General features: G+C 55.9%; 14 protein-coding genes, 3 long non-coding RNA genes, 1 other non-coding gene and 1 pseudogene across 37 annotated transcripts in view; 14 read left to right on the forward strand and 5 right to left on the reverse strand.

Moving 5' to 3' along the window:
- The first annotated feature begins 4,384 nt into the window (after positions 1–4,384).
- SH3BP1 (SH3 domain binding protein 1) lies at positions 4,385–17,700 on the forward strand. 2 transcript variants are annotated; one of them, XM_053896035.1, is made up of 18 exons: positions 4,385–4,745; positions 5,976–6,018; positions 6,262–6,366; positions 7,441–7,517; positions 7,798–7,909; positions 8,009–8,085; positions 8,593–8,737; positions 9,479–9,547; positions 9,712–9,802; positions 10,195–10,340; positions 11,044–11,155; positions 11,529–11,610; positions 11,697–11,777; positions 12,979–13,095; positions 13,791–13,888; positions 14,213–14,366; positions 15,397–15,491; positions 17,500–17,700. In XM_053896035.1, the coding sequence occupies exons 1-18, from the start codon at positions 4,687–4,689 to the stop codon at positions 17,649–17,651; spliced, it is 1,815 nt and encodes a 604-aa protein (XP_053752010.1). In that variant the 5' UTR covers positions 4,385–4,686; the 3' UTR covers positions 17,652–17,700. The 2 variants fall into 2 exon arrangements, with proteins under 2 accessions (XP_053752010.1, XP_053752009.1); XM_053896034.1 differs by having other exon boundaries at positions 4,389–4,745; positions 16,859–17,632.
- Positions 17,701–19,503: 1,803 nt separating this feature from the next.
- Positions 19,504–25,311, forward strand: PDXP (pyridoxal phosphatase). Its single transcript, XM_019446837.2, has 2 exons — positions 19,504–20,213; positions 23,998–25,311. Exons 1-2 carry the CDS (start codon positions 19,640–19,642, stop codon positions 24,312–24,314), a joined length of 891 nt encoding a protein of 296 aa, XP_019302382.2. The 5' UTR covers positions 19,504–19,639; the 3' UTR covers positions 24,315–25,311.
- A 4,658-nt stretch (positions 25,312–29,969) lies between these two features.
- Positions 29,970–42,579, reverse strand: LOC109265544 (uncharacterized). Of its 4 annotated transcripts, XR_008419764.1 has the most exons (4): positions 35,427–35,965; positions 33,283–34,645; positions 31,622–32,667; positions 29,970–31,483 (listed from the first exon to the last, which is right to left on the reverse strand). It is a non-coding gene; the product is annotated as an uncharacterized LOC109265544 (long non-coding RNA). The 4 variants fall into 4 exon arrangements; XR_008419763.1 differs by lacking the exon at positions 35,427–35,965 and adding an exon at positions 42,464–42,579 and having other exon boundaries at positions 29,970–32,667; XR_008419765.1 differs by having other exon boundaries at positions 29,970–32,667; positions 33,287–34,645.
- LGALS1 (galectin 1) lies at positions 34,392–37,788 on the forward strand. Its single transcript, XM_053896036.1, has 4 exons — positions 34,392–34,503; positions 35,746–35,825; positions 37,127–37,298; positions 37,591–37,788. The coding sequence occupies exons 1-4, from the start codon at positions 34,495–34,497 to the stop codon at positions 37,735–37,737; spliced, it is 408 nt and encodes a 135-aa protein (XP_053752011.1). The 5' UTR covers positions 34,392–34,494; the 3' UTR covers positions 37,738–37,788.
- On the forward strand, positions 42,423–48,297 carry NOL12 (nucleolar protein 12). Its single transcript, XM_019446838.2, has 6 exons — positions 42,423–42,550; positions 43,904–44,009; positions 44,485–44,533; positions 45,354–45,496; positions 46,749–46,846; positions 47,268–48,297. The coding sequence occupies exons 1-6, from the start codon at positions 42,468–42,470 to the stop codon at positions 47,431–47,433; spliced, it is 645 nt and encodes a 214-aa protein (XP_019302383.2). The 5' UTR covers positions 42,423–42,467; the 3' UTR covers positions 47,434–48,297.
- Positions 45,953–46,081, forward strand: LOC128775194 (small nucleolar RNA SNORA21). The gene has a single exon (XR_008419837.1). It is a non-coding gene; the product is annotated as a small nucleolar RNA SNORA21 (small nucleolar RNA).
- A 4,026-nt stretch (positions 48,298–52,323) lies between the features above and the next one.
- Positions 52,324–52,429, forward strand: LOC128775118 (U5 spliceosomal RNA; annotated as a pseudogene).
- A 3,396-nt stretch (positions 52,430–55,825) lies between these two features.
- On the forward strand, positions 55,826–107,857 carry TRIOBP (TRIO and F-actin binding protein). 3 transcript variants are annotated; one of them, XM_053895981.1, is made up of 24 exons: positions 55,826–55,957; positions 57,046–57,280; positions 61,122–61,261; positions 62,310–62,499; positions 63,514–63,682; positions 67,932–70,452; positions 75,442–75,556; positions 76,235–77,119; positions 79,090–79,167; positions 79,731–79,808; positions 81,991–82,128; positions 91,192–91,248; positions 93,682–93,750; positions 93,877–93,966; positions 94,285–94,394; positions 95,876–96,395; positions 97,057–97,167; positions 101,936–102,083; positions 103,780–103,882; positions 104,425–104,584; positions 104,660–104,773; positions 105,300–105,386; positions 106,152–106,318; positions 107,137–107,857. In XM_053895981.1, exons 2-23 carry the CDS (start codon positions 57,167–57,169, stop codon positions 106,314–106,316), a joined length of 6,162 nt encoding a protein of 2,053 aa, XP_053751956.1. In that variant the 5' UTR covers positions 55,826–55,957; positions 57,046–57,166; the 3' UTR covers positions 106,317–106,318; positions 107,137–107,857. The 3 variants fall into 3 exon arrangements, with proteins under 3 accessions (XP_053751956.1, XP_053751954.1, XP_053751955.1); XM_053895979.1 differs by lacking the exons at positions 55,826–55,957; positions 57,046–57,280; positions 61,122–61,261; positions 79,090–79,167 and having other exon boundaries at positions 62,392–62,499; positions 67,932–68,781; positions 69,040–70,452; XM_053895980.1 differs by lacking the exons at positions 55,826–55,957; positions 57,046–57,280; positions 61,122–61,261; ... (6 more) ...; positions 79,731–79,808; positions 81,991–82,128 and adding an exon at positions 85,932–86,123.
- Positions 107,858–114,519: 6,662 nt separating this feature from the next.
- Positions 114,520–123,482, reverse strand: LOC128774936 (uncharacterized). The gene is made up of 3 exons (XR_008419488.1): positions 123,022–123,482; positions 117,103–117,226; positions 114,520–114,797 (listed from the first exon to the last, which is right to left on the reverse strand). It is a non-coding gene; the product is annotated as an uncharacterized LOC128774936 (long non-coding RNA).
- Positions 123,483–134,062: 10,580 nt separating this feature from the next.
- LOC109265548 (histone H1.0) lies at positions 134,063–136,271 on the forward strand. Its single transcript, XM_019446846.2, has one exon. It carries the CDS (start codon positions 134,346–134,348, stop codon positions 134,928–134,930), a length of 585 nt encoding a protein of 194 aa, XP_019302391.1. The 5' UTR covers positions 134,063–134,345; the 3' UTR covers positions 134,931–136,271.
- A 497-nt stretch (positions 136,272–136,768) lies between these two features.
- Positions 136,769–142,871, forward strand: GCAT (glycine C-acetyltransferase). 2 transcript variants are annotated; one of them, XM_019446847.2, is made up of 9 exons: positions 136,770–137,016; positions 138,713–138,843; positions 139,787–139,888; positions 140,356–140,502; positions 140,985–141,139; positions 141,272–141,354; positions 141,533–141,704; positions 142,150–142,271; positions 142,551–142,871. In XM_019446847.2, exons 1-9 carry the CDS (start codon positions 136,821–136,823, stop codon positions 142,700–142,702), a joined length of 1,260 nt encoding a protein of 419 aa, XP_019302392.2. In that variant the 5' UTR covers positions 136,770–136,820; the 3' UTR covers positions 142,703–142,871. The 2 variants fall into 2 exon arrangements, with proteins under 2 accessions (XP_019302394.2, XP_019302392.2); XM_019446849.2 differs by lacking the exon at positions 142,551–142,871 and having other exon boundaries at positions 136,769–137,016; positions 142,054–142,167.
- A 5,511-nt stretch (positions 142,872–148,382) lies between these two features.
- GALR3 (galanin receptor 3) lies at positions 148,383–149,935 on the forward strand. The gene is made up of 2 exons (XM_019446340.2): positions 148,383–148,742; positions 149,146–149,935. Exons 1-2 carry the CDS (start codon positions 148,384–148,386, stop codon positions 149,933–149,935), a joined length of 1,149 nt encoding a protein of 382 aa, XP_019301885.2. The 5' UTR covers position 148,383.
- A 9,942-nt stretch (positions 149,936–159,877) lies between these two features.
- On the reverse strand, positions 159,878–171,445 carry ANKRD54 (ankyrin repeat domain 54). Of its 2 annotated transcripts, none has more exons than XM_019446852.2 (8): positions 171,007–171,445; positions 170,064–170,111; positions 164,788–164,886; positions 162,436–162,507; positions 161,911–161,958; positions 161,711–161,835; positions 161,372–161,479; positions 159,878–161,000 (listed from the first exon to the last, which is right to left on the reverse strand). In XM_019446852.2, exons 1-8 carry the CDS (start codon positions 171,329–171,331, stop codon positions 160,926–160,928), a joined length of 900 nt encoding a protein of 299 aa, XP_019302397.2. In that variant the 5' UTR covers positions 171,332–171,445; the 3' UTR covers positions 159,878–160,925. The 2 variants fall into 2 exon arrangements, with proteins under 2 accessions (XP_019302397.2, XP_053750985.1); XM_053895010.1 differs by having other exon boundaries at positions 164,788–164,881; positions 171,007–171,120.
- LOC109265552 (uncharacterized) lies at positions 165,668–169,487 on the forward strand. 4 transcript variants are annotated; one of them, XR_002079256.2, is made up of 4 exons: positions 165,668–166,067; positions 166,350–166,573; positions 168,137–168,954; positions 169,266–169,487. It is a non-coding gene; the product is annotated as an uncharacterized LOC109265552 (long non-coding RNA). The 4 variants fall into 4 exon arrangements; XR_008419502.1 differs by having other exon boundaries at positions 168,137–168,382; XR_002079257.2 differs by lacking the exon at positions 169,266–169,487 and having other exon boundaries at positions 165,671–166,067; positions 168,140–169,196.
- An 8,011-nt stretch (positions 171,446–179,456) lies between the features above and the next one.
- Positions 179,457–207,212, forward strand: EIF3L (eukaryotic translation initiation factor 3 subunit L). Of its 2 annotated transcripts, XM_019446853.2 has the most exons (13): positions 179,457–179,575; positions 180,137–180,185; positions 181,099–181,309; positions 184,998–185,077; positions 189,397–189,458; positions 193,156–193,225; positions 193,438–193,511; positions 196,533–196,704; positions 198,567–198,721; positions 199,474–199,644; positions 200,427–200,924; positions 205,778–205,858; positions 207,000–207,212. In XM_019446853.2, exons 1-13 carry the CDS (start codon positions 179,543–179,545, stop codon positions 207,036–207,038), a joined length of 1,695 nt encoding a protein of 564 aa, XP_019302398.1. In that variant the 5' UTR covers positions 179,457–179,542; the 3' UTR covers positions 207,039–207,212. The 2 variants fall into 2 exon arrangements, with proteins under 2 accessions (XP_019302398.1, XP_053750856.1); XM_053894881.1 differs by lacking the exons at positions 179,457–179,575; positions 180,137–180,185; positions 184,998–185,077 and having other exon boundaries at positions 181,231–181,309.
- Positions 207,213–220,407: 13,195 nt separating this feature from the next.
- MICALL1 (MICAL like 1) lies at positions 220,408–245,004 on the forward strand. 5 transcript variants are annotated; one of them, XM_053895610.1, is made up of 17 exons: positions 220,410–220,924; positions 225,023–225,071; positions 225,554–225,695; positions 229,176–229,264; positions 230,601–230,743; positions 232,298–232,743; positions 233,368–233,425; positions 234,326–234,723; positions 236,137–236,555; positions 238,254–238,388; positions 239,012–239,138; positions 239,278–239,368; positions 239,530–239,603; positions 242,265–242,379; positions 242,580–242,626; positions 243,578–243,636; positions 244,776–245,004. In XM_053895610.1, the coding sequence occupies exons 1-17, from the start codon at positions 220,779–220,781 to the stop codon at positions 244,779–244,781; spliced, it is 2,544 nt and encodes an 847-aa protein (XP_053751585.1). In that variant the 5' UTR covers positions 220,410–220,778; the 3' UTR covers positions 244,782–245,004. The 5 variants fall into 5 exon arrangements, with proteins under 5 accessions (XP_053751584.1, XP_053751585.1, XP_053751583.1 ...); XM_053895609.1 differs by having other exon boundaries at positions 220,408–220,924; positions 236,137–236,549; positions 243,578–245,004; XM_053895608.1 differs by having other exon boundaries at positions 220,411–220,924; positions 243,578–245,004.
- A 2,007-nt stretch (positions 245,005–247,011) lies between these two features.
- CUNH22orf23 (chromosome unknown C22orf23 homolog) lies at positions 247,012–254,278 on the reverse strand. Of its 4 annotated transcripts, XM_019446861.2 has the most exons (7): positions 254,117–254,272; positions 253,688–253,799; positions 252,550–252,612; positions 248,432–248,614; positions 247,658–247,789; positions 247,341–247,441; positions 247,014–247,199 (listed from the first exon to the last, which is right to left on the reverse strand). In XM_019446861.2, exons 2-7 carry the CDS (start codon positions 253,788–253,790, stop codon positions 247,128–247,130), a joined length of 654 nt encoding a protein of 217 aa, XP_019302406.1. In that variant the 5' UTR covers positions 253,791–253,799; positions 254,117–254,272; the 3' UTR covers positions 247,014–247,127. The 4 variants fall into 4 exon arrangements, with proteins under 4 accessions (XP_053751588.1, XP_053751589.1, XP_053751590.1 ...); XM_053895613.1 differs by having other exon boundaries at positions 247,012–247,441; positions 254,117–254,276; XM_053895614.1 differs by having other exon boundaries at positions 247,012–247,441; positions 254,141–254,272.
- Positions 254,279–254,346: 68 nt separating this feature from the next.
- Positions 254,347–264,393, forward strand: POLR2F (RNA polymerase II, I and III subunit F). The gene is made up of 5 exons (XM_019446862.2): positions 254,347–254,484; positions 256,328–256,397; positions 259,544–259,674; positions 263,654–263,725; positions 264,215–264,393. The coding sequence occupies exons 1-5, from the start codon at positions 254,465–254,467 to the stop codon at positions 264,303–264,305; spliced, it is 384 nt and encodes a 127-aa protein (XP_019302407.1). The 5' UTR covers positions 254,347–254,464; the 3' UTR covers positions 264,306–264,393.
- A 3,453-nt stretch (positions 264,394–267,846) lies between these two features.
- SOX10 (SRY-box transcription factor 10) overlaps positions 267,847–271,448 on the reverse strand; it is a 10,117-nt gene continuing 6,515 nt past the window's right edge. Inside the window, exon 4 of the mRNA XM_019446860.2 lies at positions 267,847–269,770. Within this exon, the coding sequence (XP_019302405.1) occupies positions 269,067–269,770 (704 nt within the window). The 3' untranslated portion in view covers positions 267,847–269,066. The remainder of the gene's footprint in view (positions 269,771–271,448) is intronic.

Raw genomic sequence — 271,448 nt, forward strand, 5'->3', positions numbered from 1 at the left:
GAGCACTGCCCAGGAGACCCAGAGCCTCTGGGGTGCTTGGGCTGGACGGGGGTGAACAGGGGAGGAGTGTTCTGTCTCTCGAAGGGTCACCCCCACCCCCATCTCGGGAGCAGTGGGACTTCCCAGACCTCGAAGCCACACTTCCACTTCTATTCATGCGGCTGGACACAGCAACTCGTTTGGGTTTCTTTTTTGGCAACCGCAGCGCACTGCTTAAGTTTGTGGCAGCCACAAGAAGCCCGTCTCTGCTGCCATCCGGCGCTCCCTGCCCCCAGTGTCCGCACAGGCGGAGAGCACGGGGGCCAGCCTGGGGCCCGGCCTGGCACAGACCTGCCGCAGGCACCCTCTCCCGCCGTCCTCAGAACGGCCTGTAGCGATGGGAAACTGAGACCCGAAGGCACACGTTAGGGCCCCTGAGTCCAACCCGCAGTCCTGGGAGGGGCCGCTCTGTCTCCCAAGCCCTCCCCAGCCCTCCATTGGACCGCTGTTCCCTGCAGTCAGGGTTAAGGGCACAGGCTCTCCGGGGCTGCCAGGATCGTGAAGTCCCCCTGCCCCGGCCCCACCCCCGGGTTTCCTTCTGGCAAAGTCGTTCCGGCTCGAGAAGGCAGGGGGGTTTTCAGAGCCCCCAAGATCATACCACACGCCTAGCTGCTCTGGGCAGAAGCCTCCACTCGGAGCCCGGCACGGATATGACCACAGACGAGCAACCTGTCAGAGTGTCTGAAATGCGGCCCCACGGCTGACCCTTGCTAGCACGGCCTCGGCGCCCAGCCCCCGGCCTCCCTGCGCAGCCGACACTTCCTAGACCGTCCCAGGCTTGCGCAGTCTGTACAGAGGCCCCTGGGCCCCCGGAGCAGCCCCGGGGACGAAGGAGGGGGCAGGGGCCGGTGTTTCCGGAGTCTCCAAGCAGTGCCATCTGCCAGGAGAGCACACGGGGGCTTTGGAGCCTGTCAGATCTGCTTTCCAACTTGGCCTCTACCGCTTAACCAGCTTGGGACCCGGGGCCAGGGCCTCTGGTCTCCTCACCTGTGAAATGGGGACGAGGATACCAACCCCACCGGAGGATGTGCTGGACCACACGACAATAGGAGCTACTGTCCCCAAGAAGTGAGGACACACGGCGGGGGGTGGGGGGGGGCACTTAGGCGGAAATGGGGGCAAGGGTCTTTTCATTCCAGACTTCGCAGGCTGAACAAGAGGAAGCAGGGCCGGTGATAAGCATTTCGCACGTGAACCCATCCAGCTCTCACAACAACCTGTCAGGTACCCGCTCTCGTTCTTACTTCACCAAGGACACGGAGGCTCAGGTCAACCACCTCGTCCACGGTCACCCAGCTAGCGAGAGACTGAGCCCAGCTGGCCGGCTTCGTCCACACACACTCAAGCTCTGTTCTAGCCGTCTCTGGGGAGGAAATAAGTGTCCATTGATACGATGCCTCCACTTGCCATTCAAGCCAGCCCTGTCTCTTGAGCTCCTGTGACCATGGCACATTGCCAGGCCATACAGGATTCGGCACGAGCGGAGGAGACCCAGCCAAGTCAACAAGCCCTCGGCGATGCAGCGTGCAAAGGTCTCGTGACCGGAGAAGGGGCTGGCCGGTGACCTCCGAAGCCCCCACGTGTGCATTTGCAGTTCTAAAACTACAATCTCGACCTTCACTGATGACACTGCGGGGTCCAAAAGTCTCTGATGACCACATCCTTCGGAGGGGCGGCCTATGATCCAACCTTTGGGGCGTCCGACCCTTTAGGATTCGACATCCAAGTGTGCTCGAGCTTAAGTATACCCTAAAATGTACCCCTCACCCGGCCAACAGGCACAGCAGCCCCACCCAGACGAGACAGAGAAGAGGGTCAGACTGGAGGGGAGCCTGGCGCCCGGTGGGGAGGCCCAGGCCTCCACTGGGCGGATCATATGGCCCCGGTTGTTTCCAGCTGCTGCTGCTATAGCCCCACATGTCCTGACCCCTCTGCAGGCCTGAGCTGGGGCTCAGGCCTGGGCAAGCCTAGGGGGGGAAAGGGAGAAGCCAGACCTTGCCCTCGGGGACCTTCAGAACAGCTGGGGAAGTGGACAAGCCCAGACCCAGTGTGTTCCAGGCCGGAGGCAGGGCTGAAACAGGGCGGGGACACCATACAGCCCAGAGGTTTCCCAGATGGTAAAACTGTGGTACCTGGCGGCAAGCTGCTGGCTTAGGAGGTTTCAGTTTCCTATTTGTGCACCCATTAGGTTGTGCCCACTGCACAGATGGGGGAAACGGAGCCACCACGGTGTTCCGGGATCCGGTCGGTGAGGAAGGGGGACGGACAGGCCAGGACTAGAAGCCAGGCATTGCAAACCCAAGCCCTACATTTTTTTTTTTTAATATTTTTTTTAACGTGTATTTATTTTTGAGACAGAGAGAGACAGAGCATGAACAGGGGAGGGTCAGAGAGAGAGGGAGACACAGAATCCGAAACAGGCTCCAGGCTCTGAGCTGTCAGCACAGAGCCCAACGCGGGGCTCGAACTCACGGACCAGGAGATCATGACCCGAGCCGAAGTCAGCCGCCGCCCAACCGACTGAGCCACCCAGGCGCCACCCCCCCCCCCCCCCACCCAGCCCTACATTTTAAGCAGCCACGTCTACACTGGACTCTGATTTCTCCCTCCATCGAGGCATTCCTCAAGCCTGCCCTTTCGCTAGAATCCCCACCAGCGGTCTTCCAGTGGAGAACGGGGAGGTGGGCTAGGGAACCTTGTCCGGGATCTCCTTGGGCCAGCTTGAGCCCTGGGCTCGCAGTTGGGGGGCTCTGACTCCAGAAGCAGCAGCTGGAGGGTCCCTTCTCGGCCCCTCCCCCACCCACAGCGGGCCTGTCTGGCTCTCCCTTTAGGGACTGGAGGAGCAGCAGCCAGCGTCCAGTGAGTCCTCCCTGTGTGCCAGGCCTCATCCTCGTCCTCGTGAAGTACCCAGTCTGGCCACGCACACGCACACACGGTAGGGGCTCAAGTAATCCTCAAACTAAGTTAAAACTCGCAACAAAGCAAAGTGCAATGGGCGGGGCCGGACTCTACCTGATGCCCCGCCCTCTGCCCCCAGCCCTGGGGCCCCTGATGCCGGAGAGGGTGGGGGTTCAGAGTAAGGAGAACCTACCGTTGCCCAAAGTCTCTCATGTTGTATTCACTAACAGTTATGGAGCACTTTAAAAAAAAAAAAAAAAAATTTTAACGTTTATTTATTTTGGAGACAGAGAGAGACAGAGCATGAACTAGGGTCAGAGAGAGAGGGAGACACAGAATCCAAAACAGGCTCCAGGCTCTGAGCTGTCAGCACAGAGCCTGATGCGGGGCCCGAACTCACGGACCGCGAGATCATGACCTGAGCCGAAGTCAGCCGCTTAACCGACTGAGCCACCCAGGTGCCCCTGGAGCACTTTGTTATGGAGCAACTTTGTTTTGGGTGGAGGGCCAAAGAAACCACTCCTACTGAGTCTGGGGGATCAGAGCAGCACCCACATCACTGCCTTCGGAGAGGAAGGGCAAGGACTGGAGAAGTTTGCTGGAAGAAGGGACTTTACCGATGGAGGGAGCAGGGTGTCAGGGAGCTCCTCTGGAGGGTGGGGCACCCCCCCTTAAAGGGGCAGCGGGAATAGGCAGGGTTATCTTGTCCACTCCTCGGGATGGGCAGGGCCAGGACAGCTGGCCCATCAGGCCAATAAAGACGGCAAGTCCAGAGTTCCCGGGACTTGTCCAAGGGCACAAAGCAGCAAGGTGGCCCCAGGAAGCCAAAGTCCCCAGCCAGTCTCCAGTCGGGAAGCAGGCAGGGGTAACCTTTAGCTCAAGGTAGCCAGGGAATCCTTGGGAGAGGGAACCCCGGGGCAGCATCCTTGGGCCGGCCCAGATGGGCCAGTACAGGTTGGAGAGGCCTGTCCTTGGCCTCTGCCTCCTAAGCGTGGAACTCTCTTTCTCCTTTAAAACGGGTGCAAAAGTGGGCTCCTGGGTGGCTCAGTTGGCGGAGCGCTGGACTCTTGATTTCGGCTCAGGTCGTGATCTCGGGGTTTGTGGCATTGAGCCCCTGCTTCAGGCTCTGCGCCATCAGCCATCTCTCTCTCCCTCTCTCTCTCTCTTCTCTCTCTCTCCCCCGCTCTGCCCCTCCCCCTCTCGTGCTGTCTCTTTCTCTCTTTCTCTGACTCTCAAAAGAAAGAAACTTAAAAAAGAAGGGGGGGTGTGTGTGTGAAAGTTATTTAAACCCACGGCCGGCAGGCCTGCGTGGGGGGCAGGAACCCAGAGGCCACCGCGGGTGGCCGGAGCCGGCTTACCTGCTTCCCGCCACCGGGGTTGGGCGGGGCGGGGCCGGGGGCGGGGCCGCCACACAACCTGTGGACGACCAGGCGGCCGCCGGCCCGACAGTCGCGGGGACCGGCCGGGGGGCCTGCGGGGGAGGGGGGGGCCCGGAAGCCGGGGACGGGCGAGAAAACAAACTTGGAGAGAGGAGTGACCTGGGGGCTGGGGGCGGAGTCGCGCGCGGAGGAGGAGGGAGCGAGCGGCCGCCGGAGCGCGGCTGGCCCAGGAAGCGGAGAGCGCCGCCCACCCATCCGGGGAGAGAGCGGCACTGCGGGCGCAGGCAGGCTGGGCCGGGGGCTGCCGGGCCCTCGCCCCCCCCCCCCCGCCCCCCGACCGTGACCCCGCGGCCCCCAGCCCGCGCCCAAGATGATGAAGAGGCAGCTGCATCGCATGCGGCAGCTGGCCCAGACGGGCAGCTTGGGACGGTGAGTGTCAACCCGCGCCTTCCCGGCCCCAAGCTCACCCCCGGCCCCGGCCCCTAGGGGATGAGGGGTGGGGGAGGCGGGGACGGCTGGACAGCCGCCCTCTGACTGGCCGGAGCCCCTCTCTTTCTCCCTCCCCTCTGGGATGCCACCCCCACCTCCCGGGGCTCTGGCCGGAGGGGCTAGGCCCTTTGGGGGAAAGGGGCACCCCCACCCCGATTGGAGCGGAGTGCAGGGAGGATCAAGGAACCTGGGTCTTCTCTGCCTCCATGCGCCTCTTGAGTGGATGGTCCTCCCTGGCCTCACTTGTCCCCTCTGTACAATGGGGACAGCTGACCATCTCTGGTTGCCTGAGGGAGGGGGAGGGGCGATCAGGGCCCCAGACCCTGGGGGAGGGGAGGAGACTAGGTCCCGTCGTGGAGGGCTGAGGGGCCTCCCTTGTCCGGCTGTGTGCCTCTTCCCCCCACCAAGCCCAGAGGCCTCCAGCTTCTCTCTCTTGCTTCTGCTTTTCCCAGCCTCAGGTGGAAACATCCCTGGGTCTCTGTTCTCCCTCCCCCCGCCCCCCCCCCACCCCCCCGCCAGCGCCTGAGCCCGTGGGGTGGAAGCCAGAAGTTTGGGGAGCACCCAGGGCCTGTTTTCTCTCCTCTGCCCCCTGTGTTGCGAGTTTCCCCGTTCTCTGGGCCTCCGGGGAGGCGACTGGGTGTCCAGAGACCTGGCTCTAGTCTTCAGCTACACAGATGCCTGTGTGAGCCTGGGCAGTCAGGCCCCCTGGCTCCGGGCCTCAGCGTCCCGTGTGTCCCCGGGCAGGGACCCAGGGCCTGCCGACCACCCCAGGCCAGAGTCCTGCGTGACTGACAGCCCAGGAGTGTGTGAGCTCACACACTTCCCGTTCTTGGGGCCACCCTGGCCTCCTTCTCCCCGGGGTCAGCAGAAGACAGAGGCTGGGCCCTGGGGTGGCTTCTCAACTCCACTGCCTTGGGTTTCATCCGCCCTCTCGCAGGACACAGCCCTGGGTGGAGGAGGAAAAAGTCATGTATCCTATTCCCGCCCCCACGGAATGTGCTCCGACTGGGATGAGGCAGGCAGGCAGGCCACCCAGGGCGGCCTCCAACGAGGAGGGGCACTGGGAACGATCGGGGTCCAGGTGCCCTGTTGAGGGGGCAGGGGGAGGCAGGGGGTTTCCTAACCCGGGCCGCCTCAGCAGAAGCTCCTCCCTCCCCGCCCCCCCAACAGCACCCCGGAGACTGCCGAGTTCCTGGGGGAGGATCTGCACCAGGTACGTGCCCGGGCGGGTGGCAGGGCAGGCCCGCGCAAGCTGTCAGCAGAGGGCCCCGCAAGGACGAGGACGCTATTTGGGGGGTCGGGTTGAGTCATTCCCCAAGCTGTTGGCCATGGGGTCTCCAGGAGGAGGGAAGAGAAAGGTGGTTCCTGCTCTGGGAAAGAACAGGGCGGTGGGGGGGGTGGTGAGTGAGGGGCGACAACCTGCCACGCCGTGTAAACCCAGAGCCCCCCCTCGCAGGTGGAGCAGCGGTTGGAGCCAGCCAAGCGGGCGGCCCACAATGTCCACAAACGGCTGCAGGCCTGTCTGCAGGGCCAGAGTGGGGCAGACATGGACAAGCGGGTGGTAAGTGGGGGCGGGGGGGGGGGGGCGGGAAGGAGGGGCCTGGACCGAACACCTCTGTCCAATGGGAGAGGGAGGTCGGGGCTGGGGTCCCCCTGCTAGTCTGAGGCTCCGACACCAAGAGGGTCCGGACTGCTCTGTCCCAAGACCCCTCGGGCCATGTACCGATGAGGCTCTGCCTCTTCCCCATCCCCTTTTGGACCCTGCCCCCATCTGCACCAACCCCCTGAGCCAAGGCCGGGCCTCGGACAGCACCTGAACTTCTCGATGCAGTCTGCACCCAGAGCAGAGCAGAGCAGGCCCCCTGCACTGAGGCAGTGGGGGAGGGCTTCCTGAAGGAAGTGGCAGTTGGGCAGATATTAATACTCACTGGTATTAATCAACAGCATTTGTAGACTGATTACCGCTAGTCTACGGCTAAGATAGGTTAATGCGGCTAAGATAGGTTAATGCGTTGCCTCACTTAATTGCCCACGACACCCCCTAGGAGGAGGCTGCCTTATTAGCACTTTGTACCGAGGAGGAAATGAAGTCAGAGAGGTAAAGTCTTAAGGTCACACAGCTAGTAAGTGGCAAAACTGAGATTTGATCCCTGGTCTTTCCGGCCCAAGCTGGTGCTCCTAGTAACTCTCAGTGGGAGGGTTTTGAGCTCTGCAGTGACTCAGTCCAGCCACATATGCCCTGGGGCAGGGGAAGGTCCCCAGTGCCTCCGTTCTCCTTCCAACTGTGTCACCTTGGGCAAGCTCCTTGCCTTCTGTTCTTGGTTTTCTAGCGTGTGAGGGTACTTGGTCATTCCTTCCTGCCCAGTTGATTGGTTTCTGGGAGGGGAAAAGGGCACCCCAGGTGGGGTGGGGTCAGGGGACGGGGCCACAGGGAGATGTCACTCCTCCGGGCCTCATCATCATCCCGTCTCCACTCCTACCTAAGACTGTGGCCCTCCCGGCTTCCCTCTTCCCCTGTCCACACCCAGTGCCTCAGTGGGGCTCTGCCCCCCGAGAAGCCTGCCTTGTGCTTGGGTGGGGTGGAGGGAGGCTCACTGGGGGCCCCTGCTCACAGCCCGCCCTGCCCTTCCTGCAGAAGAAGCTCCCCCTCATGGCTCTGTCCACCACAATGGCCGAGAGCTTCAAGGAGCTGGACCCTGATTCCAGCATGGGGTGAGCAGGAACGGGGTGCCAAGCGGGGGATCTGGGCTGGGAGGGGTTCCAGGTGAGGGACGGGTGACCAGGATGGGGGTAGTTAGTGTCTTGAGCTGGGGGCGGGGGGCGGCGTCCAGGTCAGTGAGGGCGGCCAGGTCTGGGAAGGTGTTGGCTCAGCCAAGATTGAAGGACAGATAGAAGGGGCAGGGGGTGACGGGGAGGGAGGAGGCCCCATCACGTGTTTCCGGACGGGAGTGAGGAGCTGTGGGGGCTGGGCCTACCGGTGTTGTATCCACAGGAAGGCCTTAGAGATGAGCTGTGCCATTCAGAACCAGCTGGCCCGCATTCTGGCCGAGTTTGAGATGACCCTGGAGAGGGATGTCCTGCAGCCGCTCAGCAGGCTGAGTGAGGTGACCTGCCCCCTGCCCCCTCCCCGCCCAGCTTGCCCAGGCTCGGCTCCCACCTCCCCAGCCTGCCGACCCCCTCCCTCCCCGTGTACCTGCCCCCAGGAGGAGCTGCCGGCCATCCTCAAGCACAAGAAAAGCCTGCAGAAGCTGGTGTCTGACTGGAACACCCTGAAGAGCAGGTGGGAGCCATGGTCCCTGGGGGGGGGTGTCCATGCCTAGATCAGCCCATAACGGTGGCCACAGAACCCACACTAGAACAGCGGGGACAGGGTCCACTGGGTAGTGTATGTACTTGGGGACTCATCTGGTCTTTAGGAACACATGTGGTGAGGGTACATGTGAGAGTTCCTCTCTGAACATGGGTGTGCGCGTGCGCGTGCCAGCCGGGGGTGACTCCAGAGCCTGGGGTAGCTATCAGGGATCCCCCAAGATCCCTGGACTGCAGGACGCCCCCACCCTCCACTCTGGAGCTCGGTGGCCGCGATCACCAAGCCCACCGCCAGGGGGAGCCCCTGAGCACTCATGGCCCAGGCCGGGCGGAGGCCCAGGGCAAGCAGAGCTCTGGGATGTTCATCCATAAATCCCGAAACCTTGGGGGGTCAGGCATGTGGAAGGGACACTTGGCTCTGGACATGCAACGGGGACAGTGACCCCACCCCCACCCCACACCTTGGGATCGTTGCCAGGCTCACTCAGGCAGCCAAGAACTCGGGCGGCGGTCAGGGCCTGGGCGGTGGCCCCGGCAGTTACAGCCACACGGCCACCGCCACCAAAGTGGAGACGCTGAAGGAGGAGGAGGAGGAACTGAAGAGGAAGGTGGAACAGTGCAAGGTGAGCGAGCACTTGGAGTTCCCTGGACGTGAGGGGGTGGCGAGGGCGGGTACTGACCCCATTTCACAGGGGAGGGAAGTGAAGCTCAGAGAGGTGATGTGACTCACCCAAGGCCACACAGCTAGGAAGCAACAGAGCCCAGGATCTGAATCCAGGCCGTCAGCCTCCAAGCTGTGTGCACTCTGCCACTATCTTGTGGCCTCTTGTGTCTACACCATACACGTCATTCCTGGGAGGCGGGGACTTGGGCTACTCACCACGGTCTCGGTGTGTTTGCTGAGTGAGCAGATGAATGAATGGTGACTAATACAAGCCACCGTGCTTAGGGTATGAGGCACAGAGATGAGGACTAGACGCCGTAAAAGTCCCTTAAGAGCCGGGGTGGCTCAGTCGGTCAAGCGTCTGACTCTTGATTTCGACTCAGGTCATGCTCTCGCAGCTCGTGGGTCCAAGCCCCGCATCGGGCTCTGCCCTGACAGTGCAGAGCCTGCTTGGGATTCTCTCTCTCTGTGCCCTTCACCTGCTTGTGCGCTCGCTCTCTCTCTCTCTCTCTAAACACACAATATATATGTAAGAGTTCGACGGGGGGTCCCTGTGGGCCATCCCCAAGTGCAAACCTTGGCAGAGAGAGGAGAGTTGGCCGGGGCCTTCCACGTATAGCTTGGACAAGTCACGAACCCCTCTAGGCCTCAGCTTCCCCTCTTGGCAAGGGGTGTGAGCCTTCCCCTTTCTGTCCCCAAGGACGAGTACTTGGCCGACCTTTACCACTTCGCCACCAAGGAGGACACATATGCCAACCACTTCATCCACGTGAGTCCGAGAGTGGGCTCCGGCCAGTGGAACTCAGGGGTGGACGCCAGGGGCCCCCTGAGACACCCTTCAAGATGTGGGAGGGAGGGGTGTGTTCTTAGGGACTCCAGGGGGGAGGCTCAGCTTCCCTCACCCACCCTGGGGCCACCCCCTTGTCCCCGCAGCTCATGGAGATCCAAGCTGATTACCATCGCAAGTCTCTGAGCTCACTGGACACGGCCCTGGCTGAGCTGAGGGAGAACCACAGCCAAGCAGGTGGGGACCCAGGCGGACCCAGGGGACCACCCCCCCCCCGCCCCCAGCCCTGCTCAGGGCATGTTGAGATGCTTGCACTCCATCCTGGGAGGCAGTAGGGAGCCCCGGATGAGTTCTGAGCAGATGCGTTCCGATTCGATTTGTGACTGAGAAGTCACTCTGCCGTGCAGAGTGATGGAATGAAGGGGAACAGAACAGGAGTCGGGAGACCTTTAAGAGGCAGGAGGGAAAGGGTGATGGCCCGGGCTAGGGGCGACACAGTGGAGGTGGGTAGATTCGAGAGAGATTGGGCAAAGCAGTAGCCCTTGAGGATGTCTGGGGGCGGGTGGGGTAGGGGCTGGCTGTCCAGGGACGGGGGGAGCCCGGGCCACTGATCTGTCTCGTCCCTGCAGACCCCTCCCCCTCGATGACGGCCGCCCCCTTCTTCAGGGTGTATGGGGTGTCACTGGGAACCCATTTGCAAGAGCTGGGCCGGGACATCGCCCTGCCCATCGAGGCCTGCGTCATGATGCTGCTTTCTGAGGGCATGAAGGAAGAGGTGGGGCCCGTGGGGGCAGGTCGGGAAGGGACACGGGGGCCGGAATCCTTAGAGCACAGGTGCCTGGGAGGCCATGGCCTCCTGTTGCCAAACTGACATCACGGCCCACTGAGTGACGTTCATGGGCAGCCGCTATGCCGTAAACCCTTTCCACGTCTTGCTCCGTTTAGTCATCCCCAAAACCCTGGGAAGGAGCCTTCACCAGCTCCATTTTATGAGGGAGAGACGGAGGCCAAGAGGAACACGGGCCCAGTGGCACACGAGATGGTGTCAGTAAAGCCAGGGACCCCCGTGCAGTCACTGCCTCGCGCTGCCCTCATCCGTCCCGTGCACCTTGCCGGCACTGGTCTGTCGGCTCCTGCCCCGAGGACAGACCCTTAGACGTGGAGCCTACTCGCAGAGCGACCTGGGCTTCTAGACAGTGCTGCCGGGCCTCCTTCCTCCCTTCCGCGCCCACCCAGACACCTGTGCCCCCACCGCCTTCCCCGCTGCCCCCAGACTTCCCACTTCGCGCCGAGTCCTAGACCTTGAGAGTTGAGGGCGGCCACGCATCCTGTGGTCCCCACTCTGCCCGCCAGACCGGGTGGGGACACAGGCCCGGTGAGGGCCGAGCGCCCACCCCGAGCGAGCCAGGGCCTCCCGGCCAGGGCGTTCTCCCCTGCCGGCCCTCCGTGACCCCCGCCCGTTTCCTCTCGCACCCCAGGGCCTCTTCCGCCTGGCCGCTGGGGCCTCGGTGCTGAAACGTCTCAAGCAGACCATGGCCTCGGACCCGCGCGGCCTACAGGAGTTCTGCTCTGACCCCCACGCCGTAGCAGGTGCCTGCCCCGAGGAGCCCCGGGAGGAGGGCCATCCCCCCAGATCCCTTCCCCTCAACAGCCTGAAATGCTCCCGTGATAGTTTGGCTGAGGGCCTGATCATCTGCCGAGGAGACACCTCCAGAGACACAGGGGTCCTTAAAGTGGGGCCCATGATGTGTACATACATTTTTCTGGGACCAGGTCCACCAGCCTTCGGCATTTTCTCCAAAAGGCCCATGGCCCAAAGAAACGATCAGATCTAGACACATTAGTGGGAACAAGGGCCTGGTTCCCAACAGACGGAGAGAGCTGGGCACTGGTGTGGAGGTAGGGGGTTTGGGGGACTGTGTCTAAGCCCCGCCCCCCCACTCCCGCCCTGCCACCGCTTCAGGTGCCCTCAAGTCCTATCTGCGGGAGCTGCCAGAGCCCTTGATGACCTTTGACCTCTATGACGATTGGATGAGGGCAGCCAGGTGAGTTTATGCTGGGGAGGGCAGGGCTGCAGAGGTGGGGCCCCAGGGCCCTGGCCTGGCTCACCAGGTCTCTCCCTGCCACCCAGTCTGAAGGAGCCAGGAGCCCGGCTGGAGGCCCTCCAGGAAGTGTGCAGCCGCCTCCCCCAGGACAACCTCAGCAACCTCAGGTGAGCATTTCTGAAACCACAGCTAAGATGGCCTAGTCCTATCTTCCATCCTAGACCTTGAACCTCTGAAGCCACACCACCTGGCTTCAGATTCCCACCTCTGCCACCTTGTGGTCCGAGGCAGGTGAACTGACCGCTCTGTGCCTCAGTGCCCTCATCTGGAAAACACAGAGCATAGCAGTCCCTACCCCGCAGGGTGGCTGGGAGAGTCTCAGCTTAGCTCAATGCCTGACACATATATGGTGGTCAGCAGGTCAGCCGATTTAACTATTAAAACATTTTAGGGGGTGGTTCAGTCGGTTGGGCATCTGACTCTTGATCTCAGCTCAGGTCGTGATCGCAACGGTTCGGGGGATCGAGCCCCGCATCGGGCTCTGTGCTGATGGCTCAGAGCCTGAAGCCTGCTTTGGATTCTGTGTCCCCCGCCCCCGCCCCTCCTCCGCTCATGCTCTGTCTTGCTCTGTCTCTCAAAAATAAATAAATGTTGGGGCGCCTGGGTGGCTCAGTCGGTTAAGCGTCCGACTTCGGCTCAGGTCATGATCTCATGGTCTGTGAGTTCGAGCCTCGCGTCGGGCTCTGTGCTGACAGCTCAGAGCCTGGAGCCCGTTTCAGATTCCGTGTCTCCCTCTCTCTCTGCCCCTCCCCTGTTCATGCTCTGTCTCTCTCTGTCTCAAAAATAAATAAACATTAAAAAAAAAAAAATTAAAATAAATAAGTAAATAAATGTTGGGGCTCCTGGGTGGCTCAGTCGGCTGAGCGCCCGACTTCGGCTCGGGTCGTGATCTCGCAGTTCATGAGTTCGAGCCCCGCGTCAGGCGTGATCTCGCGGTTCGTGAGTTCGAGCCCCGCGTCGGGCTCCGGGCTGACGGCTCGGAGCCTGGGGCCCCCTTCGGATTCTGTGTCTGCCCGTCTCTCTGGCCCTCCCTGTTCACGCTCTGTCTCTCTGTCTCTCTCTTTCTCTCTCTCAATAATAAATAAACGTTAAAAAAAAAAATTTTTTTTAATAATAAATAAATAAATAAATAAATAAATAAATAAATGTTAAAAGCAATCAAAAACAAATTTTAAGCCACCCGATGGGGTACCTTTGCCACTCTTTGGAAACCCCAGGCTGAGAAATTCTCAGGCCTCAAGGGCGTCAATGGGTGTTCATGGCCAAAGACGCCCTGTCCCTGGCCAAGCCCACCTTCTGCCTCCCCAGGTACCTGATGAAGTTCCTGGCACGGCTGGCCGAGGAGCAGGAGGTGAATAAAATGACGCCCAGCAACATTGCCATCGTCCTGGGCCCCAACCTGCTGTGGCCTCCCGAGAAAGAAGGGTGAGGGGCTGCAGCTTGGGGGAAGGCGGCCATCCCCACCCCACCCGTCCGCTGCTTATTTGTTCCCCCGGGCCTCAGTTTCCCCATCCTTGGAGTGGATCAAGCAGCTCCTCTTCTCCAGGCTGCCGAAGGGAGCGTGGACCCCACAGGGCTTTGGAGATAGGCATTCTGGGTGATACTGGTAGTGGGCTGCCTGGAAGGCTGGGAGCCCAGCGATTTCGTTCCAGCCCCGCCCCTCGACCTTCCAGAAATGCCTTTAGGAAGCTCACTCTCCGGACCTCCCACTGCTTCCTCTGTAAATTGGAGAGAAATCATTACCAGCTTTCAGGGGTTTGGCGTAGGGAATTAGACGAGCAAATGGAGAAATGTTTTATGCACCGTAAAGGGCGAGGGGTCATTATAATTCACCCGGCCACAGACGGCACAAAGATTTCATTCGTTTGCTGAGGACGATTACTTGGGCGAGGCAGCCTAGAGCCGAGAACTACGAGGAAGAGGGTCCCGTCCCTGGCGAGCGATGCCTGCTGTGGGTGAAGGAAGGGGAACATTTGGCACGTGGGCGACACATTTGTCATCCCCCGGTGGTCCCTGAGCTTTCTGAGAACAGGCACTTGGCGTGATTGGGCCACACAGAGTTGGGGTCGCTAACAGGTTGCAGAATGGATGGCTCACCCCCGTTCCTTTTTTTGCCCCAGGGACCAGGCCCAGCTGGACGCAGCCTCAGTGTCCTCCATCCAGGTGGTGGGCGTGGTCGAGGCTCTGATACAGAACGCGGACACCCTCTTCCCGGGAGGTGAAGTTCCCGTCTTTGTGAACGTGTCCCCTTGTGCCCTCATCTGCCCAGCTGGGTGCCCTCCAGACTTAGCTTCCGTCCCTGGCGGCCTCATTATGAGGCCCGGAGCAAATTGCTTCTCTGCCGTGAGCCTCACTGTCTCCCCTGTACAATGGGGATGATCCTGCCTGCCTCGTGGGATTGTGGTGAGGCTCACGTGGGAGTAGGGAGGTGCTATGTGGTCCAGATAACGTCGGGGGAAAAGGAAAGAGGCCCTGATGTTGGCCGAGGCGGGAAGGCTGGCGGAGGTTCTGGAAGCTAAGACCTGCTTCCTTCTGTCTGCAGACGTCAACTTCAACGTGTCAGGCCTGTTCTCAGCCCCTGTCCCCCAGGACAAGGTCAGCAACAGGCCAGCTTCTGAGGAGCTTCCAACGATCGCTGTGTCCACACCCGCTCCAGCCCCAGCCCCTGCCCCGGCCTCAGCGGCTGCCAGGGAAAGGTAAGGACTGATGGAAATGAATGACCCCCGTCTTTGCCCCAAGATGTCCAGCTTGAAGCACGATCTCCGGGCTTCCAACAGCATCTTGGGAAATGTCATTATTGTATTTTCCATCCCAAATACCAGGATTCCCCATTTGGAGTGGACGGGGTGGAGACCCAGAGGCTGTATTCCTCCCGGCCTCTAATGTGCCTCCTCGCTCGTCGTATGGCTGTTTACTGAGCACCCACTATGTTCCAGGCACTGTTTCAGGCCCTGGGGATTTAGGGAACTAGGGAGCTGATCAGCTGGAATTTTGTAAACACCTTCCAGTGTTCTCTTTGGTCCTTCAGATCTCGAAGGGCTCCGTCGTGCATGTTGTCTCCATACCAAACAGGCACTATTCTGTCATCACCCAGGCAGGGCGCAAACCGTGACTTTTCTCGGAGGAACAAAACAGACAGACGCTGGCCTTAGAGCTTGCTTTCCTAGGGCCGGGGAGAGAGAGCCAAGAAGTACATCCATAAATGGGTACTGTCATGGCAGGCAGTGATACGTGCCCTTACAGGAGAAGAGAGCAGGTTAGGGGGAGGGAGTGGGGCGCTGCTCTAGCCTGGGGATCAGGAAAGCCTCCCTAAAGAGGAGCGAACTGAGCAGAGACCTGGAGGAAACCCAGAAGGAGCCATGGCCGCCCCTTCTGCTCCTTGTCCGTTCTCTGCCTTCTCGTGGCTGGAACATTCAGTGGAGATCCCACGGAGGCCGAGAGCCGAGGCCCTGCTTTCTACCTGCCATCCTGGCCCATGGGGACCCACCCGTCACAGTGTCACAAGGAAGCCAGGGGTTCAGCGGACCCAAACTCTGGCCAATGCCAGGAGCGTCTTCTTGAGGGAGGGGGGCCCAGCCTGGGGACAGATCCCAGGCCCAGTGACAAGGGGCAGGGGACAAGTCCTGGGAGGATCCAAGGTTAGCCTGGTGCCTTGGGAGTCTCCCCAAGAGTCCAGACTTCTGGGAGATGGCCAAGCTGGACCCTGACCCTCTCCTTCTTTCACAGGATAGAGTCCGAGGCGCCCCCCAGACCAGCCTCTCCCAAGGTCAGTAGGAGCCCCTCGGAGGCAGCCACTCCAGGGGAGGACATGGCTCGAAAGAGTAAGTTGGCCAGGGGAGGGAAGGGGGGAAGCGGGTGGGCAAGGAGAGGAGCTGGGCGATCAGACCATCTCGTGTTTTCGGACAGCTGGGAGGCCAGGAATCCAGGTGGCTAAGAGCCTAGGTTTGCTGCCTGACGCTCTGGGTTCAGATTCCGGTGCTGTGACCTTGGGCAGGTGACTTCACTGTCTGCCCCCTCAGCTTCCTCCTCTGTGTAATGCAACTGTAACCACACCTACCGTGTAGGGCTGTTGGGCAAATTAAACGGTGCTCTCCTGGCTGGCAGCTGGTACCCAGTAACTGCTCTATAAAGGTTAGCCCTCCTCCTGAGCGTAGCGGGGCTGTGGATTCCGGCCCCTCAAGAAGTCCAGAGATCAGAGTGAAGAGGTCGGATAGAGGCTTCAAAGGGCTGGTGGGCTGGGGGTGGAAAGAAACTCGGGGCTCCTCTGAGCCCCTTTGGTGCACTCACCTGTTGACTTGGCCTAAAGCCCAGCAGGTGAGAAGGCGCAGGGTTCAGATGAGGGGTCACTGCCAGTGATCAGGACACTTGGGAGGGCCCAGCCAGCCCAGGAGGCACTGGAGTTTTCTCCCTGGGGGTACAATGGAGAGCTACAGGACCCTCCAGACCAGCATGGGGTTGACAGGTCACACAGGGGCCTTCCTGCAGGAGGAGGCGTCCAGCCACCATTCCTGGATGGGGGCAAGTGGGATAGGTGTTCACCAGAGCTCAGCACCTCAAGCCCCTGAAGGTCTTTGTGTCAGCCCTGGGAGGTCCAGGCTCTCATCCCATCTTAACGATGAGGAAACTGAGGCCCCAGGGGGGCAAGCGATTTGCCCAAAGCCCACAGTGGGTGGAGGCAGGGCTAGGACCCGTGTCCAGGCCTCTTGGCTCCTCAGCTGCCTCACGCGATCGGAACGGTGTAGCAGGATCTCTGAAAACCAGGGTGGGTGGCTCTGGTGGCTCCTGAGAGGTGAGAGCGGCCCAAGAATCCAGAGGAACGGTGAGCGTTTCTTCATTCAACGACTGTGTATCGATCCGTGCCCCGCGCCGTGCTAGCCAGCGCCGCACGGGATGGCCTCGCTTAGTTTACGTTCCAGCCGGGGACTCAAGCAAAATAAAAACGGGCATAGTCATTTCAGAGGGCAGCAGGTCCTGTGAAGAAAATACAACAGGAAAATATGACAGTAACTCGAGCAGGGCAGGGGAAGGGACACGGAGAGAGAGAGGCCTAAGTGACAGGGAGCCGGCCGTGGAAACCGTGTTCCCGGCAGAAGGAATGGCAGGTACAAAGGTCCTGCGGTAGCATGGAGCTTGGTGGACTGGCCACAGGCAATGTGGATGCCTAACTGCCCCTGTCCTTCCTCCACAGCTAAGCGCCCAGCGCCAGCCCGGCCCACCATGCCGCCCCCCCAGGTCTCCAGCCCGCGCTCCTCCCCTCCAGCCCCACCCCCGCCCCCTGGCTCTGGCAGCCCTGTGACCCCCCAGGCCCTGCCCCGCCGTCTAGTCGGCAGCAGCCTCCGGGCCCCCACGGTGCCACCCCCTTTGCCCCCCAACCCCCCGCAGCCCGCCCGACGCCAGAGCCGGCGTTCGCCAGCCTCCCCCAGCCCGGCCTCCCCGGGGCCGGCCTCCCCTAGCGCAGTGTCTCTGAGCATGCCTGTGCAGGTGGACCTAGGGGTGGCCACAGAGGAGGGACGGGCCCCTGAGGTTGTAGGCAGAGCCTCCACTCCCCCGGCCATCCCCCCTCAACCCCGGCCCAGGAGCCTTGCCTCAGAGACCGACTGAGCTGGCGGTTTCCCCTGCAACAGTCAGCATCTCCTCCCTCCCACCGGTCTACCCGGGACACAGCCCTCGCCCTTCCCAGGGCTGGGGGCCTCCAGCCTCTGCCTACAAGTGCCTCGGTGCCCGCTGGGTCGGCCCCCCTGGCAAAGAGGACTCAGGCTAGTCCTCCACTTCCAGACCTTTTCCTCCTGAATCCACACTGGGCTTGGGGGCCCCTCACCCAACTCCCAGCTCTCTGGCAGGGTCCCAGGGGAGCCGCCGGAAGGAAGGAGGGGCCTGCCCGCCCCTACAGGACTCTTATTTGTCTCTTGCCAACGTATTTTTTTGTAAGGCTGGTAAATAAATTATTTTGGACAACACCGGAGCAGCTGCCCAAATGCTAGTTGGTCTTTTCTGCCCTCCAAATAAAGAAGCCACTTTCATAAAGGGGAAGATCTTTCCTGTTCTTTGCCTCCTTTCTTTCTTGCTGTCTGGAATGATAAGAGCCGGCATTTTTAGCTCTTACTCTGTGCTATACATCGTGCTTTTCCACGCGTGGTTTCCAGGGACTCCTCTCCCTGGGAAGTGGATCCCGTCACCTTCCTACAGGTTGAGGGGACTGGGGCTCAGAAAGCGACCTGCCAGACACACAGCAACGGAGGCATGGACGTGGAAGGAGGACGCGGGTCTGATTCCAGAGCCTGGGCCCGTCCCTCACATCCAGAGCAATTAACTGCCTAGTGTTCCACTTTCCTCATCCAGGAAACAGTACAGCAGTTTCCACCCCAGGACTGTCGTTCCGAGAATGAAACGGGACATTCCTATAGAGACCAAAGCATCACCCTTGCACACAGAAGCGCCCTATAAGCACTGGCTCCCGTGAATGCCAATCCCCCCCACCCCTGGTGTTCTCAGAGTAGGCAGGAAAGGCTCCCTCGAAGAGCAGGGATGGATCTGCCTGCAAACCGCTGAGGCTGCTGGGTGCTGCACCCTGAGCCAGACCCCGGCCTCAGCCCAACACCCAGGGAGCTCCTGGGAACAGACACGCAGGAGAGCTGACAATCAGAATCAAGTATAATGGCACCGGGAGCCCATGTGAAACCAGTTAGGGGCTGACCACCGAACCCAGACTCCTGTCTTTGTGTGTGGAGGGCACAGGTAGGCTTCGTGGAAGAGGTGATTCAAAGAGGAGTCTTTCAGGAGTTGACCAGGTGAAAAAGTCAGGGGAGAAGGAAGAACATTCCAGGCTAAGGAGACCACCTACTACAGGAGCAAAAGGCCAGCGGGCATTGGGGACCGGAAATTATCTGAGCCTCAGAGAGGGTTGATAGGGTGTGGCTTTTCCCAGTTTGCTCCTGGAGGTCAGGTCTTCAGAGCCTTCTCACAGACAACTCGGAATTTTGACACATGCCTCCCTGAGTAGGGACTTAGGCAGCTAAGTCACGCTATCGCTGCTGCCTGAGCCACTGACTACTGTTGCTCTGGCTCCTTCCCTCCCCAGGGTGCTTAGTGACAGGCTGCCTCTCGCAGCCTGGTGACCCAGTGCCTCTCCACCCTGGCCTCACAGTACAACCCCTATGTCATTAAAAAACAGCAAATAAATAAATAGTCTCGGGCCCCACCCAATTAAGTCAGGATCTCTGGGGTGCTGCGTCGCTTTGGTATTTTTAAACAGCATTTGTCAAAGTCACCGAACTGTACATGTAAGATCTGCACATCTTACTTGTATGCAAATTAAACCTCAAAATACATGTTCCCCGGGGGACTCTACCAGCCAGCGTCGAGAACGACTGGTCTAGGCCAAGGGCCCCAGCGCTCGAGAAGACACTATGCGCCTCTCTCCTAATCATACCCACACGCTTCTCAGGACTTGGCTCAGAACCGGAGCGTCCAAGGTTCAGAGGGCAAGGGGTTCTGACCCAAAGGCAACATCTCCCTTGGCATCTGTTTTCCTCCTAGCAACTAAGCTTCTGATTGGCTGGGGAACGTAAGCGCGGCTCTCCGCTCCAGATTTTCTATTCGTAACTCTTTACTGGCCAAGAAGAACGTCAGTTTATCCTTTCAAAGCCTAGTCGGGGTTGAAACTCGGCGGCAACTGGCCTAGCAGAGCTGGGGGGAGGGGCGAAGGGCTAGGCTCGGTCTTTATTGGCCTCCGCCCCTCGGCCGCGGCCGCGATTCACCGCGCTCTCCAGGCTCTGTTAGCTCGGGGCCTCGGTCCTCTCCGAGGTTCTTGCCCCCATTGGCCCGCGGGCCAGGCCGTGACTCCGCCCCCTGGCCCTTCCCGCGCGTCGATTGGCAGCGGCGGGGAAGGGGGCGGGCTGCGGGCGAGCGCGCCGTGCCCGCAGAGGGAGAGCCGCGCGGCGTGCGGGCGTGCGAGCGGCCGGCCGGCTGCATGGCGCGCTGCGAGCGGCTGCGCGGCGCGGCCCTGCGCGACGTGCTGGGCCGGACGCAGGGGGTCCTGTTCGACTGCGACGGGGTGCTGTGGAACGGCGAGCGCGCCGTGCCGGGCGCCCCGGAGCTGCTGGAGCGGCTCGCGCGGGCGGGCAAGGCGGCGCTGTTCGTGAGCAACAACAGCCGGCGCGCGCGGCCCGAGCTGGCTCTCCGCTTCGCGCGCCTCGGCTTCGGGGGCCTGCGCGCCGAGCAGCTCTTCAGCTCCGCGCTGTGCGCCGCGCGTTTGCTGCGCCAGCGCCTGCTCGGGCCGCCGGAAGTGCCGGGCGACGTGTTCGTGCTGGGCGGCGAGGGGCTGCGCGCCGAGCTGCGCGCCGCGGGGCTGCGCCTGGCGGGGGACCCCGGCGAGGACTCGGGCGCGGCCCCGCGCGTGCGCGCCGTGCTCGTGGGCTACGACGAGCACTTCTCCTTCGCCAAGCTGAGCGAGGCGTGCGCGCACCTGCGCGACCCCGACTGCCTGCTCGTGGCCACCGACCGCGACCCGTGGCACCCGCTCAGCGATGGCAGCCGGACCCCCGGTGAGCGCGGGGCTGGCGGGGAAGCAGGTGGGGTGGCAACCTGCGCTTCACCTCCGCGCCGAGGGGAGAGGGGCGAGGAAGGGGTGTCTCCAGGTGACAGGTGGGGAACCGGAGAGATGCGAGGGCGGTTCCCACCCTGCAGGAGCCCAGGGGAGCGTTTTCATGGCCACGTCTGGTAATTCTTGAAACTGCCACCACTCGAGGGTCAGTAGTAGGGTCTCCGTTTAACAGATGAGGAGACTGAGGCCCGTTGCGGTTCAGGGGGGTTGCAGGCGGAATCCAGGTCCTCGACCCCCCCAGCCCTAGCCTTACCGAACCAGCCTCAGGGATTCCTGTCATTTTGTCCTACCCGCCATCGGGGTGAGGTCGGAGAGTTGGGAACAAAGCCTGGAAGGATTGTCCCCCCGTCGAGCGGTTGGAACACCATTGGCCCGCGGCAGATTGTAGGTGGGTGTGCGGGGAGCCTTAGAGGTGGATGGAGTTTGACCCAGAGCCCTGTAATCTTAAATTACATAACGTCGGAGCATCTCTGTCCTGGGTGTAGAATGGGATTGCTAACCATGCCAGTTTCCTCAGAGGGAGAGTGATCAGGGTGAGTGCCTGGCACATAGTAGGTGCTCAGATGGTGTGGGTTGTATCCAGAGCCCTCTCCTGTTAGTACAGAGCTTCACGAAGTACCTTGCTGTTTGTTCTGACTTAGTTTCTAAATTACTCCGGAGCTGGGAGTTACTGTCCCGTTTCTCAGATAAAGAAACTGAGGCTAAGAGAGGGGAAGCGAGCTGCCCAAGAACAGGAAGACCTGAACTTGGCTCTTGTGGCCACCCCAGCCCCCACCCCAGCCCCATCCAAGGCTCTGTTTGCTGCTGTCATCTGGATGTTCAGGCCTGCAGAGGAGGCGGGAGCAGGTGGAGGCTCCTACATCTTGGAGGGTTTGAATCAGTCAAGAGCAGACGGTGGCAGAAGCTGACAGTGGTGAGTGTGTGTGGACAAGTCACTACCTAAGTCAGGAGGCTGAAGGTAGGGACAGATCTCCACCATTCCCTCCTCGCCGGTCACCTGGGCCATGCTATGAAAAGTGAGTTTCTCCCTGGAGGCTCACGGTTCAGGTTAAGACTGGGTTAAGGGGCCCTCTAGGACTCAGGAAGGGTGGTGTGGACGAGCCCGAGAGAGGGGCTGCCTGCCCCTTTTATCTCTGGCCCCACCTGATTGGGTCACTGGCCCTGTTGATTGTTCCCCCAACCTAGAGGGGGAAGCAGAGGCTCAGCCGTGTTTGTGCACAACTGACAGAGGCGGCTTTGAAACGGTGGTATAGAAATGTACTAAAAAAGTCCCGCTGTGCGTAAAATCTGAACTAACGCAGCGGGGGTCTCTCACCCCCGTTTCCCCCTCCTTTCCCCTCCCCTGGTGGGTCTCCTAAATGTGTGTTTACCTCCTTGCCCACATGGCAGTCACTTGAACTGGCAAATAGAAATGCCTGCTGTCTGAGGACTATGTCACCACTAAAACACGTGACAGCCCTGGATGACAGGATGTTAAATGAAGTGGGATAATGGTAGTCTGAGGACAGAGCTCTCTTCACAGTTGCCCCTGCCAGGATGCCCGCTCCCCTACGGTAGGGATCCCTGTTGCATTCGCTGCTCTGTGCCCAGTGCCTAGCACAGAGCCTGGTAACTATTGGCTGAGTGGATAAAGTGGGCCGTGGGGGGCTAAGGGCGATCAGCTCTGTCCTGGTGGGAAAGGAGATTGCCGACCCGGCCGAGACCAATCTTGAGCCGAGAAAAACATTTTGGGGGTGACTCAGTTGAGCCCTTCCCATCCCGGAAGGAATTTCTAACCCGGGAGGCAAATGGCTTTTCTTCCCTACCCAGTTATCAAGAAAGCAAGCACATTCTAGGTCGGATGTCAAGGAGAGCCTCCCAGGAGTGTTGCTCCGGGTCAGCTCCGCCCTGGTCCTGTGATGCTGGGGAAGTTCCTCCTCCTCCCCCTCCTCCTCTGGGGACTTGCTGGGCTGAGGATTTCTTGTCTTTTTTTTTTTTTTTTTGAGAGAGAGAGACAGATCATGAACAGGGGAGGGGTGGGGCAGGGAGAGAGAGAGGGAGACAGAATGGGAAGCAGGCTCCAGGCTCTGAGCTGTCAGCACAGAGCCCGACGTGGGGCTCGAACCCACGGACCGTGAGATCATGACCCGAGCTGAAGTCGGATGCTTAACCGACTGAGCCACCCAGGCGCCCTGAGGATTTCTTGCTTTCGAGCCTGCTTTATCGTTCTGTAACTTTGGCTTGACTGCTCAGAATGTCATCCTTTGTGAAAGGAGAGAGGCCCAGGGCATTTGGGGTCAACCCGATGGTGTACTGACAATTGTTTCATAACTGGGGGGGGAGGGGGGCTTAACTGATACCATTTCCCAATTTCTGTGGCACAAGTACTCCCAATGGCCAATTTCAAGCTACCAGCATAACACTGACTGTGGAGTTGGGAAGGTTTGTGCACACACCATTATACAGTATTTCCACCATTACAGATGTAAGCAATCTCGAGAGCATAGATGATGCTAACATAATTAGGAAGAAATGAGTTTTGAGAACTTAGTGCCTTTGTTTTCAACAATTAATTTGACTGTACGTTTAGACGGTAAGTTGACTTTTCATCGCGGCTTTAACAAGCAGTTCACCAAATTCCTGAAAGTGAAGCATTCAGCACTCCCAAGCCGGGACCAGCCGGCCCAGTGCATGACTGGGTCAGACCCACCCGAACACATATCCTTTGTCTGCTGCTCGAGAAGCTGTGCAGCCCCGGATGAGTTACTCAGGGTTCACAGAGCATCAACTTTCTCATCCGTGAAATGGGCTTCCGTGAGCACCCAGCACAGCCCACTTTAGAATGTGCTCAGTAAATAGTGATTATCATCATCGTTTGTTCAGGGACATTAATGCGAAGGCAGAACCGTCTGGCACAAAGATGTGCCTGTGGGACGGGCACAGTGGACTCATTGTGTGGGGCAGGAAGGTACGGGGCTGGGAGTCAGGACTGCCCTTTTCTAAACAGTCCTCCTATTGTTAAATTCTTGGGCATGTCCACAGTTTTGCTTATTATAGTTACTGGGGCCGCGGACATCTTCAAGCATGTAGCTTTTTGTCTCCAGTTTGACTTTCTCTGCCTGTGATCGCCTTCCCGGCCGAGGCCGACTGGGGCAGAGGTGCGAACGTTTCTGTGCCCTGCTGCGTTCCAAAAGGGCTGTGCCAGTTTCTGACGCCAGGAGCCCACATTCCTGTGGCGGTAACCACACTGCTGTCTATTAAGTACTTGCCGCTTTCCAAACCGCTTGCCCCTGCGAAGCCCACAGCACCTCTTGAAGGTGGGCAATTATCACTTGGATCCTCCTTTTCCAGTGAGCCCAGGGAAACTCAGAGAGGGTCACGTGGCTTGCCCAAAGGCACACAGCTGCCAGGGTCCAACAGTGAACCCCAGACGGGACTGACCGAGCCGGGCCCGGTTACACGCAGTGGCTCACTCAGCCCCTACCGGGCCATGTTAGAGATGGGGAAACGGAGGCACAGCGAGGTTAAATGGCCTTCCCGAGGAGGGTGGAGCTGAAGGAGCCCGAATCCAGGCATCTGGTTGCACTGTGTACTCTTAACCACTACACGAAGACTGGGAAGATTTTGACCCATTGCAGTGCCTAATTTAACCCCCGTGCCACGCCGCCTCCCTGGAATTCTGTTTCCAAGCCTGCATGCCTCCCCTGCGACCGCTCGGCACTGACCACGTCTCCATCTCCCTGCAGGCACCGGGAGCCTGGCTGCTGCAGTGGAGACAGCCTCGGGCCGCCAGGCCCTGGTGGTGGGCAAGCCCAGCCCTTACATGTTCGAGTGTATCACGGAGCACTTCAGCGTGGACCCCACCCGCACGCTCATGGTGGGTGACCGCCTGGAGACCGACATCCTCTTCGGCCACCGCTGTGGCATGACCACCGTGCTCACGCTCACAGGCGTCTCCCGCCTGGAGGAGGCCCAGGCCTACCTGGCGTCTGGCCAGCACGACCTCGTGCCCCATTACTATGTGGAGAGCATCGCGGACTTGATGGAGGGGTTGGAGGACTGAGCCCACCCGACCAGCAACCACAACCCTCCAGCCCGATCCCGTAGATGGAGGCGAGGGGCCAAGAGCTGCCGGCCCCTGGGCCCCGTTTTCTGCAGCCTGGTGGGGTTGGGACCCAGGGAAGGTGTGAGGGCCCTCACGTCCCCTCCCAGTGGTGGCCGGGCACTCTCTGCTGTTCCGGAGGCTGTCCCCCTACCCCTACCAGTTCGCCCTGGCCTGACCCAGCCAGGTGGCCTTATTTCCTGCCTCGTGAACTCCCCTCTTTGAAATCTGGGCCTTGTGCCCGCTGAAGATTTCCCCTAACCCTGAGCACTTAATCCCCAACTCCTTCCCTGGGGCCTCTAGAGCCCTTCCTCCCTCCAGTCCTGGCCTTGGGTTCCTGCTGACCAGTCAGAGGTCTAGGGAACCACCGGCCACTATCGTCCTGATCCCTGAGTGGACCAATCAGAAGGCAAAGTGACAATGACCCTTTCAGGTCCTCACTCCTGGGCAGCCCGATCAGAACACCAGGTAATAATGACTCACTGGTCTCTTCGATCCTAAAGAGAACAACCCAGAAGTCTGAGAGAGCGTGGCCTCTTGACAATCTGGATCTGACTGGACTAGCTAGGGGTCCAGATTTCTGTCCACGCGTGTCAAGTGCTGAAGACCCCCACCCCTCCACAAACGTTGTGATCCGGGGAGGGCCCACCCAATGGCTCTGGGGGCTTCTGTGGCCGAGAGCCCCACCTTTCCCTGATCATGGTACTGGTATCAGTCCAGCGTTGATGGTGGCCACAGCTGGGGGGGGGGGCGGGGGGGGGGGGGGCTTTTGTGTCCCCGTGTTGTCAGTGTTTGCTGTGCCACTTCTCCCCCGTGCCCGCCCCCGGCTATTTATTTATTTATTTATTATTTATTTATTTATTTTCGTGTGTCAGTGATGGTGGGGGCTGGGCCTTCCCGCCACTTCCGCCTCTGTCGTAACCAGCCGTCCCGTACTTAATAAAGTGCGAGCGGGAAAGCCTATGTGGCCTCGAGTGTGTGTGGGCCACGGGGCGGGAGGAGGACCCCCCCCCCCCCCCCACTCTGCCTGAGCCAGGTCCCCACAGCACTGGCCGGCTTGGCAACCTTCCTCCGCAGGAAATGACCCACCCCGGTCGCAGAGCGTTTTCTTCTTTTTCTAGATGTATTGATTTGTTCTGAGAAAGAGGGAGCATCCCAAGCAGGCTTTGGGCTGTCGGCACAGAGCCTGACGTGGGGCCGGAACTCACGAGCTGTGAGATCATGACCTGAGCCACAGTGAAACCAAGAGTGAGCGTCTTAACCGCGTCTTAACCCACTTAGCCAGCCAGGCGCCCCCGCGGAGTGTTTTCCTGTGCGCTCAGCCCAGTAGCGCTTGATGCCCCGCTGGGTCTTTACATCCTGATGTGTTTCAGTCCTTCCGAAAACTCAGCCAGTTTGTATCGCTCGGCCCCTTTTGCCTCTTGGGGAATGAGGATCAGAAATGCGGTGTTAACTTACACAGCAGCACACGTCTAGAAAGCGTGATCTCCTGAGACAGGGTTTGAACTCCCGTTAGCGGATTCCAGGGGGCTACAGCGCCCTCTCTGCAGAGACCCGAGAGGAAGGAGGTCCTGGCTCTCTGGGAGCTCAGGTGAGCTCCTACACCCCCATCCCACCCACCTTCGGGCTCCCCTCCCGCCTGGGATGCTCCTGTGACTCCGCCCCCCCCCCCCCCCCCCCCCAGTGAGCTGGCTGAGGGGCTGCGGGCGGGGAGGTGTCACGATTGCTCCAGGCCTGTCACTGATTGGCTTGTCGCGAGCTTGCACAAGGCCTTCCCGCTCAGCCTGTTCCCTCCTGTGTCAAGCGAGGGGTGCGAGGTCTGGGCGATGTTCGCCAGGGTGGTTCTTCTGGGGAAGAGAAAGTGCTGACTGAGCCCGGCTGCATCACGAAGTCAGAGCCCATGTGCCCTCGCGGGGACTTCTGGCTGTGACAGGAACTCAGCTCGGCCTGGCTAAGGCATGAGGAGTTCATTGCCGGCCCCTGCGAGGTGCTCCAGCCCTCCAGGTGCACCCGCCTTTAGCTGTGCTCATCCGACCGACATCCAAAGGCTGAGGCCACATGCCCATCTCAGAACCTGCGCCGGAGGGGATAGAGCAGAGTTCTTGGCTAGCCTGGGACAAGTTCCCGCCACCCCACCCCCCACGTCCCCAAAGAGTGCCCACCTCCCGGCTCCGCTCTGGACCTAGCGGCCCCTCCCCACCGTCCCTGTGGACAGAAACCTGACTTCCTTGAGCGGAGCACACGGTGGCCTGTGAATCAGAAGGGGGAGGCAGCCCAGTCCCAGGAAGTGACTCTTGATTGGTTTAAAGCTTGAGTCTGAGCCAATCATGGTTATTTGATTCCCCGGCTATCCAGTGATTGGTTTAGCCATGGACTTGCGGTACACTTCTGACCCGCAAGACGGGGAGGGCTGTTGGGAGATCCTGGGAATGTTTGCCCCGCTTTCAAAGAAGGACATGGTTGGGGGTGCCTGGGTGGCTCAGTCGGTTAAGCTTCCGACTTTGGCCCAGGTCATGATCTCCGGATCCTCGAGCCCCACGCCCACCTCTCTGCTGTCCGCTCAGAACCTGCTTCAGATCCTCTGCCTCCCTCTCTCTCTGCCCCTCCCCCGCTCATGCTCTCTCTCCCTCTCAAAAATAAATATTTTGAAAAGAAGAACATGGCCGGAGGAGGGAAACACTCTTCTGGGCTTTGGGTACAGAAGTTGTTGGCAGCCATTCTGTGATCATGAGACCCACCCAACAGACTTCTCCACTTAAGGTGGCAGAGCAGAAAGATGGGACGAACTTGGGGCTGGCTGTTTCCCCCAACTTTTTAATTTTAATTTTTAAAGTTTATTTTATTTATTTTTGAGAGAAAGAGAGAGAGAGACAGCAAGAGGGGGAGGGGCAGAGAGAGGGAGAAAGAGAGAATCCCAAGCAGGCTCCACACTGTCAGCACAGATCCTGATGTGGGGCTCAAGCTCACCAGCCCTGAGATCATGACCTGAGCTGAAATCAAGAGTTGGACACAACTGACTGAGCCACCCAGGCGTCCCAATTTTAATTTTATTCTAAGGATGTTATTTTTAAGAAATCTACACCCAATATGGGCTTCAAACTCACAATTCTGAGATCAGAAGTCCCATGCTCTGCCAACTGAGCCAGCCAGGTGCCCCTTCCCCAACTTTTAATTCAGAAAAAAGGTTTGTTGTTTAATGTTTCTTTATTGAGAGAGAGAGAGAACAAGCAGAGGAGGGGAGAGCAAGAGGGAGGGAGAGAATCCCAAGCAGGCTCCGTGCCGTCCACGCAGAGCCCCACACGGGGTATGATGTCATGAACAGGGAGATCATGACCTGAGCCAAAACCAAGAGTCGGACACTTAACCCACTGAGCCACCCAGGCACCCCCAGAAAAGTTTTAAACCAATATCTCAGGAAGCTGATGACCCCAATCCACGAAATGAAACAACTCCTTCCCACTACGCTCTCTGGTGTCCATAGTTTCCGGTTTTGTCTCCCTCCTCCACCCCCACCCCCACCCCCATCCACTACCTTTTTGGTGACCAGAGGCCTTGGAGAGACTTTCTGGTGACTGCATGATGTTTCCCTTTGGAGGTGGCTGTGAGGCCAGTGACAGGAGCTCAGATTCACTGAAACCTGAGCTCGGCCTAGCATCACCTTCCCGCCTAGCACTCCGGTGATTTCATTTTCACCATTCAGAGGAACCACAACCAAGGGATGGTCCCTGTGGCTTTTCCTGCATTTCCTTATATGTCCAGTAGACCAAGTCCCCGCGAGTTGGAGTCGTCTCTAAATTCCATGGGTAACTTTTACCATGAGTAACTCAGCACCACACAGCTGCCACGTGGCGCCTCGGCTACTCGGGAACCGAAGGTTCCTCATCCCTGCCCTTCCTTTCTCTTCCCAAACCACATGTTTCCATGAGCCTGGGCGGTTCTAGCAAATCCCACTTCTCCGACACCACCTAAAAGGGAAAGCTGTTTCCTCTACCCGCAGAACACTTCTGACACCAGATGTATGGGTTTTCCTGCACCGAGGAAGTCTGTAGTCTTCTGTGGACACCAACTGGGTGTCCTAGAATTCGATCCTGGCACCACCCAGAGTTAGTGAAGACTCCACAGGTCCACAGGTTAAGGGTCCAGTCCCATGAGACTCCCTTTTCCCCCACCTCCACCTTCCTCCTCCCCTCCCCCCCCCCCCCGCCCCGATCAGATGCCACTCGAAAGTCCCGGGTGTCACCTGAGCTTCTGACCAACTGGCTATAAATTGGAAGTTCCCAAAGCCCCCTTCTCAGATTCAATCATATGCTGTAACAGCTCACAAAACTCAGGGAAACACTTATGTTTACTGGTTTATTGTATAATAAATGATATGTAAAGATACAGATGAACGGCTGGATGGAGAGATGCACAGGGCAAGGTCCAGAAGGGTCCCAAGTGCAGGAACTTCTCTCCCCATGGAGTTAGGGTGATGTATGCCTGCCAGGAACTTCCAAGGGATTTAGGAGCTCTGTGTCAGGCACCTGAGTCAAAGACCAAACATTAAAACAAAAGACGTTCCCAGCTCTTTTGTCACTTAGGAAATCCCAAGGGTCTTAGGAACACTGGTAGGAACTGGGGTCAGAGACCAAATATACATTTCTTATTTTCTCATATCCCCCAAGTTTTATTTTTACTGTTTTTTTAATGTTATTTTTGAGAAAGAGGAAGTACAAGCTGGGGAGGGCCAGAGAGAGAGGGGGGGAACAGAGGATCCCAAGCAGGCTCTGTGCTGACAGCAGAGAGTCTGATGCAGGGCTCGAACTCACAAACCAGGAGATCATGACCTGAGCTGAAGTCAGATGCTTACTGGAGCCAAGCAGGTGCCCTTTCCCCAACTTTTAATTCAGAAAAAAATGTTTGTGGGTTTTTTTAATGTTTATTTATTTATTTTGAGAGAGAGAGAGAGGGCATGGGCAGGAGAGGGGTAGAGAGAGAGGGAGACAGACTCGAATCCCCAGCAGGCTCCGTGCTGGGCCACCCAGGTGCCCCCAACTCCCCAAGTTTTAGTTTAGAGAAGTTTCAAAACAGCAGAAAAGGTGCAGCAGTGGGATAATGAACCTGGATCCCCAGTTGTCGATATTTGACCAATTTGCTCAATCACCCTTTGTATATATCTTGCACTGATTCACTTGAGAATACTTAGCAGATGTTAACATTGTTCACCCCAAATCCTTTAGCTGGCCTCTCCTAGGGGCAAGGACTAATCCTGGATTATGGCCACATAGAAAAGCTAGGACTGTCTCCGCAGCCATGCTCCACAATCATACAAGAACCCAGATCCCGGATGATTTCATTGAGCCACTGAATTAGCTGCCACGGAAACCTCCTCGGTCCAGATTTTTGTGATGTGAAAGTTTCCCTTAATTTTAAGATGATTTCTGTTGATGGGGCACCTGGGTGTCTCAGTCAGTTAAGCGTCTGACTTCAGCTCGGGTCATGATCTCACGTTTCGTGAGTTCGAGCCCGGCGTCGGACTCTGTGCGGACAGCTCAGAGCTGGGAGCCCGCTTCGGATTCGGTGTCTCCCTCCCTCTCTGCCCCTCCCCCCACTTGTGCTCTCTCTCTCTCTCTCTCTCTCTCTCTCTCTAATAAACATTTTTTTTATAGTTTTTAGAATGATTTCTGTTGAGTTTTCTGTTACTTGCCACCCAAAAACTCTCCTGATACACAGGCCCCAGGCATATTCTAGAAAACATTAAAATGCACCCCCTTCCCTTAAGTCCCACATTAAATATAGGCGGGGCGGGGAGGTTGCTATGCATTTCCAAAGCATTTTTATACGTTTGAGACATTATTTGGCCATGGGGATCTAAGGTAGGAGTGACCAACCTCTAGGAAGACTTGGACACAATTTTGAAATAAGAAAATTCAACCCAAGAAAATTGTTTCCAAATGTTTCTGTTTTTACCACCACCAGGTTTTAAGCGGGAGTACAATAAAGGTTGATTCATTTCAGCTTTGCAGTTTTACCATTCCAGAGCCAATACATTTTTTCTCTTCAGGTCTCAAATATTTTCTAAGCTCTTAAAGAGCTCTCCGCTTCCTGCGAGTCTATAATTATGGCAAAAGAAAACGTTACAAAAATAAAGACTCATGCCTGAGCCCTAGAGGGCTAATGAATGGCAGGGCCTCAACCCCACCCAGACCTCCTGGGAGAGGAGAGGTAGTTCCCCAAAGACGAGTGAGGGCCTGTAATCAGAAGGGGGACAGACACCAGGGGGGGAAGGCAAAAGTGACAGGAGCCCACTGTGTGTGGGGAGGTGGCTGTCTGGGCAGCAGACGAAGGCAGGGAGGTAAGACGGATGGGCAAGGTAAGTGGGGGCTGGGAGAGTGCCTGAGCTTAGGGGGCATCCCCCCACCCTGCCACCGTCCCTTCTTCCCTTCATGGAGCAGGAGGAAACGATCACTGGTTTTTTACATTTATTTAGTTTTGAGAGAGAGAGTCCGAGCACAAGTGGGGGAGGGGCTGAGAGCGAAGGAGACACGGAACCCGAAGCAGGCTCCGGGCTCTGAGCCATCAGCACAGAGCCCGACGCGGGGCTCGAACCAACAAACCCGCAAGATCATGACCTGAGCCGAAGTCGGTCGCTTAACCGACTGAGCCACCCAGGCACCCCGGAAAAGATCACTTTTTGAGGTCCAGGTATCCCGGGATCACGTTCTTTCCTTGGCTCCATAGACGGAAGTCACTTCAGCCCTAGCTCCCTGTGTGACCTTGGCCAAGTAGCCGGTCTCTTTGGGTGGCTTCTGCTCCATCCTTAAATGAGGGAGCAGATCAGGTGCAGAATCTCTGGGGTCGCTTCCTGCTCTGACTTCTAGGACTTCGGAGCCTGCTCTGGTCACCTCCACCATCCCCGGCTGGGCCAGTCAGGTTGGCTGAGGGGTGTGGATGGTGTTTCAATGCGTCTGGCAGCCCTCCCTGCCACTGCCGGCTGGAGGAGGGACTGGCTTCACATGGGCAGGGCAGGAGCGGGCAGGACAGGGCAGGAGTCGGCAGGCTGGGAAGGGCCGCGCTGGCCTGGGTCCCCCGTCCAGAGGTGCTGAGCTCATTTCTAACAGCAGGAGCCAAGGTCCAGCCTATAGAGCTGCCTGTAGAATGGGGGAATATCCCAGAGAGTTCACTGCCCCTGCTGCAGAGCAGTGAGGGAGAAGGAGAGCCCCCCTGGTGGGAGCCTTGGCCTTGAGGGTGCAGAAGAGAGAAGTAATGTGGAGCCCCCCCCACATCACCTCTGTAATCCTGCAGCCAGTCAGTGAATGGTAACGTTCCCACTTTCCAGGCCTGGAAACAGGTTCGGCGAGGGTAAGGTCCTTGGCCGCAGTCCCAGCCAGGCAGCCCCCAAATTAGGACTCGCCTCCCTTCTCCCGATTCTGACACCAGCTTCGTTCATTTCGGGGCCCGGAGCGGCTTCCCTGTGCGGTACATCCCAGCTGGCAAGCATCAGGCAGGGGGGAGGTGTAGATGAAATGAGATAATATATGAAAGCAAGGCGCCGGGCACAGGGCCCGGCAGATAAGCGGGTGCCATCGCTAGGAGGCCCCGAGGACTGGGCGGGAGCTCGGCACACACAGTGCACCTGGTCCCTGCCCCCACCCGGGAAAACCATGACCCGTGTTACAGGGGACACTGGAATCTGGAGGGACTCCCTGCTCCAGCATAGGCAGGCAGGGACTGTTGGGGGTAAGGTGGGGGTAAGAGGGAGACTTCCCAGAGGTGTTGACCCCAGAAAGGTAAGCTCAGCCTAGAAAGAGACAAGAGGGAAGCTAAAACCTTCTGAGATTGTGGGGGCGGGGGGGGAATCACCTATTTAGTGAAACAGACATGAATTCCACCCCGTAGTAACCTTGTGTGGGAGAGCAGGGTTTCACCTCCCCAGTTTACAGATGGGCAGACTGATTTGCCAGGATGCCCTGGGGGACGGCGTGGCAGGGCTGGGACCGGATTCCAACTCCCCAGACTCCCAGAGGGGCCTTTCCGGAGGCCCGTTCCCCACGCCATGCCGATTCTCTACCAGCCCTCAGCTGCCCAGACCCTGGAGAATAAAGCAGCCCCTCGTCCAACAGCAAACGCTTCGTGGTGCTGGGCTTGTCTTCCAAGTTGGGGGAAGCAGGGGGGAAGCAGCTCTTGATGCCCTGGGAGCCCTCCTGCTGGGCTGGGACAGCCAGCCCAGACCCACGCGACGCAGCCAGGAAAGGACTGTGCCGGAACCACCTCTGCTCCTTGGTCCAGGACTCCTCAAATGCCCCTATTGCTTGATCAGGCGGTGTCCGTGGCCCTTGGAGGGGAAGCACACAGGAAAGGCCTCGGAGCTGGCTCCGCCCACCCCCTCCCTGCACTGAGGTTTAGGAGAGGCCCTGGAGGAAAAACTGAAGCAGCTGTGGTTGGTTTCGGAGGCTTGGTCTCCGAGGGGTGATGGGCTCAGACAGGGGGCGGCCTGCGTCGAGGCCCAACGACGCTGTGCCAGGGGTGGGCTTCAGTCATCCGGAGGAAGGTGGGGTGGAGGGGGGGCAGTGGAGGGCCTGGCCTCCAGATGTGAGTCCCTCCTGGTCCACATCTTCGGTGCTGGCAATTTCAGAAGGGAGATGGCAATGCGGAGAAGGAGGTCCCAATGACAGCTCTCCGAGTAAGTGCCCCACCTTGCCCAGTGCTCCCCATCCCCCTCTCTCCTCCTGGCTCCTGGGTATGAGGCGAGCACCCCTCCAATCCACCCTCAACTCTTGCTGCAGCGATCTTCCCTGTAACTCGTGTCTGTCCTCAATACTCACCTTCCCTATAACCTTCTATGGCTCCCCAGCACCCTCAGTTAAAACAATGGCCAAGCCCCTTAAAGAGGCCCTTCATGATCCACGTACTGTTGGCCTCCCGGCCCCATGCCCCATCTTTCCCCAACATACCCCAAACTCCAGCCATGCCCAGATGGTCACTGTTCCGGTCTGCGCCTTTGCTCACGCTGGAAAGCCAGGCCCTCCTTCTTCATCCGTCCTTCAAAACCCACCTTCTTCACACTCTGGACACTCTCCTCAGCACCACGGTGCTTGTTCATGACTTCCCTTAGAGCCAGCAACATGCTACTTACTCAGGTTCCTGGCCAGGTCCGGCCCCAGCAGTGTGCTACCTGAAAGCAGGGGCTGGATGGAGTTCACCTTTGACTCCTCACAGGCCAGCGTATAGTAGATGCTCAGTAAAATGTCTGCTAAATGACTAGAGAAAGAAAAGGCAGTGCCTAGCCTTGGAGAGACAGATGGGAAGCGAGCAGGAGGGGGGGATGTTCAGAGGGGGGACCCCAACCCTTCACGGCTCGGCCCATCCCGGGCCGCCTCCCAGGCCTGACTCTCAAGCCGGAGGCTGTCAGGCAGGGGCTTTTGGAAGATCCCCAGCAGGCCCCTCAGGAGGCCTGAGGCCTGAGGCCTGAGCCCCGGAGGCAGCAGCGTCAGGCCTGGCACCCGGCCCAGCCTTTCTTCAGCGCTAGCGAGAAGCCTGAACAGCAGCCACAATCCCTGCTTCCGGGGGAGGCCCGGGTGGGGCCAGGGCCTTGTGGTTAATGGTCCTGGGCTCTCTGCAGAGGCCTTGCAGCGCGGCCACGCCCTGGTCCCTGCCAGGGCAGCCTCAAGAACCCCAATTCTAATTCCCTGAAGGACCCTGTATCCCCTCAGCCATCTTCTCTGGCTACCCCCGGAGCTCGGCCTGCTGGCCCTAGGCCCCCTTCCCGCCAACTCTCGTGCCTAACTCATCCTCAAACTATTTTCCATTGGCTTCCCCCAATCCCTGCCACAGCACAATTTTTTGGGTGGGGGGTGGGGAGGGATGAAGGAGAATGGGAGGTGGAGCCTGGACCCCGGGGGAGTGGTTAAAGAAGAAGGGGGTTTACCGCTCCGATTGGTCACCTCTGCTCCCGAAGGGCTTCAAAATTCCATTGACTCCGCCTCCAGTGGGGCCCCCTTCTCTGTCCTGACTTGCAATTGGTTGGGCGCCCAGGGGGGCGGGACTCACCGGAGTCTGGTCCAGTTAAAAGGGTGGGAGCGGCCCCGGGGGCCCATCTCTCTCCTAGCGTCTTGAGACCACTGGTGCCGCAGTCCGCAGGAACATTCTCCCGTCCTCAATCATGGCTTGCGTGAGTGCGGGGACCCCGCTCCAAGGCCCAGGGATGGCGTGGGGGCAGACAGAGGAGAGTAGGCGCAGATGATCTGGGTTCTAGTCCCCAGGGTGTGGCTTGGAACAAGGGCCTTCTTTCTTCTGGGCCTCAGTGGCCCCGTCTGTAAAATGGGGGTGGGCGCCATGGTCCCCAAAGGCCTTCTCTGGCTTCAGACTTATCTGAATTCCTTCAGGGTCTGACAGCACAGTTATTTCTGCCAAGGTTTGACATTTTGCAGCTCCCTGATAAGTGGGAGTCAGAAGGGTGTGGCCAACTGGTGGGGTAGGGAGGCACTTGAAGGACGCCCGAGCCGCTGTCCCTTTCCCCCTCCTCCACCCCAAAGAGCCTCCTGTCCCCTCCCCCTCCTGCAGCTGTCCCCAGTCGCTGGGCCAGGGCAGAGTCATCCTCTGCTCCAGAGAGCTCTGCAAAGTCGCCAGGATCTGAGACAGGCTGCCCGGGAGGGCGCCTGCCTGGGTTAGTGGGTGGAGGGTGGTTCTGTCCAGGCTAGTCGGGTGGGGGCTGGGTAACCCTCCCCGCCACTCCCCATGCTGGGAGACGGGTGCTAAGGGAGAGAGAAGGAGGCAAGCCTCTTCCACAGGCCCCGAGGGAAAGGGTTCACGGTTCTGGCAGAAGGAACCACTCATGCCGGTTAAGTTGTGCGCTCGATCTTGCTAGTGTTGAACCAGCCAGGCTGCTGACTCCGGCCGGTGGCCACTCTCCCTTCTGCAGAGGGGCCTGGCTGCGCCCCTTAGGGGTCTCTTCTCCAGCCCCTGCCCCTCTCTGCACCGAGGGGCTCGAAGGGGATGGTGGGGGATCGCCCAGCCCCGGGCTGTTTCCTTTCCAACCGAAGGGCGGACCTCTCCATCCCCCTTCCTTTGCCACCAAATCGCAGTGTCACTCACTCCGAGTCAGATTCTCTCCATCTATTAAACGAAGGGATGGAGCATAGCCACTCTGAATCCAAAATCCTCAAGCCGAACCGCAAAAACTTCAGATCTTGGCTTCTACGACCTCAGTCGTGTTACAGATAGGAAAAGGACCCGGTTGGGAGCAGGCACTTGCCCAGGACCACACAGAGAAAGAGTCTAGAACTTGCTACCGATTCCCCAGGCTTTCCGCAGGCCGGGTCAGAGGATCCCGGGCGGGGACGACTCCACCCCGCCGCCCCACCCCCGGGCACTGCGTCCTCTAACCCGGCTGGTTGTGGTCTCGTCTTTGCAGGGTCTGGTCGCCAGCAACCTGAATCTCAAACCTGGCGAGTGCCTCAGAGTGCGGGGCGAGGTGGCCCCCGAAGCCAAGAGGTGAGGGGGTGCGGATTGGGGGGCGGGGGCAGGCGGCTTGGAGCCCGAGGGTCCGGCCCCGCGTCTGGCAGGGGCGTGGCCGGCCAGGCCCCGCCCCTCCCTCCGGCTGCGAGGGGGGGTTGTCGGCGGCGGCGTTTTCTGAGTGAGTCACTTCCTCCGCGGGGTCTGGACGCCCCCTGTATACTCGCCCCCTTCCCTCCCTGCCGGAGCCTCTTAAACTAAACCAGCTGCGGCCTCGTCATCTACCTTGGCTGGCCCTGCCCCCACTGTGCGCGCGAGCCAAGGCCGCGGGTGGGGGTGGGGGGGCCCGGGAGAGGGAACGAGGGGTGTCGCCCCGCCCTTGGCCCTCGGAGGTCCTTCTTTCCCGCGCTCTTCACTCACTCAACCTTTCGTCCCTCCGGTCCTTCCTTCATTCCTTCACGAGGCCAGCTGCCTAGTTTCTCAGCAGCCATGTGACCTTGGACCAGTCCTCCAACCGCCCGAGCTTCAGTCTTACCCTATCACGGAGGGGGCAGGTGGTGGTGTGGAGGAGGTGAGATGCTGGCTCTCTCTCTCTCTCAGCGATGCTGGTGATGACCAGCGGACGTTAGAAAGAGCCGTGCATTTCACATGCATTGTCCATTTCATTCTTACCCCCACCCCCCACCCCCGGGGGTATTGCTATTGTCTCCACTCAGCAAATGTGTTATTGCTGTTATTATTATTTTTTTCAGTTTATTTATTTTGAGAGAGAGAAACAGTGTATGCAAGCGGGGGGGGGGGTTGGGGTGGGGAGGAGGAGAGAGAGAGAGAGAGGGAGAGAGAGAATCCCAAGCAGGCTCTGCACTGTCAGCACGGAACCTGATGCGGGGCTGGAACCCATGAACCCGGTTATTGTTATTATGTGTTTATTTGCGCCATCGTTATTGAGCACCTACTGTGTGTCATCATGCTGGGCACGGGGAGTGCAGAGATATACCAGACAGGACACTTGCCCTCCCAGAGGTCACCTTCTGGAAGGAGTCCCCATCCTTGACCAAAGGGACACTAAGGTCGGTGAGCGAGAGTCTTGGCCGTCAGCACAGCAAGACCCTTAGCGATCCTTCTTGTACTGCCGCCCATTGTGCAGATGAGGAGACTGAAATCCACAGAAGGCCAGGGACTTGCTCAAGGTCACACGGCAAGGAGGTGGCAGGGCCAGAACTAGGGTCCAGGTGTCTTGCCTCCCCGCTCAGTGATGGTGCACTGAGTGGCCCCGGCTGGTCAGTCTGAGGGGGCTGCAGCTGGCCGAGAAGGCCTCAATGCCCCCTGCTCCCCCCCAGCTTCGTGCTGAACCTGGGCAAAGACAAGGACAACCTGTGCCTGCACTTCAACCCTCGCTTTGAAGCGCACGGAGACGTCAACACCATCGTGTGTAATAGCAAGGACGCGGGGGCCTGGGGCGCCGAGCAGCGCGAGTCCGCCTTCCCCTTCCAGCCGGGGACGGTCGCCGAGGTGGGCTGGGGCCTGGGGCAGTGGGCGGGGCGGAGCTGGGTATACTGGCTGAACACCTAGGTCCCACCCTCCCCTCCCTCCTCTGCCCCAGTCCCCTCCCTCCCCTCACTTGCTGCGTGATGGCCAATGAGCTGAGCGCCAGCCCCTCTCCCAGCCTCAGCAGCCCCGCCCAGGAAGTGGGGCTGCTGTTAGGGCTCCTTGAGGAAGGAGCTCTCCGAGGGCCCAGGACCTGCTGGCTATGACTGCCCAGCCCGGGCTCCACACCACTCACTGCCCTTCTCTGCCCCGCCAGGTGTGCATCTCCTTCGACCAGGCCGACCTGACCGTCAAGCTGCCAGATGGACACACATTCAAGTTCCCCAACCGCCTCAACCTGGAGGCCATCAGCTACCTGGCAGCCGATGGCGACTTCAAGATCAAGTGCATGGCCTTTGACTGAAGCCAGCCGGCTCATGGCCCCTAATAAAGGCAGCTGCCTGTCCTCTCCCTAGCCCAGCCTCGTGTCCTCGTGTGTGTGTGTGTGTGTGTGTGTGTGTGTGTGTGTGTGTGTGGAGGGGGGAGGGTGCGGGAAAGAGGGTTGCCACCAATTCCCCCAGGCTCCGCTCCTTTCTTCTATTCCATTCACCTCCTCGGTGCACACCTCTTAAGTGCCAGGGACATCTTCCCCCCTGCAGGGACATCTTCCCCTGGGTCCCCAGGGCCAAACAGGGAACTCGGTGCATAGGAGGGGACTGGTGTCTGCTAAGTGAAACGCAGTCACAGTCCTCAAACAGCTCCCAACCCAGTGAGCCCCAGCACACAGTAGGTGCTCAAAAGATGCCGAATAAATGAAACCAGGGGGAAAGAGGCATGGACAGACCGATCCGTGCCATGGTTATCTGATAGCACAGGGGGAGGGGGCGGGACCAATCCCTGAGGCTCCCCTCATTGGCTTTCGTGGGCCAGAAAGAGCTCTGGTTCAGAGTGTGGGGGCTACGAGCTGTGTGGCCTCGTGCATGTTAACTGACCTCTCTGAGCCTATCGGAGGGCTGTCCTGAAGATGAAATGATGTGTGAAGCAGGTCAAGTTTAATGCCTGGCACAAGGTGGGGAGCAGTTTCCCATCCCTGCTGCACTACCTCGTGAGACATTCTTACCCGAATTTGAAGGGGAGGAAAGTGCTTCTGCATGATGACAGGACCCCTTGGCCTGCACCGGGCCCAGCTGAGCCCTATGGGGCTCCCCAGGCATCCCAGCTTTGTGGGGCCCAGGCCACATACCCCAATGCTGGAGTGTAAGGGCAGCCAGGGTGCTAGTCTGGAAACTGCTGGTTCCGTGGCCCCGGGGCAGGACCCTCATCCCGACTCCGGGAAAGATGGGCTTGGGCAACGGGCCTTGGCCTTTTTTTTTTTTTTCTTTTCTTCTCTTTTTCCTAAGTTTATTTAGTTTTAGTAATCGCTACCCCCAATGTGAGACTTAAACTCATGACCCTGAGATCAAGAGTCACATGCTCTTCAGACTGAGCCAGCCAGGCAGCCCCTGCTGGCCTGTTTCTGTAGAGGAGGAACTGGGGTGTGGAGGGACCATGCCAGCACCCCCGCCCCCACGGAGAACCGAGCAGACTTGCAGCTTAGCCTCCAGGCCCCCAGAGGCCTCCTGCAGGGCAGAGGAACTCGGGGAACTCACTCGGCCTGAGATGAGGTGTCCATGTGTCTCTCCTCTTATTGGAGAGACATGTCCAAAGAGGACACGTCTTCAAGACCCTCCAGGCTCTGTCACCCCAGAGGGCGGTGTTTAACCCAGCCCATCACACTTCCTTGTCACAAGCGATGGGATCTGAGCTGGTGGCCGGGCCACCCTGCAGACCGACCATTTCCCAGCACCTCTTCCTTCCTGCTCCCTGCCGCAGGCCCCTACCTCCCTGAGAAACAGCCCCCAGAACCGAGCCAATGTTTTGGATGACTCAGGCTCAGAACCTCAGTGTGGGCTCCCCCCAAACCCTAGGGCACTATCTCCTGAGCTGTGTGTGTATGCGGGGTGGTGGGGGGGGGGGGTTGGGGGGAAGGGCTGGCAAATTTCATTCTCCGGGCAGCGCTGGGTGTGGGACTCACAGTGGCACTTTTCCACCCTGAGACTTAGTTTCCCTATCTGTAAAATGGGAGTATTTGCACCTGAGCCCTTTTGGGTGGCTGATTCCCATCTCAGTGGGTCCCCTAGAGAGAACATCCCTATAAGACGGCCCCAGGAGGATGGAGTGCACACGCTGGGGTCTGCCACGAGCCACACCCCATCTCCGGGCTCTCCTGGGGCACCCGAGTGGCCGCCTGAAGGGAAACGGCTTTGGAAGTCTGGCTGTGGTGGGGCGCCCTCTGCTGGACAACGGAGAAAGTGTCTCTTGGACTGTCTTCTCCCCGGCCTCGGGGTTCAGCCCCACTGATGCTCCTTAGGCGGGCTGAACACCCACAATACACCAGGTCTGGGAGGCACTACAACGGGGCAGAGGAAAGCCCTGGGGCAGATAGGGAATGAAACCACTGGGTTTGGAGGAAGGAAACTGGGTTCAGAGTCAAACATGCCTGTGTTCAAACCCCAGTTCCATCACTGTGTGTCCTAGGACCGGTTGCTAGACCTCTCTGAACTCAGTTGCCTCATTACCGAATTGGAAAAATACTCGTATCCACCCTGTGGGATTGTTGCAAAGATTAGCTGAAATAATGTAGAGAAATGCATGGTGCCCGGTACCCAGTAGGTGCTCAGTAACCATAAAAATGATTTCAAAGGAGAAACCCATCCAAAGAGGGGTAGGTGTTTTAGACCATGAGCTGCCATAAAGGGCTCTCAAGTTTTGGAGTCTGGGTGGGGTACTAGGCCCTTGTCTCCTCTCCTGGGGCAAGGGGACCTGAAATGCCCTGGGAAGTGTGGAGTAACGGTGCCTGCCTGAGGTGGCAGGCTTCGCTCTGCACTGGAAGCTTCTGGACCCGAGGTCTCCCAGAGCTCCGCAGGGGCAGGCAGGCAGCAAGGGCTGGATGGGCTGCAAGAGCCAACCACCCAGAGCTCCCCACACAAGGTCCTGCAGAAGCAGCTGTCCCCTTCCTCGGTCCCTGTCTCTGTGTCAGGCTGGAAGTTCGGGGAGGACAGAAGTCAGGGAATGGCTCTGTACCCCACTTACTATTTGAGCCACTTTGGCCAAGGCACTTCCCCTGCCTGAGCTTCCGTTTCCTCACCTGTATAATAGGGGCGAGAGCAGCGTGCGAGGCATGTATTACTTACACACAAGTCACAGGGAGGTTGGCAAGGTCAACTGAGATAATCCACGGGAGGCCCCGAGAACATTCCTCAGCACAGAGGAAGACTGAACGGGTGGACCGTGGAGAGGGAAGGAGCCCAGGGAAGTTTATGATTTATCAAGTCCTGCGGCACTTTTCATCTATAGCCAGTCTGCTTGGGGCAGCGGAACCTGGTAAACAGCAGGCAGCAGCCCTGAGACCCAGTGCCGGGGATCCAGGAGGAAGCCCAGCATCGCTGGGGGCATCACCGGAGCCAGGGCAATGCTTCTACCCAGAGGGAGGGTACCAGGGGTGTTTTAGGGTGTGGCCACTGAGGGGCAAAAAGTCAGAAGGGCAAGTGTTCATCACCCTGAAGCCCCACCATTGGGGCAGTCCCCTGCTGTGCCCTGGGTTCGAGGATAACTTCCTCTCAGCACCCAGCATGGAACCCTTCAGGCAGAGCCCCCTTGTGAAATGGGTTCGACATTCACAGAGAGATGTACCCACTGTGTGTCTGGCTCCTTCCAAAACCCACGGTCAGGGTCCACATCTTGCCCTCCAGAGCGGGCACGCGAGCTCCTGGGGGAGGGATCCCTCAGGCCAGTGGCCCAGGGAGCTGGACCACGAGGCCACAGACTCAGGTTCAAGTCCCAGCTTGGACACAGAGTAGCCCTGTAACCTTGGACACGTTGCGTCTGCTGAAAGAACACGTCTCTTCTCCGTGTGCCTGGCACACAGTAGGCACTCGATGCACGTGTGTTTACTTGCTCTCTGGGCTCCCGTTACTTGTCAAAGGAGAAGGGGGCGGAGTCTTAAGGGCCTTTTATTCCTCTGATGTCCCTACTCTCAGCTAGTTCTGGGGTCACCTCCTCTGAGAAGCCCTCTGCACTGGAGGAGCCAACACTGAGCTCCTGCAGCCTCCTGTGCTTCTCCCTGCACTGTGACCCTGCCAGACTGGCCAGTCTTTAAAAGCAAGGGTAGCAGCTTGTCTGCGGCACCCAGCACAGATGAACTGAGATAGGGGATTCAGGCATACAATCCTAGTTACTACAACGCCCCTGCAGGTGGTGTTCTACTGAACGCCTTCACATGCGTGCCCTCATTTTCAGTAGAGGATGTGCTGTCACACCCCCATGGCACACTCCGGGAAACTGACACACAGACAGGGGAGACGGCTTGTGTCGCAAACACGTGCGAGGCATGTCTTACTTACACACACTGTGACATAACTCACCTTTCCTCAGAATCGTGGTTCTCAAAGCGTGGTCCGTGGACCAGCAACCCCTGAGAACGTGTTAGCGATGCAGATTATGGGGCTCATTCTAGACCGGCTGAATCAGGAACTCAAAGCAGGTGCAAAGCCATTTGTGTTTCAGCAAGTCCTCTGGGGGATTCTGACGCAAGCCAAAGTTTGAAAACCACTGCCTTGCAATAGCCCTACAAAGTCACTGTAATTATCCCCATTTTACAAATAGGCCAACTGGGGCAAAGCAAAGGCAATTGGTCCAGAACCACAGCTGTACGTGGACGACCAGGGTTCTAATCCAGATAGTTTGGCCCCAGAAGTGTGCTCTTGGGAGACCACCAACGAGTTGACATCAGAATCAAAAGTAGGATCAGAAATATTTGGCCCGTTTACTAATATCTCCGTACTGAGCACCTACTGCACGCCGGCCACCGTGCTAGGCTCTGGAACCTCGCTTTCACTGTTGCTAGTCTACGAGACGGATTGGGGTTAGGAATCACGGAGGGGGAACACCCAAAACGCAGGGCTGGGGAGGCCGGCCCCGCGGCCCCTTTAAAAGGCGGGGCCTGAGGAACGGAACGACGGAGCCTAAGCGCGCGGCGCGCCCGAGAGGGTAAAAACGGTACACCCGGAAGTGTCTTAGGCGTGCGGGCGGCGCGCTGCCGGAGGCCTCACCGCTATGGGCCGCAACAAGAAGAAGAAGCGAGATGGCGACGACCGGAGGCCGAGGCTCGTTCTCAGCTTCGACGAAGAAAAGCGGCGGTGAGTGCCAAGCCTGGAGCGGATCTCCTTCGGGCTGCCGGCCAAGGCCACGGCCTGGCCCGGGCGGTTTCCACTCACGCAGAGGTCCCTTCCGGCCCCTCCCTCTTGGCGTGGCCCGTTGCCCCCACCCCCCCCCCTTTCGACACCAACCCCCACTGCGGAATGGAAGCGGCCGCTACCGGCCCCCAGCGTGGGGAATGGAACCGCCCGCCCCGCCCTCTCGTTGCTCACTTTGCACCTTGCTCCTGCTGTGTGCGCTTCGGCTGGGAGCTGGCGGCTCGTAGCGGTGGCTTCGACCTCCCTAGCCCAGCCCAGCCGCCCCACACGCGGTAGACTCAGCTGTTGGTGATGAGTGATGAGTGAATGAGATGAGAGTGGCTCAAGTTCACGTATTCACTCGTCAAGACGTGTGCTGAGCTCCTTCGGTGTGTGTGCCAGCCTGATCGCAGGACCCCTGAGTTGGACCCCTGAGCCTCAGCGTCCAGTCCGTCAGATGCTATCCATTCAGAGTGCCACTTTGGCATATGGTAGCGGGTCAGCGAAAAACCTAGTGTTGGGCCCCGGAACATTTGGGGATGGTGCAGCCAGCACTAGAGAGATGAGAAGGAGCCAAGATCAGATAGGAGAGGGGAATGCTGGAGCATCGTCAGGATACACAGGGTGGCGTCAACAGGCCCTACAGTTGGGTCCAGGGGGCAGGTGTCCTGGGCAAATGCGCCAGTCGGGTGGAAAGTTTGCAGATGTCTGGATGAGTGTGGCCTTAAAAGTGGCCTTGCTAAGGGGGCTCCTGGGTGGCTCAGTTGGTTAAGTGTCCGACTTCAGCTCACGGTTCGTGAGTTTGAGCCCCACGTCAGGCTCTGGGCCGACAGCTCGAGCCTGGAGCCTGCTTCGGATTCTGTGTCTCCCTCTTTCTCTGCCCTTCCCCCATTCACACTCTGTCTGTCTCTCTCAAAAATGAATAAACAACAACAAAAAAAAATTAAAAGTGGCCTTGCTAGAAATGGCTTAATCCCCTGGGTAATGGAATTTGGCAATGTAGAAGGGCCCCCACTGGCCCTGTTGCTTGAAGTCGAGAGCCTTGGAGGGTGGTGGGTGGAAAGAGGCAGCATCTCCCTCTTCTTCCTAAACTTACACTCTCTATGACCTTTGGCAAGTGACCTAGCCTCTCTGTGCCTCAGTGTCCCCAATTGTAAACGGGGAATTGGTACCTACTTACAAGTTGTTGTGAGGAATACGTGAGTTAAACCCGTGTTAATTTTTGGAGCAGTACAGAAGTAGTGGTTTTTCTCTCCCTGGAGTGAGCCTTCCTTTCCTTGTGTCCCCTCCTGACTCTCCCTTGCCTCTTTCTGGTAGGGAGTACCTGACCGGCTTCCATAAGCGGAAGGTAGAGCGGAAGAAGGCAGCCATTGAGGAGATCAAGCATCGTCTCAAGGAGGAGCAGAAGAAACTCCGGGAGGAGGTGCAGGGGGAGGAGGAAGGGAACTAGGGAGACAGAGAGAGAGAGAGTGTGTGTGTGTGTGTGTGTGTGTGTGTATATATATATATATATATATATATATATATATATCTGAATATATATGTATCTGAATATATATATATATCTGAATATATATGTATCTGAATATATATATATCTGAATATATATGTATCTGAATATATCTGTATCTATATCTGACTCCCAAGGGATTTACAGCCTTGGTTAGCCTTAATAGGGGTATCTGCAGGAATGAGGGGAGGTGTGGGCAGGCCTGGGGAGCAGTTTGTACAGGTAGAATCATGGTGGGCCCAGGTCTGGGGAAGGTTCAGGATAGAATCTCCTAGTGTTTCATCCCGAGCCACACATGGTCTCACTCACCCTGGAGGGGAGCAGTGCTCTTGCCTGGGGTTGGCCGGAGAGGCCATACTCACTGTGTTCCCTTCCCTTTTGGCTTTAGCGCCATCAGGAGTACTTGAAGATGCTGGCAGAGAGAGAGGAGGCTCTGGGTAAGTCCCAGCTTTGCCCGGACCTGGAGAACAGCTAACAGGCCTAGGCTTTTTTTTTTTTTTTTTTTTTTTTATCCTTTGGTGGGTGAAAGGGGAGAGGTGTGGGGGCTGCACAGAAGCCAACTGCCCTAGCTCTAGGCGTCTTGGTGGTGACCTGGGGGTCACGGGTGGTGTTCAGGGACGTCTAAATGTGAGTGGATCAGGGGCGCCTGGGTGGCTCAGTCGGTTGGGCGTCCGACTTAGGCTCAGGTCATGATCTCGCGGTCCGTGAGTTCGAGCCCCGCGAGTTCGAGCCCCGCGTCGGGCTCTGGGCTGATGGCCCAGAGCCTGGAGCCTGCTTCCGATTCTGTGTCTCCCTCTCTCTCTGCCCCTCCCCCGTTCATGCTCTGTCTCTCTCTGTCTCAAAAATAAATAAACGTTAAAAAAAAAAAAATTAAAAAAAAAAATAATAAAATAAATAAATGTGAGTGGATCAGAGACGAGGAGGACAGACGTCTTGGTAAAGCGATTCCTTAGCAGAAAGCCCAGTTTCTGAGGCCTGGAGGGACTAGGGGTAGAGGGAATGGGCAGCAGCAGCTGCTGGGGTCACATCGGGTTTGTCCTAGATGAGAACCAGATGGTCTGAGGTCCCCCTGGAGCATCAAGGGAGGAGTTGAATCACTTACATTTGTCCACAGGCCAGGCTCTGGAGCCGGTGACTTCCCTGGACACTCTCCCATAGAGTAGTGGGGGCCGCTGCGCTCCAGGGCTGGGAGGGGGGTTAGAATGTGGTCACTTGTGCTATGAGGCTGCGACCCGCTTCTTTGCCCACCTTGCACAGAGGAGGCAGACGAACTGGACAGGTTGGTGACAGCGAAGACAGAGTCGGTGCAGTATGACCATCCCAACCACACGGTCACCGTGACCACCATCAGCGACCTGGACCTCTCGGGGGCCCGCCTGCTGGGACTGCCCCCACCCGAGGTGGGTGTAACTTCCGGCCCCAGGAGGGAAGGGGCCCAGGTGCAGACCGGCTTGTCGGGGTTGCTAAGTGCTGGCCCATGTCCTGGGGATTGCAATGCCGGGGGCTCTCTCCCTGCTGGGCGCTCGTTAGAGCCCGGACCAAATCCCTGACCCTGGGGCTTCCAGAAGCCAGTTCCATGCCTGAGCGGCTGTGGGAGCGTGGGCAGGTGTCTGCCTTGCCAGCTTTCCTTTCTGCCCCAGTAAGTGGCGGAGGGGGGGGGGGGGGTCACTGGTGATAGCGCCTGTCTCGTGGCGGTTGCCGTGAGTGTAAAAGCGGTTAATCCGAGAGAAGCACCTAAGATCGCCGTTTATTGTGGTCACATCCGCTGCACGGTAGCAGTCACACGGAAGTTGTCAGGCTTTGAGCTGGGAGGTGTTAGCAGGTTGCGACCAACATCAAAAAAAAAAAAGGATCCCCCCCTTTTAAAAGCACTCAGCGCGCCTTGACTAATGACGCACCGAGCCGTTGCTAAAGGGCGGACTGAAAACGCTGCTTTTGGGTGAAGCGGCAGCGTGTCGTGTTCCGCTTCCGTTGGTGTCACAGGCTGTTCGCCTCGGCAGGGTCAGGGGCACCGACTGCTGGGGGTGTGAGCGAAGGGAGAGGCTTGGGAAGTGACAAGGAAATGCTACGCGGGCGGACCGGCCTCAGCTCTCGACAAATAAATACAAGTGAACAATTAAAGAAAAGGAAAGAGAGCAGAACGTCATTGAAAACATCAAAAAGCCTCCCAGTTAAGTGTCATCTGAGACGTTTATTTCCGGCTGAAGTTGTGTCTGCCTGGCTGTGTGGGCCTTTCCCGGAAATACCTGTACGTACATGGTTACGAGGCAAACCACACTTCCTGTCGCGGGTTCACGTGTCCTTAAGTCCTGAGCTGCTGCCTTGTCACGCCCTCAGTGGTCTCGCCCTCACCTTCTGTTTTGTGCTCATTCTTCCGCACAGTCCTCCCGGCCTCCGCTTACGGTGGACGGTCAGACGTTCACAGGTGAAAGAACTCGAAAACTGGGGGTGAGGCTCCGAGACACAGCTCTTCCCCGTGTGATCCCCGCTTTGGGGGCACACGTGGCTTTTCCACCCGCGGCCTTCTCCGAGCCCCCGAGCCAGGCCTCGAAGCGGCAGGCCATGCCCTCACGTGACATAGCCGTGACTGCTCGGGGTCAGGCTTCCCGACCTGCCACTCTGTGTGACAGTCCTTGTCCTGTGCTTCTTTAGCAAGCGGCCGGGCACGGGTCCGAGGAAGAGGCGTCATCCACGGAGAAGCTGACCAGAGCCTTACCCAGGAAGTCCAGAGATCCCCTCCTGTCCCAGCGGTGAGCCCTGGCCTGTCCTCCCCTATGACACTGCTCCCTCATGGCTGACAGTGGTGGCCGGGCCTGTGGAGTCGCCTCTCGCTGGCCTGTGGCGGGTGGCACGGGGCAGGTGTGGAGCCTGGAGCAGCCGCTCTGCTTTGCCTGTTGAGGAGTCCCTCCCTCCTTACTGTCCCCCATCTCCACTCCTTGAGAATGGCCAGCCCTGGGTGCCTTCGGTGCCTGGGGTAAAGGCCTTTTCATGAGCTGAGGAGCTGGCAGGGCCTCTGGGGTCAGAGCCGGCTGCCTTTGGCATGCGTGTGGTTCTCCCGGCACTCAAGGCCTGTTCCAACGTCCTCCGTGAGCCGGGCGATCAGTCACCCCGCCACCCGGCCTCCCACCCATGCCTTGTTCCCAGCCTCACCAGCCTTGCACCCTCCTACAGGATCTCTGCTCTCACGGCTTCGCTGCATGCACACAGTCGCAAAAAGGGCAAGAGGAAACATCCCCGACGGGCCCAAGACTCCACCAAGAAGCCCCCGAGTGCCACCCGTACGAGCAAGACCCAGCGCCGCCGGCTGACGGGCAAAGTCCGGCACAGCGGAGAGTGAGCCCCGAGAACCAGGCCACGCCCCAGCCTGGGCTGTCAGGGGCCGTCCTGTCTCCGCCTGGCGGTCCCAGGAACCCAGCACTGCGGGGGTGACTCTGCGGCCCCGGCTTGGGAGGCAGTTCCTCTGTGGCCCAGAGCTTGGACGCTGGAAGGGGGCAGGCAGCTGAGAGCTGGCTTCCCTCAGGAGGAGACTTCAGAGCCAAGTCGGGGGCATCTTGCTTAGTGGGAAGGCTTCCCACCGAGCCGTCCTCGGATTTGTGAAGCTAAGTGCCCCTGTGGTCTGTTTGTCCCTGACCCTGGTGCCACGTGCCCAGGGCAGGCTTGTGAGCGGGTGGAACCTGTCGGGGAAGTGGGTCCGTCCTCACCATCCAGCAGTCTTCCCCATGGGGGTGAAAAGGTCGTGTTGGGTCTGGGCCCCCTCACCCGGGCTCCAGGCCAGCATAACCACTGCTAGGGTCCGGAGTCGTCCTGCTGCTCTGCGAAGCGGGCCGCCGAGGCAGGTGGCTGAGCGTTGCCAGCCTCTGCCCGTTACCGGCTGAGGCTGTGGGTCTGTCCCTTCTCCGTGGCCTCCTTGGTCCCCTCAGCTGAAATCGAAGTGCTGAAAGCAGATGAGTTCCAGAGCATTCCCCAGCCCCAAACTTGGGCATCCTCCCCAGGCTTCCAGCAGCTCGCGGAGAGACACCGATCAAGGCGTGATTAACCCCTTTTAAAGAGAATGTGTCTCGACTCACTCGAAAGCGTGGCGGTTCCCAGGCAGACCCCTCAGGAGGCCAGCGGGTGTTCTGCAAGGCTGCTGGGTTTTCACGCCCCCCGTCCCTTCCTTGTCCCCACTTGTGAGTGAGCCGCCTGACCCCCCCCCCCCCCCCCCCCCCCCGTCCCCTGACCGAGCAGGGTGGAATCCTGCCTGCAGCAGGTAGATAGATGTACGGTGAGGACCGCCGGAGCACCTGTCGAGGAACCCCGTGAGCCGCCACCACCCTCTGCCGCTCGCTGGCTCCTGGGATTCTGGCGCGGAGCACAGGACCTGTGACCTGGCTCTTCAGCCCCTTCCACCTGCTCTCTCTGCTGCTTCCCGGTTCTCGGGGGTGGGGTGACTCCCTCCGCCCGGCCGACTCCACCCTGGGCAGAGGGGTGGGGCCCGCCAGCTCTCCAGGTGGTTCTAGCGCTCAACCCAGGGCAGCGAGCGTGAGCCTGGCCCTCACAGGCCTCCGGGAGCAGAACAACACCCCGGATCCGAGGGATTTGTGCACACAGCAGGGCTCGGGTTCAGATCCTGGCTCGGCCCCTTGGCCTTCGCGTGAGCCTCGCCGTGCTGACCTCTCTGGGTCTGTCACCATGCGTAAGATGGCAAGACACCTACCTCTTAGGGCTGCCCTGGGGCTGAAAGGAGCCACTTCCCAGGTGCACCTGCAGGGTGCCTACGGCTGCCGCTGAGACGTCTGACCCACGTCTCGTCTCCCATCCCCAGAGACACGGGGTCACTCACCACCCACATCTATGGTTTGTGCCGTTTACAAGTATTAAATTCTCAGCCACTCTCTCCTGTGTGTGACATCAGTTCCTCCAGCAGACCGAGGAAATTGAGTCAGCGATTTTGCCAGTCTTGGGACCAGAAGTGGTGGAATCAGAACCCTCTGGAGAACTTGTCTTTTCTCCCCAGAGCCCCTCCAGCCTCCACACCTGGATTTTTTCCTCTCACCGCCGTCCCGTTGTGTGGCCTCCCAGGCTTGGGGCTTCCGGGAGCTTTATAAAGAAGGATTGGGTTTAGCTGCATATAATATGAAACAAAATTTAAAAATAACTGGCTTACTTGAGAGGAGCTTACCAGGGAAGTAACTAGCCTGGAGCCGGGGGGCCGGGATGGCAGACTTTTTAGCCTTTTGTGCTATTTTTTTTTTTTTTTTAATGTTTGTTCATTTTTGAGAGACAGAGCACAAGTGGGGGAGGGGCAGAGAGAGAGGGAGACACAGAATCCGAAGCAGGCTCCAGGCTACAACCTGCCAGCACGGAGCCCGACGCAGGGCTCGAACTCGTGAACCGCAAGATCATGCCCTGAGCCGAAGTCGGACGCTCAACCGACTGAGCCCCCCAGGTGCCCCTGTTTTGTGCAATTTTTAACACCTGGCTTCCACCTCGTGTCCAAGATGGCTGCTTGAGCCTCAGCCATCACACCTGCCTTTCAGCCAGCAGGTGGGAGGGTGGATTGAGGAGCATGCCCCTCCTCCTCGTAAGAACCTTTGACCCTTGTCAAGTGCCATTAGTCCAGCAGAAGGCAAAGACGGGGCAGGAGGAAGAGAGCGGACTGCAGTCCGTTCTGGAGAACAATGTTCCCAAATAAGAATTGAGGCTTGTGCTACTATGGGGAGAGTCGTATTGGGGTACAAGCAGTGGGGTCTCCCCCGGGAGCTGAACATACGAGGAAAGGGCTGTCGGGAGGGGATCCAACCCTATGGAACTAGAGCCACAGCAGACGCTTTTTTGTTCCTCGGCGACTGCACTGAGCTTCCCCGACATGTCAGGCCTGTGCTAGGAGGAGCAAGGCCATCCGCTCAGCAGAGGACAGGCTCTCCCGGTAGGTTGTGTTTTGGGGTGGTTGAGCCCCCCCCAGGGGGACGCGTGGGCAGGCCTGGTGGAGCTACCTGCCTGGGGGGCAACCACGGAGGAGGCGGTTCCGGGCGGGGGAAACCTCTGCTCTCATCCTCTCCAGAGCCCCCCGGAGCCTCATCGGCTCGAAGCCCCCCGGGTTGGACTGTCAATGGCTCCGGCAGGGGCTTCCCAGCTTCTGAGCTGAAGACCTCACTGCCTTGTTCAGTTGTGAGCGGGTCCCACGTGACAAACGTCCTCCGGGTTTGAGCCGACATCTGCCTCTTCCAGATGTGGTAGGCGGCCTTTAGAAGTTCACGGACTGCTCACAGCCTCTCTTGCTCTGTTCTGAGCCACCTCCTCGGGGAAGCCTTCCCTGACCCCTCCTCCAGCCCCAGGAATTAATCCTTTTCCCACGTGGGCTGCAGTGACACTGGGTGTTGCCTCCTTTCAAACACTGAACACATTGTAACCTGGTTATGTCTGTCTCCCAACCCCCTCGCAGGCTGACCATAAGCCCCCTAGTGAGAAGTTGTGTCCGTAATTGCTATGTTTCTCCTCCTGGCCCAGGGCCCCTCTCACTGTGGGTCCTCAACCAATCCTGGCTGCATCCCATGGGACCCAATTCCCCCTCCCCACAGGTGCTCCCAGTAACTCTCGAAACAGTCTGTTCTAGAATTTTCTGGCCCCAGTTTGCAAGTTTCTGTTTGCCTGTCTGCAGGTTTCTGAATCTGTTTTCCTCCTTCCCATCGCCACATCCATCTCTCCTGGGGCCCGGGTGAAACAAACCTTCCCCGTCCAATGAACTTTGCCCTCTCCCTTGCACCCTAGTCAGCAGGATTGCCAAACAACAACCAAAAAACAAAGAGGCTGGGAAAGCAATTTATCAAGCCCTTCTCTTGTGTCAGACGGTTACATTATTAACTCAGAACAGCACTGTGAGCGGATATTAGCTCCATTTGACGGGTGAGAAAACTGAGTCTCCAGGTACATAATGTCAGAGGTTACACGTCATGGCTAAGAAGACACAGTCCCTGCATCCCAGGGAGGGGGCAGACACATGGGAGTCCCCCTGGAGGTCAGAGGTTCAGCAAAGTATTAGAGGGCCCGGAGGGGCACAGAGCAGAGACAGGTGACCCTTGACCTGAATCTTGAGGGACGATTTGGATTGGCCAGCCGGCTGCGGGAGGGGATGAGCTGGCAGGTGGGGGGCAGCCAGGGAGCCCCTGAAGGGCCTCAAATACTGAGCTAAGGATCTGGACCCTTAGCTTGCGGACACTGGGGCCCCCCTGAGGTGGGGTTGGGGGGTTGGCAGGGGAAAGTCGGGGTCAGTGATTGTTTTAGAGACATCCCCCCCCCCCCCGCCCCACCCAGACCAGTGGCAGCGTGGATGGTGCACTGGGAGTACTGGAGGCTCCAGGACCCTGTTGTCATTCCGTGAGAGGCAGGGAGGCCCTCCTCTCAGGCAGGTGTCCATTCACTCCCTCCCCAAGCATTTACTAAGCGCTAAGAAGTCCCAGCCGCTGGGGATCCACTGGTGAGCAGGAGAGGGCAGTCCCTGCCCACGGTCGACTCGTGGCTCACAAGCTATAGCTGTGGGGACCGAATGGAGAAGACTGGAGGGGAGGTATTAGTAGCATTTATTGAGCACTCACTGTATACCAGCCACTCTACCTGGTTTCACTCACTGAGCTCTCACAGAAACCCCACGGTCTAGGCAATGCCATTAAGCCCATTTTGCAGTTGAGGCACACTGAGGCGGCCCCCTCGTGAAGCAAGCCATACTCTCGATACAGACACGAATACTGACCCATTGGCTGAACAAGCCGAGTCTTCCCTTCCAGGGGCGCACTCACATGGTCCACAACACGAAAGACACCCTAGGAGCCATGTGAGTCTTGTACGAGATCTCAGCTCAGCCCTTTTCTTAAGGCCGGGGAAGCAGGGAGGGCTTCCCGGAGGGCGTGCTATTTCAACTATCACTAAGGGAATAAAAAATCTATCTGTGAGGGGTGCCCGGGAGGCTCAGTTGGTTAAACGTCTGACTTCAGGTCATGATCTCGTGGTTCCTGAGTTTGAGCCCCACATCAGGCTCTGTGCGGTCAGCATAGAACCCCTTTGGATTCTCTGTGCCCCTCCCCTACTTATTCCCCCCTACCCCCCCCCCCACCCTCTCTTTCTCAAAATAAATACACTTAAAGGAAAATCTATCTGTGATTTACCAGTTCAGGAACACTGCATATTAGCTTGGTCTGACTCACAGAGTATTTAAAAACAATTTGACTTAAAGAAACAAACAATTTGACTTATACTCTGGTCTCTCTTCAGATCCTAGAAGTCTTTTGCCCTTGACTAAAGATCTCTGTGAAGAGGAACAAATCTGAGTGTTTACCCAATTTTTTGAGGCAAAAACCAAACCAAAACCAAAACAATTTGACTTAGCCATATTTTAAGATGTTGAGATTTCATGCAGAAGTTCAGGTTTCTGCCTTCTTCAGTAAAAGTAAGCCTGGCTGCAATTTACAAAAAAAAAAAAAAAAAAAAAGGGGGGGGTGGTGGGCAGGAGCCTGGGTGGCTCAGTCAGTTAAGCATCTGATTTTGGCTCAGGTCATGATCTCGCGGTCCATGAGTTCAAACCCCACATCAGGCTCTGGGCTGACAGCTTGGAGCCTGCTCGGATTCTGTGTCTCCCTCTCTCTCTCTGCCCCTTCCCCACTCACTTTCTCTCTCTCTCTCTCTCTCTCAAAAATAAACATTAAAAAAAAAAAAAGTTTAAAAATTTTAATTAAAAAAAAGAAAAGAGAAAAGTAAGCCCGGCTGCCCTGATCACCACTTCCCAGGTGGCCATGGGCTGGAGCCAGCCCTGATGACCCCATTAGAGACTGCGGCCTTCCTGCTTCTGCTCTACTGGACCACGCCCCCTGCATCACTACCGCGCCTGCCCGGAGCACATGATCCTCCGAGGTTGGGATGACCATTCCCACAGGAGAGTGAGGAAGCCAAGGTCAAGGTCAGAGGGGTGGAGTGGGTCTAGTAATGTCAGGGGTGGTTCAGCTACCCCAGACCTCTGGGAGAGTGGATCCCAGCCACAGGGAACAGCATGAGCAAAGACAGAGACAGGCACAGACTCTTCAGGGAGCAGAAAGGGGGATGTGAGGCTGAGATATAATGGTGACAGTGGGGACGAGCGCTGCCCTGGCTGCCGTTGCGCCCTTAACCCTGAGCCATCTGAGCCATCCCACAGGACTCCGGGACTGTGTTTTTTAGACCAGGCTCTGTCGTCAAGTAACTGAGTGGCTTTGGGCAACTTGCTTAAGCCGCTTCAGCCTTGAATTTGACTCCTATGAAACGGGGATGGTGACAGCTGCCCTTCTCATCACAGGGAGGTGCTGGGAGAAACCCCATCCTGTATGCAGACAGGTCAGCTTTGCCCCCTTGGGAAAAGGAGGGGCTGTTACTACTTAGATGATTAAAAGCCCCGCTTTGGGCCTCAATCACTCTTAGAGCCACGGTCCCCTCCAAGAGTGGGGCTTCTTTCCAGAGTCCCCGGGGTTCCCTGGCCTCCTCCTCCTGCCTCCTGTCCAGTTATCTCTCCTTCAGGACCCTGGCTTCTGCCCACCCTCCTATCATCTTCTCCTGCCCTCCAGGGGCCCAGCCAGGCAGCTCCAGAGCTAGGGAGGGCGCTCGGGACAAACCCGTCCTGCCCCAGGACTTTTCCCCTCCTCCCTCCCTCGCTCTACTCTCTACTCCAGCCTCCACACTCTGTCCCCTCAGCCAGTCTGTTCTTCCCCAGGGCCTGCAGGCTCACTCTCTCTTTTCCAGGCCTTTGCTCAGATGTCACAGGTCAGAGAGGCTTTCCTGACCACCTTATTTCAGATGTAATGCCCTCCCACACCAGCCCCTTCCCGGCTTCATTTTTCTCCTTGGCACCTCTCACCAGCCTACCTACTCCATATATTGTTTATTTATCTTGTTTAGGGTCTGTTGCTCTCCACTGCAGTGTAAAGCACCAAGAAAGCAGAAGATTCAATCTTTTCTTTGCTAAGTATCCTCAGCCCCACCTACCTACAAGGTAGGGGCTCTGTTGAGTATTTCATGAATTGAATTGTCAGGAGTGCGACCGTGAGTTAGCTCCAGGTTTTATTGTTTGGTGGCGGAGGGGGGCTAAAGACCCCGGGGCCCTGTCCTGAGCTTCAGACTCACACCAGATGTCTAACCCACCCCAGGCTCAGAGTGGTCAAGTAACTTTCTCAAGAGCACACAGCCAAGAGTTGCTAGAGTCCGATATTGACCATCGGTCTCCCTGCTCTCTGTGTTGCTCGCAGTAATGGGGATCAAGCTGAAAACTCGTGATCCTTGTTACTAAACTATGTTTTCACCCATTCCATCCTGGGTCAGGATGCCCTAGTTCAGGGGCTATCTCTTCCATGGGTCAATGGGCTTCTCATCTCAGAAGGAGGCACGTTTGATTCATGTTACCCTCTCCCCAGTGCCCAGCACAGGTACATGTGAATGTCCGAGTGAATTAGTGAATGAAGATGTTCTGTGGTGTCAGAGGACGTCAGGCACACCAGGGTTTTAGTCTTGGCTCTGCCTCTGACTAGCTGTGTGACACTGGTAAGTTAATTGTCCTTAGTTGCTGTGAAATGAGGATCTTGGTACTTAGCCCTTTGGGTTACTGTGTCCTGATGAATGTAAAGATTCTGGAATAGGAGCTGGCACATAGTGCAAAATAAATATTAGCTTAAAAGGGGAGGGGGGAGATTAAAAAAAAGAGAGAGTTGTGCATTTTGTAAGTGAGTTCTACGTCAGTGGAAGCGAGCAGATGGAGGCTGAAAACGCCTGGGCGTTTCATTTCATCCCCACAGGTACTACTACCCTTCCCATTTTATAGGTAAGAAAAGTGAGGCACAGAGAATTTAAGTCTTCTAGCCCGACATCTGGGTCAAGACCAGCCTAGGGAACTGTAGAGGGGATGCATCGACGGGAAGGAGGTCAGAGGGAGGCAGCCCTGCCAAGTGCCAGCCCTCTGATGGGCCCCCTGGGAACCCAGACCCAGCAGCTCGGGCTAAACGTGCAGCCGGTCCCGCGCTCGGAGGCTTCTGGGCGCCGCCCGCCTCCGCCCCGCCCCTTGCCCTCGGGTGGTCCAATCTCACAGCCCTTATGTAAATGAGGCGCCTAGAGAGAACCTATGCGCGAGCGGCAGGGGAGTGGTCTTCGTCCACCTCCCGGGCAACGTTCTGATTCATTGTTAAAATAGGAGCTGTGACCCCGGCATCCCACCCGGGCACCGCCTGTGCGTGGAAACCCGAGCCGAGGTCAGTAGTACTGCGCTGCGGAAGCGGGGGAGGGGAGCGGGGAGAGGAGCCCGGTGGGGTAAGGGAGAGGGGCGAGGCATACGGAGAGGGACTGGCTGACCCGCTGGAGAGGTCCAGGAGTCCATTCTCCGGGTGGGGCATGAGTGTCCGCTGAAGGTTTCCCATTGTTACAGCCACACCTAATGTGCATTTTTGAGCATTCTGCCAGTTGGTTGGGAATAAGGAGGAGGAGGAAGCGGGAGCAGTGAGGGGCACACGGAACAGAGCCCCCATCCGCCCCCAGGAAGATGAGCGGCGTATTCCTTCTCAGGCGATGCTCCTTTATATGGCCAGACCAGGAAAGAACCGCCCAAGCTGGGCGGAACCGGTTCGCGCCCCCTCCACCACTGGGGCAAGGGACGTCTCCGGGAGATGATGGCCCAAGAAGGATGGAGGGGCAAGTGGGTACCCCCCTCCAAAACACACATACACAACGGGCCCTGCCACCTCCCCAGGTCTGATGGTGGAGAAGCCAGGAACCTTCGCCCTGGCTGCCCCAGGGGAGGATGAGAAATTCCGCAGCCCTCAGCTGAGATTGGCAACCAAGGCTTTATCCCCTGGTAGGCTTTGCAGGAAACTTGCCAGGTGAGGACAGGTGTGTGGGCTGGTGACCTGGGGGCACCGCAAGGTGCATGGGATTTGGGGAGATGGGTTCCTCTTCTGTCCCACCCTCCTCCTGGGGCTCTGTGTGCGTGAGGAAGGGATCTTCAAGTCACTCTCGTGGGGGCATCTCCCCTTCCCCCCTCCCAGGGCGTGGCACTGGAGCTCTCAGTGGCCTCCCCCAGATGGGAGAGCTCTGTGCTCAGCTCTGTCCCAGCTCTGTCATGGGAGAGCTCTGTCCCAGCACCAGTTCAGCTCCTGGGACCTAGAACAAGGTATGGACCCTTGGTGAGTCTTCGATGCCTCATCTTAAATTGGCATTGGCTTTATCTACAATGTAAGATAACCGTGAGAAAAGGCACTCGAACTTTAGGGTGCACTGAATCACCTAAGAGACTTTTTAACAACGCACAACCCCAGGCCTCACACCTCCAAGAGATTCTGACTGGGTGGATCTGGGGAGGCACTGAGGAAAAAAAAAAAAAAAAAAAAATATATATATATATATATATATTTTTTTTTATTTATATATATATATATATATATATATATATATTTTTTTTTTTTTTTTTTTTAAGTAAGCTCTGTGCCCAACATGGGGCTCGAACTCACAACCCGGTGATCAGGAGTCACAGGTGCCCCGGGAATATGCATTTTATGAGCAGCTCGGCTGAGTCTAATGCAGGGTCCTTAGAACAGACTTTGAGCAACGCTGCGGTAATGACTAGAAATCACATGTCTAAATGCTTGGCAGAGTGCCTGGTGCTTAGTGGGTGCTTCAGGAGTGTTTAAAAAAATTTTTTTTTAATGTTTATTTATTTTTGAGAGAGGGAGACAGAGTGTGGGTGGGGGAGGAGCAGAGAGAGGGAGACACAGAATCCGAAGCGGGCTCCAGGCTCTGAGCTGTCAGCACAGAGCCCGACGCGGGGCTCCAACCCACGAACCGTGAGATCATGACCTGAGCTGAAGTCTGACGCTTAACCGACTGAGCCACGTAGGCGCCCCGGGAGTGTTTATTGAGTGAATAAATGAATGGATGGATGACCTTATTTCCTCGGTCCTTGTCTGTCTAGGGGCAGCTGAGGCCGGGTTCCGGGTGGTCCACCAGCCAATTACCTGGCCCTTGCCTGCCCCCCTTTCTTCCCGGTGGCCACCATCGGATCGCAGGAGCTGCCGTGGCCTGACTCAGCCAATATGGAGGGGGGTGCTGGGACTGTCCCCTGTGAACACTTTGAGGCCAACGTGCTTGCCCAGGGTTGCTGTCAAAACTGCTTTCACCCCGAGGAGGCCCACAGAGCGAGGAGCCAGGTAGGCCAGCTTTCCTGAGCGGGTGTGGTGTTCTGGGATGGGGATGTTCATGACGGATTGCCCCTGGCTGGGCCACTCACTTGCGGCCGAACCCAGACACTGGCCTTCCTCCTGGGCAGAACCCCGGTTCTGCCGTCTGTTCCACGAGGTGCTGGGACCACAGTACGTTTCCCAAATGTGAGTCACTCTCCCCCTGCTTTTATGATTTTTTTTTTTTTTTTTGCCATAGCCTCATACAATCTAGTACTTACTTTATTGTTCTTTAAATAAACACCCTTTTAAACTTTATATTGAAACACAACTTTATATCATCCCTATAAATAGAAAACCAGGATCGTATCCTTTATATAGAAGGTTAAAAAGGAAGAACGAAAAAAAAAATCTGAAACGTCTTTAAATTCTAACTAGAGAGTCTTGTCGGCTGAAGGCCGGTTCTGAGCCCGAAGCTTGCTGTCTCTCTGTTACAAAGGGAGATCGGCGGGTGTTAGGGAGACATTAAAGGCACCCCAGCACCCACAGGAGACTTTCTCCTTGAAGGTATTGAAGGAGCGAAAGGGAATGTGTTTTCTCACTTGGCAACCCATGTGGTCTTAGGCCAAGCCCCGCTGCACGTACACCCAGAGCCCTAGGAGAAGCAGGGGACCTGTGAAGCTCCACGGACCCCTCCAGCCTTGACCCCGCCTGCCTCCGCCCCCCTCCCCCCGCCCCCATGGCTCCATCATTCCCAGAGGATCCTGAGGCTCCTCTTAAGCCTGGCAGCCGGTTTATGCAGGGCGTCAGGCTCCACGAGGTGGCCATTATAAGGGAGTTGCCGTTCCGCTTTGAAAGCAGGCAAGCCAGAGTTCCAAACCTGGGTTTGCCCTTTACCTGCTGTGTGGCCTGGGGCCACTTACCCTCTCTGGCTCCAGTCTCCTAATGGGTAAAGCGGGACAACAGGGCGTTCTCACTCAGGGCATCTGGCACTGTGTAGCCCGAGTCACGTGTGGTTAATTCGATACACATCAGTTTCCTCTCTCCCGCCTTCCCGACCCGAGAAGTCGATCTGGAGGATTCTTTTCTACCTGTCTTGACACCACCAATAACAGCTCTCTACCCTCAGCCCCAAGTTCAGGGAACATGCCTGAAAGCCCCGTGGGTCTGTCTCTGAGGCACATGCCCTTCCCCAGGGGCTGGGGAGATGGCACGTGTGGGAACAGGAGGAGAAGCTTAGATACAGACAGGTCCGCATTCTAGAGTCAATCCAGCCACTTCTGGGCTGAGACCTGGGGCCAGCTCACGTGTTCACACTGTTCATACTGAACGGGTGCTTAAAAGGTGCCAGGCGTTATGCTACCCGAGAGTATGCAGAAGTGGCCCCAGGTCCCAGGGCAACCCTCTCCCTGAAGCTTACTGTAGCTCCCCTAGGAACCTGGGTCCTGGATGCCTCTGTGTTCTGCTCTCAGCTGAGCTTTCTATAGGCTGAGAGATGGGGGAGGGATTATCCCTGGATATCACATGGGCCACCAGGTCAAGGCCAGGGTCTGCACGGAGGGAGGTGGGAGGGTCCTGCTGTCTGCCAGGCACACACATCTCTTTCAATGTATTTATTCTTTTTTTTTTTATGTTTATTTTTTTTTTGAGAGCGCGCGAGAGAGACAGAGTGTGAGCAGGGGAGGGGCAGAGAGAGAGGGAGACACAGAATCCAGAGCAGACTCCAGGCTCTTGAGCTGTCAGCAGAGACCCTGATGCGGGGCTCAAACTCATGAACGCGAGATCATGACCTGAGCTGAAGTCGGACGCTTAACCGATTGAGCCACCCAGGCGCCCCTATTCTTTTTTTTTTTTTTTTAAGTTTTACTTATTTAAATAACCTCTACACCCATGTGGGGCTCGAACTCACAACCCCGAGAACAAGAGTCACATGCTTCTCTGACTGAGCCAGCCAGGCGCTTCTCAGCGTATTTATTCTTAAATGTGTTTAACATCCTATTGATTTAACACTAATGAAATTCTCTTTAATGGTTTTACATTATTTATTATACATAAGATGTACAGACCAGGTCCTGTTCTAAGCCCTTTACAAGTATTAACCCGTTTAATTCTCGTGACACCCCTAGGAGGTGGGTGCTTTTATCACCCCGGTTTTGGAGATGAGAAACTCAGGCTCAGAGAGGGAAGCCACCAAGCTGAGGTCACCCAGCTGGGAAATGGAGGTGCCAGGATTGGGCCTGATGTCTGTCTGAGGCCAGAGCCCGTGCTGACCCGCCAGACAGAAATCAGAGCCAGGGACTGGCTACTGGGACCGCTCATGGGGACAGTGGGTAGTGTCGGGGGCTGGGGGTGAAAGCAGGGAGGAGGTGCCATGACAGGCGGGGGGGGGTCCTGCTTGGGCCCAGCTGGGCTGGACCCCTTTTTGGTACCCCGCGCTTCTGCTCCCTCCTCATTCATGTGGCAAGGTCCCCAGGGCGGCCAAGGCGCCAGGCTGGGCTGTGGATCTGACACCTCCCGCTGTTGAGTTCTGATCAGAATCTGGCTCCGGGGCAGGGGGCGAAACTGAACCCAGACGGGCCTCCTCTGGCTTGGACGGCACGACAGATACGCCGGCCCCACTCCCGGGCGCTGCCCAGGGCCCGCGGGTGGCTTTCTTGCAATCCGGGGCAGTCTCTGCCCACCCTGAACCGTGGCCAGGCTGTGGCCTCGGCCCCGGGCGCTGAGCTCCGGGGTCCCCGGGGAGCCCGTGCCCAGGCCCCCGCCCCGCCCGGCTCTCAGGTGAGCGGGCGGCGATCAGGTTCCTGTGGTTTCATGTCCCGCATTGTTCTTGGCTGGGCCCCGGCTTATGAAAGAGTAATGAGGGGCCCCTGCTCGCAGCCGGCCCCTCTAAGGTTTCGCTGCCTCGGCCGCCGCCACCACCACGGCCCAGAGTCAAGGCCTGGGAGGGCGGCAGCGTGGGGGCCTGAGCCGGAGCCCCCCGGGGACGAGGGTGCTGACAGCCGCCAGCCGCCACCAGCGGAGCCCGCCGCCCAGGTAACCTGAGAGGAGGCGGGGTGCAGGGTGCTGTGGCCGCTGTCTCCCACCTCCAGGGAGGGCCCGCCACCCCGGGGAGGTGGGGAGGGATGGGGGGGCCTTCCCGGAGGTGAGCGGCCGTTCCCCCCGGGTGAGCCCGGCACCAGCCTTCGCAGGTGTGGCCCTGCTGAGGGCGAGAGAGAGGGACAGAAGGGCCTTGGGCTCAGGGCCCCACCCGCCCCCCTGGGGCCTGGACCCTCCCGCCCGCCCCCCCCTCCCCCGGAGCCCCCTGCCCCTCCTTTAGCCCCGAAAGTCTCTCCTTCCTCCAAGGTCTTCCTCAGACCTCAGACTTCCTTTTTCTCCCATTGCCTTCAGTCCCCAGGCCGGGCTGGTCCTTGTCCTCACCCTCCCCTCCTCACCCTTGTTTTCCAGCTACGGAAGACCCCACCCTGCTTTTGTGTCCCTTTGTTTACCTCCCACCTTCCGGCACACACACGTCCGCGTGCAGCAACACGCATGTAGTAATGAACTTAACACAAACGCGTGTGTTAGCGGACCCACTCCCCGGACTTGCATACGCACGCACGTGGGCCCGCTCGCACCCGCACGGGCTTTTGTGCAAACACATACCTGTCCACACACATGTGCGTGCACACACCCTCTATCTCCGCCAGCCCCCCCGGCTTGGGTCCCAAGAGGTGCTTCCAGCCTGACGGACAGCTCTCCTTGAGAAGCCTGAGATCCCAGGAGGAGATGCCTGGACACTTCCATCCGGCCTGGTGGGGGGAGGGGCTGCGTGGGGGGGAGGGGAACCCCCACGTGGGCCAGGAGCTGCCTCCTCTCTCCAACTCTGCCCCAGGAGCCGGGGAGCCCTCCAGGTGCTGAGGTGCCTTACTGCGACCTGCCTCGCCGCCTGCCTGTCTCTGAGGGTCCTCTCGGTTCCTCGACCTCCGGCTGCCAGTCCGTGGTGGGCTTGGGCCTTGGGCCAGGGCCAGAGAGGTGGGTAGAGCCCCAGGCGTGGGGAGGGGCTCCCGAGGGGAGGATGCTCTCACCCGCCCCCACCCTGCACCCCTTCACGATGGCAGGATCTGTCTGTGCTGGCTGCCGGCGTGGGTCATATGGTCAGGTCACACGGCCTGGGCATAGGCAGGCAGTGGGCATGTTCCTGGGGCCCTAGCTCAGTTTGCTCTGGGGAATGGAGCTGCCAGGCACCCACCCCGCAGGGGGCATGGCCCCCCACCGCTCACATTTCCTGGTTCCCTTTGCACAGCTTTAAAAGATTAAACAGTGTCAGCATTGGAGGGGGGCGGGGGCGGGGCGCGGCACCTGTTACTACCCACCTACCTGCTCCAGGCTCTGGGATTCCCTCCACGCCCAGGCCTGAGCTGAAGTCCCTCTTTAGGCCAAGGTGCCTTGGGAGGTCATGGTTGAGTGTCCGGAAACCTGGGTTCCAGCTGATGGGCAAAGGGAGCATGGGCAAATGTTTCCCCTCCTCCATGCCTCAGTTTCCCTGTTTAGGAAATAAGAGGAATTGAATCAGATTGGCTTTGCTTGGGGAACATGCATTCCTCACAGGGAGGTATTATTTTAAAAACAAAACAAAAACCAGCTCTGCCATCAAATATGTTTCAGAAAGGCTGGGATGAACAGATTTGAATATCTCTCTTGCAAGACTTGTCAGCACCTTTAGTTTGCTAGCGGGCCTTGGGCTTCGGGGTAGGGGAGGTAGGAGAAGTGTGTGGTATGTCCCAGACTCATTTGACCATGCAGCTGTAGCCCTTCCTAGCTCTGTGACCTTGGCCAGTCCCTTGACCTCTCTGAGCCTCAGTGTCTTCATCTGTACAATGGGTATCATTACACACGTTTCAAAGGGAGACTGTTGTAGCTGAAAGAGGCGGTCCATGTGAAGAGCCCAGCACAGAGAGCCCTTGGTGTTAGCTCCCTCCTTTGCTCTGATGTGAGGTGTGTGTGTCCCTGGGTGGGGGTATCACTCCCTAATTCCCATGACTTTTGGGGGAAGAAGTCATAGGTCTGTCTCTTCTCCCAGGGGCCCGTCAGCAGGGTCCTCTGCAGAGGGCCCCACAGCCGCCCCCAGGAGCCAGGGACAAGAGGCAGTGCCCTACCTGGAGGGTCTGGCCTCCTCCCTGAGCGGCAGCTTCGACGAAGGCCCTGACTCCGGCACCAGCTCCAGCCCTGAGTGCAACACCCCTGATGATCCCAGCGACTCGTCCTCCGTGGTGAGCTGGGGATGAAAAGCTGGGGACACGATCGCCCCTCTGTGCCAGCCCTGGGGTCCCGCCCACGACTCCAGACAAGGGTTGAGCCTCTCACACCAGGGAGCCGGGCCAAGGTCCTCTGGAGATTTAGCCAGCTGGACCAACCGCCTGGGAGGGGTGCGGGGTCTCTGCAGGGCGGGCCCAGGGGGCTGGGGCTTGGTTGCGAAAAGACAGAAGGAGTTTCAGGTGAAACACCAACCGGGTCAGCCTTCCCAAAACTCTCAAGGTCACAGAGGGCCGGGATGTCGGGCGTGCTGTCTAGACCTCGGACAGAACTGGTCCTGAGCCCTGTCCTGGTCACACACCACTGAATTCCATGACCAGCCCTGGGATAGATCTCCGAGGGACAGAGGAGAGGGAGCAGGCTGGGGGGCCCAGGGAAGGGCTGGGGGCCATCTGCCTGGGAGCTTCCGGGGGCACTCACCCCTCAAAGGGCTGTCACAGGGCAGAAAAGGCAGGCTATCTGTGAGACCTCCAAGGGGAAGTAATGGGATGGCAGGTGTGGGCTCAAGAAGACTCACCACCCGCTCAGAGGTAGAGACTTTTATGGCCCCATTTTGGGGCAAGAAAACTGAGGCTTGGAGAAGGGAAGCAACTTACCTAAGGCTACCTATCTGGGAAGTGGAGGGGCGAGGCTTTGACCTCTCTTCTCTCTGGACCCTGGGAGTGCCTCTGGGGACTGGGGGCTGCTGTGCCACTGCAGGGAGTCCAACTGCCCTGGGTTCAAGTCCTCCTCCCACCTCAACTGTTTCCCAGCTGTGTGACTTTGGGCGGAGTTCTGAGCACCAGCATACGTGCCTACCTCGTGGGCTGATTGAAGGTTAGCTAAGTTCGTGCCTTAAGGAGCCCAGCACAGTGCAGGGCATTCAGCAGGTGCTGTTTCAATGTCGGTGCCTTTCCCTTCCTTCTACCCGTCTCGTGCTGGGGGCACAGGCCCAAAGGCTCCAAATATGCTTTTCCTCCCTTCCCCGGCAGGACTGGGACACTGTTGAAAGGCAGGAAGAGGCTCCCAGCTGGGACGAGCTCACCGTGATGATCCCAAGGAAGCCCCAGGAGGGGCCCAGAGCTGACAGTGCCCGAAGGGTTCCGTGTCCCGTCACCCGGGCCCCTGCGGGAGGAGATACCGCAGGCCAGAGAAAGGAAGGTGAGTCCTTCCAGGCCAGGTTGGTCCCCGTGACCACAGGTGTGGTGATGGCCTGAGGCCTGGCCAGATCTCCCTGGCCATCTGGGTCCCCTGGCACAGCTTACTTTGGTGACCCGAGTAATCGTAACAGTTCCCATATAATTGAGGAGCGGCCATGGCGTGCCATACATCTGCTGTGTTTATTTTTATTATTATTTTTAAACGTTTATTTATTTTTGAGAGAGAGAGAGAGACAGAGACAGAGACAGAGTGCGAGCAGGGGAGGGGTAGAGAGAGAGGGCGACACAGAATCCGAAGCAGGCTCCAGGCTCCCAGCTGTCAGCACAGAGCCTGACGCGGGGCTCGAACTCACGGACCGCGAGATCAAGACCTGAGCCGAAGTCGGACGCTTAAGCGACCGAGCCACCCAAGCGCCCCCATGCTACTTGCTTTAAATACATCATCTCACGACTCGTTGGTTAGGATCAGGTTGCAATTGACAGAAACTGGCTGCACATAAACGGAATGACTCACGTAAGTAAAAAGTTTAGGGGTTTGTGACTTCAGGCATGGCTGGATCCAGATGTTCAAATACTATCAGAAATCTGGTCTCTGCTCTGTTTCCTTCCGCGCTGCCTTCATTCTCCCCCAGACCTTCCCGCAGTCAGGGCACAATCAGCAATATCAGTACCAGGCTGTAGCCTACCTGTATATCAGCTCCCAAGACAGAGGGTGCCATCTTCCCATAGATGTTGCTCATGTCCCAGGAAGGGTTCTCCCTGGGACCCAGCATGGGTCATGTGCCCGTGCCCTGGTGATCAGGGATGGGGTCAGACCCCTGTGCACACCTCATGGCCTAAGAGCAGGGGAAGAGATTGCCCAAAGGAAATCAGGGCGACGTTGTGCGCAGATAAAGGGAAAAGGCTACCCGGCAGGCCAAGCCCCCAGATGCCCATGGCACTGGTTAGCATCTCGCTGACTTGTGAACCCAGTGTGGGTGATGGGAGCGTGTGAAGCATGGGAGATGGGGGGAGAGGAAGCGCGTGGGGGCGGGGGGCCACCCACAACTTGCCCCTCCCTCCAAACCTGGTTTTCCTGCAGTCTGTTCCACGTCCCCAGCATGCTGGAAGCTCAGGCCCCAAATCGTGTGTTTTCCCGATTTCTCTCTTTTCTTTACCCTTTATATTCAATCCTCAGCAGCTCTGGTTAGCGCCACCTGGAAAACACACCTCTCAGATCTGTCCCCTTCTTGTCTTCTGCGCAATACTCGCTGGCCCAGCCACCGCTGCCCCTCGCTGGGACTGTGGCCAGAGCCCCCCCAGAGTCCCCGCTTTGCTGCCCAGCGCTCTTTCGCCCGTTCCCCACAGCAGCTGGAGCCATCTTTTAAAAACATGAATCAGGTCTTGTCATCACCCCACCCCCACTGCCTGGCCCTATCAGCACTGGGGAGAGGGTGCATGGGAAGAAGTAATCTCACAGGGAACACAGGGAGCCAACTGCCTCCCGGGAATGTGAGTGGCCTGATAGGCAAGTGGGATTTTGTACGAAATACCTGCTTTCTTGCTTCTTTTTTTTTTTTTTTTAACGTTTATTCATTTTTGAGACAGAGACAGAGCATGAACGGGGGAGGGGCAGAGAGAGAGGGAGACACAGAATCGGAAGCAGGCTCCAGGCTCTGAGCCATCAGCCCAGAGCCCGACGCGGGGCTCAAACTCACGGACCGCGAGATCGTGACCTGAGCCGAAGTCGGACGCTCAACCGACTGAGCCACCCAGGCGCCCCTTGCTTTCTTGCTTCTAACACAGAGGCAGTGGAGTGGGCGAAACTCACTGTGTGACCGGCTCGGTCGAAGTCAGTCACCACTGTCCTCCCCGCGGCAGGCTCCCAAACTGCAGGCAGGCCCCCCCCCACCGAGGCCCAGGAGGAATTAGCCAACGCCCAGCTGGCTGAGAGACAGGACACAGTGCCCTAGGACATCTGTAGAGCTTGGCTAGTGTGTGCACGAGTGGGGCTGCAGGAGTGAAGTCAGATCCTGGGTGGGCCAGGCTGAAAGGGATTCTTGAGATGGGCGGGCAGGGGAAGAAGCCAAGGTTGGGGGCGATGACCCAGCTGGGAGGCACCGAGAGGAGTGACAATCGCCATCTCAGCCAGCACCCAGGCACGGCGTGGGAGGCGGCGCTCAGAGCTGGAGGGTGGCAGCACAGTATCATTGAGCTCCTCTGCTGTGCTTAGCACTTTTCCTAAGCCCGGGAGACACAATGGAAAACTAGAAGGCGAGGCCCCTCCCCAGATGGAACTGGGAGGCCAGTGGGGGCGGCCAGAGCCTTTGCCCAGCCAGGGGAAATCTCTGGAATTTAATTCAAATGCAGTTGGGAGCCCCTGATGTTTTTCCAGTCTTTTATTCTCAGATAATTTTTTTTTTTTAAATGTTTATTTATTTATTTTTGAGAGAAAGTTCGCACAAGCAGGGGAGGGACAGAGAGAGAGGGAGACACAGAATCGGAAGCAGGCTCCAGGCTCTGAGCCGTCAGCACAGAGCCCAACGCGGGGCTCGAACTCACAGACCGCGAGATCATGACCTGAGCCGAAGTTGGACGCTTAACCCACCGAGCCACCCAGGCGCCCCTGAGATCATTTTAAATTTATAGAAGAGTTGCAAAGCGTACAGAGAGTTTCTGTTCTACCCCTTGCCTGGTTCCCCTAATGTTGACATTCTTCTAGAGCCGTAGTATAGTTACCAAAATTAAGAAATCAACATTGCGACGTTATAGTGTCAAAACTATAGACTTTATTTGTATTCGCCTGTTTTCCGACTCCCGTCCCTCTGTGGTCCTACCGTCCCATCCAGGACCCACAGTGCATTTAGTCTCCATGTCTCCCCAGTCTCCTCCAGTCTGATGGCTTTTCGGTCCCTCCTTGGACGCAGGGGTGAGTGATCTAGCCAGGTTTCCTTTTGGAAAGGATCTCCCTGATTGGGACGATGAACCTGGGGGCCCACAGCACACACGTTGGGGCATCAGTTCGTCAGGCAACAACGAAAAATTTAAGCGCTGCTCTCTGTGTGGTTCTGGCTCCTGGCTAGGCGCCGGAAATTCAGACTTCGGTGACAGCAGCTCAGAAAGTGTGGAAAGAGACAGAGCTTTCCCAAGCAGGAGGAGAGGCAATCTTAAGCACGGCCTTTAATGAAAGCAGTTGTGGTTCCTTCGAGATGAGGCCACAGTACCCTTTGCTTCTCTCCTGATGAAGCAGCGGCCCGGGGACACGCACAGAGCCGGCGGCCACCCCATGCCGGATGACCAAAGGATAAGGGGGCTGGTGGGTGACACCAAGGTCATGGCGGCCCCTTCATGAGGACGGGAGTTGTGAAGAGGTGCCTGCTTAGGGCAGTTACAATAATCTCTTAGACCAGGGCTGCTTATGCAGTAATGTGCATGCAAATCACCTGGGAATCTTATTAAAAGTAGATTCGGGGCAGGGTGCCCAGGGCAGGTCGGGGCGGGGGTGAGGGGGCTGAGATTCTGCGTTTCTAGCAAACTCCCTGGTGAGGCTAATGCTGCAGGTTCACAAAAGGCCAGCCCATCCTCATGGCAGCTCTGACAGAAGCTTCTAGGGCAAGGGCCTCTCTGGGTGTAAGGAACGGGAGCTTTCTAGAACGATCACAGTGAAAGAGGCTCATTAGAAGAGATGGGGGAATTTCTCAGAACCCAACCGCAGGAGTAGAACAGGGAAAGGGAAGTTGCTAGATGGCTGCTGCTGGACGCACCCTGCCACCTCCCTCTCGGGGGTTACATGGGCTGTTGCCAAAACTGCTCTCTATGAATTTGTTCCGGGACCCGCAGGCCATGTGCCTTTCCAGCCCTGGAGCCTACCTCCCATTGACTGAGTCAGGCTGGGTTTTCAATTTCAAATCCCAGCCTCAGCTTGAGAGGGGCCACTAAGCCCCCTCCAATCTGCCTTATTTACAGGGGTGGAGTCACCTCGTATGGACAGCGGAGCCTCTAAGAAGGGGCTGTGGGCTCTGCCTTCATCATCTCCTCTCGGGGCGCCTGGGTGGCTCAGTCTGTTAAGCATCCGACTCCCGCTTGGGTCGTGATCTCGCGGTTCGTGAGTTCCAGCCCCGCGTCGGGCTCTGCGCGGACTGCTTGGAGCCTGGAGCCCGCTTCTGATTCTGGGTCTCCCTCTCTCCCTGCTCCTCCCCTGCTCACGCTCTGTCTCTCTCTCTCAAAAATAAATCAGTGTTAAAAACAAAAAACTCATCTCCTCTCTCCAGACACCTGCAGCAGGAGCCGAAGTGCTGGTCAGCACTGGGCCAAGCTCCGGGGAGAAAGTGGATACTTTTTGGAGCAGCACCGCTCAGCGCTGACCCAGGCTTCCTGTGCGACGCCACAGAGCGGACCTCGAAGTGCCACCCCCCAGGCTTCCTCTCTCCATCGTTCTACCCAAAGGGACGCTATCCAGACTGCTTCCACGCAGCTCACTAACCCCCGAGCCTCCTCTCCCCCACAAATCACCCAACGGGACAACCCCAGGACCTCTTTCACACAGCAAAACACCCCCAGCGCATCCTCTCCTTCAAGACTTGCCCAACGGGATAACCCCAGAGCCTCCTCTCCCAACAGAACCACTCCACGGGACAACCTCAGGACATCCTGTGCCCAACGGGACAACGCCAGAGCGTCCTCTCCCAACAGAACCACTCCACGGGACAACCCCAGGACATCCTGTGCCCAACGGGACAATCCCAGAGCCTCCTCTCCCAACAGAACCACTCCACGGGACAACCCCAGGACATCGTGTGCCCAACGGGACAATCCCAGAGCCTCTTCTCCCAACAGAACCACCCAACGGGACAACCCCAGGACATCGTGTGCCCAACGGGACAATCCCAGAGCCTCCTCTCCCAACAGAACCACTCCACGGGACAACCCCAGGACATTGTGTGCCCAACGGGACAATCCCAGAGCCTCTTCTCCCAACAGAACCACCCAACGGGACAACCCCAGGACATCGTGTGCCCAACGGGACAATCCCAGAGCCTCCTCTCCCAACAGAACCACCCAACGGGACAACCCCAGAGCCTCCTCTCCCAACAGAACCACCCAACGGGACAACCCCAGAGCCTCCTCTCCCAACAGAACCACTCCACGGGACAACCCCAGGACATCCTGTCCCCAACGGGACAATCCCAGAGCCTCCTCTCTCAACAGAACCACTCCACGGGACAACCCCAGAACATCCTGTGCCCAACGGGACAACGCCAGAGCCTCCTCTCCCGACAGAACCACCCAACGGGACAACCCCAGAGCCTCCTCTCCCAACAAAACCACTCCACGGGACAACCCCAGGGCATCCTGTGCCCAACGGGACAATCCCAGGACCTCTTCTACCCAAAAGGACAACCTTAAAACCTCTTGTACCCAATGGAACAACCTCAGAACCTCTTCTAGTCAACGAGACTACCCGCAATCTTCCTCTCGGCGGGACAACCCTGGAACTTCCTCCCCTCGATGCTCCACTCAACGGAACAATCCCCGGAATGCTTCTCCCCATCGTACTAACAAAGATATCCCCTGGGCCTCCTTTCCCCTTCGCCCAACCCAGAGTGAAGGCCCCCGAACCTCCTCCCCATCTCGCTCCAAGCAAAGTGAGGTCCCCTGGGCATCCATTGCCCTTCGGCCAACCCAAGGGGACAGGCCTCAGACCTCATCTCCCAGTAGGCCAGCGCAGCGTGACCCACCCTTGTCCTCCTCTGGATCTACTCAGCATAGCCCACCACCCCGGGCCACTTCCTCTTCCCATAACCTGGGCCACCACAGTGCCTCCCGGACTTCTTCACCTCTGTACCCTGCTACCCGCGGGGCACCCCAGACCTCTTCTGAGCCCTCCCAGCCTCCATGTTCTGTGTGTATTGGGCATCGGGATGCTCCTCGAGCTTCTTCCCCTCCTCGCTATTTGCAACATGACCCCTTCCCTTTCTTCCCAGACCCCCATGCATCTGAGAGTGAATCACCCCAACACAACCCCCCCTATATACCTCCAGCTGTGTGCATCGGACACCGGGATGCCCCCCGGGCCTCCTCACCCCCCCGCCACGCCCAGTTTGATCCCTTTCCCTTCCTCCCAGACACATCAGATGCTGAGACTCAGTCCCCCCAGCATGATCCTCCTCAGTTCCCCCCACCTGTATGTATCGGGTACCGTGATGCACCCCGGGCCTCCTCCCCGCCGCGCCAGGCCCCAGAGCCCTCCCTCCTGTTCCAGGATCTCCCCAGGGCCAGCACTGAGAGCCTTGTCCCCTCCACAGACTCTCTGCACGAGCCCCCCCACATCCCCACCCCTGTGTGCATTGGGCACCGGGATGCCCCCTCCTTCTCATCCCCACCACGCCAGGCCCCTGAGCCCTCCCTTTTCTTCCAGGATCCCCCAGGGACTAGTATGGAGAGCCTGGCCCCCTCCACTGACTCTCTGCATGGCTCCCCAGTGCTGCCCCCCCAAGTGTGCATCGGACACCGGGATGCACCTCAAGCCTCCTCCCCGCCCCGCCACCCCCCCAGTGACCTAGCGCTCCTGGCATCCTCACCTCCGCCGGGCAGCTCCGGGGGCTCCCGGGGCTCGGCGCCCCCTGGGGAGACCAGGCACAACTTGGAGAGGGAGGAGTACAGCATGCTGGCCGACCTGCCCCCGCCCAGGAGGCTGGCGCAGAGGGAGCCAGGCCCCCAGTGCGGCAACGGGGGCCGTACCCGCAGCCCTGGCCGTGCAGAGGTGGAGCGCCTCTTCGGGCAAGAGCGCAGGTGAGCTCAGGGCGGGGTCAGCCAGGCGGGATGGGGAGGAGGCTCGGCAGCAGGACAGGTGGAAGGTTCACAGGCTTAGGTTGGCAGATGGAAAGGGTTCAGACCCCCCACCCTGCCACTTACTGGCTGTGTGACCTTGGGCAAGTCACTTCATCTCTGTTTCCACATTTTCAGAGGTGTGTGTGTGTGTGTGTGTGTGTGTGTGTGTGTGTGTGTGTTTGACAACCAAGTGATGCTATGTGTAGCCTAGTGGTTAAGAGCAATAGACCAGGATCAGGCGGGCTGGGGGTCAAATCCTGGGTCAAATCTAACTCCCCAGCCTATGGGATCTGGTAAAGTGATTTAACCTACCTGAGCCTCAGTTTCCTCATCTGTAAAATGGGGAGAACGTTAGTATGTTAATTTAAATAAGGTTTTTTTTTTTTTTATGTTTCTCTTTATTGTTGAGAGAGAGAGAGAGAGAGACAGAGACAGAGCGTGAGCAGGGGAGGGGCCGAGAGAGAGGGAGACGCAGGATCAGAAGCAGGCTCCAGGCTCTGAGCTGTCAGCACAGAGCCTGACGAGGGGCTCGAACCCGTGACCTGCCAAAGTTGGACGCTTAACTGACTGAGCCACCCGGGCACCCTTAGTTTAAATAAGGTTTAACTCTCAAACCCTTTGCTTGATCCAGAATCATAGGTTTATTTTATTTTTTCCTTCTTACATGAGGGAGAAGAAACTAGCCATGGTTCTTTTCTGCTTTAACAAAGGAAACTCATGGGTCCCCATGCGTTTCAGAAAACAGAGAGATGTCAATTTAAAACGAATGGCCAAAGCCACCTATTTTAAATAAGAGAACGCACAGCATTACAAATTTTTTAGAAGTTAAAGGTCGCTTTCCTGGGACGTGGCGACAATGCCTCAAGTCCAAGTATTTTATGAGTCTCCTCCTCCCGAGTGCTGCGCGGGCGGTTCATGGCCCCACACCGTCCGCTTTGCCACAGCAGCGGGGAATGGAAACATTTCCTCCCGATCTGGCTGAGATTTCTTTCTCCAGCAGTTCCAGCCTCCGAGTTTTCAAGGATCGGGGCTGGAATGCCATTAGTTAAGGTCAAGAGAACAAAAAGTTGGTCTGGGAGGCTCAAAACTTACAGCGTATAATTCAATGAATTACAGCGTATTTAACTAAGCCTGAGCTGCACAGCCACGCACAACCTAATTTTAGAACCTTTCCATCACCCTAGGAGCAGGTAATATTTTGCATTCCAGAATTCCTCTTTGTTTTCCTTTAGGCAATATTGTCTCTTAGGTTTGACTCTACTTGAGAAACCATATCTCTTACTCTTCAAATTTCCTTTTCCAGTGAGTTTTATCCATTTAGCACCCAGGTGACAACCTTTGTGGTCCCCGGCATTAGCGTAATTCTTTCTTTGGCCTTTTTCAAAAACACATTAAGAAATTTTTTAGAGCAGTTTAAAAAAAAAATTTTTTTTTAAGTTTATTTATTTTTGAGGGAGAGAGAGAATCCCAAGCAGGCTCTGCACTGTCAGCATGGAGCCCGATGTGGGGCTCGATCTCATAAACCCTGAGATCATGACCTGAGCTGAAACCAAGAGTCGGACACTTCACCGACTGAGCCACCCAGGCGCCCCTAGAGCGGTTTTAAGTTCACGGTATTGAGTGGAAAGTACAGAGATTTCCCATTTAGCCCCTGTTCCCCCCCCCCTCCCCCCATACACAGCCTCCCGGACTCTCCACGTCCCCCACCAGCATGAAATATTTGTTAGAAACCATGAAGCTACATTGATACATCATTATCACCCAAAGTCCAGAGTTTACATCAGGGCTCACTTTCCATGGTGTATATTCTATGGATTTGGACAAATGTATAATGGCGTGTATCCGCCATTGTGATATACAGAGTAGTTTAACTGCCCTAAAAACCCCCTTTGTCTTTGGTCTTCTTATGATGACTGTTTTTGGTCCAATATCATTTTGCATACCTTTGATTTGATCTGATAACTCAGCAGGGACACTAAAGTCTTTAAACCAAAGTTAAATTTTCTTCTTCTTCTCCTTCTCCTTCTCCTCCTCCTCCTCCTCCTCCTCCTCCTCCTCCTCCTCCTCTTCCTCCTCCTCCTCCTCCTCCTCCTCCTCCTCCTCCTCCTCCTCCTCCTTCCAGGGATAACTTTGAGACAGACAAAGTGTTTAGAATAGAAGTCTGGAAGGTGTTTGTACTTTTGTTGACATTCAATTATTTTTACACAGATACTTCTATTCATTTTATTCTGCTCTCTTTGAAGTTGTTTACCTTTTTAAGGCTTTATTGCAGTATCGTTGGTATATAAAAAATTGCATATATTTATTGTATACCTTTTGGGGAAGTAGACTGTTTGCTTTTTAATCAACGTTTTATAACTCTACTGCGTAATTAATTTTTTCCTCTCGTATGGCGCTTTTTCCAAATAGGAAAACATTTGTCCCCTGAAGACGAGCCTTTAAAACCTATTTCAGTATCTGTAAGGGACAGACCAAAATTTATGAGTGGCTAGCTATGGAGCCATACTTCTATTTTCTCCCATATGTTCGCCATGTATTTATTGAGCATCTATTCTGTCCAAGCATTGTCTACCTGAGCCCGGACGATTTCTCTTAAAGGGCTATCACATTCTGCTTATTATACATCTTCCACATCGTCTGGCACTGGTTAAAAAAAAAAAAAAAAAAGCTATCGCATTAAAACATGAGGAGTTTGGGCTTGATATCTTGATATCTTAACACACACACACCCCTCCTAGATGCCTTTGGAATCCCTTATCTTAGCATCATGTAAGCATTTTGTAATCTCTTGAATTCAAAAGAGTCTTCATGGAATTTGCTAGACTTGATGGCTCTTGTCCTTTACTACTCTCTGGAAATAGAATGGAGCCCATCCAAGCTTCCAAGGGAAACGTGTTTCCTTTGCCTCTCCCTTGGGGTAGGCACATCAACACTGATGGCCCAAGGGGACACTGTTGCTTCAGCATCGCAAAGGCTGGGTCTCTGTTGGCTTCTCGGAATCTTCTGGAGTCCTTTCCTCCCATGTCTCAAATCCACATGCGGGGAAACTTCTCAGAAGGGCTCATTGTTGAGCACGCTGGAGTTTATTCAGTGCATCCACTCGAGAAAGCGCACATTGGCCGGTCCACCTGTCCACCCTGCCCTGAGTTTTTTTTTCGCCGTTATGCCCCCCAACCCAGTCACGTTTGGGGCTTTCGCTTCACGGAGCCTCCAGCGCCTGGTTCTGTGGAACACTCACTCTGCGACCTCAGATCTCACAGAGCAAGGGCCTCCCGTCGCCTCAAATAGATTAAAAATGGAAGCTGACCAGGCACCCCCTCAAACTCTGAAACACTTGCACCAGGGAAGAGAACTTTGGTTTTCTGTGAGTCAGTCTCCTTTTTTTTTTTTTTTTTTTTTTTTAAATTTCTTTTAACGTTTTATTTATTTTTGAGACAGGGAGAGACAGAGCATGAACAGGGGAGGGTCAGAGAGAGGGAGACACAGAATCTGAAACAGGCTCCAGGCTCTGAGCAGTCAGCACAGAGCCTGACGCGGGGCTCGAACTCACGGACCGCGAGATCATGACCCGAGCCGAAGTCGGCCGCTTAATCGACTGAGCCACCCAGGCGCCCAGAGTTAGTCTCCTTCTAAGAGCTGCTAAAATCTCAACGGACTTTATGGGTCTGGTTCTAATGACATTGGAAAAGCTGTTAGACCACCCCCAAAATGCCAAATTCATATATATGTATTTTTTTCTACTCTCCAAAGTGTCCGTGGAGTTTCCGCGCAGTTCCCAAGCCAGAGGCAGGCCGAAGGCAGGCCTGGCTGCGCAGAGGTCCCCCCTCCTTCCCTTTTGGCTGGCTCGGGGGAGGCCTAGCACCGACTGGTCTCTTTCAGGCTTCCCTCACATCAGCCGTTAGAGACCTAGCTCCCTTGGTCAATTTAGATGAAGTCAGACCTGTTGAAATAAAGTTCCACCGGAGTAGTTGGGTCTTTGGTTTTGATGACCTTACCTACGGGAGGGGAGAGGTGTGCCCAGATTCTGTTTGGTTCCTACCTCTCAGGTCACGTTAAATATTAACAGGCGTGGCTACCAATTATTAAGCAAGACGGTGGACTGAAACCAGGGACTTTTTACAGCTTAGAGGTTATCTTCATTGGACTGGGCAACCGTGCCTGAAGTCCAGGTGCCTTAGAAGTGCCACTTGCGTGGACAGTTTGTGTTGGTCTTCTCTGGAATTGTAGAGGATGTTTCTTCCTTCTGACCTTGCTAAGAGGTCCTTTACTGACAGCTCAGATGGCCTGGAGTGTTCAAGGCTAAGTGCCGGAACCCTCTTGGTTATGGAGGGGGAAAAAAAGACGGGTCTGGGAAATCCAAAACTCACCATGTAGACAGGAAAAGGGCAGAAAGGATGGGATGTGGGGGCACATTACACTCTGTATCTCCCGCCCCCACCTCACGGGTTGTGTGAGACAAAGTGGGGTGGTCAAGTGTTTGGCACCTGGGACATAGGAAGTGCTCAATAAATGTTTGCTGTTCCGATCATGTGCGCACAGTGCCTGGTACACAGTAGGTGCTCAATAAACCTTAATTCCCACAAAGGCCCGTCTAACCTTTATCTAGGGGTGAGTGGTGGACTGCTGGTGGGGTGGGAGTCAGAAACAGGAGGTCCTGAGTGAGGCGGGAGGCAGTCAAGACCAAGGCGAAGCCCCCTACCTGTGTTTACCCCTTTCTCTCACTTCACCCCATGAGGTGGGTAGATTAGAGCGGTGTCGACCCTCCTCATTTTTCAGAAGGGGAAACTGAGAACCTGAGAGGATCATCCCTTACTTAAGGCCCTTCAACCAGCTCCTGGAGGGTCCCTGGATCTCCCACATCTCCTGCCGCCCTTGGGGGCGGGAGTAGAGGAGCCGGGATGCTGGGACAGTCCCAAGGGCCCTCAGAGGGGCGGCTGCATTTGCTCATAGGAAGTCCGAGGCGCCGGGGGCCTTCCAGGCCTGGGACGAGGGGCGGTCGCAGCGGCCCAGCCAAGGTCAGAGCCAGCTTCTCCGAAGACAGTCCAGCCCTGCCCTCAGCAGGGAGGTGAGCACTGCCAGTCTGCCCCGGGCCCCTGCACCCCCCCAAGAGGTGGGCCACCACTTCTTCCCTCCCCCAGGTGGCAGGCAGGCGGTTCGAGAAGGGAGGTCCTTTGTGAAACGATCAGAGTCCCAATCGCGGGTGTCCAGCTTCCCCCGACCAAAGAGCCAGCAGCTCTTAGCAAAATTGAGAAGGACCCCAAGTTACTGTCTTAAAGAGGGCCCTTCCGTGCTGGCCCCTTCCTTCATTAGACACCTGCTATCTCGAAAAGTTTTCAGGGAAAGCCTCAGACGCATCAGTCCAGCTCTAAGGGCTATCTCTTCCTCGCTGGGGATTTGGATTTTTAAAGAAACTCTTAGAGAGCAGGGCCTGACCCAGTGGCGTGGGGTGTTGGTGGTGGGAGTTCCGGCACCTGCTAGCCCAGGGTGGAATCAATATCTCGGGGAGGGGGGCATGGGGGAGCCCGGAAAGTAAGCATTTTGAAGATCTCTTTCTGAAAGTGAGGAGACTGGGTGAAAGGGAAGAGCTCACACCCCCAGGGAGGAAAGACCCTAGGTGCTTTGTGGCCCGCTTTCATCCAGCCTGCTGTGAGGACACAGCCTGCCTCTCCCCAGTTTCCTGTACTGGAGAGAGACCACCCCGTCAGGGTTCTGGAGCGTCACGCACCCCCTCACTTATCCTCAGGTAACCAAGCCCCTTGCGAAGCAGGCAGAACCGGCCCGACGGAGCCAAGCGGAGCCCCCTCATCCCAGGAGCCCCGAGAGGCGGCCTGAAGGGGACCGGAGGCTCCAGGGGTCCTCGCTGCCCCCGAGGACATCAGCCCGGACCCCTGAGAGGGAGCGGCGGCCAGAAAGATCTCTGGAAAGTGGCCGGGCAGGCCCAAGACAGCCTCCGGGGGGCCGGCAGAGTCAGGAGGAGTCTCCGGGTGCCCAGGGCCCTCACAGATACCTGGAGAGAGGCTGGGGCAGCCTGCCAGAGCTGTGTCCTCACCAGCCTACGAGCCCCCCGGAGAGCTCCAGGGTAGGCCCCGAGACCCCCACCACCACGGGCCGGGGTGCTGAGGGAACATGCCCACACCGGCATAGCCCTGAGAGGCGACCCGAGCTTGACTGGAGGGACCTCGTGGGCCTCCTCGGGGCACTCCGAGAGGGGGCCTGGGCCCGCATGGAGGCGTCGACGCTCGCCTCCCGTCTTCCCAGGCTAGACTGGGAAGGCCTCCTGGAGCTCCTGCAGGCCCGGCTGCCCCGCCAGGACCCGGCTGGACACGGGGGTACCCTGGCCACGGCTTCGGGGCCAGAGGTGGGTTCCCCAGCCACAAACGGTACCCTGGAACGAGAGCGACAGGGCCAGCCTGACGGCTGGGTGGAGGCCACCCTAGTCAATGGACAGAAAGCTGGGCCGTGGCCCCAGAGCTCTGCCCAGCCACCCAGCCCTGACTACGTCTCCACCCAGTGGCCAAAGACCAAAGTGACACGTGGACCGGAGACCTCGACTATGGCTAGTCTGGAGGAGATGGGCCAGCCGGGGAGCAGGAGCCCTGCAGAGGGTCCCAGCTTGCCAGAGTGGGAGGTAAGTCAGTGTCACGTCCAAGGGGCAGCCTGAAAGTCAGTCTCAGCCGGACAAGTGCACACCTTCCGAGGCTCAGCCCTAATCCCTCCTCCCGACCAAAACTTTTCCAGCCGCCCCGCAGTGATACTGACCAGCATTTACTAGATGCTAAGCCCCGGTCTGAATGTTCTGTGGGTGTTTTCCTCATTCAATTTCCATAGCAACCTGATTCGAAAGGCACTGTTTATTTACAGATAAGGAAACTGATACTCAGAGAGGTTAAGCCACTTAAGATCATACAGCTAGTAAGGGCTGGGGCAGGGGTGGACCGCTTCAAGCAAGGTGCTCTGACCAGGCATTCTCCCTTCCTGGCTGCACAGTCCTTGGCTTGTGTTGCCTCTGATGGCTCTTACCTGACCCTGGCTGGGACGGCAACCAGTGTGGTCGAGTCCCCCTGACTTTCCTGCTGTATTCTTTTTTTTTTTTTTTTTTAATCTTTATTTATTTTTGAGAGAGAGAGAGACAAAGCACGAGTGGGGGAGAGGCAGAGAGAGAGAGGGAGACACAGAATCCAAAGCTGGCTCCAGGCTCTGAGCTGTCAGCACACAGCCCGATGCGGGGCTCGAACTCATGAGTGGTGAGATCGTGACCTGAGCTGAAGTCGGACACTCAACTGACTGAGGCACCCGGGCGTCCCTCCCTTCTGTATTCTAAGTTCCTCAAATTTAGGACAGCTTTGCTTACCCCTTTCTGGCCCCTACAGCTTCTCTCGGGCACAGAGAAGAGGTTGTACAAATGCTCATTGGGTTGAGTTGAGTGCTAAGACAGGCTAGTTAAACGAGGGCCTACTATGTGCAGGCCTGGGGCCTGGCACATAGTAGGAGCTCACCAAGTCCCTTGCCTGCCTCCTTGGCTCAGGGGCAGGGTCACAGGGTCGGTGGTACTCTGGTGCTGCCCGGGAGCGTCTACTTGAAGATGGTGGGTGGGGAGGGTCCTGGAGGCCGAGGCCGGGCAACCTGGCCTCAGCTCACTGGGAATGCAGCGTGTGGTTGGGGCACCCGGCCTCTCTTGCCCTGGTCTTACCCTGTAAAATGGGACCAACTTCTTCCCTCATAGGTACCCACTGGCGTGATATGGAGGCTCCTGCTCGTTCATCCAAGCCCCCTCACTTCCTTGATGTGCAGCCCAATGCTGCCTCCCTCCTGGATGACAGGGGAGGGTTTCTAGTGTGCCGGGCCCTGGGCTTGGTGTTTGACGTGCTTTGCCATCTATGTGCCTCAGCCTGACCCGAGGCTCAGCCTTAGTCCGCCATTTGCCGGAAGTCACACATGTACACGTTGTGAGAAATCAGATCAAACCTTTAACTCCAGAGCCCGCGCTTTTAACGGCCATGTTGGTGAAGCCTCTGAGCCCATGGCCATACTGGGGAGCCCCCTCCCCTGTATTTCCCTGAGGCTTTTATCAGTCTATTCTCTAGTCAACTCAATGCACAGACCCGAGATTTGCAGAGATGAACCAGCTTGGTCCTACCCTCCTGGTCAAAGCGGGGCTGGGGGGCTTGGAGCCCCCCGACCCAAGAAGCTGCTTTCACTGGGGCTCCAGTTGGCCACCCTCTATGAAAATCCTTGGCATGGCTTCCTCCTGGCCTTCCTTCTGGCCCAGATTTGCTCTCTACTTTACTGAGCCGGCTGCAGAGCTCTCCAGGGGCATCTCCCCGCCTTTGCACATGCTGTTCCCATTGCCTACGATGCTCTTCCCTTCCCTCTCTTCACTCACCAGACACTTGCTCGTCGTTCAGGTCTTAGATCAGGTGCCCTGTTCTGAGGTCCCCTCCCCGAACAGCCACCCCACCTCGGGGTTGGTAATGTTCCTCTTCTGGGCTTGGTGGTCCTGCTGCCCTCCATCTGGCCACACTCAGCCGTCATTCCTCCTTAAGAGAGATGAACTGCATGAGGGCCGGGGCTGTGCCTACTTTATCTCTGCACTTCTAGCCCCTGGCCAGACACACGGGAGGAGCTCAGCCCCAATGGCTGAGTGATCGGTGCCTGCAAGACACAAATGGAGGATGGGTGGGTTGGCGGTGGGGGGGGGCGGGGGGGAATGATGGATGAATGATGGACGGCGGATGTGTAAATGGGTGATGGACAGATACACAGATATGATAAATGATAAAAAGACGCTGGATGGAAAGTTAGACGGGCGAGGGGTGGAGCAGATAACAGGTGTTGGACAGATAATGTTTGCTTGGATGATAGATGGGGCGACGGATGGATTGACGGATGAACACGAGTGGAACATGAACGGATGGGTGGATGGTGTGCGGATAGGTAAACGTGGAATACAGATGATGGGTGGCGAATGGATGTGGTATGGGTTGAGAAAGGATACTTGGCTGCGGGATGGATGGGTAGACCATGGGTACATAGAGGCTGGATGTAGGAGTGGGATAATGGATGCTGGATGGGTTAGTGAGTGGAGAACGTAAGGTAGACGTTGGACAGTTGGATGGACAATACATGGACCTATTGATGTTGGGTGCTAGATAGATGTTGGATGGACGGGTAAGGAGGTGGATATGTGAAGGGAACCTGGCGAATAACCTGGGCTAAGCTTTGTTCCTTCTTACCTCCAGTTCCGATCAGAGGAGCCTGAGGCATCAGAACCAAGCAAAGGCCAAGACTCACTGACCGACCAGAAGCAGGCAGATTCGGTAGTTGGGTCATGGGTGTGGGCACACAGGGAGGTGAAGGGGAAGGGAAATCAGGTTGGAGGCGGGCTGAGGTCCTCTGATACGCTCTAGGGTCGTCCAGACCGGGGTTGGCTCTGCCATGGGGGTCATCTGTGTGCGTGGTAGGGCCCTGAGAGAGGGGCTCCGGCGGGGCTGGGCCGCAGAGCCACCTTTTGGCTTGGGGACCGGGGCAGGTAAATGATCCTGGGGTCAGAAGCCTGGGGCTCTGCTTTTGACCTGCTAGGACGCCCTGAAAAGTCGCTCCCGTTTTTCTGGGTAAATGGCAGTTTGACCCTGATGGTCTCTGAAGGTAAGGTCCTTCTGGTTCTGGAGGGCTGGGCAGGCCGGGAGAAAGCGTAGGGATTCCAGGAGCTGGAGCCAGAGAACCGCTGAAGAGGGCCGAGGAGGTGCGGCAGTCAGCTGAGCCTGGACGGTCTCCAGGATCCTCGGGGCGGGAGGGATGTGTGCAGGGGGTGGGACCCAGCGAGGCTGCTGGAAGGCCAGGCAGCAGCTGGAGCACAGCGCTGTGCCCCCCCCCCTCCCCTCCCCACAACCTGCCAAACAGACTGTTCTCATCACCCTCAGCCTCCAGAGAGGTGAGGTCAGAGCTGACAGCCTGGGGCAGGAGGCAGGGAGGAGACGGGCCGCTTGGGGCTATGCTTTCCTCATCCTGCTCTGGTTCCGCTGTTTCCGGGTGCTGCCTCCAGAAAAGAGAGTGAGAGGGGGGCATCTGCCCGGCAGCCTGGAACCCCCATTCTGGCCCTGCCGCTAATCAGAGCTGGGGCGATTCTGCCCAGGCCCTCATTGCTGAGGAGGAAACGAGGGGCAGGAGCGTCATCCCAGGTCACACAAGCCAGGCAGCGGCTGACCTCAAATTAGAACCTGGGGCTCAGGACCCCCATCCCGCAGTCCCGGGTGCTGCCTGGATGTTGCTTCCTGGCTGTCCTGACCCGCCGTGTGGCCTCCTGAGGCAGCAGCAGGACTCTAATTGCTTGGTGGCCAGTCTCCCCGTCGGTGAAAGGGGAGGAGACAGAGGACTGGTCACTAAAGGCGCTTCCAGCTCTCACAGGGGCTCTGGCAACTTGGCTTCTTCCTCTTTCTGGGTCATTTCTTCATACTTCCTGGGGCCAGAGCTTCGTGAACGAACCGGAAATAGCAATATAGGGATCCCCCTCTAATCTCCACGAAACGGGCCCATCCCACCAGCGGGGAAACCTCTCAGTCCATCCCCAGGCGACCTGGATTGGACAGAGCTGGTAACTGCCTCGTTCGTTTGCTCGTTCGTTCGTTCATCGATTCATTCATTCATTTATTCACGTACACTTAGTGAGCGCTTTCTGCTTGCCTGGCTGTGGGCCAGAAGTAAATTGGAGCGCGTGAAGCTCCTGGCCGGGGCCCTGCTGGGGGAATGTGGTGGCAAGGTGGGGAGCGGACTCCTTCCCCCAAAGCCCTTACACCCCACCGACAGATAAGCTCTGGACCCCGAAGAGTGGGGACCCCTGGGCTCTGGCCTACCTCTCTGCCAGTAAGCTGCTATGGGACTTTGGGTAAATGCTTCTGCTTTCTTGGGGCCTGTTTCCCCAACAAGGATGACTGCAAAGGGGGTGCCTTTGGGGACCTTGCCGGGAGTGGCTGCAGAAGTCTGTGATTCCTTCCTTTCATAAAATGGGGAGAGTAGGCGGACGCGGGATAGAGATTAAGGGGCACTTGTGTGACCTCTTGGTGCCACACGGGTGGACGCCATGGGGAAGATGGGCCCAGAGGTTTTCTACCTCGAGAAACTGGAAATATGTAGTTATACGTCAGTCTCTTGATTATTTAACATCAGAACCTAATGCAAAACAATCTGAAAACCCTATGCAGGCTGAACGCACATCTGGGGCGTGTACTCCCCTCCTTCCTACTGGCCACCTGTGGTTTGGCTTTAGGGGGTGAAGTGCACGTCCCCAAAGTTGCTGAGCCCCAAGAGCCCTATCAGCCAAATGTCCCGTAGTGTGAATGAGTTAGCAAGCTCTTTTTCTTGGCAGCTCTGTGAGATAAGAAACACGAGAGCCCTGGGCGTTTCAGGTAGGCATGGCAGAATAGGCAGGGGAGACTGTAGTCAGAGACCCCCCCCCATCCCACCAAAGGGACCTGGGGGCCAACACCGGACCCTGTTTGACAGGCAGACAAGAGGCCAGCGGAGGGCAAGGCTGGGAGCCCACTCAAGGGCCGACTGGTGACCTCATGGCGGATGCCCGGGGACGTTCCCACGCTGTTCAATCCGTTCCTGCTGTCTCTGGGGGTCCTCAGGTGGCAAAGGGTAGGCTGGCTCCAGCGGGGTGGGAGGGATGAGGGTGGGAGAGAGGGGGAGGGGAGGAAGGAGGTTGGCGTTACCCAAAGGAGGGAAAGTGGGGGCTGAGAGGAGGGAATTGGGGCTCCCACGCGAGAAAGGAGAATCCCACCTCCAGGACGGGGCTGGGGCTGTTTTCAGTTTTCAGGGTGAGGGGGGCGTTGAATAATCTATACGGCTGAAAGCGGCCAAGCAGCAACTGAGCCAAGGGGAGCCAGGTTGGGGGGAGGGAGGGAGGGATGGCCTGAGGGGGGGCTCTGGGATTGCAAAGTGTGTCTCAGACCTGGGTCTCAGCCAGTTTCACAAACATCTGGCATTACGTAACCTACCCCCTGCCCAGAGAGGGCTGTAAACACTCAGGCCTCTGGTTCAGGGTTTCCTCAGGGGCAGGGAGGGCAGGCAGCTGTGACTCATTTCCTCCTGCCCCCTTCGCAGCAGAGAGAAGGGGCCTGGTCTCTCCAGGGGCCACTGGCAGGCGCGTGGGGTCTCTTCTCTTGTCGACAGGATGACTCCTGTACTCTCACGTTGGCTCTGGGTCCAGCACGAGGCTGGGCACGTTAGAGACAGTATACCCATTTTGCAGATGAAGGGACCGAGGCTCAGGGAGGTGAGCTGGAGTTGCACGGCTCGGGTTGAGGGGAGTCGGTCTCCTGCTGATTTTCCTCATTCTTAGATGAGAGACTGGCTGCAGCTAACCCACCCCAAGCCTCAGTTGCCACATCTGTTTAATGGGGCAGAATCTATAGCGATGCTCAGGGCTGCAGAGAGGGCTCAGGGAGATCAGGAGGCACAGAGGTGTGACGGTTGGGGGCGTCCGAACACTAACTTTTCCCACCCGCTTCCTAACTTCCTCTCTGCTGCTCTTTGGGAGTTAGGGCACTCGGGTGATGCCCAGTTATCTGGGCAGAGTGGTACCTTCGAGCCATGGGCGGGAATTACCTTGTCACACTAACTAAAGGTCACCAACATGCAGCCGGTCTGGCAGGAGGGAGCAGGTAAGTCCCTGGTGGAGAGAAGGGGAGAGAAACGGGGAAAGGCACCTGGGACAATGGTGCTGGTGATGATAACCAGCATGTATTTGGCACCTAGTTTGTGCTCAGCTCGGTGTTCGGTGCATGGCCTGCCTGATTGCGTTTAATCCTCACCACCGGGCATACGAAGTATGGTTCGTGTTGTCCGTCTTACCAGAAGGAAATGAAGGGCACTGAGGAAAAACACGACTTGTTCTAGGTCACACAAGGGGCAGAGCTGAGATGTGAACCCTCCCATCTCTGGGCATCCTGATCTCCAAGCCCTCCTTGCAGCCCCGAGAATCCCCACAGATTGTTTTCCCCGTTAGACAGATGCGGTAACTGAGGCTGAGTGGGTGTGCAGCCGTTTTCTCATCTGGGAATGAGGCAAATCAAGAGCTATGGGACGGAACTGCCAGCGGAGTCTCCCAGACGGTTACTTAGAGCAGCTTCAAACATCTCTTGGGGCGGAGGGTGACATCGCTCTCCAAGGTCAAAAGCCAGGAAACCTGGGCTTGAGTTCTGTCTCTAAGTTGTACGGCTTTGGGACGTTGTGGCCCTCTCTGAGCCTCATGCTGCCATCCTCAGTAGAGTCAAGTTTAACAACGGTTGGATGGATGGATAACCCCCAAGTTTGGTGGCTCTCTTTAATAACTCACTCCTGGGTCCCTGAGTCTGTCCCGTCTCTGTCCCACTAGGACAAGATGTGGCAAGGGAGTCATTTCTCCATTTGTGCATTCGCTCATTTGACCTATGTTTACTGAGGACCTACTGTGGACTCCGAGATATAGGCAAAAACACTGTGTCTGCCCACAAGCTCAGTTTGGTGAGGACACTGACACGTAACTGATTAGAACACAGTGCGGTCATCATTTTAGTGGCGGAATGTCCAGATGCAGGGAGCAGCGGACAAGGAGTTTCTACCTCTGGGCTGGGGGCACCCCGGCTTCCTTTGGACTGAGACCTGGAGGGTGAGAAGGAATTTTCCAGGCAAACGAACATTTGGAGAGAGGGGAAGGAGGGGCGGGAGGGGGGGGGGGCGCGGAGTGTATGTGTGTGTCGGGGCACAGAGGACAGGAAGAGAAGCTGTTCCAGACCCTGCAGAGAACAACATGTGCCGTCCCATCTGAGGTACAAAGGACCTGGTTTATTCTGGGAATTCCCAGCAGTCCAGTGTTATGTATCCCTAGCATGTAAAACGTGTGTGGGCAATGATGGAGGACAACAGGCAGGGGTCAGATTCTGATGGCCGCTGACCGCCTCTGCAACAAGAATGCAGAGCTGATCTATTAGCACTGTTGAACTTTGAGCAGGGGAGTGAACTGATCGCTGGGTTGAGGGCACTGAAAGAGGAGTCCCAGAGGCCAGGAAACCAGCAAGGAGGCTGGTCGGGAGCCACCGGACCAGGGCACGGGTGGTGGCAGGTGAGGTCTTCTGTTCATTCACTCACTCTCCCAAGGACCAAATGCCTAAGTGAGGTAGAGGGGAGAGCGGGAAAACTCAGCACGTGGAGACAGGAAGGCCGGCGTCTAGAGGAAGATGGGCTTATCCTTGGCCTCCTGCCTCAGGGTGGAGGAGAGACACCCAGGGGGAAATGCTAGGAGAGAACTTCAGCCCCTGGCCCTCCATTTCTTTATCTGGGAAATGGGGAGAGCAATTATAGCCATGAAAGCAATAATGTCTGAACCCCAAATTGAGACGGCAGAAAATTGGAATGGCATTTATTCCAAGCTCCCCTTGCCTCCCCACCTAAAAATAGCTGGCTAAGGATAAAGGGGACGTTCTAGGGGGGTGACTTAAATTAACAATTAATCCTTACAGGAACATCAGGCCATAGTAGCATTCTCCCCTTTTACAGAGGGTGAAGTTGAGGCCCAGAGAGGGTAAGTGATACTTTGCTTCAGGTTAACTGCGGGGTTTGAATCACCATGCCACACAAGCAACCACTGCATTTTCAACAAATTCCACGAAGGTCCCTCCTCTGCTAGGACAGATGAGCTCCTGCGGGCGAAAAGGCCTCTCACAAACTGCCAAGCGCTGGGAATGTGAGAAAAGTGTGTACGCCCACATCCAAGAACCCAAAATGGGGTTCTCAAGCCGAGAAAGACCCGCTTGTACGGAGGGGCCATTTGGAGAAGGCCCTACCATTCCAGAACTCGCTTTGTGCTTAGATTACGTGCTAGGAATCCCGTCTCTTCTTACTGTGTGACCTCGGCCAAGTCGGCTCACCTCTCTGAGCCTCTGTTTTCTCATTAGTAAAAGGGGGACAAGGACACCTCCCTGTCAGGTCTGTGGTGAGGACGACATTAGATTACACAGGTCATGAGCGGGGCTCGGCGAGTGGGACCTGCTGAGTTGTTAGTACTGGCTGCATTGCCCACGTCTCCGTCAAACCGCGGCGCCGAGCCCTTAGTGAGTGGAGCCATCGCTCGGTCCGGCGGCTCGCGGGAGCCACCGCAGGGCGACTGGGCGCCACACCCAGCGGTCCCCGCCCAGCAATCCCGCGCCGGGGCCCGACCGAGTCACCTGCACGCAGGGTCCTTCCTTCCTCCCAGCGCGCCCGGGGCGGGAGCCCGGCCCTCGACTCCCTCCGCCCCCATCCGCCGGCCGCGACCGCCCTCGCGCGCCCGTCCCGTCGCGGCAGGCCCCGCCCCCGTCCCGTCCCGCGCTCCCATTGGTCCGCCCGCGGCCCCCGCGGCTGTTTGTCCCGGCTGCCTCGCCGCCCATTGGCCCTCCCGGGTCCTCCCAGGAAGTTTGAAAAAAAAAAAAAAAAGTTTTATGGGCGGATGGAAGGGGCCGGGGCAGCGCCGGGGAAGGGAAGGGCCGGAGGAGCGGCGGCGGGCAGCCGAGAGGGGCGGCGGCGGCGGCGGGATTCCCGCGCCGCTGGGCCCGGCCCGAGAGCGCTCTCCACTTCCCTGCCTCCTGCTCCCGCCGCCCCGGGGCGCCGCCATGACGGTGAGTGCCCCCCCCCCCCCCGCCCTGGCCCCCCGGGCCAGCCCTTCTGCGCCCCAGGCTGGGAGGAGAGTGACCGCCCGAGCCCCAGCCGAGCCGCTTCCCTCCTGGGCACCCCCTTCACTTCCCGAAGGCGAGAGGAGGTCTCGGCCGGAAGACAGGGCGACCCCAGCGGCCCCAGCTGGTTGTTCTGCCTCGACTTCCCCCAGCCTCCTCCTCACCTTTCCGGACTAGGAGCCCCGGCGACCCCGAGGAAACGGGAACTCCCTATCCTGGGCAGTCCCCTCTCCGCCTACTTTTGTGGGACCAGTCACGGACAATTTCTGATGGCCCTTTTCCACCTCCCCTCCAGCCCCCTTGGTGAAGACCTGACCTGATTCTCCCAAGCTGCCAGGCCCGTAGGGACTCCCAGGGCTCCGGGCAGTGGGAGGAGCGGAGAAGGGCCTGGCCTGGCTCTGGGGTCTCGCCCAGGGCTGGAGAGGGGCGCTCCCCGGCTCGAATGGGTCGCGCTGATCCAGGCCTTGGGAGGACTGCCTACCCGCATGGGCGCCCGAGGTTGAGTGGGTGAGAAGGGGCCGCCCCGTCCCACCCCGTCCGGGAGCCCGTCCTGGGATTTCCGAAGTGGCACGACGCCGTGTTCTCGGCTTGCCACTTCGCAGCAGCACTGGGGCCTTGGCTCGGAGCAAGCCCACGAGTGGGGTGGGGGACACGATGGCAGAGATTTGTCTTTCTCTTGGGGATAGGCACTCCTCCGGTTACATCAATACCTATGCCTTAATGATCATACTGAGCCTCGCAACCGAGTGGGCCTTTATTCCCATTTTACAGTTAGATAAACCGAGGCTTGTTGGGGGGGGGGCGGTGGTGAGTTGCCCGAGTTTACCCTGAACGTAAAGGAACGAGTAGCCTCTTTTCAGGTCAGTCTGGCCCCTTGACCGTGCTGTTCTGGAAGGGGAGGGGCGGGGCTGCTTTTGGTTTCTGGCTAGAGCCTTAGGGAGGCTCTGACAGCCTTGGAGGGTGGGGTGATGGAGTGGAGCACGGTGCGTTTGCGCATGCGCACATCCCCTTTCCCCAAGCTAGTGGAGACCCTAAGAAGTGGGCTGGGCTGCTGGGGGTGGGCCCTCAGGGCCCCTGCCCCTAAGAGTATGATGACCTGGCCGCTGCTTGGACTTCCTCGGCCTCCGCACATCCTGCCACCTCCCTGCTGGCTCTTCCTGTCGTCAGCAGCCTCCCTTTGGTCAGAGAGCCAGAGGGATGTGGGGGGAGGAGCTGAGTCAGTGTCCTGGCCGCCCACCCCCAGGCCCCAAGCCCTTGGCCCGGGGAGGGTGGTTGCATTGCCTACTGGGTGCCTGCCAGATCCTGAATTGGGTGCTTTCATGCTACCCGAGTTGATCCTTTAAGGATGATTGTAACTCCCCATCTAACAGATGAGAGCACTGAGGTGTAGAGAGGGGAAGTAACATGCCCCAAGTGACATAGCTCGGCCTGGGCTGAGCCAGCATTTGTATCTAGGTCTGCCCCAGTTTTCTCGCTGGGGCTAGATAAGAAATGTACACAGCCGCCTCTCTTGAGAAAGCCCATGTTGAACGTGTGGGGGCACTTGAAGGAGGGACAGCATATCCCTGTGGTGCGAAGGGGCTTTCCAAAGGAAGATGCCCAGCTGCGATTGTAGGACTTTATCAGGTGGAAATGGACGGAGGGAGGGAACAGTGTAGACAAAGGCTGGTGGTCGTGTTTGGGGAGTGGTGACAACATAGAAAGGGGACCTGGGAAGGAAAGCCTCCAAGGCCAGGAGAAGCGGTTTAGGCTTTGGTCAGGGACACTGGGGAGCCAAGAAAGGTTTTGGAGCAGAGAGGCGGCTCATGATCACCACTGACGGTGCTTTCTGGGTTCATCATGGCTGCCTTCATGCCTGAGCCTGCCCCAGCCTGGTGTCCCTCCTGGGCCTCTTCACACCCTTTCCCTCTCTCCTGACCTCTAGCCCTGAGCTCAGAGAGCTGCAGGAAGCAAATGGTAAAGTGGCCACGAATGGGTAAATGCCTAAAGGCCTGGAGTCAAGATCTCTTCCCCCTCTTTTTGCCTTAGCCCTGCGTAGCCCTGCCCTTGGAGCCTCATTCCCTAAGCCACCGCCTGGCATCAGATTATATACCTGTCACTTGTTTATTGCCTGTCTCCCGAGTTCCACCAGGGCAGGGGCCACATCTCCCAATCGCAGCTGATTTCCTGGCCTAAAACAGTGCCTGATGTGTTGTTGTTTTTTTTTTTTTTTTTTAATTTTTTTCACAAACATTCCCTTAGCCCCTTGGTCCTGGAGGGTGAACAGCACATGTCCCTAATGGAGTTGCTTCTACTCTAGCCTGTGAGGGATAAGGAACTGGCTTCACGATAATCACCAATGCAACAGAGGCTGTGGGAGGGCAGCTGCCGTTGGTGTGTGTTGTGTGCAGGGAAAGGGGCCTCAGAGGTGGCAATTAAGTTGGGCCGTAAGGCGTGGGTAGGGGTTTGCCTGGTCAATGGAGGAGGAGGAAGCCTGGTACTTAAGCGGAGGACTTGGGCTGGTGCGGAGGGGCCTGGAGTCCCGCTGTGCCGGGGATCGGAGAGCATACGTGGTGATGTAAAAACAGGGTTCCCTACACGAAGGAGAGGCCAGGCTGGGAGGGTGAGCTGTGGCCTCTGTGCCATCAGGCAGCTGGACCTTGGTTTGAAACCACCTGGAGCCATCCCTGGAGGTTCGGAGCCGACTCGGGGCCCTAGGCCTTTTTGAGAGGCTCTGTGCTTAGAGGAGGCCGTGTCAGTGGTCCAGGCGGGTGGGAGGCAATGCTGAGCTGTGGCCGCGGCCGTGGCCATGGCCAAAGGAAGGAGAGGGCAGGCCATGAGAGCTGGCCGGTACTCCCGAAGGGACAAAGGGAAAGTGAGCTGCCTTGGGTGGAGGGAGGGTGGCTGGGCCTGAGTGGAGGTGTGGCATGAGAGATTTAGACTAGCAGACCTCTTGACCCTGGACAGAGGTTCCCAGGTGACTGCAGGACCTGTCCCCCCCGCCCCGCTCCCGCCAGCAGGTTTAAAATCTCACACTGGCATCCTCCTCCCTCCAAGGTCACTGTGCCCATCTCGTACCTGACATGCTCGTAGTGTGTTTGTACCAGCTTCCAGAGGGTCACCGAGCTCCTCCACACATAGCTCATTCAGCCCTCTCACAAAGCTTTGGGGACGGCAGGACCCCCACCCCCCGCACCCCTACCCCCAGCATCATTTGCTACATTAGGCAGCCAGGGCTCAGGGAGGGGAAGGTCACAGGGACCCCTCCTCCCCCCCCTGCTTCCCAGGCACCCCTTGGGGTCCCAGCCTGTCATTCTAGCTGGGGAGCCCTTGCTCAGCTCTGGAAGCCTATGGCTGATCCCTCAGCCCTGGCCCAGTCTGAATGGCCCGGTGGTCTGCTCGTCCTTCCCAGGGGCTTTCCCCTGGACAGCAAGGCCAGCTCTGTGGGCCATCCCAGATAGCCTGACTTCTCAGAGCCAGGGGGTGAGGGTGGAGACTGCCCCCAAAGCACAGGAATTTCGATCAGGAAGGTAAAGGGGGGGTGGGGGAGTGATATTTATTCAGCAGGTTTTTGCCGAGGCCTAGTCACCGTGGGCCAGACCTTGGGGGTCACTGGAGGTCCCGGTCTGAAGGGAGGTTACCCAGGTGACTCGGTGGCCCCGAGTGTAGCTGCCAATCTTCAGTCTTCGCTTGGGACCACCCCGGGCAGCCTCTGGCACTCGTGGGGAACAGGGTGAGGAAGAATGGAGAGAGACAGGGCAAACACAGCCCCAGGGTTTCCCAGCTCTGAGCCGAGCCTGGGTCCCCTCCCTCAGACAGGTATGCAGGGAGGGGCTGCCCTGCAGGGGTGGGGCTGCTGGCCTGCTGAGATCCAGGGGCCCTGGCTGCACAGCCTGGGCTGTGGCTGGCTGTGGATGTCCAGGCCCCGGGGCCAAGCCCCTCTTAGGCCACTTCCTCCACCTGAGGAAGAGGAGAATGGGGAGGAAGGCAGGTCAGGGGAGGTGGCCAGGTCAGGTGGCTCCGGTTTCCAGCTGCTGTCTCTGCTGCCCACCCCACGGAGCCGAGCTGCAAGCTCCTTCCCAGGCAACCAGACACCTTGGCCTGGTGAGGCCGTGATGGCGGTACTGATAGGTGGGCTCAGGGCCATAGCGACAGGTGGCCACCTCCTCCCTGCCCGCAGCTTGGCCCGCCCTGCTCTCCCCCCTGCCAGCGGGCAGAAGCTGACACTCTGCTGAGGGACCAGGCCTTAGACACGAGAGAGAAGTCTGCCGGTGGGCAGGGAGGGTCAGGTGGCTGGCGCCCACCAGATGGGCGTGGCCAGAGAAACCACCCGGATGAGCATCTGTTTCATCTAGGTGGGGGTGGGAGGGGGTACCTAGCTCACAGGCCTCTGGAACATGCAGCGGCTGGGAGCCCCCCGACCCCGGGGCCGCGCCCCCCTGGGCAGCACCCGGCAGGTAGGGCTTGGCTCCACCGAAGTGCTATCTTCCTGGCCCTTCCGGAGATCTCTGACCCCACCCTGGGCCTGGCTCCATCTTTCAGAGTCTCCAGGGGACAAGGGAAGGGCAGGGCAGGGCTGGTTGGACCACAGGAGGGTCAGTGGGTTGGGGATGAGCGGGGGCTTTAAGGCATTTTCCTGGTGGGCCTCCTGGCCTTGTCGGTGAGAGCGACTGGACAGTTTGCTCAGCCCTGCTGGTTCAGGCTGTTCTCGGAGCCCTCTGGGGTCTCTCTCCTGCTCTTTCGTGAGGAAGTAGGCTGGCAGGAGGGGAGCCTGGCCACCTGTGGTAGATGTGCCAGTCACCCTGCCTGCCGTCTTGGCTCTCAGAGGTTGTCAGGGACAGGGGCCAAGGCTATCTCAGTGGTTGGGGAGCCTGCCCGGATTTGGGGGTTACCTGGGCCCTCAGCCCCCTCTCCTGGCTTTCCAGGACCTCAGTCTCGCAGGACTCGGGGCAGGATGGGTACAACACTCCTTCTTCCCCAGCCCCAGTTGGTTCTCCACCGGGCCTAACTTATGTGCCTCTTTATCTCTCCATAGCCCGATCTGCTCAACTTCAAGAAGGGATGGATGTCGATCTTGGACGAGCCTGGGGAGGTAGGAGGGCTGCAGTCAGAGGGGAGGGGTTGGCCTGTGCAGCTTCAGTGCCCCAGGGGGTCTTTGGGGGCAGCCCAGGAGTCTGAGCTGCTTCCGCAGCTTGTCTCGGCCTCTAGAGAGCCTGGCCTCTGAGCGGAGGGGTGCAGGTGGACTCAGAGTGGGCACCCTGAGGGCGGGCATTTCTCGTGCAGTCAGGGTGGGCCTTGGGCTGAGGGGGTGGGAAGCAGAGGCTGCTGTCATCTTGGCCCCCTGGGACAGTCTGCAGGCATACAGGGTGGCAGGGGTAGAGGCCTCCTAGCCCCTCACGCCCTACGCCCTATCCCCTCCTCTCACTCAGAGCCCCTGGGCCCTCTCCCCTCTTGATGACCCTGACTGGGTCTGAGGGTTTCACAGAGGTCCTCTGGCCTGAGACATTACAGATTCCCCCAAGACTCAGCCATGCGGGAGCCTCTCCCTCCCCATAGAAGTGGGTCTCAGAGCGCAGGCTCGGAAGTCTCACCCACCTGGGGCTCCCCTGGTTACGTCCTCTGTGAAGGACGTACGTGAAGTCTGTGAAGATGTTAAGTCCACGTCTATGAAATGGGCATATGGGTAACGAGGATTCTTTCCAGGGTAGACAGCAGGGTCAGAGAGGTCGAGCCGTGTAGGGTCTCTGCCATAGCTCAGCTAATGACCCTTCCCTGTCTCTAACGTGTCCGTCCTTAGAACCAGGAGGGACAGCGGCCTGTCGCTGGCTCTGCCCTTTCAGCTGCCAGGCTGATGGAGTCTGGGAGCTGGAGCTGGCTCCCTGCCCGCTCAGCCTGGGAGGGGACGTCTCCCCACCCCTGTCCTGCATGCGCCCGTGGCTCGGGTCGGCACGCAGCCCGCATGCCGGGGAGGGCCCGGAGCCAAAGGGAATCTCATTGTGTTTCCTCCCCACATGTTTTATTCCCTCCAGCCCACAGCCTTCCGTTCCTGCTGCCTGCTCGCCAGTCCTCTGGTGGCTACGCTCCAGGCTCACACAAGGCCTGGCACCCTGCCAGTGACCCTTCCCAGCCTCCCCACCCAGGGTCTCTGGAGGGCAGAGATTACAGGCCCCACCCAGAGCTGGCCACTGCTCATCTTCTTTCACAGGGTTTTGGAATGTCCGAGCTGGAAGGGCCCCGGGAGTTCAGCCAGCCCAGCCCCTTGGTGCACGGACAGGGGACAGGCCCACAAAGCTTACTTCTCCTCTGGGCCTAGTCACCGCTTCGGTAGACCCAGGCCTAGAACTTGGGCTGCCTAAGGCCATAGAACTCCATCTAGCTCCTCAACTGTCATAGACTAGGGAGGGATAGACACTTCCGACCTTCTTATTAGCCTTCCTTCACAAGTGCCAAGAATGGAGCTCAGAGAGGCCGAGATACTTGACCAAAGACACACAGCTAGGGATAAAATCGTTGTAATCTAGGTCTCTTGGAGGTTCAACCCCTATTTCTTCGGGGAGGCCGTGTAGAAAGAAGTTGAAAGTGTCATCCCAGCACACCCCTGAAAACTTGCCATTTCTTGAGGAAAGAAGCCTAAATATTTGAAATAACAACGTGGATGGAGTTTGGTGATGTGGGGGAGCCCCCGGAGGGCTGAGGACTGGGTGATATGTGCTGACCCTGGTGGTGGGCGGACCTTGACTGGCATTCCAGTGAATGGCCAGAAGCCCAGAGGCGGGCTGAGCTTGGCACATTGAACATCAGGCTGTGGTGGCGCCCCTACCCTTCGCTGTGCGTCCTGCCAGCCCAGCGCCCGCCGGAGCAGAGAGCGGCACTGCAGAAAGGGGCCCAAATCATAAATGTGCAGATAACGCACTCAAAAGCCGAACACGCGTGTAACCAGCAACCCGATCAAGAAACAGAATAGGACCAGTGCTCAGACACCTACCTCCCCCCCCCCCCCCCCCACCTTCCAGTCTTACTCTGGGAGACTTGTCCTTGGTTACTGAGGGGGTCCAGAGGGCCATGGGGAAAACGACTCGCAAAGCTCTGCTCCCTGACTTGCTAGGTGAATGGCCTTACACAGGTCACAGCCCCTTCCTGGTCTGCCCTGGGGCGGGGGGGGGGGGGGTCGTGCACTTGTAGGAGCCTTGGTGATCTTGATGGAGAGGGTCCAGAGGACTATGTTGCTGTCAGCAAGTCAGAGAAGGGCTCCCAGGAGGACAGGGAAGGTGTGGTCACTGAGGAAAAGCCAACCCCTTTCACAGACGCTGCCCCTGGAAGGGCCAGGCTGCAAAATCTGGATTTTCTGACTCTTCTCTGACCCCCTCCCCCGCTGGCTCCCCAACAGGGCGGCTTAGGGGGCCGGGGCCCCCGCGGTCGACCTGGCCAGACCCAGGACAGCTGTAGAGTGGTGCACGCACACACCCTTTCGTCCCACCCTCCCTGCCACCCTGTCCCCTCGCTCACCGCCACGTCTCCTTCACAGTGGAAGAAGCATTGGTTTGTGCTGACAGATTCAAGCCTTAAGTACTACAGGGACTCCACCGCAGAGGAGGTGAGACAAAGTGGGGAGGCTCCCTGCCGCCATCAGGTGCTGGGAGGGGGGTGTCCCCGGGAGGGGCTTGGGGGGCCTAGGTGGGGAAAGTGGAAATCGTGGACCGTCGTGGCCTTCCCGCGGCAGGCAGACGAGCTGGATGGCGAGATCGACCTGCGCTCCTGCACAGATGTCACCGAGTACGCGGTGCAGCGCAACTATGGCTTCCAGATCCACGTGAGACTCTGTGCGGGGGCGGGGGGGGGGGGGCCTGATCGGGGGTGATGGGCTTCCCTCGTTCACCTAGAGCCCCTGTCCTCAGAGCCAGTCAGAAGCTCTGCCGCCGGCACTTTGCGTGTCGGGGGAGACCCCGGCTGTCACTGGGGCTGAATGTTGGGGAGACCTTGGAGCCAGCTGGCGGAGGGGAGCTCATCCCCAGGCGCAGGACCTCAGATGCCCTCTGCGGGGGACGGGCCACCCTCCCTGGGGGTGCACGGTGGCGAGGGAGCGGTGGGGCTGGCCGTGTGGCAACCTGCCCGTGGGGTGGACTTGCAGACCAAGGATGCTGTCTACACCTTGTCGGCCATGACCTCGGGTATCCGGCGAAACTGGATCGAGGCTCTGAGGAAGACCGTGCGGCCGACCTCCGCCCCGGATGTCACCAAGTATGTGCCGAGCTGGAGCGGGACCTTGAGGGAGGCGCTTCCTCCCGCTTCCCTGAGTGGGGTTCTGGCACACGCCAGAGGGCCCCGCGGCTGTGCCTCCCGGGCCTCAGTTTCTCCATCAACAAAATGGAGGGAGGGCAGTGAGCGTTCTTGGCACCCCCCTGAAGATACTTTGAGGTTTGACTGCCATGCCTTTATATTCTGCGACAGCCTCAAAGGTGGGAAGGGGCTTTGACTCTTTGGAGAAGATGCCAGTGAGTCAAAGACACCCCCCCCCCCCACCCCCGCCCCCCACCACTAGGTGGCTGATTGTCTATGCACCGTGGGAACTGCGTCTAAGCCAGTTAGGCAGAGGGTGTCTGGATGGGGAGCTCTCACTCTCTGGAGGTGACTAGAGGGTAGGAGGGCTGAGTAAGCTGGTGGCAGAACCCGCACACAGTGTGAACCCTAGCCGCCTGTGCGGGGGGCGGGGAATTGCAGCTGTGGGACAGCAGGAGCAGGGTATCGTATCGGGAGGCCCCCGGCACGAGCCCCCCGACCTGGCCATACCTCGGCTATTCGGCGTCCGGCCAGTGACTTACTTGTCTGAGTTTCACATTCCGTATCTGTCACGCTGAGTGCGGCCCCTCCTTCACGTGAGGGATGTGCCCAGGAGCCCTCTGTAGACTCTGCAGGTCTACGCAGCCCGACCGTTACTTAGTCTGTAGTCTCAGCTGCTGTAACAAAGAAGCCCCAAACACAGTGGCGTAAATAAGGGCGAGATTTCTTTCTCTCTCCAGAACAATCCAGAGGTGTGCCCTCCAGGCCTGGTGGGGCAGCTCCGTGGCCCACGACTCCCGCCTTTGGCTCTGTCCTCACGGAGTCCCAGCCAGGGGCCAGGCCAGGGCACGTTTGGTCCTGGAAAGGGTGCCGCCTCTCACAGCACTGGGCAGAATGTAGTCACGTGGCCCCACAGCTGCACGGGACGCCGGGAGGCGTAGTTTTTGCCTGGGCAAGTAACGGAAGAAGGGGCCGACTGCCGCCGTTCATGCTCTGTGCACCCAGAGGTCACTGTTCACCCCCTCAACCGTGACCGTGGGCATCTTCCCCTTTCCACTGTGAGCCTCTTGAACCCAGGACCCTGCCTCAAACCGCACCTTCGTAATAACACTTTGATCAGCCTTGGCAAAGGGCTCGCGGTCGCTTTAGGCACATTCACTCGCCTAGTGCTCACGCCCATCCTGTGAGGGGCACCGTTGTCCCATGTTACAGATGCGGTCACCGAGGGTCAAGGAGGGAAGCCAGCTCTCCTGGTCCCTCTGCTGCTAAGCGTTGGAGCTGGGATGGTTCCCAGGGTCCTTTAATGATGAATCTCTAGGTTGGGTTGCTTCCCCCACCGGGGTCTGTCCCCGGGCCCTGGCACACGGGTGGCGCTCCAGAAGCGCAGGCTTGGGGGCTGAGCGTCACACGTCCCTCCTGACGGGGCTCTGCTGGCACCCTAGGCTCTCGGACTGCAATAAGGAGAACACGCCGCACAGCACCCAGAAGGGCTCCCTGAAGGCGGGGGAGCAGCGGGTGGGCTCTGAGGTCATCGGTCGGGGCGGCCCGCGGAAGGCGGACGGGCAGCGGCAGTCCCTGGACTACGTGGAGCTCTCCCCGCTGACTCAGGGCTCCCCGCAGCGGGCCCGCACCCCGGCCCGCGCTCCCGACCGCCCGGCCAAGCAGGAGGAGCTGGAGCGGGACCTGGCGCAGCGCTCCGAGGAGCGTCGCAAGTGGTTTGAGGCCACGGACGGTAGGCCTGTGGAGACGCCGGCCGGCGAGGTGCCGCGCCGGGGCCTGGGGGCCCCCCTGACCGAGGACCAGCAGAGCCGCCTCAGTGAGGAGATTGAGAAGAAGTGGCAGGAGCTGGAGAAGCTGCCCCTGCGGGAGAACAAGCGGGTGCCTCTCACCGCCCTGCTCAACCAAAGCCGCGGGGAGCGCCGCGGGCCCCCACGTGACAGCCACGAGGCGCTGGAGAAGGAGGTAGGCATCCCGGCCGGCCTCGGGGAGCCCCCTCGCCCCACCGGCGCCCCGCCTGTCCCTGCCGTCACGCGGTGGCGTTTATCTTGCATTCCTAAAGTGACGGGAAGCTCACCCCTGATTCACCGTGTGGTGCCCCAGACTCCCGTGAACCGGACTCTTGCTTCCTGGACCTCGGTGTTTTCTCGTTTTGGGGTGTTTTTTTTTTTTTTTTTTTTTTTCCCTCCTTAGTTTTGTCCTCCACAACCAAAGAGAAGGGGAGAGGAGGGAGAGAGCACTTATTAGGCATCTTCTGAATACCTCGTCCTAGGCCTCCTTTACCTACGTTGGCTCATGTAACCCTCCCAGCAGTCGCGTGGTCCCAGAGGGTGGACCTTGTCCTGATTGTCCTGGCGGGAAACTGAGGCTCAGACGTTTCCCTGCCGCCTGCAGGGATAAATATCTGTGATCACAGTGTCCTGCTCCCAACCCCGTTTAGTCTTCTCTGGGACAAAGTTCTCCTGGGTCACTGACCTGGCCATCCAGGAAAGTGCTGGAACGTCCCCTTGGCCTGCATTTCGGCCGCAGGCCACCTCCCTTTCCCAGACCCAAAGCTCCTCACTGCCTGCCACCAGACCCTTGCCGGCTTCCAGGTTCCCGCTGACCTCGCCTCCTCCCCCTGTAGGTCCAGTCTCTCCGCGCCCAGCTGGAGGCGTGGCGCCTTCAAGGAGAGGCCCCTCAGAGTGCACCCGGGCCCCAGGAGGACAGCCATATCCCCCCGGGCTACATCTCGCAGGTGAGGCCGGGGGGCTGTTTCGTGGGGGCTCGGGGCAGGTTTCTGGTTGCCGTGGCTTCAGACAACAGCTAACGTTCTGGGAGCGTAGCGGAACCCGTGCGAGGCATTTCATATGCGTCCTCGTATGTCATGTACCCAGCGGGTAGACGTGATCACTGTGCCCGTTTTGCAGACAAGCCACTGAGCTATGAGAGGTTATGGGACTTGCCCGAGGTCAACTGAGCTGCAGATGTCAGAGGTGGGATTTGAGTTCGGTTCCGGCTGACTGCAGAGCCTGTGTGTGAGCCCCCATGTGACATTCTGCACGTGGACCCCTTCTCCCACACCACCCTGGGGAAGGAGGGCCAGTGGGGAATGGGATCCCCAACGGGCAGGCCCCCGGGGTCACTCCCTAAGCACAGAGAAATCCTGCCCGTGTTTACCAGGCCAAGGCCCGCGGGATGTGGGACCCTCCAGTGGCCCCCAGGGGACACTCCGTCTGCCTGGGACAGTGGTCTGGTAACCGCTTGACAGAAAAACCCATGTGTATGTAAACACATACACACTAACGTACGTTTCCCATAAATTTTACTGACCGAAAGGATGTGTAGGACACAGTGTACAAGTACAAAATATATAACTTTTATTGTGAATTCCACATGTATAGCACATTGCCTTTTCTCGGAATTGACTGTGACTTTCACTGGTTTTTCCGAACGCTTGTATGCACAGCTAACTGACAAGCGAGTGTCGTTCTGCCGTGCGTGTCGGCTGACAGTTTGGTTTGTGTTCACGAGTAAAACAAAAAGACATCTGTCAAAACTCTAGTTGATCAACGTCACTTGCAGCTTCTTGGCCGAACTGGAGAATAGTTTCCTTTTGAGAATATTCCATTTAGAGTTATTTTCTCAGGTCCGTGTTCTAGTGACAATGTGATGGTCGTAGATGTGGCACGCTGGGAAGTTGAATCTGCATTGTTAGCGTTTTCTCATCCCTCGCTTAAGCCAGCAAAACACTAAATCAAGCCCTGACGTGCAATGCTCACCAATTTCCGTGGTGTAAATACTCCCACTGTGGCTGATGTCCCTGAACACCGAATCGGGAAGATACACGTGCACAGAATTATAGAGCGTTTCCACCATACAAGACACAGAAGATGTAAATAAACTCAAGAGCACAGGAACACCTGGCTGGCTCAGTCGGTGGAGCGCGGGACTCTTGACCTCGGGGTCTTGGGTTCGAGCCCCACGTTGGGTGTAGAGATTACTTAAAAATAAAATCTTTAAAAACAAAGAAAAAAACCTCAAGAGCATAAACCATAATAAAATGCAGTGAGATAATTAGGAAGTGATGAATGAGTATCACCTTTGTTTTTAACGTAGTTAATTGTAAACGTATATACTTTAACTTTTAAAATGGCTGCGCTTAATCGTGTCACAGAATTGCAAAATATATGACCATCAGCTGTCGGCCGTCAGCCCGCCATTGCCTAAAGTAGAAAAGAGTGCTGGGATCCTAGGCTCTGTGTGGGCGGGGCCTTCTAGAAGCTCCAGGGTTGGAGGTTGATGTGCGGGGCTCTCAGGCAGGCTTCCGGGGGGCGGGCATTGAGCAGAGCACTGGTTTGGGGTGGGGGCACGGGCTGGGGCCAGAGGTGGAGGGCCGGTGGGTGTCTACAGTGGAGACCTCCAGCAGGCCAAGGAGTTGGGAGCTCATTCCGCAGACCTGAGGAGATTTGGGGTCTGACAATGACGTGGGGAAAGTGGTGTTGGGGTGGAGGGGGGCTTGGGAGGGCACAGGGCCAGCGTCAGGAGCTAGGACGGTGACCTAAGGAGAGAGGGCTGTAGGAGGGTGTGTGGAGAGGAGAGGTTAGGACTGGGTGACTGGGCCCAAAGCAGATAGAGGAGAGCCCCTAGGGGCCCTGAGGCTGGGCGGCTGTGCAAGGCCAGGGAGCCGTCTGGAGCTGAGTGGTGGGTGAAGCATTCAACTGAAGGGAGACCCGGGCCAAGGGGAGTTAGGACCTGAGTAGGGGAGGGGGCGTGACTTTGGGGTCACCTGACATAGGGAGGGGTGCGATGAGGGAGGGACCAGTGTTGTTAAAGGCTCTCTAGAGGTCAGAGGACAGAGTGGGTGGGGCGTCTTCAGGCTGGGTGTGGCTTAACCCCACAGCCTGAGGCAGCTGGGACACCCTCAGAGACCCCCACCCAGAGGGCCTCAGACTGTACTTGGGAGCCCTTCGACGCCCCAGGGGCTACCTTTCTGGGTGGGTCCATTCATAGCCAGCGGTATCCGGGCAGCCTCTTCGATTTTACTCTTAGAACCTGCATTAGATTTCCTTTGGGGAAAGATTTCTGTCCCTCAAATGAAGTTCGAAAAGCACTGCTCTGACTTCTCAGCTTCTCGATGGGGAAACCGAGGCCCAGAGAGGCGGTGAGACCTTCAAGCGGGAGGCAGACCTGTGTCTGCATCCCAGGCTTCCTGGTCCCCGTGGGGCCATTGGACACCACAAAGGCTGTCGGTGTTTTCATCCTGTTAGGTTGGGATGGGAATGGTGCAGACAGAATTGGGGGAGGTGAGAAGGGAATGATAAGGAAACAAGCCAAAGACGGGAGTGGAGGAGGGGCCCCAGATGTGGAGGGTGCCAGACAAGAGGAGCTGAGCTATCTGTGTCCCCTCGCCAGCCCGCCAGCCCGGGAGGAGGTGGCTGGGGATTCAGCAGACCCTGGAGAGCGGACGGCTGGGGAGAGATTCCCCAGCCTGGTATCTTCGTCCTGGAATCTTTTAGCTTGTGGGGCTTCCATAGACAGCAGCTGGGGGGGGGAGGGGGTGGTGGTTCTGGGGCTTCACCCACTGGGGCTTTAGTGCCTCCTTTGCCTCCCTCCAGCCTAATGTGGGGGGGGAGGTTTACAGACATTTCTTCATCTACTTTGATCCCTGTCAGAGGTGGCTGCCGGCCTTCGGGAAGATATGTCAGAGAGAATAGCACTTGGCCTTCTAGGAGCCCCTCCTCCTGATCTCGGTCCTGCCTCTGACCCCCTATTAACTGCCGGGTCCGCCTGCCTGATCTGGCCCTTTAAGAACATCAGTCCCCACCCCCTGTGCTGCTCCCATCTCTGTAGGTGGGTTTATCTTAGGGACCCTCATGAGTTGGCCTTATGGGCCTGTTTTATAGATGAGGACACTGAGGCTCAGAGTGGGGAAGGGGCTCGTTCAAGTTCACTCCGGTACAGCGAGGCTCTGGACCCAGTGTGTGGAACTCCAAAGCTATATTCTGTTGTTGTCACTGGAGGGACACGGAGGACACATGCAGAGGGACAGATGTTCCCTGCCCCCCACTCAGAACACCTGGACCCAGGAGGCCTGGCCCTTATAGCCCTCTGGTGTGGCTGCTGGACAGGTGGAGGTCGGTCCCCACCCACCGTGCCCTATGGTATCGGGTGGGGGGGGGGGTGGAGTATACTGTCGCATCTGGCCCTCTGCTTCGATTTCTTCTTGGGGCTCTTGCCCTTCCCTTTTGAATGATCTTAAATTCAAATACATAAGAAATATGTTTACATTTTCGAAAATAATTCAAACAAATCAAAAGGTTAGAAATAAACACCTGAGCTCTCCTTCTCCTGCCTGCTCCCACCCCAGGGGTCACCTTGGTTACCTTTGAGCGCATCCGTATAGTTTCCTGTTGCTCTTGAAAGAAATTTACCACAACCTTAAATAACCCAAAGTTACCATCTCAGGGTTTTGAAGGACGGTAGCCTAACGCGGATCTCGCCGGGCTCCAGGTGGGGCCCATTTCCTCACCTTTCCCGGAGGCTTGTGGCCACCTGTGCTCCTTGGCTCCTGGCTCCTTCCTTCATCTTCAAAGCCTGCAACGGAGAGTCTGGTCCCCCTCGCTTCCCGCCATTGACTTTCCGTGGTCACTTCTCCCTCTCTGCCCTCCTGCCTCCTCTTTTGCAAGGCTCGATCCCATCATTTATTTAAGGGCTCCCCCGTTAGGGATTCGGACCGTGGCCCATTTTCATCTGTTTCACCCTCGTCCGCAGGTCTTTATACACGTGACTTTCTGCTGGGTCGAGGGATGGGGTTACTGAAAGTGTGGTGACGCCATCAACTGCCCTCGGCACACCCGTCACAGCTGACTCTCCCAAGTGGTGGGCATTAGCAGTCTTCTAAATACTTGCCAGTCTTCTCTGCAGGCCCTGTGTTGTGATGTCATCAATTTCAGTTCACTTACTCAGCACCTGCCCCATGTCAGGCCCTGGTCCAGACGCCGGGGACTCCGAGCTGGGTCAGGTCTTCCCTGTCTTGGGAGAACTTCTAGTCCAGCAGAAGCAGAGCCTTCGGAGGCAGGGGAGAGGCCGTCCAGAGGCAGAGCAGAGAGGACACTGAGCTGGGCTGCAGGCCAAAGTCAGTTATCCCGGAAGAGAAAGTAGCAGAAGAACGTTCCAGGCAGAGGGCTTAGCCTTAGCTAAAGCTCAGAGATGTGAACATGCCGTGACTGGCGTTCCCCATCTTCCTTGGTGGGGAAAGGCCCAGGCTGAGGCCACGAGGGTCGGACAGGGGAGCAGGGACTTGGCCCCACAGGATAGGAGCCTCAGAAGGGTTGGAAGCAGGAGAGTGACAGGGTGAGGTTTGTGGACCGGGGGAGCAGGCGCAGGTGCGGCCGGTGGCTCCCGGCTCCAGGGAGGCGAGGTGGAGAAGCCTGCCCCTGAGGCTCCCCGCCTCGGGCTGGGGAGGGGGCCCGTGTCCTGGGCAGTGGGGGCAGCCCCGGGACGTGCCGGCCTCCCGCCCGCAGGAGGCGTGCGAGCGCAGCCTGGCCGAGATGGAGTCCTCGCACCAGCAGGTGATGGAGGAGTTGCAGCGGCACCACGAGCGGGAGCTGCAGCGGCTGCAGCAGGAGAAGGAGTGGCTCCTGGCCGAGGAGACGGCGGCCACGGCCTCGGGTGAGAACCCTGCGCCCCACGAGCCTCCCAGCTGCGGCCCCTGGCTGAATCGGGGACAGCTTTCGATAAGGGGGGGGGGGGGTCTCAATGCGAGACTTGGGAAAACGCACCGGGGGGGGTTGGAGCCCCTAGAACGGGCCTCTGCTCCTACTTGAGAAAGGGAAACCAAGGCAATAAAAGGTTCCCCCCCCCGCCCCTACTGTCCCCCGGGTTGTGACTCCTCTCCCTCAGGGGCCCGCGGCCACTGGGGAGTTTCGCCCCCAAGCCGTACACACGCATGGAGCCCCAACTCCATGCTCAGGCGCGCGCTCTGTGCTGGGGTAGAGCCTGCTCAGCCACAGAAGTGCCATCTCCCCGGGTGAGAGGGCCGGACCCTGGGCAGAGCGGGAGGAAAGGCGTGAGCCTTTGCCAAGCCCCGTTCTGGGGAACGCGAGCACCCTTGGCCCTTGCAGTGCCTGATCGAGGGCCCCCCATTTAACAGATGAATAGACGGGCACAGAGAGGTTGGTGACTTGTCCAGATGGCGGAGCCGGGGATGGAGCTCAGAGCACCCTGATTGCAAAGTCGTGCCCTGAACCCCACCCCCTGCCCTCCCAAGCCGGAAACAGGAATGCCCGAGACGTTGGACAGCTCCCTCCCTCCCTGTGTTCACTGGGCACCTGCTGTGTAGGTCTGGTACATCCTAAGCACTTCGGAGCGGTTTGCAGAGTGATAGGAAAGGACGAGAGAAGTCACGTGATCCAGAACTTTCCCACCTGTCAGCGCTATGCCACGTGCTTCACACCCCCGGCGGCCCGTTGGCCCCTCATCGCAAACAGCCTGGGGCCAGTGTGTTTTGCATTTTAGGAAGATAACTTAGTACCTCAGTTAGATATCCTTCCCAGCAGAGTCTGGACTCTCCCCTGGAATCTAGCACTAAGGTTTTTACAGTGAAATTTCTCAGAGTCATGCTGAACGTGGGCTGAGAATGACCGCAAGTGGCCCTGCGTCTGTTCGGGTCAGGGATTGCCACCAAAAGAGTTATGAAAAGCTCTCAGTGTTCAGAGCCTTCGGATTTGAGAATTACGGATAAGATTACGGGTGAGGGCTCATTTAATCCTCCCAATAACCCTGCGTGAGTGTGGAAACACTTGGTCCTTGGTTGCTCACAGCCCGAAAAATAAGCCAACGGGAGCATTTACTGGGCATTTACTTTGGACCAAGCATTGCTCTAAATGCTCTACATGCATCTTCCAATAACCCACGAGAGAAGGTGCTATTGGTAACCCCGTTTTCCAACAAGGGACTGGAGGCAAAGAGTGGTTAAGTGCCCTGCGTAAAGTTGCATAGATTTGTACCAGCTGCGGCCCCTGCACTCCTGACCGCCGGGCTGGGCAAGGGAGCTGGGCCTTGTTAAAGAACCCTCCAGGCTCTGCAGGGATGGCGGGCTGTGTGGGGCCTCACCCGGACATGACCAACAAGACGTACCAGTGGTCAGATGCTGAGGCGTCTCCCCAGCACTGTCCCGTCAGACAGGGATTGATAGATGGGCTCAGAGAGGTCTAGCAACTTACCCAAAGCCCCTCAGCTCCTGATACAGCCTGGTCCAGTGTTCTTTGCTCCTGCCTGCATGGTATCTGTGGGGCCTTGGAGGAGGTGGAGCTTACTGTTGCTGACCCCTCCCCAAGATCCCCCCATGCCTCTGCCCTGCCTCCAGCCATCGAAGCCATGAAGAAGGCCTACCAGGAGGAGCTGAGCCGGGAACTGAGCAAGACACGGAGTCTCCAACAGGGTCCAGATGGCCTTCGCAAGCAGCACCAGTAAGCTGGCATCCGGACCCTGGGGTCTGTGGGCTGGGCCTCGTTCTGAGCTAAGGGCCCAGCTGCCCACCTTGGTGTTTATGAGGCAGGAACCTATGCCGAGGCCCCTCGGCAGAGGACACATCATTTTGCCCCCAGCTGAGACTCCCGATCAGCCACCTGGCACAGGGAACAGAAGCGGTGGGGCCTCAGCCAGACCCCCGTGCCAGTCCACGGAGATAGCTCTTCAGACCCCTTCTTCAGCCTCCCCCTCCTCTTCCGGTTAGTGTCCCCTAGAGCTGGGCTGCAGTACCACCCTCGGCCAGTAGGTGTCCCTCCTGGCCACGGAGCACAGTTCTGGGATGTTAGGACCTGGGAGGCCTTTGAGGCTTAACTCAGCCCCTCATACGGGAGGCACCTGCGGCCCAGAGAGGCTGTCACCAGGTCACAGCCCCACAGTGGACTGAAGGCAAAACTAGGGCGGGAACCCGGAGTCTGGAGCTGCTTTGAGTCTGTCTTGCCCCGAGTCCCATGCCGTCCTTGCCGTCCTCCGCCCCGCACAGGTCGGACGTGGCGGCGCTGAAGCGGGAGCTGCAGGTGCTGTCCGAGCAGTACTCGCAGAAGTGCCTGGAGATCGGGGCCCTGACGCGGCAGGCCGAGGAGCGTGAGCACACGCTACGGCGCTGCCAGCAGGAGGGCCAGGAGCTGCTGCGCCACAACCAGGTGAGCCTGGCCCGGGGTGGGGGGCTCCGGGGCCGGCGGTCCATCGTCCCTGCGCTGACCGTCCCTGCCCCCCAGGAGCTGCACGCCCGCCTGTCAGAGGAGATCGACCGGCTGCGCGGCTTCATTGCCTCGCAGGGCACCAGCGATGGCTGTGGACGCAGCAGCGAGCGGAGCTCCTGTGAGCTGGAGGTGAGCGCCCACCCCTGTGCCGGGCAGCCTGGCTGGTTCTCGGCCGGACAGGCCGGCTGTGCCCTGCGGCAGGGAGTGGCATCGCTCCGCGGGGCTGGGCCCCAGGGAGGAGAGCCCTACAGCCAGAGTCCAGCCCTCCCCTTCGGGTCCTGCCCCCTCCAGTATCTCCTCTGTAGAATGAGGCTGGCACCCCCCTTACTGGGAGAGGCTGGAGTGAGAAAACGTGTGTGATCCTAGGATCACCCTTGTGTTTTATTTTATTGTACGAAAATTTATATATGGCTCTACTCTGTCTGACGCTTCTGTAAGTCCTTCATATCTGTTAACTTCTTGAATCTTCGAACCAGCAAGGAGAAATCAGAGAGGGCTTCCTGGAGGAGCCTGCCCATGGGGTGCGGTGGGTCTTGGTGCAGGTTGGGGGTTGCATCTTAGGGGCCTGAGGCAGAGAGAGCCAGGCTGCAGGGTGCCGTGGGCCGGGGTAGCCCTGGCCTTTGGCCCTGGGTCAGCCTGGCGCCCATGACCCCAGGTGCTGCTGCGGGTGAAGGAGAACGAGCTCCAGTACCTGAAGAAGGAGGTGCAGTGCCTCCGGGATGAGCTACAGATGCTGCAGAAGGTAGGGCCTGACTGGGGGCCGCTGGGGAGGGAGCCTCTGGACCCACCTGTGAGCGCCTGCTCTGTGCCAGGCACTCTCCTTGCCTCCTCATGTCACGGCTCTCCTCGGGCCTCTCCCGAGGACAAGGTGTCCTTGTCCCTATTTGGAGACAAAGAAACAGGCTAAGAGAGGATAAGTGACTTGGCCACGGCCACACTTGCTTTTATTTATTCGGCAAATTTTTATTGAGCATCTACTGTGTGCCGGGCACCGTGCTAGGCGCTGGAGAGACAGCTGTGAACAGAAAAGACCCAAGTCCCTGCGGGGTGGAGCATGCGTCCCAGTGAGGAAGCTGCGTGGCTGGCAGTGGGGAAGGGCCCGGATTTGGGTCCAGGGTTGTGAGCCTGGCCTGCCTGGTGCCACGTCCCTAAGTCTTTGACATCCTCTGTGAGCATGTGTGAGTCAGACTCATGGAAAGGGCCCAAGGCTTGGGCCAGGCCGACCTGGTTCACATCCTGGCCGCTCACTGCCGAGTGGCCTTTGCCTCCCTGAACCTCGGCTCCCGTCTCGAGAGGTGAAAATGATCCTGGAGGCTCACTGGGCCGTGCTGGGAGGGTGTACTCAGGGTTAGGGGTTGCCGAGGGGGCGCCCCAAGGGACAGGGCCGTAGGGCTGTGCTGGGGCCTGGCTGCTCTGTGCCGGCAGAGAGCGCCGTGGGCCTGGGCCCGGTAGGCGGGGCCAGGTCGGGGAGGCTCCGTGGCCTCACGGCCCCTCCACGCCCTCCCAGGACAAGGAGCGCTTCGCTTCGGGAAAGTACCAGGATGTGTACGTAGAGCTGAACCACATCAAGACACGCTCGGAGCGGGAGATCGAGCAGCTGAAGGAGCACCTGCGCCTTGCCATGGCTGCGCTGCGGGAGAAGGAGTCGATGCGCAACAGCCTGGCCGAGTAAAGGTAGGTGCCGAGGGGCGGGCACGGCCGAGCGGGGGCGGGGCCAAGTCGGGCACTGGGCCTGGAGGTGCGAGCCCAAGGCTCATCCACCCCCGACTGACCGTGCCAGCGGGCCCAGGGCGCTTCCTTCTCGTGGCCTCTGTTCCCCTTTCTAGAATGGGGACAGCCACACCCGCAGCCTCATCAGCCCGCGGCCCTCCTCCCCGCTGCTGGCTCAGCTGCGTCGGCCGCGGTGGCAGGTGCGGGGCGCTGGCCCCACCTTCAGGCCTGGCAGCGTGGCGCGCGCATCCCTCACCGGCCACAGCGCTCCTTCCACCGAGCTCCACACCTCCGACATCACGGATGGAGCCTGGCCCCCGACTTAGTCTTACGGCCATCTCTGACTTACGAGGCTTCAGAGCATTTTTACGGTGGCTTTCCTAATGCCGGCTCTACCTGGAGCTGCTGCTTTCCCTTTCTTTTTTTTTTTTTTTTTAATTAAAAAAGTTTTTTTTTAGTGTGTATTTATTTTTGAGAGCGAGACAGAGTGCAAGCAGCAGAAGGGCAGACAGAGGGAGACACAGAATCTGAAGCGGGCTCCAGGCTCCGAGCCGTCAGCACGGAGCCCGACGCGGGGCTCGAACCCGCGAACCGCGAGATCGTGACCCGAGCCGAAGTCGGACGGTCAACCGACTGAGCCACCCAGGCACCCTTGAAGCTGCTTCTTTCTGACCAGTCCTTGTGGACTTCCCGAGACGCGCAGGAAAGGCCACCCTGTGGGCCAGGCCCAGCGCCGCCCTTGCCTGGCCTAAGCCTGCCGCTCCCCGACTCTTGTCTTCCAGGTCCTGGTGGCCGAGCCCCGCAGCAGACGCCCCCATACTGAGGGGACCAGTCAGTCGCCCTCCTTCCTGCCGGATGGAAGTCAGAAGCCAAGCTTTCTCCCCGCCCGCTGTGGGCCGCACATGCACTCGTCCCCACCACACACACGCACACAGGTGCACACACGCGCACACACACACACACACACACACACACACACACACACTCTGCGTATCTGAGCGCGCCCCTCGCACTGGGTCTTACCTTTTGCACCTTCTTCAGGATTTTATATGTGAAGAGATTTTTATATAGATTCCCCCCCCCCCCCCCCAACACTTTATACTTTGAAAAAACCAATTCCTGGACGCTGGCTCCCCCTCTGTCTCCAGCCACGGGGGGCTCAGGCTTCTGGGCCCGTGGCCCTGCCCCAGGGGGTGAGGGGGGGGGGGCTCCAGCAGGGGCGCAGCAGCGGCCACGGCAGCGTTGACTCTGGTGGGAGAGGCAGGGAGCCAGCCAGCCACCCTCTTCCTACCCTACCTCCCACTAACTACTTCCTGCCCCGAGGGGACCCACACCTTGGGACTCTGGACAGAGGGACAGATGGGCAGAGGGAGCCGGCAGCTCCCTAAGGCTTCACCTCCTCCTCTGAGGGGGTGCTGGGCACGGAACCACTGGAGCCGCCCCATGAAGGCGTTTCTCTTCTGCTCCATGAGCCTTCTTAACTTAATAAAATATTCCCGCGGCTCTGGTGTCTAGGATGGCTGGGGCAGGGCGAGTTATGGAGGTCGGGGCTTCACCACCCTCCCCACCCCCCTCACCCCCCACTGGCACTCCTTCCTGAAGGGCGGCCTGGGAGCTCTGAGGGCGGAGTTGAGAATCTAGTTCCTCTATCAGGGCCACGGCTTTGCAGCGCCAAGTGGGGTTTGCAGACCAGCCGCCGCAGCCGCGTCACCAGGGAGCCGGTTAGAAACTCCCGAGTCCGGGCCCCGCCCCTGCCTACTGAGTCAGAATCCGCCCTGTGACACGGACCCCCGGCGATTCATGTGCACCTCAAAGCCTGGGACGCCCTGGAGTGGGCGCTATAGGTCTAGGCCTTGGAAAGAGGAGGGGAGCTGAGGCTCTGACCTGGGGCCAGCCACATCCCCTCTCTAAGCCTTAGTTTGCTTTCCTGTCAAATGGTTGCCTTTCAGCCTCGGTCCTCTATTGAGGCTGTGCCCAGAGGTCACGTCCAGCCCTGGGCAAGGTGGGGGCGGGTGGTGGACGCGGCCACCCCAGGCCCACCAGGCTGGAGGCCTCATCCCAGCCGGCCAGCTGTGCGGCTCCCGAACCCTGGTCCCGGTTGCCAGCCACTTCGAGCCCAGCCCGGCTGTCCCATCTGCAGGGCTGTAGCTAAGGTGGGAGGGCAGGTGAGCTGGCCTCACCCCCCACGGCCTTCCCCATCAATCCGGGCCGGGCACCGGGGGAGGTGATCAAGGACTGACCCTGCCCCCACCGAGGGCACAAAAACAGGTTGGGTCCCGGAGGTCGTGGGCACCCAGAGGGGACCCCGACCCAGCCTGCGGATCGGAGAGGGCTTTTGAAGGTGGCTTTGAACTATGTCTTTTCCAGATGGAAAAAGCAGGAAGGGCATTCCAAGTGAGGGAACGGCATGAGCAAATGCCCTGTGAACATCCCTGGTGTGTCCAGGGCAAGACCCACAGGGGAGCAACCATGTGGGTTGTGGGGAAGACGTCCCATTCCCTGGCCAGTGATGGGTTTAGGAATGATGTGATCCCATTCCCTGGCCCGGGAGGTAATTCCAGCCAGTGAGTTGCGGCGGGGGGAAGACTTGAGTGGGGGTGGAGGGCTGGAGGGGGTCATCTGGGAGGTGTTCCTTGCTCTTAAGAAAAGGGTACAAGAAAGGGAGGGCCTCTCTCTCCCCGCCTTCAGATGGTGTTGGGTGAAGTCCCCATGTTGCCACGACTTTGCCTCATCGATATGCTAAAAACGGCCGAGTAGAAAGAAGGAAGAACCGGGACCCCCGAGCCATCAAATCGTTCAGCCTCGGCACTCACCATACTCTGTTGCCTCCCACCAGCCCCCCTGACATCCCTCCACTCCGTCCTCTGCCTCCAGGACCGCCTTAGCCCAACCCGGGCTCCCCCCCCCCATCTAGCACCTGGGCCATGGCAACATCCTTCTCGGTGCCTGCCTCCCACCCACCCCCTCCTCGGCCTCCAGGACAAGCTGGACAATCGGGCCAACGTGGGAAAAGTGCTCCACCTCTGAATGAACGAGTAGATTGTGGTCCATTCATACGTTAGAAAACTACACGCAAAAACTTGGGTGAATCTTCCAGACAAGGTTGAGTGAGGCAGCCAGACACAAAAGAAGACCTGCGGTACGATTCCGTTTATGTGAAGTTCAAGGCAGAACTGTCACTATGGTGACGGTCATCCGCACAGTGGGTGCCTCTGGGTCGGGGACGGATATGGGCTAGCAGTGATCACGAGGGAACTTTCTGGGGTGCTGGCAATGTTGGAGATCTTGACCTGGGTAGTGGCCACGTGGGTGTAAACACATGTAAAAATGTACCACGCCGTGCACTTGGTGATTTGTGCATTTGTGTGAATCGTGTCCCCCCAAAACAAAAAACCTAGGGTTCCAGCCGGTTCCCCGGGTGAGCTGCCCTGGGGAAAACCCAGTAACCTGTCACACGGGGGAATTTGGCCAAAACCACGTGATGTGGCTGCAAGGTCCGGCCTCAGGCAGCCGGGGATGTGCTATGGAAAAGAGCACAGGCTGGGGTATCATACCTGCCCAGGTACCATCTACAAACTTCTTACAACTGAAGCTCGAAAGGGCTGTGGTGTCGCTTCCATCACATCGGTCAAAAACAGGTCACGGGGCCAGCCCAGATTCAAGAGGAGGGGACAACACCAGGGCATGAATGCTGGGCACCATCTTCCTTCCCCACTCCTGCCGAGAACTCTGTGGAGTTGTGTCCCTCCGCCCAGCCCTCCGATGTTGGAGTTCCCCAGAGTCTGTCCCCAGCTCTCCTGCCACCGTCCACCTGTTCTCCTTGAGTGCTCATCGTTGGCTCTTGGCCGTCTCCAGCCCAGACCTTTCTCAGGGACGCCAGACCTGAGCAGCCTCAGTCTCGAGGCCACTGCCAAGGCCCTGTCTTCCCTCCAATCTGTGGCTCTTCAGTTAGCTACAGGGAGCCACAATCAGCACAGAGGATGCAGCAAACCCAGGCTGAGAGGTCAGGGGAGGCTTCTTGGAGGAGGCCGTGCTGGTGCTGAGCGGGAACTAGCTAGGCTAGGAGGGTGGAGAGCATATTGGAGGTCGGGTGAACATCATGTTCAAAGGCACGTAGGAACGTAAAGCCCATTCTGGGACAGGGCAGCTGGGTTTGGCTAGAGGCAGGCACGGAGGGATCCGAAATGAGCCCAGAGGGTCAGGCTGGAGCTAGATTCCGATCTGCGTAGACGGTGGGGACCATGGATCCAAGCTGTCACTTCATTCTTAACCCGGTGGGGAGCCACAAGGGAGTTTTAGGCGGGCAGTGCCCTGGCTCAAGGACAGCTGCCTGGGTGGAGACGGGGGGTGTGGGTGTCCTCAGCTCGCGGAGGGTAGGGAAGGCCGAGGGTTGGCTGGGGGAGGGGGGGTAGGGGGTATGTAGCCTGGGGCAAAACGTAGGCCGGAACTTTCACAGCAGCCAGAGAAACTCGGGAATGCTTCCAGAAGGGAGTGGCCAACAGGGGCTCGAAATAAAGGCCCACAAAGAGGCCACCGACTTTTGTCAGGCCACAGAAGGTGGGAAGCTGTGTGGGGTACGGGGTGCTCTCAGGGAGGACAGAGTTCTGTCACTTCCTTGACAGCCACGAGGCTCCCTTTATTAGACCTCCAATCACCCGGCCCCACCACGTTCGGGGCCTTGGGACCCTCACCCACTCTCTCAGTGGGCCACCCTGCGGCCGCTCTGGTGGGGCAATGTCACCCCACAGTGCCCCCCCCCAGGATGCGCTACCCCTGCAGACCCTCCCCCTCCCCCATCCTCCCTTTTCTCCCTTCTCCCCTGCTCTGAGCCCGGATGCCCCTCCCTCAGCCTGCACACACCTGCGGAAGGCACACCCGGGGAGGGGGGGGGAAGCGGGGGCGGGGGGGGGGGAGATCTCAGGCCCACGTCCCCGTCCACGGGCCACCAGCCTCCATCACCTCCTCGCTCCTAGCTCTGCCATGCGCGGCCAGTTACAGAACTTTTCCGTGCCTCGGTTTCCCCGCCTGCAAGTTGCGGATAGCCGAGCGGGCCTCACGGAAGTATCGTGAAGCACCAAAATGAGCCAATCCACGTAAAAGGCCGAGAAGAGTGGCAGGGCCTAGCGGCGTCATGCAAGCATCGGCTGGTGCTGTCCCTGTGACGGTTGCCACCGTTCCTGGGGGTCACGGGGACCCCCTGAGACAACAGGAGTGAGACGTACAGCCCGGGGCCCGGAGTACAGGGCGCGTTTCGGAAACCGCAGCCGTTGTTGCGCGGTCTGCAGCCAGAAGTCAGCTGGACGCCCCGCCCCCCGCCCGCCCCAGGAGGTCTGGTTCAACTTGGCCCAAACCCCAGTTCCAAGGCCCGCGAGCATCCAGACCTCTTCCTTCCATTTTGCCCGGTTCCCACCTGTCACTTCCCTCTCTCTCAGGGCAGGACGTGTTGCCAGGTCCGAGGCCAGACCCTTCGGTGCAAAAAATAGTCTCGGAGAGTGTCCCGTCGAGGAGCTCACGACGTCTCGCCTCTCGCACCATCACCACCGCTGGCAGGTGGGGGGGGCGGCACCCGGCAGCCTGGGGGGAGTCCGGCCTGGCCAGCGGGTAGCGACCCTTCCTCCCCACTGCGTCCCGCCCTTGGATGCGGCCGTTTATCCTTGTTCATTCTCCCCTCCTCCCGTCCCCAGACGCCTAGCTCTTCCCCTCCCGTCCGACCTGCGCCCCATCGGCCTGGACTTTTTCTTTTTTTTCCTAACATCCATTTATTTTAGGGAGAGCAAGACAGAGCATGAGTGGGGGAGGGGCAGAGAGACAGGAGAGACCCAGAATCCGAAACGGGCTCCGGGCTGTCAGCACAGAGCCCGACGCGGGGCTCGAACCCACGGACCATGAGATCACGACCCGAATCGAAGTCACCCAGGCGCCCCTTTTTTTTTTTTTTTCATTTTAATGTTTATTTATTTGCGAGCGAGAGAGCTGGGGAGGGGCAGAGAGAGAGGGAGGCAAAGGATCCGAGGCAGAGCTCCACGCTGTTAGCGCGGAGTTCGAGGCGGGGCTCGAACCCACGGAGTGTGAGATCATGACCTGGACCAAAGTCAGAGGCTTAACCAGAGGAGCCACCGAGGCGCCCCACCAGCGTGGGCTTTCTGAAACAGAGCTGGCGGTCGTTTCCCTTCACGCAGCCCTGCCCAGTCCCCTCAGGTCTTGGCACACGAGCCCCTCCGCCTGCCCCTTTGGACTCCCTGGGCCCCAGGCTTCCCCAGGAAGCCCCCTGCCGCCCCCGAGGGGGACCAGCCATGTCCTCGACTGCCTTCCCTGCTCTCTTCCACACCTACCTGCCCACTCCCTGCCTCTCCCCTGGTAGAGCCGGGACTTGGACCAGTCATCATCTGCCACCTCCGGGAAGCCCTCCCAGATACCCCAGTTGGGGCTGACTGACGGCTCTGGCTTCCACAGCTCCTCCACTGGACGTGTTCTTTCCACATGGCTCTCCCAGACTGTGAGACCAGCTCTGGTCCTCTTCCGCTTCCCCAGGGCCCAGGCCAGAGCACACGGAGCCTCCGCCGGATGCGCGTGTGTTGACTGACTGACTGAGCGGCAGACCAGAAGCGGGCGACTACCCAGCCGGGCACCCTCTAGGCAGGGCACAGCCACGGCCTCGGCCTCGCCGGCGCACCGGACGGCAACGGGCCGGGTCTCCTCGCAAACCGACCGGGGCGCCTGGCAGCCGGCCCGAGGGGCTGGGAGCGGACGGCAGCTTCTGGCACCTCGCAGGGCCCGGGGTGGAGCTCTGAGTCACCCTTGTCACCCCAGCGTCCCATCTGGACTTTATGAGGGCCCTGCAGGCTCGGAGGCCAAGGCGGGGAGGGGCGGCCGGCTTTGACCGAGCTCCCGCCGCGAGCAAACATTCTGGACGGCATCCCTGTTAAGGCTCACCACAACCCTTTGAAGTAAGCACCTGCTGCTGTCCCCATTTTCCAGAGGAAACTGAGGTTCAAAAGGGGGACGTGACTCACCCGGGTCAATAATTCAGAGGCTCACATCTCGGCCCATCTGTCTCCAGCGCCGCCTCCCCTCTACCTGTCGCAGCGTCTGCCTTTGGTCGGCCCGGTGAGGCAGGGGCACAACCATCCCCGCTTTCGAGTTGAGGGGCCCGAGACTCAGGGCAGCAAAACGAGTCACAGAGCTGGTTGCGTCCCCGGGGCCTCCGCGCCCGGGGGGGGCTTCCTGAGCTGACCGAGGGCGTCCCCTTGGACGCTGCCCGGAGAACAGGTGCTCCGGGTCCCCCAGCTGGGGGCGTAGGTGTGAGGCGAGGTCCGGGCGCACCTCTGCTGGGATGACTGGAACGGGCTCCACGCTCCTGCCTCAGTTTCCCTAGTAAAGCCGAGAAAGAGCTTCCTCCCTCCGGGGACCAGGAAGGCTGGGGGGCCCCAGAAAGGACAAGAGGGGGTTCCAGAGGTGCCCGCGTCCCTGGCCGGCCCTCGTCCCCTCACCATCCCGCAGCTCCAGACTTACCCCACGTGTCGTGGGAGGTGCCAAAGCCCCTTCGGTGTTGTTCCCTGTCTAGACCCCCGGCCCCGCTCCCTCCACTCCCATGCCGGACCCTCCCGGCTCTGGCCGCCCTAGACACAGGTAGTCGGCTGCCTCCTCCAAGCTCCCCTGTGGCTCCCCGAGGCCAGCATGAGTCCTGGCTTGGCCACCCGCTGGCCCTGTGCCCTCGGTCGAGGCGTCTCCAGAGCGAGGCCCCAGCCTGCAGAGGGGGGGCAGCTAGCTGCGACCTCCCGGCCTCCAGCCGGTTCTCACGAGCTCCCGATTCCTTAGGGGGAGACAGGTGGCCGGTGTCACCAGCCCCACGCCCAGGGCCCCCCCCAGAACTCGGGCCCCGACCGCGTGCTGTCTCTCGCCTCTTCCCTCTTTTCCTCCGTTCCGTGGCTGTCCGCGTCTACACAGGACCATGCACTGCAGCACCGGAAATAGGAAAGTCACCCCCACGCGTGCCATGATGTTTAAAATCTCTCGGGGGAGTTTCACACCCACACGCCCCCCCTCCCCCTCCCCCCGCCCACAGTGAGAAAACCCAGCACGAAGGGGCCCCGGGACAGTGTTTGCCTCCGGGAGGGGGCGGGAAGGCCGGGGGGGGGGTGGGGACAGAGGTGGAAGGACACTCATTCTGAGATCATATGCCTTCATTTGGCCTGAACTGTTTTTCAGGTGCACGCGACACGTGTCCCCAAATAAATAAAAGCCGGGCGCCCGAGTGGCTCAGTCGGTTCGGCATCCAACTCTTGATTTCGGCTCCGGTCGTGATCTCACGGTCTGGGGGTTCGAGCCCCGGGTCGGGCTCTGTGCTGATCGTACAGAGGCTGTTTGGGATTCTCTCTCCCTCTCTCTCTGCCTCTCCCCTGCTCGCTCGCTCACTCTTTCTCTCTCCAAGCCAATTGATAACCTTAAAAAAAAAATAAGTGACAGTTAAAAAAAAAACAATGAAATAGCCCCCAAGAGAGCCCGGGAGGGGGAAGCCACAGCCGGAGCCTGGTTCAGCCACGGACCTGCTCCTGTTGACTCGTTTGCGTCTCTCCTGAGAGGAGATTAACAAATGGAATCGGGCGGGGTCACGAGGGCGCTGGGCCCGCACACGCCTGCCCGCTGAGCGGCAGCCCTTGGCATCCTTGTTAATGTCCTGGTCGGGCCTGTTCCGGGCGCCCGGGTGACGCAGAAGTGAAGGGACACACCCTCGCCCCGCCTGGGGACAACAACGCCCGCGCGGGCTGATGGCACAACCGTCCGGGCTAGAGGATCCCGGGCGGGCGGCAGGCAGAAGGGACGCCGGCCCCCCGGGGTCTCCGAAGATAAGGAGGCCCCGGCAGGGGACAGAGGGGGGGAAGGGGGGTCCAGGCTGGGGGACCAGGCTGGACACACCTGTAGCCACACCGCACGAGCGGCAACAGATGCGCGGTCGTGAGCGCCTGTGCGCAACCCCGGCCCGTCCTGCACACGCTCTAGCCCACGCTCCCCTGCCCCCGTGCAAGGCCCCGCACGGGCCTGGACGGGAGGCAGGTGCTCGCCAAGCAGGAAGGCGTGGGGGTCAGGGTGTGGGCTGGGGACGGACGGCGGACTGCCTGTGTGACCCCAGGCAGGTCCCTGGACCTCTCTGTGCCTCCGTTCCCTCCCCTCTCACGGGGGGACAATGACAGCACCGACCTCATAGGGGAGACCTGAGGATTCGTTGAGGCAGTTCCTGTACCATCCAACGGCTGTTCACCGGTACGATTTCTAGCGTCGGCTCGGGTCACCATCTCGCGGTTCGTGGGTTCGAGCCCCGCATCCGGCTCGGGGCTGACAGCTCGGAGCCTGGAGCCGGCTTCGGGTTCTGTGTCTCCCTCTCTCTCTGCCCCTCCCCGGCTCACGCTCTCTCTTTCTGGAAGCTGCCTTCGCAGACCTGCTGAGAAGGATGGACCCAGGCTGATGGGGGACCAGGAGCCACACTCTAGAGCCACTGAGTCAGAGGCTGCTGCTCTGGAGGGCGCGAAGCCTCCAGGCTCACGGAGCATGTTCTTGGCCTGGGAGCCCCTCGAGGGCCGGCACAGGTGTCCCTGCGCCCGCACGGAGCCTGGTGCCGAGCAGGGGGCCCAGCTCGTGGCAAGAGTTGACTTCCTGTAGACAAAAGTCGTGTGGAATTCCGAAGAGTTGCCTTGGGGGCTGGCCAGTTCGTCCTCCCCTCCCCTCTGAGCTGTGCGTTTCGTGAAGACGGGACTCACATGTGACTTGCCTTTGTCCCCAGAACCAGCTTTTGGCAGAGCGGTCGTCAGTGAGTGGATTAGTGAGGATATATTTGATTGTGAGTGGCAACGACAATAAAAGAGAAAGATATGTATTTATTTTATGCAGAAAAGTCTGAAGGGAAGGGTGCCTGGGTGGCTCAGTCGGTCGAATGGCTGACTCTTGAATTTGGCTCAGGTCATGATCCCAGGGTTGTGGGATTGAGCCCCACGTCTGGCTCCACGCTGACCATGGAGCCTGCTTAAGATTCCACACCCCCCCCTTCTTTCTCTCTCTCTCTCTGTCCCTCTCCCCTGCTCACGCACCATCTCTCTCTCTCTCAAAACTATTACATAAACATCTTTTTTTTTTAAGTTTGAAGGGAGGGATCCCAGGCTGAGCCACAGCGTCTGGGATCCACTGTTTACATAGTTAGATCTAGGACCCAGGCTCCATCATGCACAGCCTCCATTCACAAATGCACCTCATGGCCCAAGATGGCTGCCCTAGTGCCAGCCAACACATCTGCACCCCAGCCAGCAGGTAGGAGAAGTGAAGCGAAGAAGGGACGAAGGGCCTAAGCCAGCTTTCTCTCGGGGAAGTTCTAGCACAAAACTTCCACTTATATTCCTTTGGCCAGAACTTGGTCACAGGGTCACTCCAGCCGGAAAGAAGCTGGGAGAGGCAGTCTCCATTTCAGGTGGGCCTGGGCCGAGAGGCTGTGTCACCGTGCTCCGAGGGGGCCCAGGGTGTTGGCTCCACCATTATCAGTATTTGCTCACTCAGCCGTCTAAGAGGCAGAGAGCATTTCGGGAAGCCTTTGTCGGGCTGGGGACACATCACCTGTACCCAAAGAAGGAAGGACTCTAGTGGCACCCCGGCCCGTACTGCCTGTGCAGAGAGGGGCCGGCAGTAACTCCCGCTGCCCAGAGCTCAGCGGAAGAGTGAGAAGGACCAGGTGATGGTGAAAGGCATGCTCTTTAAAATCCAACCTGTTTGGGGGCGCCTGGGTGGCTCAGTCGGTTGAGCATCCGATCCTCGATCTCAGCTCAGGTCTCGATCTCAGGGTCATGAGTTCAAAGCCCGCTTTGGTTTCCATGCCGGGCATGGAGCCTACTGAAAAAAAAAAAAAAAAAAAAAAAAGACCGTTATTTACCATACAAGTGAGTTACGTGAATTTTTGAAAGCGAGAATGAGCAAATGAGCTAAAGAGAAAAAAGGATCGTCATAAATCTACCACCTAGAGCTCAACTTCATTACTTTGTCGACTATCTTGTCAGTTTGTTCTATGATCCTATGGACACACATAGCTATCCATTCTTATGTAGTTCTTTTCGTGGAAAATGTACATACTCTTCATAGGCTCGCACTACACATAGGCTATTTAAAAAACCCCGAATTCTAGGAGCTCCTGGGTCAGTCGGTTAAACGTCCGACTTCGGCTCAGGTCGTGATCTCGCGGTTCGTGAGTTCGAGCCCCGCGTTGGGCCCTGTGCTGACGGCTCAGAGCCTGGAGCCTGCTTCCCATTCTGTCCCTCTCTCTGCCCCTCCCCTGCTTATGCTCTGTCTCTCTCTGTCTCTCAATAATAAATAAACATCAAAAAAATTTTTTTTAAAAGTTGTGAGCTCTCCAACTACATTCAGAAATAAGAAATTCCTACATTAAAAAAAAATTAAGCAAAGCCATATGGAACTGCCAGTCAGAGCTTTGGAGGAGCGGGAGAAAATCCACAGCTCCCACACTGAATTGACGTACATCTTAGCCAAAAGGAAAGACACTCAGCACGCTTATGAGTCTCTACAGCCTTCTTGTGGGTAAACACATCATTTCTGTCCGGGTGTCTGAAATACCAACAGTGAGGACAAGTGGTGACATTTAAACCGCACTGATCAGGGGCGCCTGGGTGGCTCGGTCGGTTAAGCGTCCGACTTCGGCTCAGGTCATGATCTCACTGTCCGTGGGTTCGAGCCCCGCGTCGGGCTCTGTGCTGACAGCTCAGAGCCTGGAGCCTGTTTCAGATTCTGCGTCTCCCTCTCTCTGTGACCCTCCCCCGTTCGTGCTCTGTCTCTCTCTGTCTCAAAAATAAATAAATGTTAAAAAAAATAAAAAATAAAAAAAAAATAAACCGCACTGATCACATGTCAGGCACTCTTCTAAGTGATATATACATGATATACATCATTCGATGTATCACGTGATATATATCGTTCATTATATACCTATTGCATACACATATCTGTATACACGTATGTATACATTTAGTCTTCATGGAAACTCTCTCAGGCAAGCGCCATGATTCTCCCCAGTTTACAAGAAAAGAAACTGAGGCACGGAAGGGTCAGTTTGCCAAGAGCCTCATACCTGTAAGTGGTGAGGCTGGGATTTAAACGCAGACAACATGGATCTCTGGTGCTTGGGACTCACCACTATGCTAGACTTTGTGGATTTCTTGTGGGTGGATGAGGTCCCCTGAGTTTCGAGGAGAGAACCCACAGGCCCAGAGAGGGTTAGAAAACGACTTTGGGTCACACAGCAGATTTGGGTGCTTCATCCACCCGAACTGCCTTCTACCGTGTTCATTTTATTGATTTATCTTTTCAATGTTTATTTTGGAGAGACAGAGCGCGAGCAGGGGAGGGGCAGAGAGACGGGGAGACACAGAATCCGAAGCAGGCCCCGGGCCCTGAGCTGTCAGCACAGAGCCCGACGCGGGGCTCGAACTCACGAACCGTGAGATCACGGCCTGAGCCGCAGTCGGACGCTTAAGCCACTGAGCCACCCAGGCGCGACTACTTTCTACGCCGTGAGAGATCGCGACTCCAATATTTTACATTTTAGAACTCTCATACAGTGAGTATAGAATTCTCGGCTTCCCTAATTTGATTATTTGGAAATCTTGGATTCGAGGAGTCTTTGCCTTTCATTGCCAAAAGCTGGGGCTAAGGGAGGTCATGGCTCCTTCCTCTGGGCAGCCAGGAAGCGGGCTGCCTGGAGGACACTGGAGCGTTGGGAGGTAGCTGGTTTAGGCCTCTCAGGGGGGAGGGACCGTGACCCTTTTGCCAACTTGTCCTGGAATCTCCGGGCTTGTTTTGTGTGTTACTTTCAAATGCCCTAGTCCCCCCACCCAGGGACCCCTCCTTATCTCCTCCTCCAGATGGGCTCTTGCTCGCGTGAGGGGTCCCAAGGTCAAGCCCAGCTGCCCGCTGTGAGAGGCAGAGCACATGTCCTGAGGTTAGGAAGCTGGTGCTGACATTGGGTGTTTTTGAAAAAAAAAAAACAAAAAGAAAAGAAACGCGAACGATCCATCCATGTGCCCTGGGCTTCAACGGCAGGACCCGTACGCCGGGTGACAGAAGCAGGGCCCCGGGCTTAGGACAGCGCGCTCCGGGGCCTCTTCTGGGAGACCCCCACCCCCAGGGCCTCCCGTGAACTTCCTGGCTGTGACTGTCCTGTCCGGCCAGTGCTTGCCCATGGCTGGAAAAGACCCAAACCCTGAGCACGAGGGAAGATGGGTGGGTGAGTCCAGCAAGGAAGAGGTCCCAGAGCAGGGCTAAGCGGGAGACGCAGGCAAAGCCCACAGGCAGAGCTGAGACTCACTGTCCTTAATAGAAGCCAGGCGCGACCGCCGAGCTCGGGACAAGGTTGGGGTTTGGCCTCATCCTGAGATTGATGTGGGACGAGGGCTGGCTCAGGGGTTCTGGAGTGGGGGCCCGGGTGGGGGGGGGGACAGCCCATGGCATGAGCCTGCAAGGGGTCTCCGGCCTGGGGGTGCCAAAGGGTGGGGTTCTCAGGACTGGGAAGAGCAAGGGCAGGTGGGGATGGCGTTCGGCTGGCACCCTGCCTCTCTCCCTCGGGTGTGGAGCCGAAAACAGGCTTTGGTGCCGCGTTCGGCCTTGCAAACTTGTCCTCCAACTTACTCTGTACATTTTCAAACCTATAGATGAGCTGCAAGAATCGTACAACAGGGGCGCCTGGGGGGCTCCGTCGGTTAAGCGTCCGACTTCGGCTCAGGGCACGATCTCGCGGTCTGTGAGTTCGAGCCCCGCGTCGGGCTCCGTGCTGACGTGCTCAGCGCCGGGAACCTGCTTCGGATTCTGTGCCTCCCTCTCGCTCTCTGCCCCTCCCCCCGCTCTGTCTCCCCCAAATAAATAAACATCAAATAAGAAATAAAATAGTATAAAAAAATGAAAATAGAATCTGAGCTCCAATCAAGGATCAGGCGTTGCGTTTAGTTGGGGAGTTTCTTTTGTCTCCTTTCACCTGGAACACGCCTCCTGCCTTTTGCCGACTCTCATGACTTAACGTGTTTGGAGGGTCGAGGCCTGTCATCTTGGAAAACGTCCCTCGGTTTGGGTCTGTCCAGTACTTTTCTCATGATTGGATCCAGGCTGAGTTTGAACGGTCTAAGGCTCCTGGCTCCTAGGGGGAAGCCGTTATCCAGGCGTGTCGACTTAACGTCGGGTGCCTGTGACCTGGGGGAGGGGTGCCCGCCCGGCTCCAGGACTGTCGTCATTTCTAAAAGTCTCAGGTAACCCCAAAGGTGACAAAGGTGATATTTCTGTGGGGTACAAGTGCCCACCCAGCGGGATCAAAGAGCTGCTGGTATTTACTTGTCTATCAATGATTTGTTCGTGTCTTTTCTCCTGCTGCCGGGGCGGGGCAGTGGGGGAGGGGGGGCGGGTACCATTTCTCTTAAGGATTTGTAACCACTATTCCCTATGCGACAGATATTTACCGTTCATCATATTTACTCTGGGGGGTTTCTTTTCCATATTATGTTTTGTCTTTTCATCATGTGTATGTTTTTGGACATTATGAAGTCTCTCTTTTTTTTTTTTTGTCAAAGTCTCACATTTAAAAAGTAGTATTATTGGGGCGCCCGGGGGGCTCAGCCGGTTAAGCGCCCGACCTGGGCTCAGGTCCTAATCTCACAGCTCGTGAGTTCAGGCCCCGCATCGGGCTCTGTGCCGATGGCTCGGAACCTGGACGGAGCCTGCTTCGGATTCTGTGTCTCCCTCTCTCTCTGCCCCTCCCCTGCCCGTGCTCTGTCTCTCTCTGCCTTCCGAAAATAAATACGTGTTTAAAAAAATAAAATAAAATATATAAAAAGTAGTAGTATTTCTTTTAGAAAATAATCATAGGACACCAAAATTATTTTGTGCGGTTTGTAAATTTGTGCTGTCGTCACAGGCCGCTATTAACCTCGGTTATGCCTTTTAAAAAATTATTTATTGGGGCGCCTGGATGGCTCAGTCGGTTAAGCGTCCGACTTCGGTTCAGGTCATGATCTCACGGTCCGTGAGTTCGAGCCCCGCATCGGGCTCTGTGCTGACAGCTCAGAGCCTGGAGCCTGCTTCAGATTCTGTGTCTCCCTCTCTCTCTCTGACCCTCCCCCATTCATGCTGTCTCAAAAATAAATAAACATTAAAAAAAAAAATTTAAAAAAAATTATTTATTTATTTATTTATTTAATCTTTACCCTTGAGAGACTGAGCGTGAGCAGGGGAGGGGCAGAGAGAGAGGGAGACACAGAATCCGAAGCGGGCTCCAGGTTCCGAGCTGTCAGCACGGAGCCCGACGCGGGGCTCGAACTCACAGACCGCGAGATCGTGCCCTGAGCCGAAGTCGGACGCTGAACCCAGGCGCCCCTCACTTTATTTATTTTTTAATTGGCATCCAAGTTAGTTGGCATATTGTGCAATAATGATTTCAGGAGCAGATTCCAGTGATTAATCCCCTATGTATGGCACCCAGCGCTCACCCCAACAAGCGTCTTCCGTAATGCCCCTTGCCCATTTAGCCCATCCCTGAAGGCTCTGTTTTCATTGCAAAATGCATGCGTGTTGTTCACCAAACTGAAAACAATATAGAACAATTTTAAATAAAAACTTAAAAGAATAGAGCTGTACAAAGTAAAAACTCAGAGCCCATCATGGCGCAGGTCGGCTTGTCAGAGAAAACGGGCAGGAATACTTCGGGGGGTAAGCGCACACATATCCATGGCCCCCCCGCCCAGCTCGGACCCTGGCCACAGTGCTGTGCGGTTGTCTCTTTAACCGATCTCGCAGGCACCGGCGCGCATTTACTGGTAAGAAGCCCAGTGTCTCCCTCTTGAGGTTTCTTCCAGAACAGTCTGATAATCCCAGGGGATCACGCAGTCCAGAGGAGGCCGGTCTCACTTCCACAATGCCCCGTCCTGCCTGCCCCTGAGCCCCGAGGTTACAGCCCTCTCGTTTATACCAGGAGCTTAGTCCTCGCTCCCTGAAGTGAGAATGACTCCAGAATTGGGTGGGTCCAGCATGGCTTCCAGCCCCAGACGCACATGGAGTCTGCCCCCCACCCCCACCCACCGTGAGGTATTGTGAAATGCCTTGGACTTGGGTCACCTGGCCACACCCCTTTTCCCACAGAGTGAATTCCCTCTCTGGGGGCATAGGGGTCCTCGTTGCCGGCTGACCTCGGTCAGGACTCTCCCAATTCAGACGGCAGCTAATCTGACCCACTGACCGGCACAAGGGAGAACTTGGGCACCCGAGCTCGCTCCTCCCGGGGCTCCCAGGCCAGCTACAAGTGTGCCTGCTTCATTCCCAGATTAAGGGAGGGTCAGCTTTGACGGTTAGTGAAGAGCATGGGGCCAGACCCCTTTAGGCAAGTTCCTTCCCCATCTGTTAAAGGACAATAATAGAAGAGGTAATACATCAGGACTATGGACAGAGCACTTGGCGCAGCCCCCGGCACGTAGTAACTGCTCAATAAGTGTGAACTATTATTTTATACCCAACACATATAGGAGCTCTCTGATTTCCCTATTTTGTAAAAATGAGATCGCCCACACACATTTTTCTTAGCTTGCTTTTCTCAAGCAGCCTTCCAGAGACATTTCCCACGTCTCCTCATGCAGCCTCCTCACCTGTGTAAGAGACGCAGAGCCCTCCAAAGGATAGCGTCCGTGAAGTAGATTAAGCCATCTCCGTAAAGTCAAAAGCCTTCGTCTTTTCCTTGGTGATGCCTCCCGTTGTATTAAATCTTAGGAAGTTCGTTCAAGTTTGACTGTGAAGCTGTCCCCTGCATTTTTATTCCTGCATCTCAGGAGTGTTTGTCTTTCTCTCCATCCTTTGATCTCAGTCCACACGGGATTGCAAATGTGTTCCCACCAGGGGAGCAGTGGGCGAGAGGTCAGCTTCCACCGCATGAGGAGGGACCGGGAGAGCTGTCTGTTAGGGCAGGAAAGGGGAAGGCCGGCCAAGCAAGGATCCTGGTGTCAGAATCCCCGGCCACGACCATCTTGGGACCCACCCCATCCTCGCTTCCGCTCCAGGAACCTGGGAGTCTTTCTGGTTCCTCCCTCACCCCCAACAACAAACCCTTTAGCAAGCCCTATGGGCTTGTTCTCTTAACTATTTCTCACGTCTGCTCCTTCTTTCCACTTCCAGGGCTGCCTCTTTAGTTCAGTACCCGCACAACTGAGATGGCCCACCCCCCCTCCGTTCTGCCCTTGCCTCACCCATCACCCACACTGCAGCCTGTGAGAAGCAGTTGGAACCACTGGAAAAGCTGCAGCTACGCTTTTTGCCAACTCCTTCCTCTTTGCACCAGGACACCTGCTGGAGAAGAGTCACAACAACCCGGTCTGGAAAGCGAGAAACCAGAACCTGGAAACAACCCAAATGCCCAACCAATACGGTGGTGTATTAGTCTCCTGGGGCTGCCGTAACAAGTGTCCCCAGCTTGGTGGCTTAAAGCAACACAACTTGTTGCCCCGCAGTTCTGGAGGTCGGAAGTCCAGGGGCGCCTGGGTGGCTCAGTCGGTTAAGCATCCGAGTCCTGATTTCGACTCAGGTCATGATCTCACGGTTCGTGAGATCGAGCACCGAATGGGGCTCTGTGCTGACAGCATGGAACCTGGAGCCTCCCTCAGATTCTGTGTCTTCCTCTCTCTCTCTCTCTGCCCCTCCCCAGCTCATGCTTTGTCTCTCTCGGTCTCTCAAAAATAAATAAACGTTGAAAAAAAGTGTTGTTTAATGTTTAATAAGTCCAGAATGGGTCTCACTGGGCTTAAAGTCAAGGTGTCAGCAGGTGTGTGTTCCTTCTGGAGGCCCTGAGGGGAGGATCTGGTTTTTGCCTTTTCCGGCTTCCAGAGACTTCCCGGAACCAAACACTCCAACAGGGGCAGCTCGGGGGACCCCTGGCTTGCAGAAACCCTATGTTCTGTCAGGATCGGACATTTTGAAGATGGGACAGGTGTGGGAGGCTGACAGACCAGGGTTCCTACTGAACCTCTCCCTTTGCAAATCACTAATAATACCCATTATATAGATTTTTGCGTAAGTTAAATATGAGAGCTGATGTATACACCCAGCATCTAATAGATGTTCATCTCTGGAAAAGAAAGAAAGGGGAAGGAAGGAAGGAAGGAAGGAAGACAGAAGGAAGAAGGAAGGAAAGGAGGGAGGGAGGGAGGGAGGAAGGGAGGAAGGAAGGAAGGAAGGAAGGAAGGAAGGAAGGAAGGAAAGGGAAGGAAGGAAGGAAAGGAGGGAGGGAGGAAGGGAGGGAGGAAGGAAGGAAGGAAAGGGAAGGGAAGGAAGGAAGGAAAGGAGGGAGGGAGGAAGGGAGGGAGGAAGAAAGGAAAGGAGGGAAGGAGGGAAGGAGGAAGGAAGGAAGAAAGGGAGGGAGGCTTGTGGGCTCCTTCCATCTTAAAAGCCAGCAATGATGGGTCAACCCTCTTTCGTGATGCCATGACTCTGGTTCAGGCTCTTCCCCCTCCCACTTCTCCCATTTAAGAGCCCCTGTGATGGCACTGGACCCCCTGGATAATCCAGGGTAATTCCCATGTCAAGATCAGCAACCTTAATTCCTCCTTGCTATGTAACAGAACACGTACACAGGTTCCAGGGACTAGGATATGGATGTCTTCGGGAGTCATTCTATCACAAGGAGAACGGAGACAAACTGTGGCCTTTTCCTCTAGTAGAACAGACCAAACAGTCGCCCTGGGACGGTTGCCCTGGGCAGCGGACCTCACTGAAGACTTCCTTGCCAAACCCCCCCGACGTGGTCCCGTGAGGTGTCCCCAGGTCCCTTGCAAGGCCTGAGAGGGATACCAGCAATGTGGGTCAGATGGTTCATTAGTAAGAATACATTTGTGGATTTTGTGATGCTTGTGCGATTTACCAGCTTTAAAAAAAAAAAAAAAAATCTGTAACCTGTTGTGAATTCTCTTCTCATTCTAAATAAAGTTTTTACCTAATTTTACCTCTTGTAGTATAATTTTATATGCCTTTTAAAAAGTGTATTTACTTATTTTGAGAGAGAGAGAGTGAGCATGAGCTGGCGAGGGACAGAGAGAGAGGGAGAGAATCCCAAGCAGGCTCCCTGCTGACAGCACAGAGCCCGAGGCGGGGCTTGATCTCCTGACCTTGAGATCATGACCTGAGAGGAAAACCAAGAGTCAAAGCTCAACCAGCTGAGCCACCCAGGCGCCCCTCTAACTTTGTATGCTTTTTTTTTTAATGTTCATTTATTTTTGAGAGAGAGAGCGTGAGCCAGGAAAGGGCATGGAGAGAGGGGGACAGAGGATCTGAAGCAGGCCCTGTGCCGACAGCAGAGAGCCCGAGGTGGGGCTCGAACTCATGAGCCGCGAGATCGTGACCTGAGCTGAAGGTGACGCCTAACGGACTGAGCCACCCAGGCGCCCCCCCCTCCCACTTTATACACTTTTAAAAGAACCTCCCAGATTGTATAAACCCCAAGCCCTACAAACCCAGAATGTGCTCCAACCACAGCAGCGAAAACTATTTGCACCAACGTGGACGACCTTCCAACAGACACCGAGTGAAAAGAAGCAAGTCACAGAAGACAATCCTTGTGTGTCACAAAAGCAAGTCACAGAAGACACCATTTGTCTGTGGCCCCAACCCAGGCAAAAAGTAAAAGTAAAAAAGTAAAAAAAAAAAAAAAAAAAAAAAAAGCAAGCTATATCGTGTACGTGGATGCACACACATATGGGAAAACTATAAAGAGAAAACGAGAGAATTCTTTACATAATTCAGGACAGAGGCCACAGAGATGTGATCAAGGAGGAGTACAGAGGGGGCTCCTGAGGGACAGGAGACGCGTGGCGTGTGAACCTGAGTGGTGAAACACAGATTTTTGTTCCCGTATTACCTCTAGAATTGCATATATGTCGCATACTCTCTTGCATGAGTGATGGTCGTTAGAATTCAAATTTTTGTTTTAAAATAACTGGAACGGGGCGCCCGGGTGGCTCGGCCAGCTGAGCGCCCGACTCTTGGTTTCCGCTCCGCTCGTGATCTCACGGTTTGTGGGTTCGAGCCCCGAGTCGGGCTCTGCGCTGACCTCGAGAAGCCTGCTTGGGATCCTCCCTCCCCGTCTCTCTGCCCCTCCCCTACTCACTCTCCCTGTCTCTCAAAATAGATAAATAAACTTCAAGAAAAAAACAGAGTGAAAAAAATGCAATAAAATAAAACGACTGGATTACCTTTTTAAAACAACTTCAAATTTTAAGCTGGAAAACTCTGCCGTGGCTTCTCGCTTAGAACAAAATCCACGCCCCTTGCTGTGACCCAAAACGCCACGTGTCCCGGCCTGCTCACCTCTGATGGCATCTCACATCCCCCCACGCGGGCACCGTCTCTATCCAGTCGCACAGTCCTCCCCGGCACCTGTTCTGCGTAAACGCGCCCGTCGCCCCCTTTCACCGGCCCCTGTTGTTTTCCTGCGTGGAGCCTGACCATCCCAATTCGCGATGTTACCGATGCCACTCCCCCTGCCCCCTGCCCCGTCACTGGACTCTGAGCCTCAAGAGGCCAAGCGCAGGGTCTGTTCTGGCACCCCCTGGGGCTCCCCGACTCCTGAAGGGTTTTAACTTGTACGGTCTCAGACTCTGAGCTGCACGAGGCAGAAGAAGTCTCCAGAAGAACAGCAAACAAGGCCCGGAGGGAAGGGGGTGGGGGAGGAGAAGGGGTCAGTGGACGGTGGTCCCCTCACTCAGGAGGGCTGGCCACTACACCCGGGAGGGCAGGGTTCCCGCCTGTCAACAAGGTTCTGGGGTAACTCTTTGTCTGGGAACCTGCCGGAAATAAGAGCTGCCCCTCCCCACCCCCCCCCCCCCCCCCACGTGAGCTAGGTGTCGCTTAGACCTTTTAAACTGAAAACCAACTGACTTTGGGGGGCACCGGAAATCTAACAGGGACTTTACAAACGCCCCCCTCCTTCCTGGGGCGCCTGGGTGGCTCAGTCGGTGAAGCGTCCGACCCATGATTTCAGCTCAGGTCATGATCTCGGGGTTGTGGGATCAACCCCGAGATCCTACTTGGGATTCTCTCCCTCTGCGCTTCTCCCTGCCTCACCCTCACTCTCTCTCTCTCTCTCTCTCTCTCTCTCTCGAAACAAAAACAAAAACAAAACAAAAATAACAAAAGCAAAACAAACGTGGAAAGAAGTGAGCATCACCTTAAAGGAAGAAGCATTTCTCGCCGGGAAGAAAAATCTGCAGACCTTTCTCTCCCCTCATCGTAGGTATAATCGGTTTAAAAGGAAGGGACACACGCAGTCATTCGCTTATTCGACGCAATGAAGTGAGGGGTCGCTTACTTAAGGACAACGGCGAGAATCTATGACCTTGGTGAGTTTCTAAGAGATGGAAGGATGGCCACCGGTGATGTTAAAGGGACCCCGTCCCCTGAGCCATCAGCCTGGCCCGAGGACCTCATCCACTGCGTTTGCTCTTGAAAAAGCAGCAGATGGGGCGCTTGGGTGGCTTGGTCGGTTAAGCGTCCGACTTCGGCTCAGGTCATGATCTCACGGTCCGTGAGTTCGAGCCCCGCGTCGGGCTCTGTGCTGACCGCTCAGGGCCTGGAGCCTGTTTCAGATTCTGTGTCTCCCTCTCTCTCTGCCCCCCCCCCCGCTTCTCTCTCTCTCTCTCTCTCTCTCTCCAAATAAATAAACTTTAAAAAAATATTTTTTTAATGTGTCCCAGCATTGCCAAATGCCCTTGGGGAACGCAAAATTGCCTCCACTTGAGAATCACTGAGCTGAGACATGCAGCTCTGGAGACTGGGAAGTCAGGCGAGCCTCCTGGAGGAGGCGCTCCAGGGGCTGTGCCTTGACCCTGGCTGAGACTCCAGAGGAGTGGGGTCATCGTTCTGCCCTGGCGCTCACTCCCACCCCCCCCCCCAACATTTTTGGCTGGCTCATCTTCCTCCACCGGATCCTGACATGCTGGGATCTCACCTCCGTGGCCCCTTCCCCTTCTCTCTCCACCTCTCCCTCGAGAAGGGCGGCAGTTTGCTGCAAACCCTTCCAATTCCCCGTCTCCAGCCCCCGTCTCTCTCCAGAGCCCCTGACTCTTTGTCCAGGTGCCTCTAGACACCTCCACCCGGAGCCGTCCAGGCTCTGCAGGCCCCATGTGGCCAGAGCAGTCCTCTCCCCTCCCCAGCACAGCCCATATCTTGGCCTCCATGTGGACACCCTCAGCTTTCTCCCCCTCGTCCCCCTCTGAGACTTGTTGGTGTGATCTCTTAAATGTCACTGAAATCCAGCCCCTCCCCTCCATCCCCACAAACTGGTGTCATAGGAGACTTGCCCTCCGGGCCACCATCACACTGCAGCCGGAGCTCCTTCTAAGACGCCAACCCTGGGGGCGCCTGGCTGGCTCAGCCGGCAGAGCATGCGACTCTTGATCTTGGGGTTATGGGTTCAAGCCCCACGTGGGGTCTAGAGCTCACTTAAAAAAATAAAAAAATAAATGCCAACCTGATCATGTCACACACACTCCCCTGCACAAAAACACAAAACATCCCATGGGGCACAAAAACATCCCATGCCCCTTCTGCCCAGCTGCAAGGCCTGGGTCCCACTCCTTTTGGATCTCTGCCTGAGTCACTCAGTCACCTCCCTTCCGCCTGTAAAGTCACCTACCTTCCCATGCCCAGCCTTCACTCCTGCTGCATTCCTGCACTACCCCCCCCCAGCCCCCCCCCCCCCCCCCCCCGCCAAGCCCTGCCTGAGTCCCAGAGAGCTGGAAAGCCTCTTCGAGACTCTCCGGTCAAACGTCTTCATTCTCCAGACGAGGGTTCCACGAGGGTCTCCGGTTCCATGAGGGCAGATGACGGCCTTTGCTGCCCTGGCTGGTGGCACCTGAGAGGTTGGCCTCTCCCCCGCCCCACCTTGACACGCTCTCCTTCCTCACTGGCCTCCAGGACACCCCTCCTCCCCAGATCTGCCTCTTACCTCCCTGGCTTCTCCTTCTTGGTCCCCGCTGCCGGTGTCTCCTCCTCACTCCCACCTCCCCAGGTCAGTGTCCCCAGGGCCAGGCCTTTGTCCTCTTCTGATGTGCTCTCCCTCCGATCAGCCCATGGCTTGAAACGCCAGCTGCCTGCCCCCAAATGGGCATCTGATATACCTCAGACTCTCTCCCTGAACCGCAGACTCAGGATTCTCCTACTCACCTGCCTTCTCAGCATCTCCACGCACACACCTGGGAGACATCTCAAACCCAACCCACAGCCAGACCCCTCAGACCCCGCTCTGCCTTCAGTCTTCCCTGCCTCAGTTCACCACAGCTCCGTCTCCCAGTGTTCCAGCCAGCGTCCTTGGGGTGCCCCTGCGACCTGATCCCTTCCTATCCCCTCCACTGCTGCCACCTGGGCCAGAGTACCATTCTCTCTCACCTGGGCTATCTCAACAACGTCCTAGCCCCGCTTCTGTCTTTGCCCTCCGCAGCCTCTTCCCCGCACAGCGACCAGAATTAACCGGGGTTGATTTTTGACTGTGGATCCCAGAATGTCCCTCCTCTGCTCAAAACTCTCCAATGGCTCCCATCTCATGCAGGGAAGAGCCAAAGTTCCGTAAAACCCCATCTGGCCTGTGCCTCCTTCACTTCGGCAGCTCTTAGCTTTTTAAAATTCATCTCCTCCTGTTGTCCTCCTTAATTCAGCCACCCCGTACACTCCTACCCCAGGGCCCTTGCACTGGCTGTCTCCTTTGCTTAGAAGATTCTTCCTCCAAGAAAAAGAACGGCTCCTTCTCACCTCCTTTGAATCTTTGCTCACGTGGCGGCTGCTTTTTCTTTTTTTAAATGTTTGGTTATTTTTGAGAGAGACAGCATGAGTGGGGAAGGGGGAGAGAGAGAGAGAGAGAGAGAGAGAGAGAGAGAGAGACACAGAATCCGAAGCAGGCTCCGGGCTCTGAGCTGTCAGCGCAGAGCCTGACGCAGGGCTCGAACTCATGAACCGTGAGATCATGACCTGAGCCGGAGTCAGACGCTTAACTGACCGAGCCACCCAGGCCCCCCACGCGTCGGCTTCTTAATGAGGCTTCCTCCGACCACCCTGTTGAAAACTGTAAACCACCGCCTCTCAGCACTGCCCATCACCTCCCCCTTACCCTTCCCCAGTTTTGTCTTTGCAATTATGGCCTTCCAACACACTGTGTAATTGACTTCTTTATTTGGTCTGTTGCTTATCTATCTTTTCAACTAGAATGTCAGCTCCACAAGGGCAGGAATCTCTTATCTCTCGTTCACAGCTGTATCCCACTGCCTACCCCAGTGCCTGGCACTTATCTGGGCTTCAAAGCCCAGAATGAGCGCGTGCAGTGCAAGGTCTCATGAGACCGCAGGTGGCGCAGTGGGAGTCACTGGCTTGGGAATGTCACCCTGCCACCCTCCTTCAGGCTGACCCACCTTGGACAAGCCATTCAGCCATTCTAGACCACCTCTCTGGAAAACGGAGACGTTATAGCTGTACCTAGGACTTAATAAAGGCTGGCACGTGCAAACACACGAACACTAGGAAAACTTGACCCCTGGCGTTCTAACGCAATCTACACTTTTCCATACAGGATTTCTCGTTCTTTCCCCCTGGCAAGAGCCCCAGAGGTAGGTAGGACAGATCATCCGCGGCCTTTCACCTTTTTACAGGTGGAAACAATGGCAGGTGGAAAAACAGCCAGGAGGTCTGGGCAGATGATGTCTGACCCCTCCCCACGCCGTGGCTGACCGGCGATTGCGATGCTCTAGAGGGTTCCCGGGCGAGGGGAAGGGGGGTGGGGGGGGACAGAGTGGGGCTCGGCGGGCGCCCGGGGACTACATTTCCCAGGAGGAGTTGCCCGCAGCTCTGTGGCTCCCGGTTTTTTAAAGGGCTCGCGTTAAAGGGGGCGGGGGGAGTTCCGCCGTCCGCTGGCCAGAAAACCGCTCTGCTCTGCGCTTGGTAGGGACCCGAGAGCGGCCTGCGGGGGGTGCCCCGCCAGAGTCAAGAAGCCCCCAGACCCTGCAGTACCAGCCGGGCGAGGTGAGGCCAAGCCAATCTGGAGGCGGCGTTTCCTCATCTTGTCCCCCTCTGCCTCGGACTCTGCGCCCAACTCCCGGCCCCCTCGCTTCCCCTCCAGTTCTAACTGGGGCGGGGGGCGGGGGTGGGGAGGAGGAGGGGGGGCGGTGAACCTCGCAGCCCCGGGGCGGGAACGTGGGCTATCGGGAAGCCCGGGCGACTCCGAGGTGACCCTTCTCTCCATTTCTGGCTTCGGTTCCGGGAGAGAATTTACAGGTCTCTGGGATGGGCAGGGGATGTGGGATGTGAGAGCCACAAAATGAAGGGAAGGCCTGGGGGCACCGGGAGCTGAGCCTCACAGTGCACCCCCATATCCACCCTTCCGAATCCGGCGGTCTCCACGGTAAAATGGGAGTAGTCGGGGGGGAGTGATCACGTTGGCCGCCTCCCCAGGCTGGAGGCTCAAAGGATCAAGAAACGAGAGCAAGCACTTTGCAAACTGTAAGGCGCTGTGTAAATAAAATTATTTCATCATCGTGCCAAAGGATTCAGCTAGTCCTTATTCTAAGACGCCGAGGGACGTGGCGAGGGGGTGGGGGCGGGGGTGTACAACATCTCGCACCCGGGGTTGGCTATTTGATTTGCCTATTTCCCCGTCCAGATCATAGTGGGAACCAGAATTGTCTTTGTAAATAACCAAAACGAACCCACCAGAATGTTGTGTTTTCAAATCAGGAAACTTTGGCGGTAATTGACATCATCCAAATAAGAACCTTGACCTTTTGAACTAACCTGGCCCTTGGTGGCTTCCTTCCCCTGCCTGTGCCACCAAGATAAGCCCGGGAGAAGGCATCTGATACCGAGTCTCAGGCCTCCCTCTCCCGCCTCCCAATCATTTGGATTAATCCATCCCTTGGTGTATGTGGGGGAAACCTATTAATTTCCCTGGCCTCGGAGACTCCCCAGGTCCAGTAAGAGCCCTTCCCCCCAAGAGCAGCTACGAGCCCCCCCATCCCCCATCTAAATACTCCAATCATCCCCCTCTCCCCTCCCCAACAGCCAGTGCCTGCAAACAGCTCCCGACCATACCAGAGGCACGTTCATCATTTTGACCAGCTATAAACCCCCCACTCCCAGGGCATTGTTTACGTGAAGAGTGCCGGGCCTCTTTGCTTAGGGAATAAAAGCCGGTTTGTTGTGGGTGGGGGCTCAGGGAGAGAGCATCCCAGAATCTCAACCCAGGGCCCCTGCCAAGCGGGCCCTGCACGTGATTAGGCTGTGTGTCATAGACAAGGGGTCCCAGGAACTCTGGCGTCCCTTCTGCTGGCCTCTGGGCCCCTAAAGCCCCTCAGAGCCCCTCAAGACTCCCTTCGGACGGTGACGCCCCCGGTCGCTTCATCTTTACCTGCCAAGCAGCACGGAAAAGATGTATACATTTTAACAAAGACCTCGCATCCTCCCGGCAAAATGGCGGTGGCCCCGGCCACCGCTCCCCGAACAACTGCACACTTTCTGAGGATTCTTCGGGACCCCAGGAACATGACCCCTTCCTCCCCCTCTCCCCCGGAGTCCCCATGCTCGCAAGTTCCCAAAGCACTCAGCGCCTCTCTTCACCCCAGGGGCCCCGGGGACAGTCTCTTGCTGGAGTCTTTGGGACAGCTCCTCCATTGCAGACCCCCCCCCCCCACACTGCCTTCAAGGGGCCCTGGGAGGGGGACTGGACCCCCGGATGTGCCTCAGGGGTAGGGACAGCAAGGTTCCGCCTCTGAGACCCCGAAACTCCCAGGCTGAGAGAGGCATATAAATGAATCCCCGATTGGGATATACGGGCGATGTGGGGGTCTTTGAGGAGAGCAGAAGACTCGGGAGACCTCTCCTCATCCCCTCAGGGGTCCCGGGCAGCACCGGGGGTCCGGCCTCAGGAGGGAACCTCCACGCAGAGGTCAGGGGTCGCGCTGGGGGAGAGCAGGCAGAGGAGGGGGAAGGGACAAAGTTTGAAAGTGCCCTTCCAACTCTTCCAGGGAAAGTTTGCTCGGGGGGCCCCAAGGACTGAGAAGAGGTAGAGGTGCGGGGGGCCCGATGGTGGGATGACCCCCGAGAGGTGACCGGACCCTGGGGGAGCGACCCCTCCCCCCTGTCCCGGCTCGGCCCGGCTGGGAGTCGCCCAGCTCGGGGCAGCGTGTGTTAGTTGGGGCCGCTTTCCAGCCGCTCCGCCGGGCCGGGGGGCACCGCCGCGGCCCGGGAGCGGGATCCCTGGTAGCCCCGGGGGGGAGCTTTGCTACGGGGGGTTTCCCGCACCGGGGCTCCAAGGCCCCGCAGGGCCAGCCCCCCGCAAAGGGGAAATGTGCAGGCGCACCAGCCGTCCTCGGCGCCGTTTGGGGCGCGTGGCGGGCGCGGGGGGCGGCGGCCGGGCCGGCGGGATGCCCGGCGGGGGAGCCCAGGGAGCCAGGCAGCGGTCCCGGGCGGCGGCGGGGAGCGGGGAGGCCCGGGCCGGGGGGAAAGGTCGGATTTGCTCGGCGGAAGAAACACAGATGGCGGCGGCGCGGCGCCATTCCGGGCCGGGAGCAGGCAGCCAGCAGCCCTGTCCTCACCGCGGTCCGCCCGCCGCCGCTAAATACCCGGATGCGCCGCCCGAGCGCCAGACGCGGAGCTGGGAAAGGGGAGGCAGAGGAGGCGGAGGCGGAGGCAGAGCGCGAGCCAGAGACCGAGCCAGAGCCCGAGCCCGGCGCCGAGACCGACCGACCGACAGACCGGCGGGGCTGGGCCACGCAGACCCGGCCCGGCGAGTCCTCCCGCGACCCGAGCCAGGTCCCTGAGAGCCGGGGCCCGGACTGGCCGGGGACTCGGGAGCGCCAGAGCAGATCCCGAGTAAGGCTTTCCTCGGCCTCCGACGAGGGCTGGCCCTTTTGAAGGCGCCTCCTTCAACCGCAGGACCAGACAGGCCACCATGACCGAGAACTCCACGTCCACCCCTGCGGCCAAGCCCAAGCGGGCCAAGGCGTCCAAGAAGTCCACAGACCACCCCAAGTATTCAGATATGATCGTGGCGGCCATCCAGGCGGAGAAGAACCGCGCTGGCTCCTCGCGCCAGTCCATCCAGAAGTACATCAAGAGCCACTACAAGGTGGGTGAGAATGCCGACTCGCAGATCAAGTTGTCCATCAAGCGCCTGGTCACCACTGGGGTCCTCAAGCAGACCAAAGGGGTGGGTGCCTCGGGGTCTTTCCGGCTGGCCAAAAGCGATGAGCCCAAGAGGTCGGTGGCCTTCAAGAAGACGAAGAAGGAAGTCAAGAAGGTGGCCGCCCCAAAGAAGGCAGCCAAGCCCAAGAAGGCTGCCTCCAAAGCTCCCAGCAAGAAGCCCAAAGCCACCCCAGTCAAGAAGGCCAAGAAGAAGCCGGCTGCCACGCCCAAGAAAACCAAAAAACCCAAGACTGTCAAAGCCAAGCCAGTCAAAGCATCAAAGCCTAAGAAGGCCAAACCAGTGAAGCCCAAAGCCAAGTCCAGTGCCAAGAGGGCCGGCAAGAAGAAGTGACAATGAGGCTTTTCTTGTGGACACTCCTGCCTGTCTCCTGTTTTCTGTAAATACTTTTCTCCTTTCTTTTCTCCTGATCTTCACCTGCAATCCTTTGCCCCTTTCTATCCTGACTGTATAAGAGACAGAATTTGGATTCCTCAGACGTTAGGGAATAATTCATTTTTCCTTAACCAATCGTGCGAAGACGGCAACAACAAATCTCTCTGTAATGATGAGAATGTACTTTTGTTCTGTTGACTTGTTATTAATCTACTTAATGGGTTTGGGGATTTGGATGGGTCTGTGTGTTTTGTTTGGATGGTTTGTTCACTATGAAGGTAGAGGGGCGGGAGAGAATGGGCAAGGCAGCTTGTTCTGACTAGATGAGGGGGAGCCCAGAAATTGTTAAGGTTTGTGGGAGTATCTTTGAGGTGAGCTAGCTTTCTCTAGGTTGCTCACCCCTGTGAAGAGTTTCCGAATCTCGGCGGGGAGAAGGGAGGGGTGGCAGCAGCTGGATGGCAAAGGAGGGGGGGGGGGACCCTCTCTGGGCTGACTTCCATCTTGCAATAGTGAGCAGTGGGGGGTCCAAATCCAGCTTCCTTCTCGCTGTTGGTCTGCCCCTGTGGCCTTCCTATTGTCCTAGGGAAGGGGGGGGGGGTCCAATGTGACAGCTGGTCTGAGAAGCTGTGGCTTCTCTCAGTCAGCTGGAAACTAGTCATTGGGGGGTCTTTGTGGCTTCAGAAAGTCTCATGTTAAAATGGAGTGGAAACTTTAGGGGAAGGGTGGGGACTCAGTCAGCCAAGTGCCTCAGTGTGCCCTGTTAAAACTTGGGTTTTTCCACACCATTGGATTGTATCATAGGACTTTTTTTTTTTTTTTTTCTTTCCCCCTGGTTTTTGGTTCCTCCTGTACAAGAGGTGGTTTTGCTTGGTGGCCTGGTGGGGCTCCAACCCTGCCACCCGCCACTTAAGAACCTCGCGACCTCTTTACTTTGGAGTCTTTTATAAGTAGTTGTAGATGGGGGAGGGGGGGAGTGGGCGGGGAGTGGACAGTAAGACATACTGCAGTCAATTTTGAATTGCTAAGTAGCTTCACAGAGCTAGGTCTGTGTGTATGTGTGTATATGTATATATACATATCTAGGGCTAGTACTTAACGTTTCACACCCGGGAGCTGGGAGAAAAAAACCTGTACAGTCGTCTTTTATTTTTAATAAAATAGGAAAACGCGTCCTTGCGCGTGGTCAAACGCCCTCCCTCCCCCCCCCCCCCCTTTTTTAAACAAGTGTTATTTGTGCCGGGAAGAATTTGCTGTCTTTGTAATTTTAAAACTTTAAAATAAAATCGAAAAATGAAAACACCTCGTTGGTGCGTTTTTCCTCCTTTTTAAGGCTGGAGGCGAATGAGGAGCAATGGGGCGGGCGAGCAGGGGTGAAATCCGGGGACGTTTGCACCTGAGGATGGGAGAGGGTTCCAAGAGTTCGACAGGGACGGGGGACTGGGCTGCAGAGGACAGAGCGTGCCTCAGCCTGCTTCTAGGCTCTTGCCTTTGGGGTGCAGAGTGCACCCCCCTTTCCTTCCAAGCGGTGGGTGTGTAGGCAGGGAATGGGAATTGGGGGGGGAGGGGGGTCTGGTGGGCTGGGCCCTGACGCGCCACCCTCCGCGGAGGCGCCTCCCCTTCCCCCACAAGGAGCGCTCCCGTCTCAACTTACACATCAATCCACTTTCATCCTCTGCGGATCCCGCCAGGCCCCGCCCCCACCCATCCCTGGGCCCGTCTCCCCGCCCCTTTAGCAGCCTTCTTGCTCCGATTGGTTGGTGTGGCCCAGCCCCCGGGCACGTGACCAGGCGGCGCCAGCGCTGCGCGCCGCTCTTGGACGGGCTGGGGTGCTGGGGTGAAGCAGGCACGATGTGGGCCTGTCGCCTCCTCCACGCTGGTCTCTCCGCAGCCCCCCGCGGCCGCCGCGCGCAGTCGGCGCTGACCCAGCTGCGTGGCGTCCTGGAGGAGGAGCTGGAAGCGATCCGCGGGGCTGGCACCTGGAAGAGCGAGCGGGTCATTACTTCCCGTCAGGGGCCGCGCATCCACGTGGACGGTGTCTCCGGAGGTAACCCCCCCCCGCCCCCCCACCGGCCTGCGAGTCTTCGGACCCGGCTGGGTGTTCGAAGGCCCTTGCGAGGCCAGCGCTGGAATGGAGGGCCTGAAGGCAGTGGGCGGGTGGGAGTATTTGCACACGTAGCCACTGGCGCCTTTCCTATCTGGCTGACTTTACGGCTTCCCAGTGGTAGGTGTTAACCCAGTTAAGCCTGTTTACGCGGAGGAGGGTGGTTTGCCCTTGAGCACCTTTTAGACTCAGACGGTGGGACTGGAGTGAGGCCCAGTCCTGTGAGAACGTGAGAAAAAAAAGAGAGACACTTAGCTGGTTCCCAGCTGGCTGCTTCAAGGAAGGGTGGAGGAAGGTGGGGCCAGAAGCCCTGCGTTTCTGGGGCTGCTGTCCTGTGCTGGCCTCTACCAACTGCTCAGCACGTGGGCTCCTGCAAACCCCGATACAGGGGATAACGAATCCCATTTTACAGACAAAGAAGCTGAAGCTCAGAGATATGAAATGGCTTTGCCCCAAAGCCCTTGCTAGCTGCAGGCAGAGCTGGGCTTTGGTCCAGGTCCTCTGGCACATTGGAGCTGGAAGGTCACCTAATGGGTCAGAGAAGCCAAATGCCTGGCCAGAGTCACAGCGAGCGAGGGGCCTGAGGGCTGCTGCAGAAGCCACACCATGAATTCGTCCACTGGGACTTCCTCATTTCCTTTTTTCTTTTTTAATTTGTTTATTTTGAGAGAGTGTGCTCGAGTCGGGGAGGGGCAGAGAGAGGGAGAGAGAGAATCCCAGCCAGTGCGGGGCTCACATGAACTGTGAGATCATGACCTGAGCTGAAATCAAGAGCCTTGGACGCTCACCCAACTGAGCCACCCAGGCACCTCCCTCATTTCTGTCTAACCGGTAGTCGCTATCTATCTTGTCTGTGCCAGGACCCAGGTGGGTGCTGGTTACAAATAATTTCCCAAGCCTGCCTTCTGCTCAGGAAATCGGCCTGGATCCTTGGTGCTGTTGTACTCATTTGTAGACTGAGGTCCCCCCAGATCTGTGCCTTCCCCTCAGGGGAAGCTTGGGGCAGGTCCAAACATGGGAAAGTTACGAGGCACAGGTTCTCATCTCCTAAGCTGAATGAATCTCGCCCCCTATGGGCCTCAGTGTCCCCCTCATGCCAACTGTGTTCACTTCCGGGTTTATAATTCAGGAGTTGATGTCTCAGAAACACCTCCCCTCTCCCCCACCGCCGCCCCCCCCCCCCCACTTTAGGCATGTGATTCTTACCAGGCAGCAAAGTCAACTGTGTAGAGTCTGAGGTCCACAGAGGGCACCTGACCCAGCCCTTTTTTACCCACGAGGGAACCAAGGCCCAGATGAGGGGGTTGCTGGTAGTTTTCAGGGACAGGAGAAGCCAGTGAGGTAGGGCTACATTCCTCCTTGGGTGGAATGTGATTCAGAACCAGAGTTTCAACTTCTTACCCTTCAAGGCACCACTCTGAGAGTCCTTTCCTGACCCTCCCTGTCCTGTGGCTATTTATTGGTACTTCCTAGGGGCCCCTAGTTCCCATCCTGCCTCAGAATGGATCGTACTGTGTGGTTGTTGCCTCCTCAAGGGTGAATCCATGTTCGTTTCCTGAGTCCCCAGGGCCTGGCACTGACACTTTTCTAAGCCCTTTCTTGCCCTGAGCTGCTGTGTCCATACCTTCTTCCACCTCAGGAATCCTTAACTTCTGTGCCAACAACTATCTGGGCCTGAGCAGCCATCCCGAGGTGATCCAGGCAGGTCTGCAGGCCCTGGAGGAGTTTGGAGCCGGCCTTAGCTCCACTCGCTTCATCTGCGGGACCCAGGTACCCAGTGGCTGTTGCGGGGGTTGGAGGGTACCTTGTCCCCAGCGCTGGGCACTGACCCCGACTGTCTGCTTCCCACAGTCAGCAGGGCCCGTTTAGCCAGCTCAGCTCATCCCAGGGCCCTGGGCCCACTCGTAGCCTGGTGCCCTACACCAGAGAGGCCGGGCTCGGGCTTCTGTTCTGTTGCAAAAGGAACTTGACCTCTCTGAACATCCCTTTTCCCACCTGCGTGTAAAAATGCCTGGAACAGTGCCCGGCCCGTACCAATGCTCCCTAAATGTGGACTATTTTATTTTGTGAATGTTATAAAATAAACATACGTAAATGCGAAACAGCCCTTAGGTGTTCACTCGTTATCAATACTCCTGACAGTCGTTAAGTGACGGGTGATATTCTTGTCTCTGTTACAGAGATGAGGACGCTAAGGCCCAGAGAAGTTAAATGACTTACCCCGAGGGCACACACCTGTTAAAATGGGATTTTAACCCACATGGCTGGGCTCAAGATTATTGATTATTATTACCCATCTCCTGAGCAAGGGGAGGGTGAAGTGAAATCAATTATCAGAGGCAGAACTCCTAACTCCCAGCCAGGGCACTTTCCAACAAAACCCTCACCCAGACTGGACAGCTTTCAAATATAAAAAGCTGAGGCCCACGTGAACCTATGTAATCCTTTTCTTTGCCATTAAGCAACCAAAAAAGGCACTTAGCTTGAGGTCGGGAAGACCTCTTCCCTTGCCAATATCACCCATAATTCCACATGAGACCCCGGTTACAACGATCCAACCAGGAAGGGACACCTAGGGAGTCCCTGATTCCTCAGTGAGAACCATCCGCCAGAGTCCTGTCGGCTCTGGGGGAACCCTCGCAGTGAAGGGAGCCCAGAACTTGTTGCGTGCGACCCCGCGGGCATTAACACCTGTTTCGCTCTGTTTCTTTAGAGCATCCACAAGGACCTAGAAGCAAAGATAGCCCGCTTCCACCAGCGGGAGGATGCCATCCTCTACCCTAGCTGTTTTGATGCCAACGCTGGCCTCTTTGAGGTGTGAGGGGGCCGCAGGTGGGAGTTGGTGAGGACTGCTAGGCTGTGGAAGGCTTGGGAGTGGACAGGCAGAACCTGGCAGGATGCCAGCGCCATGCCTACAGCTCCAGTGCCCATTTCTTACGGAGGTTAAGGTTGGGCCAGGTAGGTGCTCTAGGAGGAATCCTGGGGCCTTCGTGGGGCCAGCTTGCAGGGCACTGGGGGGATAACCTACATCAGCAGGAAGGCTGGGGGCAGCAGGGGCCAGGGACCCACCGAACATGTTCTCCCCTGCTCTCACTGGAGCAGGGCCCTGGTCTGGCCCAGTCGTGGGGCCCCGGGGACCCAGATAGAGGCAGATGGGGGCTCCTTGCCTCCCTGTCCAGAGGAATGCCCTGGATGGCAATGAAATTTTGACTCAGGTAGACATGGGGAGGGAGAGCCCCTAGGTGGTTGGGTGATAGCTCTCCTCCAACTGCCTTCTTCCAGGCCCTGCTGACCCCCCAGGATGCAGTCCTGTCGGACGAGCTGAACCATGCCTCCATTATTGATGGCATCCGTCTCTGCAAGGCCCATAAGTACCGCTACCGCCACCTGGACATGGCTGATTTGGAGGCCAAGCTGCAGGAGGCCCAGGTGGGATGAGGCCCGGGTGGGGCAAGGCCCGGGGATGACAGAGGCAAGAACTGGGCTCTTGCCCAGCTCTTCAGCCTCCCCACCGGTGAATTAAGATCCGAACCCAAATCCCTTGGCCCCAAGGCTTTATTCCATTGTACCATGCTGCCTTGACTTTTGGCACCTTATGTGTGGCAGGGCCTGCTAGGCATATAGGTGAGATGAGCTCAGGGATAGAAATTGCCCTACCCCACCCTCCCTCTCGGAGAGGAGACTGAGCTGTTCTCGCTGACCAGGACTGCCCCTGAAGAGGTGGGCAAGGCTCAGAGAGGCACAGGGGAGGGACGGGATGTTCCAGCCCCAGCGCAGTATGCTTATGTGCCTACCTCTGTCCCAGACACCGGGCAAAGTGAGCTCTTAGAGCCTGAAGCAGCGCAGAGAATGGGTAGACTGGCACAACGTGAGACACTAGCCATCACCTGTCCACGTCTTCTTCCCTGCAGAAGCATCGACTGCGCCTGGTGGCCACGGATGGGGCCTTCTCCATGGATGGTGACATCGCACCCCTGCAGGAGATCTGCCACCTTGCCTCTCGATATGGTGCCCTGGTCTTTGTGGATGAATGCCACGCTACCGGCTTCCTGGGGGCCACAGGACGGTGGGAGCATGCATCACCTGGGGCCTTGGGTCAGGCTTCTAAGGGCGGGTGGGAAACCAGGAAGCCAGCCCCTAACCCGTGATCCCCGGGCACTCAGGCAGCCAGTGGTGACAGTGGTAGCTTCCCTTGCAGGGGCACGGATGAGCTGCTGGGTGTGACGGACCAGGTCACCATCATCAACTCCACGCTGGGGAAGGCACTGGGTGGAGCCTCAGGTACCTGTCGGCTTGTGCCTCTGAGGTCCCCTTATCCACATGCAGAGCCCTGGAGGGGTCTCCGGGAAGGTGGTGAGGAGAGACTTGGGGAAGAGAGCAGCATGGACCGCCCTCTCAGGAGGGTAGGCTCTGGCACCTGGCCTCTGACTCCCACCTCCGTCCCTGCCCTTGTCCTCAGGGGGCTACACAACAGGGCCTGAACCCCTGGTGTCCCTGCTCCGGCAGCGCGCTCGGCCCTACCTCTTCTCCAACAGCCTGCCCCCTGCTGTCGCCGGCTGTGCCTCCAAGGCCCTGGACCTGCTCATGGAGAGCAATGCCATCGTCCAGTCTATGGCGGCCAAGACCCAGCGGTGCGGTCCCTGGCAGGGGTGGGGCAGGTTGGGGTCGGGGAGCTGCCCCTGTGTGCCCCCCGGGCCCATGGCTCCATGCCTACGGGTTCTGCCTCCGCCCCTAGCGTGTCCCCAGCAGATTGCACCGGGATTCAGCCCTTTTAGCCAAAAGCTGCCCGCCCGCCCCCCTCCCTCTTCTGCCTCTGCCTTTTCCTTCCATTTCCTGGTGCATTTCTCTGAGAACGATGCTGTGTCTCCCCGCCCTGTCAGTCCTGTCTTTTTGCCCGCCGTTTTGGTCTGCCTGTCTCTCTGCCCGTCTCTCCATCTGCCTCTCTGGGTCTGCATCTGTCTCTCTTGGTCCATCCTGCAGACTTGGGCACAGATCTTGGATCACATGCCCAGCAGGAGTGGGTGTGAACGCCCCACAGCCCCCTGGCTACCTGTGACACCCAGCTGTGCCCCACAGCTTCCGCAGAAAGATGAAGGCTGCTGGCTTCACCGTCTTGGGAGCCAATCACCCCATCTGCCCTGTGATGCTGGGTGATGCCCGGCTGGCTTCTTGCATGGCAGATGACATGCTAAAGAGAGGTAAGGAAACTGGGACAAGAGGACCAGCCAGGGGTCCTAAGAGAAAAGAGAAGGGAACCCCTAACCTGTGAACGCTCCCCCATACCTTCACCCTACCGCCCGTTTTAAACCTGCTGTGTGTCCAAGCTGAAAATCCCAGGCCGTGACGCGGTCGCATGCGAGACCTTGAGCACCTCCCTTGCCCTCTGTGACCGTCAAGAAAGTAGGACCCGTGTGTCATGTCCCTCAAAGCCTGCCTGGCTCCGCTGAGCCCCAGGCTGACCCTTTCTGCCTTACCAGGCATCTTTGTCATCGGGTTCAGCTATCCGGTGGTCCCCAAGAACAAGGCCCGGATCCGGGTGCAGATCTCAGCAGTGCACAGCGAGGAGGACATCGACCGCTGTGTGGAGGCCTTCGTGGAGGTGGGGAGGCTGCATGGGGCACTACCCTGACCTGGGCGGTGACAGGCACAGCCAAGGTCCCCCTCCCTCCGCATTAACGAAAGGGGCCTTTGGTCAGCCCAGGCCAGACGCTCTGAACCCTGTCAGAGTCCTAGGACTGGGCTGGGGCATGGCCGGCGCTCGTGATCTTGTGTCAAACAACAGTGTGAAACTGGGCTGACACGTTGGTGTGCTTTATTCTCTCTGAGCAGGCCCAGGCCTGTGACCAGCTGAAGAATCAGGCAGAAGCTGGGCTTCTGAGGGCAGGCTCCTGGGTAGATCTCAGAGCTGACCACCTGCCCCAAGTTAAGATGAGACCCAGGCAGCTGGGATAATGCAGGCAGGGGTCACCATGTGACACAATTGGATTCTGGGCTGCTCTAAAGGCTGGCTGAGCCCCAGCCCTGCAGGCCCTTTCCCGCCCCACCCACCCTACTTACTCCGCAGCCTCCAGAGTTTAGCCCTGGTGGACACTTCGTTTTCTGCTCTCTGTCCAAAGGATGGCTGCCAGCTGCCCAGATCAGAAGGGGCCGGGCACCCCACCCCATGTGTGGAAGGAGGGGCAGAGGATTTAGCCCCAAAGGAGAGAATGTGGGTCACTATAGGAAAGGCCCCTGATAGTCTGGAACCATGTATTCTAGCCCACTTTGACTCTGTGGCCTTCGGCCAGCCTTTCACCTGTGTATGCGTCAGTCCCAGTGTACCGAGAGCGGATGTTAGTCGATGACTCTCGGGGTCCTTCCATAGCGCTCCTTCCGAGGACTACTGGCCTGCTGATCGGCCAGCAGGGGGCGCAGCGAACTCAGGCTCCGGCTGCTATCGCCCCGCCCCCTCCACCATCCAGGGCTTGGCCTCCCAATTGTTTGGGCAGCCCGGGAGAGCCGATTTGCTGCTGCCAAGGCCCCGTCCACCCTTGTCCCCAACAAAGGCTCGCTGCTCCCCTAGTGGACGTGATGACAACCCCCTTCCCGCAGTCGCTGTCCCTGGTCCTTGCCTCTCCATTGGCCTCCCCACTCAGCTTTATGGGCGCGGTGTCGGGCGCCGGGGAGGATGGGGGCTGATTCACGGCAGCGCCAGCCTCGGCGTGGTGTGGCCTCGGGAAGCACGCACCTCGCTGGGGGTAGGGCAGGGAGGGTGAAAAAGGACCTTCATTAACAACAGGGAAGTTGTCTGTCCTCTCTGTTCCCTCGCACCTCCGTCCCAGCCCTCAGCCTGGATGTCAGAACGAACGATCTGGGGGAGCTGCGGCCAATTCACTGGGATTCTGGGACTCCTAGCTTGTGGTCTAGAGGAGCTTGAGGCTGGGAATCAGGAGCTCCAGGGGCTGGGAGACGGCAGTGCAGAGAAGAGGACTGCTGTGGCCACATCAGCAGCTGGGATATTTGCAAGCCGCTGCCACAGGGTAGTGGACCTGGCGCGGGCGCATACAGCGGAGCCCTGGCGCCAGCCCCGGGCCAAGCCAGCAGCTTGACGTGCGCGATCTGCATAGGCCGGCGGATGAGAGCGGGTGGCCACAGCCGACCGCGGGGCTACGCGTCCCGGCAGCAGGTGTGGCGTATCCAGCGAGGCCAGAACGCGGGGCCCGGGCCCACCCGCCAGTGGCGCAGAGCACACGCCGCCTCTTCCAGGGGCTCCCGGGCGCCCCCGCTGCCATTGCGCCCCCCGGCGGCCGGCGGAGGCAGCGGCACGGCCGCAACACCCTAAGCCGTTTTGCCCAAGTAACGCGCCCTGGCGTCAGACAGCTCGCGGGGCTGCGCCGGCTCCCGTCCGCCGCCGTCCAGAAGGGCTGGTAGGAAGCAGCAGCAGCAGCTCTGGGCTCACGTGTTAAAGCCCACTGGTGGCGGCCCGATGCCAGCGACAGGCGGCGCAGGGCCGGAAGGCCGGCCAAGGATCAGCCGCACTTCTGCCTCCTGCGGGCGGGGAGCTTGAGAGACCACTCTCACCGCGCGCTGTACGCGTCCTCCGCGTTGGGCTCCAGGTTCAAGGCTCCGGCCGCCTGAAGCAAGGTTAGAGGTGGCGCCAGGGGTGCGCGGGGCTCGGCCATGACCTCGCGTACTTCCGGCCTGCCCCGTGGCCGGCCCTCTGTGGTTCCCTCGGTCCTCCCGCTTTCCTTCCTTCGCTCTGGCTCAATCAGCGGCTCGGCCTTGACCTGCTGGGAGCTCTTGCCCTAGTTCTGCAGCAGCCCGTCCAGAGCCCTGCCCTGGGCCGGGGGGGGGGGGAGCCTTCCAGGCTGGAGGGTCCTGAGGGGATGGCGGGGGGGGGGGGGGGTAGTGTGTCAGGGCTCTTGAGGGCTTTCCGGGTTCAGGGTGGTTGTAGACCTCTGACAGTCAAGGATTCTAAAACTTCAGCACACTGAGGCTAGGATCCTACAATGCTGCCTTTCGGTGATCATGACATTCTACACTTTTTTTTTTTTTAATTAAAAAAATTTAGGGGGCGCGCCTGGGTGGCTCAGTCGGTGAAGCATCCGACTTCGGCTCAGGTCATGATGTCGCGGTTCGTGAGTTCGAGCCCCATGTCGGGCTCTGTGCTGACAGCTCAGAGCCTGCTTCTCTCCCCCTCTATCTCTGCCCCTCTCCTGTTCACACTCTGTCTCTGTCTCCTTCTCAAAAATAAACAGTAAAAATTTTTTTCATTTAATGTTTTTATTTTTATTCATTTATTTTTTATTTTTTTATAAACATTTTTTTATATTTTTATAAAAATATTTTTGTTATTTATTTATTTTTATTGTTTGTTTATTTTTGAGACAGAGAGAGACAGAGCATGAACGGGGTGGGGGTCAGAGAGAGAGGGAGACACAGAATCTGAAGCAGGCTCCAGGCTCTGAGCTGTCAGCACAGAGCCCAACGCGGGGCTCGAACTCACAGACCATGAGATCATGACCTGAGCCGAAGACAGACACTTAACCGACTGAGCCACCCAGGCGCCCCTAATGTTTTTATTTCTGAGAGAGAGAGACAGTGTGAGCAGAGGAAGGGCAGAAAGAAGGAGACAAGGTATCCAAAGCAGGCTCCAGGCTCGGAACTGTCAGCACAGAGCCCGACGTGGGGCTCGAACCAAGAAACTGTGAAATCACGACTGGAACCAAAGTAGGAAGCTAAACCGATTGAGCCACCCAGGCGCCCCCCCCCTTTTTTTTTTTAAGTTTTAAAGTTTATTTATTTATTGGGAGAGAGCACACGCACAAGCAGAGGAGGGGCACAGAGAGAGAGAGAGACAGAATGTCAGTGCAGAGCCCTGGCTTGAACCCACGAACTGTGAGATCATGACCTGAGCGGCAATCATCAGTCAGATGCTTAACCAACTGAGCCACCCAGGCGCCCCACATTCTACACTTCTAATTCCTTCATTCAATTCTGATAGCTCTGAATTCCGGACAGTCTAGGTATGATCCCTAATATCTTCTGGTTAGTGAATGTCTGCTTCCAAAGATTCGGGGATGCTCTGCTTCTGGGGTAAGTGACATCAGGCTTTCAAGAAACAACCTCTGAGCGCTGGTGAAAATCCCAGGGGCGTGGGAGGAGCTAGCCTGAAGAGTCTCTTCCCCAGCTCCTTGGGCCTTGAATGCAAGTCCTGACTCCATCAGGTCCCCTCTGTTTTCTGTCCGCTTCCACAGACTTCCTATTGACATCCCCTCCCCCCAACCTCCCAGCTTCCAGAAAGACATTCAGTCCCTGCCGCCTCTCCTCTCCTTTCACTTATTGCAAATTGTCTTCTGCCCCCACTACACGTGTCCAGTTTACCCACCACCTCACTGTCGTGAAATCCAGTGTGCCTCGTCCCTCCAAGGAGCTCGTCTCTCTAACCTTCTGGAAGCATTTGGCCATGTGGCCTACTCCTCCAAGAGTTCCAAGCAGAAGCCCACGCGTGACTGACTGAATTACCCAGCCATTTACCAAGACCAATTAACCTCTCTGCCTTTTGCCCCGACAAGAGGCTCCTAACGGATCAGGCATTAAATCATTCCCCCTTCCACGCATCCTTTTCACCCCAGGCCATAATAAACTAATTATAAACGAAACCGCGCAGATCCTGTCCCCACTCTAAAATTTTCACTGGGTCCTCATTGCCCTCAGGCTAAAGCCAAACTCCGCATGGGCACAAAACCCCTTCGTCTTCAGCCAGACTGAAGCTTAGGAATGCTGATGGGCCCCGGGATTCCAAGGGCCTGGGAGAGAAGTCCCATCTGGTCTCCAGAAGAGAGACTCCCGTTCTGGTTTCCTAGCCTAGGGCACTCCATTCAAGATGAGGAATCCTTTCTGAGCTTGGGTTAGAGCTCTACTTGGAGCAGGGAGGGAAGATGGAGTCGTTTAGGCAGGAGGTGAGAGTACCAGCAATGAATGGGCTGGGCCCTGGACACGGCGGGGTTAACTCCAGAGCGACTCTCAGAGAATCAATGGGTTACTCACTGCAGAAAGAGGCAGAAGCAGCGCAGGGAGGCAGAAAAGAACCGGGCAGAAGAGCATGCCACCTGGGGGAAATCAGGGACGGAGGAGGAGGAGCGGGAGGAGGAGGGGGAGGAGGCAGCGGCAGGCAGCGGCTAGTGGCTACTCCGGAGGGAGTGCTCAAGTCTGGCTCAGCAGAGGAGGTGCCTTAAAGGAGAAGAGAGAAGTGGGAGGCAGACCCGCACCTGCAGGGAGGCGCCAAGGGGCAGCCACTGAGCCAAGAGGCAGCCTCAGCCTGACCCGTCCACCCGGGATCAAGCAGGGCCCAGTGCCCAGAACTGAGGTGGGTGTTGCCTATTCTGACCTTCGGGGGGCTTGCTGCATGCTGGGGACTGGGGGCGCAGGTATTCCCTTTCTTCCCTCCTCCCTGCCGCTCCCCCACCCTACCCCCCCCCCCCCCCGCCACCCCACGCCCTTAATTTGTCCCACCATCCCGGAAGCCCCAGGCACGCAGGGGGATCCACAGGTAGTAGCCGATGTGGGCCGCGGGGTGGGGCAAGGGTGAGAGCGGGCACAGCTCGCATAAAGGCACGCACGAATACTTGCACGCGGTCAGAGGCACCACCTGTTACAGGCTGTCGGCACTCCAGCCTGGGAGCCAGGGCACCACGGTGGCAACAGCCCCGATCTGCCACGCCAGGGGTGCTATTCAGCCTCCCGTGTCCCCTCTCCCAGTGAGCCTCAATTGCCTCTTGTGCAAAGAGGGGGCAGTGACCTGTACGGTTTTCCCAGCTGTGCCACTGTGGGGCTCTCACCAAAGCGGACTTTGCAATGACTCAGGGATACCACCCATGCTCTGCCGCCTTTGACCCACGTCCAAGAGTCCCCCCTGCGCTTCAAATCCCCACGGGGAAATAAGGTAGTAGATATACAAGCACCTTGGGTTGGAGCGGCCCCTCCCCCATCCGCCGTGTCCTCATCGCATTCTGCCTGGAGGCGCCCACCTAGTAATCACCTTTGTGCCCTGAGCCCTGGGGGTGTTCCCGAGCAAACGGAGAAACCCACCTCAGACACCTACGTGACTGCCAGGCTTGCCCCGTGGGTCTCAGTGGTCACTCTTGGCTCTGTCTCCCCACTCCCATCCCCATCCCCCATGAGCTTCCCGCCCCCCCCCCCCCCCCAGACCTGGCCAGGCCCAAGCTAGGGGCCGGGATCGATCGAGCCCCCGGGGTCACGTGACCAGAGCTGGGGGCTCCTGCCTGAGCACTCCAGCTTCTTCTCCCCAGGTGCCCATCGGAGGGAAAGATGGCTGATGCGCAGAACGTCTCGCTGGACGGCCCGGGGAGTGTGGGGGCCGTGGCCGTGCCTGTGGTCTTTGCCATCATCTTCCTGCTCGGCACAGTGGGCAACGGGCTAGTGCTGGCCGTGCTGTTGCAGCCCAGCCCCAGTGCCTGGCAGGAGCCGGGCAGCACTACGGACCTGTTCATCCTCAACCTAGCGGTGGCCGACCTCTGCTTCATCCTGTGCTGCGTGCCTTTCCAGGCCGCCATCTACACACTGGACGCCTGGCTCTTCGGGGCCCTCGTTTGTAAGACGGTGCACCTGCTCATCTACCTCACCATGTACGCCAGCAGCTTCACGCTGGCCGCGGTCTCGGTGGACAGGTGCGCTCTATCTGGGGCCCGGCTCGGGTGGGCTGAGCAGATCTCTTAGGAAGGCGCACACCCGGCCAGGGTGCGGTCCCACCTGCTTTCGCGGCTCGACACTTGGGGTGCAACCCAGGCTCACTCTCGAGCTGACGACCCCCCGGGGCAAGCCCCTTCCCTCCGAGCCTCTAAGCCAACCCGGCTAGGGGCCAGGCACCGCTCTAAGCGCCTGGCGTGTGGGTTCCCCTCACCCCCGCAGTCCACCCTGCCGGGCTGGTCGCGCCGTCGCTCCGGCTGTCCGGACGCGGAAGGCCAGGCCGCCGGCCCAGAGGTGCGGCCGCAGCGTCCACGCGGGGGCGAGGGCGCGGGTGGGGGCCGCCCGCCCTCCCGCCTGCCCCGCTGACCCGGCGCCCGCCCGCAGGTACCTGGCCGTGCGGCACCCGCTGCGCTCGCGGGCCCTGCGCACGCCGCGCAACGCCCGCGCCGCCGTGGGGCTCGTCTGGCTGCTGGCGGCGCTCTTCTCGGCGCCCTATCTCAGCTACTACGGCACCGTGCGCTACGGCGCGCTGGAGCTCTGCGTGCCCGCCTGGGAGGACGCGCGCCGGCGCGCCCTCGACGTGGCCACCTTCGCCGCCGGCTACCTGCTGCCCGTGGCCGTGGTGAGCCTGGCCTACGCGCGCACGCTGCGCTTCCTGTGGGCGGCCGTGGGCCCCGCGGGCGCGGCGGCGGCGGAGGCCCGGCGCAGAGCCACGGGCCGCGCGGGGCGGACCATGCTGGCGGTGGCCGCGCTCTACGCCCTCTGCTGGGGCCCGCACCACGCGCTCATCCTCTGCTTCTGGTTCGGCCGCTTCGCCTTCAGCCCGGCCACCTACGCCTGCCGCCTGGCCTCGCACTGCCTCGCCTACGCCAACTCCTGCCTCAACCCGCTCGTCTACGCGCTCGCCTCGCGCCACTTCCGCGCGCGCCTCCGCCGCCTGTGGCCCTGCGGCCGCCGCCGCCGCCGCCGCTGCCGCCACGCCCGCTGCCCCCCGGGCGCCCGCCGCGCCCACCGCCGCGTCCGCCCCGCCACCGCGGGCCCTGCCGGTTGCCCCGGGGACGCCCGGCCTCGCGGGAGGCAGCCGGCGGGCGGCGGCCGGGGCGGGGGGCCCGGGGAGGAGCCCGCCCGCGTCGGAGAGGCCGGGCGAGCCTCGTCGGCCCCGGGACCGGAATAAACCCGGTCCGCCTCCACTCTGCCGGATGACCGTCTTTCCGTCATTCCGCTTCCCCCCGGGGCACGACGGCGACGAGGGGACGCGCCAACGCCGGGGGTCCTCTGAGACGCACTGGCCGAGCTGGGGCCCCAGCCCCCGTGGATGCCCCTGGGCGGTGAAATTGGGTCACCCCCGCGAAGCGCAGCCCCCTGGCCAGGCAGCTCCCAGACTCTGTCCACAGCCGGTCTGGCGGGAGGGCCGTTCCTCTGCCCGCCCTTCCAACCCGCTCAGCACCTTCTAGGCCCTGCTTCCTCAACCACGCTTTGCGAAGCCGCTTCTCCCTTCCAGGCTGTGTGGCCTGGGTCATGTAACCCCAAGCAGCTGATTTAGCAAAGAGTCGTGAAGCATTTACTGCGCATCTTACGCGGTGCTACGTCCTTCAATCTCATTATCGAAGCAGCTTTGCAAGGTAGATACATAATTAGTTCCCTTTCTGCAGATGTAGAAACCAAGGATCAGAGAGGTTTAGTAATTCGGGGGGCCTGTCTGAGTCGGTGGAGTGTGTGACTCTTGATCTCGGGATTGTGGGGTGGAGCCCCATGCTGGGTGTAGCAATTACTTAAAAATAAAATCTTCAAAAAAAAAAAAAAAAAAAAAAAAAAAGAAGAAAGAAAGAAAGAAAAAGGTTTAGTGATTTGTCCAAGCTCACATAGCTAGTGTTTGGCGGAAGTTGGATTCAAACCCACCGCTATTTAACTTTTTCTGCTCAGTGGAACCGCCTTCTCCACTTTGGGGGCCTCGGCTCTCAGTTTCCAAGGTTTCCAAGGTTTTCCTTGGCTCTTCCTGACTCCTGATCCTGCATCGGCCCTCTTCCCTAAACCAGCAGCTCCCACGTTTGACTCGATGTCTGGAAATCTCAGAGAGTTCCCAGTCCTCTTCTTTGGGACAGTTCTGTTCAGTACTCGGGCCGGCGAGTCCTGATGGGCTTGTCCCAGCTACCGAGTCCCAGGTCCACGGCCTGACCCAAGCCCCTTGGATTATTTCTTTCAGCCATTTGGTGCTCCCAGATCAGGTGAGAAACGGAGCCCCACTCGGGTCCCAGCTGGCCTCCCAGCAGTCCCGGCTGCCCTGTGGCCCCCACCCTCCCGTCCATGCACACAGCAGGGTAGTCGGTGACTGTGGAAACCTCCTAATTAACCAATAAATCAGTCCTGACGGTTGCAGAACTACCCAGTTTCCTCCCTCCCCCGCCGCCTCACCACACGCCAATAATATATATTAGCTTCAGGCTGAGGCCTAAGATCTTAACGGCCTCCTCGGCCCCCTGGCACACCTCCCGGCTGCCGGGCACCCTGGGAAGGTCCCTCACTGACAGTAGGCGGCTGCTGAGTCCTCCTCGCTGCCTGCCACCTGCCGCAGACCCAGGGGTCAGTGTCGGTCACCCTTCACACGGGGAGGCTGAGACCAGCTGGGGAAGTGGCTGCTTCAAGGGCCCAATCGCAGGGGCCTGACACCTGGGCCAGCGTCCCTTCTCGCACATGTCTGCTAAGGTTCCCGCGGCTGACTCAGGCCACAGCAGTGGGAGTGTTTCCGGGACGGCAGGGGCACGATGCTGCCCGCTTCTGCAGCACCCAGCACGGCCTCTACCTCCCTGAGGCCCTCACTCACAGCTCCGCTGGCTCGCCTGTGCCTCGCAGACAAGAGATATTACCTCCCTCTTCAGAAGGGAAAACTGAGGCTCCAGGAGACGAGGGAGCTTGGTCAAAGTCAAATGGCAAATGCGCGGCAGAGCTGGGATCCTAACTGGGCCTGACAGAAGGCTCTCATGGCAGGCCAGGCACTGGGAGAACATCTAAGACTATCTGAAGTTCGCTGCGTGACAATGGTGAGTGCCTACGGAGGAGAATGGGGAGAGGGGCGCCTGGGTGGCTCAGTCGGTTAGGCGACTGACTTCGGCTCAGGTCATGATCTCGCAGTTCGTGGGTTCGAGCCCCGCCTCGGGCTCTGTGCTGACAGCTTGGAGCCTGCTTCAGATTGTGTGTCTCCTTTTCTCTCTGTTCCTCCCCTGCTCACGCTCTGTCTCTCTCTCTCTCTCTCTCTCTCAAATAAAGATTAAAAAGAAATTTAAAAAAAAAAGTGACTTCCACTCGGGTCATGATCTCGCTGTTGGAGTCCCACGTCGGACTCGGCGCTTGGGATTATCTCTCCCCTTCTCTCTCTGATCCTTACCCGGTTCGCTTGCTCTCTCTCTCTCTCTCTCTCTCTCTATCAATCAATAGAAGAGGAAGCCCAGAAGCCCCAACTAATGGAGGACAGTATAGCCCGGACCAGAGCAGGCACAGAGCAGGTATTTGGATACTTGAAGATGGAGATGACCCTTTCCTTCCTTCTTTCCTTTACCCCCCAAAACATTTAAGTGCTTTGCCTAAAGCTGTGCCACAAGGGGGAGACAGAGAGGGCAGGACTTTGACCTGGTCCCTGCCTTCCAGGAGTTCTCAGTCTAGCTGGAGAGCCGAATATCAAAAGAAGAAACGAGAGAGCACCGTGTGATGGGGCCAGAACAGGAGAACACCCACAGTTCTGAACGGGCGCAGAGGAGGAAACTCCTGCCTTCCTGAGCAAGCCAAGTAGGAGTCCCACAGGAGTTAATACGCATTTAATTATCCCATGTCATATGCATCTTCCTAAAAGAAAGGTGAAAAGGGCCTGCCAGGTGGAGCAGCAGCCCATGCCAAGGCTGGGAGGGGTCGCGGGCTTGTGCAGCCGAAGCAGGGCAGGGTGAGGCCTGGGAGGCCAGGAAGCTGGGTGCAGTGAGATCCCGCAGCCTCCTGGGCCAGCTGGGGGGCAAGAACCTTCAGACAGGTGGTGATGCCATTGAAGGGTTTCAGGACGGGCCCCGTCAAGCATGTGGTCAAATGGCCCCCAGCATTTCTGTGCAGAGGCTGGACTGGAGATGCCAGGCTGGCAGCAAAGAGCACAATCCGGGGGGTGCTCCGCGAGCCCCTGGCCGGGGAGGTTGCCGCCAAGGGCCTGGCCTACGGCTGGGAAATTGTTTTGCCCTGGATTTGGCAGGAAGATTGGTGGCCTGCTGCCGGGCTCGGGCCTGGCCTCGGAGGCTCCTGGGTCTGCTTCAGGGGGCTAATGAAATGCTTGGAAGATAGTCGTAGGATTTCGGTTAGGAGAGAGCTGTGAGTCCTGTAGGGCCACAGGCAGGCACCGGGGGCTAGAGGACAGGCTGAATGAGCCCTGGCTATTCTCCGAGGCCCAGAAGAATCCACCAACCCGAGCCCCCTGTAGGATCTCAGGCTGAGCCTGAGGCAGCCTGGGGGTCCTGGCAGGAGCTTAGTTGCAGGGAGGTTCGAACTCTGCAGTCTCCTTCCCTTCCTATTTGTGCAAACCTCTTAGGGATGGGCCCGCAGCGCTCATGCCTTAGCGCCTGCTAGGCACAGACTTCTTCTGCCAGAAAAAAAAAGGCAGAAGCATGGGGGTAGGGGGGAGCCCGGAAGACCGTAACCCGGCTTGGGCAAGCGGAGAAGTCTTCCCAGAGGAGCTGGTGCCCAGGCCAAGTCCTGAAGTGGGAGTTAATTAGGGCAGATGGCAAAGGGAAAGACGGAGGAACACACGTGCACGGGCCACCCGGAGTCAGGCACAGCGTGAGGGGCCAGGGGCCTGGGACAGGGTACGGGGGAGCCTCAGCAGGAAGGGAGGTGGGAGAGGTGGGGACAGTTGCAAAGGATTCTGTAAATGTTGTCTGAAACTGAGGCTGCCCTTTGTCCTGAGGGCAACAGGGAGCCACCGAAAGGTTGTAAACAAAAGGGTAAATTTACCAGATTTACCCTTTAGGGAACTTTCTGGCTGCAAGGCAGGCTTTCAGGGGGGTGGGGGCAGAAGGGGGGGGTGGGGCAGGGAGACCAGTGAGGAGACTGGCGTGAGAATCTGCATCGATGAACGCATCCAAGATGTTGACAGTGGGTAAGGAGGTATGGACAGACAGGACAACCACTTACGAGGTACAGTCATTGGGACTTGGTGACTAAATGTTGGGGGGTGTCCCAGATGACATCCCGGACTTCTGGCTTGGGCTACTGGGGGTGGCAGTGGGGATAACAGGGGCACAGGCTTGAGGGGGAAACGTGCGGAGACTTCAGGGCCACGGGGGGTATGGTAGGGGGTGTCCACAGGGCACCTGCTACGCTCAGGCCTTGTACTTGGCCCTGGATTGTGTCTCATCTGCTTTAGAATTTGGAGATGGAGAAACTGAGGCTCAGAGAGATTAAGTAACTTGCCCAAGATCACAGAGCTAGCCCCAAACAGAGCTGGGTCTACCTTGGGCCTGATTTCGGTTCCACGGTCTTTAGGGAGAAGAGGCAGGAAGGGGTTGGCTGAAGCAGAGGGAGGAACTTGAATGTGCAAAGGTGACCCCCAGCCTCACCCCGCCCTGTGTGACAACTGTAGCCAGGGCTAAAACTCGGTCCTGGGGAGGGTGGGCGAGGTGAGGGCTCTGGCACAGCTACTGAACCCCTCACCCGGGAACAGCATCATCTATCAACTTCGAGGTGTGTGCCTGGGGACATAAATGCCAATTAACCGCCCCGAGACTTCCTGTTAATGAACATCAGTTCCTCAGCCCTGACGCAGGGCTCATTTGTGAGCCGCTGGCTAGATCCAAGGAGGCACGAGGCCAGAGAAACAGGCGGTGCAGGGGTGGGATTGTGTCCGGGGTGAGAGGACAAGACTCTGATTTATGGAGGCATCTGCTTGCCGCCAGGTTGTTTTAGGGGCTCAGGCTCTGTGTAGCAGTGATACCGAAGCAGGAGGAGGGGTAGCGTGGAGGGATGGGGGGGACAAGGGTACCAGCTTGGAGTACCTGAGACTTAGGGGCCATTGGGGGGTATGGTAGGGGATGCTGGGGAGGGTGCCGGCCCGAGCATCTCATGGACTTGCCAGGTCCAATCAGAGAGGCGGCACAGCGCAGGGGTCAAGGCCCGGACTTCGAGGGGCGCCTGGGTGGCTCAGTCGGTTAAGTGTCCAACTTCGGCTCAGGTCATGATCTCGCGGTTCGTGAGTTCAAGCCCCGCGTCGAGCTCTGTGCTGACAGCTCAGAACCTGCAGCCTGTTTCGGATTCTGTGTCTCCCTCTCTCTCTCTCTGACCCTCCCCCGTTCATGCTCTGTCTCTCTCTGTCTCAAAAATAAATAAACGTTAAAAAAAAAAAAAAAAAAAAAAAAAAAGGCCCGGACCTTGAGCCACACTGTCAGGTTTGAATCCTGCCTCCTGCACTTCACGTCTCTGACCTCTCTATGCCTCGGTGACCCGCAGGACTGAGCTCTGTCTGAGCCAGGTCCCAATCGAGGCAGACCACGCTGGGGTGCTCACTGGCTGCTACCCACTGTATGCGACATTGTCAGGGCTTCCCAGGCAGGTCCCCGTCTCCAGCACGCCCCTCACAATCGAGCTGAGGAGGCACGACTTACCCACCTGTGCCCCTCTGGGCGCGCTGACCACCAAGTGCTATCCTCCCAGGCTTTCGGAGTGGGAGAGAGTCACCAGGCTGGCATGGACCAATCACAGGGACAAGAGGACACCCTGGTGCCTGGCCTGGGGCTTCGGGAAAGATGCCTTGGCTTCCCTGAGCCTGTTTCTTTATGTATAAAATGAGTTGATCATACCTCCCTGAAACGCTGAGGCCTCAGTGTTCACTTGAGAGCGAGCCAGTGTCCGGGGGGTGGGGGTGGGGGGTTGGGGCTGTGTGTGATTCCCTTTGGGAGGCAGAGCTGGGACGGGGGCGGGGAGCCAGGGACTTTGTTGGGATTGCCCGGGCATCGGTCCAGCTTCCTGACCTCCTAACCTTGCCTTGGGCTCCATAGCTGAAGCAGTCTGGGAAGCAGACTGATAGGGATAGTGGCTTTCTCCCAGAGAGACTTTTCCCCTGCAGCTCGTGGTGCCCGCTCTGGGTAAGAATGCACCTGACCTCCAGGAGGTGACAGCCTGCCTCGCCTGGCTTCTGCCACCAGAACACATCTTGCAGACCTCTGCAGCCACCTCCCCCTCTGGCCGGCCTCTCATCTTCCTCGGCCCAGCACTTTCCAGGCAGTCTCCCGGTCCCACAACCAGCTCACGCCTGTCCTCCAGCCCCCAGGCCTGGCTCACGCTGCTTCGTCCACCCACCCAGCTCTGCAACCACCCTGGAAGGCTCGTAGTAATTGAGGCAACCACCAAAGGTCACCAAGGACCCCTCCGGAGCCCTGCCACCTCATACTGTCCTTTCTCTTACCCCCAGGTGACCAGATGCCTGCTTTGTCCACCAAGCATGCCGTATCACGTGCCTGGCAAGAAAAGGGCCAGACCCTCCCTACACCCGAGACTGGTCATGGAGACTGAGATGTCCCCTAGTAGGGACCATCGTCTGTTCATCCCGACTGAGTCCCGGGGCACACGGGTGGACATTGGCACTTTGGAAATCTTGGCAGAGATTATGTTAGACCTGGGCTGGGCCCCGGCAAGCTACTTTCTCTCTCTGAGCCTCAATTTTGTGCATCTAGAAAATGGCGGCAGCAATATGTTGGCTATCTTACATTTTCTAGCAAACACTAAATCAAAGGACTTGTATAAAGGGCCTGCTGGCACGTAGTAGGAGCTCAGCCAATGTCCTCGCCCTCAGTTTTAGGAAACTCTGCTTCCGAGAAGGCTCTAATTTCAGGCATGGTGGAAACAGCGGGAGCGTTGGGGGTGGGCCCAGGTTCGAGCCCAGCTGCCCAGTTGGATCCCTCTGGCAAAGCCGTATTTTTTCCTCGCCATCAAAAGCAGTAGCAAGGCTAGTTATCTCGACGGATGGTTGTGAGAACGTGTGAATATTCTTCTCCAAGCACTTAACCTCTGTTTGCCAGGGTTTTTGTCCTTTTGTTCACTGCTGTAGTCCCACCTAGAACATTGCCTAGACCATAGCCAGTGTTCAATAAGTATTTATTTTATTTTTTACACGTATTTATTTTTGAGAAAGAGAGACAAAGCGTGAGCGGGGGAGAGGCAGAGAGCGAAAGAGACATAGAATCCGAAGCAGGCTCCAGGCTCTGGACAAGCAGTCAGCACAGAGCCTGCGGTGGGGCTCGAACCCACAAACTGTGAGATCATGACCTGAGCCACCCAGGCGCCCGACAATAAGTATTTCTAACGTGAATGAAACGTGAGGTATAAAGCAAAGGACCCGACCCCGAAGGTGACATCAAAGGACGCGGATTTCTTCTTTCTGCCTGCCCCCACATCCTCCCCTCTTCCTGCTCCACAACCCCCCACCCTGCCCCTGCCTGCAACTCAGTAACTCCCAGAGCAGCCGGTAATAGAATTAACGCCTGTGCCCGTAACCTCTGCAGAGTTCTCCATCCTACCCCGCCCGCCCAGCTCAGCCAGCTTAGGGCCCACTTGTGTGCTTTCTGACTCACGCCAATGTCTGGCACTGACTTTAACTGGCTGGCTCTTCAGACAGACTTGGGGTTGCAGACATTTCCTGGCTGGAAATGGGGTGAGGCAGATTGGCTGACTGCCTAGCGGTCTGGCAAGTGTTTGATGACTGGCCTATCGGGCTGGGGAGGGAGTGGACCATAGCCCCTTCACTTGTCCCAGTGACCCATTCTCCTGGTTTTGTGGCTACAGGGCCAGGAGTGGGTGGGTGAGGCCAGGAGGAGGCTGGAGGGATGCATCCTGCTCTCCAGGTGGGGATGGCTTGGTCCAGGCCAAGGGCTTTTTAGGAGTCAGCCAGTGAGTCTCTGTCAGGCTGTTCTAGAAACACCTGAAGTCATCTCAGGGCAATTTCATAAAGTCCCAGAACCCTCCACCCTCTCAGCTCTGCCAGTGCAAAGCAGGCTGCCCTGGGAGATGGCTGGTCTCAGAAGTACCTAGGTACCCGAGTACCTAGGATGCCCTTGGCAGGGCTCCTACCCCTTTGCTCCCTAAGTTCTTTTTTTTATTCTTTTTTAATTTTTAAGTGTTTATTGTATGTATTTATTTTTATAATTTTTTTGTTTATTATTTTTGAGAGAGAGAGAGAGAGAGACTGAGTGCCAGCAGGGGAGGGGTAGAGAGAGAAGGTGACACAGAATCGGAAGCAGGCTCCAGGCTCTGAGCGCTCAGGACAGAGCCCCACGCGGGGCTCGAACTCACAGACTGAGAGATCATGACCTGAGCTGTACTCAGCCGCCCAACTGACTGAGCCACCCAGGCGCCCCTAAGTGTTTTTTTTTTTTTTTTTTTTTTAATGTTTATTTGTTTTTGAGAGAGAGAGAGACAGAGTGCCAGCAGGGGAGGGGTAGAGAGAGAAGGAGACACAGAATCGGAAGCAGGCTCCAGGCTCCTTCCTAGCTGTCAGCGCAGAGCCCAGCAGGAGGCACCAACCTATTAACCTCGAGATCGTGACCTGAGGCGAAGCGGCACACTTGACCCGGGGAGCCACCCAGGCGCCCCTGCTCCCGAAGTTCTGTAGCAAGGGTTCCTAACTTTTTCTGAGTGTGGACCCTGCTGCGAATGAAAGCTATGGCCACTTTTATCGGAAACACACATGCACACCCTTCACACAAAATCTTGCACAGTTTCTGGGGGTTCGTGCCTCTCCGAGAGCCCATTTATTGAACCCCTTAGCCCTGAAGCTGAGAAACAGCTTCAACTCTCTCCAGGGTGATCGCCCCAGGGGTAGGGTGTGGTATGGAGGCCCAGAGGGGTGGGACCCAAGAGAATGGGCCCACTGAGTTTGAGGTCCATGCCCTCCCACCCCTGCCTCCTCTTTTGCCTTGACCCTCTCCTGCCCAGCCCCACCCCCGGGCTCATGGGCCAAGGGGCTCGTGTGTAGGCATCAGCCCCAGCAGAGCCTCTAGTGAGGTCAAAGTCAAACGTGCTCCTGGACCTGAGTGGGCAGAAAAGCCCCCCACCCTTGTACTTCTCGCACTCCCCTCTCCTCACTCCGCCCCTCACTCCTCGCCTTTCACAGCGCGCCCCTCCCCTCAGCACTAAAGTTCCCCTCAGCACTGCCCTTCCCCACGGCGCCCCGCCCCTCGGCGCGCCCCTCCCGTCGGCACCGCCCTCCCTCACGGCGCCCCTCCCCTCAGCACCGCCCACCCCCACGGCGCCCCGCCCCTCGGCACCTCCCTCCCTCACGGCGCCCCGCCCCTCCGCGCGCCCCTCCCCCTCAGCACCGCCCCCCTCCCCCCCGGCACCCCTCCCCTCCGCGCGCCCCTCCCCCTCAGCACCGCCCCCCTCCCCCCGGCACCCCTCCCCTCAGCGCACCCCTCCCTCACGGGGCTCCTCCTCTCAGCGCGCTCCTCCCCTCCCTCAGCCACGTAGACAGGCAGTCCTTTTACTCCGCGGCAGCAGCTTGAGCTCCGGGGAAACTCGTTTGCTTCTTCGGCCCCTCGCTCTCCCCAGTCTCGGGCCTAGCACGCTTTCCCTTCCCCACCCCTGCCGTCCTGGTGGAGCTTCTCCTCTCACAGGGTCCTGAGGGCGGCCCCCAGCCGGTATCTCCTACCCACACAGATCTTTTCTCTTCGGGGCCTGGGGAGCAGCTGGGCTCCGCGGGTTCAATTCCGATGTGATCAAGCTGGGCTTTGGGGGACAAGCTCCCTTCTGAAAAGTAGCCAGGGCCCCGATGAGGTGAGAGGGCAAGCGGGGCAGAGCCAGGGTGGACGTGGATGGTGACGGGAGTGGGGCGGGGGGGGGAGTCTGTCTTTACTCCGCAGTCAGCGCCTTGGAGAGGGCCAGGCGGTGCCTCCCCCCACCCCCACCCCGCGTCCCCCCTCTTGTGGCGGACCCCTGCCGTGAGGCGCCCTGCCTTCGGCGGCGTGTCCACTGCCCACAACGCGGGCAGAGTCTGCTCCCGCAGGGGCAGGAGTGGGGTACCTCCCTTACAGTGAGTCCTGCGCCTCCTCGAGTGCCTCAGTCTCCCGAGGCTGCAGCCACAGAGAGACGTCCACAAACTTGGTGGCTTAAAACAACACACATTTATTCTCTTACAGTTCTGGCGGTCAGAATTCTCAAGTCAGACTCACTGGGCTAAGGTCAAAGTGTCAGTAGGGCTGGTTCCCTCAGGGAGATCTGAGGGGAGAGAATCTCATTTCCTTGCCTTTTCTCGCTTCCGTGGGCGCCTGCGTTCCTTGGCTCTGACCCCTTCCCGCTGTGTCTCCTGCGCACTCTCTGACCTGCTTTCCTGTCACCCGGGTCCCTGCGATTGCATCAAGCCCACCTGGGTAGCCCAGGAGGGTCGCCTTGCCCGAAGACCGTTAATTTAACTATGTCTGCAAAGTCCCTTTTGCCCGATGAAGTCATGTTCACTGGTCCCTGGGGATAAGAACGCGGCCATCTGGGGCGGGGGAGGGGACCTCTACTGAGCCCACGACAACTAGGCTGCAGAAGGGACCACTCCGCCCTGCTGGTATTTCAAAGACTGGGAGAAAAAGGGGGGGCCTTTTCTGCCTTGGGTTCAGCAGGGTCCTTCCAAGCCTTGTATTTCTAAGGTCTGGGCTTCACCAACCCTCCCTTCCAACCGGAGACACTCACTGCAATGTCTCCTTGAAAGTCAGGTGGCAAGCCGAAATCTACCTGCTGGTGAGGGGTTCAGGGCCAGCCAAGAAGCCCCCGAGGGTGCCGGCCTTAAGCCCACACCCCGCTGGCTGTGACAAGCCCACGGCCCGGGAGGGACACAGAGAAGGCCCTGGGGCCTGCCGCGGGGGGCAGGGAGGCCGCGAGACGAGTGAGGCCCGCTAGGCTGCTGTGCTGTGGGAGCGGAGGGGGAAGTGGGGGCTGTGGTCCCCGCCCACAGAGATGACAGAGACCGTGGCTGGGAGCGGCGCCGAAGTCACGGAGCCTCTGTGAGAGTGCGTCTCTGCCCCGTAGCATCTGGGGGCAAGGCCTCACCAGACACGCGTGTGGCTCCAAAGTCCCAGCTTCGGGCTTTTCCTTTGTGATGAGAGAGCAGCGGGGGCAGGGGGAGGGCAGCGGCGGCAGAGCAGGAAGGCGGGGAGCCTCTCTTGCTACCTCTTCTCCGTGTTCTGCATCTGCAAGCTGAGGGACGTGAAGCTGGCCAGGAGGTCGGTCACCTCATCCACCTGTGGGACAAAACCACGGCTCTGTCACGGGTGCCACGACGGGCCCAGCTGTCTCGGCACCCGATCTCCACCCTGATGCCCCAGACTCGGGAGGGTAGGCGTTGTCTCCTGGGGCACGTGGTGGCTTCACTGACTGTGGAGCAGCTGTCCCATCGATAGTCCTGGACTCCAGCTGGTCTCAGACTGTCCCAGAGAGAAGGGCCACAAGTGGCGTCAAAGGACGCAGACGGGGGCTCCGAGGTCCACAGGGGGCTACAGCCCCCCAGCCGCGGCCTCTTTCTACTCTGAACGTCTAGCTGTAGCACAGCAGAGCGGCACCGGCCCCGAGGCTCCCGCCAGGCCCCGGGTCTGGCCCTGCCGCCGCAGCTCACCTGCTCTCTGGTGCTCGTCATCTGCAGGCGGGTGCAGAGGTCGTCCAGCCGTTCCCGCTGCTCGTGCCGCCCCAGGCGCTCCAGGTACTCCCTCAGCATCTGGATGATCTGGAACAAGGGGCCGGGCTGAGTTGCTGGGGGTCTCACTAGGTGGCAGAGAGAGAGAGCTGCCACCGCCGCCGCCGCGATGCCCAGTGGAGCGGTGGCCGGATGGGATGGGGTCGGTGTGAAGCAACCCAGGCGCCCGGGTGCTGGGGGCAGAGGCGTGCCTGTCTGTGGTCCGGGCGGCACCTGTCCGGCGCTTGTTTGTGCCGTTGGCCCAGCGTGAAGGGCACTCACCTGCTTCACCTCCAGCCGCACAGCCTCCAGGCACTGGGAGTGGCCCTCCTGCAGGATGTTCAGCTTTGACTTGGCCAGGTGCAGGGGCGTGCGGCCAGCTCGGTCCAAGGCATCCACACGGGCCCCTGCGGGAGCAGGCGGAGGTGAGCGCGCCGGGGGTGAGGGCGCGAGAGGAGGGCGAGGGGGCGGGGAGCACGTACCTCCTCGCAGCAGTGTAGTGATGACGGGGACATGGTTGGTGCAGGCCGCTGAGGAAGAAGAACAGGGACCTGAGAGTCCGGGACACCAGGGCTTGGCCCGGTGTGCCAGCTTGGCTGCAGTCGCTGGGACTGTGCCTCCCGGTGTGCCTGCACCAAGGCAGCAACGGGGCGGGTCCAACTCCCTCCCCGTTCAGCTAGGGAGACCGAGGCTTGGGGATGGGACCTGCTGCACCGCGAGCCATAGTGTGGGTCGGCCACGGGGCAGGAACAGGCTTCAGGTCTCACCTTCCCCAGCAGAGCTCTGCTGAGCCATTGAGGTTGCTAAAGCAGCTGTGCTCAGGACCCAGCCAACCGGTGACCCAAGGGGGAGTCCATGAGAGGCAGACTGGGGGGGTGGTGGTGGCCCCGGGGGCTCGAGCTCTCCCCAGATGATATGAGATCCTGCTGGGAACTTACAGGCAGGCCCCCGGGCTCTCCATCAAAGGAGCCTATCTGTGCCGAGAGAAAGGTGTCCTGGAGGCTTACCCAGGTGCAGCGGTGTGTTCCCCAGCCCATCTCGCTGGTTGGGATCAGCCCCGTGGTCCAGGAGCAGCTGTACTGGAAATAGGAAAACCCACAAGGACTCTAACCGCCACCCCTACCTAGCTAAAGAGGCTTCTTCAAAGTGTGGAATATTGAAAGCAAACACGGTTCTCTAGGTTGTTTCATACATCCGTTCGTTTGTTCGTTCATTCATTCATTCATCCACTTACTCACAGGGTTCATGTGCAGGATTCTGAGGGCCAGGAACTACGGATTCTGGGAGAGCCTCCTGGCCCATGCAGGTTTGAAAAGACTGAGATTTTTTTTTTAATTTTTCAAATTTATTTATTGAGAGAGAGACAGCACGGGCTGGGGAGGAACACAGAGACAGGGACACAGAATCTGACGCGGGCTCCAGGCTCTGAGCTGTCAGCACAGAGCCCGACGCCAGGCTCAGACCCATGAACCATGAGATCATGATCTGAGCCAAAGTCAGACGCTTAACTGACTGAGCCGCTCAGGCACCCAGAAAAGACTGAGATTTTTAAGGGTTAGAGAATGTTCTTCTGGGGCGCCTCAGTTGGTTAAGTGTCCAACCTTGGTTTCGGCTCAGGTCACGATCTCACGGTTCACGTTTTTTGAGCTCAAACCCTGCCTCGGGCTCTGTGCTGATAGCGCGGACCCTGCTTGGGATTCTCTCCTGCTTGCTCACTCTCTCTCTCTCTCAAAAATAAACATTTTAAAAAAAAGATGGGGCGCCTGGGTGGCTCAGTCGGTTGAGCGTCCAACTTCGGCTCGGGTCATGATCTCGCGGTTCGTGGGTTCGAGCCCCACATCGGGCTCTGTGCTGAGAGCTCAGAGCCTGGAGCCTGCTTCGGATTCTGTGTCTCCCTCTCTCTCTGCCCCTTCCTGCTCATGCTCTCTCTCTCTCTCTCTCTGTCAAAAATAAATAAACATTTAAAAAAATAATAAAAGAAAATAAAAAAAGAAAGTTCTTCCAACAGCAGTGGCTACTAGTAAGGGCTCTCAAGGACATTTTTTGCTCTTTCCACAGTCAAGTGCCATAGTGGGAATTAGGCCAATAGAAGATGCTGAACATCCCCCTCCCTGAGAGTCTCTATGCCCTCTCAAAGGTGGGTCGTGGTATTGAGGGCTTATCGGTTACCCAGATGGATGTGCAGGCAGACTTAACTCATGTGACAAGGCCAGGTTGAGCCACATGCCACATACAGAAACCAACGCAAGAGGTATTTTAGACCTAAATGTACCTTAGACCTAAATGTAAAAGCTGAAAGTCTTTTGAAAGGCTGGTAGAAGAAAACAAGAGAGTATCTCTACGACCTTGGGATAGGCAAGGTCACAGAAATCCTTAAATAGGTCAAAGAAATGCTAACCATTAAAAAGAAAAGATCGATAAATTGGGTTCATTAAAATTAAGAACTTGGGTTCACTGGGGTGCCTGGGTGGCTCGGTCGGTTAAGCGTCCGACTTCGGCTCAGGTCACGATCTCACAGTTCGTGGGTTTGAGCCCCGCATCGGGCTCTGTGCTGACGGCCCAGAGCCTGGAGCCTGGTTTGGATTCTAGGACTCCCTCTCTCTCTGCCCCTCCCCCACTCACACCCTGTCTCCGACTTCGGCTCAAGTCATGACCTCGTGGCTCATGGGTTTGGGCCCCAGGTCCAGCTCTGTGCTGACAGCTCAGAGCTCAGAGCCTGCTTCGGATTCTTTGTCTCCCTCGCTGTCTGTCCCTCCCCTGCTCGCGTTCTGTCTCTCTCTCTTAAAAATAAATAAACACTAAAAAATTTAAAAAACAAAACAGGAAAACGAACCTCTGGTACTCAAGGTCTACGTGGGGCTAAGGAGCAGAAAGGTAGGCTGCCAGGGTGCTGAAAATATTCTTTTCTTTCCTATTTTTTAAAGTAGGCTCTACACCCAACGTGGGGCTCAAACTCACGACCCTGCAGGGCTCGAAGGATCACGACCTTGATCATGTGATCAAGAGTCACGCGCGCTACTCACTGAGCCAGGCAGGCACCCGTGTTAATCTTCTTTAGCTTGATCTGGGTGGTGCATACATACAGAAAGCTCACCGTTCATGAGTTAAACCACATCCAAAAATGACTCTTAAAAGGGGGAGGGAGGGGCTCCCCTGCTGCTGCGCTTGGTGCTGGGTAAATGTTGCCGGAACGTCTCGGAGGCCTGGCCCCAACCACAGAGTCGATCGTATTCTTTCCCCTTTCTGGCAGTGCTAGTTCCACAGGCCGAGGGAGTGAGGAGCCCCCCCCCCCCCCCCCAGCACCTCTAGAGAGAGGCTGCTTGCCCAGCTCCCCTCTCCCCTCCCTCCCCGGGACTCACCGATCTGGTCGTTGCCATTGCAGGAGGCAAAGTGCAGAGCTGTGCGGCCCTTGTCATCAGCTGCACAGGGATCTGTGCCATCTTCCAGCAGCTGCTGCACTGACATCGCCAAGACAGAGGGAGGGAGGGCGACAGAGAGGTAGTGTTAGTTACGCTGCAGCCCCCGGGGGTGAACACGGATGCTCAGGGGACCCTGCAGGTAAGGCACCGATCAGCCACGGGAGAGCGAGCTCCTCCTGGATGCCGGCCTTACAGGGAATGTCATGACAAGGGACTCACTCTCCTGAGGGCACAACTGGGAACCCCCGAGTCGGGCTGCTCAAACTACGTCTAGGGTTAGAACATCATAGAAGGATCTTGGCCCTCAGCGTCAGGGGTTCTCGAATCACAGAAATCCCCGGCACACAGACTTTGGCCCCGCATCCATTTGGATACACACCCTTTCCAGTTGGACACAGCAGCCCAAGCTGCGGGGCAGCGCTCACTTTGCTCCTGGGAGGTGGCCTTTTAGAGTGAGCGGCCAGAGCACAGGTTTGGAGCCACAAAGACTAAGTCCCAGGCTGAGCTGAGTAACGAAGAAAGGAGTACGTGGCCAACGGCACGGGGCAGTGGAAAGAGCGGGGCTCAGAGCAGGAAGGCCTGAATCTGGGTCCCAGTTCACCGGCAAATGGGAATAATCTCCACCCTGCCGATCTCCAGAGCTGCTGTAATAACGATAATGGATGTGAAATTTCTTCGTTGCAAAGTATGGAGCCATTATAGAATGTGAGGCATTATGTGACACATGTGTGTGTCCAGCTGAAATGGACAAATTGCTGCCAAACATCATTTTAAACTTTTTTTTTTTTTAACGTTTATTTATTTTTGAGACAGAGAGAGACAGAGCATGAACGGGGGAGGGGCAGAGAGAGAGGGAGACACAGAATCCGAGACAGGCTCCAGGCTCCGAGCTGTCAGCACAGAGCCCGACGCGGGGCTCGAACTCACGGACCGCGAGATCATGACCTGAGCCGAAGTCGGACGCTTAACCGACCGAGCCACCCAGGCACCCCTACCAAACATCATTTTAGAGCAACTGGCATTTTTAGTCTCCGCCAGCGAACCTCTCAAGGACTCCGGACGAAGCCCGGAATCTCCTCCTCCTCCTTCCCTTCAAGCTCAGGTAGCCACTCCATCATCCGCGGGTCCTGGGTGCCCACTTCACCTCGCTGCTCTAACCTTCAAACGCCGCGCGGGTTTTGGATACCGTCCCCCTACGCCGAGCACCAGCCTGGCACCAGGTACCTGACTGCTAAGCCCGGTGACCCCCCCCTGCTGCCAGGTATCATGTCCATCTTACAAACCAGGAGAAGCACCCCACTATGTGATGTGCCCCGGGTACATTCACCCGGCTATCAGGGGGCAAGGCTGCGAGACAAGCCCAGACTTCTCTGGTCTCTCCAGAACTTAGACCTCTCCAACTAAACGCATCACCTCAGGTTTTTCTTTTTTTTTTTTGGCGGGGGGAGGTTTATTTTGGAAAGGGGATCACTTTATATTCTTTTTCTTGAATTATATTGTAGGTTTTTTGTTTCGTGCATCTTACTTAATACTGAGGATCGAGACGGGATTTGTGTAGCTCCAGGATCGCTGTTGACTAACTGAATGAAGGTGGTAGGAAAAGGATTAGGAGAGTGGAAGAGAAGTAAGGGCTTCAGGCCATCTCAGTACATTCACCAAAAGACAACCCGCATCAAAGAGATAAGACAAAGCTAAAAAAGTCCATTCTCTTTTGTGATTTGTGCAGGTATGGTCTTTTTGGTTGGTTGGTTGGTTTCTTTCTTTCTTTTGAGAGAGAGAGAGAGGGAGAGAGAGAGAGAGAATGCAAGGGGGGAGGAGGCAGAGGGAGAGGGAGAGGGAGAGGGAGAGAGAGAGAGAGAGAGAAAGAGAAAGGAAGGGAGTCTCAAGCAGGCTCCACGCTCAGCGGGGAGCCCCATGTGGGGCTCGATTCCATGACCCTAGGATCATGACCTGGACGGAAATCAAGAGTCAGATGCTCAACTAACCAACTGACTGAGCCACGTAGGTGCCCTGGGCAAGTCCAGTCTTTTTGGAGAGCACTACAGCAGTATCTACCAGAAGCCATCAAAATATGCCTATCTTGGGGCGCCTGGGTGGCTCAGTCGGTTAAGCATCCGACTTCGGCTCAGGTCACGATCTCGCAGTCCGTGAGTTCAAGCCCCACGTCAGGCTCTGTGCTGACAGCTCAGAGCCTGGAGCCTGTTTCAGATTCTGTGTCTCCCTCTCTCTCTGACCCTCCCCCGTTCATGCTGTCTCTCCCTGTCTCAAAAATAAACGTTAAAAAGTATATTTAAAAAACAACAAAAAAATATGCATATCTTTTGATGTGATAACCCCATACCTGGGAAATTATCTTAAAAATGAAAAACCGTTGTGCAAATATATGACTAACTAAATAGCCCTTGCTTTGTCCCTCTGAAGGCATGACGGGCATCTTTTAAAAATTGTGGTGGGGCGCCTGGGTGGCTTAGTCGGTTAAGCGTCCGACTTTGGCTCAGGCCACGATCTCGCGGTTCTTGGGTTCAAGCCCCACATCAGGCTTTGCGCCGACGGCACAGAGCCTGCTTTGGATTCTCTGTCTCCCTCTCTCTCCCTCCCTGCTCATGCTCTGTCTCAAAAATAAATAGACATTGGGGCACCTGGGTGGCGCAGTCGGTTAAGCGTCCGACTTCAGCCAGGTCACGATCTCACGGTCCGTGAGTTCAAGCCCCGCGTCGGGCTCTGGGCTGATGGCTCGGAGCCTGGAGCCTGTTTCCGATTCTGTGTCTCCCTCTCTCTCTGTCCCTCCCCCGTTCATGCTCTGTCTCTCTCTGTCCCAAAAATAAAAAATAAACGTTGAAAAAATAAATAAATAAAAAAAATAAATAGACATTAAAAAAAAAAGCTTTTGAAAAATTGTGGTTTTGATTGGAGAATGGAATGCTACAGTAATTTTTGGTTTTTACCTTGTAAGCTTAAAAAAAAAAACAAAAACCCATACAGCCATGTATTCACTCTACAAAGAGGGGGAAAATGACATTTCCATTTTGAGAAAACAAATGGCGACAGAGACCGTGAAAAATTACCCAGCCTACAAAATTGTGTATATAGCACAGTTTGCAAGCCCATAACGAAAAATTCTCTGCGTAGGACAAAGGATGGGAAGGGACGGTGTCACCAAAACATCAACAGAGATTATTTCCTTTGCTGCTTATGGATGTTTTTCTTGTCTATTTCCCTAAGCACTCAAATATTTTAACTGTGTATATAATTTTCATATATGTGAAAATATGTTATTATTTAACAATAGCAGGACATCAATTTTATGCCCACGGTAATTGCTAAACTACAGCAAAAACCCAATAAACATGCGGAGAAGGAAAAGGAAATGCTGACCATAGAGAGAAAAGCAATAAAGAGGCTAATCCTACAGAGTCACCGTCGGAGCCTTGCAAGAGCCTGGTAAACCTAAGAGCCATTTAGATTTGAAGATGAGTGTGTCAGAGACTCTGGAAAATTACAGCATTTCTCTCAGTATAATGAAACCCCCAACCATGTGAGTACCTGATTCAAGATGAACTAAGCTTTCTGTGGAAGGGAAGCGTAATTCAAATATCCTCTGGCCACACACTAGCGATCTTAAAAAGAGAACACATCATTTTTTCCTTGAAAAGCTATCTGGGCTGCTGCTGAAATATTCCCAAATATTCAAGTTCATGGAAAAGGGGACCAAAGCGAAGAGAGCTGAAAAGGCCTCCAGTTTCCAGGCCTGTTCACTAGGCTACGCCAGGGGTAATGGAACCATTTCAAGGCCCGTGGTTTAAAAAAATTTTTTTTAATGTTTTTATTTCTTTTTGAGACAGAGAGAGACAGAGCATGGGCGGGGGAGGGGCAGAGAGAGAGGGAGACACAGAATCCGCAGCGGGCTCCAGGCTCCGAGCTGGCAGCACAGAGAGACAACAGCGTGAGGGTTCCGTCTACTGTCGCTGACCTTGAAGTTAGAGGGAGAAGACTCCAGGCCAAGGGGTGTGGGTGGCCCCTATACGTTGAAAAGGCAGAGGGAGACCGAGTTTCCTCTGGAGCCTCCAGAAAGAAATGTAGCCCTGCGGATACCCTGCTTTCAGCACGGTGAGATTTGTGTTGGATTTCTGACCCCCAGAATTGTATGCGAAGGAACGTGGGTTGGGGCGCCTGGGTGGCTCAGTCGACTTCCGCTCAGGTCATGGTCTCGCGGTTTCTGAATTCGACCCCCCCGTCGGGCTCTGCGCTGGGATCCTCTCTCCCTCACTCTCTGCCCCTCCCCTTCCCAAGTAAAATAACTTTAAAAAAAAAAAAAAAAAGGATATTTGTGTTGTTTTAAATCACTATGTTTGTGGTAATTTGTTGCAGCAGCCGTGGACAACGAACATATAGATAAACTTTGATTTTTTTTCCTCTAGAACTTGCCCTTCTACCTCTGATGCTGCCACTGCCCTGTCGGCCAATGAACGCTGGACAGCAACAATAAAAAACCTGAGTGGTGGGGCCCCTGGGTGGCTCAGTCGGTTAAGCGTCTGACTTCGGCTCAGGTCACGATCTCACAGTTCGTGGGTTCGAGCCCCGCGTCAGGCTCTGTGCTGACAGCGCAGGGCCTGGAGCCTGCGTAGGATTCTGTGTCTCCCTCTCTCACTGCCCCTCTCCCATTCATGCTCTGTCTCTCTCTGTCTAAAAAATAAATAAACGTTAAAAAAACATTTTTTTAATAAAAAAAAAAAGAAAAAAAAAAACCCGGAGTGGTGTCCTGCTAGGAGCCCCTCCCACTCCCTTCACATGTCAACGAAACAAGTCTGAGAACCACTGACCCAACTACCTCAAAGCCTCAGCTCTGCTCAGACGGCGGCCCTCCTGGCAGTTAAAGCTGACTGTTCGTTCCCGTTAGCCAGAAATTCTAAAAAGCTCCTACCCTTGTTGCCAGGTGCCAAGGATACAAAAGCAGACCTGGTCCCAACCTCAGGGAGCCCACAGAGCGATGAACGCTAGGACATCGGGAAGTTCAGGGTGACGGGGATGCATGGGAAGAGGAAGCATGTAAACCAGACTTGTCTCTTGCAAGTGAATTACAGTTATACAATATATACTATGAGTTTGGTCCAAGGGGTGAGCTGGCATACTGAATTCAAGCGCTGTCTTCCCAGGAACCGGTTGCCTCGAGTTTTCTTCCCCTAGCCCAGAGAGCTAGCCCTGCTTTGCACACTCACCTGTTTCCACGTCGTTGGCATTGGCCGAGTCCCTCAGCCTCTTCAGAGCTGTGAAGAGAGTAAGAGAGTTCCAGTTCGAAACAAAACAAGTCATGATGAAGCCGAAAGTGGACGGCTTCCTAGCTAATCCACCATTCACCCACGATAGCATCTAGAGGGACAGAAAGGCACCAGGATACAAGAGACACTACCCTGGGAACAAGGAAAAGACTTGAAATGCGGCACGGCAAATGCGAAAGGCACATTGTGTCGCCAATCCTTCAAGGCCTTTGGAGTCAGCTCCTGGCTCTCCAAGTCACCCACACAATGTAAAAATGTAAAAAATTCTGAAAGGTATGTGACTTGCAGCAAGGCAATGTCTCTGAGCCTCAGTTTCCTCTTCCACATAATGGGAACGGTTTCTGCATCGCTTGGAGTCATTGTGAGAATCGGAAATGATCACCTACCGCCCCACAGGCTCTGGCACACAACAAAAGCAGAGTGATCGCCGCAGGTTCATCACCTTCCTCAATTCACCAAACATCCCCGCAAAGCAAGTACTGTACTCACTTTGCAGACGAGAAAACTAAGGCTGTTAAAGCTTCTATAGTTCGCCTAAGGCTTAAACGAGGTACAGGGGTCCACACCCGGTCTGTGCGTTTAAACGAGTTGGTAAAACTTGCCTCCCCTCTCCGATACTAAAAGTAGTCTCCAGTGCTCCATTTTATCACCTACTTACTGATAACCGCCTGGAGTCATGAAAAAGTTTCCGTTCAGGAATTACCAGGCGCTTAAAGACAGTCTCTTTCACCTTCACGGTCCTTAGCGGCGCTAACATCCTGATTCCTACCGAAAGGAGACTCGCCTCGGGAGGGGTCGCTCGGGGCCCTGGGCTCAGCCGTCCGAGGACCCCGTCCGGAGGGATCGGGGGAGGTCAGGGCCCCGGGGTGTCCGCGCTCCTCACCGTGCACCTCCTTGCCAGTGGGCCCGAGCCGGCGGTGGGGCCTGGCGGCGCGTCTCAGCCGGCCGGCAGGGATCTTACAGCGCAGCTCATCGCGGGGCTCCGCGTCCTGCTGCCACAGGACGTGCAGGTAGCGCAGCGGGGACTGGGCCCCGCCAGACGCCCGGCCGGGGAGGCCCGCGCCGCCGCCCAAAGCAGACCCGAAGTCCGCGAAGGAGAAGAGGCCCTCGGGGCCCGTCAGCGGCTCCGGGGCCACGGCGCACTCCCCATCCGAGCTCGAGCGGCCGGAGCGCGGCTCGTCGTCCGCGCCCCCGGCGGCGGCTGCCATGGCAACGGCTCTGCGCGGGGCCTGGCCGCCGGAGCCTCGTTCCCGACCCACCAACCGACCCGCTTCCTCCGCCCTAAGCCTCGCTGTCAGCGGGCGAGCGGGCGGGTCCGGCCTGCAACCACGGCAACCGAAGGGACGGGGGGGCGGACTCCTGTCGCGAGCAGCCAACCGGGCACGGTCGGGGCAACAGAATTGGTTTCCGGCAGCGCGATTGACGGACATAACAACCAATCACAAATTTGAACGGCTTACGCCCTCGCCGTACGTCGCCGCCGGAGCCAGTAAAACAGCTAAGTTTAAGACACCCTTATTTTTCCCCCCTCCGTTACCCCCATCGGGTGAGGGAAAGATAACGGGCAGAAGCTTTAACCAATCCCGTTAAGATGATCTGCAACCACTCTCTAAGGAAAATTAAGAAGCCGAACTATGGGGATGCATACGGTTGCATTTCAAAGAAATGAAGTTAAAAAAAAAAAAAAAAAAAAAAAAAAGGACTTCCTGGTTGGAAGTGCCTAGTGCAAGTAGGAAAATGAGAATGTGTTAAAATTGGGGGCTATTACCGCAAACTGAGGAGTAATAGCTTCAAATGCGAAAGATCCCTTTAGTCTGGGTTCTCTCGTAACCCCGGCGTTGATCACTGATTTACAAAGAATTGTAATTTAACGTAATTGCCCCACAGCGACACTGCAGTCCGAGAGCCAGTCGCTAGGAGCCAGGTAACTCTGTGTTCAGTTTCGGACCCAAGATCAGAGTCGCTGCTCGATGAGATGCTCACAGCCCTGTGGGGGTGCATGGAGCCGGAAACACGGACGGGCTCCGCGCGCAGTGAATGAGCTTGGCAACCCCCTCGCACAACCCACTATCCCATAGACACTCCTATAAGGTGGACAAGGAGGACCATCCCTATTTCACAAAGGAGGAGTTGAAGCCAGAGAGACAAGGGACTTGTTTATGGATGCCCAGCTGTCTTTGGACAAGGGCTTTGGTCCAGACAAAAGTTCTTCCTTCTCACTGAAGGTAACCTTTCTCGGACAGTTGAAAAGCACTTTCAGAATTTGTAGTGCTCTCAGAACAACATTGTGAGGTTTCTCATGGTACTGTAATGGAGAAAAATACTGTTTGTTTGCTCTCCTCTGCCCCTTAGCTGATAAGTACGTATATGCCAAATCCACTTGTAGCTAGAAGGAAACCTAGAAAAGAGACAAACACTGAACATGTGTCATTTACTAAGTGCTTGAAATATATTGCACCATTTATTTCTCCCCTACAAGAGTCTTAGCAGGTAGGTAATGTTACACCCACTTTGCAGACCAGGAAATTGAAGTCCTGAGATGTTATATGAATTATCCAAGGGTACTGGGTTAGAAAGTTGAAGAACTAGGATTTGGGGCCAGAACAGCCCTCTCTATCACACAGTTTTCTGTAATGAAGAAAAACCTGGCTCCAGAGGGTTTAAGTGACATCTGGGTATTTATATCTCACTCCTGCTGAATGTATCTGGAAATAACTTTACTATTCATTCCTCCTCTTTTTCCGTGTAATAACCTCCAAGGTAGTCTCCTTCCCTCTAGTCTCTCTTTGTAGAATTCAAGGTGCACATGCTGGCTAACACACAATTCTTTTCTTGCCTGTAGGATCTGCCTACCCACTGAGTTCAGACTAAAGTGCAAACCCTTTATCCTAGCAGACAGCCATTGTCTTCCTCCTACGAGCCTGGTCCTCAAGCAATCTAGTCCACGAAATATGTGTGCACTGTCACAATCTTTTAATCGGAGCAGGATCTCTCCACATTTAGAGGTGATTGTTACTTGTCCTTTTTAAATCAACGTTGTTGAAGTATAAATTACATAGCCCACCCTTCTGTGTGTTTGAAAGCCATTTGTCATTTTGGATTAGAACAATGGGATGTGGGTTGAATGTGGATCCAGTTAGCCATAGCCTCAGGGCTTTACACTTGAACTTGAGCTGTAGTCTCCCATGCTGCCTGGCTCAGCAACTGGCAACACCACATTGTAGCTATTTGACGGACTGACTGGCTGACTGAATGAATAAATGAATGAACATAGATAGTATAGCCCAGTGGTTAAAACCATCAACTCTGGAGCCATGAATATGTGGGGCCATGGCTTTGAGCAGGCGACTTTACCTTTCTGAGCCTCAGTTTCCCACCTATAAAGAGAAGGTAATAGTAGTACCTACAGCATGTGGTCATCACAAGACTAAATGATATAATGTGAGTAAAGCACAGAGCTTGGCACAGAGTTAATGCTCAAAAAAATGGTAGGGATTGCTATTATAATAAATACGGGTAGGATGCAGGCTAGGGCCATATGAATCCTGTGCAACAGTGGGCCCATCACACTGGCTTGAACTTAACCTAAGGGTACCGCAAGCATTCACACTCGTCGTTTTTATTTGGTTAATCAGCAAATAAAAATACGAAACGCTTGGTGGGAGACAAAGAAAATACCTATAATGTTTGCCTTGTGGGAAAAGCTTCTTCCTGGGAATCCAGGGACTTGGGCTCTAAGTCCTGTCTGGCCCAAACTCACCTTGTGATGTGGGGTTAAGCATCTCCTTTCTTTGGGCCTCAGTCTTTCCGTAAGAAGGTATTGTTATAGGTCAGATATTGACAGTAGCTCGGGCCAGATTCAGTAGGATTTTCCTTTCATTCTTTCTCTCCCCCTGTTGGCCTTCACAGTATCTTAGAGCCATTTGAACTGATTGCCAACATTTAAAAGTTGAAAGTTTCACATAACGTTTTTTTATTTCCAGAGTTTTTAAAACATGGGAAGATATGGGGTGCCTGGGTGGCTCAGTCGGTTAAGCCTCCAACTTTTGATCTCAACTCGGGTCTCGATTTCACAGTCATGAGTTCAAGCCCTCCTCTGTACCTGGAAATACATCATATGGTGATTGTGTGCCTTTTCAATATCATGCTAGAGAATTGCTCGCAAACCCACAGAAGGGCCATCTGACTCTGGGGAAATTTAACCCTAACAATTGATGAGGATCCAGTGATGTTTTCCAACTCTGTGTTTTACAGAGTTGGAAGTTCCCTTGGAGGAAACAGATAAGATGCAATCATTTTTGCATACCTGATGGAGAAAATAATCCCAAAGATTACAGTTTTCTTATCCTATAGGGTATGAAATATGATTGGCAATCATAATTCATTATTCCTTTAACTCTTCTCAAACTCTTTCCAAACCAGTTCTGTCATAGTGTTGGTTCCTTCATTAACGATTAAGTAAGCTTACTCTTTATGGGTATTATAATCATTTTTTTAACAACTGATAATTTATTACAAAGTTTGGAGAATCGTATTTTTAATTTCTTAAAGGTGCTAACGTTTTGTCATCACATAAGTTCCAAAATTGTTTGGTTAGCTATTTGTTACGAATGTTACTTATAATATAAAAATCAAAAATTTTGAGGTATGAATGACCTACAGTAGAATTCCCACATACGAAGTGTACAAGGCTGATGATTTTTGACAAGTGCGTATACTCGTGTGACAACCACCCCAATCGAGATAGAGACGTGACAATGATATTTTCAACAATTTGAGAATTTTTCTTTCAGGCTACAGAGAGGGGGCCCTGTGTTTTCAGAAACGTGGTTATTTATTTCTGGTGTTAAAAAAGAGACGACAGGCCCCAAAGGGAGTCACTTGTGCTAAGCCCTACGTTGGCAAACCAAGACTCAACACCCAAGCTAATTGCCACTTCAACCCCCACTCCCTGCCCCAGGAATGTAGCCTTTAACCAGTTACCTGGTCAGGACTAGTGAGATAATCTGCTGCTCCCCTTAACAAGGAGACCTTGCCTGAAGTGTGCATTCTTTTTTTTTTTTTTTTTAAGCTTATTTATTTGAGAGAGAGAGAGAGTGCAGGGGAGGGGCACAGAGAGAGGGAAGAGAGAGAATCCCAAGCCGGCTCCACGCTGTCAGAGCAGAGCCTGATGCGGGGCTCGAATCCACAAACTGTGAGATCATGAACGGAGCTGAAGCCGAGAGTCGGATGCTTGATCGACTGAACCACCCAGGTGCCCCCAAAGTGTGCATTCTTTGCTAATGATTTCCTCTCCACCTTTTAAAACCTTTCCTTGTCTGCATCCCAGCGAAGCTCTTTTCTATTGCCAGATGGGCTACCGCCCCATTGATGAATTGTTGAATAAAGTCAATTTGATCTTTAAATTTACTCAGGTCAATTTTTGTTGGGAACAGTGGGCAAGAACAATTGTCTTGATGTTCATGGTGATAGAAGGGATACAACCTAACATGTCAGGAAACAGCCTGATGCTTCACTGTTTTGTTTTGTGTTGTGTTGTTCTGTCTAGCGGACTCCATGTACTAAGGAGCCTCTGGTTCTGAGAGCTACTGCTCTCCCAGGGCCCACATACGACTGCAGTAAACGTGGGTGACAGGGGCTTGTGAGACCATGCCCCGGAGAATGAAACAGTGAGTGATCTACAGACAAATGCGGGGTTCTCGGGGAGTGGCGCTCGAAAGGAATCCTGTTGAAGAGACCAGGCCAACTGCAAAATATAAGTCATGGCTCTTCTGAGTCAGAGAATTTCCGGTGTCAAATCCCAGGCAAAAGAAGATCAAGAGAATCGGGGCAGCTTCTCAGTGGCTGAACCCTCTCGACGACTCCCCCGGGTAAAATTGTTCCAGGAGCTTTGGTCTGTCCGCAGTTTCTTTGGCTTTGGAGTACTGATTTTCCATTAACAATGCAGATGCACTGAACGTGTGTTACAAGAGTCAAGTCAAGGGTGATTCTGAAGACTTTGGCCTCAGCATACGAACAAATTAAAGTTGCCCCTAACCAAGATGGGAAATACTGAGGGAGGAACAAGGTTGAGGCAGAAAGTCAGAAGCTCCATTGGGACATGTTAAGATATACACTATATAGATAGAGATATAGATAGAGAACCCGTAGAGCGTGTGACTCTTGATTTCATGGTTGTGAGTTCGAGCCCCGTACTGGGCGTGGAGCCTACTTAAGATAAATAAATAAATAAATAATTTTAAAAATAATAGGGAATTACAAAAACAAAACTAGGTAGGAAAGAGACCTATTTTATTTTTTTAAGTTCATTTTTATTTTGAGGGAGAAAGAGCACGAGTGGGGGAGGGGAGCGAGATCATCTCAAGCAGGTTCCACACTGGGAGAGTCCCACCGGGGCTCGAACTCCAAACCCTGAGTTCATGATCTGAGCTGAAACCAAGAGTTGGATGCTCAACCCACTGAGCCACCCAGGCACCCTGAAACTATTTATTTAGAATGAGAAATCACAACACAAATTGTGCAAGAAATCATGCCATTACAGATTGCAATTTGTGACCTTAAAAACCTGACAAATGGGGGCGCCTGGGTGGCTCAGTCCGTTGAGGTCCAACAATTGATTTCGGCGCGGGTCACGATTTCATGGATTTGTGAGTTCGAGCCCCATATGGGCTCTGCGCTGACAGCGTGGAGCCTGCTTGGGATTCTCCCTCTTTGTCTGCCCCTCCTCTGCTCGCACTTTCTCTGTCTCTCTCAAAAGAAATACATTTTTAAAATCTGGCAAATAACACAAACATCACAAAATCCAGAAAAGAAACATATTTGTTAGTTTTCTTAAACACCTCCATAGTTCTTTTTCCTTTTTAAGCTGAATATGCTTTGATCACCTCTTTAGATAACAATTTTGTATGGTCACTTTCGATAATGAGAATGGAAAAATAATTTAATTTTTCCTCTAGCATGTTAGATCAAAAAATTTTTAATTACTTTTTATTTTCATTTTAAGTTCCAGTACAGTTAACATGCAGTGTTACATTAGTTTCAGGTGTAAACATTTTTATTATTGATAATTTAGGAAAACTACTTCCGATGCCACAATTCCTTTTCAGTAATGTCATGAACATTTTGAGAATTGTCAAAGTTGGGGGCAAGCTGTATCAAACTTTTGTCATATGAAATGTAATTTTTCAGGTAATTTCAAGCTTCCTAGTGCCCTGATTAACCTTAAATAATCCTTTCATTGAAGACACTCATTGATTACAGTGAGTGGTGGGTATATCTTACACACTGGAAGGCCAGCAAAAACTTCACACACCGAAGAGTATCACATAAATATATTCTACTAAACTCAGAGATTCCCAGCTGGATTTCCTCTAGCTGAGTCCCAAACGCCACTAAATATGACACAGGGAAGTATGACACAGGAGAAATCAGATTAGACGGAGAGGTTTAAGCAATTGCTGTAAAAACAGTACTTTTGCAAATTTTACAGAAACAGGGGTGTCTAACTGGCTCAGTTGGTAGGGCACGTGGCTCTTGATCTCGGAGTTGTGAGTTCGAGCCCCACGTTGGGTGTAGAGACTACTTAAATACATAATTTTTTTAAAAAAGAAAATCTACAGAAGCAAAGGACCATATGAGCACATTGCTGAGACCCTCCTCAAGCCACAGAAGAGTCTTGGGGAACCAAAGGTCCCTAAATTTTAAGCTTTAATTCTACTGATGTTGGCCGGCTGGGTCTGAGGACCCAGATGGGGCCCTGCACGACCAGCCAAGAGGGTCCTTGGCTTGGGGCATGATCCAAACATGAAACCAAGAGCCAGGAGGAAACATGAAACATGAGCAAGGAGGAAATGAAAACAGTTCACTGGAAAGTGTACGAGATAGAGTATAGTAGATGGAGTATCTGGGAGACTGGAAAGGAAAGGAGAGTGAGTCTCTGTTGTTTGGGGTTATCTGTTTATTATATCAGAAAAGGGCCCAGGAAAAGAATGACAAAGGCGAGTGACAGGTGAACAACAGGTGTTATTTCATAAATCACTTTAGGTAGGAGGGACTGATGCCAGCTTTGGCTGAGGTTTGTTTGAAGCTGATGTCCTGGAACATGTTTGGGATCCTCATCTGCTCAGATGTTATCAGGTGTTTGGGGGCCTAAGAAGAAACTCAGAGAATGATTAACTTTCTTGCTTTCCCCTTGGAGTGGGAACATAGCTTCTTTGGTTTATTGAGACGCAAGGTGCAATACAAACCAAAGTAAATGTGGCCTAGCAGAAAAACAGCAGAGAAGCAGTCTTTCTAAAAATGGAGTCCCTTCAGTTTCCCTGTCTCGCCGTGATGGTTGTCACCTCTTGGTGATAGTTCCAAGGGAAGGCAAAGCAAAAACCTGACACAAAGAGCTGGGATGGGGCAGGGCATCGCCATTCTAAATAGGATGCTCATAGAACGGAAGGTAGAACCAGAGTGAAACTTGCACCTATCTGGGAGGACTGCATTCTATAAGCGACACCAGGTTAAATGTGAATGCGAAAAACCCGAGGTGGACTGTGCCTGGCAGGGAAAAAGCTGGAGTAGCTGTTTTAAAAGAGGAAGCAGAGGCTGGGGCCTAAGGAGGGTGAGGAACACTCCTGGTCACACAGCATATCCGCAGTTGAGCAGGGACTGGAATCCAGATTTCTGTTAGGTGTCGTGGCTGGGTAGATGACCACACTAAGGCCCTTGGCCCACATGCCGGTTTTCGCTGGTTTGTTTTAGAACCCCATCTCTAACTCGAGGAACTTCTCCAGGAGGCGCACCCACCCCACCTCCCGATTGGAAAAAGACCACAACCCGAGCTTGGAAGCTGCAGGGGTGGGTCGCAGGGCCGCCTCTAGGGCCCCACATCACAGTGGGCCTCCCATTGCCTGCTCCAACCTTATTGTCCAAAGTTGGCAGGCGCCTTGTGTCAATGACCTCTAGCTGCATGGGACCAAGTCTCAACTTCTAAACCAGTAAGTTTAGTCTTTCGAAGCCAAACATTTGAAAACATTCCTTGCTGCAGGCAAACTGCTTACACCTAAATCCGACATCAGGCCCCCATACCCGAACTTCCTTTCTTGCGAGAAGTCGCCAGAGGAAGCTGTCAGCCATCTTTTGTGCGGCATCATTTCTGGTTTCTCTTTGCCCATTCTTTGTCATGCCGAAGCAGTTCACTCTTCCTTCTGAATTTGCGCAAGCACTACAGACTCCTCCTTCCTTATACAGCCTCTATTTGAAGAAGGAAGAAAAATTCAAGTGTTTGCCGCTTCCGCCCTTCTTGACGTGGCGGCTCCCTGAAGACTTCCGGTTTCCCGGCAGGCCCGGTAGGGGCTGAACTTCCGGCCTCACGACGCAGGCGCGGGCCGCAGTTTTCGCTCTCTCTGGCTGTGTTCGCGAGTGCCGCAGCCATGTCTTATCCCGCTGATGATTACGAGTCCGAGGTAAGGCTGGCCCTGCGCGTGAACTGAGCTCCGCGAAGGAGGCAGAGTTCTTTGGATGTTGGGCCCCGCGGCGAGACGGCGTCCGGGCCTCTCTGGGAGCCCTTGCGGGCCGCGACCGCCTCCGGCCTGCCTCCCTGCGGGCGCGGCCCTCATGCTGTTCCCACGGCTGGCTGCTACTCACCAGCCCCGTCTCGGCCCGCCCACTTCGCATGTCCGGTCTCCTCGTTCTCTCCTTTTGCGAGGCCGGAGACGGAGGCTGCTTGTGGAATCCCATAAGGATTCTGTGTTTCTGTAACTTAGCTCGTACGGCTTGGGCTGCCCCTTGTAAAACTCCGTTGGTTCCCGCAGCCTCTTGGGCTTTGCTCTACCTTATTTGCATCCGTAACGTTGTATTGCTGTCTGGTTTATTCTCCCTTCTCTCACAAGCGTGTGAGTTTCTCCAAGGCAGGGACTGTGTTTTACCCACTTGCGTATTCTTAGTACCCTGCTTATCCTAAACATTGTCGAACGAACGTTTTGGGTTCACGAATTGGTGACCGTTTCCGTCTCTTTCCTTAATAGGCTGCTTATGATCCCTATGCTTACCCAGGCGACTATGACATGCACACAGGTGAGACCATGGACTTGTCTGGCTAGCTAGGCGCGCTTCTAGGGTTTGGCACCTTTTTGAAGGTCTCAGAACCGCTTTGACGGGCATCTGTTAAACGCTCTTTCTTCGTGGTCCTGGTGTGGAGTCAGTTATTAGTTTTCAGAAGGAGGGTGGTATAGAGCCTAATAAACCAGGTCTTTTTCATGTTCCACCTCCGAGTCTCAGAAGAGAAAGCTTACTATCCTGGATGTGGTTTCCTTGTCAGACTATTCGCTGAAGAAGAAAATCTTGGGCAAAATTAAAGAAATTCAAACCAAGCCCAAGTGAAGTATTTTTGGAAGGTTTTGGGGTTTCCTGAAACGTAGTGAGTTGGTTTGACTTAGTAAGTGCCGTGCATGGTTGCAGGTACTTTGTCCAAAGCGTTTCATTTAGTCCTTAAAACAGTTCTATAAAGTACCTAAATTAAAGTTGTCTCCATTTGGCAGATGAGAGAACAGAGCAGAGAAGTTTGGTAACTTGCACTGTTGTATTGGTAGAAAATGGCAGTCATTCATTCATCCAAAAAATATTAAGCGCCTACTACTTACTTTCCCTTCCCACAGTCGTCTTCTCTCTTCTAACACACATATAACCACATGGGTACACCTGAAGGTACACTGAGTACAAGGTTCTTGCCCTCTTAGGCTTCAGGTTCTAGTGGAGGAAAGAGATTATGAACAAACATATACTTTTAAGTAGTGGTGCGTTTTTTGAAGAAACCGCGTACCGGGATTGAGAGTGAGTTGGGGACAGTTATATTTCTGAGCGCTTAAAAGGGAATTATACCTGATTTGTAGACTTTAGTTTAATTTAGAGGATGGTCTTGCCCTTTTGTTTTGTAATATACGTGGGTTCGAAAGCACTTGGTAAAGTATTTGTTCTGTCCAACCTTTAGGAGATCCAAAGCAGGATCTGGCTTATGAACGTCAGTATGAACAGCAGACCTATCAGGTGATCCCTGAAGTGATCAAAAACTTCATCCAGTATTTCCACAAAACCGTCTCAGATTTGATTGACCAGAAGGTGTATGAGCTGCAGGCCAGTCGTGTGTCCAGCGACGTCATCGACCAGAAGGTGTATGAGATCCAAGACATCTATGAGAACAGGTACAGACTGCTGGCTGAAATGACCCTCTTTCTAGGTGGACTGGTTTAGTGACGCAGCCCCTGAAAAGGGTGCTGTCTAATCACTTCTCTGTAAAGAGAGCCCGAGGGGTTTCCGTGATTCCTTGGGGGAGACATGTTACCTTGTTGGACTGTATTGCCAAAACTCATACAGGGTCTGGGGCGCCTGGGTGGCTCAGTCAGTTAAGCCTCTGACTTCGGCTCAGGTCATGATCTCACAGCTTGTGGGTTCGAGCCCCGCATCGGGCTCTGTGCTGACAGCTCAGAGCCTGGAGCCTGTTTCAGTTTCTGTGTCTCCCTCTCTCTGACCCTCCCCTGTTCATGCTCTGTCTCTCTCTGTCTCAAAAATAAATAAAAACATTAAATTAAAAAAAAAAAACAAAAAAAACAACTCCTACAGGGTCTAATATAATAACACCGTGATCAGTAATTATAGCAGCAGTTACAGTAGTATGTCCGACCAGTGTAAATCAGGCAACGTTCAGAATGCTTTTCCTGTGTTTTACTCCTTACGCTTCACAGTAACCCCATGAAGTAGGTAGTATTGTTTTCCTCATCTTACGGATGAGGGAAACAAAGCACAGAAAGGGTAAGTCACATGGCTACTTGAGTTTTGAACCTGCACATTCTGACAGCAGAGCCTAATTTTTAAATTACTGCACGACTTTTTTCCTAATGTGTATTTACCGAGAGAGAGCGAGAGTGCGCGTGTGCAACACGCAAGCTTGGGAGGGAGATAGAGAATCCCAGGCAGGCTCTGCGCTGTCGGCGTGAAGACATGGGGCTCTGTCTCAGGAATTGAGAGATCGTGACCTGAGCGGAAATCATGAATTGGACACTCACCCAGCTGAGCCCCCCAAGATGCCCCACATTACTGCACAACTTAATGCATAACAGGGTGAGCCACCGCTTTGACTGGTTTTGAGGGGATTGCCCTTGTGTAATTGGCATTAGAGATGAGACAGGTCAGTCAGGGTCAGGATAGTCAGGAATGACTTCACCGAGGAAGCAGAATTTAAACCATTACTGAGAGGAGGGGTGGACAAAACTAATAGCCGGAGGCTTATTGGATCAGTGAATAGAATTAATCCCTGAACTGTTTTTTCCTTCCTCCTCACATCTTCCTAGTTAAAAGTGTGTAGCTCGGTGCTGTCCCATAGAAATAATAATGCTAGCCACACATGTAACAGTTTTTTTCATCAGCTATGTTTAAAAAATATAAAAAGAGGGGCATCTGGCTGGCTCAGTTGGTGGAGCTTATGACTCTTGGTCTCAGGGTTGTGAGCTTGAGCCCCACGTTGGGTGTAGAGATCACTTAAAAATAAAACTTTAGGGGCACCTGGGTGGCTCAGTCAGTTAAGTGTCTGACTTCGGCTCAGGTTGTGATTTCATGGTTTGTGGGTTCGAGCCCTGCGTCGGGCTGTGTGCTGACAGCTCAGAGCCTGGAGCCTGCTTTGGAATCTGTGTCTGTCTGTCTGTCTGTCTGTCTCTCTCTCTCTCTCTCTCTCTTTTTCTCTCTCTCTCTCTCGTCTCTCAAAATGAATAAAAATACATAAAAATAATAATAAATAAGACTTAAAAAATAAGTAAAAAGACGGGAAATTAATTTTAATAATTTATTTCAACATCTAAGATATTACCACTCATAATCAGAATTAAACCGTTAATGACTTATTTTACTTTTTTTAGTATTATGCATTCTAAATCCTATATTTTGTATTTATAGCACAACTCAATTTGTATATGTTGGAAATACTTGATCTCTATTTAAATTTTCTTTTTTTAATGTTTATTTTTGAGAGAGACCAGGTATGAGTTGGGGAGGAGCAGAGGGAGAGGGAGACACAGAATCTGAAACAGGCTCCAGGCTCTGAGCTGTCAGCACAGAGCCCGACGCAGGGCTCAAACTCACAGACCGCAAGATCATGACCTGAGCCGAAGTTGGATGTTTTAACTGAGCCACCCAGGTTTCCTTCTATTTAGATTTCATAACATTTACAGTTGAAACATCAGATTCACATACCTAAATAATTCTAAATATACTTGAAAGTTTTCCAGAAACTGAGTTAAGTATTGGTTTTTTTTAATTAAAATTAAAATTTGAGGGGCACCTGGGTGGCTCAGTCGGTTAAGCATCTGACTTCAGCTCAGGTCATGATCGCGCCATCCGTGAGTTCGAGCCCCGCGTCAGGCTCTGTGCTGATGGTTCAGTGCCTGGAGCCTGTTTCAGATTCTGTGTCTCCCTGTCTCTCTGACCCTCCCCCCGTTTATGCTCTGTCTCTCTCTGTCTCAAAAATAAATAAACGTTAAAAAAAAATAAAAAATAAAATAAAATTAAAATTTGACGTTCATTTCTTTAGCACAGTAATCACATGTGGCAGTTAGAGTTGGAGCCACGCGTGGGGTACACATTTCCATAGGAGAATGTGTGGTGAGGAGAATGTCTGGCGCCTTGGAAAGTTATGTTCCTTTGCAGATGAGTGGGCAAATGGAGGAAATGGTAAATAGACAGGGCAGAAAGAAAATCTAGATAGTATAGACGTAGAGAGTAGTGTCAGGAAAATAGGTAGTAAGTCAGCAGAGAGAAGTGGCCCAGGAAACCAGAGAGAAGAGACTTTGAAGAAGGGAAGGGTCAACAAACGTTAAGTGTTCTGATGAGATTGAGTCAAGGAAGGAGCCGGTTGATTTTGGCAATTGAGAAGTCCTTTGATCACCAGCAAGGTCCGTTTCAGTGGAGTGGTGGAGGCAGGAGCCAGATGGCAGAGGGTGAGAAATGGAGGATGACAAAGGAGAGGTAGCAAGTGTAGAGGACATGAAGTGTTGTTGAGATGCTTTGTGTTTTGCCGCATGTCTTGAAGTGGGAACTTGAGCATATTTCTGTGCTGAACTGAAAGATCCGGAGGAGAGAGAGAGGTGGGAGTTGAGGAGAGTGGGAGAAAGTTGAAGTAGCTCCTAAGGGGATCAGGAGGGAAATGGAACGGAAACCTCTTGTAGGGCTGGGAAGCATCGTGGGCAGCGGTGTCTGCGATGGCATCAGACCACAACAGACAGACAGATTTGCTTCCAAGTTTGGAAAGGAGGAGGAGACACGGCGCTCCAGGAGAGTAGGAAAAATATTGCTAAGGGAGAAGGGTGGGAGTATCTAAAACAGGTTATCAGATCAGGGAACAGCGAGCTGTTAAGTATGACTGGAGTTCATGACACGGAAGCCGGAAATGATCCTGAAGAGCCCGGTGGTTGCCTGACTGATAATTTTTTTTAGCGTTTATTTCTGAAGGAGAGACAGAGCGTGAGTGGGGAAGGGGCAGAGAGGGAGGGAGACACAGAATCTGAAGCAGGCTTCAGGCTCTGAGCTGTCAGCACAGAACCCAGGGCAGGATTCAAGCACATGTACTCTGAGATCGTGACCTGATCTGAAGTTGGAGCCCCACTGACTGAGCCACCCAGCTGCCCCATAAGCGATAAAAAGGACTGTTTACCGTATTGAGAAAAGTTGAGGTGCAGAGTTGGGTAGAGGAAAGTTGTAGATTTGGAGGGCTTTGGCCCTGGCTTCGTTTCTGTGACGCCTTCCCCTTTGTGAGCCTGGGTCCTTATCTGTAAAATGTGAAGGTTTCTTCTTCTCAGGTCCTTCCTGTTTTGGACTTGTAGAATTTTTGTGCTTGGTTTTCAGCTGGACCAAGTTGACTGAAAGATTCTTCAAGAATACACCCTGGCCTGAGGCCGAAGCCATCGCCCCACAGGTTGGAAACGGTAGGTATGAGCTCTTTGTGGTCTGCGCGCTGGGTGGGATCCTGCGACTCGGGGGTCACTAGGAGGCTCAAATGATCTGTGTCTTTCACTCACTGTGTTGTTTCCCCAGGACTTCGTACACAATAGACCCTTAGTAAAGAACTTGTTGAATGAAGGCCGAATAAACAAAGAGGGGACAGAGACCTCTCAAGTGTGGTGAAGCTGAGACTGAGATCTTTGTCCTGACTTGTTTCCATTTCCCTCTGTAATTTTGGAGGTCATTATAGTTGCTTGGGAATAGGCTCTCTGGCAGCTTCCTTCCACCTTTCACTTTATGATGGTTTTTTTATATATGGTGTGATGTAGGAAGACCCATCTGCACATTTTTACATGTCGATAACTAGCTGTGCTAGCACTAGTTTTCGAAAAGACTGTTTTTCCGTTAAATTGTCTTGGCACCTTTGTTGAAATTGGTTATCATGTAAACGTAAGGGTTTATGTCTGGACTCTCAGGCTTTTTGTTTTTTTTTTAATGTTTTATTTTTTGAGAGAGCAAGCGAGCACGAGCAGGGAAGGGACAGAGAGAGAGGGGGAGAGAGAGAGAATGAATCTGAAACAGGCTCCAGTCTCTTAAGCTGTCAGCATAGAGCCTGATGTGGGGCTAGAACCCATGAACTGAGCCGAAGTTGGATGCTTAATCCACTGAGCCACCCAGGTGCCCTTCTCAGCCTTTTTTTTTTTTTTTTTTTTGGCTTATTTATTTTGAGGGTTGGGGGAGGGAATCCCAAGCAGGCTCCACACTGTCAGTGCAGAGCCCGACGCGGGGCTCGAATTCATGAACCGTGAGATCATGACCTGGGCCGAAATCAGGAGTTGGACACTTAACCGACTGAGCCACCCTGGCGCCCCTAGACTCTCATTTTAACTCCATTGATCTATATGTCTTTCCTTATGCTTGGGCCACGCTGTCTTGATTATTGTAGCTTTGTGGTAAGTTTTGAAACCAGAAGTGTAAGTCCTTCAACTATGTTCTTTTTCAAGATTGTTTTGGTTCTTCTGAGTCCCTTGGGTTTCCATATGAGTTTTAGGATCAGCCGGTCAGTTTCGGCAAAAAGCCAGCTGGGATTTTGCTAAGGATGGTGTTGACTCTGAAAATAGAATTAGGGGTATGTTGCTTTTATATTTAAGTCTCTAATTTATGGACATGTAGTGTCTTTTCATTTACTCAGCTCGGTTTAGAAGTCGCTCTCGGAGAGTTTATTTTCTGTGGTGCTCAGACCTCTTTCTTTAATATATTGCCTATAAGAACGTAACGCTGTGTGTCTTAACTACAAAGTCCTGTAATACAGTTGACCCTTGAACAACATGGGTTTGTACTAGGTGAGTCTGCTTATACATGGATTATTTTCGCTCCCATACAGTACTGTAAATGTATTTTCTCTTACAATTTTCTTAACGTTTTCTCCTCTACAGCTTACTTTATTATAAGAATACAGTATCCAATACACATAGCATACAAAATATGTGTTAATTGACAGTTTGTGTTATTGGTAAGGCTCCCAGTCAGCAGTAGGTTATTAAAGTTCAACAGTCAAATATCTGAGGAGTCAGAAGTTATTTGTGTGGGCTTTTGACTGTGCAGGGGATGGTTCTTGCCCCTAACCCCTACGTTGTTCAACGGTCAGCTGTGTATAATTTTATAGGAAAGTAATCACAGGACCTAATAGTGAAAAAAGAGATTTGGTATAAAAATCACCCCCCTCCCCTTCCATCCTCAAGTCTTCAGTTTCTCTAGAGCCGTCTAGTGCTACCACTTTTTTTTCTTATCCTTCCCATGATGGTCTATGCATACATAAGCAAATAGGAATACCTCTTTTGTTTCTTTTTTACATAGACTAAATGCCATTTCTTTCCCTTGAAAAAAAAATTTTTTTTTAATTTTTTTTTTAACGTTTATTTATTTTTGAGACAGAGAGACAGAGCATGAATGGGGGAGGGTCAGAGAGAGGGAGACACAGAATCTGAAACAGGCTCCAGGCTCCAAGCTGTCAGCAGAGCCCGACGCGGGGCTCGAACTCACGGATCGTGAGATCATGACCTGAGCCGAAGTCGGCTGCTCAACCGACTGAGCCACCCAGGCACCCTGAAAAAAAATTTTTAAATCATCTTTTTAGTTTTTTGTTTTGTTTTGTTTTGTTTTGTTTTGTTTTGAGAGAGAGAATGAGAATGAGTGGGGGAATTGCAGAGGGAAGGAAAGAGAGAATCCCAAGCAGGCTCTGCACACTGTCAATTTGGAGCCCAACACGGGGCTCGAACTCACAAACCGTGAGATCATGACCTGAGCCGAAACCAAGAGTCAGATGCTTAACCCACTAAACCGCCCAGGTGCCCCTCCCTTTTTTTTTTTTTTTTTTAAATGTTTGTTTATTTTTGAGAGAGAATGTGTGTGTGAGTGGGTGAGGGGCAGAGAGAGGTGTAGACAGAGCATCAGAAGCAGGCTCTGTGCTGATAGCAGAGAGCCCAGTGCAGGGCTTGAACTCATGAACCACGAGATCCGTGACCTGAGCTGAAGTTGGATGCTTAACTGCCTGAGCCACCCAGGGGCCCCTTTTTTCCTTTTTTTTTTTTTTTTTCCAAAATTTTTTTTTTTTCAACGTTTTTAATTTATTTTTGGGACAGAGAGAGACAGAGCATGAACGGGGGAGGGGCAGAGAGAGAGGGAGACACAGAATCGGAAACAGGCTCCAGGCTCCGAGCCATCAGCCCAGAGCCTGACGCGGGGCTCGAACTCACGGACCGCGAGATCGTGACCTGGCTGAAGTCGGACGCTTAACCGACTGCGCCACCCAGGCGCCCCCCCTTTTTTCCTTTTTAAAGTTAATTATATTTTTGGAGTGTATTCTGTATCTCCAGGATTTCTTTTTTTTTTTCCCTTTAATTTTTTTTTTTTAATGTTTATTTTTGAGAGGGGCAGAGAGAGAGGGAGACACAGAATCCGAAGCAGGTTCCAGGCTCCGAGCCGTCAGTACAGAGCCCGACGCGGGGCTTGAACTCACGGACCGCGAGATCATGACCTGAGCCGAAGTCGGACGCTTAACTGACTGAGCTACCCAGGCGCCCCTGTATCTCCAGGATTTATAAGACCACCCCCAGGTTTGGTGGTTGGTATAGTTGTATCCACAGCTGTGAAGGTTTACAGCAAATGGATACAGAGCAAAATCAGCAAGGGGAAAGAAGACATAGACAGGAATCTAACGGAAACCAGGTGCTTGTTGCCAGCAGTCCCTTCCCGTGGAGTCCCATGGGATGTGCTGTTCCTCGAGCAAGCAGGGAATTGTGACGTGTGAAAAGTTGTCTGTCAGAGAGGCTACTTACAGACTTGGTGTCCAAGGATTTTATTGGGTGTTGGTTATGTGGGCACATCCTCTGCCTAGCACGTACCAAAATTCCAGACCCCAGAAAGCAGGAGTTCAGCATGAACCACTGTTGCACAGTTTAGGCATAGCAGACCACTCTTATCAGGGTGGTGAGGACCTTCCTGAGATCCAGGTTCCCAGATGCCAGCCAAGGACCAGCTTCACTAGCCAAAGGGTAGAAGTCTCACGCCTGCTTTGTTAGCTCTTTTCTGCTCAGTGTCAGTATCCAAAGAACTCTTCCTTCCTTCCTTCCTTCCTTCCTTCTTTCCTTCCTTCCTTCCTTCCTTCCTTCCTTCCTTCCTTCCTTCCTTCCTTCCTTCCTAGTGGTTGTATCGTATTAATAGGATAAGTTCTTTAAAATAGGATTTGTGGCTCAGTCAGTTAAGCATCCAACTCTTGATTTTGGGTCAGGTCACAATCTCTCGGTCATGGGATTGAGCCCTGAGTCAGGCTCTGCACTGGGCGTGGAGCCTGCTTGGGATTCCCCCCTGCCCCCCTTTTTCTTTGTCTCCTTCTCCTCCCCCCTCTCCATGTGTTCTCTTTCTTTCAAAAAAAAAAAATAAAAAAATTAAATAGGATTTCTAAATAAAAGATACCCATATATTTCCGATTTTGATAACGTGACATTGGTTTCTTGGGAGCTGTTACTATTTATTTATGTGCTGGTTTATTAACTGGATGGCAAAATATCTTAAATGACGGGAAATGAGTCTGAATGCGATGAAGATGAGGTTGAAAGATAAAACAAGGTGAATTTTCTTGTTGCAGGTATTCTTGGGGTATAAGTGTTAAAATTTAAAATGTAGATGTCGTTTAGTCTTTTAAATCATGTTTATTCCTTTACTCCCTTCAAAGGGGCTAGAACTGCCTGAAGACCCTGGTTGTTTGTGGATTACTAAAGCACCCCTTTGCCATCTCTTTCAGATGCTGTCTTCCTGATTTTGTACAAAGAATTATACTACAGGCACATATATGCCAAAGTCAGTGTGAGTATCTAAGTGTTGTTGGCGTTGTTTTAAACTGTGTGTCGTTTTTGTGTTTGGAACACAACCACTGGTTTATACTGGTTCAGTGTCCAAGAGTGGTTGGCATGTGTTCTCAGTATTCTTTTAAGACATAACGGGGGGGGGGGGGGGGGGGGGGGCGCCTAGGTGGTTGAGTAAGTTAAACGTCTGACTTCGGCTCAGGTCCTGATCTCACAGTACGTGGGTTCGAGCCCTGCGTCACAGTCTGGAGCCTGCTTCGGATTCTGTCTCCCTCTCCCTTTGCCCTTCCCCTTGTTCACGCTCTGTCTCTCTCTGTCTCTCAAAAAAAATAAACGCTAAAAAAATAGTAATAATAACAACAGAGGGAATGATTGAATCTAGCAAGCTGGGTATCTATTCCAGACAAACTGTAATAGGTGATAGCTTTGCTGTCCGTTTTAATGTCTCCGTCCCCACAGTTTCTGACTTGCACTCATCACATTGATTGGGTTGTAGGATGCCATCCTAATAGTGTGTTCCTGAGTGCTGCCTTAATTTTTTTTTTATGTTTGTTTATTTTTGAGAGAGAGAGAGAGAGAGCGAGAGCACACAAGCAGGGGAGGGGCAGAGAGAGAGGGAGGCACAGAAGCTGAAGCAGGTTCCAGGCTCTGAGCTGTCAGCACAGAGCCTGACACAGGGCTCATACTCATGAGCTGTGAGATCATGACCTGAGCTGAAGTTGGATGCTTAACCAACTGAGCCACCCTGGGGCCCCCTGAGCACCTTCTTTTGTCTCTGCCTGTGATGTCCTTGCTTTTTTAACTCCAGAGCATTGCCGTGGCGTCTTCGACTCTGAAACATACATGAAATTGTCACCGTGTGTCAAGCATAATGCTTGGCACTTGACATGCATCTATATTCTAATCCTCACCGTAATCCTGCAGAGCAGGCAAATTGAGGTGGTTTTTCTCAAATTCATACAACTAGTAAGTGGCCAGACTCCTTGAACTCGGGCCTGTCTTATTGGAGTACCAGTGTTCTTTCCGCCACACTCCCCCTACTTTGGGCACCTGTTTGATTCTTCTCTGATTTCTGAATTTTAGAATGACAAAAGTCTCTCAAAATACGATCTGTACTATTGATACACATGATGACTGAAAATCTCTGTTATTAGCCCCAGTGTCTCTAAATCCATACTTGCATATCCAGCTACCTATTCCACGTCTCCAGTTGGTTGTCTTTCTGGTCATCTCATCTCAAGTGTAACATACCCCAAACTGAAGTTTTCTTTTCCCTGTAAACCTGTTCTTCCCATGTCAGCCAACTCGCAAATAATACCACCGTGCATCCAGGTGACTTGGACTGAAAACCTTGGCCTCTTTCTTGACTTTTGTCTCACTTGACTTCTAGCCTTGCAGCAAATCCTGTTCAGCTCTATCTTCAACATACTACTTGAAACCACCCACTTATCACCGCCACCACTGCTGCTATCCTAGTTCAACGCATTATCGTCTCTTGCCTGGACTGTGTAGCTGCTTACCTGGTGTCCATTTCCACTCTTCTACTAGAGTTTATCCTCAGCCTGGTAACCAGCGTGATCCTTTTGAAACATAGTCTCACCAAGTCACACCCTGCCTCCCAATCCTACCGTGACTTGCTCTTATACTTAGAATAAAATCCCAAGTCTTAGTCATAGTTCTGCTTGATCTGGCTTCCCCTCCTTTCCTGGGCTCCTGGCCATCCTCGGGCCATCCTCCTGGCCACGCTTCAGAGCGTATGTGCATCACTAGCTGACGTCGTATTATTTGTTTACTAGGTTTTTGTTTGCTACCCCCGCTAGAGGGTAAAACTCCGCCAGGGCACGGACTTGATCTTGTTCACGGCTGTAATCCCGTGCCTCGTCACCGATGGTGACAGGCTAATTGTTGGAACGTGCGTGTGCATGTGTAAATGAAGGAAACTGGCACCATGATCTCTCCTTAGAGTATTTCTGCCTGCTCACAGTTAACTCGGGTCTCGTCCCCCTGAGGGGTCAGCTTGACCTGACTAGCGAGCTCTTGCTTTGCCGTGGGAGCCACCGTGAGTGCCGGCTGGAGGCGTTCCCGTTGTCAGAGTACTGCAGGGGCCGTGCTTTTCTGGCGTCCCAGTGAGAGCTCTCACTACTTTATGTGAGAGAAAGTGAAGATTCCCTCCTACACTTGATGCTTTGGCTCAGGTACTATGTGAGCCATGCTGAGTCTAGCTAGCCTATATAACACGGCTTTCTTGGGAAGACCGTGGCATCAGAACCCATAGTGCAAGTGGTTCTACCACGTCCAATCTTACCTTTGGTCTGTAATAAAGATTCAGCAGAAGCTTATTGATCTTGTAACCTCTTCGTTAGGTACCACATGGGGTACATTCATATATACGGCCAGTGTTAAATCTTGTGGGGGCGTTTCATTGAAAGAACACTTAACTATATTGGGCACTTTTACGACATAGTCTCATTCTACATAGACGTTGAGTACCTTGTCAGAAGCTCAGTAAGCAGTGGGGCTAAAACTCCAGGGCTGTGTTCTTTCTCCCCCATTACAGATAGCATCGTGTTATTCCCCAGCTCAGAAGCCTTCAGTGGTTCTCCGTTCCCAGCAACATGAAGTCTAGATTGGGGGTCAGCAGCCTTCACTATAAAGGGCCAGATAGGTTTTTTTTGGCTTTGAGGCCATCATGGTCTCTGTTGAATGTGTTCAGCACTGCCTTTGTAACAGCCGTAGACAGTGAGTGCAGGGCTGTGTTCCAGTTGAACTTTTTATTGACCAAAACAGGGGATGGTGGATTTACTGACCCCTCTGGCCTAGATTTCTGTTGACCTGAAAGACCTCTACACTCCTGGCCTCTTCTAGTCTCGTGTAGCCTAGTGTAGCGTTATCTGCTCTCACCATTCTTTGAGCGCTGTGATCTTACCTTTTTGCTTTTGTTAGTACTTCTGTCTTCCTTTCCTTCTTTTTTTTTAATGTTTGTTTTTGAGAGGGAGAGAGGGAGACACAGAATCTGTAGCAGGCTTTATCTAGGCTCTGAGCTACCAGCACAGAGCCTGACGCTGGGCTCAAACTCATGAACTGTGAGATCACGACCTGAGCCAAAGTTGGGACGTTTAACCAACTGAGCCACCCAGGCGCCCCAGTACTCCTGTCTTTCTGCTTCACTGGATCTGCATGCTTGTTCTTTAATGGTCAGTTGGGGTTGTTGCCGTAAAACCTGAACATTACGGTCTGATATTCAATGCCCCTTTGAACTGCTCTAGCTCTTACGGTCTTCCCTCTGACTTGAGTGCTCTTTGCATCCTCAGAAGGAGAGAGTCACCGTCAGTTCTCATGGGTCTTTAGCCGTCGTGGTAGACGATGAGTAAAATACATAGATTTTATTTCTTTTCTTTCTTTTTTTTTTTTTAACATATATTTTATTTCTTAATATTTATTTTGAGAGAAAGCACTCATGTCAGGGAGGCAGAGGGGCACAGAGAAAGGGAGGGAGGGAGGGAGGGAGGGAGGGAGGGAATCCCAAGTAGGTTCCATACTGTCAACACTGAGCCCAGTGTAGGGCTCAAACTCCCCGTGAGATCATGACCTGAGCTGAAATCAAGAGTCTGATGCTAAAGCAACTGAGCCACCCAGGGGCCCCGAGTAAAACACATTTAAATTAAACATCTGTGCTGATGTCTCCTTTCTTTTTACAGGGAGGACCCTCCTTGGAGCAGAGATTTGAATCCTACTACAACTACTGCAATCTCTTCAACTACATTCTTAGTGAGTTTGAGTTTGGTTAAGGGTGTGAGGCTGTGATGAGGCCCAGTGCTGGCCTCTAGCTTTTCGTTAGCAGAATTTTAATATGCAAGTGGAAGGGGGGATGTCCTGTTATTCATGGTCTTTTTAAGAGAAAAATTAGAAAATGTATTCTATATGTAGCCTTACCGAGTGGGCATAGTTTGCATCTGACTTCGCTGTGATCTCCCACGCAGATGCCGATGGTCCTGCTCCCCTTGAACTACCCAACCAGTGGCTCTGGGATATCATTGATGAGTTCATCTATCAGGTATCTGGCCAGCCGTGATCTCATTTGAAATAACTAGTCCAACAGAGGAGCAACAGTTACCATTGTTTGCATTGTTAAAAAGATGCTTGGGATAAAAATGTCCCCACCGTGGTTGGGGATATCCCCTGGTGGCGGTCCTCAGTGTCATGGTTTTCTGAAGAGTCAGTGACGCATAAGAGCTCTGGGTATCAATTTGGTAGTCGAGCTGACTTGCACCAAGCTCTTACCTGACCTTGAGAGTTGGTCTGATAGGGAGAATAAAGGCTTCCTAGGCTTTGGAGTCAGGTAGAAGTGAGCGGGTGCTGGTGTGGGGGCTCCCACCTGGTAGTCTGTAACGTGGACGTGTTGTTTAAGCTCTCCCAAGTTTGACTTTCGTCTCCTAGGAAACAGAAATGTATGCCTTGACTGTGATAGTGGTTATATGCTAGATAAGAATAAAGTAGAACATTAGCATCAAGGCGGAAACATTGCCTGTCTTGGAGTGCTCCTATGGAGGCTCCACCAAGAGCTGGGTCAGATGTCAAGTACAGCAGCTGTGTAGCCCAGGGGTACACTTTTCAAGTCTTGCTATTCACTAACCTGGGACCCTGGGCAAATTACTTAACCACATTGCCTTGGTTTCTGTAAAAGCGGGATTTGGGGGGTGATTACTGGAAATGACATCTAAAGTGCTTAGTGCAGTGCCTGTCACAGAAGAATTACTCAGTAGATGTTGCCTGGTTGTTGTGATGGTCAATACTATCATTATTCTTTTCCACCTTCTTTTAGGTCAGTCTTATTCTTTAAAAAGAGAATATAGACTTAAAAAACACAGAATAATTGAATTTGGAGATACTTGTTTCCTGTGAGTTTTATGAGGACTGGATAACTCTCACTGGGAATTTCCGGAGAAATCAGATTCTTAATAAAGCTGTTATTTGAGCTGCACAGACCAGAGTCTTAGAAAGTGTTGGCAAGTTGTGATTGGTGGGCTGAGAAAGCCCTCCCAGGGCCCTTTGGGAGAGGCTTTCTGCTTAAGATGAGGCTTTGGTGCCTTTTGTGCAGTGAGGGCCACAAACCACACTGGCCTGGTTTGCCCTTTCTGGCGTCTTGGCTTGTGTCAGCCCCTTCTTTGGCATATTTTAGAAGGTTGGTGGTCCTGTTGACTCACAGCAGGTCAAGGAGGATCATCTGTGCTAAGGTTCTTCATCCTTCTTAAGATTATCATAATCCCTTGGGCTTAGCTGGTGCTCTCTTAAGGGGCTTAAAGTGCTCTCACTGGTAACAGCCTGGCCAGTGAGGGCCAGGTGGGATTCTGCCTGGCCAGGTAGATGTCACACGGGTAAGTGGCTCTTTCCCGCCACTCTGCTTTCATTTACTTTTATCAGTACAAGTAATACATCTATATATCGTTACTGTTTAAAACCTTCGTCTATTTCAGATTGCAGATAAAGTGTCTTCCTCGCCTTTGTGGAGGCATCAGTTATTGTCTGGAAAGATAGACACCATGTTAATGTTTCTCAGGGTTACATACATACAAAAATAACTCCATTTAGAAACGGTTCAGTAATATATTTATGTAATTTGTTTTGATATGGAACACTTAACATGTCTACATAGAGACAGCTTTGTTTTTTTCTGCTTACTACAAGATCTGTGTAAACTACCTTTTTGGTGATGAACATTTAGGTTTTCAGTTTCTACTGCTACAAACTGAGTTAGTAAATATCCACATTTATGTTACACATAGGTTCATCTCTAGAGATCACTAGAGGTAGAATTGTTGGTTGAAGGATATTTGCTTTTTATGTTTTTTTAAATCAGCTTTATAGAGTCAAAATTTGCACACAGTAAAATACGAATTTTAAGTGCACTGTTGATGAGATTTGACAAATGTGTACACCGCCACTGTAGAGATCTAGAACATGCAGTCCCTTGGGATTTTAAGAAATAGTAACATCTTGCCCTCCCCGAGGGCTGTGTCGAATTACACTGCTGTCAGCAGTATTTGAGAATTTCTATGCTGTGGATGTTACTGATCTAATTTTTGTCTGTTTGATGGGAAAGAAATGGTGATCTCATTTTAATTTGCATTTCTCTGGTATCTGAAGAGATCAAGCGTTTTCCCTGTTAATTGACCAATCTTATCTTATTTTTCTTTGAAGTGATCATCAGTGTCCTTTGTCCATTGTTCCATTGGATTGTCTTGTTCTTACTGACATAGAATCTGTTCAGTATTCTGGATACTCTTCTGTTAATTGTAAATCTGGAAACATTTTCCTACATTCTTAGAGGAAGATGATATTTTGGAGTTGAACATTCTTGGGTCATCTAGGACCTAGATTCTAGGTCACTGGTTTCCAAACTTGGTGTGCACCAGAATCAACCAAGGAGCTTTTACAAACTAATTGACTGCGTAGGTCTCTTGTGCTATTTTCTGGGTGACTGATGGAGCCCCAGCCCATTGCTGGTCCCAGATGGAACCACTGCCTCAAAAAATACCTGTGGTATGGGCTCTATATGTGCCTTACGCTGGGTGGTTAGGGTCTGTGGTTGGTACAGAGGCGACTCAGAGTGGGTTCCTGTCCTAGGTGAATTGATGGTGAACTCCAGTAGGGAAGACACACGTACAGACACCTGCCCTGTCTCCACCGCATTCATAATCCTGACTCGGGCATGGCACAGCCGTCTAAGAGTAGATCTGTTCCAAGCCACCTGCTTCTGATAGCCAGGTTGACTGCATTGCAAAGCTCGTAGACTTTACACTGAAGTCTGGAGTCAAATACCAAACTGAATGTGTTTTTTTGTTTTACAAACTAACTTTCGTCTTAGAGATCTTTAGCTAGCCGAGGAAGAACTAACGTGCTCAGTAACGAACAAAGTTCAATTTAAACCAAGATGGCTTTGCAAAAACAGGTAGCGCGCAGAACAGTTTGGCATGAGCGGCAGTAGCCCCGGCCCTCCCCTCCCAGTCCACAGCCCCCCCACGGCCTCGTGTTCTGCACCGGGCGCCACTCGGTCTCTCTCCCTTCTTCCCGACAGTTTCAGTCGTTCAGTCAGTACCGCTGTAAGACCGCCAAGAAGTCAGAGGAGGAAATTGACTTCCTTCGTTCCAATCCCAAAATCTGGAACGTGCACAGCGTCCTCAATGTCCTTCACTCCCTAGTAGACAAGTCGAACATTAACCGGCAGCTGGAGGTGTACACGAGCGGAGGTGAGTGCTGCTTGCCATCTGTTCCCGTGGAAGAGAGGCCGCAGAGGGGTCGCTGCGGCTTAGGGAACCGGCTGCTCCCGTTTGGTGTTGGACGTGGGCAGTAGCCAAGTGCTGATGTCGGGGGCTGTGCGGCTTGGCAGCCTGTCGCCGACAGACTGAACCGGCACTCGTGAGACCAGCATTCGCAGGCATTTGTACTGTCTCCAGGGCCTTTGTTTAGATCAGCGATTCTCCCAAGTTTTTGGTGTCGGGACCGCTTTGCAGTCTCTAAAGATTGAGAATCAGCAAGTTGAGCTGTATAAATTTTGCCCCTGTGAGAAGAGTATCATTTTCTCAAATCACTTTGGCACCGGGTTTCGTGGAAGAGAGCTCCGTGTGCTTCTGCCTTCTGTCTGTTGCAGTTACAGTCTGTTTTAGTTGCAGTAGATGAGGGAGACCGGGCCTCATCCAGACATGGAGTCGGGAAAGGGAGGAGTATCTCAGCAGCCTTTTCAGTCTTTGTGTTCTTTGCTGCTACATCAAAACTTGACAGCGAGGGGTTCATACCCGTTCATTGGATGAGGATTCTGAAAATGTTAGCGGTGAACTTTTACTTTCTTATGTTAAAGTTCATAGGTTTATCCTGCAGCTTGAATGGATCTTTTTTTTTCTTTTTACTGCTGCATGGTCTTGTAGAATACTGGTTCATGGAGTTATAAAGATTTTCTGTTGACAGATTTTATTATATAATTAAAAAAAATATTTTTAAATGTTTATTTTTGAGAAAGAAGGAGACAGAGTGCAAGCTGGGGAGAGGCAGAGAGAGGGAGACACAGAATCCGAAGCGGGCTCCAGGCTCTGAGCTGTCAACACAGAGCCCAGCGCGGGACTTGAACTCACAAACCGTGAGATCATGATCTGAGCTGAAGTCAGATGCTTAACGGACTGAGCCATCCAGGTGCCCTTTTATTAGACACTTGTTAAAGACCACATCTGTTACTTTTGTCACAGTCCCATCAGACAAGTCTTTATATGGAAGGCGTTGAACTCACAGTGGCAGATACAAGTTCTTTAAGACTACAGTTTTTGCTTAAAAGCTCACATTTTCATTGGCAGTGAAGGGAGCACTGTCCATTTTGTTGTTGAAATGTAACAGGTTCACTTCGTTCAGTTTTGGAACGTGTCTGCTAAACACCCCAATCTGAATTTATGGGCCATCCTTTGAAGTAAAAATAGTATTTTGTGAAAAAAGTGGCTGGTTCTTTTCCTGCATGTGGTGGGAAAGAATACAGTAATTGCAGTGCCACTGCCTGATTTATGCTGAGTTGTTGGTAGTTTTACCCATGTTGTTCTCGGGTGTTCGGGGCAAGTGTCAGTTCAGTGAGAAAGACAAATCGCATCTTAGTGTTATTAGGAAAATAGCTTTGACCTCAAGAACTTCCTGAAAGCAGTGGCCTTGGTGAGTAAACTGCTCCTGATAAAAGGAGCCATCTCAGTATTCTCAGGTGTCTTGGGACCAAAACAAAAAACAAAAAAAACACCAAAAAACTGTCACCCCACTCAGGCAACTCTTGTTGGTAAATTTAAGATTAGTTTAAGGCCAAGGAGGCCTAGCTGGCTCATTCGGTGGAGCATGTGATTCTTGATCTCAAAGTCATGAGTTCGAGCCCACATTGGGCATAGGGATTACTTTAAAAAAGAAAAGGTTAGCATCAGGTCAAGTGTGCTGCTGCTTGGTATTTCTTTGAGGGCGGTGAATCTCTGTTGCGGGAAGCTTTAGAGGCCGCCGGTAGGTGAAGAGGTCACCGAGTGACGTTCAGGGCTCAGGCTTACCTTCTTTCACCTGCCCCTGCGGAAGTGTTCACGGTATCTGTTTCTCTCAGGTGATCCCGAGAGCGTGGCTGGGGAGTATGGACGGCACTCCCTTTACAAGATGCTTGGGTATTTCAGCCTGGTGGGGCTCCTGCGCCTGCACTCCCTGTTGGGGGATTACTACCAGGCCATCAAGGTGCTGGAGAATATCGAACTGAATAAGAAGGTGATTACCTGCACCTCCCTCCCCTCCCCACCCCTCCCCCCACCCCCTTCCCGAGCCAGAGGGTCTGCTTCAAGAGACACTCTGATCTATTAGGATACATTTCAGGGAGAAGAAAGGATTCATCCCCAGGCCAGTTGAAAATTGAGAACTGGGGGAACCACTGTAATGAAAATCTGAGCCTGGGCAAGGTGCTTTCTCCTTGTTAGTTAGTAACACTTGAACTATTCAGCAGTCTCTGATTCTGTTTTCAAAACAGAATGACAATGGCAGATTTTTACCATTCAGGTTTCACTTGTTAAGGAATTAACAGAAGATTTAGTTCTAAGATGGTTAGATAATGGTTATTAGCTGTGGTGGTTTTTCTTAGCCACAGAAAAATTGGTGCCTTTTTGACATGTGTGTATCTTCCAGTCTTTATCTGTTCCTTTATCAAGTTTATCTGGAAAAGCAAGGAGTAGACAAGGAGGAGTATGTGACTGAGGTATAGAGGGATTTGGATCTGAAAGAAATTTTAAGGTTACCTGATTCAGGCCCCCCCCCCCCTTTAAAATATCTAACAAAATGAGGTTCTCAGGTCCTAGAACTTAATCGGGGAATGGTATGGTCTGTACTCAGAACCTCTGACTCGAGCCAGGGCTTCCCCTGGGTGGTCCAGGGCCTCTGCCTCAGCTGACACTGGGCCCTGCCAACCTCCAGACTCTCTGGGGTGGATCGGTTCTGGGACTCATGGGTGCTTCTCCCTTCTTCCGCAGAGCATGTACTCTCGTGTGCCCGAGTGCCAGGTGACCACTTACTACTACGTCGGTTTTGCCTATTTGATGATGCGTCGCTACCAGGATGCCATCCGGGTCTTTGCCAACATCCTCCTCTACATCCAGAGGACCAAGAGCATGTTCCAGAGGACCACATACAAGTATGAGATGGTGAGGAAGCCTCCGACCGGCCTGACCCCTTGGCACCTAGGCCAGCAGTTTTGGGGAAACGCCATCCAAAATGTTGCTCTTTGTATGCCTTTTCAAGCTGGCATGCTCTAAGTTTCTTTTCTTTGTGTCTCTTATCCCAGATCATTAACTCCTTAACAATAGGGACAGTATCTTCCATTTTACTTTTGTCCCACGACAGTGCCTAGATGTATTCAAAAACCGTTTGCTGAGCGTTCACTGGGCTGTCGGTGTTTAAAAATGAGTTAGATGTGGGTACCGCCCTCACGCAGTTTGCCGTGGAGGAGGGTGGGTCCAAGACGTGCACAGCATTGAGGTTTCTAGGCAGAGAAAAGGTGTTGGGACTTAGAAGTATGGTGATGTAGCACCACGATGGACTCTCTCGTCGGGGGTGGGGGGCAGGAGAGTAGTCAGATTGGGGGTGTCAGGTTCTGGAGTGGCCTTCACCACCCAGCTAAGCTGTTTGATCGTCACAGGCATTACGGCGCCATCCGAGTTTCTGGGTGACTCGGTCGTAAGTGGTGTGGGAGCATCGATCTGGTGGAGTGTGGGTGGTCCAGGGAGAAGGAGGCCCCGGTAGAGCATGCAGGAGCCAGCCAAGGAGGACCTGGAAGTGGGCTGGGGAGGTTCACTAGAGCTAGAGGGCACACTGGGAGAGACTGTGGGAGAGCGAACGGCCCCGGGAGGGTGTCGGGGCGACGGCGGCAGGGACTTGCGAAAGTCCGTGGCATTTGACCCTGCGGCGATTTCTCTCCCACCCCCAGATTAACAAGCAGAACGAGCAGATGCACGCGCTGCTGGCCATCGCGCTCACCATGTACCCCATGCGAATTGACGAGAGCATTCACCTCCAGCTGCGGGAGAAATACGGGGACAAGATGCTGCGCATGCAGAAAGGTGACCCGCAGGTCTATGAGGAGCTCTTCAGCTACTCGTGCCCCAAATTCCTGTCGCCCGTGGTGCCCAACTACGACAACGTGCACCCTAACTACCACAAGGAGCCCTTCCTGCAGCAGCTGAAGGTGTTCGCCGATGAAGTGCAGCAGCAGGCCCAGCTCTCAACCATCCGCAGCTTCCTCAAGCTCTACACCACCATGCCTGTGGCCAAGCTGGCTGGCTTCCTGGACCTCACGGAACAGGAGTTCCGCATCCAGCTCCTCGTCTTCAAACACAAGATGAAGAACCTGGTGTGGACCAGCGGCATCTCTGCCCTGGACGGCGAGTTTCAGTCGGCCTCTGAGGTGGACTTCTACATCGATAAGGTACGGCCGCCCCCCGGCCTGGGCCTCTGGGGCCCTGTGTTCACGCACCCCGCGATGAACACCGACCGGGCGCCCGCCGCGCTGAGCATTTGGGACTTAGCGGTGAACAAAATCCACAAAGCTTTCTGCCCTAGTGCTGATGTACTCATGTAAGAAAATAGACACGGAGCGTTCCGATGCCGCGAATCAGGTAGTAGGTGTCGATGCGAAATGAGCAGACCCACTTAATTTTTTAAGAAAAAAAGTTCTGTTCGAGTCCGCGTTAAGACAGCTGCCTGAGAGGCACGGTCTCCACAACGTAGACAGTGCTCCAGGGAACGAACGTTTGGTGTGAGAGTTCTGTATGGTTTTGTTTTGTTGAGTTGTAAGTCGCGGTGAATGACCTTCCAGAGAGTTACAGACTGTATGGTACGTGCAGGGCTGTATGACTTTAATCTTACGGGAATCCGGGAGTTGTTTTTCTGTTTCTTCAGCCCACATTCTTTTTTTTTTTTTTTAACTATTTTTTTTCTATTTCTTATCTTTATGTTTGGAATGCTTCTCTCTCTCTCTCTCTCTTTTTTTTTTTTAAATGAAGTAGATGTACAGAGTTTGCTTGGGGCAGAAATAGAACCCGTGCTTTGAGGTTTTGCCAGGTCATTTTGACCTTAGGTAAGGGTTAAAGTATAGCTTCCCTGAGAGCCCAGGAGCAGGGCCCACAAACACGGAGAGGTGAAATTTTTCCTTTATTTTGCGGTAGGTTAGAATCATCAGGTGCTACCCAGTTACCGGTAGTGGTGGTGGGAGGCAGGGGTCGCAGGACTGAATAAGGTGCTCGGGACAGCCTGTGCTGAGGAAGGGAAATCGAAGCTAAGACTTGAGGGAGGTAAAGACATTAGCCAAACGCACATCCGGGGGGAACAGCCGTCCACGTAGAGGGAGCAGAGGCCCTGGGCAGGAGCGAGGGGACAGCTTCGGTGTGGCTGGAGCGGCCCGTGAGAGGAGGCCGTGGCCGAGGGAAGGCTGGAGAGGGAAGAGGGTGGGTGCTGTGTCACATCTTCCATCTTTTTTTCCCCTCTGTTCTGCTTAATTTCCTTTGGATATATTGTTCTGTCCCTGTTCGTGTCTTCAGCTCTGCTTTTGCTTTCTCTGATTTTTTTTTTTCCACGGTTCAGTGTTTCCTTAGATGCCTTTTTTGTTTTTTAAACCTAGGACGACCGTTCATTCTCCTAGAGGGGATTTGCTTTTGCCTCTTCAAGGTGCCTGGGGAGATTACTGGTCCGGGACCACCATAGACCAAAGCCTCAGGTTTTCTGGGTGGGACCAGGTAGCAGGCCCAGGCTGCAGCTGCAGATTGTCAGAAGAATCACCTCGTGTTTATAGTATGTTGGCGATGGGTCTCTTTCTGTTATGCTCCTTGGCCAATTTGGTGAGCTTTGCTTGATGTCTGGAGCAGGCAGTTGTGTCCGTGTCCGCCTTTAGCTTCAGGGTGTAGCCCTTCAGGGTCCCAGCAGTGCAGGGAGGGGTTTCTGTAAGATGCCCCAGCCTTGGTTTGTCCCCTCTGTGCAGGTCTTCTAGGATTGATTAGCGAATGTCTTCAGTGCAGAGGGGGCTTCTGTGTTTTACTCAGGATGGTTTATTTTCTCTTAAGTAGCTCTGTATTCTCTTGTCAGCTCTTTGATGTTATGAGGAGGTTTAAAAAATTTTTTTTGTTTAACATTTACTCATTTTTGAGAGCACACAAGCGGGTTGGGGCAGAGAGAGAGGGAGACACAGAATCAGAAGCAGGCCCCAGGTTCTGAGCTGTCAGCACAGAGCCCGACATGGCGCTGGAACTCACGAACCGTGACATCATGACCTGAGCCGAAGTCAGACGCTTAACCGACTGAGCCACCCAGGTGCCCTGACGTTATGAGGAGGTTTTTAAAAATCATTCTGTATTTTGGTTGTTTTAAGAAAGTGTGCTGGTCTAAACATACTGTTTTTTGGGGAGTTTTTTTAAGGTATAATTTGTATAACAAACTTCACTGTTTTTTTTTTTTAAGTGTTTTATTTATTTTTGAGACAGAAAGAGAGCATGAGCAGGGGAGGGGCAGAGAGACAGGGAGACACAGAATCCAAAGCAGGCTCCAGGCTCTGAGCTGTCAGCACAGAGCCTGACACGGGGCTCGAACTCACAAACCGAGAGATCATGACCTGAGCCGAAGTCGGACGCTTAACTGACTGAGTCACCCAGGCGCCCCAAACTTCACTGTTTTAAAGGGTATAGTCCCGGGGTGCCTGCGTGGCTCTTGATTTTGGTTCAGGCCACGATCTCACAGTTTGCAACTTGGAGCTCGAGTCCCGTGTCTGGCTCTGCACTGACAGCATGGAGTCTGCCTGGGATTCTCTCTCCCTCTGTCTCTGTCCTTCCATTTGCTCATGTGTACGAGCTTGCGCGCACGCTCGCTCTCTCTCTCTCAAATAAACTTTTTTTAAAAAAAGGGTATAATTCCATGGTTATTAGTATATTCATAGTGTCACCCAACCATTTCCACTGTCTAATTCTGCAGCATTTCCCACATCCCCGAAAGAAGCTTCTACTCATTAGTGGTCATTCCCAGTTCCCCTTGTACCCTAGTCCCTGGGAAACCAGTAGTCTGCTTTCTGTCTCTGTGGATTTATCTCTCCCTCACTCTTTTTTTTTTAAGTTTATTTGAGCGTGAGAGAGCACGCATGCGAACAAGGGAGGGTCAAAGAGAGGGAGAGAGAATCACGGGTGCCCAACCAACCGAGCCCCCCAGGTGCCCCTGGATTTGTCTATTTTTTGACATTTCCTATACATGGAATCATAAAATATGTGGCCTTTTGTGTTTGCCTTGTTTCATTGGATGTGCTTTCAAATTGCATCCAGGTTGTAGCATGTATTAGTACTTTATTCCTTTTCAAGGCCGAAAAATACTCTACCGTATGGATATACCGCTTTATTCATCCACTCATCAGTTGATGGACATTGAATCGTTTTCACCTTTTGGATATTGTGGATATAGCACTGCTGTGAGTTTTTGTGTGCACATAATCTCTTGGGTGTATACCTACTTGTGGAATTGCTGGGTCAGTTTGGGTAGTTTGTTTTGAAAGCTCATCTTGCTAAACAAACCGTGTCGTTCGGAGTTTATGACTTTTGCAAGACTTAATGTTTGGCAGAACTTAGCTATCTCTGACGCGAACCAAAAGTAGAAACATCGGAAGTGGAAGTTTTCCAGTGTTTTATTCGTGCTTTTAAAAGTCAAAACTGTCCCTTGCAGCATTACATCAACTACCTAAAGTCCTTTTTGAGTTTATTCCCAGTACCTGACATACACACATTCTTTGGCAATGTCAGTAACCTGGTCCATCCCTCTGTCTTCTCTTTGTGACCCAGCTGAACTAGTCCCAGTTATCTGGATGGTCTTTAATAAAATACTTCTCCCGGGGCGTCTGGCTGGCTCAGTCAGTAGAATATACAGCTCTTGGGCTCAGGGTTGTGAGTTCAAGTTCCATGTAGGGCATGGAGATTTCTTTTCTTTATATAAATGTGTGTGTGTGTGTGTGTGTAAAGAAATATATGTATGTACATATATATATGGTAATGTATATATATACATACACAGATATAAGTAAACACTTCTCCCAAGAATTAGCCATTTAGTTATTACAAATAAAATTTCGTCATGATTTGTTATATTCATATTATAAGTTAAGACTGATTAATAAGTCCGTATGTGAAAAATTTTTCGGGGATATTTTTCTTTTATTATTGTTCCTCTTACTGGTTCAGGTTCATCTTTGGCAAAATGCTGCTTTCTGTTTTGTTTTGTTCTCAGTAAAGATTTTATTTTTGAGTAATCTCTACACCCGGCCTGGGGCCCGAACTCCTAACCCACGATCAAGAGTTGCATGTTCCACTGACTGAACCAGTGAGGCACCCCTGATTTCTGTTTTTCTGGCTTTTCTTTTTTCATCCTTGACTTGAAAAAGTCCTCTCAAAGAGATTCAGAAGTTTCTTGGGTTTTAACCTAGATTATGTAGGAATTTACAAGTAAATTGGTGTTCAACCACATTTGAGCTAAAACACACAATTTAAAATCTGGACTAATTTGAAACATTACACTCCCAAACAGTGTTGAGAATAAAATGTTGAGGATACCTGGCTGGGTCAGCCAGTGGAGCATGGGACTCTTCATATCAGGCTTGTAGGTTCAAGCCCTTGTTGGGTATAGAGATTACTAAAATAACAAATCTTACAAAAAAAAAAAAAAAAAGAATAAAATACTGTCTTAAATGTTTTTATTGCCGAAAGAGTCCTATTCATTAAAAAAATAAAAACAATAAATAAAAATAAAATTAAAAAAACCTTGAAAGTAAAAATAAATGGGGTGCCTGGGTGGCTCAGTCATTTGCGTGTCCAACTCTTGATTTTGGCTCAGGTCATGATCCTAGCGTTGTGGGATTGAGCCCTGCGTGCTGAGTATGGAGCCCGCCTAGAATTCTGTCCCTGTCGGTCTCCCTCTCTCTGGCTCTTGCTCTCCTTTCCCTCTCCCCTCCCCACCCCACCCCCAGCTCATGGGCACGCAGGCCCTCTCTCACACTCTCTCTCTGAAATAAAAAAAATTAAAACGGAGAAAATAAAAATGAATTAACAGGAAGAAAATAAAAATCAACCGTTTAGAAAGAAAGAAAGCTGCCATCAACTGGTTACGCTCCCCTATAGGCTCCCGCCCCCCCCCCCCCCAAAACAACACACACCTATTTGCTTTTGAAAAGCACTGTAGGGGGTTATTTAGCAGCATGGTTACTTGCAAGTCCGTTAGTGGCTCTACCTCACTGCCCCTCTGATTCTACTTTTTCCACAGGACATGATCCACATCGCAGACACCAAGGTTGCCAGGCGCTATGGGGATTTCTTCATCCGGCAGATTCACAAGTTTGAGGAGGTGAGAAATCTGAGAGAGTGTGGTGTGTGGGCTGGGGACCGAGGTTAGGAACTTGGTTGGGGAGCTAGGAAGTTTTTACATTTTTCATTTCAACAAAGCCCCAAGTTGGCCCTTGAAGTTTCTGAGCTAGACTGGCTGGCTGCTTGGGGTTTGGGGAGTGGGGCTGGGCCTGTAGCAGTTGCTGCGTCAGCCTTCTCCAGAGCATCTCTTTCCAAGATCCCTCTCTGCGGGTGGCCGGCTCTCCTCTCTCTGCCTCCCTGGTATTTCCTAATATGGGCGGATTCACTGCCTGCTCTTACCCGTCCCTCCCCGTGTGGCAGTCACTCTCTTAGACAGGTCTGGCCAGTTTCTGCAGGCAGGGAACAGGAAGCTGTGTTTTGACAGACTGGGTGCATTCCACATCTTGCCCTGGGAGAGGTCTTGTGGGTCAGGCCAAACACAAGGAGGGTGCAGGGTGCAATGGCGTGGGGGTCTCTTTGTGGCCATAGCTGGAGCCACTTCGTCCTGGTGTTCTGAGTCCTCCAGCAGAGGTCACTGTTAAACGCTCCGGTCCGTGGCACCTGGCTCCTCCTGCAGGAGGCCCTGGCAGGCTTAGCCTCTCTGAGGCCTAGAAAATGGGCCAAGCCATGTAGGGGGTGGGTGTGTGTGTGTGTGTGTGTGTGCGCGCGTGTGTGCGCGCGCACGCACATTCTGTGTGAAGGACAGGTAGAAGAACAGTCTGCATGAAATTTTTCTAAGTTTATTTACTTATTTTGAGAGATAGCAGAAGCAGGGGAGGGGCAGAGAGAGAGGGAGAGAGAAACCCAAGCAGGCTCCGTGCTGTCAGCTTAGAGCCTGACGTGGGACTCGAACTCACGAAACATGAGATAGGACCTGAGCTGAAAGCGAGCCGGACGCTGAACCGGCTGAGCCACCCCGGAGCCCCCAGTCTGCATGAATTAATTGCGCACGGCCACAGGTGTCAGGATTGGAGCCCCTAACTGAGGCTGTGTACACACACAGCGGACACCTACGCCCGCATCAGAGACGCCCTCCCTGACTTCAGAAGGGCGGCCCAGGGGTTGGGCCTGGTGGTCGTGTGCCTGCAGGAACAGGGCTGGTGAAATCTCCATAGCTAACTTTGCTTTTCTCTTTCTTCTAGCTCAATCGAACTCTGAAGAAGATGGGACAGAGACCCTGAGTACTTTCACACTGTTCTTAGGAACCTACTCTGATGTCTTTGTAGGTGGGGTGTATTTTTGTCACCGTAAAGCCTTTACCTGGATCGGCCATCAGCTGTTCAGCTGAGTTGAAGTTTATTTGAATTAAGGACTGAAATGTTTTAAATAGGCCTCAGTAAAAGATCTTCTTTGGAGCCAGATTTGTCATCTGATCATTGTTGGGGGGAATCTGTGGTTGAGGGCAACAGTATGTGATTTCCTCTGATTTTCTCCTGATGCGTCAGTTACTGGTGTTTAAATTGAACTCACAGTTTGTGGGACATTTTCACGGTTGGTATCTGATTGACCCCTCTCAAGAATCCTGTGAGCATTAGTGACCTGTCACAATTCGCATGCATGAAAGCTGAAGTGCTGCGTCTCGGGGAGAAACTCGGACCCCTCGTACTGTCCTGAACCTGAACCGTGCTAAGAGGAAGCTGTGTGTGCTGCTCACGCCTTACAGCGCGGGTTCAGCGATAGTATCCTCACTTCGCTGGTGAGGAAACAGACTCGGGTTGTAAAGTGCCTTGATCAAGGTCATATAGTTATAAAAAAGCCAAGACCCGGCTCCAGACTACTTTTTTCTGCCATCTTCTGCCATGTCTTTGATTCCTCCCACCGAAAACCTTGACCTGTGTTGTGTGCAGCCTCTCCTACCCTCCGTGAGTTTGAAACGGCTGCCTGTCAGCACCTTTATGGCCGGTCACCACTGAGTTGGGTCTGTTTTTCACTCTCTCTGCCATTTCTTCCTTACACGCCCACATGGGATCTGCCGTCTTGGGGGCTTCTCTGAGAAGAGCCACGTCCAAACCTAGCGGTCTACACTGTTTTCAGAACCAATTTCTAATCTTCTAACAGAGCACAGACAATACAGATCTATGATTATTGAAAATTTCACTGAAGATGGTTATCTCTGGCATCTCACCTGACCTAGTCGTCAAAGATCAGATGTGCTTTAAGTCTTTTTTTAAAAAAATGTTTGTTTATTTATTTTGAGAGAGAGCACGCACGCGTTGGGGAGAGGCAGAGAGAGAGAGGGAGAGGGAATCCCAAGCAGACTTGTGCAGAGCTCTACACGCGGCTCGATCTTATGACCATGAGATCATGACCGGAGCCTAAATCAAGAGTCAGACACTTAACCGACTGAGCCACCCAGGCGCCCCAAAAGATCAAGGGTTCTTGTTGCTGCAGAAACTTTGTATTCATGAGTAAATCCTCAGGGAGGTCTGTATAAAATTGATGCATTATCTTACTTTTTCTGGAGCCAGGTATCTTGATTTTATTGTTGAGGAAAGAGACTTGGGGTAACTAGATAGTTTGTCCAAACTAAATAGTTTGGGTAGTGAAAACAGATCTTTTGTGTCGCACACCTACTTTGACTTTAGAAAGTCCTACCCTGAGGCCGGCAGGGAGAGGTCTGAAACAGCAATAGACCAGCCATAAAAATCTACGTGGCGCATAAGCCCTAAAGTGAAGGCGTATTTCCTGGAACTTGGAAGGACACAGTGAGGCTGCTCCGTGTATCTGGTGACTGGGTTGCTAGGAATTCTCCAGCTAGGCTGCACTCACCTGGTGTGTGATCGGTTCTGTTTGAGTTTTCAGATTGTGAGGGAGCTTAACATGGAAAGAGCCACTGACACCTGGGTTCAAGTGTGAATTGTGTCCTTGGTATGCTGTGTGACCCCTCTGGGCCGGTAGCCTTGTCTGGAAGTGAAGCTGTCTTCCCAGGTCGTGGGATGGAACGGCCGTGGGAGTGCCATGTCACCCTGAGGTGGGCACCAGTATGGCCTTCAGGGCGGAAGCCCCTCCTTGAGAGTCAAAGATAGGAGTTGGCGTTTTGAATAGGATTCTTTAGAAAAGATCCCGCTGCCGGGTGTCATTTGGGCAGAGACCTGAAGGGGGCGAGGAGGCAAACGTTGAGCCACCTGTGGGAGGAGTGTACCAGGAAGAGGAAGCTGCGAGCGCACAGGCCACGAGGCCAGAGCGTGTTTTGTGTGTTGAGAGAATGTGGTGGAAAGGCGGGTTGGAGCAGGGTGAGCCAGGGGGCCGGAGGAAGGGGGGCCGGAGGCGGCCGAGGCTCCCGGTCAGGTATAGGCTATGAGGACGGTGACTGAGACTGAGTGAGAGGGGGAGGTTTTCACCAGGCCGGAGCCAGAGTGGAGCCAAGGATTGAACCCGGGTCAGCCCAGTTCTACGGCCTGCACCGTCTCTGGGACAGCCAGCCGACAACTTGGCCCCACTCCCAAAGAGGGAAAAAAAAAACCAAAGCCGCCTCTCTGTTAATATGTAATAAGTCCAAACATTCACGGAGCTCCTGCTTGCTTTGCAAGCACTTCTTCATCTGTTAACCTTGCCGGATCCTAACAAGTGGCAGAGTCAGGATCCTGCCGCGCGTCGTGATTGCCAGGCCGGTGCCAGCCAGGCCCTTCCCCCACCACTGCAGTGCCTGCCTCTGGTGCCCTGGCCTCCTGAAGAAAGGCCTGCCCAGCACCACCTCTGAGGCCGTTCCCCCACCTCCAGTCCTGATGTTTGGCTGTGGTGGCTCAGGAGTTTAGACCCACCTGAGCCGCCTCCCCGCCCCCGGGGTTAACTTGTTTTGGATTCAACTCCAGAGTCTCTTGTGGCTCCTGTCAGAGTCTCCGGTCTCCATCGTTAAAATGGTGCCAGGTCAAGGTGTGCCGTGTCTGACGCAGCCTGTCAGCACTCTTCTTACTGTGCCAGGAGACGGGCCATTTCAGGAGCTCAAGGTCACACAGACCCAGTGTGAGCGCCTGGCGCGGGGCCACTTGCCAGTAGCTTGGTCCGGGCCCGGCAGCCGTGCTGGACAGCCAGCAGCCCTCGGGAGGGGGCAGGCACAGCTGAACTCCGCCTGGTACCAGCGCGAGGAATGCAGGGCATTCGGCAGCTGCAGCCAACTTGCAGGAGTTTTAGTCCAGCTTGCCCAGAATGGAAGAAGCAGGGTTATGATCCTCCCACACATAAGGGGAGCACAGGTTTTGTTAGGCGACGGAGAGCGCCGGGTGGTGCCAGTTACCAAGGTTGTGCGCCGGTGAGAGAAGGCAGCATGGCAAAGTGTGTGGGCTTGGGTTCGGTCAGATCTGGGTATGAATCCCGACTCCGCAAACTGTAATCGTGGGTCAAGTTACTTAGCGCCTCACTATCTCACGCACCTGCCTCAGGATTGTTTGTTGGTTCAATTACACAAAGCTCTTAGCGCCTGGCCATTGTGTGATTAGGCAGTGAAGGCCGTTATTAGCTGGCTGCGACCTTGGAAGTCACGTGTGGATCAACATGGCTAGTTCATGGTGGAGCTGGGACCCCCGGCCTCCAGATTCACCCAGGGGCTTCCTCCGTTCCTTGTTCTCCGTGCCCCGAAAGCAGGTGTGTGTAGAGACGCTGAAGAGACCAGTTCACAGAAAGGCTGAGACACTTGGCTAGAGTAGCCCAGCCACAGAGGAGCTGGGCCTCGTGTAGTGGCAGCAGCAGGCATGGGGGGAAGCGGAAGAATTCAGGAGCGATCTGGGGAGGTTACAGAGGACAGGACTTGGTAGATGGGTGGATGTGGAGGGGAGACAGATGCCCAGTCCTCTGGCTTTTGCAGCTGGGAAGATCGTGGACTCAGATGGGGGGTGGGTGGAGCAGGTTAGGAGCAGGAGGCATGGGTGGAGAACTGGGTTTGGACACGAGTTCGAGGGTCCTGTGGGGCATCCAGGTGGAGATGACCAGGGTGTAAGGATTTGGGCAGTGAAGAGCTGGGGCTGGAACCCCGTTCTTCAGGCCCCGACGCTAGAGCTCGTTTCTCAGTACATAGACCAGCCTCTGGAGGCCCTGGCTTCCTTTCTACGGTGTCTCTGGCTTCCTCATACACTGGGCCGCGAGCCCAAGATGGGGCTTCTCTTCCCAATACGGCCTTGACCTTGGGTGGCTACCGATCGCCTCCTTGTCTGCAAAATGAGGCAGTGAGACCAGCTATTGTCCCGAGGGCTGCAGCATTCTGGGTAACATACTAGGATTCGGTTGGGCCAGGAGTCCCAAGAACACATGAGGAAAGACAGGGCTTAGCAGTGGCCTTTGCATAATGAGAATTCGTTGACTGAACGGTGAGTGCCTGAGGGAGTGAGGGGATTGAATGAAATAATGTAAGTATGAATAAGTGATGGAGTGTGCCTTAAATCCTTTCTAGAACGCAGAGGCATAGAATGAATAAAGGATGAATGTCTGTACTATCCAGCAGTCTTTGGCCAATGGAAGTTGTGGCTGTGCCTGCACTGGCTCCTGACAGTGGCCTTTCATCCCCACCCCCAGCCTGCCCTGCCGCCTGGGGATGGGCTGGAGGGAGCTGTTGCTCTGGTCGGGAGCCGGGAGCCAGCCTTCACTGTGGGGGAAGGGCATCAGGAAAAGGCTGGGGCGGGGGAGGGGGGTGGCAGCCTGCAGGTCCATAGCCTGACCAGCAATTTCCTGAGGTTTTCCGGAGGGAAGGGGCTATGGGAAGCTGCAAAAGATCCTGGTTCCGGTGGCTCTACATTCCTGTCAAGCCTGCAGCTGAAATTCCCAGCTTTTCCTTACTTCTGGCCCCACCCATCCCTTATGCAGCAGCTTGATCAAGATCAAGGTACCTCCCTTCTGCCCTCACCCCCACCCCTTATGTCCCCCGGGGGCCAGTGGGCTCCCCTCTAGTCTTGGTTAGGATGGGGCAGGGAGCCTCGGTTCCAGGCCCGACACCGCCCCCCTGGCAAGCAGGGACGTTTCCGGTGCGTTGCTCAACTTCTCCGAGCCTCTGCTTCTGTCCCCAGAAGTGGGGAGTAATTCTGTCCTCAGAGTAATTCTCCCCCACCTGCCTCCCTGGGCCCTCTCGGCCTTAGCATATAAAGCTGGAGGGTGTATAGTGTCACATCTGTCCCCAGCTGCATTGTACTGTGTCGCCTGGAGGTGAGGCGTACCCTCTCTAACCTCTGTTTAGAGGAAGAAGCAACTTTCAGAGCTTCCACAGAAAAGTGTCACTTTCTGTTTCAGGCAGGAAGAGCTGCCTTGCTTGGAGTTCCATGTAGATAGTCAGGTAAGTGGGAGACAAGCAGCCCTTTTCCAGGCTCTGACAGTCCCCTTCCCCGTCAACTGGTCCTTGGGGGAGAGGTGGCCTTCCTGTGTCAGAAAGGCTCCGAAACCATTTTCTACTCTGCTTGCGTTGCTTTTCACCCGCAGAGCTGGCCAGGTGGGTAACGAGGTGCAGCTAGGAGGGCTGCAGCCTTCCCAGTCTCCACCATAACCCCCCGGTTGCTGCCCAAGAGCCCAAGCATTAGCAGGGCCACTTTGCTGACCGACTCCGCTCCAAGTCAGGCCTTCCAGTCTCCCTGCTGCTCCTTCCTGTCAAATTTCTGCCCCAGAGTCCCTCCTGGGGAGCAGCAGGAGCCCAGCTGTTAGGGTCTTGAATGCTAGATCAGCATCCGAGCAGGAACCCTGCTAGAAGAATCATGTTCATTGCAGTCGGAGGCGAGATGGAAAGTCGCAAAAACGCCTGGGCTGGAGGCCTCGGGGGCTCCCTGTCCAGGGTTGGCCTCTGGCATTGTGGACAGGGCCTCTGGAGGCTTGGAGCTGGGGATCTGGGAAGGGCTCTTGCTCACCAAGCTCATGGGTAGGTAACAAGGAGTGAATTGAGGCGCAAACTTAGTTGTGCCGTGGTGAACTGGACACATTGCCTGCCCCAGTACACCAGTGACACACCTTCGTGGTGAAAGTTCTTTGTGGAGTTAGAGCCGGGCAGTGTGGCTTCAAATAGGCTCTAAACTCTCAAAACCTTATCCTTTTTATCAGTAAATGGGGATCATGTGATAGTCCCAAGCCTACAGAGTTGTCTCGGGGAATCAAAGAGGTAATGCACTTTAACAACAAAAACAACACACACACACACACACACACACACACACACACACACACACACAATGTCTGCCATATGTGATGTGTGCTGAGTAAAGGTGAGCTGTCAGTATTACTGAGGATCTCACATTTTACTGGGAAGAGACATCTATGCACAAACAAATGCCACACAGTGTGAACAACCATCCAAATACCGCCTTCTCCATGCAGCCGTCCGGGATATACCCTCAGTCCCCAGGCAGGAGATGAGAGGCTCCTTCTGGAAGCCCTGTTGCCCTTTGCTTGTTTCTTATTTCTCCATCGTATCCCTTGTCTTTCTGTGAATGTTTATTGCAATTGTTTACATACCTGTCTTCCACACTGGTCTGCCAGTGCCTCCAGGGGAGGCGTGTGGAAATTCCTTACTGAAATCAGCAAGCGTGTCCCCTCTAGGTTCCATCTAATTGTAAGGGTGAGATTCTGTGAGAGGGCCTGGAGTGGTGGCTTCAGGGAGGAGGTGATGTCAGAGCTGGGCCTTGAAGCCTGTGCAGGTTTAGAACAGCAGCCACAGGCGTTTCAGGGGCAGCCAGAAGGGGTGAGGGGCACGCTAGCAGCCTGTAGCACAGAGAGCGAGGGTCAGGGGGATGGGGTACAGTCCCAGCGTCCCCTCTAAGTGCCTCCACCACTCTGGGCAAGCACGTCCCCCTCCCTGGGCTCTAGCTTCCCCTGTCAGTATTAGGAGGGGGCTTTGCTAGGTGGATATTTAGTCCTGATGGTCCTTGCCAGCTTGGATATTTAATGGCTTCTTTGACCCGCCTCGCCTCCTACTTTGATGGCAAAGTAGGAGTATTTTCTGGCTCAGAGAGCACCCTCCCAATGACAGGCAGCACGTGGTCTTCTCTGTTCTGGAGAGTTTAGTTGGAAGGTTGTTTGGTTTTAGGGTAAAGATACAAGCCCTCGTGCCTAGTCCCAGAGGGCTTTCCCTGAATGTGTATATGTGGGGAGCAGCATGGCCTTTGAAGAAAGGCTTGGGATAGCTGGGATTCCAGGGCCCCGAGCTCACCCTGGCCCCAGCTCTGAGGTCCCACAATGCTCCTATTGTCCACACCTCTGCCAGGCTCCCCCAGGGAGCAGCTCTGAGCCAAGGGCCTGGGCAGGGCCCTGATTCCTGGGGGCACAGCCTGGGCAGAAAAGCACAGCCGTCAGGCCTCCATGGAACTTGGAGAACCGTAGAATCCGGCACGCGGAGAAGCTTAGAAGGAGGAAAGCGTACGATGAGAAAACCACGGGTACTGAGGCTCCAGGCGGTGCAGACGGGAGGGATGGCCCAGCTCCAACATCCCGCTCCCTTGGCTTATTTCAATTTTTTCATTATAGAGTTGTACTTGCTTCCCCGGATCTACCCAGATTTCTCATCTTTCCAGTGATCCGCCTTGTTCCCCTGGTGCCTTGTGGACGAATTTCTTCCCTTGGGGCCAATTTTGTTTTATTAAAAAAAAATTGTAAGTTTCTTTTAATGTTTTTTAAATTTATTCTTGAGAGCACGAGCGGGAGAGGGGCAGAGAGAGAGGGAGACACAGAATCTGAGGCAGGCTCCAGGCTCTAAGCTGTCCGCACAGAGGCCGTCTGAGGGCTGGAACTCGTGAACCATGAGATCAGAACCTGAGCCAACCAACTGAGCCACGCGGGTGCCCCGAGGCCAGTTTTGTTTTAGAACGAGAGCCCGATTTTCTTCTAGCAATGCCGATTACGTTGTAAACGATGTTGTGTTGGTAGGAGAAAGTTAAAGTGATTGTTTTTCGATGACTGGTTAATACTATGAGCAGAATAAGAGTTTAGCACTTAACAAATGCTGTGTGATTCCACTTATATGAGGGTCAGAAAGTAAAATGGTGACTGCCTGGGGCTGGGAGGAGCAGGAGAGGAAGTCGGCAGTGAGTGCCAATGGGTACAGAGTTTTGGGGATGGACGAAAACGTTCCAAACTAAATAGCGGTGACGGTTGCACAACTCTGTGAATATATTAAAAACCACTGAACTGTACCCTTTAACAGAGTGGACTTCACGATATGTGAATTCTCTCTCAAAGCTGTTATTTTAAAAAAACTATACCTGCTGTTACAAATTCAAACCATAATGACTTCTAAAAAGTGAGTCTTGCCATGTCCCCAGTCTTACTCCCCAAATTAACCACCCACAGCATTTGGGCAGGCATCCTTTCTTCCCGATGTTTAAAAATTCCCTATGAAAAAAGAAATTCCATATGTATGCTCATGTAAATGTTTAGATGCAGAAATGTATGTGCTAGATCTATCATATATATATATACATTTTGTTTTGCAAAAATGGGATCCTATTATATACCTCGAGCAGTTTGCTTTGTTCACTTCATTTGAAGATGTATTTCCATGACATTCTTGTCAACAGTTGTGTGCTTTTCTGTTGTTTAAGCTGTGCTGAAACGTAATTACCCAGTCCCTTCCTAATGAGCGTTTAGGTTGTTTCCAGTGCTTTGCTGTCAGCAAAGAACATATTTGTATGTGCATCCCAGGGCCCCGGGGATAGTATTTTGGAGGACGGAATCCTCTCCACGTGTTATAGGTGTTGACATTGAACCTTAGATGACATCTTTGTCCAGGGTCTTCTGGCAAGGCTGCAGGGGAGAGAGGTGGTGGGTGAAATGGGGCCAGCAGGCATCCCCTCCCACACCCAGGAACGCACATACATACACACACCTTGGACCACTGGCTTTTAGAAGCAATCCACCAGCCTCCAAACCAACGCAGAATCAGGTGAACTCAATAGGCCGAGGTGCCCGGGGGCAATGATGAAATTCTTTCTCCCCATAGCTTCTCCACGTCCCCTCCAGGGCAATCCTCCCCACCCACCCACCCCCGTTTTTTTTTTTTGTTTTTTTTTTTTAATGTTTATTTTGGAGAGAGAGAGGGAGACAGGATCAGAAGCAGGCTCTGAGCTGTCAGCACAGAGCCCGATGCGGGGCTCCAACTCGCAAACTATGAGATTATGACCAGAGCCTGAGGCTTAACCTACTGAGCCACCCAGGCGCCCCTCCCCCTTCCCCTTTTCTTAATCTCTGCACCCAACATGGGGCTCCACTCTTGACCCGGAGATCAAGAGTCTAAACCAGCCAGGTGCCTCCAAGCCCTCTCCCTTTTTATCTTTCCAAAAGGTACCTTGTGATCTGTGTGATCTAAACGAGGTCCTGGTCATTCACTCGCTCTTTCATTCCCACCGGTGTTCATTCTATCTTAGCTTCTTTTAATGTTTTTTTATTTTTGAGAGAGAGAGAGAGAGAGAACGAGAGAGAGTGAGCAGGGGAGAGGGAGACACAGAATCCAAAACAGGCTCCAGGCTCAGCTGTCAGCACAGAGTCTGATGCGGGACTCAAATCCATGACCTGAAATCATGACCTGAGCCGAATTTGGACACTCAACCGACTGAGCCATCCAGGCGCCCCTATGTTGGCTTCTTCTACCTAACCTGGTTCTGTTTTTGGCATCCTGTCTGCCTCTGCCTCCTCCGCAGCCCTTCTGCGAAACGTGTTGGCAGGAAGAATGGCCAGTGGGAATGGCGTGGCCATTCCCAAAGTGGTCTGGGAGCTCCTCTGGACTCCCGGCTTCCCTCCCCCTGCCCTTTATCTTGCTAGACAAAGATTATCCAGGAGTCTGTCTCACGCACCAGACTAGCCAGCCCCTGCCCTGCTCCTGGGACCCCTGCAGCTGTTGCTCTGGAATAAACTAAAAAAGTTTCCAACTCTACCTGCAATGACCTCTCTCACTGGCTTGTATGCACCTTGCTTTCTCGGGGGGACGGGTGTCATTCAGCTGGCATCCCCAGCTCAAAGATGCCTTCCCTGGCTGCCCCATCTGTCTCCATGGCTCTATCACGGTGTCTTGCCGTATTTTTTTTTCCCAGCACCACTCACCATCTGGAATTAGCTTTGTTGATTTGTTTTCTTGTCCCCTGCCTGCCTTCCCTGCTAGAAAGTTAGCTCCATCAAGGCAGGAATCCTGTCTTGTTACTCCTGTCTCCCCTTGAGCGCTCAAGCTGGGAAGCAGGTGCTCAGTAAATATTTGTTGAAACCACGGGTGGGTTTTTGTTTTTGTTTTTTTTAATGGGGTTTTAGAAGTAGAACGCTTTCAGTTCTTTTTTTTTTTTTTTTTTAGTTTTTTTAAAATGTTTATTATTTTGAGAGAGAGACAGAGCGTGAGCAGGGGAGGAGCAGAGAGAGAGACACACACAAAATCTGAAGCAGGCTCCAGGCTCTGAGCTGGAGCACAGAGTCTGTTGCGGGGCTCGAACCCATGGACTGCGAGATCATGACCTGAGCCGACGTCAGACGCTTAACTGACTGAACCACCCAGGTGTTCCTTGAGTCCATGTTTGCATACAAATGCATGTATAAGGTCTGAAAGGGTCCGTTTCAAACTGACAACTGGGGCCGGGATTGAGGGAGACAAATAGGAACGTTAGCTTTTATTTTTAAATAAAAAAGTTTTTCGTAATGTTTGTATTTTTTGAGAGACAGAGCGTGAGCAGGGGAGGGTCAGAGAGAAGGGGACACAGAATCCAGAGCAGTCTCCAGGCTCTGAGCGGTCAGCACAGAGCCCGACGCGGGGCTTGAACCCACAAACTGTGAGATCATGACCTGAGCTGAAGTCAGAGGCTCAGCCCACCGAGCCACCCAGGCGCCCCGCCCCTCTTTCTTCGTTTTTTTTTAAAGCAAGCTCTACCCCCAACATGGGGCTTGAACTCACAACGCTGAAGATCAAGTGTCATATACTCCACTGACTGAGCCAGCCAGGCACCCCATGCACAGCAGGTTTTTATCCATTATCTCACCTGATTACCCACCACCCTGGGATTCAGGGAAGGCAAAGTTTATTATCCCTATGTTACAGGGTAGGAAACTGGGGCTCGTGGCGGTGAGTCGTCTGGGCTGCGTCATACAGCTGTGGTCATGCAGGTCCTTATTTCCTATCGTGGTGAGCTGACTCAGATAACGAGCTTATAAATGGGCTACCCACAGATGGACTAATGGGGGCCCAGAGGGCTGTGCCGTATAAGTTATTATTATGGCAACCGGATCAAGGTCTGATCTGGGACTGTTTTCAGGGACTTGAAGGGAGCCCCTGAGGCTGGTGAGTACAGGGATATAAGCCCTCTTGGGGGGCGCCTGGGTGGCTCAGTCAGCTAAGCGTCCGACTTCAGCTCAGGTCACGATCTCGCAGTTCGTGGGTTCGAGCCCCGCGTCGGGCTCTGTGCTGACAGCTCAGAGCCTGGAGCCTGTTTCGGATTCTGTGTCTCCCTCTCTCTCTGACCCTCCCCCATTCATGCTCTATCTCTCTCTGTCTCAAAAATAAATAAACGTTAAAAAAAATTAAAAAAAAAAAAAGCCCTCTTGGGTATTAAAGACAGAGTCCTGGCGGCCTTTGAGGGCCAGGGTGGGTCCTGAGGCCAAGTCTCTGATTTAGTGAAGGAACCTTCCTTTCCTGGAGTTGCTTTCCCACAGGGGAAAGGGCAGGATGTACGGAGCGCAGGGCTGGCGAGGGGCCAAGAGGTCTGGCTAGGCAGGCTGGCCCATGGCAGCCACTTCCTACGTGGCCTGAGAGTCCCCATTCTGGGCCAAGAATGTGCCTTCCGGCCTTGAACAGATCTAAGATGTGAGGCTGGCCCCGGTTGGGGTCATAATGGCATTCTGGGCTGGGGCTCCGAAAGTCCTTGAGGAGGTGGGAATCCCCGAGTGGGCTTCTCTCCTCCACGATTTACCAAAAGGCCCAGGTAAGAAACTGGATACAGACTGTTTCTAATCCATTTTACCTCATGTTTACCGCGTACCAGATAACAATAATTAGAATTTATGAGTGATGACTGAAAGGTCTGGCACATTATGTCTTAATCCTCTCAGCCACTTTGTAAAGCAAGAATTATCCCTATGTTTTTTTCCATTGGAGAATAATTAACACGCGGTGTTATGTTAGTTTCAGGCGCACGATATAATGATTCGACAATTCTGTACATTACTCAGGAATTATCCTTATTTAAAAAAAAATTTTTTTTTAACGTTTATTTCTGAGACAGAGAGAGACAGAGCATGAATGGGGGAGGGGCAGAGAGAGAGGGAGACACAGAATCGGAAGCAGGCTCCAGGCTCTGAGCCATCAGCCCAGAGCCCGACGCAGGGCTCGAACTCAAGGACCGCGAGATCGTGACCCGAGCCGAAGTCGGCCGCTTAACCGACTGAGCCACCCAGGAGCCCCTAAAAAAAAATTTTTAATGTTTTTTTATTTGAGGGAGAGGGAGAATCCCAAGCAGGCTCCATGCTATCAGCGAATGGCCTGACTCGGGGCTCAAACTCACCAACTGTGAGCTCAGGACCTGAGGCGAAATCAAGAGTCGCTGCTTAATGGACTGAGCCACCCAGGTGCCCCTGTCCCTGTTTTTAAGATGTGGAAACTGAAGTTCAGGGAGGCCCATCACTGGGCCGAGTGAGTGGGGGGAAAGCCAGGATTCCAAGCCCGGGTGGATAGGACCCCCAAAGGCCCCTTCTTTCCAACCTCCAAGGACTGAGGGGTGGCAGAGGTGACTAAGACCCTGCCCCTTCCCTTGGGAGGTGGAGCGACAGACCCATCCCAGCTAACTATTACATTGGTCAGGGTGACGTCACCACCATGGCAGCTGAGTGGGAGGCTGATTCATCTGAGGTCTGGATGGGCCTCTGGGGAGGAGTCCCTGACCCGGGTCTTGGAGAGGGGAGCAGAATATGGCTTGGGGCTGAGGCCCAGAGCCCGGCTTGACAAGGGCCTGCTTCCCACAGGTCCGGCCCACGGGGGCCCCACCCGCCACCACTGTAATCCGTGCTGGCGAGGAGGAGATCCCTGAGCCTACACAGGGGGAGAGAACCCTGGAGGACCCGTGGCTAGGCTCAAAACATCGCTGAGTGGACACCTAGGCTGATGGGGGGGTGGGGGGGCATGGAGGCTCCCGGGCAGGCAATGGGGGGAGGGGACGGTGGCAGACAGGGCTGTGGAGGTCAGGGGTGTTTGGGAGCGGTGAGACAGGGTCGGGGAAGCGGGTGGCCATCTGGGGGGCGCTTTGCGGCCAGCAGGGGAACGACCCGACGGACCTGACGTGGGGGTAATGCCGGCGCAAAGTTTCGGGCCAGGAGAGCTGAGCGGGTTGAGGGGAATCAGTGTAGGGGATCTGCAGGTCCTTAGGCCGAAGCGTGGGAAGAGAGCAGAAAGGAGAATTCCAGGGGGGCATCGTGGCGGAGGTAGTGGGATGGAAGAAGTCATTGTGGGCCGGGCGAGTCTCCAGGAGGTGACGGGGCTGTCCCGGAGTTGTCTTGAGGGCTTCCCGAGGGGAAGCGGTGACCGGGACCGCGCAGCCGAGGGGGGCTGTGGGCAGTCGGGCCCTCGGGCGGGCGGGGGCGCGTCTGGGGGCGGAGCCGCCGCTGGGTGGGGCGCCAGGCCCCCCGCTCCCGGCGGCCGCGGGCGGGGACCGAGGCCAGCGGGACGCCCGCGCCCGCGCCCGGCCCACAGCGAGGGGGGCGGGCGGCGGTGAGTAGGCGGCGGCCGGCCGGGCCGGGCCACGCGGGCGGCGGCTGCTCGGGCAGGTCCGGGCAGGGCCGGGCAGGGAGCAGCGAGCCGAGCCGGGACCCCCGCGCCGGAGCCGGAGCCGGAGCGCGGACACCCAGGCCGCGGCCCCGCCTCCTCCCCGCCCTGCGCCCGCCGCCCGCGGGTCGGCGCCCGCAGCTCGGAGCGGCGCCGGAGCCGGAGCTGGAGCCGCCGCCGGAAACCGGCCCGAGCGGGGCCCGGGGGTGAAGCCTGATCCCGGCGGCGCCCGGAGCTCATGGCGGGGCCGCGGGGCGCGCTGCTGGCCTGGTGCCGCCGCCAGTGCGAGGGCTACCGCGGCGTGGACATCCGCGACCTGAGCAGCTCCTTCCGGGACGGCCTGGCCTTCTGCGCCATCCTGCACCGGCACCGGCCCGACCTGCTGTGAGTGCCGGGGTGGGGGGAGGCGGGCGGGCCGGGGAGTAGGGCGGCGCGGGCCCGAGCTGGGGACCCCCGCCCCCCTCAGTGACGCGGAGCCCGGGCTGTGGCAGGCGCCGCCCCCCGGAGACCGAGACGCCGACCCTGCCGACGGCCCCGAAAGACTTTGGAGGCACTGAGCACCCGCCACCCAGGGGGCACCCCCCCCCCCCTTCCCCACGAGGCCCCGCCCCGCCCACTGGGACACCGAACCTGTCCCCCATACTGGTCCGTGGCCTAGGGGCACCGACCCCGCCCATAGGGCACTGATTTCCGCCAAAGGGACGCTGAGCCCCCGTAGGCCTTGACTCTCTCTGAAGGGGAACCGAGCTCTCCTTGGGGACCCTGGGCCTTTCCCCGCACCACAGTGCTCTCAAACAGGCGCACTGAGCACCTCCCTCCCGGAGAGGGAGGCATTGAGGCCCGTCCCCTCTGTGAGGGGTCCCCCTTGCACACTTCTGTGGTTCCCCCATGCCGTCTTGTCTCCAGCCGGGCACAGAGGAGACCCCCGTTAAGAGTGGTTGGACGGATGGATATACACCCCCTACCTCCCACCGCAGTTAGGACACACCTCTGCCTCCCAAGTGTGTGCCCCACAGCCCTGCTGTCCTCAGTGGGGCAGGGTGGCTGAGTGAAGGCTCATAAGGTCTGTCTGACAGCCACCACGGGGCTGCTCCAGGGTGGGAAATGGCCCCTTCTTACCCCCAGCTGCCCAGTGGGGTTCTCATGGAAAAATTTATTCCGACCCACCCCCCCCACCCCCCCCCCCCGGAGCAGTTGGCAACTTGGGGCTTTGACCTCAGCTGGTCCTGCCTTGGGCCCTGGAACCTCTTCCATTCATTCATTCACTCATTCATAAGACACCAAGTGAAAATTAAGCTGGGGCCTGCCACTTCTGGGGCTTCCTGTCTCATCTGCAGCTTGAGACCAAGAGGTCCTTGCCTCTCTTGTGGACGGCGCCCCCGACAGGGCTCCCCGAGCCAGGCAGGCTCTGCAGTCTTTCCGTGTCTGTTCCACGGCAGACCTGTGCTCGCCCTGGGAGCATCTGGGGGGGCTCTGATGAGGGAGAGAAGGGAGGAGAGGATTGCCACAAGGATTCCATGGTGCAGATGTGCTTGGTTCACTCTGTACCGGTGGGGGGTACAACATCTGCGTGCCGTGGGGCCCTGTGTTGGACCCTGGAGCGGAGGGTTTGGGGGGACGAGGACGCGGAAGCGAAGCAGTTGAGGTGGAGACGCACACGGGCTTCTGCCTGCCGTGGGGCATGTGACAGCTGCAGTAACACAGACACAGGGTGGGTGAGCTCAGGAGTGGGGCTTGCAAGGAGGGAGGAGAGGGGCACCCACATTGGACCCGTGTGTTGGCAAAGAGGGCTCACGGGATCTTCTGTTTGGGCTGGGGGCGGGCCTCGAGGCGGGAGGCAGGGGACAGGGCCAGTGTGTGAAGGGACCTGAGAGTCAAGCTAAGCTTGTTGGGCCTGAGCTTACCAGTATCAAAGTGCAGGCTGTTGGGTTTTGTTCAGCTCCCACGTGTTCTAAGTGGGTGACCTTGGGTAAATCACTAGACCCCCCCCCCTCCGGGCATCAGTTCCCTCGTCTGTAAAGTGGGGTTGATAATAGGACCGACGTCACAGGATTGGTGTGAGGCAACGAGCGTGCAATTAACAGTAGTTATTGTAAGTTGTGTGATGAGTGTGTGTTATTCCTTCCTTTACTCAACAAGTGTTACAGAGTCACCACTCTGTGCTGGGCCCTGCCTGGTGACGGAGATGGCAGGAGCCAGGTGATGGCAGGTGCCAGCCAGAGGGGGCCACCTGAGCAGAGACCGGGGGAGGGAGCACTGCTGGGGCCTGTAACGCGTGGCAGGGGGGACCCGGAGGTACAGCTGGCCCGGAGCGCCAGGCTTGCTGGCTCAGGAGGGTGGATGGAGCCACGGGGGGGCTTTGTGGGTTTTAAGCAGGGGAGGGCAGCTCCCCTTCTGCGAAGAGATCCGGAATCCTGTCTAAACATTCATTTGTAGAGCAGGCCAGTGCCCGGGCTACCAGCCCATTGCGCAGCAGAGAAACTGAGGCCCAGCTGCCACATGAGGTGTAAGGAGGATCCCCATGAGAGTAGGGGCAGGGTAAGGGCCGAGGGCAAGAATCATCTGAAAGGTTCAAGCTCTTGGAGCTGTGGGCCCTGCCTCCGCTAGGGGGTGGGGTTTGCCCTCCTGAAGGGGCTGGTTCATTGTTCCCCACCCCTGCCCCCCTCCCTTGAGGACAGAGACCATGTGGGTTTCATTTTTCGGTCCTTCGTCTCCCCCAGAGCCAAATAGAACTTCCCAGGGTTTTTGAAAACTCTTAGAGAATATCTGTGTTACTAAAGTCCAGATGTTGATGAGGGACAGAGATGGGGGTGGGGGAAGAAGCTGGAGGAAAAATTAGCATCTCAGGGGCCCTTATAATTTTCACACTGTTTCCGGAATTTATTCATTCAGTGAACATTTATCGAGCACTTATGAAGTACCGGGAATGACACAGGGCATGGAGGGCACAGGGTGAACAAAATGTGACCCCAGCCTTCTAGGAACACTGCCAGGGAGGCTGAAATAAACTGCCAAGACTAGTTGCCTTTGTCTCATTGGGTCTCTGAACAAGCCTTTGCTGGGGCTGGGCTGGCGACTGCTCACCTATTCACAGAGCAGGAGGCTGAGGTTTAGGAATATGAAATAGCTTGCTTATGGCCAGACTCTCAGGCAGTGGCAAAGCAAGAGGACCTAGGGACCCGGCTTTGGGGTCGGGGGAGAGGGAAGCGACCCGGCCAGATGTGGCAAAAGGGCTGAGGCTCATACGTAGTCAGCTCCCCTGTCCTAGTCCACCCAGCCATGGGGCACCTCCCTCTGGGGTTCTCAGGCTCTCCTTTCCTGCCTCTGCCCACAGTTCATTGTCTGGGGCAGGAGGAGAAAGGCATGCCTTCCCGCTCCCTTGTATCACCGAGGCCCGCCCTTCACCCCGCCCAGACTCAACCCTAACCCTCCCCACCAACCTGGGAGGTGGTCTTAGAGCTCCCCCAACATACAGATGGGAAAAGGGAGGCCGAGACGACTGGTGACCTGCCCAAGGCCACACAGCCAGGCCCGGAAGAGCAGAGCCTGGGACCCTGACCTTGGAGGAGGTGCTGCCTGCTCTGGCCTCTGGGCCCACCGTCTGGGAGAGTCAAGGCGGCACTTTTCATCCATAGAAGGGCAAGGCTTTTGGCGGGGGCACCCGGGAGGCTGACGCGCAGGAAGGCTGTGCGAGTTGGTGTGGCCTCTCTGGGTTTGTGATATGCAGAGGAAAAGTCCAGAAATGTGGCTTCTCGAGGCCGAGTGGCTTCCCTTCTCTGGGTCTCAGGGTCCTCATCCGTAAAATGGGATAAATACCTGCCAAATAGAGTTGCTACAAAAATAAATTCCAGACAGGAACTCGGCACAGGTCAGCCATCTGTGGCTGTTCCTGTCGTTACAAACATTAGTCCTGGTCTTAGTGTTGTCTTTTTTTTTTTTTTTTAAAGCTTATTTGTTTTGAGAAAGGGGGGGGGGGAGAGAGAGAGAGAGAGAGAGAGAGAGAATCTCAAGCAGGCACAGCACTGTCAGTCCACAGCCCAACTCGGGGCTCGATCTCACGAGCCATGAGATCATGACCTGAGTGGAGATCAAGAGTCAGACGCTTAACAGACTGAGCCACCCAGGCGCCCCTTAGTTTTGTCTTTGCCACTGACTCAGGACTCGGCTTTCTGGTACAGTGAGAGGAGGGATCTTAAACTTGAAAGCTTGGACTTGAGCCCCGCCCCTTCAGAGTGATTTCCAGCCTCTGCTTGGATGCCGGAGGGGGCCATGAGCTCATCCTCTGCCCCCTCCTGGCAGACCTGGCTTTGTGAGCATGTGCTCGTTGCCTTGGTTTCCTCCTTGACTGTCCACAGACCCCTCCCCCAACCCTGCTGAGGCCCCCACTGGGTGGGATGAGGTCGGGGCCACTGTTCCTTCCAGACTCCATACCCCTGCCCCAGTCACCTCCTCAACGCTCCTCCTCCCCTTTACCTTTTGCAGAGATTTTGATGCGCTTTCCAAGGACAATGTCTTCGAGAACAACCGTTTGGTGAGTCCCCAAGCGGGTGGAAGCTCTGTGGGCTTGTGGAGGCTGTGGGCGTGTGGAGCGGGGTGGGAGTGGGCAGGGGTGTTGCAGGGCAGGAGCTGAGGCAAGGGGATCCTGGACCAGCTCCCTGAGAAGCTGCTTTGCACTGGGGCCCTGCCTGCTCCTCTCCCCACCCCCTTCTTCCTTCTGGCCCCCCTGTGTCTGGATTACCAGCCGGTCCTCCTCCAGACCATCATGTGGGACCAGAGGGGAGCCTATGGTCTCAGACCCTTCATCCGGCTGAGGGGAGCTGGGCCTAGGCTGAGGGCCACCCACTAACCCTGCCTCCTCCTCCTCTTCCTGTTGTGGCTGCTTTCATACCCACTCGTGCACCTGCCCCCGCTCCCCCCACTGCCTCTACCACTCCGCCTTCCCCCACCCCCGCCCCCACTCCTACCCTTGCACCCTCCCCTCTACCCCCCACTCCACACCTGCCCTCACCCCAGGCCTTTGAAGTGGCCGAGAAGGAGCTGGGGATCCCTGCTCTCCTGGACCCCAATGACATGGTCTCCATGAGTGTCCCTGACTGCCTCAGCATCATGACCTACGTGTCCCAGTATTACAACCACTTCTCCAGCCCGGGCCAAGGTGAGAGGGGACCAGCCCTACAGGGAGGCTGGTCCTGGGGGTGGGGCCGGGGATGTGCAGGACTGTTTTTCTGAGCGTTCAAAGGGGCAGCCGGAGAGGCAGCACATCATGTATTCACCAGATGATTCATTCAGGCACTGACATATGGACCGAGTACAACAGCACCGCGCTGGGCCCCGGGGGTGCAGCCGTTCACGATCACTGCCCTCGTGCAGCTCACAAGTCTCCTGGGCAAAAAACACCCAAACCAATCGCCGAACAAAATGAAGGTAGAGAGACAAAGCAGGGCGAGTTCATTCGCTGCCTGTGAGTTCACCTCTCCGGCACTCGGCACTCGCCCTCACTTCCTGTTTGCCGAAACTTCCCTGGGGTTTTTCCTCCCCAGCCAGCGAGACCTTCAAGGTCTGAACGCTGAGAGGCTGGGGAACTGGGGGTGGGGCTGGGGAACTTGGGGGAGCTACAGGGTACTTCTCTGCCCTGAGGTTACTGGCTGCTGAGCCCCCTGCCCCGGGGCATCCTCCTGCAGAAACCGACCTTGAGGACAGCTGGGCCTCTCCTTCTGCTGAGAAGAAATGCGCCCAGGGGGGGCCCAGAGGGGAATCGAGGAGCTCAAAGTCACGGAACAGGAAAGCTGAATGGCTGGACAAGAATCCAGCTGTCCTGACACCTGTGCTGGGTCCCCGGGGGCCTTGCCTCCGCTCTCCATGTGGACCATCCCAGACAACCTCTTTAAAAAAAAAAAAGTGTTCTATAAAGACAGATTTTTTTTTTCTTGCTAAGAGTAAAACATACTTCCTATAGAAAAGGGAGAACGTAGAGAAGAGCATAAAGATGAAAATAACCTGTTACCCACCCAGCCATAGAGATCGATAGTGTAATTGAACAGATACCATTATGTTTGTTTTGGTAGAAATCAAAATGAAAGTATTTCCTGAGCACCGAGTCCTTGGTGAGAGGCAGTAGGGTGGGCATTAAGAGCACGGACTTAGAACTTCAGCTTTGCCATTGACTCTCTGGATGACAGTGGGCCACCATGGCCCTCTGCCTGCCTCAGTTTCTCCTTTGCGATGGGGATAAGAATAGCACCCGTCTCTTAGGATTGCTGTGAGGAGCGAGGACCTGTGAACCTGTCTGGTCCTTATTTAGGACTCAAGGTTGATACTGTGACTTCTTTATTTCGTTGGTTAGAGTTTTAGCCTGTTTACCCAGAATTACAATTCAGTCTTACCTTCTGGAAGGTCCCTTGTTTCCAAACCCTCATCTCTTTCAACTGAGCTCTTTTCTGGAGGGCCACCCTTCCGAGGCCCTGTGAGGTGGGAGGGGCGGGGAAGGGCCTTCCACGATACTGTTGCTCGTGCCCTCTGTATTCTTGGGTCCTCACTGGGCGACCCTGGTGGGCCCAGCTCCCCTCGCCGCGTCTGGGTGGGATCACCCCCGTTCTTATTGCTAAAGGCACAGTTGGTGCTTTTCATACAACTTGGCCCCTAAATGCAAACCATTTTTATCCCACCTGATGTTCAGCCCACGGAAGCAACAGCAATGTGTCCCCACCCTGGGGGCAAAGCTGGCTGTCAGACTTCCCCAGATGGTCCTGTACTGTACTTCCTGGGCAAGTGGAAGGATTTCAAGGGCGATTTTGACTAGACTTGACTTTCGCTGGACTGGGTAGCTTTGGAACCTGGCCCTGGCTAAGACACCACAGCGCCGAGCCGAAGTCGGACGCTTAACCGACTGAGCCACCCAGGTGCCCCTCATTTAACAAATATTTACCGAGCCCCCTAGGGGGTGTGCCAGGTGCTGGGGAGAGAGCCGAGAACAGGAGGGAGGAAGAGAGAGCACAGGTTAACAGTAGGTAGCTTAACTGCAAAGAAGTCTGATGAAGGAGACAAATCACGGAACTGGGGTAAAAACCAGTGGGAGGATGAAGAGGCTCCTGGACGAGTGGTCACGGAGGGTCTCCCTGAGGAGCTGGCATCTGAGCTGAGCGTTGGACAGAGAGAAGAAGGAGGGCATTTGAAGATCTGGGGAGGAATGTTCCAGGCAAGGGGCAGCACAGGGGCCTGTGTGCTTCAGCGGGGAGTGGGCGGGACAGAGGGGATGAGGACAGAGGGGGATGATGGAGGGTGCTCCTCGATTAGGCTGCCCCGCTTCCAGAATCTCTGACGGTGACTCATCACACACGTTCCCATCACAGTCCAAGTTCACGCATGTGCGTGTCACTGAACCAAGTTTCAGGAAACGATTCTTCCCCTTAATGACATGTGATACACGCAGGGGCGCCTGGCTGGCTCATTAGGTAGAACATGTGCCTCTGGATCTCAGGGTTGTCAGTTCAAGCCCCACGATGGACGTGGCGAGTACTTAAAAAACACCACCACGGCCGTGGCGCCGGGGCCGCTCTTGATTTCAGCTCAGGTCATGACCTCAGAGTTTGTGAGTTTGAGCCCCGTGTCGGGCTCTGTGTTGATGGTGTGGAGGCCGCTTGGGATTCCCTCTCTCTGTCTCTCTCCAAATAAATAAATAAACTTAAAATAATTCTTAAAAAAAAATAAAGTTTGTCAAATGATATTTTAGACTACAGTAAGGAACTTGGGTTTTATTCTGAAAATTATCAAACCGTAAAATTGACTTGTTGGGGTATATGGTTTTCTGAATTTTAGATTTTTATTTTATCTTATTTTATTTTATTTTATTTTTACATGTTTATTTATTTATTTATTTTGAGAGAGAGAGCTTGCGCACAGCGTGAGCAGGGAGAGGGGCAGAGAGAGAGAGGGAAAGAGAGAGAGAATCTCAACTAGGGTCTGTGCTGTCAGCACAGAGCCCGACATGGGGCTCGATCTCACAAACCTGAGATCGTGACCTGCGCTGAAATCAAGAGTCAAGACGCTTAACCCACTGAGCCACCCGGGTGCCCCAGGTTTTTATTTGAATCATGGGGGTACAGAGTAGGCGCTCAGTGGATATTTGCTGAAATCATAAAGGGGCGGAGTCTCAGAGGGGGCTGGTGGGGTATGGTGGCGTCTTTTTTTTTTTTGCTTGAGGGAGTGCAAGCAGGGTTCTGGGCCACAGCAGCCCATTTTCCTGAATCTTCAGACCAGCGCCACGTGGCTCCTCTCTTTTCCTTCCCTCCAACCCCCTTCCCCCGGTGGGAAGGAAGCCACTGGTCCTGCCGCATACTGGGCGCTGCTGAATCTGTGATCCTACTGTTGCCTTAGCGTTTACGCTGCCCCTGAGCGGGAGGAGTCACTGTCCCATTTAGTGGAGGCTCAGGGAGGTTAACTAGCTTGCCCTTGCCCTTGGCTCGGAAGAGGAGGTGTCCGCTGGCCAGTGTGAAGTCGGGGCCTGCTCTGGTCCAGCTGTGTTGGGTGGTCTGCCCAAAGGCGATAGCTGTGGAGCTCAAGTTGTAGGCCAGGTGGGGGCCTCCTAGGACTTCAGGGTCTCTACCTGCCTCAGGGTCTCCCTCCTGTCTCTTGGCAGCTAGTGTCTCATCACCTAGAAAGGCCCAGGCACCCTCCTCCCCGCCATCCGGAGCACCTACTCCAGCACAACCAGGAGACAGGGCTCAGGTAGGCAGATGCCTGGGGTGGGCGGGCTGGGGCCACTGCGGGGTTCATTCTTGGGGCTTGTCCCATTGGCTTTGGCCGTAGAGCCTCATAGGCCAGGGTGGGTGAGGGGGCATGGGTCAGATTCCAGTCCCGTTCTGTGGGCAGGGAGCTCGTTTTCTTTCTCCAGGGCTTGGGGTAGAATCAGGAGCTGCCAGGCCTGGGAAGGGGGCATAGGACAGTCTGCAACACTGACTTTGCCCTCGTGGCGCTGGCAGGATTTACACGTTATCATAGAGCAAATTCTCCCCAGATTCCTGTTGAGACAGGGTTTTAGCTTCCCAGCATGTATCCTCTCCACACCTCTGGGACGTCGGTATTATGTGTCGAGAAAACTGAGGCTCCAAGAGGTTTCGTCACCTGTCCAAAGCCGGTCCCCTGCTCCCAGATGTTTAGAGGAGCCACACTTCAAATGTGGATAGCACTTCCCGGTGTGCAAAGGGCTTTTCCCCCTTCCCAGCTTCCCCTTGCTGGAGGGGCTCCTGAGGGACGGGGAGCTGGTGCAGCCCGGTGAGCTGGGGCTGAGACAGTCAGGGGTTCTAGGATTCCGTCTGCAGGAGGGAACCCAAGGCACAGAGGGGTATGAGAAGCAACCTCAAGGTCACAGTGCTTGGAAGCGGAGAAACCGGGATTTACATCTGCAGCCCCAGGAGGGGAGGCAGAGAAGGCAGACGAGGTGGGCCTACGAGGACAGTCACCCGTCAGGGGCCAACCTGCAGGGATGAGAGAGGGGAAGGGGTAATACAGCCAGGAGCCGTCTTTCTGGCCGGGAGGGCCCCAGAAACCGGAAGTCAGGAGTTTTGTTTCCATTCTGACCCGGTGACCTTGAGCCAGTCTCTCCCCCTCTCGGGGCTTCAGTTTCCTCATCTGCAAAGTGGTGACTGTCTCCCTCTGCTCCTCCGGGGCTCTGATGAAGTACATTACTACTGCAAAGCTGATGCGGACGTGGCGGGGGGGGGGGGGGGGCAGTGGCTTTTGGAGGGGAGGGGGACTATTCTTTAAAAAAATTTTTTTTTGAGAGAGAGAAAGAGACAGAGTGCGAGCAGGGGAGGTGCAGAGAGAGAGAGAGAGAGAGAGAGGGAGACACAGAATCCGAAGCAGGCTCCAGGCTCTGAGCTGTCAGCCCAGAGCCCGACGCGGGGTTTGAACCCACGAACCGTGAGATCATGACCTGGGCCGAAGGTGGACGCTCAACCGGCTGAGCCCCCCCAGCGCCCCGGAAGGGGGCTTTTCTTAAACGGGGTGACTGGTGACCACACCTCTACCCCCCCCCCCCCATGTGCCCACCCTGTCCCTGCAGGGTGAGGAGCTCTCCTCCGGCAGTCTGTCAGAGCAGGGCGCCCACCGGACCCCCAGCAGCACATGCGCAGCCTGCCAGCAGCACGTGCATTTGGTTCAGCGTTACTTGGCCGAAGGCAAACTATACCACAGGCACTGCTTCCGGTGAGTGGCGGGGGGAGCCTGGGGGGCAGCGGGCTTCACTCCCCCCCCCAGCACCCCATTTCCAGGGAGGGAGATTCCATGGACTCAGCGCCTCAGGGGGCCAGGCACGTTGTGGGGCTCTTCGTGCCGGAACATCTTCCTTATCCCCATTTTACCGATGAGCACACTAAGGCTTAGTGAGGGGAAAAGCCTCGCGCCGGCACGGAGTTAGAGAAGGAGCTGAGCTCAGGGGTTCTTCTGCCTGCAGCGCCAACGCTCTCCGAGGCTAACGACCTACTGACAATTCAGGAGCTGCCTTAAACGCCCTTGAGAAAAACAAAAAGGATTTTTAAAAAATCACGACTTGTTTTCAATGTGTGGCTCCCAGGGGAAGTCACGTTTAAAGAAAATGGAATAAGAGACAAGGAAAAGACAGATAACTTAGAAAACGTAGAAGAACAGTTTATTTATTCTTAATTTTTTTTAATGCTTATTTATTTTTTGAGAGAAAGAGAGAGAGAGAGAGACAGAGTGTAGACAGGGGAGGGGCAGAGAGAGAGAGAGAGAGAGAGAGAGAGAGAGACAATCTGAAGCAGGCTGCAGGCTCTGAGCTGTCAGCACAGAGCCCAGTGTGGGGCTTGAGCTCACAAACCGTGAGATCATGATCTGAGCCTTAACCGACTGAGCCACCCAGGTGCCCCAATTTGTATTTATTTAGTGTTTTATTTATTTTTGAGAGACAGAGACAGAGTACGAGTGTGAGAGGGGTAGAGAGAGAGGGAGACACAGAATCCGAAGCAGGCGCCAGGCTCCGAGCTGTCAGCACAGAGCCCAGTGCGGGGCTCAAACCCATGAACCGCGAGATCATGACCGGAGCCAAAGTCAGATACTTAACTGACTGAGCCACCAGTCGCCCCGGGAAAACATTTTATATGTTGCGAAAAAGCAATTAGAAAATAGTCGAGAGGCCAGTGACTGAGTTACACAACATGCATTTGACTCTGGGTGAGTTTGTGTCTATGTGAGTCTGTGTGTGTGTGTGTGTGTGTGTGTGTGTGTGTGTGTGTGTGTGTGCGCGCGCGTGTGTGGTCGCATGATGGCCGGGCCTGGAACCCCAGGGGCCTGATGGCAGAACTGAGGTGTCACGAGGGAAAAGTCTCAAGCAGGCCCATCGTTACACCAGCACAATCACCTTTGGCCACGAGCGCGGTGTTTTAAAGACTTTTCACAGTGTCTTCCAGTGGAAAACACGTTTGACACTGTGAGAGTTCTGACACGTGCCTGAATAAAAACCTGTGTAAACAGGTGCGCAACTGGCGTTAGAGTTCCCTAAAACAATATAGTCTCGCTTGTGCGATACACTCTGATGCGTCGTATTTCATTCTATTTCCTAAAACAACACCGGCAACAAAACCCACGTTGCCTGGAAGCCCAGCGTATTGAGACAGAATCCAGGCTGGCAGGTGGGAGGAGGGGAGGGAGGGAACGGCCTTGGCTACTGGGGGAGGAGTGGCCGGGGTCCCGGGCCCGGTGCCCGGCTAAGTCGACGCGCCCACCCCACCTTCTCCCTGGCAGGTGTCGGCGGTGCTCCAGCACGCTGCTCCCTGGAGCTTACCGAAGTGGACCCGAGGAAGGCACCTTCGTGTGTGCGGAGCACTGTGCAAGGCTGGGCCCGGGTGGGCGGTCGGGGACCAAGGCCGGGCCGCCTCTGCAGCCGAAGCAGCGGCAACTTGCAGAAGGAGCCGAGGATGTGGACGGAGGCGGCCCCGGCCCTGGTGCACCTGTCGGGGCTGAGGTGGATGTGCCCAAGGCCGGCCCCGAGGCCCGGCCCCAGATCCCCACCAAGCCCCGGGTTCCAAGCAAACCGCAGGAGCTGGGCAGCTCTCCGGCCGGCCGCCCCACGCCCGCCCCGAGGAAGGCGTCTGAGAACACGGCCCCGACGCCCCCCACGCCCCGGCCCCGGTCCAGTCTGCAGCATGAGACCCCGGGGGAGCCGGGTGGCGGCAGCGGCTTAGTAAATGGTGAGCGAGGGCTCAGGGGGGGCCGGGCGCTTGCAGGGGTGTGTCTGGGGTTTGACTGTGCGTGTGCACTGGGAGCACTCGTGGAGGCCTGAGCTGGGCCCTGGGGCCGGATGTCCTGCTGAGGCCGATCTGTGCCATCGAGGCACTGCCAGCGTCAACGGGGAGACGGGCACAGACGGAGGGGTTTCCGGAGAATGTGGGAGCCTGTCACGACGGGGGAGGGGGGGCTGTTGTGGGTTGCCTGGAGGCCACTTGGGGGTCAGGGGGAGCTTTGAGGAGAAGGTGATGCTGGGCCTGAGTTGAGGCAGTGTTTCCTGTCCGCACTGGGGACGTGTCCACGGGCCACTCGGGTTCCCCCTTCTCAGCTGAAATGCAGATGGGGTTTCCGGGTGCCCTGGCCTGGCCCCTATGACCGTTCTTTACCCGTCACCTTTGGTGCTTATCTAATGTCCCTGAGTGCCGGGCCTTGGAGGTGCAAGGTTGCAGGTGAGGTCTCCACGGCTACCTGGAGTCCCGGATCTGCCAGGTAGAAAGGGAGGGCGCCCCAGGTTCCCCAGTGCCCGACTCTGCCGCCTTGCCCACAGCCGCCCGTGGAGGCCTGTCTCACTCTCCTTTCCCATCTAGGAAGGCTGCACGAACCCCCCGTCCCCAAGCCGAGAGGGACCCCCAAGCTGTCTGAGAGGTACGCTGGCTCTGAGAGGCTTTCCTGCATCGGAGGCCCTGGTGGTGGGAATGGGGGTGTTCCTGGGACCGGGAGGGGGGGGGCGAGGCCTCCCGTGGGCACATGACTCACCAGCACACGCTCCCGAGGACGCGCAAGGCTCACTCTGGGTGGGGTAGGAGCGCTGTGCCCGCCTCTCCTTCCCTGAGGCTCCCCCCAGGGTCCCCACTTTGGGGCAGTAGTCTGGTGGAGACAGTGCCCCCGGGGCCCCTTTACCTCTCCAAGCCTCTGCTGCCCTGTGAACGTGGGAGAGCGCGGCCTCACTCAGAGAGCTGTTGTGAGAATTGGCAGCTGAGTCCAGAAAGACCCAGAAAAGCTCAGCTCTGTCCCTGGCTCAGGCCCTCCACCCCGGGACCCTGCGTCCTGCGTGCGGGCATCTATTTCCAACTGTTCTTTGGAGCTGTGCTTCCCCTGTGTGGTCTGTGAGGGAGAGGGTGGGCCCCAGCTGAAATGGGAGTGCACCCAGTGAGCGCTTGCTGTATACAAGGCACTCTGCCCATTGGATCCTTATAATAACCTTGTGAAGTGAAGACTGTTGTCCCCCTTTCATAGGTGGGCGACTGTGGAGAGAGGCTGGGTGACTTTCTCAGCCTCATGCAGAGAGCCGCTGTGGGTCCTTTCCTGGGCTGGGCTCATGGAGGCTGTGTGATGTGAAGGTTTACGCTCTCTGGGCCTTAAGGGGCCCAGCCGACGTGTGACTGTAACAGTGCATTTCGGCCTTGGACCCAGACTGGCCCCCCCTGGGCTGGGAGAGAAGGGTGCGGTCTCTCATCTACCTCCTTGGAAGGAACCGTCAAGAGAGAGGAGGCTGCTGTCCCCCCGCCCCCTAATGGTTTCTGCCTCTTCCCCACCTCCGTCCAGGACACCAGCCCCCAGGAAGGATCCCCCATGGATCTCACTGGTGCAGGCAGAGCCAAAGAAGAAGCCAGCCCCCCTCCCCCCGAGCAGCAGCCCCGGACCTCCAAGCCGGGACAGCAGGCGGGTGGAGAACGGAGGCGTGGCGGAGGTGACCCAGCAGAGTCAGGTGACAGCTGGCCTGGAGCCCAAGCCCTACAACCCCTTCGAGGAGGAGGAGGAGGAGGAGGAGGAGGAGGAGCAGGAGGCGTCCCCAGCTGCACCCGGCCTGGCCACAGGCCCCGCCCTGGCCCACTCGGAGTCCACACCCAAGTCCCTGCACCCCTGGTATGGCATCACCCCCACCAGCAGCCCCAAGACAAAGAAGCGCCCTGCCCCCCGAGCGCCCAGCGCCTCCCCACTCGGTGAGTGCCATCTCTGGGAGCCCCCCGGACAAAACTCGGGGCTCGGCTGCCTGGGTCAGCCCAGGGCTGGGGAAGGGTGTGTGGTGCGGTGGGATCCCCGCCGGGCCAGGGGCCACGTGTGTCCTCTCATTTAATTCGAGAGCAAACCGGTGAGGTGGGTGGTCACACTCCCATTCTGCAGGTGAGGGAGCTGGGGCACAGAGAGGGTAAGTGATTTACCCCAGGCCTCATAGCACGTAAGCAGTAGAGACAGGATGTGTCAGGCAGGAGGCTCCAGACTCTGTACTCCTAACCCTTCGTAGTGCGCCCGCAGGTGAGGTGTCGTGAGGGTTATATGTGCGCCCCAGCCAGGGGTTCAGCGCAGCCCGGCTCGCGGAGAGCGTGCGGCAGGGGTTGGCTTGAGTCCGCCTGTCTAGTCACCACCCTCCAGTTGCCGGGCACCTGGGACTCTGACCTGGCTGTGTGTGACACATGCGTAATGACCTTGAGCAGTTCCTTCCCTGTGTCCGTCTTCAGTCTCCCCGTCTGGAAGATGGAGGTGGCGGGCCGGCCCCAGGGCGCTGTGCCCCCTCCGCCCATTGCGCCCTCTCGCGTCCAGGCACGTCGTGGTTTTTGTCGCTCACCGTCTTGCGGGTTTTCTCAGGCCTTGGGCCTGGTCACCTTCCACCGCGGCTGGGGGGTGGCCCTCAGGACCTCAGCGGGAGCCCCTTAGACGGTGGGACTGAGAGCACGTGCTCGGTTCCCTGCTCCGGCCCCTGCTGGAGCCCTGGGACCCTGGAATTAAGGGTGGCTGGCAGCTTCCGGATGCTTCGGGCGGGATGAGTGCTGAGTCCCACATAGCTGTGTCAATCCCAGCCCTTCCCGGGCAAGTGCCTTCTCTCTGGGTCTGTGGCCTCATCTGGAAAACACGGATGGTGGTACTTCGAAGCACGGTGTCCATCATCCACGCGAGGACTAGCGCGACACGGGGCGGTGCCTGGCCAGGGCCGGCCGCTGCGAGGGCTGCGGGCTCCTTCCCTCTCCTGCTGGTCGAGGCAGAGGAGAGGCCAGCCCTGATTCCGTCTGCCCTCCCCTCCTCTGGCAGATCTGCCCCTTCCATTGGGCTTTGCCTTGGGTCAGATCGGACGTGGGCGGGGAAGTAGAGGCAGCCGCCATGTGCACGAGGAAGCGGGGAACAACGTGGAAACCCGGGACGACAGGTGTGCCATGAGGTGGCACAGCGCATCCCAGAGTGCGGGGGATGAACGCGGATGATTTGGCCCCTCCTGACCTGGGTCCTAGCACGTTGCTGGGAGTGCCTCGACCGGACGCGGGAGGACGTCCAGGGCCTCCCCCAGCCCTGTGGAGAGTGGGGGGCGTGAGGTGAGGCTGTACCTCCTCGTGTGGCGCTCACATGCTCGTTTGTTTGCCCAGCTCTCCACACCTCCCGCCTCTCACACTCGGAGCCTCCCTCGGCTGCCCCGTCGCCAGCCCTCAGCGTGGAGAGCCTGTCCTCCGAGGGCCCCGGCCAGACCCCGCCTGGGGAGCTTCTGGAGCCACCGGTCGTGCCCAAGAGCTCCTCAGAGCCTGCAGTCCACGCCCCTGGCACCCCCGCGACCTCTGCCAGCCTCTTCGCCAACTCCTCCTCCCTCTCCTCCTCTGGGGAGCTGGTGCAGCCCAGCACAGACCGGATACCCCAAGCCAGCCCTGGCCTCGCTCCCAACACTAGGGGCAGCCCGGGCCCCCAGCCAGCCAAGCCCTGCGGTGGCGCTGCCCCCACGCCTCTCTTACTGGTTGGAGACAAGAGCCCCGTGCCTTCTCCTGGAACCTCATCCCCGCAGCTCCAGGTAAAGGTGAGTTCTCCCCGCCTGCTAAGAGCTGCTGTCCTGTCCGAAGGATCTGTCCAGTGGTCTGACTTATTTACTGACCCGGATGTGTCCCTCGGCCCATTCACGACTGTATTTGCGGAGGCACGGATTCATCCACCCGTCCACCCGTGCATCCGTTCCCCTGTCCCCATGCCTGGCCCTTCATGTAGTGATGCGTCCGGGCCCCTGTCTACTTGCCTGTCCCGTGTACTTGTCCCATCGGGACCCCTTCACCCAGCCACCGTCTGTCTTCGCGTCCTTCTGTCCACCTCTCCATTCTCTGAGGCCCTGCTTCTGCCAGAGGCCCCCTCCCAGGCTCACCCCAGGCTCTGTCTCCTCTTGGGGGTAGAGTGGGCAGGGGGCTCGTTTTCCAGGTGACCTTCGTGCCTGTTTGTGTAACTGTTTCTCAGTCCCGTGCCAAGGACCGGGGGTCATTAGGGATCAGGACACTTCCTCTAGGCGTCTAGTTCCTGAGGGCACCTCTCTTGTAGCCACAGTCCTTTTGGGCCACCAGGTTCTGATGGTCCACATCTGCGCACTCTCTGTAGCCCGCTGGGGCCCAAGGCTCGTGCAGCCCCCGGGGGCAGGGTGGCAGGACAGCTCATGGGGGTGGGGGGTGGTGGCCATAGTCATGGTCTGATGGACCTGACAGAGGATAAGTCGGGGGAGAGGGCTGAGCTTTCGGTCCAGACAATTTAACCTGCCCCGGCCTGGGCAACGGCGTCCTAGCCAGCCCCGCCACCCGCCTGCTGTGTGACCTTGAGAAGGCCCTGGCCCTTCTGTGGGCCTCGGACTGCTCTGGGGAGGCCCAGGGTTCCTTAGGAGGGGCAGGTAGGGGAAGAGGTCAACTTTGGACACCTCCCCCTTCAGGCAGCTCCTTTTAAACGTCTTCTTCCCATCCTGGGGTGTGTGTAAGGTTGGCTTGACAGTTGGTGCTGAAAGGCTGAGAACCCTGAGGAGCTTGGGGGCCTCGGGCTGTTTGGTCCTGCTGGGCCCCTGCGGGCGCTGCCCTGTGGGAACCAAACCCTGTCTCCTTGCCATGCCTGGACTCAGGCCCTGGTACTTTCCCTGCTTTAGAAATCCCAGGGCAACTGCCAGTCCAAACGAATCCCTGGGCTGGCACAAGTGAGAGGAGCAGGGCTCCCTCCAGCCTCCCTGAGCTGCTTGGAGAAAGTTGGGTAAACACTCCTGGGAGCACTGCAGGCCTCAAGTGAGACCTTTCCGTGGGGCCCACGATGACCCCTCTGTTTCCGATGAGCTGGGGAGAGCAGTTGGAAGACGCTGGCGTCGCTCGTATTGGCAGGCGAGGCCCTGTCCCAGTGCTGGGGCGGCCTGGCTGTGCTGGCCTTGGAGGGGGCAGGGGTCTCCGCAGAGGGTCAGACAGATGCAGGGCTGTGGATACGTGGAGGGGGGTGCAGCAGAGAGAGGGTAGGGGTCTTTCCTGGACAGGGAGGAAGCCACTCTTTTCCTCCATCTACTGGCCAGATGGAAGGTGGGATCTCTGCTTTCACACTTCCTGGCCGGGCGGTGCTGGGCAAGGAGCTTCGTTTACCTCTCTGAGCCCGAGTGCCTGTTAGAAAAGGGTGGTTGTGAGGCCTGAGTGAGCTGTCTGGCAGAGGGGGGCAGGGCTTGTCTTACTGCCTCTTCCCCAGACTTATCCTCTGCCATTCTCCCTGCCTTTAGTCTTCCTGCAAGGAGAATCCCTTTAACCGGAAGGCATCACCCACAGCATCCCCAACCACAAAGAAGGCCACCAAGGGATCCAAGCCAGCCAGGCCACCTGCCCCAGGACACGGCTTCCCACTCATCAAGCGCAAGGTACCAGCCACTCGGCTGCCTGAGCCCTGGGGACCCCCTCCCTTGGCCGCCTCAGGCATCCCCTGGGGCTCTCCCAGAGGCTGCCTGTCTGGGCAGCTGCCCTCGGATGCCCCGAGGGTGGCCTGGTCGGGAGGTTTAGCTTGCAGCCAGGGGGATTTTGAGCAGACCAGCTGTTCTCAACCGGGCGCAATGAGTGATGCATTTAACTTGTTACTAATAATAGTTCAAGGATCAAAGCACTCACATGATATACTTGTCGTTAAACAGATTAGAGCGTTCTCGAGTTTATCTGCCCACTAGGGTCACTCTCTCACATTGTGGTATCATTTCTGGAGGGGCAGAGAAGCGGGGGGAGGGTTGCCACGAGAGGCAGGAAGTTGTGCCTCCCTCTGGGTGTGCCTGTTGGCGCTGGCTGGGGCCAGGGGCATCAAGGGGCTGTGGCTGTCCCCACAGCCACCCTTCCCTGCACCGGGATCCTGTACCTGGCCACGCTGGGGGGTGGCACACAGCCTAGGGCCCGGGTCTGTGGTGGCCAACGCTGGCCAGAAATGGCTAAAGCTCCTGGAAGCGGGCAGGTGGGAGGAATGGGCTGTCCTTCAGGTCACCGGGGCATTGTCGGGCAGGTCCAGGCTGACCAGTACATCCCCGAGGAGGACATCCACGGAGAGATGGACACTATTGAGCGCCAGCTGGATGCCCTGGAACACCGTGGGGTCCTGCTGGAGGAGAAGCTTCGTGGCGGAGTACATGGTGCGGGGGCTGCTGGGAGGGCCTGGCGGGTGGGACTTAGGGGTGACGGGAGGCTCTCTCCCTGGGGGCAAGCCCCGATGGCTCCTTCGGGGGCTGGAAGCGCCGCCGGCCCTGGCCTCAGCGGGCATCTGGCTTCCAGAGGGCCGTGAGGACGACATGCTGGTGGACTGGTTCAAGCTCATCCATGAGAAACATCTGCTCGTGCGGCGGGAGTCTGAGCTCATCTATGTGTGAGTGCCCCCCCTCCCCCCCACTTGGCCCCCTGCTCCGGTCCCCAGAATCCGCAGAGTTTACAACGGAGAATCTTCCCTATGTTCCCTCGTCGCTGACAGCACAGGGCAGGGCAGCCATGCAAGGGGCAGGGTTAACAGTCATTGTTCCTGCCTTCTAGTTTCAAGCAGCAGAACCTAGAGCAGCGCCAGGCGGATGTGGAGTACGAGCTGCGGTGCCTTCTCAACAAGCCCGGTGGGTATGGGCACACGTGCTCCTCTGGCACCCGCCCGGGGGGCCTGGCGACATTTAGGAGTGGGCTGGGTGCTGACCCTCCAGACTGGGGATAGGCGGACGCCGGGAGCAGGGCCAGAGGAGGAGAGCACCGGGGGCGTGTCGTCTGGGTCACGTAACAGGTGGTACACGGGCTCGAGCGATGGCAGGACAGGGAACGGCATGGCCGGTGTGGGGTTGTGGACTCATGTGGCATCAGGGGTGACAAGGCTCTCAGGCAGCACCAGGCCTGGGAGCAGGCTGGCCTGTTTGGGCTGCTCCCTCTCCTGGAACTTGTGGGTAGAGCGGCACCCACTGGGGAGGGCCTTCAGGCTCCAGGGCCCGGGGCTGCCCCAGGTGAGTGGGTGACAGCAGATGCCTGGCCATCAGGCTAGAGCATGGCAAGATTGCACCAGCGGTGGGAGGGAAGGTGGGTCCCCTGCACAGTGTGGCTCAGCGGGACCCTGGGAGTGGCTCTGGGAGAGGCAGGAAGGGCCTAGAAGGGTGGACGGGCAGCGGGAGGGATCGGGTGTGTGTGGAGTCACATGGTCCTGTGTTCTGCCACTAACAGGCTGGGAGCAGTCCCACTTGGGCTCAGGTCATGATCTCACGGCTCGTGGGTTCGAGCCCCGTATCGGGCTCTGTGCTGACAGCTCAGAGCTTGGAGCCTGCTTCAGATTCCACCTCCAACTCTCTGTCCCTCCTCTGCCTGTGCGCTTTCTCTCTCTCTCTCTCAAATATAAACATTTAAAAAATTTTAAAAAAACATGCTGGAAGCAGAGGATGGGGGGTGTGTGGGGGGGCGCTGGTTAGGCAGGTTTCTCAGTCTCTCTGAGTCTTAGTAGCTTCAAGTGTAAGACAGGATAAAGGTACCCACCTTGTAGGATATTCCTGGGACCAGGAGACAGTGGGTAGGGAAACACTCCGTGCCCTCTGAGGGGCTGATGGTTGATGGTTATTACATGTGGCCGAGTTGGGGTCTTTGGCCATGACATGTAGCTGAGCCACAGCTAGGCAGAGAGATCAGAGGTATCAGGGCTCTTGACCACTTCTTGGTCCAGGCAGTGGACCTCACTGTTCCCATTTCACAGATGAGGCAATGGAAAGCTGGAGGTTGAGAGTCTTGCCCACTGGTGGGGGGGCTGGGCTTCTAATCCAGGTCTCTGACCCTGGCCTGTTCCTGGACACACAGCCCTTCCTGTCTGCTGGGACAGTGGCCCTGCCTCTCCACTGACTGAGGAACTTGGGGGGCTGGGTGAGACCCAAGGCAGGAGTGTCTCTGGAAGCCACTCCCTGCTATCTGTGAGTCATTCCCAAATCTCCTGGAGGCTAGGGCACAGCCCCCACCCCCGCCCCCTCCCCCCCCACCATGCAGAGGGAGCCACAGTGACATTCTGTGGCTGGGGTGGGCGCAGCACCTGCACCCCCAGGCCAACCTGGGCCTGGGCATATTGTGTTGCTTCTCCAGCCTTCTGTGTGGTAGCAGCACGTCCTGGGCTTGTCATCCTGTCCCAGATGTTGCCTTTGCAGAGATGTTGCCTTTGGTTTATAAGGCCCCAGATGAGGTAGGGACCCACAAAACACCAAAAGGGCTGTGGCTTGGGGGTGTCAGGTTCCCCGGGCTCCAATCCTGGCTCTCCCCTTGCTGTGTGATACTGGTCAAGGACTTAACTTCCCTGAGCCTCAGTTTCCCCACATGTAGGTTAGGGACATAACCTCCCTGGGCCCAAGGTTTGGGAAGCGTCAGAGTAAGATTTGATTTGGGCCGTGACTCAGAAGCCCGTGCTGTCCCCAGAACTGTGCTGGGCCACCTGCTCCTGAGCTTTGGCAAGATGAGGTGTTAGGACATTGGGACAGGACTAGGAGGCCTCAGGAAGTTTCTTTCGAGACAGGGAGGCCTGTGGTGCCAGGTGTCGTGGAGGGAAGGCTAAGAGTGGGCACCCTTCCCCTGGGAAGCTATGGGCTGGATGAGAGGTAAAAAGGCACAGGTGGGCCCCTGGGTGGTCCTGTGGGATGGCTCGGGTTCTTGGGAGGAGGCTGGTGGGGCAGTAGGTATGTGAGACCTCAGGGACACCTCCTGGCTGGGCTCCCCGCCCCTAAGTTCCTGTCCCCTCTAATCTGCCCTCCTTCATGGCATTGTGTTAAGGTCCCGATGTGCCACTTGGGTCCACACACTGCCACACACTGCTTCTACAGTGCAAGGACCTAGGAGTCCCCTGTTGTCTCCCCCCCCCACCCCTCGGCCCCACTCTGGCCAGCCCACCTTTGGAGACTCTTAGCAGGCCCAGCCTGCATCCTGGCTCTTCTAAGAAACCACCTAGTGAACATTTGTGGAACAGAAGCAGGAATGCTTCGGCAAGAGCTGGTCTCTGTTCTCGGAACGTGTGTTGTACTTGCCCTCCTGGAGCCCCCTTGAAAGGTTTTTTGGTAGGCATCCTAGTATGCTTTGTCTCTGCCAGAACCACCTTCGTTTCCCCCAGCACTTGTCATCCCCACCCAGCTGGGCCCCTCCTTTCTGTCCTCATAGGATCCAGCATGGGGCCAGCCCGCAGCCGCCTCAGCACTTAGGCATTGGTTCCTGGCTTCCTGGGAAGGCAGGCGGGTGTCCCCCCACTCATGCCCCCGACCTTTCTCCCTGGGCAGAAAAGGACTGGACAGAGGAGGACCGGGGCCGAGAGAAGGTGCTGATGCAGGAGCTCGTGACCCTCATCGAGCAGCGCAACGCCATCGTCAACTGCCTGGATGAGGACCGGCAGAGGTGACATGGCTGGGGAAGGGCTACCCCCTGGGGTTCCTTGCCGGAGGGGTCCGGAGCAGGCCTGGCCAGCCCTGTCCTCACTGCCAGCGATCCCAGCGCACCCTTGCTCAACCCTGTCGGAGGGACTCAGAGGCTGGAAGGGACTGAGAATATCCGGGCCTTCCTCCTGTGCGACCCTCGGCTTCCCTTTCTCGTTTCAGGGAGGAAGAGGAAGACAAGATGTTGGAAGCCATGATCAGGAGGAAAGGTGAGGCCCTCCTGGGGCTCTGGTTCCCCAGAACGGTTGGCGGGCAGGTTGGACAGAGGGTCGGAGCGGATGCTACAGGGACGGCGTGTGCAGACTCCCAGCCTCTCTCTTGCCGGGAGGGCCGTGTGTGGCGAGAAGGGCTATGGCCTGGGCTGGGAGTGGGGGGGCTACAGGGAGGGCTGTGGTGGGCAAGGGGCACTTTCCTAGGGTGGCTGCCTGAAGCCAGGCATTCCTCCTTGACATCTGGAGCTGATCTTGGAGGAGTTGGCGGCCTCACACAGCAGTGCCTACCAGAGATGAGACGGTGCCCAGAATGGTGGAAAGGGCACTGGCCGCGGAGTCAGGAGACCCGGGTTTAATCTTGGTTCCACCAGTGACTCATTCTGTGGCTTTGTGGTTGGGTCTGGACTCTAGTCAGGCTGCTTGGGTTCCAGTCCCAGATCTGGAACTTACTAGCTGGGTGACTTGGAGCCCCAGCCGTTTCAGCCCTGTAGGCCTCCCCCTCCTTGTCTGCAGATTGGGGGTGATAGGGGCACCCCTTCACGGGAGGGCTATTCCGATAATGCATGTAAATAAAGCACTTAGCCCCGGGCCTGGCAACTACAAAGAGCTCTGTTGGTGTTAGTTCATTTCAAAGGCCCACATTCTCGTTGTCTATAGGCAGATGATTTCTGAGGTTCCTTCCAGCTCTGTCCGTGTTTGCGTTGTAACCCACAGAGCTGAGCACCAGCCTAGGGGTCGGGCCTTTTCATGATAAATCTTGGCCACGCTTCAGAGTTCCAGACTGTTTTCACATTCGTTTATTTCCGGATCCTTGCCAGAAACCCCATCCTGTAGGCCCAGAAAGGTGAAGTGACCTGCCCAAGGTTCCACACGAGGTGGAGGGGCGGAGCTGGGCCTCCGTCACGGCCCCTGGCCTCTCCCGATGTACTCCCCCTTTCTCTTCTGCAGAGTTCCAGAGGGAGGCTGAACCCGAGGGCAAGAAAAAGGGGAAGTTCAAGACCATGAAGGTGCTGAAGCTGCTAGGGAACAAGCGTGATACCAAGAGCAAGTCCCCGGGGGACAAGAGCTAACAGCGAGGGCAGCCAGCTGGGACTTTCACCCCTCCTGGCTCAGCCCCTGGGCTGTGCTCCACTCGAGGGCGGCTGGGGGGTGGGGGGCTCCCTGCTTCCCATCAGGATCAGTCCTGAGGAAAGATGATGCAAGGGGAGGGGGCCTCTCGGTGACAGCCTCTCCCTCCTCAGGGTCCTGTTGCTGGTCTGGGCCAAAGAGTTTTCTTCCCCCTTCTCTGAGCCATAGGCAGCTGTGGCTCAGCTCTGCCCAGTCTGGTTCTGGTGCTTCCAGATGCTGGGACTGACCCACGGAGCCAGCAGGGTCCTGGGTCCAGGATCCAGGGAGGGGCCGCGGCCCAGCACACCCGCCTTGCCCACCACCCAGCCCCTGCTGTGACGGGCAGCCCCTTGGTCCCTCCTCTTCCCTTCTGTACTGTGTCCAGCTGGGATTCTTAGCTGTCACAGTCCTGACCTGGAGGTCCTTCCGCCCGCGTGGTCCGCCCATGGCAGACCTCCGGCCGGGGTCTCCTGCCTTCAGGCCTCTGCTGCTGTTGGCAGGCCAGCACTCAGGGCTTGGTGGCCCTGGCTTCTTCCTGCCCCAGCCCTGGCTCTGCGTCCCCGTTTTCCTTTCCAGTGCAGGTGGCCCTGAATCTGTTTCTCCTCACTCAGGAGCTCTATTTATGAAGTCTAATTAGGTTTGAGCTCATTACTGTGTCCTCAGACACAAACGGGCCTGATGGACAAATCCCTCCCTCTGTCCCTCAGAGTTCTAGGAGGGGCCTCTCTCATTTCCCCTGGTTCCATAGGAAACCTCACCCCCCGGAGCCACGGGGCTGGGCGGCCACGCCGGGTGGATGAGGGTCTCTGGGAGGCAGGCCCCGTGGCAGTTCCGGTCCCCGATCATCAGCCGAGGGAGGATGTTTCACAGAGGTGCTAATCCTGGTTCCTTAACACATTGTAGTCTGACCCCTCACTTGGACCTCCCCCCACCTCCCCCAGGGCTGGGGATGGTGGGCCCGTTCCTGCGTGTGGCCGTCACCAGTCTGTCTACTCACACTCGACTGTTGTCCGTTCTCTCCTAACTCGTTCCCCTGAAGGACTGATGGCCACTGACCCCACTGAGATGGCCAGGGGAGAGGAGGAGCCGATGGGGACAATGGCCTTTTCCCCAGGGAATGTGTCCAGCAGCTCTCGGTCAAAGCACTGTTGCTATAAGCTATCTCTGGGGTGCTCCGGGGCACCCCCCTCAGCACACCTCTGGGGAAAGTACGCACTGTATTAACTCACGAGGATTTTCCTCGCCAACAATAAACGGAGACAACCTCAGCTGCCGGTGCCCTGGAGCCTTGGGTGCTTTGCCCTTAGCCAGGTCTGCCTACTTCCCTGTGTCGGCCGCATGCCGTGGCCGGACATCTCTGGTCACCTGGGCGGGACCTGTGGGGCCGTCCCTGCCAGGGAGCCTTGGTCCTCAGTGCCTGCCAGTGGGCAGGACTCTTCTGCAGCTGGGAGAGGTGGCTCCCGCACCTGCACAGCCCCTGGCGGTCTCCTTCCAGACGTGCCTGTTGACCTGGAGCTGGTCACCAACTCCACAAAGGCTTTCAGGGGCCAGGCAGGTCACACGCATGACCGGGCGGGGTATAACCTGAGGAGTGGCTCTGGCAGGCCGTCTGGGTGTCTGGAGACTCAGGTGGTGGGGACTGGGGCGAACTGGGGTGTCTATGCCCCCAGCTAAAGGGGGAAGTTCTTCGTTACTTAAGTCAACTGTAGTTTGTGGGAACGTGGGCCCAGTGTTGCCAGACTCTTCCATTTCTCAAAAGAAGCTAGAAATCCAGATTGCGTGTGCGTGTGATTTGTAAACGTTGGCAACGAATCTGAATTTAAATCCAGGGTAGGCTGTATTGTCACGGGTGGCCAAATTTGTCCTGGCGTTCTCCAGTTTGCTGCCTCTGGGCTATGTGAGGGGGCCTTTGAGGTGGAGGACAACCGTCCTTGTCATATTATACCCTCTGCCCTCAGGTTCTGGAGGGTGTGTGGACACAGGCCTCCCATGGAAATGTTCCTGAGCCAGCCCTTCATCTGGCCTCTTCCACTTACCTGTTTGGGGCTACGGGGCCATGTTTGTTCTGCAACCCAAAGCTCGGGTCATGTATGTGGCCTGTAGGATGAAAGGCATCCCTCCAGGTGGCAGTGTTGGTTGAAATCGCCAAACAAAATTTTTGAGGGGTGAGAAGGGGGATTTTGTTAAAGCACGGGGACGGGACCCGTGGGTAGGAAGAGTGGCCTAAATTTCCAAAATATTTTGACGTGTAGGGAGAGGAAAGTGTCAGAATACCGGAGAATGTAGGGCTCGTGGCTGTGAGAAGAAATGGGGACGTCCGTGTACTGTGTGCCAGGCCTGGGGGGCTGTTCTTGTGGTCGGAGGTCTCCGTAGCCCTCTGAGGCAGGGTTTCGCCGACGAGCAGTCAGAGCGGAGTCTGGGGTGCCGCCCAGGCTCGCAGGGCACAGGCTGGGATCGGAGCTCCAAAGCCGGGCTCTTTTGGTCTAGCTGTCTCCCACCCTTGTGTCTCTGTGGCCCGCGGGTTTAGCGGAAAGAGCGAGAACTAACTTCTAACCCTTAGTGGGCTACTTGAGTTGAATGCCTTGGTTACGGTGTCCTGGGGAGCCTCAGATTTCATACAGTGGGTAGCAAACCGTCCCAGGGCTTTATTGAGCAAAAGGAACAGGTGAAATTCAGCACCTGCCATGGTGCCCGGCCATGGGCTGTTCAAGAGGGGTTGGTTCTCATTTCCACTTGAGACGTGCAAATGGCTAAAAACCATCCGGGCTTGAAAAGTCCCAACTCCTGGAACACATCAGCCTTCCCTCTGAAAACAAAACAGTGCGTGTGATGACCTAGGGTAGAGGTGTCTTACTGGCCCGTTAATGGTAGTAGTTAAACATTTGCCCGAGGCTGTAAGAAGTCAAATAAGTAGGTCCTAAGACAGGTTGGTCGAAAGGACTCCCATTCATTCCTGGGTTCTGAAAAGCAAATGCGTAGGGCACACAGTGGGTGCTGGGTGGGGAGGAAGGGGCCCGTGGGATGCCCTCTGACACGTGGCCAAGAGGGTGCGATTGGGCCTCGCCTTCACTCGTGCATGTCTGTGACTGTGACTGTCGGTCTCAGTGGCTCAGCCGACCCAGGCTCCCTGGGCAGAGCCTTGAGGAGAATCAGCTCATTCTCGGAGATTGGGCCATTTTCTAGGGTGCTGTGTGTGCCCAGGGTTCCCCGGGCCAGGCAGTGCCGTGTGGCCATTTGACATGGCTGAAGGCCAGGGTAGGTGGGCTGATGGCGGGGGGGGGGGGGGGGGGGGGGGGGGGGGGGAGGGGAGGAGCGGGGGAGCCTGCTTGGCGATGGGGTGGGGCTCCAGTGGTCCACGTTGGGCTACTCTGCTCCTGTCTCTGGAGGCAGATCAAGGGGTGGCAAGAGCCTTCCTAAGTTCCTCACTCCTCTTGTGGTCAATGTCTTCCATTTCGCGCAGTTTCTGCAAAGGGCATCGGGCAAAGCTGGGATTCAGGGCCGGGACCTGAGGAGCCCCAAACCTGGGCCACAGGTGCCCTGTCCACTCACGTCTCATGCTGCGCATGCACAGCAGACCCTCTCCCCCCTTCCCTGTGGCTTCTACCTGGGAGATCTCTGCAAGGATGATCCCTCGGTACTGTCTGCCCTGTCCCAGCGCCTCCATGTCAGCCAGGAATTCTTTCCTGTCCTGGATTTCCTTTACCACTGGACAGGGGAGAAGGGCCGTCAGTGTACAGGGCAACGGGGGCCGCCAGGCTCCCGGGAGGGGTGGCGGGGACAACGGGTTGCTCCCTTGGGGAGAGGAAGCGTTTCTGCGGTCCGTGTTCCCCACTCGTTGGCCCTCAGGGTTACTCTCCATCCCCCCTGATCGTGGACCCCTCTGCCCACCTTCCCGGCCTAGGTGGCCCATCGGTGGCTTACATTCTTCAAACCGGTCCAGCTCAGGGGCTGGGTCCTCCTGTCGCACCGGAGGGGGCTTCCTTTTCCGTTCCTCGGAGTCCTTCCCAGTGGCAAAAATGTTTTGGAGTCTTCGCTTCTCTTTCTCCAGATCTCCTACAGGGCCCAGAAATGGCCTAGTTAAGGCAGGCGAGGCACCCCGCTCGTGGTCTGAGCTCCTGGTTGGGCATGCTTGTTCCGGGGTCCCGGCGCCTTGAACCCCGGGAACCCCTGAGTTTGTCCTGTCCAGACAGGCGGGAGGGGGAAGGGCCGAAAGAACTAAGGGCGGAACCCACACGCTCTGGTGCAGAGCGAGGCTAAGAAAACTGTGGTCACCGTGGAGGCGGCCTGCGTGTAGACACCACGTGGAGCTGTCGGCAGGTCTGGGCCAAGAGCTACACCGGATGCCAGGTAGGGAGCGAGGCAAAAGGCTCCAGGAAGTAGGTTGGCGTGCCTACTGTGTGGGACCATGTGACCTTAAGAGAGCAGGGGCCCTGAGATCTGACAGCCAAACACTCGTCAGGGACTGGTGGACTCTAGTTAATCATTACAGAATTCTAAAAAAATGAAAAAGGACCAGTTCACTGGTTTCCTCTACACCCTGAACACCCCCAAGCTAACAGGTGCCCAGGCTCAAGTACATTAGTACAAACAGTGAGAGAATTTGGTTAGACACTTGCCCTGCCCTACGGGCCGCTTGGCCCCCGGCCCCCTCGGGGAGGGAGGTGGAAGAGGGGCTCTCGAGGCCCTCTCACTTACGGGTGGCTTGAGGCTTGAATGGTTCCCGGCTATAGGCCCCGCCGGCTTGGCACACACTGGCAGGCCGGAGGTGGGGCCGGGCCACCAGGATGGGAGGCAGGTAGATGGCCGAGGCCGGCTGTTTGGGAGGCAAGACCCTCTGGCTGGATGTTGGGCTGCACTGGAGGGGCAGTGTGTCTCCTCCTGGGAAAGGAAGGTTCGAGGTGGAGGGGGACCCACCTGGCTTTTTTTTTTTTTTTTTTTAATTTATAAAAGTCATACCTGCCTGTTACAAGCGGTTAAACAGTATAGAAGTCTTCCCTTCTCCCCTCCAGTCCCCCACCCCTACCCCATAACGAGCAACTTATAATCTGGTGGTCTCGTTCCAAACTTTTTGATGTTAATACAAACATGTTCAAAGATATGTGTGCATATATGAGCTTCGTTTTTCAAACACTGGATCATACTGTATTATATTCAGTAACTGGCTCTTAACAATTGATCATGGACACTTTTCCAGATCACTTCATTTATATAGAACTTATTTTTTATAGCTATATACTAGTTCGTAGAATGGATACATTATTTATTCAGCTGGTCTTTTAATTTCAGAAACTCAGGCTGTTTCCTTTTCTTTTTTTCCCTACTACTTCAAACAGTGCTGCAATAAACATTCTTGTTCATCAAGCTTCTAGACTGCTGCTTTTATTTCTATAGGTGGATTCCTAAAACCTGCTTGGTCTCTAGGCAGGGAGGGATGGTTTCGATGGTGATACACACCAGTCCCCCTGACTGTCCTTCCCTGCTGTCTCAGCCTAGTTAAGGCAGGCGAGGCACCCCACTCGTGGTCTGAGCTCCTGGTTGGGCATGCTTGTTCCGGGGTCCCGGCGCCTTGAACCCCGGGAACCCCTGAGTTTGTCCTGTCCAGACAGGCGGGAGGGGGAAGGGCCAAAAGAACTAAGGTCGGAACCCACGGATCTGGGGATCCCCCTCCAGGCCAGCCAAGTGTATCACCTCCTACCTGGTTGACTGGCCCCTGCTCTCAATTGCCCCAAAGCCCAGCTCGGAGCAGCCCCTCCCCTGCATTGTTTTGATCTGGCCCCCCATCTACCTCTTCCACCTTTTCCAGCCTTCTATCACCCACCCAGCAAATATGTACTGAGCATCTGCTCTGTGCCAGGCCTAGGACACTGGGGGTAAAGTGGTAAGTAAGACAAAGTCCCCTCACGGCACTTACATTTGGGGTCGGAGGAGTGTGGACGATGAGTAAGTAAAATACATAGTTGGTTAGTGACGGTACAGGGATGGAACAGAGGATGTCAGAGCAGAATTTACAATTTTAAAGAGGGGAGGCAGGGAAGGCTTCATGATGAGGTCAGCCCCCAAAATGGTGAGTTGCTCTGTTGTGCAGATATTTTGGGGAAGAGCATTTCGGGCAGAAAGAACAGCTAGAGCAAAGGCCGTGAGGTGGTCACGCGCCTGGAATGTCTGAGCAACAGCCAGAGGCTAGGGGGGCAGGAATGGAGTGAGCAAGGCAGGAATATAGTGGGAGCAGAGGTCAGAGGTCAGGGAGGGCAAGAGAAGTTCAGGGACCTGTAGGCTTCCGGAAAGACCAGCTTTTACTTTTTCTTTTTTTTAATTTTTTTTTTTTAACGTTTATTTATTTTTGAGACAGAGACAGAGCATGAACGGGGGAGGGTCACAGAGACAGGGAGACACAGAATCTGAAACGGGCTCCAGGCTCTGAGCTGTCAGCACAAAACCCGACGCGGGGCTCGAACTCACGGACCGCGAGATCATGACCTGAGCCGAAGTCGGCCGCCCAACCGACTGAGCCACCCAGGCGCCCCATACTTTTTCTTTTTTAATGTTTGTTTATTTTTAATGTTTACTTCTTTTTGAGAGAGAGTGAGCACATGAGAGCAGGGGAGAGGCAGAGAGGAAGGGAGACAGGAGAGAATCCCAAGCAGGCTCCGTGCTGTCCGCACAGAGCCCGCCTCTGGGCTCGAGCTCACGAACCGTGAGATCGTGACCTGAGCCAAAATCAACTGGCTTTTACTCTGAGGTGGGAAACCATCGGAGGGTTTGGAGCAGAGGAGTTACATGACCCTTTGGTTGCTGCTGAAAGTACCGTGTGGGGGGGCCTGGGGCAGAGGTGGTCAGAGTCAGGATATGGTTTGAAGGTCAAGCAGACCCACGCTGATAGGTTGGATGGGGGGTCGGGGAGAAAGACGAGGAGTCAGGGATGATTCTGACGTGTCTGTCCCATAGGCCTGGAAGATGGAGTTGCCATTTTTCCCCACAAACCAGCCCCTTCTCACACCCTTTACCTAGAGCCACACCATGGCCTTCCTGCTCTTCTCTGGAGAGACGCGGTGCTTCCCAGAATGTCCCTCCTGCTCCCTCCGCTCCCTCCTTCCGCCTGCCCGGTGCGGTGTGCCGTCCCATCCCCCGGCCTACCCTCAGCAGATGATTATGGCCTGAGTAATTCTGGGAGGTCAGGTGAAGGAGAGGAATTTGTGGCTAGCAACAGAATTTGAATGAAGCCTCAACACAAGTAGGATTTGGTTAAGAGGAGAGAAAAAGAGACGGGATTCCAGAAGAAAGCAGACCCAACACAAATGAATGTCTGGAGACAAGTTTTTAAAAAGAAAACTTAGGAGAGTAAAACTGTCAGGCGAACCAGTTACTTGCCTAATGAAATCAGTCCTTCAGTAAATATCGAGCACCTAGGTGCTGGGGGTCCTGCGGTGAACAAGGCGGACATAGTCCTTCGTTTCCTGGAATTTATTGGAATTTCTAGCACATTCTCTTTGCAGTCCTGCTAGAGGGGCCACCAGATTATTAGTGCATTGCTGAGTGCGGAGATAGAGTTACATGATGCAGTTGTATGAAGGCACCGGGCTCTGACAGCCTGGGCTGTCCTTGTCCCCAATAAGTCCCCTGGCCACCGCTGGACCGGCACTGCTAATATTCGCCTCTCTGACACTCTCTTCCCTTCGCTTCCGTGGCTGCTCAGGCGCCCTCCCACAGGCACCCTCTTCCGTACGTAAGGCAATCACTTCTGGTAGGTTCAGTAGAGAAGGTTCTGACGTTCTTTCTCTCAGAGGCAACTTCACAGGTCTCTGTTCCGATCCATTAAATGCTGATTCAGTGAAACCTCAGAAAGCAGGGTAGTTTTCAAGATCTCAGGGCGCACCTTGCTACCGTGCCCATGTACTTACACTTTGTTGCTTTCCTTAAAAATAACTAATACAATGGGTAGTCAGAGGTGAGCGGTGGGAGGCCTTTGCATACTCCTCCTATGTTGGAATCCTGCCACTTGTCTTGCATCCACTAGCTAAGCTGTGAATGAGTAAAAGTAGGAGTAAGACACACAGTCCTTTCCTCTGGAGAGCTCATAGGGTATGTGTGTAACAGACTGCAGACATGACCACGTGGAGACTATTTTGGTCGGGCAGGACGTCCCAGCTGGGCTGTGATCTCTTGGAAGGATGGCTGGAGACAGATGGCAAGAGGCTTGTTGTTGTGCTAGGACCCGTGTCCCAGAAAGAAACAAAGGCCCTGAACGATCAATTCCCCAGGAGCGAGGGTCAAAAATACTATTCAATTGTTTTGGTCTTTTTTTTTTTTTAATAGAATTTTTAAAAGCTTATTTATTTATTTTGAGAGAGAGAGAGAGAGAGTGAGAGTGAGCAAGCGAGCCAGGGAGGGGCAGAGAGAGAGAGAGGGAGAGAGAGAATCCCAAGCAGACTCCAGGCCATCAGCGTGGTGCCTGATGGACCTGAGCTGAAACCAAGAGTCAGTCGCTTAACCAACCTAGTCACCCAGGTAACCCTTTTTGTGGTCTTTAAGAGATTTTTTTTCTTTCTGAGAGCCCAAGCAGGGAAGGGGCAGAGAGAGAGAGGGACAGAGGCTCTGAAGGGGGCTCTGCGCTGACAGCAGTAAGTCTGATGTGGGGCTTGAACTCATGAACCGTGAGATCATGACCTGAGCCGAAGTCAGGCGCTCAACCCACTGAGCCACCCAGGTGCCCCTGGTCCTTTTAAACGAGATCCCCAACCCCTGAATATGGAGGAGCATTAAAAATGTGGTCCAGAGTCCCTCCGCCCAGGAAGCCTCTGTGGATTGCCTCTTACTTTTCATGGTGTCCATGATGTGTCGCTGTTGGAAGTTTGTCAGTTTGGATTCCTTCATCATCACTGCAAAGATAAAGCACCGCTATGAGGTCTCCTGGACGGCAGACACAGCCCTTCATCTCACCTTATTCTAGTGTAAAATTGTATCCCCTCCTAACCCCATTCCGCACCTCAGTGCCCCTTCCCTCCCTTTCCTGCTTCATTGTTTTTTCTGTAACACTTACTATCATTGAAATTCTACATACTTACTGTCACCCTCCTACTAGAATATGAGCTCATGAGAGAGCAAGATTTTTTGCTGTTTTTTTTCCTTTTCATTTCTTTTATTATTAATTTAATTTTTTTTAACGTTTATTTATTTTTGAGACAGAGAGAGACAGAGCATGAATGGGGGAGGGTCAGAGAGAGAGAGGGAGACACAGATTCTGAAACAGGGTCCAGGCTCTGAGCTGTCAGCACAGAGCCCGACGCGGGGCTCGAACTCACGGACCGTGAGATCATGACCTGAGCCGAAGTCGGACGCTTAACCGACTGAGCCACCCAAGCGCTCCATTTTTCTTTTCTTTTCTTTTTAACTGCTGTGTCTCTGGCACTTAGAACAACGTCTAAAGCACATTAAGCAGGTTTAAAATTTTTTTTTGCTGTTGAGTGAGTGAACCAATGGACCGTATTTTATTAAGCATGTGCCAGGTGCTGGAGCTACAATCGTGAGCCCAAACAGGCACAATCCCTGCCCTAATGGAGTTCGTGATCTAGAGGGGTAGATGAATATTAATCCAGTGGGAGACAACTAAATATCTGACTCAGGTTGTGTTGTCCATTGAAGGAAAGGGTATTTGGTAGTGTGAAAGCACAGAACTGTTGGTTCCACTGTGGTGGTGGGTGGGGAGATCAGGCTTCCCTGGGGAAGTTGAAAGCGTGATCTAAGGGATGCGCAGGAGTTAATCACTTCAAAATTCTTATTTCTTTGACTTTTGGCCACTTGAAAGTTGTAGGATCCCCAAACCTTTCTGAACCCCAGGCTTCTTATCTGTAAAATAAAAATAGCAATTGCTAAGCACAGATCATGTAAGGGATAACTGAGTGACAGAGGGTACCTGCTACCACCACTCTTCTCCGGTCCTTTAAACACACTGACCTCTGAGCAGCTTGCAGGTCCCGGGGGTGTAAGTGGCTGGCTTGGAGCAGCGCCAGAACCCTGTTCCTTTGGTCACTGCCTCCACCCTTTCCCGGGAAGCCATGGAAGGGCCCTGAGAAGGGAAAAACGCAATGATAACCCCTGTCTCCCAGGCCCAATTTCTGCTCCCGCGCCCCCAACCTCCTCGACGCCACCCAAAGTCCGGGAGCGGGGGTCGAGTCTCAGCAAAAACGTGACTCGTCGCCGTCAGTATCGCGATAGTGCCCTTTCCCCCCCTACCCCGAACAGATACACAGGCAGATCCTCACACATGAACGGAGACCTAATCCTGACCCGACGCCTGTGGCAGGGAAGCCCTCTCTGGCGGAAAGGGGCGGTTAGGATAAGCCGTGGTCCGGACAGGGGGATAAACCAAAATGGAAACCTCACCCTAAAGTAAGACTCCGCTGGTGCCTCCTCCCCACAGGGAGCAGCCGGGCTCGGGAGACCGTAACCACGGCCCCGCGGCGGTTGTGCGGCGCCTGGACCCCGCGCAAAACCCTCCCGATCTCAGCGACTAGAGCCCGCCCCCAGCGGCTCCGGCTACCATGGGAACGGGCCCACGCCTCCCGGCGCGTGCGCACAGTTACGGCTTCGGCCTGCCTACCGGAAGTACTTGCCTCTGGGTCACGGCGCAGGCGCAGAGCACGCGTGGCGCCGCTCGAGGCGGAGGCGCGGTGTTTTCGGGTCTCCGCGCGGGTCCCTGGCGCGGAGTGGGGTCGCTGCGGCGCCGGCGTCATGTCAGATAACGAGGACAAGTGAGTGCGGGAGCTTGGGAAGGGGCGGGTGAAGCGGGAGCCTGGGTCGAAGGAGGCCGAGGAGCCAGGCTCGAGGGGCAGTGTCTTGAGGGGACTGCGGGTGCTGAGTGGGCCCGCGGAGCTGCGGGGGAGAAGGGCGGGGGGCCGGGAGGAAAGATCCATCCAGAGGCCCTGCTCGAGGAGCAGTGAAAAAGGTCTTTCGGCCGACTTCCAGCGAGCCGGGCTCCGTGTCTTGTAATGAGAGTATTGAGGTGAACTAGGCATAGTCTCTCGTCCCGGGGGCGCCTTTTCTAGAAGAGGGGACAGGCCCATAAACAGATAATGCAGGGTCGTGTGAGAGTACGTGGTAGACGTACGTAGTAGAGAAGGAGTCCAGGGGAGAGTCTGGCGAGACTCGGGGGGTGGTAAAGGTCTGGAAGGGTTGCAGGAATCTCGGTGAGAAGGTAGTGGCTTGGACTGGGGTGGCACTAGGAGAGGTGGTGACGGCAGGTGGTTTTGAATTCCGGATCGATGTTGAAGGTGGAGCCCAAAGATTTCCTGACACGTGGGTCGGAGGAGATGCGTCTTATGAAGATAAAAATAGTGGAGTCAGGGGCGCCTGGGTGGCTCAGTGGGTTAAGCGTCCGACTTCGGCTCAGGTCGCGATGTCGCGGTATGTGAGTTCGAGCCCCGCGTCGGGCTCTGTGCTGACGGCTCAGAGCCTGGAGCCTGTTTCGGATTCTGTGCCTCCCTCTCTCTCTGACCCTCCCCCGTTCATGCTCTGTCTCTCTCTTAAAAATAAATAAATGTTAAAAAAAAAAATAGTGGAGTCATCAGCAGTGTGTATATGAAATAGAGTATACTGTATTTTAGTCAAAACTAAGAATCAGGTGAAAACCTCAGCGGAGTGTCGGTAGAGAAGAAGAGATGGCTGGGGACTGTTAGCGCATTCCAGCACTGAGTGCCTGTAGGGAAGAGAGGGGGAAACCAGCATAGGAGACTGAGATGGGACAGCCAGTGAGGTGGGGGATCCCCAAGAGAGAGGTGGCCTTGTAGTTAAGTGAGGGCAGAGTATTGAGCTGGGGAGTGTGTGTGTGTGGGGGGGGGGGGGGTGGTGGTCTGGTGTGCCAACTGATAGATTCAGCTAAAGGAGAACAAGACCTGTCCATTGGATTTAGCAACGTGGCAGCCATTAATGAACTTGAGAAGGCTGGTTTTGCTAGAACTGTGGAGGTAAAAGCCTTGCTGGCGTGAGATTATGACACAACTGGAGACAGAAGGTGGACAGCTTTCATGAATTTGACTCCCAAGAGGAGCATGAAGGGGGGAGCCCCCAAGAGGGCTCAGTGGGGGGTACAAGAGAAATAAGTTTTGTTTATTTTTTAAGATGGGAAAATAACTACATGTTTATATGTTGATGGGAATGATCCAGTAGAGATACAGTGATGATGAGTGAGTCCTAGCAAAATTTGGGGGCTGATGGGGGTAAGGATGAAGGAGTAAAATGGAAGAGAAGTTTGATTCACTCATTAAGTAGTTATTTATTGAGCCAATTCTACATACTGAGTGAGATACGGGTATCTGCTGTCTTTAAAAATTTTTTTTTAACATTTATTTATTTTTGAGAGACAGAGTCTGAGCGGGGGAGGGGGAGAGAGAGAGACAGACAGACAAGATCTGAAGCAGGCTCCAGGCTCTGAGCTGTCATCACAGAGCCTGATGCAGGGCTTGACCTCACGAGCCGTGAGATCATGACCTGAGTCGAAGTCGGATGCTTCACCGACTGAGCCACCCAGGCGCCCCTCTGCTGCCTTTGATTCTAGTAAGTGATGCTCCAACTAACTGCCCTCTTCTTCTTGTACAGTTTTGATGGTGACGACTTTGATGATGTGGAGGAGGATGAGGGGCTAGGTGACTTGGAGAATGCCGAGGAGGTCAGTATTTAGCTGTGGACTCCCCTTTTCTGCAGTCCAAGCTGCCGAATAACCCGGCCGGTGATAAGCGCCTGAATGAATCTGCCTCTTGCGGGTCACATCCCCTGCCACAAGCACCCCCAGTCAGAGTGAGCAGTGTTCCAGTCCTGGGTGGAGGAAAAGTCCTACAGGGTGGGCCCTAGCCTGTGGCTTTGGGGGCAGTTGGTTTACTGATGCGTGAAATACCACCTTCATTCATTCCGCAAGCGTGTGTTGATTGTTTTGTTATGTGTTAGGTGCCCTGTGGGCAGGGTTTCCTTAAGGAGCCCTGGGGAGAGTGATCTGGGATAAAGCTGGAGAGGTGAGGGCCCACATCAGGCAGGATTTTATAGCCTAAAGGCACTTAGAAGCCACCACGTGTTGTGGTTTTTAAAAATATTTTTAAATTTTTTATTTTATTTTATTTTATTTTTTTTAACGTTTATTTATTTTTGAGACAGAGAGAGACAGGGCATGAACAGGGGAGGGGCAGAGAGAGAGGGAGACACAGACTGCGAAACAGGCTGCAGGCTCTGAGCTGTCAGCACAGAGCCTGATGCGGGGCTCGAACTCACGGACCGTGAGATCACGACCTGAGCCGAAGTCGGATGCCCAACCGACCAAGCCACCCAGGCGCCCCTAAATTTATTTTTTTAAAGTAATCCCTACACCCAGTGTGGGGCTGTGGGGCTCAAACCCACAACCTTGAGATCAAGAGTTGTACTCTCTACGGACTGAGCCAGCCAGGCGCTCCCACCGACAAGTGTTGAGCCGGGGAGTGGCACTATCCCGTGTACACTTTAGAAAGGGCATTCTGGCGTCAGAGTGACGAGTGAGTTGGGGAGGAGCGGGAGTTAAAGACAGAGACCTTGAGGGTCTCTCCATCTAGGCGAGAGACCCGTGGCTTGGACTTGGGTGCTGGTAACGTAAGTGATAAGAAAACGGACAAAAGAGGTATTTTTGGTGGATTGGAGATGGAACTAAGAAAGTGGGAGGTGACAAGGGTGACCCCCAGGTTTCTGACTTGTGTCGCCAGGTGGATGGGTTACGAATTTCACGAATGACATTGGGCTTTCTGTGCCATGACTGATGGAGGAAGTACTTTATGGCTCCTGGAAAGGGAGTGATCCCTCAATTATTTTAGGCTTGGAAGCTGAAGCCCCCATTTTTGGATTTTCTCTTTCTTCGGCACGGCACTCTCGGGTACCTGTTCGCTGAGTCAGAAACGTCCTCCTCTGTCCTGGTCCCCTCCCATCCCTGTTCGGTTGATTTTGCCTCCTACACGTGGTCCGGCCCTGTTTCTGCTTCTCCATTCTCAGCGCTTCAGGCTGGCTGAGGTCTTTATTCCGCTTCACTCACTTTGCTGCGGAAATGTGTTACTGCTCTTCCTGCCGTCAGTCTCCCACCACTCTGCTGGATTGGCCATTCTGTTGCCACAGTTTCTCTTACCTGCCTACCTGATTGCTTACTGCTCGTCTTCCTCTGTGGTCTGCTTCTGCCCTTACCCTCTACAGAATACGCTCAACAGAGCATCTGTAGGGATACCTTTACATTTTTTTTTTTTTAAGTGCATTTATCTACTTGGGGGGGGGGGGCGGGGGAGAGAATCCCAAGCAGGCTCCATGCTGTCAGTGCAGAGCTCACACAAAGCTCGATCCCCTGAACCGGGAGATCATGACCTGAGCTGAAATCGAGAGTCAGATGCTTAACTGACTGAGTCACCCGGGCGCCCCTCTTTAGTTTTTATACCACGTAGTTTACCTGTTAATTTTGTTATCTCTTGTAATATAGGTTCTATAGGGGAAAGAATTTTTATCTGTCTCACTCTTCTATTTCGGGCACTTAGAACACTGACACGTAGTAAGCACTCAATAAATATTTGTTGATTTAATTCTTTATTTATTTATTTATTTATTTATTTTTATTTTTGGGACAGAGAGAGACAGAGCATGAACGGGGGAGGGGCAGAGAGAGAGGGAGACACAGAATCGGAAACAGGCTCCAGGCTCCGAGCCATCAGCCCAGAGCTTGACGCGGGGCTCGAACTCACGGACCGTGAGATCGTGACCTGGCTGAAGTCGGACGCTTAACCGACTGCGCCACCCAGGCGCCCCTATTTAATTCTTTTTTTAATGTTTATTTTAGTAATCTCTACACCCAACACGAGGCTCGAGCTCATAACCTCGAGATCAAGACTCACATGCTGTATCCACTGAACTAGCCGGGCGCCCCTAATTCTTTATTTATTATAGAATTTATTCTCCTGCCTACAACCCTTTGCACACCTTTTGCTCTAATCATATTTCACAACTCAGACATTGTCTCCCACCGCTGTGCTTTTGTGCCTGCAACTCAGCCTACCTGGAATGCCCTTCTCTTTCTCGTTGGCTTGGCAGCTCCTACTCCTTCTGGAGTTGCTTGTTTCGTCTCTGGACAGCCTTCCTAACCCCCCAGCATGAGTTTGCTGTCCCCCACCTTCTCGTGATCTTCATTGTCCACTTGCCGACCTTTGTAGCACCTACTGTTTTGTTTACTCTTGTCTCCTCTCCTGACTGTGAATTCTTTGACAGCAGAAATGCTTCACTTGCTGTCTTATCATCCATTATGATGTTTGGCACATGACAGATCCTTCATAAGTAATTGTTGAATACACGTGAGCGCCTGTGTATCCTTGCCTTCACTTTGACTTTTTAGCCACTTGACCTATTGATTCAGTTACTCTGTCTGAAAGATGGGGTGCTTATTCCTTGCCCCCTACTTAAAGAGGCTTGTCTGTGCTGAAGGACATCTCGGCATATGGCTAATGTTCTGGGGCCACCCCATCTCCAGGCCATCTGCTTCCCTCTTCCGGATGAGGCAGTTGGCTCTGGAATCCCAGTCGTGGTTCTTCTTTTTTACTAGGTCTGAGACTTTGACCCAGTTAGCTAACGCTCTGAGCCAGGCACTATAATGCCCACCACGTAAGGTTATCGTGAGAATTAAAGGGGGTGTCATTAACTGCAGGTGTGCGTGCTGGCACGTGATAAGCAGTAATGGTAGGGGGGATTGTAATCATTGTCATTATCGTCCTGCCCCTCAACCCAGAAAATACACCTGAGACTTTCCCTCTTTTCTGTCTTGGCGTCCAGGAGGGCCAGGAGAACGTCGAGATCCTCCCCTCTGGAGAGCGACCACAGGCCAACCAGAAGCGAATCACCACACCGTATATGACCAAGTATGAGCGAGCCCGTGTGCTGGGCACCCGAGCCCTCCAGATCGCGTGAGTATATGCCCTTTCGTGATCTTTCCTGTCGGTCAGGCCACAGTAAGCTTCCGAGCTATTGATGTGGCCCAGCCGGCACCTGAAAACACTCTCCCTGCTCTCACATGCTAAGCAAGGGTGGTGCTGTCTCTGTGTGCCGGGCACTGTTCTAGACTCCTGCCCTCAGGGAGTTGGTGATCCAGTAGGAGAAACAGGACGTGAACATCTGAGGAGCCAAGTAACAGTCCAATAGAAACATAAGGAAAGTACAGAACTTGGGTGCCTATTAGGTTAGTGAAGCAAAACAAAGAAAAAAAAGTGTGAATTCAGGGAGCTAGAGACCATCGTGGGCTGGTGGATCAGGGCTGCTGTGGCAGCACCTGTCTGGCTTAAGGTGGTTCTTGACCCGAGGTGGACGGTGGCCAGCCCAGAGGAGTGGGGAGGCCCTCCGTGTAGAGGCCAGGCTAGAGGAGCGAAAGCACAGAGCAGCCTTGCCTTTCTCCTGAGTTTGAACCCAGGAGAAGAACGAGAAGGTTCAGGAACTGGCCAGTGCACAGGTGATTCTGTCATCTGAACGTGAAAATGTCCGATGGCTGCACATTCACCCTGTCGGCCACAGGCACCGTGGGCATCTGGAGCCTGTGTCTGCAGGGGCCGGCCAGCCTGCCCGCCAAGGCTGTGCGCGAACAGACCCGAAAGCACCCTCTCTGTAGGCGGGTGGCTTTGAGAAAGCAGGGACTGTCGACGCTGGGCCACGGACGCTTTTCCTCCCACGCTCCCTCTTGGGAGTTACTCTTCTTTCCTACGGAGCAGTGAGTCCGGGAACAGAGGGAGGGCACACGCGCTCTGCATACTCTAACAGAATGTCCTCCCCAGGGAGAGACAAGGCTGAGGAAATGAACCCCCGCCCCAACGTCTTACAAGCTGGTGTGGGAGATGGGTGTCTGGTCGGATGGGTGCATCAGGTAGGGAATCGTGGAAAATTGGCCAGAAACGCTGGGGTCAGCTCTGTGGAGTGCCGATGCTAAAGGAGATTCTAATCTGTGTGTTCCCTCATTTGTTTTCAAATAGCACTGGGCTTCATCCCCCTTACTCCTGTGGGGTAAAGATGACCACCATGTGCACTTCGAACAGGGTTTTATGGGCGGGTAACCCCGTTCCTCGCCTTCTCTAAAGCAGTAGACCTCTCCCTAGCCTGCTTGTACTCTTGGCTGGTCTGGGCGGAATTAGGGCTGCGCTCAGCATGACAGTTGGGATAGTCGCTGGGTCAGGATCCTGTGGGTCTGCACCATCGTTATGGCGGCCGCCTGGCGCATGTGGCCACTTATGTTAAGTAAGATGAAGTGAAATTAAAAGTTCAGGTTTTCAGTCTCGTTAGCCACATTTCAGGTGCTCAGTAGCCACGTGTGGCTAGGACTCCATCACAGAGGACATTTCCGTCATTGCAGAACATGCCAGTGGGCAGTGCTTGTCTAAGCTAGAAATGATCCAGCAGAAAGAAGAACTTCTCAATTATCTTTCAAACAAAGAATGATCATATGCAAGCTTAAAGTCTTTCAGTGCTGACTGAGGTAGCGTGCTTGCACCCGCTGGGGATGCAAAGATGATTCCAGATGGTCACAGTCCCCCCCCCCCCCCCCCCCCCCAGTTCTCCAGGTGTTTGCTGCCTTGGGGGAGATGGCTCACAAATAACCAGAACCCAAGGCAGACGGGAGCAGTGCTTTCCAGAAGGCACGAGAAAGAGAAGGGAGTAGTTGTAGGGGTGACTGGGAGAGCCTCATGAAAGGATTAGAATTCAAGAGGGGATGGGGAAAGGCAGGTGGTTTTGAGGGTGACCCAGGTGCCAGAGACAGTGCGAGGAAAGACAGGCAAGCGTGGATTGTGGTGGGGGAATGGCAAGTAGCTAGGGGCACAGGGGCTGGAGAAGATGTCACCGGTGCCTTGAACGACAGGTTCAGGGGATCGGCATGCGTTTGGTGGACAGGGTGGGGCACTTGAAAGTTTGGAGGCGGACATTCAGCACACTACCAAGACCCGTGTCCTGCTTTGCTTTGGGAGAGAAGCTTGGTTCAACTTGGTTGGGTCTGTTGTGCCCCTTCCAGTTAAGGGTTAGGATGCCGTCTGGTGGTTCCCAGCTTGCCGGAAGCCCTCGGACAGCCAAGGGCTGGATCTCGTCCCCTAGTACCAGGCGTGCGATGCCGCAGCTTGTTGGTGCTGGACAAATAGTTCTTGGATTTTTTGGATGAAGTCTCACTCTGGTTTTTTAGCACCACCTGGTGGCTGATGTTTGACACAGCCACTTCCTAAGGATCGTTGCCGAGTTTGTGGGGTCACTGGTGCAGACATAATACCTAAGGGCACACTCACGATTCGCACATTGTGTGCACAAGGCCGGATGAATGAACTTGGATTATTCCTATCTTGAAAGAAATAAGGTGTGGGCAGATTAGGAAAAACAGTTTGCTACGTTTTTTAAAGCTTTAAATGTAGGGAAGGACTTACATACTTGAGAGGGGATATAGGGAAAGTTAAACATTTGGTCCCTGCCCCTGCGAAATTTTCAGGGCTTTTGGAAGTAACAGAAATCAAAATAGTAATAAGGTTAGTCAATTACATCGTGTAAACTGGCGGCTCTCAGACCGGCTGATGATCAGAGTCGCCTGGTAAGCTTTGCAAATGGAGGTTCTCAGGCTCCTTCGCTAGAATTTCCAGTCAGGGGTCTGGAGCAGGAGCTGCGAGCCTGTCTTTTTAGCATGCTCTCCTAGTAATTCTGGTGATTGTTAGGTTGGGGACCCGTTAGTACAAACTTGTGCTGAAATCACGAATGGTGGCTTCCTAGAGGAGGTAGGCCTAGAATTGGCTCCTCCTGTTCATTTTTAGAGCCTCTTCTGAAGAGCAGCTGTTGTTAGGGCACGTGGCCCTGGGTCACAAGGTGCTCTGGTCGAATGCAGAAAACTTCAAATAAGCAGCTACAGTACAGTGAGATCGAGAAGCTTGTGTCAAATGAGTCAGGGCGCTGAGCATTTTCAGGGCGGACGATTTCCAGAGTGGAGACATGTGAGCCCCTCCCAGGCTTGTAGGGAGAGGAAGAGCGTACAAGAGGATGCAGAAGGGAAACAGCAGGGTGTGTACAGGGAGCCATGGGGGGGTGGTAAGGCGGGAACGTGGGATAAGTACAGGCAAGTAGCATGAGAAGGTGCACCTAGAAGGACGAGCAGGAGCTAGACCGGGTTCTGGCTGATGGCCCTGGGGCGCCATGGAGGGTTGTAGGCAGGTGCGTGCCTGATCGCAGGCCCCGTATGGAGGCTGGAAGAGTAGGACGGCGAGGGGTGTTGCCAAGGTAGAGAAGGAAAATGAGCTGGCTGGGCCCTGAGGCAGGCCTGAGGGGTTGGGTTAGAGCGAGCCTTTGCCTGGCCATTCCTTTGTGCTGGAATACTCTGCCGTGGTTGCCGGGCCCAGGAGTCTGTGATCGGCTCTGCCTTTCTTAAGTGTATGGATCTTTAACTTATTAGTGGGAGGCATTACAGCACGGTGGGTAGGAACATGCGGGATTCAAATGGTTGGGCAGATTACTGATCTCTCTGTGCCTCAGTTTCCTCATCAGTAAAATGGAAATAATAGCAGTACTTACCTCAGAATGGGGTCATCCCCATAAAGAGCTGAGAACAGCATGTGGTTCTTAGTGACCCTTTACTTGTTAGTAACGTTTTAGTGTCGTAGCAGGCAGGACTGTCTCCCATTTTCAGATGAGGATTTGGAGAGAAATTCAGTGTGTCTTTGGAGACAGAATTTAAATCCAGTCTCCTGGTTCCCACTTGCTTCTACTCACTATGGCAGTGCCCCTGAACACGTTCCCACCCTCCCATGCCCGCCCGTCTCCCTGGAAGGTGACCTTTCTAGGTGAGGACTGGGATGCTGATCTGATCCTATCTGTGAAGTGAGCCCCCTGATTTCCTGCTGGGCCCTTCTCCCCCAACACCTGTCCCTGTACCTGCAGGATGTGTGCCCCTGTGATGGTGGAGCTGGAGGGGGAGACAGATCCCTTGCTCATCGCCATGAAAGAGCTCAAGTAAGTCGCCCAGATCGTGGTTCACTGCTCCTGAGCCCTGCGAGGTATGCCCCAGGTTCTCTGCTGCACACCTCTGCCCCACACCCCTGCCTGGGGGGTGAGATTCTTGTTCCTCTAGGTCCTTAGTTTGTTCTGGAGTCAGCCCGCCAGGCAGGGGGGTGGGAGGGGGCAGGCAAAGGGGGAGGGCTTTGGTGAGGCAGGGTCCTCTCCTGTCTGTCAGAATCTCCCTCTTCCTGCTGCACTTGGCCTTACCAGTATCCCTCCACACTTCCCCTCCTCCCCTCTTCAGCCCTCGGATGGCAGAGCCTTTCCAGAGCCACCGTCCCCGGGATGCAGGAACTCTTTTTATTGTAATTTCTTTTCCACATCTAGTCCTAAGAGGATGCTGCTACGACTTCCCTCCCCTTGCATTCTGCACACAGTGTGTCCCTTCTGCTATAGAGCTCGGGTCACCAGCCCTCATATACTTGTGACTTCTCCCTGCCACAGGGCCCGAAAGATCCCCATCATCATTCGCCGCTACCTGCCAGACGGGAGCTATGAAGACTGGGGGGTAGACGAGCTCATCATCACCGACTGAGCTGGAATCATCTTCCCGACTGTGCCTCATCCTAGTTTCTATTTTCACATTCTTTATACATGTAAATAATAAACCGTTCAACCTTTCATCCCCCTCTGCCTCCAGCTCTCTGTGATGCCCCCTCGCTCCTTCCCTGATAGCACCCTGCTGCCTGGCGGGTGCACCCATTCCTGTGGCCCCGTGACTGTCAGCTCAAGAAGCACCAGGGGCCTTACTCCTTGTGGATCCCCCGCATCCCTCCCTCCATCTCCCTGTTCACCAGCGCAAAGGCTGCTGCAGGGAGACACCTCAGCTGCCTTCCCAGCAGACAGACGAGTCTTTGTGCCCAGGGAACTGGTTGCCACGGAAACCCCCAATTTCCTTTCCAGTGGGGACTGGCTTCAGGGGCTTCTCCCTTCTCAGGAGTATCACAGAGCAGGTCTCATCAAGCCACCCATTGTTTCCTGAGGACCTGCCTCGAGCCTCTTATCGTGGGCTCGGATCCCCTTTCAGGAGCTAGTGCCCCAGCAGGAAGCTTGGGGATGCAGTGATCTCCCGCCCTCCCCAGGCAGAGCCCTGCTGGGCAAGGCAGCAGCTGGAGCGATGACTGAACACCTGCCCACCCCTGTCCCAGCCCTGTCCCCACTCCCCAGGTCACCGCCCGTACACTGCCTTCCGTGGCCTTCTGGTCCGCCTCCGCCATCCTCTCTCCTTCCCCACCTCTGGAAGATGTCCTTTCCCTTCTGTGTAGGGCCCGTGCTCCTCCCAGACCTTGACTGGGATGATGGTGGGCAGGGAAGCAGGGCTCCTGGGTTCTAGGTATGACATTAAATCGGGACTGGAGCTCCCCTTCCTCTGCCCTAGGCTCTCCTGGGTCTCCTGTTCTCTTCACCCTCCTTACCCAGCTTGCAGTAAGACCAATCACGTTGCTTCCCCTCTCCCTTGTGGGGACAGGAAGAGGGTGTATCTTGATACCAACAGAGATAGAGGGGACGGTTGGCTCCCTGAATATTCCAGCCTTGCCCTCCATTCTGCTGCCAGCTCCCCTTCCAGGAAGAAGAGGGGCAGGCTTGCCTGACTTCTGCAAGAGGCAGGGCCTCCTGGGTGGGTGCTCTGTGGACAGAGTGGGAGTAGTGAGCGTCCCCGGGGGCGGGAGGGGTGCTTGCCACTCTGAAGAAGGGTTAATCCGGGGAGCAGTGGACTTCGCACCCCCTTCCTCCCTCCTCCAAGCCTGTGGAGTCCTTTAATCAAGTTGGGTGCTGAAATTCCAGCTCTGAAATGCCGCCTTTGTGCTGGCGTCCAGGCGGCCGCCCCAGAGCGCGGGGTCACTTTCTCGGCCCCGATCCTCTAAATGGTCTCTTTGTTCCTGCTGGGCCGCTCAGTATCAGATGTGATTAAAGGGAGATGGGGTTTGGGCGGGGGAAGAGAGAAGGGGATGGGAGAGGGAGTAGGGGGTTAACCCTTAGGGGATAGGGTGTAAGGGAGATGGAAAAAGGGGTGGTTTTCCTCCCGTCTCCCTTCCCCTCTTTCATGGAGTCCGTCCCTTGCTGCTCAGCTGACCAGGCTGGGGCATAGGCTCTTCAGTCCTCGCCAGAAACATGTGGCCCCATCTCTATGCACATGGGGCCACTGCCTTGCTGAGGCCCAAGCTCATCCAGAACCTTAGGTCTAAGGGGTGAGCACAAGCCAGGTCTTCCAACTTCTCCAGGGTCATTTGTCCTCTCTGGGGCCACTTTCCCTCCTCCCGTATCCCCAATGACTTCCCAGTCCATCTCTGTCTCATGAGAGGCAGGGTCCTGGTGGTGGCGGTTTCATCTCGATGAGGCCCCTCCCCTCTGCCCTGCTGGCTCTGTGTCCACAACCCCACTGACAGCAGGAGCAGTGAACAGACTGGAAATGGACCAACAACCTGCTTTTCAATAGAGGGGAAAAGGTGGGTGTAAAAATTGTGAGCACCTAAGGTTAGTACTGATTGATCCCTGACAAAATTCTAGAACACGTTGTTGCATGTTTGAAAACACATAGCTAATAAAGAGGAGATCCAGGAGCCGTCAGGGTTTCTAAGAATATCGCCAAATGAGCCACATTTCCCTTTCTCAAAGGTTACTGGTCTGGTAGGTTGGTGGGATAGAGCGAATCTTGATTTTAACAAGGCATCAGGCCAGTCTCTGCATACAGCCACAATGGAGAAGTTTGTACTTCTAAATAGATTCAAAATTGATCAGGCAGTCTTCCCCTAAGAGTGCAGATAATAGAACCGATGATGGAGAATCTTCAGTCGTGTATACGGGCCTGTCCCTGTTCATTTCAACTTTTTTTTTTTTTAAATTAGTGACTTAGGATATTCAAGTCTGCAGATCCATAAAGCTCGGAAGGAGCGCTAATAAGTTGGACCCAGAATTCCAAGACTTAATAGAGGTGGGGAAATGGTCAGATCCCACAAGATGAAATCTATTAAAAATCAGCATAAAGTCGTGCATTTATCCACAACATAACAAACAAAGACCCCAGAGAATAGCTTCTGTATAGTTTGGGCTGGAGCCCAGAGATCGAAGAAACAGATGAGGGGGCTGGGGATGCTGGTCTGGAGCAGCAAGAGAAATATCACCAGATTACAAGCAGAAGTGTGGCCCACAAGCCACGGGCAGGTGAAAGTGACGGTGGTTCAGAGCACAAGCTCCGGAGTCCCCTGGCTTCAGATTCTGGCACCAGCCCTTCTCAGCACCCACCTCTCGAAGTTTCGCAGCTGCCCGTGAGGAAAATAGGGAGAATGAGCGGGTCCACTCTCTCCTAGGCCTGAATGGCAGAAACCACTTGGCCGAGCACTTGGCCAGGGAGCGCTCAGTGCATGGTAGCTGTTGCTGTTGCTACGGGCGGGGTCTAAGGAAGACTTCCAACCGCCAGAGCCATCCATCGGTGGAGCGTGGCGGTAAAGAGGTTTCCCTGGTCCCTGAGAACTGTCTGGAATGGCACCGGGGGGAGAGCTCTCGGGAAATGAGCCCTGGAGGATTAGGTTGCGTGTCTGCCACGAAGACTTGGCTTGATCCTGGAGTGGACCAAGGTGTGTGTGTGTGTGTGTGTGTGTGTGTGTGTGTGTGTTAGGGGAGAGGGGGCACAGAGAGGGGCGCGGTGAGCGAAGGCCCATCGACACATCCTAAAGGACAGGCCTGCTGGCTGCAGGCAGCCAGACGTCAGGTTTGACCCCCGCCCCTCTTTCAAATTCCCACCCCCTCTGCCAGGCAAGTAAGAGGGGCTCCTTGGAAGGTGCTCTTGCTGAGTTCCAGCTGAAAGGCAAATGAGCCACCTGCAGCGTGGGCACAGCTGGGCTGGGGGAGAGCTCCCGGCGGAGGCCTCAACCCCGAACTCAACGCTGAGCCCACGGGGATGCCGGCCGTCCCCATACCCTGCCTGGCCTCCGCCTTCCTTCTCAGGGGAGAGAGGAGTCCTTTGGATGATCTGTCCTTTGAATTCCACCCCTAGGCCACTTCCAGAGAGCATTTGAGGGAGCCCAGTTGAGGGATAAGAAACCAAGAGACAGGCCAGGTCAGGCCCACCAAGCAGGTAACCGGAACCTTTAACTTTATTATGTGGAAGGCTTAATGCAGAGTTAATAGGGGCTGGAGTACCTAGGACGGGGGCGAGGGGAGAGGGAGCTACTGAGATAAATAAAAGGGGGCAGTCATGAGTTACATGTGGACTGTGGGGGCTGCAGAACAGGAAGATGGGGGCAGACAGAGCTACATACTTTATTCAGATACCACTGGGAAGCATAGGGCAAAAGGCCAGGGCAGAATGTACATGTCGGGAGTTTAGTGTCCTCGGCCTGCTCCCAGCCACCTGGGCGCCGGGCCCCGCGTCTCCTCCCGGAGCTGAGGGTCGGGGCCTGAGCAGCTACAACACTCTGGGAAGCCTGAGGAGTTGGGGCTGACAGAGCAGGGACCGCAGAGCCTGGTGAGGGGCGAGGCGGCGGGGAGCCTGGGAGGAAGGCTCTGTGAATTGTCTCTGAACCCTTGCCTGGGGCCCTGCCTCCTCACCTGGGCTGTGCCTCCAGGTCTGGGAGGCTGTGGCGGAGGAGGAGGAGGAGGACCGGGGCCTCTTTCTCCGTTAGACGAAGAAGGGGGTTTGGTGGGCACAGAATTGCATCTCGAGGCCTCTGTACCAACTCCTGCCTGTGTCCGGAAGGGGAGGGGGCGCTGAGGGGATAAGGAGACCTCCCTCTGAGACCCCTCCCCTCCCAGGCTTTCAAAGCGGCGGCGGACATAGCCCACTGCAGGCATCATGCAGGTCTCTGGGTGGCTTTGATCTTAGGCACAGTGGCAAGGGCTATGTCAGACCCCTCATTCTCCACGAGAGCGCGAACATGGGCACAAGGTACGGCAAGGCCTCCGGTTCCTGCCCAGCCCCGGCTGCCTCCCCCACCCCCAGAGGAGGGTGAGAGTGGGTCCTTCTCAGGTCCTGGGATGAGGGTCATTCCGGGGGGGCGGGTGGGGGGTGGGAAGGTGCGGCCCCTCATCGTTCAGTCTAGGGGCGACAATCAACCTCCTTCTCCTCTGCCCAGCCTAGGAGCCCGGGGCTTTGCCTGGGCTGGAGCCTGGATAGGACGGGGTGGGGTCATCAAAGGCAGTGAGCCAGACAGAAAGCCTTCTCTCCGCTGTCAGCCTCTGCACCCTCCTCCACGGCCCACCACCAGGTCTGGGATGGGCGAGGAACAGGGCACAAAGGCTGGGGGAAGGGGCATGCTACCCAGAGGGGCCGGGCAGGGTGGTGATGACAGGGCCCCCTTTAAGGCCGGGACAGCGTCGTGTATACTGGCTGCTCCCAGTGCGTGGGGCTGTGGGACTGGGGCCCTGAGGGGCTGGGGTCAGAGATGGCCGTGTAGAGGGGCCGCTGCGAGGGCCCCATGTAAGAGAAGGCCGAATAGAGGCCAGAGGCCTGGCCTGAATGGCCGTAATAGGGTCCTGAGGGCTGATGGTCAGAGTAGTCAAACTGGGGGCGGGAGATGGAGGGGAAGGCAGAGCCGTAGTGGGGCAGGCTGAGGGAGGTGTAGGCGATCTGCGAGGTGGATGGCTGGTCGGTGTAGTGCGGGGGGCCCTGGGGCCCCGCGGTCTCCGTCTTCACCTGGGCTTTGGCATCCACACCGGGTGGCGAGACCGTGGGCAGAGCCACACCCGGTGGCTTGGAGATCCAGGCGGAGTGTCCACTGGCCACAGCCAGGGCGCTGCCCAGCCCGTAGCCGGCTGCCGAGTAGCCGCCCACGTGGCCCGGGTGCCCGTTGGGTGGCAGGTACTGGTCCAACTCGGCCACATCAAAGGTCTCCATGTTGGACATTACCTCGTGACTGATCTCACCGATGTCCACGTTGCCGAAGTCGATGTGAGGCTTCCCGCCCTCCCCCATGGAGCGCCCATCCCGCTTGGGGTCTGCCTTGCCCGACTGCAGCTCTGTCTTTGGGGTGGTCGGAGGGGTAGGTGGACCATGGCTCTGGCCTGGGGGGAAGGGAGACAGAAAGCAAGCGGGAAGCCGGGTCAGAGGCTTCTGGATCCTGATGGCTCACCTTCAGAAAAGCTGCCTCCAGGAGGCCGAGGACCGATCACTGCGTGACCTCGTGGGTCCTGCGTGTTTGGGCAGCCCGAGCTGGCATTTCACTTATTTAATGGTCTAGGGCTGGTCTCCAGTTGTCTCTGAAATTCCCCATTCTTAGGGGCGTGTCCTGCCTCCCGCCCAGAGCGGGGGCTCCCTCCGTCACCCATGTCCTGGAGAGGCTTGCTGCGTTTTGAAAAGCCCTCTCTGTTGGGGAGTTCTTCCTCATATCGGCTGATGTCGGCTCCCCGCCCTGCTCCACTGCCCCTTCGCTGCCGACCCCGACGGGTCTGGCCCTTGGTCTGCACTTGTCTGTTCTCTTCTGCGCATGCCTGGCTTCTGCCAGCTGCTCTCCTTGGTGCCGACCTCTCCTGCCCTCATCGCTCTTGACTGCTTCACTTTTGCTAGCTTGCCTGGGCCCCCTCCCCCACCGTCCACCCCCACCCCTGGCCCCCAAACAGCCATGTGTCCCCTCCGGCCCCATCCCTCCTGGCCAAAGCCAGCTCGGGGGGGGGGGGCGGGCAGCGTGCCAGGCACAGGGCATACAAACGTAAATCAAGTGGATCCTCTCTTCCTAAGCTCAGAGTCTTGGGGGAGATCCAGAGACGCGCACAGTAGTGGAGGGCAGCATCAGAAGTTACAGGGTATGCAGAGGGCTCAGGAGACTAGAGGAAGGTGCCACCCCCACCCCCCACCTGCCCTGGGGACTTGGGGAAGGTCTCACGGAGGAGGGGTAGCTGAGCTGGGCCTTGGAGAAAAAAAAGCCCATGCCCACAGTTATAGCCTGGGGTGGTGGTTCTGTACCTGGTTCGGGGTCTTCTGGTGTGTGTGTGTGTGTGTGTGTGTGTGTGTGTGTGTGTGTCCCTGAGTCTCTGAAGTAAAGTATATGTGTGTGGGGGATCCCCTCAGAGAGAGAACACGTCCACAATCTACGAGGCCAGGGGCTCCTTGAGGGCATTTCTGTGTCTCTCCCCCCCTCTCCCACCACTTCAGACCAGAGGCAATGCCAAGTCGTGGCCCGGCCAAGCGCTCTGGATTTTGAGACACCGCCTGGGTTTGCATCCTGGCTCTGTCACTGTGCGATTCTGGGGAAATGCCTACCGTCTCTGACCTACTGCCTTATCAGTAAAACAGAGATGACGGCAAGCGGCTCAGACGCGGCCTCCTTCTGGGAGGCTCTGGCTTCACGCACACTTGTGTCTTCTTCATTCATTTGTTTCCATCCCTGCCCCTCCCTCTGGACTGTGGGCACTCCCACCGCCAGGGACCGTGGTGGCTTCTCTTGTTGATGCCCCTGGCGTCTGCTCCCAGGCCGGGCACAAAGGGGGACGCCAGGTGTGTCTTCTGAAGGTAGAGCTGTGCTCACGCAGGCTTCTGAGCCCAGGCGGCGCGGCTGCCCTAATCACAGTTTGGAGTGACTGAGTTAATACTCAGTATGGCAATTAGCGGGGTGCCTGGTACACCCCGAGCAGGTGCTCAGTTAATGTCAGCCTTACTTGCGCTAACGGAGATGAAACAAGATGGCCCTATGTCTGTTCCTCTGTGGCACGATCTCAACATCCCATGCCGTGGCTCCCCCATCAG

This window comes from Panthera pardus, unplaced genomic scaffold, assembly GCF_024362965.1.
Source record: "Panthera pardus isolate Hobbes unplaced genomic scaffold, ASM2436296v1 HiC_scaffold_6, whole genome shotgun sequence".
NCBI classification, from domain to species: Eukaryota; Metazoa; Chordata; class Mammalia; order Carnivora; family Felidae; genus Panthera; species Panthera pardus.

What these genes read in the sequence shown, in the direction of transcription:
- NOL12 (XM_019446838.2), top strand. Translation starts at nt 42,468, where the DNA reads ATGGGCCGCAACAAGAAGAAGAAGCGAGATGGCGACGACCGGAGGCCG. An exon ending in AGAGAGAGAGGAGGCTCTGG is followed by an intron (nt 44,534 to 45,353) that starts GTAAGTCCCAGC and finishes CACCTTGCACAG; the next exon opens with AGGAGGCAGACGAACTGGAC. An exon ending in TGGGACTGCCCCCACCCGAG is followed by an intron (nt 45,497 to 46,748) that starts GTGGGTGTAACT and finishes GTGCTTCTTTAG; the next exon opens with CAAGCGGCCGGGCACGGGTC.
- GCAT (XM_019446847.2), top strand. Translation starts at nt 136,821, where the DNA reads ATGTGGGCCTGTCGCCTCCTCCACGCTGGTCTCTCCGCAGCCCCCCGC. An exon ending in CCAACGCTGGCCTCTTTGAG is followed by an intron (nt 139,889 to 140,355) that starts GTGTGAGGGGGC and finishes GCCTTCTTCCAG; the next exon opens with GCCCTGCTGACCCCCCAGGA. An exon ending in AGATGACATGCTAAAGAGAG is followed by an intron (nt 142,272 to 142,550) that starts GTAAGGAAACTG and finishes CTGCCTTACCAG; the next exon opens with GCATCTTTGTCATCGGGTTC.
- TRIOBP (XM_053895981.1), top strand. Translation starts at nt 57,167, where the DNA reads ATGGAGGGGGGTGCTGGGACTGTCCCCTGTGAACACTTTGAGGCCAAC. An exon ending in GGGTCCTCAGGTGGCAAAGG is followed by an intron (nt 82,129 to 91,191) that starts GTAGGCTGGCTC and finishes ATCTCTCCATAG; the next exon opens with CCCGATCTGCTCAACTTCAA. An exon ending in ACTATGGCTTCCAGATCCAC is followed by an intron (nt 93,967 to 94,284) that starts GTGAGACTCTGT and finishes GTGGACTTGCAG; the next exon opens with ACCAAGGATGCTGTCTACAC.
- ANKRD54 (XM_019446852.2), bottom strand. Translation starts at nt 171,331, where the DNA reads ATGGCAGCCGCCGCCGGGGGCGCGGACGACGAGCCGCGCTCCGGCCGC. An exon ending in CACTGGCAAGGAGGTGCACG is followed by an intron (nt 170,112 to 171,006) that starts GTGAGGAGCGCG and finishes CTCTCTTCACAG; the next exon opens with CTCTGAAGAGGCTGAGGGAC. An exon ending in GAACACACCGCTGCACCTGG is followed by an intron (nt 161,959 to 162,435) that starts GTAAGCCTCCAG and finishes CTTCTTCCTCAG; the next exon opens with CGGCCTGCACCAACCATGTC.
- LOC109265548 (XM_019446846.2), top strand. Translation starts at nt 134,346, where the DNA reads ATGACCGAGAACTCCACGTCCACCCCTGCGGCCAAGCCCAAGCGGGCC.
- POLR2F (XM_019446862.2), top strand. Translation starts at nt 254,465, where the DNA reads ATGTCAGATAACGAGGACAA. An exon ending in ACTTGGAGAATGCCGAGGAG is followed by an intron (nt 256,398 to 259,543) that starts GTCAGTATTTAG and finishes CTTGGCGTCCAG; the next exon opens with GAGGGCCAGGAGAACGTCGA. An exon ending in ACCCGAGCCCTCCAGATCGC is followed by an intron (nt 259,675 to 263,653) that starts GTGAGTATATGC and finishes CTGTACCTGCAG; the next exon opens with GATGTGTGCCCCTGTGATGG.
- MICALL1 (XM_053895608.1), top strand. Translation starts at nt 220,779, where the DNA reads ATGGCGGGGCCGCGGGGCGCGCTGCTGGCCTGGTGCCGCCGCCAGTGC. An exon ending in GCTTCGTGGCGGAGTACATG is followed by an intron (nt 239,139 to 239,277) that starts GTGCGGGGGCTG and finishes TCTGGCTTCCAG; the next exon opens with AGGGCCGTGAGGACGACATG. An exon ending in GAGTCTGAGCTCATCTATGT is followed by an intron (nt 239,369 to 239,529) that starts GTGAGTGCCCCC and finishes CCTGCCTTCTAG; the next exon opens with TTTCAAGCAGCAGAACCTAG.
- PDXP (XM_019446837.2), top strand. Translation starts at nt 19,640, where the DNA reads ATGGCGCGCTGCGAGCGGCTGCGCGGCGCGGCCCTGCGCGACGTGCTG. An exon ending in CGATGGCAGCCGGACCCCCG is followed by an intron (nt 20,214 to 23,997) that starts GTGAGCGCGGGG and finishes ATCTCCCTGCAG; the next exon opens with GCACCGGGAGCCTGGCTGCT.
- EIF3L (XM_019446853.2), top strand. Translation starts at nt 179,543, where the DNA reads ATGTCTTATCCCGCTGATGATTACGAGTCCGAG. An exon ending in CTGATGATTACGAGTCCGAG is followed by an intron (nt 179,576 to 180,136) that starts GTAAGGCTGGCC and finishes TTTCCTTAATAG; the next exon opens with GCTGCTTATGATCCCTATGC. An exon ending in TTGATGAGTTCATCTATCAG is followed by an intron (nt 193,512 to 196,532) that starts GTATCTGGCCAG and finishes TCTTCCCGACAG; the next exon opens with TTTCAGTCGTTCAGTCAGTA.
- GALR3 (XM_019446340.2), top strand. Translation starts at nt 148,384, where the DNA reads ATGGCTGATGCGCAGAACGTCTCGCTGGACGGCCCGGGGAGTGTGGGG. An exon ending in GCCGCGGTCTCGGTGGACAG is followed by an intron (nt 148,743 to 149,145) that starts GTGCGCTCTATC and finishes GCCCGCCCGCAG; the next exon opens with GTACCTGGCCGTGCGGCACC.
- LGALS1 (XM_053896036.1), top strand. An exon ending in GTGGCCCCCGAAGCCAAGAG is followed by an intron (nt 35,826 to 37,126) that starts GTGAGGGGGTGC and finishes GCTCCCCCCCAG; the next exon opens with CTTCGTGCTGAACCTGGGCA. An exon ending in AGCCGGGGACGGTCGCCGAG is followed by an intron (nt 37,299 to 37,590) that starts GTGGGCTGGGGC and finishes CTGCCCCGCCAG; the next exon opens with GTGTGCATCTCCTTCGACCA.
- CUNH22orf23 (XM_053895613.1), bottom strand. Translation starts at nt 253,790, where the DNA reads ATGGCTTCCCGGGAAAGGGTGGAGGCAGTGACCAAAGGAACAGGGTTC. An exon ending in GACCTGCAAGCTGCTCAGAG is followed by an intron (nt 252,613 to 253,687) that starts GTCAGTGTGTTT and finishes TTATCTTTGCAG; the next exon opens with TGATGATGAAGGAATCCAAA. An exon ending in GCTGGACCGGTTTGAAGAAT is followed by an intron (nt 247,442 to 247,657) that starts GTAAGCCACCGA and finishes TCCCCTGTCCAG; the next exon opens with TGGTAAAGGAAATCCAGGAC.
- SH3BP1 (XM_053896034.1), top strand. Translation starts at nt 4,687, where the DNA reads ATGATGAAGAGGCAGCTGCATCGCATGCGGCAGCTGGCCCAGACGGGC. An exon ending in GGAAGGTGGAACAGTGCAAG is followed by an intron (nt 8,738 to 9,478) that starts GTGAGCGAGCAC and finishes TCTGTCCCCAAG; the next exon opens with GACGAGTACTTGGCCGACCT. An exon ending in GGAGAACCACAGCCAAGCAG is followed by an intron (nt 9,803 to 10,194) that starts GTGGGGACCCAG and finishes TCGTCCCTGCAG; the next exon opens with ACCCCTCCCCCTCGATGACG.